Source organism: Copadichromis virginalis, linkage group LG18 (assembly GCF_057382275.1).
Source record: "Copadichromis virginalis isolate Kocher_CV1m ecotype Utaka linkage group LG18, C_Virginalis_male_GT1.1, whole genome shotgun sequence".
Taxonomy (NCBI): Eukaryota; Metazoa; Chordata; class Actinopteri; order Cichliformes; family Cichlidae; genus Copadichromis; species Copadichromis virginalis.
Window position 1 is genome coordinate 33,348,381 of NC_140635.1, and position 288,358 is coordinate 33,636,738.

General features: G+C 40.6%; 3 protein-coding genes and 1 long non-coding RNA gene across 11 annotated transcripts; 2 read left to right on the forward strand and 2 right to left on the reverse strand.

The window, feature by feature from the left end:
• Positions 1 to 15,457: 15,457 nt before the first annotated feature.
• LOC146688358 (uncharacterized) lies at positions 15,458 to 141,581 on the reverse strand. 6 transcript variants are annotated; one of them, XM_085438103.1, is made up of 17 exons: positions 141,457 to 141,581; positions 113,952 to 114,151; positions 91,114 to 91,200; positions 89,465 to 89,539; positions 87,827 to 88,066; positions 79,762 to 81,114; positions 44,610 to 44,929; positions 41,907 to 42,104; positions 37,745 to 37,853; positions 34,454 to 34,513; positions 33,553 to 33,809; positions 28,987 to 29,046; positions 22,824 to 22,916; positions 20,082 to 20,163; positions 19,888 to 19,997; positions 19,520 to 19,712; positions 15,458 to 17,280 (listed from the first exon to the last, which is right to left on the reverse strand). In XM_085438103.1, exons 2-17 carry the CDS (start codon positions 114,139 to 114,141, stop codon positions 17,276 to 17,278), a joined length of 3,432 nt encoding a protein of 1,143 aa, XP_085294229.1. In that variant the 5' UTR covers positions 114,142 to 114,151; positions 141,457 to 141,581; the 3' UTR covers positions 15,458 to 17,275. The 6 variants fall into 6 exon arrangements, with proteins under 6 accessions (XP_085294229.1, XP_085294230.1, XP_085294234.1 ...); XM_085438104.1 differs by lacking the exon at positions 89,465 to 89,539; XM_085438108.1 differs by lacking the exon at positions 79,762 to 81,114.
• An 18,707-nt stretch (positions 141,582 to 160,288) lies between these two features.
• On the reverse strand, positions 160,289 to 199,142 carry LOC146688359 (uncharacterized). Its single transcript, XR_014916531.1, has 4 exons — positions 198,964 to 199,142; positions 197,754 to 197,838; positions 167,514 to 167,603; positions 160,289 to 163,539 (listed from the first exon to the last, which is right to left on the reverse strand). It is a non-coding gene; the product is annotated as an uncharacterized LOC146688359 (long non-coding RNA).
• Positions 186,654 to 196,859, forward strand: LOC146688360 (LIM/homeobox protein Lhx8-like). Of its 2 annotated transcripts, none has more exons than XM_085438925.1 (8): positions 186,654 to 186,799; positions 188,134 to 188,292; positions 189,281 to 189,402; positions 190,649 to 190,869; positions 191,518 to 191,618; positions 192,084 to 192,179; positions 193,650 to 193,830; positions 196,157 to 196,859. In XM_085438925.1, the coding sequence occupies exons 1-8, from the start codon at positions 186,767 to 186,769 to the stop codon at positions 196,231 to 196,233; spliced, it is 990 nt and encodes a 329-aa protein (XP_085295051.1). In that variant the 5' UTR covers positions 186,654 to 186,766; the 3' UTR covers positions 196,234 to 196,859. The 2 variants fall into 2 exon arrangements, with proteins under 2 accessions (XP_085295051.1, XP_085295053.1); XM_085438927.1 differs by lacking the exon at positions 186,654 to 186,799 and adding an exon at positions 187,761 to 187,851 and having other exon boundaries at positions 196,157 to 196,240.
• Positions 199,143 to 199,532: 390 nt separating the features above from the next.
• klhl20 (kelch-like family member 20) lies at positions 199,533 to 222,274 on the forward strand. 2 transcript variants are annotated; one of them, XR_014916309.1, is made up of 15 exons: positions 199,533 to 199,795; positions 202,041 to 202,104; positions 205,524 to 205,781; positions 205,905 to 206,013; positions 206,430 to 206,636; positions 211,586 to 211,744; positions 211,928 to 212,022; positions 212,140 to 212,255; positions 212,412 to 212,595; positions 212,702 to 212,845; positions 212,967 to 213,100; positions 214,333 to 214,541; positions 214,649 to 214,755; positions 215,180 to 215,736; positions 221,528 to 222,274. XR_014916309.1 is itself a non-coding variant. In XM_085438340.1 (14 exons), exons 2-14 carry the CDS (start codon positions 202,082 to 202,084, stop codon positions 215,262 to 215,264), a joined length of 1,830 nt encoding a protein of 609 aa, XP_085294466.1. In that variant the 5' UTR covers positions 199,533 to 199,795; positions 202,041 to 202,081; the 3' UTR covers positions 215,265 to 215,773. The 2 variants fall into 2 exon arrangements, 1 of the variants encoding a protein (XP_085294466.1); XM_085438340.1 differs by lacking the exon at positions 221,528 to 222,274 and having other exon boundaries at positions 215,180 to 215,773.
• Positions 222,275 to 288,358: the final 66,084 nt, after the last annotated feature.

Genomic DNA, 288,358 nt, shown 5'->3' on the forward strand with positions numbered 1-288,358 from the left:
CGATGTTTTTTTTCGAAATTCTATACGCGAATAGTGAGCGCGAGAGCCCTCGGTGCGCCTGCGGTGCTGAAGTCAAAGTAAACTTTATTGTCATCTCCGCTACATACAGTCCAGTATATAGAGACGAGACGACGAGGCTCCAGTTACAGCAGTAAACAAACAATATATATATAAGAAGAGTAAGAAAATAAATATACACTTTAGGACCAGAGGTAAAGGGATCAATAACAATTTAAAATTTGTAATTTACAGTTTGATGATTTAAAGTCTCACACAACCTGTCGAAAGGGGAGGGGGGCTTCCAGATAGTGCACATTTCATTCATAATGTTATAAATCCAAGAGGGAGGGCGCCAGAGGGAGTGTTCGCCCGGGGCGCCAAACAGGCTTGGACCGCCACTGTTACCAGGTGTAACAATTAAGTTTAATATCCAGGCATCCATGAAAACAGAATTTATTAAATTTAACAGAGTTAGAAGTTAGCAAAAAGTTAGCTTGCTAGTTTCCACCTAAACGTAATATGGCATGTTCTGACTGAGAGATTTCTGAAAAAATTAAAACATACAGCTCTGCTATCACTTCCGACATAAATGCAGACAGAAATACTAAACAGCAGTGACTTTTGTAGGGTTACTGAAGTTGGACTAGCTGGTATATAATGATGTGTTATGTGATCGCTAGCGACACAGCTATGTTAGCATATGTTAGCATAACACAGTAAAGCTAACCTTTTTCCACTTGATAAAAGTTAATGTGGAGGATTCCTGATAGTTATGGACATATGGCAGGATGGACCATGTATATGGACCAAACTTCAGTCAGGAGAACAACTGAGATAAACCATCCACAATATGAGGTTAGTCACTGATATACTGCAACAACAAGGGAATAGAGGAATTCAACATTGAATTCAACATTGATTTGGACAGTTTTGCAGTGTGGGTGGTCCCCCAGGCGTCTACTGGATTTTCTTCCTGGACCTAATTAAAGAAAACTGAGAGGAAAGCCCAAGCCCAAGCAAAATTGAAATTCAGTACGCCCTGGACCTAAGACCAAAGCTGCATGATGGGTAGGTTATCAACCAGAAAATACGGCCAGGGCCAGGATTGTCAGCAGCACCTGTACAATGCTCAGACAATTTTCACCGTGGGACAAAGTGCTTTTTTTGCTTTCTTCTTTCAGCTCAAAGTTTCTTTCCAAATCGCCCACTTGCCGTGTGATCACATGGCATGCTGGACATGAGGGTGATAAAAGATTGCTACAGTGCTTGGTGTAGCCCTGGAGTTCTGGTAAAGACAGACGGGTCTATATGGGTCAGTGAGCTCCTGGACCGGTTAGGCACTGCTTGTTTTTTTTTATTATGCTGGATTTGACCAAGAGATATTGAAACTAGAGACTAAGAGCGACTAAGAAAAAAACATCCTTCTCCACACCATGCAAATTCTACCAATTCGTCACGCTCACTTTCCGCTTGCTTGGATCCCCAGTCCCTTTCCAGCGCCTCCAGCACCTGCTGCACTCTGTACATGCTGCCACCTATCTGGTGGTGTATGATGCTATCATCCATAGTGACAGGTTAGGTCTGACGGCTCTTGGGCCTAAGTCAGGTGGTGGAAGTATGTGACAGGTTGTGATCTGCTGCTTTTAGTTGAAGATGCCTTCTCTATTTCAGTAGTCTGCTGGGACTGGTTGAAAGAGGAGCACTGAGTTGAGTTGGAGTGGCTGCAAAGGAGTAGGTTGCGCCAAGCAGTTGAGATTCCTACAGCAGCTGGCACCAAAAACACAAGTGACGTCTTCCTTTTGTGTCGGAATAAGTCCTTCAGTAACATTGGACTTGTTATAAAGTGGTTGGAGACTTTAAAACATTACAGGATCAAATATGATAATACTGTTGACATAACTATTGGGTTTGTGCATAACAGAGGTATTTCAATTGGTAGCATCAAGTTAATGGTGTAAGCCATCATTTTTAATTGGATGATAAAAATACAATTACAAAATGATTGTGCTGCAGAAGTTTAACTGTCTCACAAGCATGTCTGTGTAATTTTTATATAAAATTCACATTTAAAATAGGTTGCTTCTTGCCTTGCCCTTTCTTGCATTTGTTGAACAGGACAGTACAGTACATTGTTGTTGTTCCCTAGTTCAAATGGCTGTACAGTATATTATTGTCCGTCACTTAATGATCACCTGTTGCAGCTTCTCTGTTTGCTCCTCTGCTGTGCGTCAGAAGTGGTTCATAAACTTTCCACTAAATCATCACCGCGCTGAAGGCAGCCAGCAGGAATTTCACAGGTTATCTTTGTGCTCAAAGATACAATGCCATGCCAGAAGGCAAGGACGAGGGGAGAAGCAAGTGGACATCTGACTTCTAGAAGTTCTGGTCTCCACACGGCTTATTTTCAGCTAATCTTTATTATTCATTTTTATTTAATTTCATATTTGTGGTCAACAGTGACCATTATTAACCCACACCCAACTTTGATTGTCTCAGTGGATGTCCAAAGTTCTGTTTAGGATGTTCACTGGTATTTTTTAAGAGTACTATTGAAAAGTGCATAAACCATTCATAAGATACATGTAAAATGTTTTGTGAAAAATAGTTATTGTTTTTTCACCCAACTTCATTGTCTCCCTATTTGCTTACCTGGCTCTTCATGCTCTTTTTACACCCCCTCTGTCCGCCACAATCACACATTGGCTTTTTAATTAGAGGGCAGCACGGTGGCACGGTGGTTAGCACTGTTGCCGCACAGCAAGAAGGTCCTGAGTTCAATTCCACCATCAGGCCGGGGTCTTTCTGTGTGGAGTTTGCATGTTCTCCCCGTGTTTGCGTGGGTTCTCTCCGGGTACTCCGGCTTCCTCCCACCGTCCAAAGACATGCAGCTTGTGGGGATAGGTTAATTGATTAATCCAAATTGTCACTAGGTGTGAATGTGAGTGTGAATGGTTGTCTGTCCCTGTGTGTTAGCCCTGCGACAGACTGGCGACCTGTCCAGGGTGTACCCCGCCTTTCGCCCTATGACAGCTGGGATAGGCTCCAGCGCCCCCCGCGACCCTGAAAAGGATAAGCGGAAGCGAATGGATGGATGGATGAGTTATTGTTTTTTCACCCAACTTCATTGTCTCCCTATTTGCTTACCTGGCTCTTCATGCTCTTTTTACACCCCCTCTGTCCGCCACAATCACACATTGGCTTTTTAATTAGATGTTCACTGTTCACTGTCTTAACAGTTTCTTTTTGCTCTCTTTCTTTGACACATCCTGACTTGAAGTCACCTGGAACTGAAGTTGTAATGTAAACACATAATGAAGCCTAATTAGCCTAGAAAAGCAAAAGAAATTTTAAACACACCAAACTAATGAAGTAGACCAACTCTTTGGCTCTAGCAACTAAACATGTCCAAAGACCAGCATTTCAGAAGGTTCAGGTTAAGGTAGTTAAGTCACAGGTTAAGTCACAGCAGTTCAGTTCAGGTTAAGTCACAGCAATGTCCCCACATTCTCAGAACAGTTTGCACTTTTGCTATGTTTCAGCTAAAGTGTGTTTTATCTGCGCCACTGATTTGTGTCATCAAATTACTTTTTTGTCTTCTTTCTATTGCAGCAACTAAAGTCTTCCTTACTGAAGACATCAGGAGTACCCGACAAGCACCGACTCCAGTTAAACATGTTTTCATTTTGTCCTTTCTGCAGTTGACGAGTCAGAGAATAACCCTTGTCCAATTTCATCATCCACGATTAAAAAGAACTATAGAAACAGTACTAATAATTCATTGTATTTTAGTGGTAATACAGTCAGGTAAATGCATTATGGGAAGAGGTAGGGTTTTCATTACCCATCCTAAATTGGGTAAATTGATTTTAAAGTTTGACAAGTACCATCAGTTACTATTCATTTATGTAAACAATACACACTAATACTGCAGTCAAACTTTAATTATATTTAGAATTTAATTGTTTATTAAATTTTCCTATTTAGTTTCAAATGCTTTGTTCATCTGGGTCCTCCAGCTCTCCTATGCTTCTGCTATCTAAATCAGGTGGGTTGTAACATGATACAGAAGGTAGCAGCCAACAGGACGACAAAGCCAAAAATATCACACTCGTTCAAAGTGGGTACATTTGTTTAAACAGACCAGAAAAACTACATGCCAAAATGTTATAGTTTGCTAATATTTCATGTGGTTAATACAGCAAAAAGTTTTGAAGTATTTTTTTCTGATTTCATAAAGTTAGATTAAAATAACATTAAGATCAATGAATTTACAATTAACTAGTTGTTTCTGATTAATATCATTTTTGCTAGCATCAATTAACATGTTCAAATCTACTGATTCACTGAAGTATAATTTCATTTGTGTGTGCTGATAGCTGATAGCATGTAATAGATCGCATACTATCTATTACATGTCCCCAGGTGTTTTGATCTCCCTGCTTTCATCTGTAAAAAGCACCATTAGTAGATTCTGGTACTTGGTTAATAGCAGTTGGACTACATAGAATTGGGCAGTGAGCACAGAGCCCACCAGAGGATGTTGGGCCCTCAGTTTGTTTCTGATTTTGGTCAGAGACACTCACACCAGTGGTTTGGGGGTCATTTAGTAGCTCTGGTAGTGCTCATCCTGTTCCTCCTTGCACGGAGTAGAGAAGATAATGGTCCTGCTGATGGGTTAAGAACCATCTACAACCCTGTCCAGCTCTCCTACAGTAACTGCTTGTCTGCTGGAATCGCCTCAATACTCTTGAGACACACAACAAACCTTGACACCTGAAAACCTCACCTGTAAAACATCCCTGTTTTGTGGGTTGTCTCTTTGTTGCCCCTCTAGTGCAGCTGTTATTAATTTCATTACCACCAAACGCATCAATGGTTTAAACTTGTTAACATTTCTTATCCACTGACAGCTGCTGATGGCCTTGTGCTGGTGGAAAGCAATCTGTCAATATGTGAGAGAAATGTGTGAAGAAATGACAAAACAGTGAACTTTTGCTTATCTTTTTATTTCTTGATTAATATTCACATCACTAGTTAACAATTAACCACAATTAACATCTCTTTCATACCAAATATTCAGAATTGAAAGGGGAGATAAGCTCTATCTAATAGGACAGATACCTCTAACAACCAGCAGTTGGTTTGTTGTCTTCTGCATGCTCTTGCTATGGTGTTGCGCCCTACAAAGTAATACAGCACACACACACACACTACAGTGGGTTTATTCTACAGTGCTGAAAAGTAGCTTCTTTTTGCCTGCTGCCTCTCAGGTTGAGTAAGGGCAAGCAGAAGACCAGAATACAATACACACACTTGTAATTTTCCACTCCACTTGACATTTAAACAGCTGGAATACTGGTTTAATTGGTAGCTGCTGTATATATGGTAAAGGACAGAGGTAAAATCAGCTGCTTTTCAGTGCTGTGGTGCTGATGAGCCACTGCAGGTGGGAGACGTGGTTAGGGGCTCCAGATATATCTACCAACACTACTTTTGAAGTGTTTGAAACTTTGCTTCTGAAGCACTTTTCTGTTACTTTACAAAGAGGTTCAGAATGGTCTATTATTGTTGTTATTGACAGTGGGAAGATAATTTGGTCCATGACTTGCCTTAATTCAGTCCCATGTTGGTAGATATGTCAAGGTGTCTACATAGGAGCTGTTTAATAAAGGGTATTACTTTCTGGTGGTGGTAGGGAGAAGAAAGGGCTCACCAGTGTGTGTCAGTGCAGTTCACACCAAATGTTGCCAATTCCTCATGTTCTCTTTATGCAAAGCTTCTTCAGATCATATCTAAGTGGACACACACTGGTTCTCTTCCTGCCTGTCAGTTTGAATCTGGTAAACATTGTTATCCATATGTGAGCTATCTTCCAAAACAGAACAGAGACAAACCTCATACATGTATTCATAATCTTGCATCTTTAATACATTTTTAAAACATTCTTGAAACTTCAGCAGCCCTTTTCTTGATGGAAAAAAGGCAGACTCTGAAAAAAAAGTACACTTTTCCTTCCCTATGCTTTCAGTCTTACCAGAATGTCTTACCTCAACTCTAACTAGGTTTATGAACATAAATGCCCGTCTATCAACATCCACTACACCCTGTTAAGAAGTAAGATTTTTTTTTCTTCTTTTTATTTCATTTGAACTAATTTGAGTTACACGCGGAGTGATAAAAACGTGATGGTGTCTATATACAGTGTGAAATACTAGTGGAAGGGTGGTATTTGAGTGCAATAACTGGGAGTTCAAACGGACATCAGAGTGAATCTGACTCTTACTTTCTGTCCAAGCTCCAAAGTAACATTAACTGTATCACACTCCTGATGACTGTAGTAAACACTGAGCACATTCCCATGGTTCTATTAAAACTTTACTAACTGAAGGGTCCATTGGGTTCCTTACTGAATATCCAAAGACAAGACTCAAATCACAAAAACCTCAGCTGGACTAGATTGCATTTTTGAAACTGATAAGAATATTTGAGCTCTTCAAATCTACACATTCTTTTCATTTATAAGATAAGGCCATATTATATATATAAATTAACATGTCTGCCTCTAAATTTTTCATAACCCACTTACCGAGTAGGCTCCACCATCAATCTTTTTATCTGCTAACTTGGGAGCATTGATACAAGCATGTTGTAGGCTACTGTCTGGCTCATAATCAATGGTCCCAAAAAGCTGCTCCTAAAGAACTTTGTAAATTAACAGTCTTTTTTCACATTGAAAAGTTTGTGTATACTCATAAATACAAATAAAATTGTGTACAAATACTGGTTGCCAGGGTGGAAAGCCTTAAATATTTTTGAATTTTTCTGTTGTTAACGAATTCTTTCTTTGATTTAATGTGTTGCAAAATGAAACAGGCTTAAAGTTCATAGCTTTAAAGAGGGTCTGTGGGGCTTTCCTGTATTTTCTGTCAATGTATATAACTTAACTTGAATAACATTAGAATTGTATTACTTTAGAATATTTACCTTACAATAGAAAAAAATCGTGAGATTACTTTGTCCAAATCATAGGATCCGTCAATCAGAACAAAGCTGATTTAAAGGCTTGTTTCAGGTATAGGATGAAGTGAGGGACTGCACAAGCAAAAGACCAGCAAGCATTATTTTGAACTCTACTCTAGTCCAAGAATATAAATATGGAGCTCAACATGTTTATAAAAGGGCCATTTTAACAGTCTTGATTTCATAACATCAGCTTTTGTTATTTAACACACTGTATGCTAACATTAACACACTGTATGCTAACACTGAAACCTGTTCTTGACCAGAGATAGTTTTAAAGTCAGCGCTCTCAGAATAAATCAAACAAGGGGCCCACTGGCTCCTCCAAAAGGTCATTAAAGACCTTGAATGGACTTCTTACAGAATGTTATTCTGCAGCTTGGCCAGAAAATAAGACGCAGGGAATGTTAACAGGAACAACATGAGAGCAGACTGGAGAGCTGAGCGTCAAATCATCGTAGCCAACAGTACAATGCCACAAAAATCCAGGTCTAGACACACAACATCAGCTCATCCCACCAGATGTTCACGCATGGAGCTACACCTTACTTCTTATATATACACGATCCACAACCCAAAGTGCTTTCATACTTTTGTTCTTCTGCTCCAGAAGAAAGTTGGTTCACATCATTAATTTCACATATGACCCACGCATATGTCATGTAAGACATGTTACTTTTAGGCAACGCATGGGAATGATCTGGAGGGAACAACACAATATTGAATATTCTTAAATGGTGCTTTTAGTTGTCTTAATTGTTGACTATTTGATCACTTGCTCTTTGAATATTATAACGTCATCTAGCTACCAAAACTGTTTTGTTCCCAGAAGCACACATGTACAGTACACTGCTGACAATGTTTACCAACATACAGTGAAGCAACTTTAATATCACTTAAGTGCATCAATAAAATGAACAAGACTATGTTCAAGTGCACGAGACTTTAGAGTTTTCTGGGGAACTGTACATAATTTGTATGATTATGATAATATTTAGTGTTCCAGACACAATAATATAGTGATAGCTTGAATGAGGGCAGAATGGAAGCCTTCTGCAGCATCTCTAATAGTGACGTAAGCTTTTTCACTCAGCCTTTGTTAAGAGCCAGACTATCAGTGTTCCAGAGGCTAAGCAGCGCTCTCTACAGGATGGATGCAGTAGTAACACTTCACACATCTGACAACTATGGGAGCACGCCACAGACATGTCACTAATCCCTCAGTGTTTTCAGCAGAGACCATCCCAGCCTTTTAATGCACACTGAGCACACGGGGCCTGTCCGTATTACCGGGCTGATACGGAGCGATGCTTTCAGTGTGCAAATCAAAGTCACATCACAGTGCTGGCTTATTAGAATCTAAACTGTACCTAAAACTGACATGTTTGATTTCTTAAGATAGCATCTGGAATTACAACAAAATGAGCACACTTGGCTTTCAGTTGATTATTTCCTATAAAGCATTAAGCCATTCAGGTTTTTTGTGTGTGTACTGTGATCCCGCGCATTATTTTTATAGCTTACACTCAGTGGGCCTCATTATAGTATCTGCAGGCTCCTCTCGGATGTGCTTGGCTGAAATACTGCTGCATTCATGGCATGTTGGAGCTGGGCAGTTCCCGCTGTCCAGTTTACTTTAAGAGTTTCAATTTTTACATTTTTTTTAACTTTGAGGTTTTTACTTAAACAAAACTTTTTAAAAAAATCACACAAACTAAGCAAAAAACCAAACAAGAGCTATTTAGCTCCTTCTATTTACACTACAGATGTAGGGTAAACTCATTTATACGCCAGAGAAGGCATTTCATCATCTGCTACTGTGGGTAGTCACGGTGGCTAAATAGCGCTCAGTAAATTCAATCTACTAGACAGTCCAGTCTAGTATAAGTAAATCACTACAAAGGAAACTCTGGTGTTAGATCAGCCATGAATACATTATTTCATTTACGCAATCTCTCTCCTCTCATAACTACTGGATAACATCAGTGGTTGTCTGTCCTTCTCTATCTGAACGCCCTGTGCATGTGCAGGTAACTGGAGGCTTTCCCTACACTGTATTGCTGTCAGAGAACTGGAGTGAGACACAGGTAGAGGTGACAGATGAGGAGGTGGTGCAATGAGGCGATGATACCATCATGAAAATGGTATAATAGGAACATCACACTGACACAGCTCATCACTATTTGAACAATATCGGCATGGACCACCAAAATAACAGACAGACAAAAAAAGGAAAACAATGAAGAGTTGCTTTGATTCCAGAACAGAGAAATGCTTTGTCGTCAGCACACCACCTTTTTTCGGTGGTGCTTTGTGTTTGTGTGTCTATTTGTGTATGCACACCAGCAAGCATATGTGTGCTTTCCTGTATCAGTCTGTGCTTATGTGTGTGAGACTAAATGGTTTTATGGAGTGGGCTCTACAAAGCACCAGCAGGAGGGAGGATTTAACTAGAGAATGTTGGTCTGCAGCCCCAAACCCTCCACTGGGGTCAACCACATGACCAGGAAATGCCATACAAGCTCAGGGTGACTGCTGAGGTCCCTCATGATGGGTGCAGGTGAATGAGTGGGTGTGAAGGTTTGCAATCAGTGCAGGAGCCAAACAATGATGTTGATTTTAAGTGTAGTACCCTTCAAAGCTCAAATAATGACTTGTATGTCTTGAAATAGCTGTTGATTAAGCTAGTACTTGAATACCTTCACCATCCCAAAACAAAATATCCGCAGTGCTGATATATCAGATGACTTTGCAGAGGACTGATCTGCAACCTCATTTCCAAAAAGTTGGCCATGTGTAAAATGTAAATAAATGCAGAATGCAGTGCTTTGCAAAAGCCATTACATTTTTAACATCAGCAGGATTTTTCAAAAAAAGTTGGATCACCTTAAGGAACATTTTGTAATTGTTGAAAAATGTAAGTAAAACCTCTGCCACTATGGGGCAGTGTATCACCAGTGAGCGTGTAGAAATGGCTTCAGGTGTGTAGAAATGTTCTTTTACCTTTTAAATGCCTTTACCCAAAGTGTTCTTAATTGCTCTCCTGGTTAAATAAAGCTAACAGTGACTCATTAACACTGGAATTCCCAGCTTCTACCGTTCTACCTTTAAAAGCCGGAGAGCAGTCAAGTCAAGAAGGCTTCTACCTGAGACCCCCGCGGAGTCATCATTTTGCGTTTCTACCTTTAAAAGCCGGAGAGCAGTCAAATGCTGGAAGTGGAAGCTAAATTGGCTAGTCATTCATATGTATATTGGGTCGTTACCTAGGAATTCTGGAGGGAGGGGATTGGGGGAGAAATCAACACACATGAGTCTAGGTCCTTTGTTGCTGACATTTATTGATAAAAACAGTAGTTTCATTTCATGTTATTTCCTTTTTCATTTCAAGCAAGGAAGTGGATGTAGTTAGTAAGTAAGATATTTCAGACATTATTCTGACACAGAGGAGGAGATACTGGAATTATAATTAGTATCTATGCATGCATTTGTGATTTTGTTTGACCTTCCCATTGCTCACAATTTGAATTTGTTCACACTGCAGATGAGTGTCTCAGTCCCCAAACAAGCTCTCTTTTTCGGTGGAGAAGCAGTCTCCTCATCCGCAGTGAGTGTGGAGAAATCAACACACATGAGTCTAGGTCCTTTGTTGCTGACATTTATTGATAAAAACAGTAGTTTCATTTCATGTTATTTCCTTTTTCATTTCAAGCAAGGAAGTGGATGTAGTTAGTAAGTAAGATATTTCAGACATTATTCTGACACAGAGGAGGAGATACTGGAATTATAATTAGTATCTATGCATGCATTTGTGATTTTGTTTGACCTTCCCATTGCTCACAATTTGAATTTGTTCACACTGCAGATGAGTGTCTCAGTCCCCAAACAAGCTCTCTTTTTCGGTGGAGAAGCAGTCTCCTCATCCGCAGTGAGTGTGGAGAAATCAACACACATGAGTCTAGGTCCTTTGTTGCTGACATTTATTGATAAAAACAGTAGTTTCATTTCATGTTATTTCCTTTTTCATTTCAAGCAAGGAAGTGGATGTAGTTAGTAAGTAAGATATTTCAGACATTATTCTGACACAGAGGAGGAGATACTGGAATTATAATTAGTATCTATGCATGCATTTGTGATTTTGTTTGACCTTCCCATTGCTTACAGTACAAAAAACCAACCATTTGTACACATATGTACTAATAATAATAAAAAGTGAGTGCAACACTGCAACCCATCACCCCGTCGTTCAGTGGTCGTTGATCAGTGGTCCATTGTGGCACCATTCAGAGCACTGGTACAATAGTACCAGCAAGATATGGGAAGACATTGCAAATGTACTTGGATTTTAGGTTGCAAGCCACCCAAAACTTGATCCCAAACTTGTCAGGTTTACTTGCAATATACTGCAGGAAACCCGTCACCCCGTCGTTCTGTGGTCCATTGTGGCACCACTGATCAACGACCACTGAACGACGGGGTGACGGGTTGCATTGTTATGTGGTCACACCCCCGTCGTTGATCAGTGGTCCATTGTGGCACCATTCAGAGCACTGGTACAATAGTACCAGCAAGATATGGGAAGACATTGCAAATGTACTTGGATTTTAGGTTGCAAGCCACCCAAAACTTGATCCCAAACTTGTCAGGTTTACTTGCAATATACTGCAGGAAACCCGTCACCCCGTCGTTCTGTGGTCCATTGTGGCACCACTGATCAACGACCACTGAACGACGGGGTGACGGGTTGCATTGTTATGTGGTCACACCCCCGTCGTTGATCAGTGGTCCATTGTGGCACCATTCAGAGCACTGGTACAATAGTACCAGCAAGATATGGGAAGACATTGCAAATGTACTTGGATTTTAGGTTGCAAGCCACCCAAAACTTGATCCCAAACTTGTCAGGTTTACTTGCAATATACTGCAGGAAACCCGTCACCCCGTCGTTCTGTGGTCCATTGTGGCACCACTGATCAACGACCACTGAACGACGGGGGTGTGACCCCGCTGATCAGTGTGACCTGACCCCACTGATCAATTGTGATCAAGGGTATATATATGATACAATCTCACTGCACTTAGCCTAACCCTTCATTGCCCTGAAGAATCCTGTGGTGTACGGACCTCCTCTCCAAGGAAAGAAAATGCAGAGAAGACTCACCACCCAGCAGGCGTTGGAAATGATCCTGGCGGAAGTCGACCCTTGTGACTCGGATGGAGAAGACCTAGAAGTTCAGCCGGATTCGGACTCAGAGCTGTCTGATCAGTCTTCCGGTTAGTTTCATTTCATGTTATTTCCTTTTTCATTTCAAGCAAGGAAGTGGATGTAGTTAGTAAGTAAGATATTTCAGACATTATTCTGACACAGAGGAGGAGATACTGGAATTATAATTAGTATCTATGCATGCATTTGTGATTTTGTTTGACCTTCCCATTGCTCACAATTTGAATTTGTTCACACTGCAGATGAGGAGACTGCTTCTCCACCGAAAAAGAGAGCTTGTTTGGGGACTGAGACAGCGAAAGATGGCACAGTGTGGCGTGAAGAACATGTGGGGACCCGTCTCCCTTTCACCCCTATAGAACCGTACGCTGCAGATGGAGAGCCAACGGCTAAGGCCAGGAGAAGTATCTTGAGTCGCCTTCAGAGCTTCCTGTGTTTCATCACTCTTGACATGCTTCGTAGCATTCAAGAATGGACTATTCAACATGCACAGCAAACGGAGCATGTTTGTTGGTTCATGGACCTCCCTGAACTAATGGCATTTATTGCTATTGTCATCTTGCGGGGGGTTTACAGGGTTCCATCTGTAAATGACTGCTGGTCAGCAAACCTGGGAAACCCACAGATAATTGGAACTATGGCACAAAACCGCTTCCAAGACATCATGCAACACCTACGCTTTGATGACAAGTCCACCCGCTGTGATCGAGCAAAGACTGATAAGTTCGCAGCAATTTCCAGTGTGTGGGGATCATTTGTCACCAACTGCATCACGTGCTACAACCCTGGTCTACATATCACCGTTGATGAACAGCTTTTCCCATCAAAAACTCGGTGCAGTTTCCTGCAGTATATTGCCAGTAAACCGGACAAGTTTGGGATCAAGTTTTGGGTGGCTTGCGACCTAAAATCCAAGTACATTTGCAATGTCTTCCCATATCTTGGCAAGGACCCCAATCGTCCCACTGGGGAGAGACTTTCCGAAAATGTAGTTATGAGGCTGATGGAACCATTCCTGGACAAGGGCAGAAATGTTACCACTGACAATTTTTTCACATCGCTTTCACTTGCGCAAAAACTTCTTAGACGGAAAACCACCATCCTCGGCACAGTCAACAAGATTCGCAGGGAAATTCCTCAATCCACTAGACAGACAGATCGCAATGAATTCACCACTCAGGTATGTTGCAGGTCTTTTGTGGTTCTATGTTTATGTGTTTCATTGTGTGTAAAAGGGCTATGGAATTAACAATTTATCTTATTTCTTAGGTGTTTTCAACCTCTGCTGCCACGCTGACGGCGTATGCGGCCAAACGGAAGAAGACAGTATATATTCTTAGCAGCATGCACAGCGTGGTTCAGACCGAAAACACTACCAAAAGGAAGCCAAACACTGTCACCCTTTACAACAAGACAAAGTGTGGCGTGGATGTGATGGACCAGATGGTTCGGGAGTACACTGTCCGCAAAGGAACACGGCGCTGGCCAGTTGCCGTGTTTTATAACATGATTGACATGGCAGCACTGAATGCACATGTGCTGTATCAAGAATGCACCGGGACGAAGGAAAGACGGGTGGACTTCCTGGTAGCCCTTGCAACCGAATTGGCTCACTCTCATGTAGCTGCGAAGAAGGAAAGAAAAGAACAGTTGCTTCGGACACAACCCTCCACACCGAGCCCTGGAAAAAGGGCCACGTGTCAGGTCAAACACAGATGCAAAAAAAATCAGGCCACTGTGCGATGTGTTCACTGCTACAGGTACACATGTGGTAAATGCAGGCGACAGATACCGTGGCAGTGCCAGGATTGTGAGTGATTGCTGAAAATGTTGTAATGTACTCACTCAATTTTTGTTATTATTTGTAAACATGTGTACAAACGGTTGGTTTTTTTTCTATTTTCATCAATAAATGTCAGCAACAAAGGACCTACATGTGTGTTGAGTTCTCCCTAAGATGGCATACTGAAACACTCCAAGTGTTTGCAAGTAAACCTGACAAGTTTGGGATCAAGTTTTGGGTGGCTTGCAACCTAAAATCCAAGTACATTTGCAATGTCTTCCCATATCTTGCTGGTACTATTGTACCAGTGCTCTGAATGGTGCCACAATGGACCACTGATCAACGACGGGGGTGTGACCACATAACAATGCAACCCGTCACCCCGTCGTTCAGTGGTCGTTGATCAGTGGTGCCACAATGGACCACAGAACGACGGGGTGACGGGTTTCCTGCAGTATATTGCAAGTAAACCTGACAAGTTTGGGATCAAGTTTTGGGTGGCTTGCAACCTAAAATCCAAGTACATTTGCAATGTCTTCCCATATCTTGCTGGTACTATTGTACCAGTGCTCTGAATGGTGCCACAATGGACCACTGATCAACGACCACTGAACGACGGGGTGATGGGTTGCAGTGTTGCACTCACTTTTTATTATTATTAGTACATATGTGTACAAATGGTTGGTTTTTTGTACTGTAAGCAATGGGAAGGTCAAACAAAATCACAAATGCATGCATAGATACTAATTATAATTCCAGTATCTCCTCCTCTGTGTCAGAATAATGTCTGAAATATCTTACTTACTAACTACATCCACTTCCTTGCTTGAAATGAAAAAGGAAATAACATGAAATGAAACTACTGTTTTTATCAATAAATGTCAGCAACAAAGGACCTAGACTCATGTGTGTTGATTTCTCCACACTCACTGCGGATGAGGAGACTGCTTCTCCACCGAAAAAGAGAGCTTGTTTGGGGACTGAGACACTCATCTGCAGTGTGAACAAATTCAAATTGTGAGCAATGGGAAGGTCAAACAAAATCACAAATGCATGCATAGATACTAATTATAATTCCAGTATCTCCTCCTCTGTGTCAGAATAATGTCTGAAATATCTTACTTACTAACTACATCCACTTCCTTGCTTGAAATGAAAAAGGAAATAACATGAAATGAAACTACTGTTTTTATCAATAAATGTCAGCAACAAAGGACCTAGACTCATGTGTGTTGATTTCTCCCCCAATCCCCTCCCTCCAGAATTCCTAGGTAACGACCCAATATACATATGAATGACTAGCCAATTTAGCTTCCACTTCCAGCATTTGACTGCTCTCCGGCTTTTAAAGGTAGAAACGCAAAATGATGACTCCGCGGGGGTCTAAGGTACTACCCCGAAATGACTGCTCTCCGGGGGTGTAAGTGTTAAACCCTAGTTCAGCTTGAGTGAATATCTCAACAATATGCTTTCAAATGAACATTTTAACACCAAACGACATTTTAATGATCTACAAAGTCTTCTGCCTTTTTTGGGAAAAGAGGTTGCAAATCAAAGTATTCAACTTCCTCTGGAGAATGTGGACAGTAAGTAACAGAGAAAGAAAAAGAATTGTACTCATTTATCTAAAGCAGAAGTTTTTGTTAGTATATCCTGATATATGAACAAATGTTAACAAATTCAAATGACTTAATACTGCAGGTGGCCTGGAATATAGCAAGCAGAAAGCATGCTGTAGAGTTAGTCATCACAACAGCTCTCTAAGCTTCTACATTTTTTTATACTGTGCCAGAGATTGTGCCCTATAATTTCAATCAAGTACTAAGAAAAGGAAAAAAAAGCTCCCGAGCGTACCGAGGTGAAATAAAAGCTGATGTTGAAAAACAGCTGGATCCCTACAGTAGCTTCCTCAGTTGAAAACTGCTTTGTTCTCTCAGCATTGTCAAGACGGCTTACTATTAGTCAGCAGTGAAAATTTGCAAGGAACCATTTGGCCTGTATGGACATGCCAACCATAGACCATCACACAGATTCCACAGGTCTACACTATAATGACTCTGAAATGGAGACATTTGATGTGCTGGTGTGACTGAATGTTTAGAAAGAATCCTGTGACACTGTGATTGACACTGTCCATCATAAGTGCTACATTACATTATAGAGTGCATGTGTTCTGTGCCACTCTGTTTAATTTCAAGGTTTATTACCATCCTTCAATATCACTCATTCAGCTGGAATTTATATTCACTCCTTCAAGGTCAATTAGAGAGATCTTAACTTTAAAAACACTTGGCTCTGAGATCAAACACAGATTTTTTTGTGCCAAATCCTCTTTGAGCCGAAACCACCCAGAGTATCAGCAGAGCTCCTGTATCCTCCCTCTTGCTGCCTTCATAATGCACGAGTTACATCGCTAAATGATTTCAATTGTACTAAAACCATCTGACTTTTGAGATGCTATTGCACTGGTTTTAAAATCCATCATCAGATTTGCTTCCAGACATCTCTCTTCATAGCCGCTTGAGACCAGATTCATTTTGTGCTCTTTGCAGCCACGACTACAAACATCATAATATTAAAATTCAAGGAATCATTATTGTGAAGAACTCTGAAGAGACAAACTGGTGCACTGATACCAAGAGAAGTAACGTGTGATGAATTGTAGACTGACCTGTAATGAGACGTCTGATGACCTACGAATGGTGCTGTTTTTGTTAGTTTGGTTTTTAAATGTCAAAGCCTGCCAGAGGGTCTAGAACAAAGCTCCATTACTGTGATCTGAGGCAACTGTTTTCACTAGTAGGGTGAACATTCTATGAGAAAAAGTGGCTATGGTCAAGATACTTAATAGAGCACTGATTGATTGATTGTGGGATTATTGCTTTGGGGTTGTTACATTTGGGCTTTAAGGTTGGAATGACCTTAGTCAGTGCTTACAAGGAAATGGCATCAGTGGAGAAGCTGGTGGAAACCTGCACAGAGAAACATGGACAAACAGCAATTACTTTTCTCTGTGGTAGGTGGGGCAACCCAAGGGTGACAAGGGGCCAAAGGTCAGAGTTGGTAGCAGGAAGCTGGCAGGCAGATCCCAGAGAAACACTGAGAGGCGATCGGTCAGTTCGGTGCTGCAGTGGGCAAGATGAAGGGCGGGATCAGAGGAAAGTGACTGCGCCGTGGTAGTTGGTTGGTAGTTGATTGGCAGGCCAGCGAGCGCCATGCGTGTCCCGCCAAAATCTGCGGGTCATTGGGACTCAGTCTGAGGTGAGACAAGTTAAAGAAGAAAAAACAGATGAAGCGCAAAACGAAGAAAAAATGATAGGATGAAAAACAAGTTTGTTGTTTTTATCAGCCTTACAGGCTCTAGCTGATGTCTGCTGTGAGCTCATATGAATTATGGGGCAAATGACATTTTTAAAATTGTATTAGTGCTACAGCCATTCATCAATTAAGATGAGTTTAGCAACAGCAACAGTCTGTTGTCCCTCTGAACTCGGGGAGTCTGAGTGGTAAAGCTGTGGTAAAGATGAATTTATCCACCATGACTGGCTCATCTTCACTCTGAAGGTCTCCTCATTATTTCATTTCATAATTTGGTAAAAAGGTGAGCTGGCTTCACTACTCTATCCGACATGTAAGCAGGGAGCGGGTATATGTGGTTATTCATTCATAAACACACACTATCTACATTATCTATTTTTAATTTACTCCTATCGTACATGTACCACTATTCATAATTTTTATTTTAGGGGTCTACAAGAATAGGTGTATATGCTTTAATGTTGAAAACCCCATTACTGTTGTCATGCTGTAGCTTCCCTCTGTACTTCTTTTCACTTTTCATGACACATGACAACAATAAAGCAATGTTGGTTCTCTACAAATCACCCAATTTTATAAAAGATGGATGTAGCCACTGTGGCATGACTTCCTTGTTAGTTTAAACATTCCACGTTCCCCCATCTTGTTGTTTTGAAACTGGATGTGACCACTGTGAGAAAGATCTGAGGGAAACTACATGTTCATACTGTCTGAAAGGCCAACCTTCACCCTCTGCTTTTCATTAAAAGGACTGTAGGTTTAGGGGACTTCAACATTGGCTCCCAGGCTATATCTTTTAGATAGAATCTGGCAGAGACTTGTGATTGAGATGTTAGTACTATATATGACCACATATTCACTCTCTGGTTACACTAAAAGATATGAAAATAGTGTTCAGTTTACATATATTTTGTTTTGAGCTGGGGTTTTTCTCTGTCATCTTACTTACCAACCTAACCAGCTAATGTTACTGTTAGCTATTCATTTTGCCTGCTTGTCCAAATATAGTCATGCATATTTTAAAACCCCAGAAAGGCAAAGACCAAAATGCCATATTCATTTCCTATTAACTGGAAATAGAAAGTGAGAAAGTAAAAGAGGACTGCTGAATTTGAATACAGCAAGTATGAGAGAAGCATACAGATGCTAACATAAGTCTGCAAACTATAATAAAACCACACATTGGACAATTTTCCTGTAGTTTTGAAGATATTGCCATAAAGATAATAGCAATCTTAAGTTCCTCAGATGCTGAAAGTGTATTAAGACTATTATTTTGCACCTGCAGGCAACAATCAAATTGTGTGCTATTCTGTGTTGATAGGCGAGATCTCTTAGAAAGTCAGCACAAGTGGCTCTGAGCAAATAACACCAGGCTTTCAGGCAGGTAGCCTAAGGTAGCCTTATCTAAAGCACTATCAAAATAGCTCAGGCAGAAATTATGCCTGGGTGGTACAAGGTGACACAGATAAATAACTAAAGAAAATCCTTGATTCAAAGCAAGGCATTTGCGGTTCAGTAGCAGTGTTATATCCACAGTATAAACAGAAACAGAGTGAATGCAACAGAATACACTACAATTGAGTTTTTGCAAATTCTCAGAGCAGTGACTTTCAAGCTACATATTGCTAATAAGTGACACAGTAGGCCATTTAAGCTGTGGATTTTCCTATATACTGAAGCAGCATTAGATGGGATTGTAATACTTTGGAGAGGTTTGCTCCAGCCAGGCGTTGGAAAATACATAAAAAGTTAGAAATCTTGGTTAAATTATCTATTGATTGTTTTCAAACAAAGTTATAACAGTGTAATTGTCACTTCAAATGTACAATGGAAAGCATTAAAAAGTGAGCAGAAGAAAGAGTTTTAACCCACAACTTACTGTTAACATTAGTTTACAGGTGTTAGCAGCAGCATTAAAAGCTTTAAGGAACAATAAAAAAAATTTCTGAGATTTCTTATAGTTGTACACATGAACCATCCAGATTAAAGTCCCTACATTTACAGATTAAAGGTTCGCAGATATGAGTAGCATAGCGTGAAGTGACTGGCTAGGATTAAGAACCCTATTCTCATTTATTTGGCACTTCAGTAGCACACCTGTCATAATTGTAAACTGTATGCATTCTCAATAAAAAATGAAGCCAGTGTGTGTGAGTGTGTGCCTTTACACCCACTTGTCTCAGTGATGCATTTCTCTGCACTGAGGGGCTCCCTCAGTCCATCTCCCCCAAAAGGAGTGGGTGTGGTTTCCTTCATGCTGTTCTCCTTAGCAACACCTCCAGGTGCTGTTGCCTTAGCAGTGACTCCTGGTCCTGTTGTCTGAGTGCCACTTGGGGGTGATGATGTTTTCTGCTCAGTTTTCTCTTCCTGCAGCCAAAAATAAACACACAGTTCGTAGGGGTCAGACAGAAACATGGGCATACAAAGTTTGAAAACTCATGGTGGCACATGGTGGCCAGTAGTGGCACAATGAATCAGCAGAACCACAAAAGGTAATTTTCTGTGAGCTGCTAACACATGTTTAACTGTGTTTAAGAGTGACCTTTTGTCCATTGGTCTGTCCATTTCCTGCCCCCACGTTGTCCACGGATCCAATCTTAGACTTAGCCTTAATGTTTAGCTTATGAGACTCAATCTTCACATCACCACCACCTGGGATTAAAAAAATAAGGAAAAATTAATATGATGCCATTTGGGTTTAATGGCAAGAAAAAGCACAAATGTTTTGGGATGGACCTGGCTTGTGTTTGATGTTGTCCTTGGAGCCACATTTGGATGTTACCTTGCTCACATCAACCTTCTTATTCAGGATCTGCACCTGGGGTGGAGTACATAAAAATCTTGTCTTTTTATTTTCTAAGTCATTCAGTACAATGCAACTTTCACTTCAGCGTCCACTCAAGGCCACTTTAGAAAATCGCTATCATTCATTATACTGCATCTGCCGCATTCATATAGCGGCGTGACATTCCTGACAATGCAACAGAGTATGTGAAATTGACTCACAGCTTTTTTTACCAATCATGCTTGATTTCCTGTTTTAACCCGTTTCATTATTTTAGAAGGTGCCTTTTTGTTTTGTTCGGCAGCGCTCCGTTTGTGCAGATAAATCAGGACGAGCTGTAACTAGTCACACCATGACTGTAGAGTTGGCAGCTGGCACGATGACCTGCCTCACAACATGTGCTAAAATCAGTCAGATTCACATATAAGATGACAGACTGGAGAATGAGATGACCATAACTCTGCTGATAAAATTTTATTAGTAACACAAACTGTCAAAACCTTTTGTTGGACCCGTAGCTTACCCTAATGTGAATGGATATTAAAGAATAGAAACAAATAGTTAAAATCCTTAAAAGTCAGTTTAAATATCCATAATGTCATCTTCCACTATAAAAACACATCAGTGATGTAAGTAAATACAGAAAATGTAAATGCTGGTGTTTTTTTTTCCTGGATTTTGCCTTGATATCCTGTCTCTTTCCATTAAAATGAAACCACCATAAAAATTAGACAGTGTTTATGTCTTTTTTAAGTGAACGAGCTCAAATAATTATTTTATCCACTGTAACATTTCATCACCAAACGAATTCATGCACATCTCCAAGACAATGCGACAGTTTGTGCTTCATTCAGTGGTTCTACTAAGGTGCAGCAGCTTGCAGATGTAAAATGTAACCCCCAGCATAGAAACTGTATTACATCATGTATAAAACATGCTTTAACTAAAAGAAACAGTGAAAACATCCAGATGATTTTCAACCAACACTCTCAACATAACCTGCTCCCAACAGCTTTAGTTTTTAAATCTCTCACCTGGAGACTCAGCGCTGTTTAAAGGTTTGAGAGTAAAGACTTAAGATAAAAAAGGCTAGGCCTAGTCTATGTACAAACTTGATATGTCTGTGTATTGTGTTTTAGTAATGCTAAGTTGTATCTAAGAACCTATGTTTAATATTGATGCTCATGAGGGAAATGCGAAGACTTTAGATGCAGCTGAAAAATGTTAAACCCTCAAACTCTCACAGCAGAGGTCCAAAGAGCCTTCGGGGAATGCTGTTGGTCAGCAAGTGGTGATTTCATACCTGTTGATCTCTAATCTGAAAATAACCAGCTTCTTCGCAGTTCAAGTTCACAGCATAAGTTTCTATGGCAATATACTCCAGTAAGAAATGAATAATCTTCTTAGTATAGAAAACTCAGGATGAACGCTGAAGTTACCTTGATAAGATTAAATCCTGCTTCATAGTACAGGCCTCAGGGCACCATGTCGTCACCATGAGTCAACCACAAAGCTCTACATACCAAAGTATTCTAGAGTCAAACATGAGGCCTGCTACAGCTAATTCTTGGCCATATTGATTTAATGTAAAAGGACAATAATCCCAAGCAAACCAGCAAATCTATAACAGATCTTAAGAGAGCTGTGTATAGACAAATCCCAATAAACTTCCAAATGATTGTTTTAGTTGGTAAGCACTAGTAAGTAAAAATGACACAAGGTATACTTTCTTTTTACCATGACCTTTTAGTATGACTGCATGTCCCCACACTGAAAAAAAAACCCAGTTTATTTGAGCTGACAGAGCAAAGTGGTGGTTTTGAGGATAGACTACAGTATGTGTAAGATGGAAACAGTCACAGTGACTCTGGTTTTCATTCATCAGATTCGACAATCTGGCTGTTATACCCTGCTTTATCAACTGTTTTACTCTAAATTGAGAACATAATCTCATCAGTTAGCAGCAGGTTAATGTATTAATGGACTTCTGTACAATCAGACCTCTTTTTCGACTACAGGAGTTGCCCCCTGATGGCCATTAGAGGTTTAAAGGCTCTTCTACAGTGGCTTAACTTGGAGACTAAATTAATATTTTGTATATACTCTGTGGTTGTGCGAGATGGCGATAGTGAAGCAGGTTTTCAGACCAGGTAGAAACAAGTCCTGAAAGGGTAGGCATGAGCACCTGCGGTCAGTTCAATTACTGAACGTTAAACTAAACCAAGAGGCAAAACAGCAAAGTGCATTTTTGGAATTGAACCTTGTAAATATTTTTGTCAGTCTCAGATCTTATGGGTGCTCCTATTTACTAAATTTGTTTGAAGAGATCCAATCAGAGAACACCGGAGGACAGTACAATGTTTATAAGTCAGACTGATTCAATTTCTTACGATGAGATTATGAGATTATCTGGCAATTGTTTAAACAGGAACAGGAATATTGTTTTGCAAGAGCAATACTGTATGAATGTGTAAATAAGGACCCAATACAATATGCATCCCCCAACGATGGACCTGATTTACATACCAAGAACATAAATTCCCATTTTATCTCTTTGTAACAAATACACCTGCTAGGTGTGTACAAGGCACAAGGGGCATTCCCAACTGATCAACCTTTAGAGCAAGATAGTCCAAATTAGGTTAAATTAGCATAAAATGTGAGAGTCTCCTTCCAGCTTCAGGAGTACTTACATTGCCACCTCCAGGGACATGTTTGATATTGTCCTTGGAGCCACAGCGAGAAGTGACGTGGCTGAAGTCCAGCTTTTTGTGCACTATCTGAACCTAAAGACAAGCAGGCAGACACACAGACAAGCAACATGAGGAAAGAAAAAAAGACAGAAAGAAAGAAAGAAAGAAAGCTGATCAGCTGGCAGGTTTAGTTGACAGGAAACAGAGTAGCCTTGTACTGTAAGTATGGAAGACTTTTTGCTATTCATTTTTTATAGAAGCTCATTGATGGTTTGCACATGAGACAGCAAAAATGCTTTTGGTACATTATGTGACAAACCATCAAAATGAGAATGTTAATGGGAAACATTCTTAGAAAGAATCAATGCAGATTCTTACAAAAATGAATGCATAATTAGCAAAAGATGAGAATACTGAGTGAATAACAACAGAGCGCTTCCATAAACAGCAATAGCTACAAAAAAAAGCATAAGACAAACACTCAAAGATGAGAGAGAGTACATGCAAGAGTGCCGTGGACAGTAATTTTGTGTTAACACATGCTGCTAAAAGCAAAGCAAAAAAGCAACCGCAAGTGACAGATTCAGAACAACAGAGGGCACAAGGTGGTTTTAAAAAGATTCAAAAATAGACTAGTTTGCAGAAAAACCTGTTGTTCTGTCTGAAGTGCTTTCAGCAGTACACTACAAGCTGGAAGAACATGTTATATGGTCAGCTTCTCTCCTTAGTATTTCAGCTTTGGCTACAAATGAGATACATAACTGAAATGTAAAAATCTCTGGCTCTCTTCCACAGCATTGCTTTTGTCCTGTCTTTCTTCTCTCACCCCAACTGGCTGCGGCAGATGGCCGCCCCTCCCTGAGCCTGGTTCTGCCAGAGGCTTCTTCCTGTTAAAGGGGAGTTTCTCTTTCCCACTGTTGCCAAGTGCTTGCTCATAACAGGTTGTCTGATGTTAGAGTTTTCTCTGAATTATTGCAGTGTCTTTGCCATACACCATAGGTTTGAGGTATAAGTAGAAAACAATTATACTTATCCAATTTAAATCTGATGCCGTTTGCTTTTTGGGGGTTCATGAAACTTTAAGAAGTCCAGTCACTTTCCTTCCAAGCTCCTTAGACTACCATGACCTGGATGACTGAGAACCTACCTGATTGCTAACCTCAAACTGCAAAAGAAGGCTGTCCTAAAATTAATGTGTTGAAGGCATACCATACTGTGGGGCCAAAGAGCTCAGTGATCCGATTGATGTGACATTGAATCTTGAATCTCCCTCAGTAGAAGGCCTGTGATCAACCAGAAAAGTTTGCTTCTACCTGTGGTAGTGCCATCCAGTGCTGACCGATACAGGGAAGGTTAAACAATTCAGAGTTAAGTAACCTGGATTCTTCCTGCCTCTTAGTGAGAAATCTAATAAGTCAGATCAGATTTGTACTGATTCCAGAAAGTGAACAGCATGACAAAGCCTGAATGATACCCTTTGCTTAGGATGGAGTATTGTGTAGAGTGGGCTTGCAGTGCACAATGAATAACTAAACTTGATCAGGCTGGTTAAAACTGAACCTTGCGGGTCTCTCTGGGTGTGAAGCCTATCTGGACAATCTGGGTTTATATTCTGAATTGGGGCTGAGTAATATGTTGCAGATAAAAGACATTTTTGAGCAAAGCAAACTTGACTCAACCTGCCAAAATGTGACTTTGGTCACTTCTAAACATGTTTTTTAACATGTTATAATTGATTTGTATCTTGTTCTGTTTAATCTGAACAAGCCCCTAAAAACAGTTAGGGATCACTGTCGGCCTCTCTCGGTTTTTATTACCACTGTACATTTTAAAGCTCAGTTTTTAAACCCTTGTGATGTAACTACAGCCCAGCCCATGCAGCAGTATACTAATGACTAACCTTGTTTTGTGGATGGATTATCTCAGTTGTTCTCCTGACTGAAGTTTGGTCCGTTTACAGCATCCTGCCATGCAGTTGCATTTGTCAGTGAAACTTCTGTCAGTGAAATGCATGTTTAAATTGTTGTGTTTGCACTGTCTTGTATCTCTATCCCATGTAGCAAGTAGGTCTGGCCCGGATCTGGTATCAAGCTGGCACTGCTGGCTGACTTCTGGCATGGTAAGACATATGTCATCCAGATATGGGCCTGGCATAGATGGCACCATTTATGTGATGGCATGCCACATCTGGCCCGATTGTGGATTGGTTTATGTGGCCCAGGCTCATAGAAAACAGGTCTGGCCCGGATCCAGCATCAAGCTGGCACTTCTGACTGACTGGTGCATGTCAACCAGATGTGTGCCAGGTCTGGCATTGATGGCACTAGTTATGTTCCTATTTTCCTGTTTTAGTTAGAAGACCCAAATGCCATGTTGCAATACTATACTGCTGTGGTAGCCAACGTTTTAAATGCAGGTTTGACAGGTTTGTGAGTGTAAACTTTATCCAAAACCTAGTGAGGGTTTACTCATGTTTACCATTGTGTGGCTGTAGCTCAGGAGGTAGAGCCGGTCACCTACTAATCGGAAGGGTAGTGGTAAGATCCCTGGCTCTTCCAGTCTGCATGCCAAGAGTATGAATGTAGTTAGGAAGCATTCAGTTTAGACAAAGTGTGTTAATGTGACATGTTGCTTAGAGCACTTTCAGTAATCTGGGACAGTGAAAAGGGCTATATAAGAATCAATCCATTCATTGTCTGAACAGAGTTTCTTCATGTTACTTTTCCACTATTATATTCTGGCGCATGTTGTTATTACATGTCTTGATTAAGGTACATATTAGGCTGACATCTAGGGCCAGAGCTGAAACTGTTCTGGGCACAGGACCACCAGTGTGTCTGCTGCTGGTCCATGTGTGGGCCACATCTGGCAAACCAGATCTGGGCCACCAAAAGGCCGTCATTCTTTGCGGTGTGTGGGCCAGATCCGATCCATACCAATTTTGCTATGTGGGATTGTTCTGTTCTGCCTGGTGTTGCACTGTTTTTTTGCACTCCCTGTGTTGACTGCCTGTTATATAAATCACCGTAATTTTGAAGGAATGCTGTCTGGTTTCACTGTGACTACCACATGGTTGAAATGACAATAAAGCCACTTGACTTGAAAAAATACCCTTCATAAATAAACTTTAATTTTTAATTACCTTTTAATAAGAATTAATCCAACTACTATCATTATGGCCGGAGCATGAAACGTGTAATCACTTCTAATGGCTTTTTGAGGCCTTTAATCTGCTTGAAAACTCATGAAATTTTGCCCTTTGAATTGAAGATGGCATTTCAGGAGATTATTCATGCTGTTATACTTTTGCCAACTCCTCCTTGTTTTTTTGTAGGACCAACTTCATATTTGGTTAGTCTCAACTACAAACCTGGGTCATAATGTGGAGTTTTTGAGTTTTCGTCAAAAAGCATGGCCGTGGCGACACAGCAAATTTCAATGATCTGTCACTTGCAGACAGCTGAGAAACTAAGGGGCTGCACCAAGGTCCAGTATATGATAAAGAAGGATTATTTTGAATTTTGAATCATTCAAAGCTATTCTAGTAAATTCCCAAAATAAAAATATAGAGCCAGAAATGGAAATAATAGGCTGCCCTTTGATGTCTTCATCTTTTTCACAACCTAAGGACTGTGGACTGTGGACTTTGGACTCACTAGTGTGTCCAAAACTTTCTCAGGTAAAATAGTCAAAGCTTTTAAGATGTTGCAGATAAGCCACTTTGATGATGAAGAATCAAAAGCAGCCACCCTGTCCTGCTTCTATATAAGCTAACACCAACCTGTTTGTGTGATATCACTTTGATTGGCTCTGTCGCTGCATTGTAAAAAAGCCCTGCAGCAAGCCTAAGACACCTTCCTCCATTCTCTCTGTCTTTGTCTTAGTGTTGCTTCTCCAGGATGAAAATGGCATGATGACGCAGGTGGCACCAGCAAAGGATGACTCACTGAGCAGTGAGTGCACATACACTTAATGCGTAAGCACGAACACACACAAACACACAGACAAAAAGCAGCAGACTCCTCAGTTTGTATTCCTCACAGATAGCACATCATAAATATCCTAATTGATTTCAAGCAGCTGCATGGTTCTCGTTCATCATGTCTCCTTAATTTCTAATGATTCTCATGCTATGCTAGATAAAGAAGTAGGATGATGAAAATATTTAGTAAATTACCGCTAAAAAGTGGCAACCAAGTGACACTTATCCATGAGAGGAGACCACATTTCAAAGAATGCAACATCAATTTCAGCCAAAGATAATGCGTGAGATTAATTTGCATTTTGTATTTGTACACAATATCATGTCTTCTAGCTTTTCTAGCTAATGGTACACACTCTGTTATACTACCCATGTTCTGTATTCATTGCAGTGGATTAATCTTAGCACAAAGAGTAAGTGAATTTGTGTTTGGTTGATTATTTCTTTGTTTCTAACAATGCTTCTTGGCAGTAAATCTTATATCAATGGAAAGCCTGTTTATTTCCCATTAAATGGTGTCACATTTGTAAGAACAAAGCATTTGTGGGTAGAGCAGCAGTTGGGTTGTGTGTCACACCCATGAAAAACTTGACAAAGCCAGACAGCTTATTCTGCTATTGACTCTTGTTTGGTGTTGTTTATTGGATTGGGTGATTGAAGTCTGAAAAAACAAGACATACTGACAATTTATCAATTTAACAACCGGGGGGAGGCTCAGTAGCATGTGGAAGAACCACACACGGCTCTCTGGAGGTAGTGATCTTGGACCGGTTCGCTCACAGATTGGGTAGGGTAGCTTGGGTAGGCTGTTCATGCAAGAGTGACCAACACAGCCACATTTGCTGACGAATGCATCTGACAGCAGCGTGTTGCTGCGTGCAAAAACTGTATTTCAGTGTTTGCTATTATCCATACACACACACACACACACACACACACACACACACACACACACACAATAGCAGCCGCCCTCGGGTAACTCTGAAAACGTTAGAGCACTTTTGCAAATATGTGATGTCTTGATAAATCGAGCAGGTATTTGAAGTTCACACAGCACCATTCTCACATGAAAATATCTTAAAAGTTTATTTTGTGACCCAGAAAGAGTATTATTTCAAACTCCGCCACTCTGTGTTCCTCCGCCGCTGCCTCGTTTCGAGCTGGTTGGAGACCAAAACAGACAATCAGATTTTTTTTGCATCCAAGTCTGTGATTGGCTGGTTTTGTTGCACAAATATAACGATGTAGAGAAAGAGTTGAGCGTGCACGAGCAGAAATGTTGAGAGCGCGAGCAACACATTGCGAGCAAGCGCAAATGCAAAAACTGAGCGAGAGGGGCTGCTGTTGTGTGTGTGTGTGTGGATAATAGCAAACACTGAAATACAGTTTTTGCACGCAGCAATGAATTTTGTTCACTCAAATTTAGCTTTTCTTTACTCAAAATAAATTTCTCCTCAAAATGCAACACTTGCACCTGCAATTTTTTTTATGTGCGCTCAGAATAGTGGCACAAAAATAACGCCATAAAATTGCACATTGCTTACCATTTGCATACAGATTCATCCTTTTTCTGTTGCCATTTCTCTTTTTTTTTATCTCATTCTTGAACCTGAATAACCTCTTGGTTATTCACGATTTGTTGTTAAAGCACCTACAAGCCTCTATATTGAGGCAATCCAAGTTAAGCCAAGAAATCATTGGGATTTTTAAACATTTTAAAATAGTATACCAAGTTCTTAGACTTCACTAGAATATTATAAACACACTGAATATACTGCATGAAAGAGTCAGACACTACAAGACTCCCTTTGCACTGAACTGTTTACTCCAAGCAAATTTGAGATTTTAAAACTTTATATAACGCAGTTAGAGCCTGTCCAGAACTGCAATAATGACATAATATGATATTGTCCAATAATGATTTTAAACAATTACACTTATTAATCAAGGTACTGGTGTTAGAAATTAGTCTTAGAGTTGTTGTTTTTTATACTTGTCTCTTACAAATATACCATACAATGAAACCTGCTTTAGTATCAACAGACAGAATATGCAGGTGCATGTAGGAATGAACAGCAAGGTGGAGTGTTGTTCGAGATGTTGAGCAGGTGGTGCTTGTGATGAATGCATACAGAAGGGTGAATGTACTGGGGTGTGAAGGTGTCAATGGCAAGGACTCACTCTGGCCTTGGCAGCAGGGGTGGAGGGGTCTGATGTCTTGTTGTTCGGGGTGGAAGAGACCTGAGGAGACAACCAGCACCCCTGGTCAATACAACCTCCAACCAACCAAATGCTACACCACAACGAGGTGGACGACATGGGTGTGATCAAAAGAATGCAAATGCCTGGACCAATTGTGTGAGTGTAATGGATGTTAGAGCTACTTAAAAAAGAAGCCGAAGAACCAAATACATTAACCAAATGTGTGGGTGTATGAATAATATTATATAATTATATAATATTATTCATACACCCACACATTTGGTTAATCAATTGATAGTAGTGGCACCGGTTAAATGTTAGAATTTATTTTTGGGACAATTTAGCATGAAGATCAGGAGTATTGTGCATTCAGATGGTAGAAAACTGGAACAGATGGAGCCTTTTTAAAACATGACATTAGTACAAATGTAGTAACATTTTTCTTTTGTTAGTGACAAAAGCTAATCAAATACCATCACAAAAAAGAGTGTCGGCTTATTTATACAGTCTGAAAACAACAAATCAAATGTCACATTTCTGGAGTGTACCACTGCTCACATAAACAGCACTGATATTATTGCTAAATACTGAGGTGGGAAAGGCTATTAGTCACATAAACTGCTCCTGAATAGAAAATGTAAACATAAGCAATTTAGTATCACAAAAGACTGAATGAGTCAGTGCCAGTAATTACGATGCAGGGCGCCGATGTGTTTGTGTAAAGAAGCTTTCAAAGAGTAAAAGCGTGTTTTGAAAAGCAGGGAAGATGCTCCTGTGAAACACAATGCCTGAAAGAGTGAATGGAGCGGTTAAGTACAGTTCATAGCAATATTTTCCCTTCCGACTGCTCTTTTGTTACACACAGAAAAGTACAAGGTCAGGGCAATTTCACAGAACTATTTGCACAGAAAGCAACAGCTCCTTTTCTACAGTAATCTAACTTTAATTGGCCATACAATCATGACTAAACGCTACAGGTTGTGGAAGTTAAGCGTTGCTGAAAAGGTGCATGGATTGTGTTCCCCTGAATGGGAGTAGTGGCGACGTCTATGCTGGATACAACAACACCCAACCAAACACTGCAGTATGACCAGGCAGGAGAAAGTAATGGATGTGAAAGGAAGATATTAACATAAATATTTGTTAATCATTGTGCACCTATTTTGGTGCACAGAAAGACACTTTGTATCTGCAATTTCAGAAAAGGTCACTACAGACACATGGAAATGAAACCGATGTAGTTAGTGCAAAAGAACGCAAATTAACTTTGACTATCTAGAGAAACACAAAAACATACAAACAAGTGGACAAAATGTCAACAAGTGTATGAGGAATGCAACTATTAGTTGTGAGAACATTTAAATATAATTCAACATTTTGCAAAGTAGACGTTCTTGATCAGTGTAAAGTGTGCGTGTTAGTCCCCATAGGGAAATAGTTTCTCTGCATTTAACCCATTCACCCAGTGAAGCAGTGGGCAGCCACCAATGCAGCGCCCGGGGAGCAGTGTGTAGGGACGGTACCTTGCTCAGGGGTACCTCAGGGTAGCCGTTCAGTGGAGTCGAACCCCCGACCTTCCGATCATGGGGCCACCACTCTACCTACTGAGCTATCCCTGCCCCGATTATCTGAATGATCAACATAAAGCTTGAACCCATTAGCTTAGTTATTAGCATTCAACCCTACCAGAACCTCTGAAGCTCAAGAATAAACATATTTTATTCCGATTTCATTGTGTGTGCACGTATGTAAATTTGCCTGACTGTATTTTGCTACTCTTTAGCTAATACTACGACGGACGTAGCTAGTGCGACATCAACCATTTTCATGGCTGCAAAACAAAAGACGATGCCACCAGGAGCTGTAGGTGCGAAACACTCATTTGTTAATGACAAGTTATTAGCCAATTAGCTTGTGATTTTATAATAAACATAATTCTCGATTTTGAATCATGATATGACCAAGTTTTATAAAAGTGACTTAATTTTTTATTCAGTATGAACCAAAACAAGTGAACGAGCCTGTTAACCTGTAAACAGACAGCAAATCACCGTCCGCTGGCCCTCAGATAGAGAGCACTTTACGTACACAGCGTGAGGCACTTCCCCATTAGCTTTTTTTGTTTTTTTCATATTTGGAAGCCACGTCCATGTTTTCTACTATCTGTGCATAAACAGAAAACATTCACAAGTAAAAAAACACATATTAGCCATTTCCCTGCTTCTGTTTTCCAAGCCTATCCAATTGATCTCCAGCTCGAGCTTTAGTAAGCTCAAAACGTCTGAGAGAGACGTCAAACTTCTCAATAACTCCCAACAAGAAAGAAAAAAATCCCTGAACATTTTCCAAAATGGCTACTTTCTCAGCACAATATTGTTCTGAGGCAAAACCACTCTCTGACGGACAATAGAGAAGATATAATGGATAGAGTGGACACATTATTTCACATGGCAGGGCAGACAGAGAGAGGATGATGCCTGTGATTGAAAGCGACGGCACACCCCTTCCTCTAGACACACTGTCACATAACATTGAAGGGAGACGGACAACACAGTCATGTCTCTGATCCATGTCATGACATGCTGGGCAACTTTAGGGTGGTGGAATACAGGTAGCATGCATGCTTCCTGTTCTGTATGTCATTCTGAGATAGAACATCATCTGTCAGAACATTTGCATTGCAGCAAGATGCTGTTAAAAACTGGATATTTCAGAAAGAGGAATATGTTAAAAGATTGATGTTAGAAGGACGCTGGAAAACGAATATAGAGTTGTAAAGTTGGTATTTTCTCAGTTAACATGTACACGCCCTTTAAAATGCCCACAGTGCAGAAGTGACATGTTTCTGAGTTATTGTTATTTCAAATGGTGTCAAATTATATACACTCAGTAGCTCATGTGAGGATTGCTTTTCTCTCTTACTCTCTTCTCGTTTGGCTCTCAGCGGTCGCACTTTTCTCCTCTCCCTTATCTTCCCTGCTTAGCTTCTTATGTCCTTGTCTTGTCTCGTGCTTTTTTCACTTTCCTGGAACACACTCTCAGAGTCTGTTTCTAAAACCTAAAGAGAATTATGGATTTGATCACCTGGTCTCTGAATGCTATTGACACCCTTTTCTCAACGAGAAGTCTGGGCTCGTGAGAGCCCGAGTGCCCTGGAGGGACTTTCCCTGCCGGATACACGATGGACGGGTGGCAGACATGCAGGATCGTGTGCCTGGCGGGACTGTCGATCGAAGATGCTGAAGATATCTACCTATTCGGAACCATGATAACAGGGTTCTTGCTGATCGGAGCTGGCTTGGCCCTGGCTGGAAAATTAAGAAAGCGGAACGGGCTGTTCAAACTCCCCCAGGGCTGCCCACTGGGATTGAAACGATGGGACGAGGTGCGGCTTCTCAGAAAGGGCTCACTGAAGGCAGCATGGTTAAGCGCTTGGAGGCGCTAACGGCTGCAGTGAAGGCTCAGAATAACACCTCTGAGCGTATATTGGATTACATCAGGGAAGAATCCACTCGGAACAACACCTCTGGATTACACGCGGGTCGTGAGGTCTCAGAATCTGCTCTGTGAGCAAAAGACTGAAAAGACCACAGAATTGAAGGTAAATAACATCATGGAGAAACTCGCAGCTATCCAATGGGAGATTGAGAGACCAGTGTCGGAGTGTTAAAAACAGCTTGAAATTCTCATGAGTTGTTTCTAAAAGAAAAATCACCATTATGATGTGGCTACCCCTTCGGCGCCAGCTGTGGGCTCAAGGCCGGAGGCGAACAAAAACACCCTGATAACCACTGTGTTGAGTCTGTTCCTTCCCATTCCATGCAAGGCCACCTGGGTTGGCTGGTAGACTGTTTACTTACCCATTTCACTGCAGGGCAACCTGCATGTGGCGAATAAAGCTTTAATTGATTGATTGATTACTAGTGTTCTTCTCTACTGTAGGTCTAACCATAGCTGCACCGTGCCAACGGCACTGCTATACGGCACTGCAAATATAACTGAATCCAGTGTATTCCGCAGAGTCAGAGCATGTAGTCATCTGATCGTTTCTGCACTCCAGGCACTGACATTGTTTGTACAGAATTATGAGGATCCAGGAACACATTTACAATGTTTCAGGAAATCCACTTCTACTGCGAGAAAGATTTGCAGTGCTGTTCTGAGAGTTTGTACCAGGACCTATTATACAGTTAAGGTAAAACACTTGAAATACTTTGAATTCAGCATTTTTCAACACTACTTTTATCTATTTAAAAAATGTTATCTGTTTCAGAATGACCAGGAATTAAAAAGAAAAACTGTAAATTAACTATGAAATATGCAGAGGTTAAATTAAATATATTCTGACATCCAATCTCAATCCCAGAGTAAAGGAATTAATTCATGTTATTATGCTGTATAACACACATGCGCTATTTAAAGTACAAACCACCCATCGCCAAATCATTCGCTGTTACAAGAAAAGCATTCATTCATGAATCTTTACAGGTACATCACTGTCCTGAATTATTCATAGTACTCTCTTGTGCTGTCTCTTTGTCTTACCTTTCCTCCACCAGGCTGGTACTTGATGTTGTCAATGGAACCAATCTTGGAACGGACGTTCTTTAGATCTGGTGTTGGAGCATTGATGGGTCGGGGGGTGCGGGGAGCACGGGGAACAGCTGGTTTCTTATCCAGGGGAGTCTGCTTGGGCACAGGGGGTTTGGTGATGACCCGACGGCGGTGAGTGGCACTGGATTCTCCATTGGTGGAAGCAGCCGGGGTAGCAGGAGCGGCGGTTGAGGCTGGGCGAGGACGGGCTACAGAGAAACAGAAATTATAATAAGTATAATTTATATATCACTATAATAGTATAATAATTTATATTCTAGTATAATATAGTAAAATTTGTGAAAATGTAAAAGCCTACCACTATGTCATTTACTTTTTATGAAAGTATGCATTGTTTTTCCTTCCTACTGTTGCCAAGTGCTTGCTCACAGGGTTTGTCTGATTGTTGGGGTTTTCTCTCTATTACATTTAATGCTTATACAATAAAATATGTCGCTTAATTATTTAATCTAACATACTTATTACTCTATATTACCCCAGTTCTACCAGTGTTGTGACACTTCTGCCAGTGTTTGAATAAAATCATGGAGGACAAAATTTTCGGGCTGCATCTGAAATTTTGGTGGTAACCTTCTCCCACGTTTGGGCCCAGAATTTTGTGTTACCATGCTGGTCCCTGCTTTGATAAAATACCTCAAAGTGGTCCTGAAGTGGATACAGGGACCTGACTGGTAGAAGAAGTACTGGAAATACCCAAGGAGCTTTTGTAGTCATTGATGTCTGTGAAACTAACTTACAACTGCATGAAAACATGTGTATTGTGTAGTTTGTGTATCTCCCCCCCCCCCCAAAAAAAATTAACCTGTTATTTTAAGTATTTTATGTTTCTTACGTGTAGTCTTGGGTTTCTTGGCCTCACTGGTCTTGCTCTCAGTTTTGTCGTTCTTGTTGGCTGTAAGTGGAAAACAGAAAACAGGTTTTTCGCCATAATTTTTAGGTAGCAATACAAAAAAAATAATGAGGCATTTCCAGCCTCAGGTGGTGCCCCTCTAGCCATTCCAAAAATAGGCTTAAGGTTGTGAGGAGTTAGGGTACTTATTTTAATGCTCCAGAAAGAAGAGGGAAAAAAGGAATATAGAATATATATTAGATTAGATAGAACTTTATTAATCCCTCGGGTGGGTTCCTCTGGGAAATAGGTTAAGTAAAAAGAGTGGAAAGGTGAGCATGAAAGGAGTATATATATATATATATATATTTATTAGGGGTGCAACGATACTCGTATCGCTATTGAACAGTTCGATACAGTGCTTTCGGTTCGGTACGCATATGTATCGAACAATACAAAATTTGTAATTTATTTTATCAACTTTCCTTCTGACGATGCTGTCTGTGTTGAGAGCTCAGTGGATCTGCGTTCGACTACTCTGCCTAGGCTGCACTGTCGAGCGCTGATCCACTAAGCGCAGCGCAAGCTAGCAAGACAGAAGCTAAGCTCGTTGCAACATGGCAAATTGAACCTCCCCCACCCTCATTCATACGGAGCCCCGCAGGGGACATGGGAGAAAAAAAAATTAAGACGGACTCGCAAAACTTTTGCGAGATCTCGCAAAAGTTGAAATCCAACAAAGCTACTTAGTTGTAATAGTACTCTTTCTGGGTCACAAAATACACTTTTAAGATATTTTGAGGCGTGAATGTAGTTGTGTAATTGTCAGATACCTGCTCGGTTTACAAGACATCACATATTTGCAAAAGTGCTCTGACGTTTTCGGAGATCTGACACCACTATCTCGAAGCTAACGGGAGGTCGAGACCTACTACAGCTGGGGGGAACACCGCTTTCCCGGCACATCGTGCCTCGACCTCCCGGTTGGCTTCGAGCTGGCGGCCTCCGAAGAATGCAGCTAAAACTTTTGCGAGATCCCGAGTTTGTTTTGCGAGATCTCGCAAAAGTCCGTCTTAATTTTTTTTCTTCTCCCATATCCCCTGCGGAGCTCCGTACATTCAGATCTGGCCTTTGGAACTATTTTGGTCTTCATGTGAAGTATGACCCTGAAGGTAAGCGCGTCATGGACAAAACAGTATGTCGGATGTGCCACACAATGCTCAATTACATGGGTGGGAACTAGTGCATTAGCGCAGTTTGCTCGTTAACGTGTTGACGCTGTCTAGCCCCACGCACTGGGCAATCCGCGGTAGCTCGTTAACGAAGATTTGCCGTGTTGTGGCATTAACGTCATTTCAGATTAACGCTGACAGTACTAGTGGGAACACAACGAATATGACTGCACATTTGCACCAACATCATCCTAGTGCAAAGACAAATGAAAGCAGACAAAAACAACAAGCACGCATGCTACAAACTTTACCCGAGTTATTTAGACAGCCGTTAGCACATGATTCTCCTTATGGGGACCTGATATGTTTAATATGCTGCTGAGAATATAGCCCAGAAGAAGCGTATAGTATAGCTTTTATTTTGGAAAGAGACATTTCTCTGTAATAAACTCTCTTTTCCAAAGATGAGGGATTTCTCGATCAGATCGATTTATTTTTTTATTATTTTGTTGTTTCAGCAACATTAAATTTAAAAACTGTACTTTTGAGTGAAAATATATATTTATAATTTAAATAAATGACAAATTAAAAAGGCATTAACATTTTTTGTATCAAAAAAATATCGAACCGTGACACCAAAGTATCGAACCGAACCGTGAATTTTGTGTATTGTTGCACCCCTAATATATATATATATATATATATATATATAAAACACCCTGTTGAAGAGGACACTTCTTTTCACATTAAATTATAGTAATGATCCAATAATATGACAGACATCATTAATGACTAACTTGAGCTGAGACTTCAATATTTAGCATCTCATGAGTTATTTGTTTATTCTCAAGTCTGTGGACACCAAATCGAAGCTATAAAGAGAGTGAAGAATAGACATGTACAATCACTGCTGTTGTCACCTCCTGTCTAGCTGATGTTACAGAAAACTGTTAACCGTACTAACACACGGTAAATTTAGAAGTGCTAAATCACGGCTCTGCCATTCTTACCTTGCTGTAGAGTTGTTTTCTTACTTGTTATTTCCGAAAGACAAGAAAACTTGGATGAACTTGTCACATTTTTTTTTGTGTCGTTTGGTTTTGGTTACTTTTGGGATTAGTTTTGATCATTTTAGTTTCTTTTATAGTATTTCAAATATTTATATTTACATGCAATATTTAGGCAAAGTAAAATACATTTAGAATAGATATGATTATACAGACCCGACAACCAAATCAGCTGACTTACAGACTGATCAAATAATCAAAGACTAAAACTAAAAATGTTTTGTCAATATTGTGTTTAATTAAGCTTTGTGAGTGTAGACTATTGTTTATCACTATATTATATGTTTCTATATGATGTAGTTTGAATTTATCACACCTACTTTTAGGTTTTATTGGCAACGATGTGATTATTTAACTGATATGTTCTGCCCATAGATATTTATTTTTCTACAATATTGCAGAGCTGACTGCTTAAAGGCAAAATCAGACAGAAACTCAACAATTTCTGGTGACATGAAGTTTGTTAACTGCATAACATGAGTTTCCAGTAACAGTATGTACAGTTTTTGATAAAGCCACAGTATGTAATACTGCTGTGATGTGACAGAAACATCATGGACTTGGACATAACTGTTGACACTGGGGCAAAAGTCTCAAAGAGCAACGGAGCACTCATGCAGCTAAAATGAAACATAAACCCTACAGCACATAACACCTATTGCTGTGAACTGGGTGACTGAATCATATTGTGTGAGGGTACACACAAAAAGCTCATATCTCCCTTGCTCTGAGAGGTGAGATACTGTTTGTCATGTGCAGACAAAAATACCAGTTGGGCTCTTCAAAAGCCAGCACTTGAATCTGATTAAGTCTAACATATGGTAGCAATTCAGTTAGCCTGTTGATGCAGCCTGGAGCAGCGCCAGTGTGCAATGCAAGTCACTGTTCGAGCTAGAGCAGCGAGTGAAGTTTCCTGTTGCAGAGAATATGTTGAGATACTAATAAAGGTGATCTTATCTTATCTTATCTTATCTTATTTCATATCATGCAAACCGGTACAGTCAGATATGCTGCAGGTGCAGCAAAGGAACTGATGCTGCACTGTATCCTCGTACCTGCAGTCTTGCCTGCAGCAGTTGCAGAGGAGCCATTCTTACTGGCAGTTGTACGGGGAGCGGGCGTGGCCTTTGGCACAGGTGGACGTTTTTCCCCATTTTCTGGAGTCTGAAGAAAAACCAAAGAAGAGATAAACAGCTGTGTTCCTGAATTTTACGTGTATGACTTTGTGTATGACTGCTGTGTGCATAAGGAGTGTTTTCCAGGCTTTTATAGTGCAGCCAAATGCAAGTAGAAAATGAAAGTGACAAGAGAAAAGAGGAGGCTAACGTTTTAACATTGGGAGATTAAACATTTGCGACAGATGGTGGCTGATATCTGGAACCACATGGAACAATCAGGGCTTTTAAAATGATAGTAGGCAAAAGATTTGTATGAAAACGCTCTCAATCAGTGGAAGACCTGTGTCATCCAAGCATGGCCAACAAGAGGACATTATTAATAGCATGACCACAGGATTATACAGTATGTTTAATTTCAGAGTCCATAATCCAGGGATCTTCAACTCCAGTCCTCGAGAGCTACTGTCCTGCAGCTTTTAGATGCATCCCTACTCCAACACAGCTGAATCAGGCTGTGTCCCAATTAAGAGACCGCACGCTTTAAGTACGAGCACTACGCGTACTACGTACGGTGCATACTATAAGTACGAGAAGTGCGGAAGAGAGAGGCCTGTGAAATGGGACGGTCTAGCCTTCGTCACGCTGTTCAGGTTGCCTAGCAACCATGATACTAACCACGAGAAACGTTTCATACAGCTTTGTGTGACAGAAATGAAGGAGAAAAATGTTTTTTTGCTCATTCATTTTTGTCATGACATCACTTTGATTAGTTGAGTATCTGAGGCTGAGACCACAGGACTGTAAAACATGACTGTTGTTGGTCTTCATTTCTGTGCTGAACAGTCATTTTAAGATTAGCTAGTAAATAACAATTAGCTAATGTTGTTCATGAGACTAAAATCATCTCACTGTGGTAATGTAAATATAATATGGCCAATATTATATGTATTGTCAGATTAGTATGATATATATATCTATATATATATCTATATATATATCTATATATCTATATATATATCTATATATCTATATATCTCTCTCTCTCTCTCTCTCTATATATATATATATATATATATATATATATATATATAAAATTTTATATTTCCTATCACCTTAAATCTTCAGTCAAAGACAAGTATCTTTGACAGTGTATATACAGATGTGTTATACATAAGAGACAAATATTGTTCTCTTAATATGTTCGCATTATTACATTTAGCTTGCTTACATATATGTGTAAAAAGAAAATGTACAAGCTGTGATAACTGTTTCTGATAGAATGAAGAGTAGACTGATATATGAAATATTCCTTTATTGGGTGAGAAAATCAGACCATGTCATAACTGCTTTAAGTCACACAGAATAGATATCAGAGCCTTAAACAGGCTGACGTCTGCTAAATGGGTCAAACTGGGCAGAAAGTCTACAAACACATAACATCCTTATAGAATATGATGTAACACTATAGATCAACTTACCTCAGAATATATAAAGCATATAAACAGTTACAGCAATATGATGCAACAAACACAGCAGTGCTACTGATCCAAAATACTCAAAGCTTCATAGAACTGAAACAAACATTTATTTTAGCTCCATTCTGCTGCTGATACAGACTTTAGGTTTCTGAACATTAAACTTGTTGCTGCCTTTCATAGTGTGTAACTTGAAGGCCCTGAGTACTTTCTCCCACACTGGAAACACTGGGATGATAAAATTATTTGAACATTACCTAATAAGACTGATTCAGGACAGACAATTAGTTATGTTAAACTTTCCTAGCAGTCCTTCACAAACAGGGAACAGTCTGTCTATTCTCTCCATCTGTCAGCTGCTGCTGGCTCTTCCTCCTCCTCTTCCTCACACACTGCTGAGTTTGTCCTGGTGGATCATCAGGGGTGCAAAGCCTCACAGATGATGTGCAGCAGTGGGTCCCTCAGTCTGTCCTCACTCTGGACACTTGCAGTTGTCACACATGGAAATCAAATGTGTGATAAGCTGCAGGATTCAAACAAGTGTAACTTATAAACACATGTTCAGACTTTTATTCCACAATCAGAAAGAAAAAGAGAGAGAGTGCAGGACAGACAGACAGGTGACAGTCTCAGGTGTACACACTGCTACAAACAAGAGGATTTAGTGTTTGTGTTATTACGAGTGCTAAACAAGAAGAGTCCCAGATGGTACAGTGGACACACGTGTGACTGCTGTGATTAAAGCATCTTTCTTTCAGCTTAAGGAGTGAACCGTCAGCTCGTTCAAACACACGTTAAAGTCTGTTTGGCTCGACACCACCGAACAGAGGCAGCAATATAACATAGCTAACATTAACAGTGCAGTGAATCCTGCTTGTGCCGTGATATTCAGGACTGCAAACCGAGCAGCATCACTGACTTTCAGCCTGTTGTGTTTGTGGATATATGACTGACTTTAATTATCCATGAAATCATCACATTCTCTGTAAGATTAAGGTCAACTATATATATATATATATATATATATATATATATTGGCTTTAAAACCAAGTTAACGCTGAAAGTACAAACATCACTAATGTCACATAACTTTGCCGACATGTGGCCAACAGTAATGTTTTAATGTTCTTTGTTATTAAACATTCGCACATAAGTAAGTGACATCATATTCAGTACTTACTTTTGACAGTTCACTCTTCTTCTGCCGTCTGCCGTATTTTTCGGTAAAATTATCCACACCCACCGCTGCGCTATGAATTGTGGGATATATGGGACCACGAAGCGTGCACCGGACTGTCGCTACCATTGACTGTAGCTACCCGATCCATACCGGAAACCCGATCGGTTCCCCGCATGCGCAAATCTTAGGTCACTTCCTCTCTTTGCCAACATTGCGACATTCAATATATTTGAATGATACGGTTAGCGCCCAGTTAGCACCTAGTATTTCTCAACAGCTCTGCCTCCTTTTCGACTACGGGGACATTTAAACAATGGATAATCCGTATACAAACAAATGCATGCTTTTCTCCTCAACACAGAGCGTTCCCCGATTGAACAACAGCGCCGTAAAATAAGAAAAATGGCGCCTAATTAATAATACAGACTTTGTAATATGTCACGTGAAGATTCATCAGCCAGATGAAGTGTTCACTGACAATTGACAGTGATAGCGGACATCATCATCACTATTCCAATCAATCCTCTCCACACAGACAAGCATAAACACACTCGACTATCACTAAATCAAATTTAACACACGTTTTGTAATGACGCTAATTCAGTTTACAATAGGGCTCATTCGCTCAGTCAGCAGGGGGCAGTATCCTCGTACACTGAGGAATAAACTGCCATTAAATGAACAGAAGAAGAAGAAGAAAACATCTGCGCATGCGCGGTACGGATCGGGAGTCCTGATCCGTAACTATCTTTTTATTTTTCGTTTTTGTCTACATTATATTGAAATGTTTCATTATTGGAAACATTTTAAGAGATTATTATTCTTAACATCTTAACAGATACTCTGACCCATAACTATCGTAAAATGCTTCAACCGGAAGTAGACACCTTTTGCGCATGCTGGGTATCAATCGGGTTTCCGGTACAGATCGGGTAGTGACACGGACCACGCTTGATATTTGGGGAAATCGACGGCGCATTTGGAGTACACTTTGAATTGGGACAGCCGTCGTCGCGTGGCGGTGACGTAATCGCACTCAAAATGCATACTTCAAGCGTGCGGTCTCTGAATTGGGACACAGCCTCAGATGGCTGAATTACCTCTTCAGTGTGCCGTCAAGGTTGGCAAAGGCCTGGTAACAAGCCATTAATCTGACTCAGGTGTGTTGGAACAAGGATAGATCTAAAAGCTGCAGGACAGTAGCTCTCGAGGACTGGAGTTGGAGGCCCCTGCCATAATCTAATGGGCAGTGGTGGTTACATCGATCTTTCATGTATGGGTGAAATATATATTTTAAAATGTGAAATGGCATGTAAGGATCCTATTTTATAACTCTGAAATACATATCTAGATATTAATGTAGACTGAGAGTCATCCAGTCTTTACCAAATAAAGACATAGCTTGCACTGAAGATATACATGTAACCTTGTGTCTTATACTTACCTTGGCAGCCTTAGCAGAGCTAGTTGCTGTTGGCGGCTGCTTGGCAGCAGTAGGTGTAGTTGCCTTGGGTACAGGGCTTTTTTTATTGGCTGAAGCAGTGGTGGGGGAGGGGCGTTTGGCCGAGTTGGCCTCGCCATTTGTGGAGAGAGTGGATGGGCGTGATTTGGCAGAATCTGGTTTGGTGGAACCTGCATTAGGCTGGTGATTATGAAATTAAAGAAGCCAAAATAATAGTAAAAAAAGGAGGACAGCGCAGAAAAGAAAGGAAGAAAAAGAAAGACAGATAGAAAAAGAAAAAGCTGCAGTGAACTCAGCAATGACTGCAATGACAGCGTGATATAGCAGCCCAGCCAGCAACCATAGATAATCATAAAACAGGCCATAAATTATAAAACCGACTAAGCAATTTATAACCAGCTTAGAAAGGTCATGATTACTAAATAATGAAATTACAGGCCTCAAGTGAGATAAAATGAGCAGTAGCCCACAGCTGCATGTAATATGGAAATTCAATGTCAGACACTGGACAGATTCACAAACACGTCAGCTAGCATGCAGTTAGTGGACAGTGAGTTTCATTTGTGTAAGCTTATAATGTAGAAAGTTGTATGAAAACTCTCTGGCCTCGTGGCTTTAACGTAAACAGTTAGCTTAAATGCTACCTACTGGGAACATGTCAGTATGAAAGCGGTTTATTTGCCAGTTGGTCACTAAAGTTCTTTGGGTTTTTGTCTTTACTCCTAAATTTATACTCATTTACTCCAAAGGTGATAGTCTATTATGTATATAATTCTGTTCTGTATGTATACACTTGTTTCATTAACAGTAAAGCAGCTAAAACCGATTAATGAAACAGGTTCAATAGAGGGGAAACAATGAGACAACCTGAGGCAATACAAATGGTTTTACAGGTCAAGATATTTTTTGTCAAGAACATTTTTTTGTCACTACTAGCGTCAGTGTAACTATTACTAGTATGAGACAATAACTGGACCCTACCAAGGTAGCACAGAGTATCCAACTCCACCAGAATGGCACATCAATACATGCCAGTGCCAGAGGTTTACTGTGTCTAAAGAGCATAGAGGAGATTCCAGGAAACAGGCAGTTACTCTAGGAGAGCTGAAAAGGGTTGGTTCTTAAGCCAACATCAAAACCGGTATTTGATCCTTTGTCTAAGGAGGAATAGGACGAGCACTGCCAGAACTACAAAATGACCCCCAGGAGGCCACAGGTGTGAATGTTTCTGACCAAACAATCAGAAATACACTGGATGGCTCAAGGGCCTGACGTCCTCTAGTGGGCTGTATTACTGTTTGTCCATCCATCTATCCATCTTCTTCCGCTTATCCAGAGCCGGGTCGCAAGGGTAGCAGCCTAAGCAGAGAAGCCCAGACCTCTCTCTCCCCAGCCACCTCCTCCAGCTTGTCCAGGGGAACACCAAGTCCACCAGAGAGATATAATCTCTCAAGCGTGTCCTGGGTCCCAGTGGGTCATACCCAGAACACCTCACCCAGGAGGCATCCTTGTCAGATGCCCGAACCACCTCAACTGGCTCCTTTCGATGTGGAGGAGCAGTGGCTCTACTCTGAGACTCTCCCGGATGGCTGAACTTCTCACCCTATCTCTAAGGGAGAGATATTGCTGTCTGTAATATTCTTCAACATGTTGCTCAACATCAGTTTGGTGGTGGGTCAGTGATGCTCTGGGAAGGCATATCCATGAAGACAGGCACAGACCTCTACAGGCTGGGAAACAGCACCCTGGCAGCCATTAAGTATCTGGATGAAATCCTTGGACCCACTGCTGGTGAAGTGGGTCCTGGGTTCCTCCTGATGGACGACAATGCCAGGTCTCAAGTGGTAAGAGTATGCAAGCAGGAGAATTTATCCTGGAGAATAAAGGATGATTGACCCCAACGCTCACTTAACGTGAATCCAAAAGAACACCTCTGGGACATTAGGTTTCAGTCCCTTCGACACCGCCAGGTTACACCTCAGACTGTCCAGAAGCACAGTGATGCCCTGGTCCTGATCTGGGAGGAGATCCACCAGGATACCATCTCACTGGCAGCATGCACACAAGCACACGGGGGACATGCATACTACTGAGTACCATTTTGAGTTGCAGTGAAATTTCACACACATATATATATATATATATGTGCATATATATATGTGTGTGTGTGTGTGTGTGAAATTGCAACTCAAAATGGTTGTAATTGTGTGTGTGTGTGTGTGTGTGTGTGTGTGTGTGTGTGTGTGTGTGTGTGTGTGTGTGTGTGTGTGCACGTGTGTGTGTAATGTAGTCCTGTCAATCAGAAAATAAAACAATTATTCCAACTGGCGCACCTCAAACGCTATTCACACCAAGCTTAGGGTTACCACCTATGATGTCATGGGCCTCAGAAGGTAAAATACTGGTGTGACCAAGACTTAGGACAGACACACACAGACCTCCCCTAGCACACACACAAGAGATAAAGGAAATATGTTTCTGTGATTTCTGTGATCAGCTTCTGCAGCATTTGTAAGCAATTGTGTGTCTTGCTCAAGGACACTTCACAGGCTTTCGTTGCAACTGTGGGAGGTCAGACTTGTTATTATCGGGTGACTGCTTTTACCACGATGACTGTGCAGTTTGCGTGCTGGAAATGTGCGTAGATGACACTAATTATTCTCTTTATGTCTGTATGTGACCCACCTTGCTCTTGCTGTCAGGGCTCGCCAGGGTCTTGCTACCATTCCCTGTGGGAGACTTGGCCGTCCCTTTCACACCCTTCTCCTCCTTCTTCTCATCTTTGTTGGTCTTCTCCGGCTTGTCCACCTTTTCCGCCTTGTTGTTTTTCTCCGCGTTCATCTTCTCTAGCTTTTCCTCGTTTTTGATTATCTTCTCAGACTTCTGGTTCTTGTCTGGGCCGTAGTCCTTCTGCTGTTCTTCCTTCTTGTCAAAGTTGTCAATCTTGTCTGTTTTCCCAGACACGGTGTCTGTCTTCTCCTGCTTGTCTTTGTTGTCAGATTTAACTGCGAAAGAAAGAATGCTGTCATTAGCGTCAGACTATTTTAACAAACCCTGTTGCATAATGAGTAACGGGATGTGACTGGAGACAAAAGAGCCCACATATATAAATTCAAAATTGTAACAAAATTTTAATAAATGTCATCAAATATCAAGATTCTGTTCAACTTACAACATGATTTTGAAAGCTGCTTTGCAGTAAGCAAAAGGGGGATGTACATATTATGTGCAGTCTAGTTCATATTCTCAAAATCTCTATATCTCTAGCTTAAAAACAAAACAAAACAAAAAAAACGCCACTGCACTTTACAGGAAAGGCCAGAGTCATCTTTATTTTCTGAGGCGGCTGAAGTCCTTCAACATCTGTTGGACAATGCTCAGGATTTTCTGTGAGTCTGTTGTGGCCAGAGCTATCCTCTATGCTGTTGCATGCTGGGGCAGCAGGTTGAGGGTCGCAGATGCAAATAAACTGATCCGCAAGGCCAGTAATGTTGTGGGGATGGAGCTGGATTCCCTTAAGGTGGTGTCGGAGAGGCAAATGTTGTCCAAGATAAAGACAATGCAGGATAATACCTCCCACCCACTCCATGACGGGCTGGCTAGTCACAGGAGCACGTTCAGTGACAGACTGAGATTACCAAAAAGCACCACTGAATGACACAGGATATCATTCCTGCCTGTGGCCATCTCCCTGTACAGCTCCTCCATCTAACACACTGTAAACACTGCAATAGTTACATCCTTTTTGCACACACTCTTTTCTACTCAGTAATGTTGCTGTCAACATTCTTGACATTTATTTATAATCACCTCCGTCAATCCTTGATATTTATTATTTAGTGATTTGTATATATTGTTCTATTTCTTAAATTTCTTAAATCTGTAACATATTGTATTGTTAAATAGTCTTGTCTGTTTCTGTTATTGATATTTATACTGGAGCAACTGTAACCCACATAATTTCCTTAGAGATTAATAAAGTATGCTGATTCTGATTCTGATTTAAGATAAGTGCTATCTGAGCAGAAAGCATAAATCCGTTTTAACATTTTACTTTCTACAAGGTTAAATAAAAATCAGCCTCACAAATCAATCATCCAGGCATAATTTAAAACATTCTGTATGTTTTAAACCAGCGGTTCCCAACCTTTTTTGCACCACTGACCGGTTCGTTTATTGTATTTATGGTGGATAAATACAACAAAATAATACCAGTACTGGTACCAAAAAAAAGATTTATTCATAACACACGGGAAAAGACCCAGAGAAACGGAGTTAACGATAAAAAAAAACCCAGATAAAAACCCTGAAAACCATAAACTGAAAATCTCAACTCTCGTGGCCCGGTACCAAATGACTCACAGACGGGTACCGGTCTGTGGCCCGGGCGTTGGGGACCGCTGCTGAAAAAATAAATAAAATAAAAGACAAATGTAGTAATGAGTAAAAGAAACCAAAGCTGACTTATCCACCCATCCCGGATCTTCTCTGAGCTTTTTCTGGCACTAACAATGTGCACTCATTATTTGTTAAATGGCCCTCGTCATATCCGTGTAAGCAAAGGCCATCTGAGGCTATGAAGAAACCATGTCTGTGAAATGATAAAGATTATTCTGTCCTGTGAAATGTGAGAATATACAGTGACATACAAACAGGACCAAGCTTGAGCACAAACTTTAATCCAGTGTGGCACCTAAATGATGACACAGTGCTAATGTTGAAGGTTGTGTTCACCAACAAAACCCATCACATCAAATGATCTTCTGGTTGCAACTGCACTTTTGTTATTTATAGATTTGAATCTCCACATGGAAGGTTTTATGTAGGTCGAGACAGCAGATGATTCTGGGTCTGGCTGGTAAACAGGACAGCACCATCTATTTTGTTGCACTGCCTTATGTAAGAGCTTGCAATGGTGAGGCTGTATCCTCACAATAATCCATGTCAGAGGGGTCAAACCCTATCCAACCCTGAACCCTTTTTAAGAGTCGATCTGTCATCTTTTTTATGAACTAGATGACTTATATCTCTCTTATGATTCATCTATAATTAGATTTTATTTGTCTTTATTTGTATTGTACTGTTACAAAATATCTAAACCGTTTCTTTTAAGAAACACCATCTATCATTAAATGCTTAATAACTACAAAGTGCAGAGTACTCTAACAGATTGGAGAATAAAACTAAAGCAAACACAAAATGAGGTTCCAGCAGGAAGGTTTTAAAGCTGCATTTGCAAGTGAAATTAATAGGTTGTTAGTCTCGATTTAAAGGTCTCGATGGTGATCTTAATAAATTATTCCACAACAGCAGAGCTCTACCACCAACTGAGTCCTTAATAATCTGGGAGATACTTAAATAGCTTGCGCCCTGTGATCTGAGTTATGGTGGAACATGGAGACCAAAAAAATGATCTTCAACGACGGTGAAAGGAGGGCTGTGTTATGGGCCCCGTTCTTCCGTATCTGGTTAACATCTCTGAGGATGATATGGCAATCACGGAGTGTATTTTTCTAATACATTTTTGTAATCATTCATCAATAGACTATCTTCAGCACCTCTCCCAAGAGTAAAAATCCTCAAATTAAATGTGGCGTGTTTTTCTCACTACGAGAATGACAGAATGACATCATGAAGAACAAAGAGTACAAAAAACACCTGAAGTTTGGCCTACAGGGATACTTCTACAAAAAATTTCCACATTATTTGAAACTTTAAACATGCCACTGTAATAATACTCGTGTTTACATAAATTCCAGTGTTTTTCAGTGTGTGACATGGTTATGAAGAACCTTTGGCGGTAATAACTGATCCACAGAGGAAAAAGGACAATAAAGTGAAAGAAAGAAAGTAAACAGGGATACATGAGGAGAGCAGAGGGGAATATTTAATGAGGTCGATGGGGTTAAGGACACAGCCGGCGGGGCTGAGGGCTGGGAGCAGAAAACGACAGAGGCCTTTTGTTGCCATGAAGACACATCTTATGTAACTGTGACAGTGGAAAGGCCTGGCTGTGCTGTACCCTAATGCCTCCCCCCCTCTTGCCCCCTGTTTACTGTGCGATAACTGCTCTTCCTCCTTTCAACCGATGGCAGCTTGCTGCTGCTGTGCTTTCTCCAACAATCAAGCAGCATCTACAGCTGCCATGAAAAAAGATCCATTTTCTTATGCTGCTCTTAACTGGAGCTGCAAACTAGCCTGCAGTAGAGATCAAATCAGGCACAAGCAGTAATGAGCACGGAAAGTTGCCACATGGATGGCTCACGTGTGCCGGTAAGGTGCCACAGTATGTTCAGCATTCAGTGCTACTGTCCTATTTATCCTGCTGCTTCTCTCTTTTTACTGGTTGTCTGCCCCAGTGATTTATTTTGTGGTGGTTTATCAAACTGTAAATTAAGTCACTTCCTGCCCTGGAAGGTTAAGCTAATGTTAATGCAAACTCATAACTTGCTGCAGTGGCTTCTTAAAGAGGCCTTCTTTGTTAAATTAATTTTAATGGCCTTGATGGCCGAGATTTATTGCAGAGCTTTGTCTGATTTTGGTGAAAATAAGTCAATATTATCCATTTCATTCAAATAGCAGCAAACAAACTAAAAGGAGAATTTGATGACAGAAGAAATGAGGCATCCTGACGTCTTCAGCTGCAGTGAACAGCAAAGGTCCATAAAATGTGTCTCTTATTCCAAACAATATTACTCAGCGTCTTTTTTAGTCTTTCGATAAAGGCAGAAATCAACACTGAGTGTTATAGAAACTTCTCACAGACAGTGAAATCCAGCCAGTGCAAAAGAATACTGAGTTGGCAGCACACTTCATTAACACGCTCCAGTTTGATCAATTAGATCAAAATCAGTGGAGCAGAGGCACACATACTGTCCTTTTCATGCCACACATTCCTTTTCTGTGGTGCCTGCGTTTAGCCACAATAGAACTTTACTAGTGATAGTTCAGCAATACGAAGCACAAGATTCAGCGACAAGCTTTCTGTGGCTTTAAATAACCTTCTTAAATTCTTCTTCATACAAGCCTAGAGACTGGTTTGTGATATCCTGGTAACCAAAGTGTGTAGTCCACAACCAGGTGGCAAGTGGTTGTGGGAGGTATAGCATGTGCAACCACACTGGCTTACTTAAAACAAATGCTGGTCACACAGCTGGTGACCAGCACAAGGAGGAGGTGCCAGGCTGTGGCTGCATAATGTTCTTCCACGTGCTACTGAGGCCCCCCTCGTTAAATGAATCAATTGTTGCCAATACATCCTCTTTCTTCAAACTTCAATCATCCAATTAAGTAAACGAAACAATGGCACTGGCAGACAAGCTTGAGTTTTTCATGGGTGCGACCCAAATACTCAACTCTGGTCCTCAACCCATAAAAAGGGGAAACAAACAGGCTTTTCAATGATATAAAATTTAGTGCCTGAAGCATTGTTGCAAGAAATAAACACAAATGTCCTCATTTTTTCGCCTCTATAGACTATGGGCTTCTATGGACAAAACAGATTTCCCCAGAAAAAGTTGATCTGCCTCGCAATTGAAGCCCCAGTCTTCACATGTGAAAAATACATCCGGACACTCATCAACCAATGTGCAAGATCATATCTGTTAGACAGTCATCAAATGAGATGAAACCCAATGATGAAGAAAACCCATTCCCCCTCACTGAATTGTCTTATTACATCTCAAACTAGAGGAGGAGATGACAATTAAAAGAGGCTTAACCTTAGAAATAATGAAAATGAATTACATCCAGAATAAATTTGAATCCCCTTGGAGGAAAATATCCTTTGGCCAGACAGCCTTCACAGTAGGATTAGCCTTGTTTTCGATCCAGCTACTCTTACAAATATATTATTGCCATCGCTATCTTGTCTTTGTAGGTAGTCTTGACTGTATGTAACCTTGCTAAACAGCAAGCTTGGTCTGCTGTCATTGGTGTTGCCATTTGTCTTTTATTTCTCTAGTGAACAGAGGTTGCCCGAGGGTCACTGACCAGTCTCTATGCCTGTGTGACTGAGACCTATTGAACGTTTACCTTTAACTGTTCAGCTGAGTTTACTAGTTATATGTTACTTGAATTATCCCTTAGTGAATGTGAAAAAAGTGGTATATATATATATATATATATATATATATATATATACATATATATACATATATATATATAGCCATAGCAGCTGGATAGCGTAGTGGTTAGACTACACGCCTTAGGAACAGAGGATCGCAAGTTTGGATGAGGGACCTATGGATTCTTCGATACCCAACATCCACAATGACGGCGAAACAACTAGTAGCTCAGTGTTCCAACATTCGAAAGAAGGGACTGCTCTCACAGCTAGAGATTGACGAGGTACAACACAAATGCTACGGCAAGGAGGAGTCAGGACGCCAGGTCAGGGGGGCGATATCATCACCCCCACCCGAGATTGGGTACATAGCCCCAAGTGCGATAGGAGAAGGATCGTTGAGTGCGAGAGGAACTGACCTGAAAAATAGGATCATGGCCAAGCTTGAAACCTGGATCCCCCGTAGCCGGTTACCAAGATTACGTGAAGTACCCTCAGAAGGTCTGCTAGATGATGTTAATGCAGCACTACGGGCAATACCTACAACCACGATTACCGACACTAACAAGCTGATCTACAATACGGCAGCAGTGATCAGTGAGATGCTTGGCTACAAGTTGAACAGCCACAAGGGGCAGTACCCTCCATGGAGAAGGAGGCTAGAGGGCAAGATCAAAGTAGCACGGAGGGAGGTTAGCCAACTAACGGAGTTGCAGAAAGGTGCGACAAATAAGGTGCCTAAGAAATACAGCAAGCTGTCCATACCTGAGGCCTTGGAAACTGCCAAGCAGAGACTCACAGCCTTGGCCAGCCGCTTGAGGAGGTACACCAGAGAGATAGAAGGCAGGAGAATAAACCAGCTGTTCTCCACAGAACCAGCAAAGGTGTACTCTCAGTGGCAAGGGAACAATAAGAGGACAGCACCACCAAGGCTGGAGACGGAGCAATACTGGAAGAGCATATGGGAGAAGGATGCAACCCATAACGGCAATGCTCAGTGGCTAGAGGATCTGAGGGCAGACCACAGCGACCTCCCTGAACAGGGTCCAGTAACCATCACAGTGGCAGATATCCAAGAAAGGGTCTCCAGTATGAAGAGTTGGACAGCACCAGGGCCCGACATGGTTCACGCCTACTGGCTGAAGAAGCTGACTGCACTCCACGAGCGTCTGGCAGCACAAATGAACCAGCTGCTAGTTAACGAGAGACACCCGGAATGGCTAACTGAAGGCCGGACGGTCCTGATCCCCAAGGACCCCAAGAAGGGACCGGTCCCCTCCAACTACCGACCAATAACCTGCCTCAGTACTACATGGAAGCTCCTGTCAGGCATCATATCGGCTAAGATGAACAGGCACATGGGTCAATACATGAGCGGGACACAGAAAGGAATTGGCAAGAATACCAGAGGCGCAAAACACCAGCTACTGGTAGACAGAACAATCAGCCGAGACTGCAAGACCAGACTGACCAACCTGTGCACTGCCTGGATTGATTACAAGAAGGCCTATGACTCAATGCCCCACAGCTGGATACTGGAATGCCTAGAATTGTACAAGATCAATGGGACCCTAAGAGCCTTCATCAGGAACTCAATGGGGATGTGGCGTACAACACTAGAGGCCAACTCCAAGCCCATAGCACAAGTCACCATCAAGTGCGGGATCTACCAAGGAGATGCTCTGTCCCCACTGCTGTTCTGCATAGGCCTGAACCCCCTCAGTGAGATCATTAACAAGACTGGCTACGGATACCGACTACGGAACGGAGCAGTTGTCAGCCACCTCCTATACATGGATGACATCAAGCTGTATGCCAAGAGTGAACGAGACATCGATTCACTGATCCACACTACCAGGCTATACAGCAATGACATTGGAATGTCATTCGGACTGGAGAAGTGTAGTCGGATGGTATCAAAGAGAGGGAAGGTAGTCAGAACTGAGGGGATTGAACTACCAGAAGGCAACATTGCAGACATAGAGGACAGTTACAAGTACCTGGGGATCCCGCAGGCAAATGGGAACCATGAAGAGGCCGCTAGAAAGGCTGCAACCACCAAGTACCTGCAGAGGGTCAGGCAAGTCCTGAGGAGTCAGCTGAATGGTAAGAACAAGATCCGGGCCATCAACACGTACGCCCTGCCCGTGATCAGGTACCCTGCTGGGGTAATAGGCTGGCCAAAGGAGGAGATAGAAGCAGCAATATCAGGAAGAAGGAACACGAGAAGCTGGAGAAATACCAAGGGCTCAGAGAAGAGCTCGAGAGGATGTGGAGGGTGAAGGTAACGGTGGTCCCCGTGGTAATCGGAGCACTAGGTGCGGTGACTCTAGGCGAGTGGCTCCAGCAGATCCCGGGAATAACATCGGAGATCTCTGTCCAGAAGAGCGCAGTCCTGGGAACAGCTAAGATACTGCGCAGGACCCTCAAGCTCCCAGGCCTCTGGTAGAGGACCCGAGCTTGAAGGATAAACCGCCCGCAGGGGCGTGCTGGGTGTTTTATATATATATATGTCATCTGACCTACATGCTGTAAGTATTAAATGTGCTAGAAAGGTGTTCTTGTGGGAGGCGAACCCAAGGAGCCTTTTATGTGGAAAGTGGTGGCAAAGAGGATCTGTGCTGTCTCAGCAATAACACACAGGTATGTAGAAACCTGTGTGTTATCCATTTTATATCTGCTTTTAGGACCTCAGATTGCTAGTGTTTGTTGGCTGGACTGCATTGTGGTGATATATGTGTTTGTAGATCACAGCATACAATTTGCTGACTAAAATGTCAAATACAGAGAACAAAGGATACCATCAAAATTATTCTTTAGTTACTCAGTGAAACTCAGAGAAACTCAACAACATGGACCGCAGACACATCAGGACTGCTCTATGGTTTCCACTATATTTCATACCCTGATTAATAAACTGGTGGTTCTATTGCTCGGTTTTCACGGTCACATTACTGCACCCTGGCACACCAGCAATATGACTCATCCAACATGAACAAGTCAGATCGTCCATACCATCATACCATGCTACAGCTGCTAGCAACCAACTGCACATGCTGGTGTCTGTAAGTAAAACAGAGAGAGAAAGAAACAGCTGACTGCTGTGTAAATCAGAACATGGCCATACTACTCACTGTCATTCCCCTCTACGGTGCATACCTCCACCTGTCCAGGCTCTCTTCCTCCTGCTCCCTGCTCACAGTACAGATCACAATGAAGTCTACAAACTCCAAACATCATTGTACACGGAGACTCCTGCCTGACCTCATCTGTCAACCTGTCCAACAAGAATGAGCTCAAAACATGTCCCCACCAATATCCAGTGATTATTGAATTGTCCCCACCAATAATTTGATCTCTTCGAGTAAAGAAAAACAAACCCGATAAAAATAAAAAAATAAAATCTGTCAACGTCTCATTCACCCAGCGGTGCAGAAAGAGTTAAATTACGTTCTCTACTGGAGTCCTACGTCATGTGACAAATATGGCCAATGTGATTGGCTGTGCCTTTCAGGGAGCTCTGTTTAGTTTTAGCAGCAGCAAGTCTGCGCTGCGAGGACCTGCAAGGAGGAGAGGAGGATGGCAGCAAAAAGGAAGAACCTGGATATAAGAAAGTATTTTTCAAAGAAACCTGCAAGTTACTTAAAGTCAAGTTAACTCGTAAAATGTGTCCGTCTTAGTAACGTTACAGGCTATGCTAGGCTTTGGCCCACATCGGTCTAAAATTGTATGTAACCATGAATAACGTGTTTTGGAAACTAACTGCACAACATGCAGCACTATTAGTTCTCTCAGTCTCAGAGCAGCATTTTGATTGAAACTGTCAGAGAAAACGGCAGCTTCGAGCAGCCAGGATATTAGTTTACAGAGGCTGTTAAAAATATATGTCTAACGTTAAAATGTTGGTGACACAATAATTCCATCCTAATGGTAGTGACATATTCATAGGGTTAATTTTTGAGACAAAATATCATGAGGTAGTCATGATTTTGCAAATATTCCACCTTGTAGTGCAGTTTGCACAAATTGTTTAAAAATGCACTCACCCTACAAACATTACTGATGAGTCAAGATCTGCACAAAGTGACAGAAACACTGAAGCAGCTGCACATTTTATTCTTATTGTCATGTTTGTCCTATTTGTCAGGTGACAGAAGAACCAACACAAAGCTCAGAGAGTAATGGTGATGCAAGATCACAGGTGAAATTGGATGATGACTTGATGGTTCATGACTGTATTTGAAGCTCATGTGTGACTGCATGTATTTGGAATGTCTCACTGTTATTGATCAGGTGACAGAGGCAGCTCTGCCATGTTGTAGCTCAGAGGTGAAGAGCCGAGGTCACAGGTGACTGACTGATGATTTGGTGCTATAGATTAACTAGTATTTATTATCATGACAATTGTTAGGCTGCTGATGTAAATTGATTCATTAGTGTATATTTGACAAAGAATCTGAATTGACATGTCTCACTTTTTATATGGCACGAATCAATGTGTTATTTTATCCGGTGGCAATATGTCTTAGTGCAGTCAGAGGGGAAGAGCCAGGGCCAAAGGTGAGGCACATCACGCACATAATAATAATTTTAATCTGAGGATAAAACGCAGGTACTGAGGCTAAAAGAAGCTTTAGTGCTCTCAGAAGACTAAAAAGATGGCTAAGGTCAACAATGACTCAAATGAGATTAAACAATGCTGCTGTGTGTCCACCAGGAGAGCCTGGACAGTATAGATGCAAAACCAATATGCCAGCAGTTTATCTCAGTTAACGAGAGGAGCAGGCATGTGTTTGGCTGCTTCACATAGTGGACATTGGGTTGTTGTGTGGGGCACCAGTAGTATTAATGTCTGTTGCTGTAACAGTAGTTCATGTTTAGAATAAAAAATCCCAGCTCACTGATTTGATTGGAGCAGTAGTGCCTAAAATGTTGCATACTTTTGCTGAGAGATCTTTTGTGGTAATCTTAGATGAGTAGCCAGCAGGTCATTCAGTGTTCCCTTAGTGCTAATGTATCAGAGATGTTGGTGTATTATAACTGAAGTAATGTTGTTAAGTCCTTAAAGTCATATTCTTTTATTGTCATGACTGTATTTGAAGCTATTTTTATTTTTGTACGATACCTGATTTATATGGAATATGGCTGAAGTAAACTAAAGTCTAAAATACTTAGTCATTTGTTTAATAGTAATTTAACATTATAAAATTGACGTATAATTATATGTCATAATTATATAATTCATTATATAATTATGAATTGTAATTTTAAATGGTTTAAAAGCATGTAGAATAGCATATGTAGGCAAGTATATTTCTCCTTTTGTTATCAAGAAGCAACGACAAAAAGGAAAAAAAAAAAAGAGAAACGGGGCAGGTTCGGTTGTTGACTCATCCGTCCCCACCAATGCCAAAACCAAATCTACGCCCTTGGCTCAAAGTAGATACCTAATGTCATACCCTCCCCACCATGACCCATCACCAGTCTCTTACTTCACCACCCTCACATACTTCTTTACTGCTCCTGACTTCCTCATATAGTACTAGTTTTTTTTCTGTTGGACAAATTATAAAATTTAATGTTGAATTTAAAATAATTAAAACAATGAATAACACTAGATATTACATTTAATACTTAATTGAGCTGCAGTTAACAGATATTGTAGCAAACTAACAATTTAGTAAATTGTGTTTATGAAATTTTGTAAATTGTAAATGAAGGTGGAATAAATCAGAGCTTTGTTTCACTCCTTTCACTGGCTTTGTGGCTACACTGAAGCACAATACAAATTGTTTAGACTTATGAAAGATGACGGTTTGGGTTAAATATATGCTGTTCACATCATTAACCCTGCAAATTAAAAAGCACTTAAGTATAATGTGCCTCATTGGTTTTAGCCTCACTGTTACAAAAAGCAACTTTGTAACATTTGTGGTTATAACTCTTAGCATTTAGCAAAACGTATTCAGCTAGCAAAATTAAACTAACAAAACATGACCAGAAGATGCCATTTCCAGCTTTTCTGACAACAAACAAACCAGGAAGTAAAGTACTTATTTTATGTAAAAACTGTTTTGCTGATTTATTTGATTGTGTTCTGACCTCCAGTTAAAAAACAAAAACCATGATCTGTTTTGGGCTACAGATGAACCAGCTGCTTTTTAACGTTAGTTTGCTGTTATTAACGGGAACCAGTGATACTACCAAATTTAGCAGAGTCCAAAAAGAGCATTGAGTGCCTAGTTCAAGCACAAAACACCTATATAAGTACCAGTCTCAGTCCTTTGAATGAGCTCTAAAAACCACAGGCAGCTGCTGTAAGCTGTGTCTTGTTTGAGAGTCCAAGCACATAACGAAGCTTTTGATGCCATCAGCTGAAAGACGTGTCTTAAATGAAAGCTGCCGTTAGCTGAGCCTAACTGTTCTTAATATCTGCTTATTTTCAGTCTGTGTCGTGTAAGCTCAAGATTTGAGCCTTGCACTTGTCTGCCCCCTCCCTTCACAGTTGTGTACTTTGTTGTGCGTGTGGTACGTGTAGCTGTGAGTCCCTTCTGTGCTGAATGAAGACAGCACCTTAAGTTGCAGACATGCTGTCTGTTGTGAGTGTGTCTGTGTGGGTGTGTGCCTTTAGAATCTCAAAGATTCACGTCAGTGGAAGCTGTTCACCTACACACACATACTGTGTGTATGAACAAATATGCACACACACAATTCTAGAAATAGCCGCTCTATATTTGAATGAGTACAGTCAGTGTCAATGTCTAATCAATGTTCCAGCTTTCTGTCAACTGCAGGCTGCAAAACAAAACAACACACTGAATGGATGGATTAAACAGTTAGAGGCATGCAGTTATTCTAAAAGTAAACCAGCAGAAGCCATTACAATAAGAGCAAATGGTACATATTAAATAATCTCAGATTGGGTCTATTCAGCCTATTCTTTTATGTTTTGTCACACAAACACTTCCAATGACTGATACTCACATTAAACATGGACACAGTTTCAAATAATGAGGTCAGTACAAGTAATCTCTGCGAGCAACTGGATCAGGCTAGACTGCACTAAACACTATGTTTCAGGCAGTTTTTCCTACTCTTGCATCTGTATGACATCAGTGACAGCGAATATCCTTAGAAGGTCATTGCAGGAAAACAACTCTGGCTGATCAAACCTTTCACGTAGGGCAGCTAATCAAAAATAAGCCTTCAAGTAAACTAAGGCCCTGACTGAGATAAACGAAGATTATTTTCAACTATATATCATGCAAAGCTACTTTAGTAGTCTTAAAATAAAGGTATGGTGCAAAAAGTGAGCAGAGCAGGGCCTCTCTACTCAGTCTCGGAACATTAAATGGACTGACTCCTCATAGCGCTTTTCTACTCAACTCAAAGCGCCACGTTCACCCATTCATACCCATTCACACAAGCACTTTCTTCTATGCTTTTTAAATACTTTCTACCTAACACTCACACACATTCACACTCTGATGGATCCTTCAGAGAGCAATTTGGGGCATGCATACAGGGGGAGCCAGGGACCAAACCACCAACCTTCTGATCAGTAGATGACCTGCTCTACCTCCTGAGCTACAGCCACCCTGCAATGATGATGAAACAAAAGCATGGGAAGAGAACAGGCAGAAGATTATGGCAGAACACTGTTATAGATGATTTGTTGTTATAGATAAAAGGCTATAAAAAAGAGTTCTCCCATAATCCTCTGCCTGTTCTCTTCACATGCTTTTGTTTCACCATCGGTCTCAACCTGTGAAAATGTCCTTTGAATATCTCTAGGCACTCATAAAAGAATTCTGCACCATGATCTATGTTAGACACTCATCAGATAAGATGAAACACGATAAAGATGTGATGTTATTTCCCAGACTGATTTATCTTATTCCATCACCTGTTAGGAGAAGATGTCAATTAAAAGAGACTCAACCTTTTACGTTTTTTTATAGTACGAGTCCCCTGGAGGAGAACGTCTATTGGCCAGACAGCTTTCAATGTAACACTGACCTGGTTATGGATCATACCTCTACTTCAAATACAACATCGTAATTCTTCCTCCCCCTTTGCAAGAAATCTTATAACCTGGTTAAACAGCTCTTGTCTGCTGTCATTTCCTTTATTCTTTGTCATTCTGTCCACATTATTTTCAGTGTGTTTACTAGCCATGCAACTTAGCTATACATTGATTCCAAACTTAAGTTAGTGGCCGTGTAAGATAACCCTCTCATACCTTTATTACATTACTTTATTACACATTACTCCACATATTGACATGTGCAACTGCCATACACTCCTTTCAACTCAGCTCATTAACTTGATTAACTGCTATCATAAACTAGAATGACACTAGATGTACGCTGTGGATAAAAACTGGCTTCTGTGAAAACTGAAACTGATATGGCAGCCTAATAAAGAAATAAAGCCTCTTACTGAAATTTAAAATGCATCTCTTTTCACTCTGGCTTATTGTCTGAAAGGAAGCCACAGCAGACAGCTAAATTTAGCCAAATGTAATTGTGCTGTAATGATATGTGGTCAGTTGAAGTGCAGAGGAAGGAAGGGCAAAGAAAGATCTGCTGCTACTCACGAATTTAGGTGTATAATGTTAATGCTCCAGTGACATAAGGAAGATTTTAAATTTAATTGAAGATAATAAACTCTCCTGGCAAGGCAAAACCCTCTACACATTTAGTCTTCATGGTTTTGATTTTGCTAGTGTGGGATGCCCCTCAATATACAATGTGGCTATGGGTTGAAGTAACACTATTAATTTAACTACCTTGGGCTGCTCCAACAAGTTTGCAATGTCCATCTTACCAAATGCATATACATTTTTGTGAAAGCAGTGGGCGTAGCTACTACTACTACATTGTCACAGTTTTTCAAGAATGCAAGTACACAGCATGGAAATAAATAAAGCCAATGCAGAAGTGCCTAAAACTTAAATTTTTGTATAGAAGCCTGTGGCCTTAGTAAGCTAATGACTTTGTGGGTTTAGTCACTAGTTTCAAGTCAACATTAACAGGAGTCACAATGAGGATACAACAGGATGTGCTCACTGGCAAACGGCTTGCGTTTGTTACCCAAGCCATTAGAAAATGAGCATGCAGGGTCACTAGGTCTCACAGTGAGATCTACCATTGATGGACTTTTTAAAGACAGAGCCATTTGATGGCTGCGATAGTCTTTGCTTCGCATGTTTCTACTTTTCTGTTTGCACAGCAGCATCTAATCTCACTATGTCACACAGAAGCATTCTTGCGCGCATGGCATTCTTTTTTATTGGTTAATAGTATTTGGGAAACACTATTAACCAAAACACTGGATTATATTAAGTTCACCTTCTGGCAGATGAGGCATTTTACATGCTACTAGATGTCAGCAAAATGTAGAGAAATATACAAAACAAGTATACGCTGTATAAACTGATTTTTTTTAGTAGAACGTAAATATTATTCAGTCAAGCAAAACTGTGTGCTGATTGGTTGATGCATAGTCATGGCCTCCAGTGACTACAACTACACACATAGAGGGAGTCAAGAAGTCTTACCCGCTGTGTTTAGCTTACTATCTTGAGAGACGTTAGCTGACGCTCCAACAGGGGGTGGGACAGGAATTAGAAAATTGCTCTCGCAGCTTCCATGATGTCTCTTTGGGGGTGGGGAAGATGGCAAAACAGGAGATGTTATTAATGGGGAAACCATCATTGTCGCCATTGCAGCAGCCGCCTCGGTGCCGTCCGTGACCGTAAGTGAGCGCCGGACAGCCACGTGTTGGTAGGGCGCCCTGGTCAGGCATGCTGTTCCTGTCATGGTAAAATTCAGCACATTTGGTGCCATCACTGGTGAGCCTCCCATACTGGTGGGGTATGTCCCTGCCATTACCATGGGAACAGCCAGATGTGAACAGTCAGACATTGCTCGTCTCACTGCAGCCCGCTGTGGAGCATCACTACTATGGTTTGTTTTTGTTTCTCTGTTACATGGACGACACGATCCCGCTCTGCCATCCTCAGCGCCATTTAAATCCCGGCACATTCTGGGACTTGCAACCTCGTGCTCTTTTTCAACACTAATATCCTCTGATGTCCACGATCCTGACGTTCTCTTTTCAGTATGGCTTGAGTATTCTCTTTCCAATCCACTCTGTCCAACACTAGTGGTAGTTTTGTTGGCTGAGGCTGCAGGTGGGTCTGTGGTTTGTGCAGCAGTGTGACCAGATTTGCTCAGGGTTAAGTCAGCAGATGGAAGAGCAGTCTCACCAGGTTGTGTATGAACACTTTGTTTTTCTAAATATGGCTTGAGGATTTGGTTTCCAGTTGTACTTGCAGGAAAAGTTTCTCTGTGCTTTCCGAGTAAGTTCCCAGATGATTTCTTCTCATCGTCTTGACTTCCAAGACTTAAGTTGGTGCTTCCAGTGAAGGAAGGGCTTGTTGTGCCTTGGCCAGAAGTCTGTTTTGCAGGAGAAAGTGAGCCCTGGCCCTGGACAGCCAAATCATCTTTGTTGCCTGTATTTTTTGCTTGCAGATTACTTTGGCCAATGTCGGGCTTGGGTATAGGTTTAGGGTCCAAGGCTGAATTCAGAATGGATGTCCCAGGTGAGAGAGAAGGTGAGGGTGATGAAGAAGATAGGGAGGAGTGGGAGGACAGGGGGCTGTTGGGACTTTGTGCTGCACTTCCTAATGACCCTCCTGCCTCCCCCACCCTAAGTCCACCCTCCCTCAATCTCCCCCCTTTGAACTCCTCATCATCGATTTTCTGTGCCGGCATGTTGAAGGTTTGGGCACCTGGAGCCTCGGGCATCACTCTGGACGATGTACCTTCCATCCTGGCTTGCCCTAATTTCACCTGATCTTCCTTCAAAGTTATTCTGGACCCTGCCTGAGCTGCAGTTGCAACCTGCCCCCCCAGTGCCATCTGGCCTTGGCAGTACCAGTCACTGTGGTGCATAGAGACTGGACTGGAGGGAAACAGTGGAGAGGAGGCCAGGAGCGCAGGGACGCTAACGCCAGAGAGAGTGCTGGAAGGTTTGTGTTGTTGATGCTGCTGCTGGTGCAGCTGCTGTTGATAATACCCACTGAATGGTTGTCCAAACCCGCTGCTGCCAGTAATAATCTCTGCTGGTATTGCGTGTCCTTTTTTGTGTAGTTTTTTTTTCTTCTTCAGAGTTTTTTCGCTCTCTCCAGTAAGAATCGTTTTACTCTTGTCCAGGAGGCAGATCTGTCCTCGGTATCCAAAGTATCATGAGCTTAGAAAGCAGAGGAAGCAATGCATCCTTTCTTTTTTAAAGTGATGCCTCACAGTTTGTGTGTTGACATGCCCAAAGTGCATGTGTGTGTGTGTGTGTGTGTGTGTGTGTGTGTGTGCAGTGCATGTGCATATAAGTGAGCCAAAAGAAGTGTGTGTGTGAGTCTAGTGGTCTCAGCTTCTCTCTGAGCACTGCACTGATCAGCTGTGGGGGTAAATTGCACCTTCCTCTCTCTCTCTCGCTCACACTCTCTCCCTATGTCTTTATCTCTGTTCTCTTCCTCTCTCTCTCTCTCTCTCTCTCTCTCACTGACATCACACAGTCACATGACAGCCAGGAATATTCCCTCATTCGCTGGAGCGAGATTTCAGCATCCAACCCCTAGCGACAAACATGCACAGGCATACACACATGAAGACAAAGATTGCATACACACATGCGGGGAACATGCATGCACACATGCGCGCAAGCACCAGATCAATGGCTGCCACAGTCACTCGTCTGCCAAATGACAGCCAGTGTTCACATGTTGATACATGGCGAAAGACACGCTGAAGACTGTAATCATCCTGGTGAGACTTGTCTCCCTGTTGTATCAGCCAGTGACTGGCCACAAAAGCAGACAAACTACATAATAAAAATTACCACAGTGACGTCGTGAAGTGCCACACAAACGAATTTACGTCTGAACCTTGCACTCTTGTCTCCATTAATTTGTGCCTTCAGTTAAATTGTTTTGCGCTTTTCGCATTTTCCCTGTGCAAAGATTTTATCCACTTGACATGAATTACTGAATCAAATCCTTTCATTACACTTATTACTTTAACTGAGGTTCAATTAATTTATAAAGGGGCCAAATATAGCTGACATTTTAACAACAAATGACAATGTGACAACTCTGAACTCCAGACATGGGGTTTGGAAAGAACAGCATGCAGCCCAATGGAGCTTTAGCCAACAATCTGGAAATCCTCTGGACATTTTCATCATGTTTTTAACGGATCTAGGCCCATTTTCACTTTTAGTGTTGGGGATGTCCCATGATAGCATTACCTTCAAACACCACAACCAGCTACTTCTTGCACACGCATGGAAGTTTCAGTTGTGAGCAGTGTTGGGATAGTTATTCATGCTACTGCCTAAAATGCCCATGTTAAAGTAGTTGTCATGTAGTTACTAGTTAACACTATAAACCTTAGGCTATGGCTCCACACACTAACAAAACCAACAATACAAAGCAAAGTTAAAAAAGGTTTGAAGGTTCCTTTGTAAGTGCGCATGCGCCATTAGCGTGCTGCCTGCTGTAACCCTAATTTCCTTCGGGATTAATAAAGTATTCTGATTCTGAAAAAAACAGACCAACGACACTTGAAATTCTACTGTACTGTAGTGAGTCTACTGTAGAAACATGAACAGGTAGAAATGGAGGCTACAATGCTGCTAACTGCTCACCACTTGCCTTAATTACATGTTGACTAGCTTTGTGTTAGCATTAACCAAAGTTGTGTTAGCAGTATAATGCAGTTATTTCTGTCCTGAAAGCACTTTGCATTCTTATCTTCTACTTTTGTGCATTAAAAATTAAAAGAAATATTTTCACCGCTCAAAACCTGTAGATCACTCAACCATTTCACTCCTCCCGGCAAATAAACTGAAACCAGATGATTAAAGCAAGAAAACACATTATTCTTTTTCCTTCTTATCCGCTAACTTGCACTTAACTTTGTAATGAAAGTCACTACATATTTGTAACTGTAGCGCAATTACTCCTGTTATTATTGTTAAGAGATGGATCAGCATACATTAGCGGGTGTTTTATGGACAAATGGGCTTCTTCGTCAAAAAAACAAAAACAAGAGATCAAAAAGGGCATAAGTATTAAATCCTAAAATATATTTAATAGTATATTTGCAAAACCTACAACACACTCTGGCCTTTTTTAATGTAGCCCTTTAGCTCCATTAACTTCTATTCGTGAAGAATTATCTTGCAAGTGACCTCTGAAGCATCTCCGGATCAATTGCAGCCAATGTCTCTACAATGGGATTAACATAAGTGCCACCGATTCTGCATTCATAACCATTACTAGACAAGGCTAAATGTTCTTTGATTCAAATTTCTGGAATATATAGTGCTATATATTTTTTAAGGCTCTTGCTTGCCTCCATTTTTCTTGTTGTTACTGGAATTCAAAAAACAAAACAAGTAACAATAAAAGGATTGTTATTCCTATTAATTAGAAGGACAATAATAAGAATTCTTCTTCTATTCACAAATAAGAATAATAACCATTTAACAAAATTAGTTTTGCATATGAAATAATATACACTGCTGTACTGAATGCAGGGATGGATATCCAGAACAGGTTCCCAGAATTATATGTCTGCTTGCCTGTTGATCCCGCTTATCAGTTCCCCTTGTACTTGCATTACAATGAGGTGTTTTCAGTTCGTGTGACAATAGTGACACAGTCTACAGCACAGATATGAACATTACTTTCATTTTTCTTGCATAAAAGGACAAGAGCGTCCAGGGCAGAAATACCCACATTTTACTGCTAACATAACTTCAGTTTTTTGTAAGGACCCGCACAGACAACATGCTAACCCTAAGTTATTCAAGAACCCGCATGATGTTAAAGCTGAGTGAATACCCCAGGCCAGCAACCAGACACTAAACTTCAACAGGTGAGAAGCAGATGAGCAGTCAGATCCATTTCTACCTGTTCATGTTTCTAATGTAAAATTACTGTCACGATTACTTTAAAGTCTCTTTTTGTTCATATTTAAATACTAGGAGAAACATATGTGTATCCTCATTAGGATAGGGATTGGTGTTGGTGTGTGGGACTGATGGTATGATGGTATAAATGGTGATTATTAGACTATGTGTCAGAAGGTGATTCTAGAGAGTAACATGAACGTAAAGTAACAAGCGGCATAATGACTTACTTTCTGCTTTCTGTAATTAAGTCAAGTACTGCGTTATTTTTTACAAAAAGTTTTCTGTGTATTATGTGTAATAATTATTATGAGTAATGACCCCAACACTGATCACAGCAAAGAGGGGAAAAACCTCCAACAGGCACAAACATTTGACCCACAGCATTGTAATTCATTTGCAAGAATCTAATGTCTGTGCTGCTCAGTCATGGTGGTGACTCTCAAAATGGAGCAGTTGGAATCGATAGGAGAATCTATAAGGAATTAAATGAATAAGTGATATTGTGGAATCACTAAATCCTTATCAATTCCCATCCCAATTCTGTTTACACTATACATGCTTCCCTTAGGCAGCATCATTAGAAGACATAGCATACATTTTCACTGCTATGCTGATGACACCCAGCTCTATCTGTCCATGAAGCCAGATAACACACACCAATTAGTTAAACTGCAGGAATGTCTTAAAGACGTAAAGACCTGGATGGCCGCTAACTTTCTGCTTCTTAATTCATATCAAACTGAGGTTATTGTACTCGGCCCTGAAAAGCTTAGAAATATGGTATCTAAGCAGATTCTTACTCTGGATGGCATTACCTTGGCCTCCAGTAACGCTGTGAGGAACCTTGGAGTCATTTTTGACCAGGATATCTCCTTCAACGCACATATTAAACAAATATGTAAGACTGCGTTCTTCCATTTGCGCAACATCTCTAAAGTTAGAAATATCCTGTCTCAGAGTGACGCTGAAAAACTAGTTCATGCATTTATTACTTCCAGGCTGGACTACTGTAACTCATTATTATCAGGAAGTCCTAAAAACTCCCTGAAAAGCCTTCAGCTAATCCAAAATGCTGCAGCAAGAGTCCTGACAGCGACTAGAAAGAGATAGTACCATATCACCCTATTAGAGCACTTCGCTCTCGCTCTGCAGGCCTACTTGTTGTTCCTAGAGTATTTAAAAGTAGAATGGGAGGCAGAGCCTTCAGTTTTCAGGCCCCTCTTCTGTGGAACCAGCTTCTAGTTTGGATTCGGGAGACAGACACTATCTCTACTTTTAAGATTAGGCTTCAAACTTTCCTTTTTGCTAAAGCATATAGTTAGGGCTGGACCAGGTGACCCTGGATCCTCCCTTAGTTATGCTGCAATAGACATAGGCTGCCGGGGATTCCCATGATGCATTGAGTTTTTCCTTTCCAGTCACCTTTCTCACTCACTATGTATTAATAGACCTCTCTGTGATTTGGCGTTATATAAATAAAATTGAATTGAATCCCTAGTAGACTGTGAATGTTTTAGGTGGCTGTGCACATGTAGCACATATATCACTAACTCAAGCTAAATTATCTGAGGTAAAAGTAACTTGTCAAAAACATGTCCCACATTTAGCTAAATATATTAGTATAAGAGATGTTGACCAGATGAGTAATAAATTCCACTGAACATTGTGCTTGTTTTATATTAATAGTGATGCAAAATGGACTAGTGAGAGATCTGACTGATCTGACCAATTAAGACTAAATAAGAAAATGAATGAATGGATATCTCATCATGTAAAATCTACCATTTAAAGAATATCTATATTTAAAGTTAGGGCAGATAAGTATATAAGAGAGTGGATAGGAAGTTTAAAAATTAAAAAAAAAAAAAAAAAAAAAAAAATTTATTTATGAAATATAGCACGATATTTTTATTTATATATGGACAAATTACAACAAAAGTTGCCTGAAGGCGACTGGTTGGATCTGTTAATGCAACATGGTCATGGCGAAGTGAGTAGTGGCTGTCTTTTGTGCACGGTGGTATTAAGTGTCACCAAGAGCGACTCATTAGGTTTGATTGCTCTGCATGCCTGTGTAATACTCAAAGCACAAGGCAATGGTGCCCTTATTACAATGACATCCACAACACACCAATAATTAAATTAAGATGAAGTCCAAACACTTGGAGCTGACGTAGACTATAAAAAAGGATTTTTAAGAGTTGTGCAGTGGTCTCAGCCTGGGACAAACCTTTGTAAGGAGGAATAGAACTCTTTCATCAGCTGTCAGTATTACATTACATTTCTCTGTAGGCTTGTTCAGCAAAGTGAAATTTCCAGGCACTTTCTAGGCATTCAAATGATGCTGTTTCCAGAGTGACCTGACATTCTGTGCTGCACTCATATCACAAACACCATGTGCACTGCAGTGAGAATAAATTGACTTCAAGGAGTGCAACCATCTGGAATTCAGCATTCTCTCTTGGCACAATCTACTAGAGATTCTTATGGTTGCCTAAAGGCAGAAGTAACCTTTCCAAAGGACCAAGGTCATGTTTTTAAAGGGGATATAGCTCTCATAATATCCTGTATGTACGTCATGGAACTCTAAACTGCAATGATGACTGTCTTGGAGCAGCGATGAATGTGAAAGTCCTGGATATATTAGGTAATAAATGACAGTTGGTTCTCTTACTCAGTATCTTGTATGTGGAGGAAATGTGCAGGTGTTAAGGCCTAACTGATTTGGAACGAGGCCAAATCACAACTGCTAGATGACTGGGTTGGAGCATGTCCAAAATGGCAAGGCAAGCAGGGTGTTTCTGATCAGCAGCACTGAGTACATACAGAGGTGGAAGCCACTAAGAACTAGCAATCATAATTGACTTAACCCTTTGAGATCAAAGTCCTCCAAGTTGCCCTCCTCAAAAAAGGGGTTAGGGATACCAGCGATGATGACTTAGACGTCAGTCCCCAGGCAGCTGTCTCCTGCTAATGTTTTGTTCTAGTAGTATCAGCCAGCAGTGTTACCTTCATCTTAACATCTGAGTCACCAAACAACCTGCGTGGCATTAGCCTTGAATTTTGTTTTACCCACATGCTAAACTGACAAATATTCAGAAACTACAAGATATCACATTACAAATTAAATCTCATACATTTTTTCTATTAGTGTAGAATTTTTCCATTAGGGAGTTCCAGGCAAAACTTTAATGGAAAACTGAACCTAATCCTATTCTATCAGTAACACTAACCCCTAAAGACCAAGTCCCATTCTGAAACCTGAAGATGAGCATTTTTGCCGTCATCTTCTCTGTGTTTTGAAACTCTATGTTATGAATGATAGGATTAATAACATTATTTTACAATGAATTTACAAAACTAGCTTACCAAGGTCAAGGGCCTTTTTCTCATAGTCTTCTAAAAGACCACAGGAGACACCAGGCACTTCTTTGTTGGCTTCACTTTTCAGACCGAAAGCTACCTTCATCTTTTTGTACTGCCAATGGTTCAACACTTAAAATAATATTAAACGATTAAAAGTACTTTAGAAAGACAGAGAATGTAGTAGAAAGCACTACTGAATATGTAGACAGTAGATAATCTGCCTCTTAAAGCAACTTGGGGCAGTCGAGTGTCTCCATCAAACACCACTTCACCCCTAATAGATGCCAGGCCTGTGCCAAAAGAGCAAGAACAGCTCATCAAGCGTGACTGAAAATGAATGAGTATTATTACATAATTATCCATAAACAATTTGTCTAGTGTAACCAAATGAGAGGAAGACATTAGACCGTTGCATAGCTTCAACAGACTTAGAAAGGATAGGTATTATGCAAAAGATCCAGGCACCACTTATGTTTGAGTATGGTTTAACTCACAACTGGGTTCAAGGTTTAAAGTGTGACAGATGACGACTTCCACTTTGTATTCAGTCCTTTGTAGGTACCTGCTGAACTATCAGATCTGAAGGATTTGTGGCCTGTAGCCAATACTCCATACATCAGGTTTCACTGTGTTGCTAGAGTACAGTGCAGTTCACCATGATGACACATAGTTAATATTTCACAGCTTTGTTTTTTCAACACTTCGTTTCCCTCTAGTACAAAAAAGAATATTACAACTAGTGTCTACTGTGACACAATCAAGCTCATTTCAATCAATCAATGAACTAAATGGCTAAACCAAGGCTTAGTATAAACAGATACATACAGATTATTTTGGACTTTGGACTATGAACCTTTAAAGCAGAGATGAAACAATCTTTTAATGAAACAAAAGTTGGATCATTCAGATTTGGGCAGAATCTTGCACATCTACATGATGCCTGTTTCTTTTGTGTCTCAGTGTCAGTCAGTGATGTTAGCTTAAGCACATTGTGTTTTTCTACACTTGTAATTGACACAAAGTTTCAATCCCATTTTATTACCAGTTCAGGAAACCAGATAATTATAAAGACATCATGTGCTTTTTTCCTACCAATTAAGTCAGGCTGAATTTATAAATATGAGAATCGTCTCCTTGTGACTGACGTGTGATGTGAGAAACCCTCTACCTTAATTGGCTCCATGAGCTGTGAGTCAATATCTCTGCCGATACCATAGCAGCCTCGATCAAGAAAGTGTGGAGAAAGTTGACGCTCGCTCTAAAAATATGTGTATGAGCTTTGAGTTATAGCTCAGAGCTTTGACACAAATTAGATCAATTTCTAATTACCTGAATTACTTCAGTGAGTCGTGTTTAAAAGTCACTGTAGCTCCAAATTCTGACCAAGTTAATTAGAAGGCTGAATCATTCGGCTAAACTACATAACCACCATTCCAGCATGGATTGTTTCTTTTACCAAATATTACAGTTTTGTGGATTAATATTCTTTAAAAAATGACATCAAAGTCTGGCTCCTTGGAGGCAACACATGAAGACATGAAGGGTGGCTCATTTCTTTGCAGAGTACTGCATGTGTCGTTAAAAAAGAATATCAGATCAGTTTATATGCAGATATGAACCAAAATGAGGTCTCTATGTCAGTTAGCGACCTATTTTTCTCCCTAACCTGACATCCATCTCTGCTGTTTGTCCTATTTGACTGAGAGAAGAGGGGCTTTGGAGAACTGCTGTGAAACATCCAATATTTGCAAGTTACTCTGAGAACTTGACAGTTAATTAAAATCCACTTGAAAAGTTTTTTTTACTGCTAAAAATGGAATGATACTAATAAAAAACGGATTAATAGTTAGTTTGTAAAGTAGCAATTTTTCATTAATGAATATTGTGTGGTGGGTCTAATAACATTATTGGATGACATTTACAAAACTGAAATCGGTTAAAATTCTGTTTCACTGCTTTCACTAAGAATTGACATTTGACTAATGACACAACCATTCAAACATTAATTACAACCTTACTAAAAATGATTATTATTGAACTTTTTCAATAGCAAAATAACAAGATACTGAAGTTTAATTAACTATTATTTACTATTTATTAACAATGATTATGTAAAAATGTGATGACCTGTATAACGTTGAGAAACTGTCTCCTGGTTTTACTGCCGTTACTTTGACTTTCTTGCTGTTTGTACCACACCTTTCCCAACAGGTGAGTCACTCGATACTTACAGGTACAACCTCATGCTTCCATTTCTTCCTTGCCAGATTGTCTCTCCACAACTGCATTGCAACTCCACTGCTTTTGCATAATTCCCATGAGTTTTGCTTTTTTGGAGTTTTGGGAATATTTCTAGTACTCTGCCTCGTGTCTGCCTTTGTTACTTTGTTTGCATGGACTGCTTAAGTCTTAGTTCAGCCATTAATTAAAGAATCTTAATTTTATAGACTTAATAGCTGCAATTATTTGGCATTATTAGGCCTATTTTTGCCTATGTTAGCATACTTTAATTACTGTTGTGATTTTTAAGGCAGAATACTGTTCAGAATACCCTAACCCTATGCACATTGTTAAAGACATTTTTTCTTTGCAAATGAAATTAAAGTTAAGTAATATTTTCAATATTATCTTCATAGGCAAAAAGAGAAACGATAGCAATGAGCTCCAATATTTCATTCCTTTACTCCAGCTCCTTCCTGTCCTTTCCAAGCTTTCTTTTCATTAGTATGCTAATGGTACATGGCTGTACTTTGCCTATGAAAGGCCTGCTGTAAATGCAAATTCAGCCTGGAGAAATTATCTCTGGAAAGTTTGATGATTAGAAATTTGAAGTTGTTAAATACAGCCTCCTGAGTGTAAATGTAAAAATCTGTACTTGACTAAAACTTTGGCAACTCAACCACAGAGCCACTGGGGACACAAATAGAAGCTTGAGGCAGCAAAACAAAATCACATACGTAGACAAAGCAGCAAATGAAATCTTATCTAGTCTTGTGGCGCAGTTTATCGGAGGTGGAGGTCACAAACAGCTCTCTTTTTGAAGGTCAAGGATAAACTGGAGATGAAGGCAGAACATGCCACAGCTGGTTGCCCGTGGCACAGATCAGAAAAGGGAGAGAGAGTGAAAGAGAAACTGTGAGCAGTGTGGAGAGGTGGTGGTGGTGGTGGTGGTGGGGAGGGGGATCTTGTCAGAGCGTTTCTATTTTTAACTCTTCGACCTCACTGAGTGTCACACCCAGTCCACCCCTTCTCCATCCCTCACTTGCAGAGTCTCTGTGTTTCCACGGCAACCGCCTCCCATGTCTCCCTGACAACGCCCTCCTCAACCCTCCTCCCTCCCAAACTACCATCAATGCCGACACCCCCACAGCCCCCACCCACACCCAAATTGTCGATGCGGTGATTATTATGGTTCTGCAGCAACGCGGGGAGTCTGGGAGGGAGAGGGAAAGACGTGATGTGGATGGAGGAGACAGTAAGGGCAAAGAGGGAGGGAGGAGGCAGGGGAAGAAAATGAGGGATGGAGGGCATTAAAAGAAAGGACAAATAGAGAGAAGGAGGGTGGGTAGACGGGGGAATGGGGAAGACAGAAGATAAAGATGAGACATGATAAAGGGTAGAAGAGAAAGCGGGAGAACGGTAGGAATAGAAAGATTAAATAAAGCTAATACATGAGGAAGAGACTTAACCAGAGAGGGGATTGAGGCTACTAAGAAGAAAACTGGGGTGAAGTATGGAGGTGATAAGTCGGGAGAAAAGGAGGGCAAGAAACAAAAATTATTTCCAAAACCTCCCCCTTAGCCCACTTGTTGTTCCTATGACTGGAATTAATTTAAAAGCACCACAGAGATTTTTAATTAGGAAAATTAGAGCTGATAAAACATCAAAGACAATATATTTTGTCCTAAAATAAGAAAGAAAAAGATACATTTTGAGACCCAAATAAGCAAATAGAAGACTGGCAGATACTTCTAGCCTCTACATTGCAATTTTTGTTACGTGCCAGTGAGTCAGAATTGGCAGGAACGCAGGAAGATGGAGTGACTTTCAGATGATCTGCAGGCAGCAGATGGGAAGGAGTGAAAAAATTATAAAAATACAGGAGAAGGAGGAATAGTGCAAACACTGGCATGCAAAGGGCAGAGGAGAAGACAGGTAAAGATGTCAATCTTCAGTCCAAAGCTGTTCTTTAGAGGATCTATGTCTTATGTTGAGCTCACTTGTGAGTAAAATTCTGCCTTTTAGAGAGTCTAAACACTACTGAGAGATAAGCAACCTTACATAGTCATCACGTGACTGAACCAAATGAGCTGTCATGATGAGTGAGCAGTCAGATATCTAAGCATGGATAGTTAGGTGAAATACACGTTTCCAGTCTCTACATTAAGATAAACTAACAGTTTGAAGCTACATATTTGTTACATATGAGAGTAGTATCAATCATCTCAAGGTTGGGTGCATGTTACGTTTCTTCCACAGTGTGTCCTTTGTCCATCAGTGAGCCTGATTCTGCCAGAGGTTTCTTCCTTTTAAATGGGAGTTTTTCCTTTCAACTGCCGCCAGGCGCTTGCACAGAGATCTCATAGTTGTTGTTTTTTTTCTGTGTTACTGTAGGAACTTTATCTAATAATCTAAGGAGCTTGGAAAGAAAAGCGTCTGGACTTCTTTGAGTTGCTTGAAGTTGAGTTGCTTGAAGACGTTTCACCTCTCATCTGAGAAGCTTCTTCAGTTCTAACGGACCCTTAGAACTGAAGAAGCTTCTCGGATTAGAGGTGAAACGTCTTCAAGAAACTCAAAGAAGTCCAGAAGCTTTTCTTTCCTAGCTCCTTAGACTATGATGACCTGGATGACTGAGAACCTTCACAGACATATTTTTATCTAATAATATGAAGCGCGTTGAGGTGACTGTTACTGTGATATGGTGCTAGAGTTTCTACACTCGACAATGGTGAAAGCGAACATAGATCACATCACTCCTAACTCAGAATTTCTTCACAGTTTCTGGTCATAGAGTATGAAGGACCAGGATTACTTAGGATGAGAAATAATTAGCACATAATTATTCATTACCAATAGAAAAGATAATACTGGTTACGCAATCTTACTTAATTCTAACATAGCTGAAATTTTCAAATTCACCATGTCCTTATAATGAAGCTTCTGGTGCTGAGTGATCACGTTTACCTTGATATTGAGCGCTCTCTGGTTATGGCTAACAATGTCAAAATGTTCAAAAGTACATTTTACTCAAGACCATTAGAGTTAAAAGAAGACTGATACTGTATTCATTAATATTTAGTGGCAGGCGCTGTTCTGAGACATTTGTGACAGTGATTAAGTCAGAAACAGCATGAAAGGAGGAAGGTAGGTAGCTAATGTGACCTATTTATTAATTCAATCATTCATTTTCTTCAACTTATCTAATTCAGGGTTGCGGGAGGGCTGTCATTTATCTCAGCAACAGGGCAGTAGTTGGAGTACAACCTAGACAGGTCGTCAGTCTGTTGGGCTGGAGCTGAGATAGAACGCCCTAGCACATACTCAGTAAGATGCTGAGCCATTAGTTGATGTGGGCTGTCTACTTATGTAAAACATCCATCCATCCATCCATCTTCATCTGCTTTATCCAGGGCCGGGTCACGGGGGCAGCAGCCTAAGCAAAGAGGCCCAGACCTCCCTCTCCCCAGCCACCTCCTCCAGCTTATCCGGGGGAATACCAAGGCGTTCCCAGGCCAGCCGAGAGATATAATCTCTCCAGCGTGTACTGGGTCTGCCCCGGGGCCTCCTCCCGGTGGGACATGCCTGGAACACCTCACCCAGGAGGCGCCCAGGGGGCATCCTTGTCAGATGCCCGAACCACCTCAGCTGGCTCCTTTCGATGTGGAGCAGCAGCTGCTCTACTCTGAGCCCCTCCCGGATGGCCGAACTTCTCACCCTATCTCTAAGGGAGAGGCCAGCCACCCTTCGGAGGAAGCTCATTTCTGCCGCTTGTATCCGCGATCTCGTTCTTTCGGTCACTACCCACAGCTCGTGGCCATAGGTGAGGGTAGGGACGTAGATCGACCGGTAAATTGAGAGCTTCGCTTTTACACTCAGCTCCCTCTTCACCACGACGGACCGGTGCAGCATCCGCATTACTGCAGCTGCAGCCCCAATCCGTCTGTCGATCTCCGGCTCCCTTCTCCCATCACTCGCGAACAAGACCCCGAGATACTTGAACTCCTCCACTTGGGGCAGGAACTCATCCCCGACCCGGAGTGGGCACTCCACCCTTTTCCGGCTGAGAACCATGGCCTCAGATTTGGAGGTGCTGATCCTCATTCCCGCTGCTTCACACTCGGCTGCGAACCGTTCCAGTGCGAGCTGGAGGCCCTCATCCGATGAAGCCAACAGAACCACATCATCTGCAAAAATCAGAGATGAGATTCTGAGGCCACCAAAGCGAAAGCCCTCCGCCACTTGGCTGCGCCTAGAAATCCTGTCCATAAAAATTATGAACAGAACCGGAGACAAAGGGCAGCCCTGGCGGAGCCCATCACCCACCGGGAACGAGTCCGACTTATTGCCGGCAATGCGAACCAAGCTCTTGCAACGGTTGTATAGGGATCGAATGGCCCGTAGCAATGGGCCAGACACCCCATACTCCCGCAACACCTCCCACAGGACACCCCGAGGGACACGGTCGAATGCCTTCTCCAAGTCCACAAAACACATGTAGACTGGTTGGGCAAACTCCCATGCACCCTCAAGTATCCTGGAGAGGATAAAGAGCTGGTCCAGTGTTCCGCGACCAGGACGAAAACCGCATTGTTCCTCCTGTATCCGAGGTTCGACTAGCAGACGAACTCTCCTTTTCAGCACCCTGGCATAGACTTTCCCAGGGAGGCTGAGGAGTGTGATCCCCCTGTAGTTGGAACACACCCTCCGGTCCCCCTTCTTAAAGATGGGGACCACCACCCCGGTCTGCCAGTCCACATGTAAAACAAATGCAGCTAAATGAAAGCTGCTGTGTGTAAAATGTTAGTTATGCGTAAACGGAACCATTACCAGCAACTTCAGGAAACATATATATCTGACTAATGCAGTGTTTGTCTAATTTAGCAAAGCTGTTGCTGTACCAGTGTTAGCCTCCTGGCACCAGTGATGCTGCTGCTTATTGTTACGAAAACAAGTCTGCACCGATCACATGGAAACAGTTAGCAATGGCTTTAAACACTTCTTCAAATTTTCCTAATTAGTGCTCAGACAAGCAGCGGTGACAGCTTTGTCAGTGGATAGCAGTCGCACATGCAAAACAAACTCAATCTTAATTGCCAGTTAAAAGAAAAATCTGACACTGAAAACACTGAAAATAAATGTGGAGCACATTTGTGAATAAAAAATGAAATGCAGCCCAGTTTTTTCTAATGAAAAAAGTTGATAACAACACTAAGGTGACTCAGTCAGATGGACTCTGTCCTCTCTGTCCTCTGTCCTACATTTTAGACCATAAAATGCTTCAAAAATAGAACCAAAATTGGATTTTTGCCAAATGAATGTGACGAAACAATGCTTTGTAAAAACTAAAAAAGAATATTTACAGTTATGCCGAGACACGACAATATTATGACACCTGCACATGTTTCTTGGTGATGATTTCAGAGAGCAGTGGTTCATAGGTGTAATTTCTGTAGCAGGCACCTGATGGAGCCAGTGAGCAGGGCTGAGATTCTACAACAGCAACCTTCTTAACAGCCGACACAGACTGCAACATGACTGTATGCAGTGTTACACAGCCAACCACAACACACTGGGTTTCCCGGTGGTTATCTCAATTTCTAGAATTTGCTTTGATTTAATCTCCCTGGCTCTCTCTCAAGGACGAATCCAGGACACAGCATCAGGTAAAAGATGGTTGCCACTTTGCTTTGCATACCAGAGACTCTTTGTCTCACACACACACATTGACACAGCAGGAACGACAACAATTTCTTCTTTCTTTCGGACTACATGCACATTGAAAAAATGAGGGTGTGTTCGCCTTACATAAGGGTGAAACAGTCACTGTCATCAATATTGTATATGAGAGAAAGATGCAGAGTTAAAAATAGATGGAGTCAAGATAAAGTCAGGAGAGAGAAACTCCCAGACTGGCTGGGTAATAAAAACATACAACCTGCGCAGTCTGGGCCAAATTACACAGAGTGAAGAGACTAACACACAAGGTCATTAACAGCAGCAATTTTTAATATCTAATATTTAATATTTGATCACATCGGAGCACAGCAGCAACCATACAACCAGACACCCTTTGGAGGAAGGGTGGCTGGTTGTCTCTAATATTACTGAAATACTACTGTTAAAAATATATTTTTAATCATTTAACCTGCAATCACTGATTCTATGTTGTTGTGGATACAACCCTGCCCATTTTAAGCAGTCACATAGAAGTTGTGTTTCAGGTAAACTCAAACAGACTCTTTAATAACTCCATTTTTGATCTCTACTAATTCCCAAAGGAAATAATGTACAGTTGTGGTGAAAAATGTACATACACTCACCGTGGACATGACTCTCACAGTAACTTTAAATTATTTATTAGAGCTGTTCTATTTCCAGCATTAGCGTTTTTGCCTCTCAGCAAACACAGAAATACAAGCTACAGGATACAAGTTGGATGAGAAAGATTCACTATAACTGTGGTCATTCAAAAAAAACATCAATACATCACTATGCCTTACATAGTGATGTCAGTCTCACAGTAAACCACGCGAAATACATGTCAAATGCAACACAACTGTCTTCCAAGTACTGTAATGTGTAGTGAACCACATTAAACACATCCTGCAACAAACAGCTGAATAAATTTGTGATTTCAGTCGTTTCCAGCTTTTGTTAGGAAATGTCATTGAGATTTTTGGTAACACTAAATCGTAGCAATAACAAACCATAAAGTTTTCTGCAAACACAATGGGAAATGTGCAGTTCAAATTTGAACTGTGGAATAAAAACTTAAGGAAAAATCTGTGAAAAATCATCGCAGCCCTGCAAACATCATCACTGTATTTGTAATGCTGAAGAGTTGTACAGGATGTGGGGCTGACTTAGGCACCATAAAAATCAACCCATTTAGAGAGTGCCAAGTATCATCACTTACATTTATTTAGTCATTCAAAGTCACTGGTTGTTTACTTATATCTTTATGAAAATGAATTATAGATGTATTTTCTATGAGATTTCTGGTTTAAACATTAGTCTCCAGGTCAAAACTGGACTATAAATGGACAGATCCAGGCATTCTTTCCATGTACATTAGTGAGTTCGTCAGACCCCATCTTACAAAGGAGGGAATGAACCTTAGACTTGAGATACGTACAGTGTACAGTTTTCACCTAAAGAAGGTAATGTGGTGATGTATGCTGGGTTAGGTGGATGAAATCTCAAATTAGCTTTAAGAATCTTAAACCACAGGAACATCCCTCAGTTCACTTTTAGAAATAAAATACATTTTCTGTGTTCTGTGTATTTAAATACTTCACTGTCATCCACATCCACAAACAAACACAGGGACAAGCATACTAAACATCCCCAAAATGATCTAACATAAGGATGTGCAAACTTCCTGGGTCAGAAAGAAGAAAAAGGGAAAAGGGAAACTTGTTCTTACCTGTGGAGGTTACATTGTTGGTGGCATTATGAAAAAGAAAAAATGGAAAGGGAGAGAGAAAAAAATCAAGTTTACTCGCTTTAGAATTAACTCCATTGTCTTATACACAATTCTCCAACGTCAGCTCTAACAATCCCTCTGCTTTAAGACCTCTCTCGCTAAAATAAGACTCGAGTATTGAGTCATGTACCTGAAAACTTTCGCTCAGGCCAAGATCTGTGTGGAAGAGACAGACGCAATTCTAGCTACTTGACAAAACCTTTTATCTAAAGAGCATTAAACACATATTTCACCAGGAGTGTCAGGGTGGTTTAAGGTCGGGACTAAAGCGAAGCACAGGGAATTACAGTAGAAAGTAAATCTTCATAAGGAGGGTACGAGATGTAGTCTGTAGCGACAGAGTGATCAGGCTAGAATGCAGGCATTTCAAGTAAGAGGAAGGAGTACTAGAATGAGGTGCCATCAGGGTTTTTCTCAGGTTACAGGAGGCAGGCCTTACCAGGCACTGGACAGTAAACTGCAGGTTACTATGTGGCTGGTGATTGGTTAGATTTGGATGGATATGCCTGTCTGTTGTAATAACAACAGGGGAAAATCCTGTTACATGAAGGTTACTTCTAATCAGGATAATAATGCAAAAACAAAGATTGTAATCTGAAGTATGACCTGAGCAAAAATATAAATTCCTCCGTACCTACAAATTAACTATGTTTAAGATTGGTGGTCCTGAGAGGTCAAACAGACTGCAACTTAAGAAAATACCAGTAAATAGAAAAATACTACAAAAACACACAAAACACAACAGAAGCTGAATAAAACAGAGTGGAACTAGAAAAAAATCTCACAAAACAAGAGCAGAGAAGTGTTACGATATGAATGTGACAGAAACCAAAACATGTGAAGGACTGCACTGAGACATGCATGAGAGAAACAGAGGAGTCTGTGTGTTTTTATCATATGATTCACATAAAAACTGCACATATGTGTTTGCTATTAGCAGTTTACTGTTAGCTTGTGAATTTTGTAACTGTTGCGTCCACATTGTTGTCTCCCCAAAAACACTTCTGTTGTGTTTTTAAGTTGGTATTTTTGTGCCGTTTTTTTCTGTTTCACTTGTGTTTTATCCAACTTCTGTTATGTGTTTTACAGTATTTTCCTCTTTGCTGGTATTTTCTTGAGTTGATCACATCGGAGCACATTGCTGCGGTGAGGGCCACCGTTTGATCTTTTTTTAGATCCCCTAATTCTTGGCCAATGAAATATAAAGAATAAATTGAAGTCCCTTGTTACAAGATTTAATCTAACAATGAGGGACATGAAAATGGTTCAGAGACCGATACTTGACTTTAATGTGAAAATATGGTCACTCACAGGTGACACATGGGTAACTTTATGATGAAGGTCACATCCTGTGGCTCAAAGTAGTAGAGATTTGAGGATTTTTTGGTTCATTTTGGGTCAAATACTACATTGTAGAGAATTTAGAAAATAGCTGAATGGAGTAATGCATCTTTAACATATAACACGTCATATATAGTTTATAATAAACACCTGCAATAGAATTCACTACTGAAAATCACTGCGAAAATAAAACTTTAGAGGTGAAAAAATAAAAAACTGGGTTTTGTGCCTTATCGACCTAATAAATAAATGAAAGATGAATTTGTAACACATTTTCCAGTTTTCTTGTTCACAACCATAGACTGTGTATAAAAGATGGGCATAGCCTTTGCATCTGAAAAATCAAGTGCTTTCTGATACTCAGGAAGTGGTAACTCCTGGTGTCTAAAAGGAAGTACAGAAGTCTAAGGGCTCCCTCGCTCTGTGACCTCAGCTGACATTTTTCTGATGAGTCACTATTAGTTCAGATAACAAGGTTATGCTTTAGTTCCAGCCTGATTTTGACTGACACATTGCAATCCTATGACTGTGCAGTCCTGCTTAATTTCACAGTTTGGCATCAAAAAGACAAGATGGCAGCATGACAGCAGAAACACACCTCTAAAGTTTGCAAATGAACAAATGGCATCACAGTGGCTACATCCTGTCCATCTTTTATATGACGTCTATGGTCACGGCCACACCTTGCCTCTTCTACATACACTAATTTGCCTCTATGCAGATGATTAAAGTCTACAAAGTTACTGACTGAATCTGAAAGGCATTGACAAACTGGCTTTTCCATGCAGCGACCCAGGTTATGTGTGTTTTTACAGACAAAAAGGAGATAGTGGTAGGTTACATAGCAGCTGACAATCACATGAAACAGTAGACAGTGGAGCAAGCATAGACGGCAGCAGCTATCAGCAGCAGGTCAAGTATTATCAAATTGTTATGATCACAGTAACAGATACACAGAGGCAGGCAGAGGAAAATCCAATCAGACAGTTTACCCTGGCAGGTTTGTAGGGCCCGACCAGCACAGTACATTTGTGTCCCATAGTCATGCTGGCAGCATAGGATATTATTATATTTGGACACAAATGAATTTCTGTCTGCGATATTTTCCAGATTATATTTGCAGTAGTAACAAAGAGCAGATGTTTATCTGTCGTAAAGGTAAATATCTTAAAAGCTGATTAAACAGAAGCTGTTCTGGATATATCTGTCGGGCCCCGGTTATTTCGGATTCGCAGGCGACAGGATCGAGCACCAAGCAGGCAAAGAGCCATGCATACAGGGAGACAAACATCACTACTTCTTGCTATTCTAGCCTACAATCACTTTTCTTTAAATTAGCTCCATGTTATTCATAATCTTCCCTGTAGTTCACCAACCTTCCAATGGGGGGAGCTGTGGCGACGAGGACTCCTGGTGGTCTGAGTGTGCAGGGAGAGAGGGAGGGGCTGCTTGGGTGATGGGAGGAGGGGGTGTGGCTGAGCTAAGGGACACTGGTACGCATTTGGGGGGAGTGTCTGGTGATGACGATGCAGGGGTGGCTTCTTTCTTACAGGAAGCAGCTGAGGAATTAAGAGGTGTGGCTGAAGTGGTAGAGGATGCAGGACCGGCGGTTCCCGTGGAGGCCACTGCTGCTGTTCTAACAACAGGAGTGGCCTCCGAATTACTGGGGGTAGCTGTGCAGGACATTAGTGTGGCTGAGGGGATGAAAGGCTTGGCATCGACGTTGAGGGCCGATCCAGCTATGGCTGCTGAAGGATATGTTTCTGCTGAAGTTAAAGGTGATGGACTGGTGGACACAGTGGGGGGAAGGTCTGAAGTGCTCTTGAAAGGGTTGAAATCAGAAGCAGCTTGTGAAGCAGGGACAGTGGTTTCTACTGGGGTTGACTTTGTGAGGGAAGCAGGAGCAAGTGAGGCTGTGTTGGTGATGGGGGTGGTTGTCTGGGAGTCGGGAGTGGAACCCGGTGGGGTCTGGAGAACTGAATCAAGGAAAGAGAAGGTCTGGGAGACAGGGCTTAGGTTGTCCCCTGTCATTAGTGCTAGGCTACCGCTGACATCCCCAGCTAAACTATTCTTGGTGACTGTACTAGCAGCTGTGCTAATATGGTTTTCAGGTTTGGCTGACATTCTCTCTTCAATGGGCTTTTGCCCATTTTTAACAGACACAGAAAAATCATCTAAACACATAGGCTCGTAGGAGCGCGAAGACAAATCTGATACTTGGCCAACATGGGAACAGTTGGTAAAACTTGTGGGTATCTGTTCAGGGGCAGAGGGTAGAGTGGGGCTGGGGATGGAGTTTGGAGCTTTGGGGTCACTAGAGCCAATGTCAGCACCTGCAGCCCACTTAGGGGCAACTGTAGCTGGTGTGGGAGAGACAGGCTGCTGTGGAGCTCCCCACTCCTCTGGAAGTCTTGCCCGACTCTTAGTCTTTCTGCCTTTTACCCTACCCCCTCCTCCACTCTCTCTGATCTCCCACTCCCAGTTCTCCTCCTCATCTTCGTCCTCCTCCACCTCCCTTCTGCCTTTATCCTGCATCCTGCTGATGTTATTCTCCTGGCTATCCAAGAAGTCGTAGACCTCATCACGGCCCTTCCTCTTCTTCTTCCGTCGCCGCTGCTGCTGCTTGCCGGCTTCGTTCCCCGGCCCTGCTCTGTCAGGGCTGAGGGGTTCAGAGTTGGAGGATGTAGCACTGCTGTCATCCACTGAGCCGCTGGGAGAGAGGATGGGAGCTGCCGAGGGGGAGGGTTTTATAAGAGGAGGAACCAATCACATACTGTGTCAGAGAAACACCTGATAAAAAGCCATCAGATTATGGTTACTATAGCTGTACTCGTTATTTCAGGTTTAAATCTGATTTAACTGGGTGTACCAGCTATTTTGGTAAATAACTCTTGCATCTATGACAGTGAAAGTAAGTTGATGTAGTGAAGATAATAGGATTACTCTAAATTCATGTTGAAATATGAGTTTTTATGAAATAAGCTAAAGCAGACATTTTTCCCCCCTCTTACGCAGTTGGGTTAACTTATGCAAGATATGTATCTTACCTTAGAAAGGGTTTCTGTGGTTTCACAAGAGCACTCAGTGGTGCTTGATATCCTAAGTTGTGCTTTCCAGGCTGACATTTCTTAACTTCATCAAAACCCCCAGTCTGTTATGTCTACCATTGCCAGACGCTGCTATACAATCAAAATGATTTAACGACCATTGTGGTTGACGATACGTTAAAGAAGCTACACAATTTTAGGCTAAAAACAAACTCTAACCAGCAAGCTGTCTTGTTAATAGTGCTCTTTAGTGGGTGCATTACAAGAGCTTAAGCCCTCACTGTCCTTACTGTTGCACTGACTACCTGTCCTTCAACATGATTCAGGTAGTTTTTTTGTCTAAACCAAAGTAATTAGAGTAGTTTGCATCCAGAGTATTCCCTGATGTGTGCTACATGTGAGAAAGGACGTGTGTGAAAACTACACCAACATAGCTAACTAAAAATTGTTCGAAGTTCAGGTTTGATAATAGCTACAGACTCTACAAAAGAAAAATACCACATTTAGGCAGCGCTACTTCTTGGTCCTTTCAAGTTGCACTGAGGGCAGCCTACTCTTTAGGCCATCTTTGGGTACCAAAAAGGTATCACATGAGTCCCTGGATGAGGACTACCTGATGAGAGTTAACTTCAGTAGATATCTCTGCAATGCAAGTTAGAGGCATCTCTGACATTCAGTGATAGCTTTTAGTTCTTCGCATCCTGTTAATAAGTTCAATTATGCACATTAATTGAGCAAAGCTGGACTAATTTCCTACTAATGTTAAATTTGTTTATTTGTAGAGATAAGTGTCTTCTATGAGTTTATCTTACTGAACTATACTTATTCTCATTGCTTAACAAATACTGTAAATAATAAACGTCTGTTATTACTGTCACCTGGAGCCTTGACTCATCCCCCAAAAAACAAAGAACAGACATTTTTGTGGAACATAACTTATTTTAAAATGTTACTCGTTTAAATTTATTACCTGCTGAAATATTTCGGTGTGGTGTACATACACTGTAAAATAACAACCGGATGAAGACAGATTATTTTTAGTGACATCACATGATATGGTTGGACAGGAGAAACACCTAAGCTGGTACTATAGAAGATGTATTAGCAATGCATTTGGAAAGCACACGTGGCTACATGCTATAATACGCAATAAATTCCCGCCTTGTGTACTAGTGGTATGCCACATGCCAACCAGGAAATGCACATAAAATCATGAAGTGAAGTTTGTTTTGCTGGGTTGGTTTCCAGTGATAGTAACCATAGTCTGACTGCTCTTAGGCTCTTTTTAGGCACAACATTTTCAACAATTTATTGCAGTAAGTTGTATGTGATGGTGCCTGCTTTTATAAATACATTCAACCTGTATTTGCTTTACTCACCTGTTGTTTTGTCTATGGTTCTGTAAAGACTATAATAGATCACACGTGCATAAAACGTTTTATAGATGCTGTTTTACACCAGGCATTAGATATATTTGCTTGGTGTCCCAGCTGCCTGGATTTGACTGGATATACTGTAAACTAAAATTTCACTGACAACAACGTTTGAGGGAACCTTTTAGGACCAAGTTAGACTGTGATTGACATGCACATTTGTGTGCATGAAGGGTAATGTTGTTTTTAGTTGTTACTCTTTATGATAATAACTATAATGTAAAATGAGAGGAAGTCAAAACTGAAAGTTGGTCATATAGTTTGGTGTAGATTTCTGTTTTCCAAATTGCCAGTGAAGTCTGAAAGGAAGTGCCAGTCAACCAGTAAATGTGTGATGCAAGTGTCCTTTTGCACAAATATGCATAATTCTGAATATTTAAACATCATCATCACCACCATCCAGGATACAAAGTTGCTCTTAGAGGGAGGACGCACACACGCCACAGAAAAATAAGCACACTGTGAGAGCAATGCAACCTTGAAGCAACTTAAACAGACAAATATACCAAGCACAGTTAACACAGGATCTAGCATGCAAGAACAAAATTAAAAACATGCGTGTCTACTAAGTGCACATTCAAACGCACTCAAATCACATTAAGCGTTAGGAACGCACTGCGGAATCACAAAACGATCAAATGGCAGACAAAGCAAAAAATGTTCAGCCTGCACTGAAATGATCTTCTTATTTGTCTGTTCCCACTATCTTCTCTTATTTGAGGAATGAAGGCATCGCAGTTGGCTCTGGCTTTTTCCTCTGAATCCATATTTCTCAATTATTTCTGACAAGCACGTCATCAGCTCAGAGAGAACAAGAAACAGTAAGATGAACAGACAGAAACAGGCAAACTGTAAAATAGTCTATGACTGCTCATCGGCTCTTCTTCCAGTCTAAAATATTATTATTTTTTCTAGTTTTCATCATCCTAACTGCAGTCTTACATCACTACTTATTAATGGAAATCCAGAAAAAGGTGCAATCCTCTCTAAATCTGGCACCTTTCCCAGCATGGTTTAATTGATTGACTTGGCTATTTTCTCCCAACAACCTGATGCTTGCCCTGCTATAAACAACACTAAAGGAAGACAAGACCAGGGATATTATCATCTATATTTAATAGGATAACATATTTAATGGGAGTACTTCTTAATCTGGACTCTGGCAAACCGCCATGAAATACATTAAGGTTGGAGCATGGGCTGCTTTGAACACATGACCCATGCAAAAACACAGTATGAGCTGTAATTTGCCAAATTCTATTTAAGGTTTACCGCAGACAGAGCAGGAGCGCAGTGGACTGCAAGCCTTAAACACAGGATAGTAAACGCAGAAGAATAGAAGCATGTTTGGAAAATGTGTCATCAGTATCCTGCAGAAATATCCCCACACTGAGTTGTAGACACAACTTAAAAAGACACACAGAATTTGTGTTATAAATGACTATTTTCCATACTTATAAAGCACCTCAGCAATGACACTTCCATGAATGTAAATTCCTAAATTGTGCCAATGCCTAGACAGATCCAATTTAATCCCCCTGTGACTTTAAGTAACATGTTTTTGTTTTTTTGCTCTTTTATTGTTGCTTCATTAGATACCCAGTGATGTGAGACAGGAGGAAGTGGAGGGGCATGACTCGCCATCACCCCAAATTTGGGTTTCTGTTTTCTGCCTGCCGACAGGGATGAGTTATTCATGCTCACTGAAGCTTAAAGATAATGTGGGACAATCAAAAAACAAACTTTTAAGATGTTTCTGGCAACTGTGTCGACAGGAAATTATGATTTGGCGTCAATGGAATGACATTACTGCTTTCTCACTTCGTACTTACAGTTAGTTAGAGTGCGTCTTTGCCTCTGGACACCACCACAGTGGGTTTTAAATAATTCAATCAAAATGTGACTAAAGTGTAGACTTTTATTCAAGGGTTTTACAAAAGGATTGCACTAATTGTTCAGGAATTACAGATGAATTACATTAGGAATTCTACACTACATTTTCTTTCTGTTTTTAACGCCTGGATGAAAGTCTAGATGAATATCTTATTTCTTTGCCTTGAGAAAATCTTTTCTTTTGCAGCAGACTGTTGATTTAGCCACTCTGAAAGTGTTTGCTAGCTTCTTTTATCTCTCTGACAGGTTTATTTGGATTTGTCAGTCTGACGATGGCCTTTCCTCACTTGCATCAGTATCTCATTGTACCACATATTTGCAGTTCCATAGAGTCTCTGTCATAGAGTCTCATCCCAACACTTAATGCAATATATTTTGTGAAACTCTTAAATTAAACCTGAAAGTCTGCACTTTTATCACATTTGCTTGTCCTTTACTGTTAACAACTGTTAAGAGAAATTGAGGGACAGCAGATGAGTTCTGAGTGAGGGGACAAGCAGGATTGTCAAGCAGGAAGGTTACATTTTTTCACCTTGGTTATGTAAAACCGTGTTTCCCAGCCTTTTGGAGCCACGGCGCATATTTCACTTTAGAAACATCACACGGCACACCACCAAAAAAAATGTCACAAAAAGCATTTTGAGAATTTTCCCCCGCAGACCAAGTATAGCTCGGTCTGTCCCCAATATACCTTTTTTGCTTTCTTGTGACCACTGCTCATGCCAGGGCCTTCATCTGGGTCGCTTAGAGCAGTGCTTCCCAACCACTGTGCTGCGGCACATAGGTGTGCCATGAAAAATGATCAGGTGTGCCGTGGAAGATTATCTGATTCCACCTGATGAGTACTCTAAACCAGCGGTCCCCAACCCCCGGGCCTCGGACCGGTACCGGTCCGTGACTCATTTGGTACCGGGCCGTGAGAGTTGAGGCTCAGGGGTGAAATGTCTGGTTTTCAGCGTTATTTTGTTATCGTTTTTAGCGTTAACTCGGTTTTCCTGAGTCTTTTCACGTGTGTTATGAATAAATCTTCTTTTTTTCGGTGCCGGTGCTAGTTTTATTTTGTTGTATTTATCCGTGACACCTTAAAGGCCGGTCCGTGAAAATATTGTCGGGCATAAACTGGTCCGTGGCGCAAAAAAGGTTGGAGACCGCTGCTCTAAACGACCAGCGTGACTAATGGGCAGACCAATTACATTCTGTTCCACTAGAGGGCAGTACAACTACCTGCTCTAATTAAATGGGTTGCCAACTGCCAGTAAAACAGAAATTACATAATAGTCATGCTCTGAGACCATGCAGCTTATAATAGCAATAGATAAATATTTGAAAAGATAAAGCAGTCAATCTGACCTGAGTCCTGGAGAAAATTCTGACCCAGATGAAGGCCCTAGCATGAGTAATGGTCAGAAGAAAGCATACAAGGTATACTGGGGACAAATTGAGCCCATTCTGCTATACCTGGTGCGCGGGGGAAGATCATCAAATTGCTTTTTGTGACACTTTTGGTTTGGTGGTGTTGCTTAAGAGTCCTAATCAGGTAGAACCAGATAATCTTCCAGGGCAAACCCGATCATTTCTCGCGGCACAGTGGTTTGGAAACACTGATGTAAAAGGAGAAGGACCAACTACCAATTTTCAGCCAGTAGGAGAAAGCTTCATCAATAGCCAAATAAAGCTAGCTAGCTCACAGCTTCAGATTTTTATCAGGTATTGACATAATGCACATTGTGATGTTCTCTGAACATATGTTTGTTGTCCTTACTTGAGAAGAATTTAACATAGATAAGGCTCAACAAACTGTAATTATCTGCAAAATATGTTAGCTGCTGCAACAATTGTGGTGTACAAATGCATCCATTACAGTAGCCTTTAATGGCTAACAGCTGAGCTCACCTTTGGCTTTAGAAGAGCAATTTTGAAAGTATCTAGTATATATATTCATTGGGTCACTGATGCATGAGATCTGCTGAGAGACAGGGACTTAACTCAATAGAAGCTGTTACATAACTGTTAGCTGGCTTTAAGCTAGAAGGACTATCTTTAGTACACCAACAAGCAGAATACAGAAAAGCTAATGAATAAAAATATTACTAAATGTTTAATAAGTTCTGCCTAAAATGGAAACTTGGAAAGTCAGTATAAGAGTTCAAGTGTGGGCTTTAGAGCCCTTTAGTTGTTTTTTTGCAGGCCATTTTCTTTTGACTCTTGATAGCAGGGTTTGATTTTTGGCAGAATCTAGAGTTAGATGTAGATGACAACATAATGAAGACATATAAAAGCATTTGCAGGAGAATATGCATGTTTCTATTCTAGTTTCTAAAATGTACAATTACATGAGCAGGAAAACTCTGATGCACTACTCTGGGTTTGTGTTTCTGTTACCTGGCAACAACAAATTTAGTTGACACCCAGTTGCTACTGATTATGATAAACATTAGAAATTCATAATAAAGACAACTACAAATGTCATGTGGTGTACTAAATCTACGTTAGGCTACTATTTTCTCTTCACTGCAGGAACTAATGAACACTGTGTGGAGCTACATTATTTAAAATGGTCACTGTTTCATTTGTCTGTTGATCCAGTTTGTCGATTGATGATAAGGACAGTAGCCGGGTGCACAGAGTGTAAAGCAATAAGGTCACCAGCAACAAAACAGCAGAGCTGGGAGTGTTCCAGTGACGGTGAAAACTAGAAAAGACTGCCCTCTGCTGCTGAAAGCATGGCCTGTGTGATCAGGGTGTTACTTCTCCTGTCACCACTGTTCCCTCCTGCTCTGCCTTTGCGTCTCTTCAGTAGTATTAAAGCAAGAATAGCATAACATCTCAGCTTTTATTAAATTAAATGTGATGTTCACGGACCGTGAACTCCATCCGTGATCTCCACTTGTTGCTATAGCTGTGTTAGACATGCAACCAAACCCATTTGGTCTGGGAAAGTTTATGAGTCCTTTATATATTATCGATATTGAATCAATATTAACATTTTGATTCACTGGTCCTTCACTCCCCCCTCCCCTGCTGCCCCAGAATGCAGTATTACGTGCAACCAAGCTCCAGTGTGATACCTGCAGAGTGATTCATGGAATGGATTCCCATGCCACCGGAAGAAAATGGATCGCTGCTTTTAAAGGGACTGCTCCCACTGGTGTTACTGATGGTTTTGCTTTCCACACCAAAATGGCTTGAACTTTTCTGGGTGTCCATAGCTGGACTCATTCCAGTCTGGCCAAGAGTAGTGCTCATACTGGTCTGGAAGGGTGGCATACTGGACCCCATGGTCCCTCCAATCCCAGGTTGAGAAAAGCCTGATGGAGAGAAACAGCAAGGAGCTACATCACCAACAGGAAGCTGTCTGTTTGAATGTTGTATACTTTATATGCTCATACCACATGCAGCTGGGAGAGAAGTTAAATACTGATGGTAACGTTATATCTAAACAAACCACAAGACTTGTAAAATAATGTCCTTTGACCAGAAGAGACCAAAGTGCAGAATGCTGACTGCCATGTTTGGCAAAAACCAAACCTGGCATATTAGCACAAATCCCTCATTCCAACTGTCAAGCACTGTCTTGGAAGGGTGGTGATTTAGCCTTGTTTTACCTTTCAGTCACTGAGAAAGCTAAGAACGCCTCTCTATAAAAATGTTGCCTCACATTTGACTATAATTTACATGTTCAAGAGCTAAAATTAGGTAATGCAATAGGACAAGGATCCCAAGCACACTAGCAACAACACAACGGTGAAAAGGAAAAGAATTAAGGTGATGCAAATACCCAGTGGAAACCTCAACCTGACTGAAATAGTGAGGAAGGAACCTAAGAGAGCTGTGCATAAGCAAATCCCAGCAAAGCACAAAGAACTGAAGCGATGTTGTAAAGAAGAGTGTGAAAAAGATTCTCCCTCTTGGGGTGTACTTAGTTTTGTCAAATGCCTGCAAAAACTCCTATGAACACTTTCTCTGTCACATAATTAATAATTCATTAATTAATTAAGTAATTAATTCAGTGTCTAAGCGGTTTGTCTGCTCGGAGATTAGCTGCCCACATCTCTTCAATAGGTTTGTAGGCTGCTGTGTTGCACTGACAGAGAGGTAGAAACTGTTTGTAGTGTGATGACTGTGTGTGTAAAGTAGGCATGTTTCAATTATTGAAAAAAAAAGACTTCAATTCTGAACTGAACAACTGCAGAGGTTTCTCGGATGAGAGGTGAAATGATAAAGCTTTCAACCCCAAGAATATTATCCCAGCTGTTGGAGCATGGTAGTGGCAGCATCATGTTCAGGGGCTGTTTTGTACCAGTGGCACAAGTACACAGAACAGAGTGGATGTAATTGTGAATGAGGCAGACTCACATAGAAGCCAGTGGTGAAATGGATGAAATGCATCCAATTATAATTCTGCCAAACGCCTTTACAGCTTTCGATTAGTACTAAAAGTGCCCGGTGACAGTAAAACTTACTAAGGCATATTTAAACAAATATTAGATATGCTATATGCAGGATTCTGACCATGTATGTGCAATTTTAACCCCATCTTTATTTCAAAACCCCCACATTAAAGTAAATACCAGAATCTGCACCAGATTCTTGAGTCTTTTTATTTTATTTAGATTCAAAGCAAGAAGAGACAAAATACAGTGACCTGCTACTTAGTTTGCAGTTAAAGGTATTCATGGCACAGAAGGTGAAAAAGTAAAATGGACCTAGAAATGAGTCAGGCTTGCTGCTGTCCTTTGTCTTGTTCAGGCTCCACTGATCTGTCATCCCACGCATAGGACCTGACCAAGAGAAAGAGCCGGACAGACAGAGGCAAAGAAAATTGACAAATGGAGAAAGGACAGTGGGGACCGAGAGTCAAAGAGAGAAGCAAAATGAACAGAGTGGAAAAAAGAAGAAGACGACGAGGAGCAGGGAGAAATAAAGCAGTGGGACAGAACATAAACAAACAAATGGGCAGAACAAATGTCAACCAATGCAAATAAAATCAGCATCTAACTCTACCTGCATTTTATTTTGGTGCATGGCAGAGCGTTCTCACTCCCGAGGCGTAACATGTCGACGTTTTGTCACGTCCCGCGGCGTTCCTGAGGAACGCGAAAGGAGACCTTCGGCGTTCTTATGGTACGCGGCGGGTTATTGCTGGAATCCAGTGCAATGACGCTCCCGCGGTAGTAGACGTTCCAGCCCTGTATTTCAGCCCTAAACCTAACCTTATCCCTAGCCCTGACCATAACCTTATTCCTGACCTTAACCAGGACTTTAATGATGTTAAATAGCGTGTTTCTAAGCGATTTGAAGAAAAAGAGCGAACATGTGTAGGTTCAGTCCAGACGGTTCTCATATTTCCTCTTTTTCCGAGGTCGTCATTTAGGAACGTGGTGGGTAGCCGAAAACGTAATATGGTGACCATTTGTCACCTAGCGTAAAATGTTACGCTTTGGGAGTGAGAACGGGTTGTGCATGGAGTAACAAAAACTGAATACAAAGATATATATGCAACAAAAAATTTACAAAAGCCTCAGACACCACACAGTAATGGTTTTTGACAGGATACTTTGAAAATGGATGTTTTTTTCCTCGCTGTTTCCTTTGTACATGATTCCTGTGCAATTGATGCATGATAATAAATTGCGTTGCATACTTACTTTATAATCCCCACACCAGAGAAGATTGGAAAATGCAAAGTTTTTGCTCAGTAAAGTGGCTGCAGGTTAACCAACAGCTTTTCTTTCAAAGGAAAAACATTCCTCTTTGCATTTTAACAAGCAACAAATCCTGAATGAGGCACAGTAACCTCAATTTATGGTATAAATATGTAACTTTGGTACATAGGTCAACTGCTGAAGTCTTCTGTTAGCTTCAAACTTTTTAACAGCTACATTTTGAATTTAATTCACATATGGTGGAGCAGGTCATCTACTAATTGGTAGACTGATGGTTTGATCCCTGGCTGCTTCAGTCAGCATGCCAAATATCCTTGGGCAAGATATTAACCACAAAGTTGCTCTCTGCTGTATCCATCGGAGTGTGAGGGTGTGTGGATGTTAGATAAAAAGCAGTTACATAAAAAAAGCACAGAAAAAAGTGCTTGTATGAATGGATGTGAAGGGGTGAATGTGATCACAATGTGATTAGTGAGAGCTCGTTTTGTCAATCACACGCCATTAGCCAATGAGCATACCCTGCATAAACCTCCTTTCTGACAATTTGAATGACCAGATTTTAGAAAATGCCGTGGATGACTGAGCCCAAAATGAATCACCAAAGTGTTTACAGAGGTTTTCTCCTGTGACTGTAGGCAGAGTGATAAAATTACTATCTACTACATGACTTTCAGTCCATTCACCCTCACCAGACAGGTAGTCAGAGCTGAAGGCAGGCTGTCCTGGTGGGTCTTGGCGTCCTCCTGATGACATCATTGATGACATCATCCCTGGACCTGAGGAAATAAAGAGCATTATCACTGTCATCCTCAGCTGAATATATAAGAATATAACGACTGTCTCTTTAGTTTTCTAGGTTTAGATTTGCAAAGCATATCTGTATATGAAGAACCTTTGTTACAGCTTTATGTTTTTCATTACACTGAACAGGAGATATATTTATTTTTCTTTGTTTTACTTTTGCACTAGTTGTAGTTTCCCATTGTCCCTATCATACAGAGCGCTCTGCTGGGTCCTTTTAGAGCGCTCCACATGGAGAGCGAGACAGTGCACCTCAGTCAGTCTGTATGTAGCTCTGCTCTGTCAGATGTCTGCCCATCAAACGGGTGCTGCTTCGCAAATCCTGCCTCCACATGCTGTGTATGTCTTTGTCCTATCATTTGACAGTGAAGCAAGCAGACACAACACACTGCTGAAGGGACTATCACCATGGTTACGCAAGTAGAAGATGACAGCATCTGTGGTTCCCCTGGCAACACAACCTGTCAACAGACGTGTCTTAGAGGATCGATGCATGTTCCCAACAGCTGAGGCACACGCCAGGACTGAACTAACACACTCACAAGCACATATACAAGACAGAAACATCACCACTATTACAAACACATGGGACACGAAGAGCCAGACTTTCTTAGCTCCTTTGAGTACTGCAAAAGGAAAGAAGCTGAAAGGGTAATATAATCTGTTAAGTAAAATAAATGGAGGATTTGCATCCATTAATTCCCATTAGCAGCCGAAAATAAAACTAGCTTAACATAATAATTTTGTCATCTTAACAATGAAACACAAGCATTAACTAAATAATACAATATTTACTCTACCAGTGGCCATTACATCATTAACTCCAAGTCTGACTTGCACAGTTATTTTACTGACAATCACAAAACCATGTTGAACAAATAAAACCAGCTGTCACTTATAATTCTATATAAATATTACAAAATAAATCACTATATGGTTTCAACGAGATCTACTATGGTGGTGGATTCTAACATATAGTGCATATAATATATAATACAGTCAACTAATACATAACTGAGGCTTTCCATTTACAAAGGTCTGTCAAAGGGGAGAGGATGAACTGAGGGGCTGCACTAAGAACCCAGAATAAGATAAGTATTATTAGGAACATGCAAAGGTACTTGAGTGCAATCCAAAATGAAAATAGCTGAAGCTGAAAGAAGCTGAAATAAAATGAACTGTGATCTTTGCTTCTTGCACAAACAGCACCAATTCTAATATGTATCTGTCCGTGGTCCTGAAATACACATAAAAACTGGCACTGCAGCTGAAAACCAAAACTGACTGAAGCTGCACGTCACAAATGGCTGCTTTGTGCCAAAAATAAAACATCTTGTTGCTTTGTATACCTGAATGCACATGCATTGGTTTTGACTGAAAAGCTGTTTTTTGTTTTCAGATGTACTGTGGGAAAACAGGGACACATACTTTTGGCTCTGGCCCAGTAGCACTGTAATGGTGGATACTGTGAATAATTAACAAGTGTGCATTAAAGGGAAGCTTTGGTCCACTGGATGAGTGTGTCTCTGAGAGCCAGTGTTCCTTTGTGTCTGCAACCATTTTTGGAGTATAGAGCAGCACACACAGAAACACACACAGAAGCACTAACTGCAGAGTCATTCTAGACACAACGTCACAGCTTTTTTTTTCTTTTTCTGTCTGGGTTCCCTTTGAGTAGATTTCTCTTCAGCTGCCAGTCTCCCATATTTTTTTCCCCCCGATTACTATCACACTTTTACTTACTTTTGTATTTGTGTTATTACGAAGTTACTTAATGTGAATCGCTTTAAAGAGAAAGATGGACCTATTAGATGATCCACATCTCAGTGATAATTTGGAACCAAATCTGCCATGTTCACCGCTTAGAAAACGAAGCTACATTTCCAACAAAGGAACTTCCTTGAACTTTCTATGAACCTATGCTTTGTCACTGCATGAACCAGCTGATCCGAGCAGAGTTGGGAAAACTGCCCATGAGAAAAGGAGCAGGAAGCCAAGGAAACAAAAGACTTCTGTACAACTGGAAGTCCAGAAGAGCCACCTTCTGCTGGCCATTAGAAAAATTGCAGCTTTAAGGCGCTTCTGCATTGTTCATCCATCTTTTATATACAGACTATGTTAACAAGTTTAGTTGCTGTTAAGCTTTCCTCAGAATCACTGATAAAAAAATACATACCAAATCAATGAAAGGTAACTTTATTTGTTTTTCTTTCCTTTTTCATACAGTATAAGATGCACATGCACATGTTTACAGTACATCGATAGAAAAAAAATTGAAGCATTTGTCACCGAGAAGCTATGAGTGTTACATAGATATAAGGTGCATGCAGCCGATAGACTTATGTGAGTAAATGATAAATATGTTTTATTGTTTTATGTCTGAAAAGTTTCACTGTTCTTCCCTCCTCTTGTATCCCTTATTTCTAAGACACACACACACAGACACACACACACACGCACAGCAGCAGCAGCATGTGCGTGCAAGCACAGTCAGAGGCCAGACAGCCCTCTGAGGATAGCAGCCAGTATCAAGCCTCAAGGTCAAACACTTCCTTTTTTTCAAACATTATTTTTATGTCATTTCTGCATCACTGGACTGGAAGCCCTTTAAAATTTTCTACCAGCAGAAACAAGCCAAAAACATAGCAGCAGGGAACCACCACTAAAATAGCCCTCACTGCATAGTTTGAAGGAATCCAGTTTGATGGGCTTCCCACTGTGCTGTACATAGGCTTATTGCACCACAGTGTCTGGCACTTTTGCGCCTCTTATTTAAACTTTAGCTGTTATGGAGGGAAGGAAATCGCTTTAAAAGCCAGGTTAAAGTCACAGTCCAACTGATAAAAAATGCACTACTCTGGAACATATGCAAATCAGATGGCATATACCAATATAACAGACAGATGACATACATATTCATGTGAGATTGATATAACAGGTGAGGCTACCCATACGGAAAAGAAATAGTAAAAACTTATATGATTTACTCATGAAAGTGGCCACTTTCGCATTACTTTCATACATTGTTTTAGTAAGTATCCAAAACATACAAGTTTCATTATATAATTTTTCAAGGGATCTTATATCTGTTTTCACACTTATATGCTTTTCATACAAGTTTCACACAAGACAGATACAAACTTTATAAGATTTACATATATATTTTCCATATGGGTAAGATTCAAGACTTTTATACAAAAACAATCTCTCAAAATAATTGTACTGCAGTGTAAATGAGACAGTTAGTATGATAATGACTTTAGATGACAGTCAGCAATATCACGCTTTCTGTGCTTGATTTGTAATAAAGGATTTGTTGCAGCTCAGTTGCAATGCTTTTAGATCAGCTGGATTAGGAGATCTCAATGCCAGTTCACGTCAGCTTTCTTTTGACTTTCATTTAAGCTGTCTAGGTCTGCCTAAAGGTGCAGTGCATCTGCGTACCACATTGCAACCCAAATTTCCAGTTCTTTAAAAGGATTAACATTCTTCAGGTCCTATAAAAGCACAGATGTGAACATCTCTGGAATACCACTTTAAGGTTGTTGAGAAGGAAGCCACAACTCAAACATTTCTTCTGCAATGTCATAGTGCATATAGTGCTGCCTGCTGTGCAGTGCCTCTGGGGTAGTTTGGGCTTTGTTAAGTGCACTTTTTCCCATCTTGGACCGTATCTTACAGGGGTGAAGGTAACCATCCACCAATACTGAACTGAGATGCACTTCCGGTCTATTCAAGAGTAACGATTCCAGATAATTGCATCCAGGCTGAGGGCAATCCTGCTGCTGTATTTATAGACATCTCACGGGTCAGTTTAGGAAGTTTAGTATGAAAGTAGTCCTGAACAAGAACTCGTTTAGGGCCAACTTAAAGGAAAGGCAAAAATGTAAACGTGAGGTCAGAGGTCAAATGTTTGAAGACAAACTATATACATGTGATATTTAGAATCCTTATATACGAGTACAGTATAATTTCCTAAATGTTGTCAATACAAGGAAATGGTGTGTTAGTCTTGAAAAAGCTGTTGTCTAATTTTCCTCTTGATTGTGAGTTCTCTGCTGCGTTTGTCTCTCTCACTGGTTGGTACTCCTGCCACCTCTGTGCACTGCTTTGTGTTTTACATTATTTGTAGGTTCAAATAAACGATCATTTGATATTACTGCCAGCTTCAACACCTGAGTGTTCCCTGACCTGTGACATAAAATGAAAAGATATGATTAGTCTTGAGCAAACTCTTAATCTGACTCATTTTTCAAATTTGTTTTGAAATGCAGTCAAATGCTTTCAAAGGGGCCCGCCTATTATAGAAGGGAGCTTAGAACTAGGTGAGATGTGCAAATCACAGGGGAGTACAGCTGGGACAGTATTTTACCCCCAAAATTGAGAGATCTTTTACCATCATCTTCCCGATGTTATCATGCTGTCTTTGGCCTGTTTCTGCTACCTGCCACTAGTTTGTGGAGCTAATATTGGCACGCATATGCTGCTAATATTCACTCCATACCAAGGACAGAAGAGGTTAGAGTCAAACTGCTGCAGCACATTCTCAGTCACAGCTGTCACTATGTCTGGAGAGACACAAGCACTTAAGTCGAGTTTAAAGTTTAAAGGGGCGGACAAGAAAGCCAAGAAGGCAATGGATAGCAGTGGGATGTAAAAGAGAGGAGAGAGAAATGGTAATGGAGGCAGTGAGCTATTAGAGGTTGTAAAGCACAAACATTTTTAAACTGAAGGACCAATTGTAATTTAATTATAAATATATTATTGTTTGTTATTGTTCAGTGTTGATGTGAATAAATATAAATAAACATGATGATGAAGATAAGCGACAGCTTGCCTGCCCAAGTTGAAAAGACAGGTTAGATTTATTGTAATGGCAGGTGTTTCCTTCTGTAAAGATGGCAAAAGCCTTCTAAAGGCACTGAGTGGTAGTGATTTTACAGGATGACATGAACTAGCATTGCATTTCCTTAAATTCATATTCTCTGGCTAGTGTTTATCTGCTGTGTGTACGTGTTTAAGTCAAATAAAGCAGCATGCCTGAGGATGTATGGTGCATGAAGGACTAAGTTTCAGGCCTCTATATTATATAAGTCACAAACCTTTAAAGAATTGCAAACAGCTTTATTTTGAAATAAGACACTGGACTTCGTTTTTGGCAAGAACTGCACAAAACAAATGTGCTAAGGACCCTTTTGACTGCATGCCCTGTGTCTTGGTCTGCTGAACCTCAAGCAAGGTAAACGGAGCGAAGGACAGAGGCTGGGAAAGAATGCCCTCAGGGGAACTTCATTAAATAACCTCTGTAATGAATTAAAAGATGAACTAGTGGTTGAGATTTGCCTGCTTCCCTAGACTCTCTTATACCTTTGTGTATTAGGATTCATGATCACATGTGGGCACATCAGGAGATGCAAAACGCCAATTCCCAGAGTTCGTTGATTCGGGCAGAAGCACTGCTGATGCGGCCGAAAGACATGAGAAGGTGAGAAGTGATTTTGCAGCTCAGACCCTCTCATCAAACCCCCGCTGAACACCACCATAGATTAGCGGCCGGTGAGTGCTTATAATGCATAAGAAGGGTCACATGGGACATCAACTCCTCTCCCATGTGGCCAAAATGTTGCACCTTTACTTTAATGATTGCCTGGTGCAAAAATGTAATGTTTCCATGGTCAGTGCCCTGGATGGTCAACACCTGACATCACTCATAAGACCAATTCTGTCACTCTCTCCCTTTCGGGTAATCACATGGAGCAGAATAGTTTCTACATGTTCAAAGCACCTCTCATTCTGGATCACCCCGGCTATGTTTACACAACCCCTGCATTGATTGGAACAAACACTGGATATCAAGCTGGGAACCAGCATCTCTGGCTGGTCCGAGACTGCAGACAGCTGCAACGGTTCCTGGGATTCGCTAATTTTTACCATCGCTTCATCAGGGATTTCAGTCTTGTCTTGCCTCTGACCCAACTAACCTCTCCCAAAATTCCCTTTCAGTGGTGTCACCCAGTCAAAGCTGCATTCAAACTTCTTAAAAAAAGTTTTGTTGCAGTCTCTCTCTTGCAGAACAGAACGACAACGTCCTCACCTTGGAGGTGTTGAGACCTTGGCTCGAGTCATAGTCTGGATGGATCACAAGAATCTAGCCTACCTACAGACAGCTGAACAGCTTAATGCCTGACAAGCCAGGTGGGCCCTGTTTTTTACCCATTTCCACTTTTCCATAACTTACAGACACAGTTCACACAACATCAAGCATGATGCTCTGTCACAGCAATACTCCGGTAACGGCCTGCCCAGCCGGCTCTTCATTTCTGCTTCCGTATATGCCACTGGGCACACATAACTAAATTTACATGGCATCCTGGCATCCATTAGACCTTCACCTTCCTATAGCATCTCTTTTGGTGGCCTACACTGATAAAGGATGCTAGAGAATACTTCTCTTCCTGTTCTATCTGTGCACAGAATAAGTCTTCCAGCTTTCCTCCTGCAGGTCTGCTCAGGCACTTTCCAACTCCTGGACAACCCTGGTCCCACATCACTCTCAACTGTGTGACTGGTCTGAGCCCTTCCAGTTGAAACACGGTAATACTCACCATAGTAAATCGCTTTTCAAAAGATGCACACTTTGGCGCCCAACCCAAACCTTCCACAGCACTGGACATGGTTCAGCTCCTCACAGACCGCATTTTCTGCCTCCACGGGATCCTTCTTGACATTCTCTCCGATCGCGGGCCCCAGGTCTGGAAAGAGATCTGTTCAGCAATTGGCATGAAGGTCAGTTTGTCATCTGGTTTTCATCCCCAGACCAATGGTCAAGCTGAACAAAACAATCAGGAGCTGGAATCTGCACTCCATGCATCGTCTCCACCAATAACCGCGTGGACCATGCAGCTTGCCTGGGTGGAATTCACTCATAATTGCATGACCTCTTCAGCAACTGGCCTGTTCCCTTTCGAGGCCTCTTTGGGCCACCAATCCCCGCTCTTTCCGGGAATAGAAGGTGAGCACTCTGCCCCATCTGTTTAGCATCATTTGTGCAGGTGACGCCGTATCTGGAAGACCACGCAAGCAACCTTCCTCCAGAAGGAATCAGACTCCTATACTCCTAGGCAGAAGGTCTGGCTCCTGACTAGGGCCCTATTCAAGCAGAATCTAAGAAACTGTCCACAAATTTTAGCGGTTCCATATGAAATTGAGGCCAGATTGAGGTTAACCCCATCTCTGCTTGCGTGAAGTCTTTGCCCAACATACACATCGACAATGCTTTCCATGTTTCCGAGCTAAAACCATATCTCTCCAGTCTTCAGTGTAAGGAACAGTCATGGGACAAGGAGGGGGTCCTCCCTGGCTCGTTAGCTTGTTTGTTGTCTTCTCTTTTCTTTTCTCTCTCTCTCTCTCTTTTTCTCTCTTCCCTCCTTTGCCTTGCTCTTTGTTTATTTTGTTCTCCCCACCTGGGTGGTACTCACTGTGGGTTCCTCACTGCGGCACCTCCCTGGATTTTTCCCTCACTGTGGAAAGCCTGAGTTTCTGTAAGTGATTGTTCTGTTCTGTGAAGAGTGTTTGATGACTGGATGTTTGTTACCTCTCCCTGGATCCCGGAGTCCCATTCCTTACCAGCACCATTGTATATAGCAGTTTGTAATTGCACTGTAAATAAGCACACCTAACTGTGACAACCTTGAGACCCGCATTTAAGTCCTCACTGGCAAACATGATACCTTGTGCCTATGGTGCTCAAGTTAGTGACTATTTTGTTGGTTTTAGCTTTTTCATGGGTTGACCAATATTAATATCTAGAATATCACTCCTTGCACCACAGCGCTTTAAGATTACTAAGTTTTGAAATCTTCTTGGCTATGTTTTACTGCTGTCAGAGACAAAGTTTAGCAGTACAAAGAAGAAGGGGCAACAGATGACAGAAACCAAGCAGATGGTGCCGGGGAAAATGGGAGATGTGTTGAATTAACTGGTGTTAATATAAAAAGATACGCACAGACAAATTAACCAGAAATCACATGAATGACACAGAGCAAAAGAACGGTCTAACAGAAGTTCTACTTTCCTCTGTAGAACTCACACTCTAGGTGCTCTGTAATAATAGATGAAGCCCATAGTTAATAATGAGCATAATCAATTAAAAAAAACCTAACAGGATTAAAACTTTGGGAGGAGTAAGTACACTGTCCTATTAAAGCTGTGGCGGTGGTCTCAAATTTGCTTAGCGAGAACAGAAAGCAAACCTAGAATTTGTGGTCCATTAGTCAATGAATAAATACAATAAAATGTTTGGCTATTGAAGCTTTAAAATCTAACAACAAGCTAAATATCCACCTTGGAGATGCAGTTAAAAAAATGCATTATAATGTGTGCATTTATTGCCCTGAAAGTTTTTACACATTGTTTATTTTAATGTTTTTTGACTCTGCCATAGTAGCTTTGAATGATTGATGGTTCAAAGTAATCCTTATTATTTCGGGGCGATCGTGGCTCAACACTTGGGAGTTCGCCTTGTAATCGGAAGGTTGCCGGTTCGAGCCGCGGCTTGGACAGTCTCGGTCGTTGTGTCCTTGGGCAAGGCACTTCACCCGTTGCCTACTGGTGGTGGTCAGAGGGCCCGGTGGCGCCAGTGTCTGGCAGCCTCGCCTCTGTCAGTGCGCCCCAGGGTGGCTGTGGCTACAATGAAGCTGCCATCACCAGTGTGTGAATGTGTGTGTGAATGGGTGGATGACTGGATATTTAAAGCGCTTTGGGGTCCTTAGGGACTAGTAAAGCACTATATAAATACAGGCCAATTATGTTGGGCCCTAGTGCAGCCTCTCAGTTCAACCTCAGTCTGAAACAAGTTGTTTTAACTGCCCAACTCCACTAGCTAAGACAGAGGTTCTCGAAGTGTGGGGCCCACACACACACAAAAAAGAACGCTTGGACACTGCTAGCATAATGGACAGATTTTTGACGGGGCTCCTACACAAACGCAAAGCAGGAGATGAAGCATCGCCAAAATGTTTCCAAACCAACCTCATTCCAAGCCAAACACAAGAAAATATGGTGAAGCATATCTTCCCTTTGGCTTCACCTGCACAACTGCTGAGGTAGGTCTCTGTGATAGAATTAGTTCTCCCTGCGTCAGGAGCACGCACTGGGCTCTTCAAATCACGGACAAACAGTATCCCACATTTTTTATTTTTAGTTCACAAACACTTGTTGTAATGACTAACTACTCCTGACATTTTGGAGATGTTCTTTATACAGTAAAGTAAAAACTGAAGATATTAAGATTAACAGTATTTTGTAAATGGTAGATGGCCTGTATTTGTATAGCGCTTTACTATTCCCTAAGGACCCCAAAGGGCTTTAAATATCCAGTCATCCACCCATTCACACACACATTCACACACTGGTGATGGCAGTTTCATTGTAGACACAGCCTCCCTGGGGCGCACTGACAGAGGCGAGGCTGCCGGACACTGGCGCCACCGGGCCCTCTGACCACCACCAGTAGGCAACGGGTGAAGTGTCTTGCCCAAGGACACAACGACCGAGACTGTCCAAGCCGCGGCTCGAACCGGCTCATTTCTGCCGCTTGTATCCGCGATCTCGTTCTTTCGGTCACTATCCACAGCTCGTGGCCATAGGTGAGGGTAGGGACGTAGATCGACCGGTAAATTGAGAGCTTCGCTTTTACACTCAGCTCCCTCTTCACCACGACGGACCGGTGCAGCGTCCGCATTACTGCAGCTGCAGCCCCAATCCGTCTGTCGATCTCCGGCTCCCTTCTCCCATCACTCGCGAACAAGACCCCGAGATACTTGAACTCCTCCACTTGGGGCAGGAATTCATCCCCGACCCGGAGTGGGCACTCCACCCTTTTCCGGCTGAGAACCATGGCCTCAGATTTGGAGGTGCTGATCCTCATTCCCGCAGCGTCACACTCTGCTGCGAACCGTTCCAGTGCGAGCTGGAGGCCCTCACCCGATGAAGCCAACAGAACCACATCATCCGCAAAAATCAGAGATGAGATTCTGAGGCCACCAAAGCGAAAGCCCTCCGCCACTTGGCTGCGCCTAGAAATCCTGCCCATAAAAATTATGAACAGAACCGGAGACAAAGGGCAGCCCTGGCGGAGCCCATCACCCACTGGGAACGAGTCCGACTTATTGCCGGCAATGCGAACCAAGCTCTTGCAACGGTTGTATAGGGATCGAATGGCCCATAGCAATGGGCCAGACACCCCATACTCCCGCAACACCTCCCACAGGACACACCTGTGGGAGGTGAATCAGCTACGTAGAATCAGCTACGTTTTCAAAAATACCATGTAGGTGTGGACGTAGCATAAAAGAATTAGTAGTTTATTTTATTGCTACGTGTAATTTATTGCAGTTTACTTTTATTTGTTCAATTGTTTACTAAATGTTTGAGGTGTGAAATAAATCTCAATGGAGTTTGAAAACAAAATATGTGTGTGTGTGGTTAGGTGGGGAGGTGGTGTTTGGGAACCACTGAGCTAAGATAAGCTACTGTAAGCTTCTTCTGACTGGTTGGGGCTTCTGTGCTCACATCTGGCAATGTGTGCCTTGGAGCAGGGGCGGATCTAGAGAAATTTTCTTAGGGTGGCATGAGGGTGGCAGAGAAATCAAATGGGGTGGCAAAATCAAAGCCTTTTTTTTCAAACACATATGCAGGTGGTGACATATGGTTAAAGTGATTCAAATGCAGTAAGTATACATGCTTTTCATATAAATATAGTCTATAACTTAATTATTTTTTGTAGCCCACATAATTAAACATGTTAGTTTCACATAAAGTCCACATAAAACAACTGAATTTTGATCCTATGTACTGCATAGCCTGTGTAATAAATAAATATGTAGCCCAATAAGTATAAAATCCAGAAAGCTACACAACATGGGGCGGTGTTGTTCAAAATGTGCTCTGGCACAATCATAGGCATGGCTTGCTGCTGAAAACAAGAAAAAAGCCGGTCCTGCTATGGGCTGAACCATTTGTTAATGGTGGAGGGGGGTAACACGTCCTTGATAAATCCCTTAAAATCGCAGCTTTGGCGTATGCAGATGACGTGACGGTGATAATTAGAAACCAAAACGAACTGTCTTCAGTTATGGAGATATTACACCATTACGAACAGGCATCAGGTGCCAAACTGAACCAAGACAAAACTGAAGGGGTGTGGCTTGGACATCCGACCAGACAACCTAAAATGATGATCTCTCTATGTAGGGAGATTAAAATTTTGGGTATATGGATTGATAATACTGACTCTAGTTTACTAAATTGGAATAAGAAAGAAAATGAAATTAAAATGGAAATTATGAAATGGGAAAATAAAGATACAAATTATAAAACGCATATTAATATTGTAAAAACACACATAATTTCGAAACTTCTTTTCCTTGCCGCAATTTTTCCTCCTCCGAGAACAACTGTAATGAAAATAAGTAAGATGTGCATTAAATTTATCTGGGGATCCAATCGAGAAGTGACTAAGAGAAAATTTATGTACAAGAGTAGGAAGCACGGGGGTTTGGGAGCCCCAGACTTAGATTGTTTTGCGAATTCCTTTTATAAAAATTACTCAAAGCGCAATTTCTCGGGGTGCCCCGTGGGTTCGAGGGAAGGAGCAATTGTGGCAAAAGAAAAGAGGCAGGGCCAGAGCGGGTGTTCCATACCACAGACTTATGTTCGGTGACTTATCAAGTCAATGGGAACAATATAGTTTAAATATTCTCCAAGATAATACGAAAAATATCTATAAAAAAATTAATGAAACCAAAAATGAAGGTGTAATTCAATATAAGTATGCAAATGAAGATGAAAACCTTTCAATAGTTAAAAATATACAAGACAAATTATTATCTGAAAGCATGAGAGACGTGGTGTGGCTCATCTCGCTCGGGCGCCTCCCTGTGAGAGCGGTGGTACAATGGAGTTGTTTTGTTACCACCATGAAATGTCCTATGACAGGCTGTGATGAAGATGAGACCCTAGAACATCTTCTATTGGATTGTTATAGGACAACTGAGATCAGGCAGAAGATGACAGAGATTGGCTATGATGTGGATGTTAATATTAAAGCAGTTAAATATGGTTTGTTTAAAGAAAAAATGTGTGACGACAAAAGGAGACTCTTTTGGTTAGTAATGTGTGTAATAAACACACATATTTGGAAAACTCGTGCCAAAGGAGTACTTGAACAAAAGATGATAAGTAGTGATGTTGTGAGTAAACATATCATTACAGACCTGCGGAGAAGACGAACAATGGACCTGAAACTTGGGAAAGTTTTCCCCTGGAACGAATTAAAACTGTAAGTCTTGTGAACGTTGTGTGGACTCAGATGCTAGATTTTCCTCCTTGTTTCTCCCTTTTGTATGTGCTCATGGTTTTGTATATGTAATTGTATGTGTATGTGCATTTTATATGTAAACTTGTTTACTTTAAATAAAGTTTAAAAAAAAAAAAAAAGTAACACTATGCAATAAATGTATTTTTAGAATTTATATTCACTGTTAACTGTAACTGCACTCAAAGTGTTAATGGTATCTTATTTTAACCCTTTAAGACCTACCATAGAACCAAGTCCGCCAGAGCTTATATTATATTTTTACATGCTGTAGTGCCATTTTTGGGAGCTATACATCAATACAACCATTATAGCCCAAATGTTAATAATATGTATGCATTAAGTGCATAGTAATTACATAAATTGCAAAAAAGTGCAATAAACTACAAAAACATTGAAAATCGTTTTGTTTTTTTTAACATATATTTCTGGTTAGAGAAATTTAAGAGGCTTATCCCTCAAAACTGAAAATACAAAAAAGTTGCACAAAATAGTTTCTTGTACCCTGTCAGGGCTCTGACAGGGTACAAGATGACAACTTTGGAATTCTACTAGAAACAGTCGATCATATTTGTTTGTCAAAGCTGAATTCAATGCTTATTGTAGCTAACAGCTACAATAAGCATAAAAGCTACTGTACGGCTATCATTTGTTAACATGACGCTTGGTCTTATACATGTAATACATTTATTACCAACCTGAGAGTTCATCCGCTGGTCATTCGACATGACGAATGACTTCTGAAGTCTTAATTCAGCTCAAGACGCTGTAGATTCCCGTCAGTAACACTTTCGGTCCACTAGTAAAACATAGTTTTACTAATCTGCGGTTGATTACTCTTGAACCGGAACCGGATGTCAGTCCCAAAAAACTGAATTTTGGAACTGAAACCGAATGGTGAGAACTGAATCTGAAATTATTTTATTTCTATTATTAAGTTTGCTTGTTATTCATGTTTTGGTTGATTAACAGTCACCAAAGTTTTGGTGATAAATAAAGTGTATATATTGCTTTAGATCTCACTATGCCCCCATGTGTCAGAATATACCTTGTGGAGTACAATTGAATTATTTTAATTTAGAGCTGACTTTTTCTCTTTTATTCATATTTTTTTTTAATAATTCTTAATATTATTACTATTATTATTATTAACAGAGATCAAAGTTTGCAGTAAAAACCATCTGAGTTTGAAAACTGCTCTGTCTGTGTTGGTGGCTTTAGGATGTCACATTTGCTCAGCTGTCAGTCAATCAGCCATTTCCAGAAGTGCTGTAAAAGCTTCGCTTATGTCATATTCACTTCAACAGATAAGCTGAACTCAGCACACACACATCCCTATTATTGACAGTGACAGCCAAGGTGTGTGTGATGACCTCACTGCTGCCTTTGCTCCTCCACTGTACTGCAGTTGCATATGACCTCAAGGTCCCGTAGCACAACACACATACACATACAAATGCATGCACTCAGGAATGCAAAACGCCTCAAATGCAAACGCACACTCTCACTGGGTGTTTTCTTTTTACACGGGCACACACAAACACACACAATATTCCAAGAAGGTCACTCCTCTCTCCCTCCCCTGTACTGTGATACCACACATACAGTAAAAGCATACTCCTGCAGGGGTGTGTTAGTATGCCTCAACAAACACAGCCACATCCCAGCTTGATAAAAACATGAGTTGCCTGCAGTAGCTTCCTATCCATTGTGTTACACCATGAGCCCACAGTAAGGTAAACTTCACTCTGCTGTTAAAGTCACTATACACATTCAGTCCAGTTTAATCCTAAATTGGGCCAGAACACTAAAATTACAATTAATAAATCGTTTCAATAAAACACCTCCAAATTGTTCCCCTTTCATTCAGTGTAAAGACATTTAACTACCAAAGAAATAAAAAGAAGCAACACTACAAAGAAATTTTACTTCCACAGAAAAAAAGACTAAAAAATTACAGAGAAGACATTGGCAGCTCATTACTCATTACAATTATGTTTTTCTATAAAGTGGTTTTAGATATTTGTGCTTACAAACGATGAAACATACACAATTAGTACAATAACTGTGACAAGATCAGGCCTAAAAGATACATAATAAAGTGTTTTTAATCTCTTGTTATTGTAAAAAGAATATACAGGTTTTAATTTAAAAAATCACCTTACTTTAAATGTAACATCAGACAAACAACACATGATATATTACATCATGTTTTTATTTACTGAACAAAATGTAGAAGCGGTGTGTAAACTAAGTGTACCCCATTATTCAATAGCTTATTGATCCTCAAGCGAGGATGTTTCTGTATGACTTTTAGTCTCATCACTGTGAAAGTATTTTGTACTTACAGTGGGCTTATGTTGCAGCACAGTGGAGAGGATGCTACTGTAGGTCAGAACATGAAGTAAGGATTATTTTGAACCATGATTCATGCAAAGCTACTTTAGCTTACAGTGCGCATGTTGCAGAAGGTCCAGATGACTTCTTTTTACTGTATAACTCCTGATGCGTCAAACCTTAGACTTGAAAAAGTATATATATGTTTAAATCTAGATTTAAAAAAAGCTGAGAGTACTCCACACTGGGTCATGACTATGCACTGGTAAATTATCATGTGCCTGGTTGAGAGGAGATGACAAGAAATTGGTGTTAAGGCATCATTAATTAAATAATTTAATATAATAATTATTATTATATTAATTTAATAGAATAATTATTTATTTAATTATTTATTATATATGATATTTATTTGTTTGAACTACACTTAATACTCTGTTTTTCTTTCTTGAATTAGAATTCTGATTGTACTGGTCTTGATCTTTCCGCTGCTATGTGTAAAGTGAGATAAGGCCACTCATGTTCAGTCCACTCTAAAGCAGTAAAGTAGGTGCTGTTTTAGTAAAATGAGGTGTGAGGATGAAAACGAGGCAGAACTAAAACATGCTGTCCTCAGTGACATTGAGGACACATGAGCACCTGGCTTCATATTCAGCTCATATTACAAAAAGGTGTATTAAAGGCCTTCATCCCAGCTGAGCACAGCAAAAGGAAGAGTAAACACCTGCTACTACTGAATAACAGAAATCGGAGGACATGGAAAAAACAATGCAGTTAAAAAAGCAGAGAAAACAGAAGCTGAAGAGAAACTCCCCTGTCTGAGACATTGATTGATATTGTGTCTGACGTGTCTTCACCATCCACCTAGAGATGTCAATGTGCCAGTCTAACAAGTCATTATGTAAAAATGATTCACCAAGTTCCTCTTAATATAGAATGTATTTGAACTGCAGTCAAGTTGTGTTATTCTCTTAATGTTGACCATGTTAAAGCAGCATTTTATCCTGTATAACATTAAGGCAGCTGTTAGAGTTCATTTTTGTCCATTTGACAGATTGTATATTGGCTCTTTCCTCTTCTCCTATCAAATAAGCGCTCCTCCAAACTGGAAGAAGTGCTGATATAAATCCTCCTGGAGAAAAACTCCTAACTTTGAAATCTTCTACTTTTTGGAAATGTAATGCAATGTATTTTCTGGTATACCACTCAAATTACTGACTGGCCTGGCTACTACTGACGATCCAGAATCAGATTTTTTGCCATGTAGGTTTTTAGTCTGATCAACCAAAAAACAACCAAAGTCACTGTAATCAGTGCAGACAGTTGTTTTTATTCAGTTGTAAAAATTATTCTTAATGAACAGGTCAAAGAGTACAGCGTTCAATGTCCTTTATGAATTATGCTACCGAGTTGCTTTAAGAAAGTAGTCTTTGAATTGTAATTCCAGAGAACTACTACTCTAAATACAAGATTAATTATGTTTACTATTAAATTGTTTTACTATTGAAACTAGGGCTGGGCGATATGGCCTAAAATCCATATTGCGGTATAATTTGAAGCATGTGCGGTAATGATATATATCGCGATCTATTCTTTTCTTCTGCATAATGTATTTTCTGCACTATAAGGCACACTTAAAATCCTTTAATTTTCTCAAAAATCAACAGTGCGCCTAATGTATGAATTCTGGTTGTGCTTACTGACCTCGAACTAATTATATGTGGTACACGGCGCTCAAAAATCTGTCAAAAATGTTTTAGTACGACTTTGGTAAGCTATGAAGCCGCACCGCTTGATGGATTGTTGGAGGATTACAGCTACCATAGTCAGGAGCCTCGCAGAGTAATCTGGGTCCAAAACTTATAGGTTCCAAAGTCAAACAAACACTGCAGCATCACTGAGAGTTAAAAACTGTCTAAATTCTTTCATCTTTAATAACATGATCAGAGTTGCTGATTTACAAGGTGTAACAATTAAGTTTAACATCCAGGAATCCATGAAAACAGAATTTATTAAATTTAATGGAGTTAGAAGCTAGCAGGAAGTTAGCAGGAAGTTAGCAGGAAGTTAGCTCGCTAGTTTCCACCTAAGCATGATATAGCATGTATTGACTGAAAAATTCAAAGTACAGCTCTGCTGTCACTTCCAACACAAATGAAGACAGAAAATAAACAGCAGTGACGTTTGTAGGGTTACTGAAGTTGGGCTAGCTGGTATATAATGATGTGCTACATGATCGCTAGCGACACAGCTATGTTAGCGTAACATAAACACAGTGAAGCTGAAGGATGAACGCTAACTTTTTTCCACTCGATACAAGTTAACGTGAGGGTTCCCGATGGTTAGGGACAAATGCAATCGCATGGCAGGATGCTGTAAACGGACCAAACTTCAGTCAGGAGAACAACTGAGATAATCCATCCACAATACGAGGTTAGTCATTAATATACTGCAACAACATGGGAATAGAGCATCTGCGAGAGAATTCAACATTAATGAATCAATAGTACGGAAGTGGAGGAAGCGCAGTTTTTGGCTTTCTTCATATTCCAAAACGTGTTTCATCTCTTCGCTATTACTGTCACCCGGCATAATTTGCAGATGATATTGTTTGCAGCCGCTGCAATACTTTCAACCAAAACAGGCGCAGCTTGATGACACCATCAACATACGCTATTGCGGTAGAGCGGTATAGTCAAAATCTCTACCATTGGCCAAATTCATATCGTTTCTACCGTATACCGTTTATACCACCCACCCATAATTTAAACTATTATATATCTGAAAATATTGCGCTGCTAATATTTTTATACAATTTTGATTACTTTTTACTCTATAAAAGAAGACAGCAGTGTATAATAAAGTCTAACAACTGGACTGAGCAACTCAAATTGAACAGTTTACTGACAGGTTTGTCATTAATGAAGTTTGGAACATCGAACAGCAAATCAAGATATGAATAACTTATTTTAACTTGGGTGCAACTTTTGTATTTAGATTGCATTTTCTTTCCAAGTCAATTAGGCATGGAAAAAAGTCGGCCTCGAATGGACATTTCAGGTCTCACTTGTGTGTCTGATGCATTTGAGGAGTTGTGATATGACAACATCAGAGAAACCCCTGTGGTAAAACATCTGCTCTCAGACACAGTATGATCCTCTCTCTTGGACAGGAACACTCATATGACCTACAGGCCTACTGCGTATAGTCACCAATGCTTAGATGTTCTCGTTGTTGTGTCTCCCTCAACTATACTTTCATCCAGCCTATGAATTAAGAAAATACCAAAAAAGCTAAAATATTAGTAGTGCACTAATTATGCCTGGAAAAACTGTACTAAACATATGCATATTTTTCATTTTTGAGATCAACTCTACTTACCATTTACAGGCCTAACATACATTAAAACATACATTAAATGTAGCTTTTTCACAACTCTTGCAGCATTCATTCTGACAGTCATAATTCTGTTTGCCTGTAGCACTTGACTAGGCTTGGTTTGTGGGGGTCAGAGTAAGAGTTTTGTATCAGACTACTGATTGTGCAAGGCAAACTAAAATGTTAACATAATAAACTGCTTATAAATCATCAAACCATGTTGATATCATCAGGGTTAACTCCTGTTAGAGGTAGACTCCATTGTTTCTCATACCCAACAGAGGACAACTCCTCTGGCTGCAAAGGTCAGACTGTATAGACGTCTGTGAAAAGACATCACTTGACTCTGCTAAAGAGAGATACAGTACTGGGTTGGGTGTGCGGGTATGAGCAAGGGGAAGATCGAGTATATGTCCTTTAGTTACCAACATGCCATATTAGTGCCATAGACAAGGGTTTATGCATTATTTTGGCTCCTTAAAGCTCTGGATTATTGCAAGTAAAACATTAAAAGCCAGACAGGTTCACTTTCAACTCGATGGATGAGGCTGTGCCTCAAGGTGGGTGCTAATTATGGCTTTGTGTGTGTGTGTGTGTGTGTGTGTGTGTGTGTGTGTGTGTGTGTGAAGGCAATGATGCTAAGGCAGCACTGTCTCCAGACCGACACAGCATGACAATGACACGAAGGGAGAAGGACAAAAAAGAGGGATGGAACAGAAACTGAGAGAAAGAGAAAGTGAAATAAAAATGAAACTATGAAAAAATGCAGAGAACAAGCCTGAGAGAAAAGACAGACAATCCTACAGCCAGTTTCAGTCTAGACAAGGTCAGCCAAAGTGTCATGTACACTTTAAAGCAATCTTTAAAGCGACACACAGTCCCAGGAAGATCCCTGATAGCCTGGATATGTAGAGTATAATCTGAGGAACATGAGCTGTCCCTGTTTATATGAACTTAAACCATTCTGAATTAAAGAAAAATCTGTGAATATATGTGAATTAATGATGATGCTGAACTACAGGGAGTGCAGAATTATTAGGCAAATGAGTATTTTGTCGACATCATCCTCTTCATACATGTTGTCTTACTCCAAGCTGTCTAGGCTCGAAAGCCTGCTACCAATTAAGCATATTAGGTGATGTGCATCTCTGTAATGAGAAGGGGTGTGGTCTAATGACATCAACACCCTATATCAGATGTGTATAATTATTAGGCAACGTCCTTTCCTTTGGCAAAATGGGTCAAAAGAAGGACTTGACAGGCACAGAAAAGTCAAAAATAGTGAGATATCTTGCAGAGGGATGCAGCAGTCTCAAAATTGCAAAGCTTCTGAAGCGTGATCATCGAACAATCAAGCGTTTCATTCAAAATAGTCAACAGGGTCGCAAGAAGCGTGTGGAAAAACCAAGGCGCAAAATAACTGCCCATGAACTGAGAAAAGTCAAGCGTGCAGCTGCCAAGATGCCACTTGCCACCAGTTTGGCCATATTTCAGAGCTGCAACATCACTGGAGTGCCCAAAAGCACAAGGTGTGCAATACTCAGAGACATGGCCAAGGTATGAAAGGCTGAAAGACGACCACCACTGAACAAGACACACAAGCTGAAACGTCAAGACTGGGCCAAGAAATATCTCAAGACTGGTTTTTCTAAGGTTTTATGGACTGATGAAATGAGAGTGAGTCTTGATGGGCCAGATGGATGGGCCCGTGGCTGGATTGGTAAAGGGCAGAGAGCTCCAGTCCCACTCAGACGCCAGCAAGGTGGAGGTGGAGTACTGGTTTGGGCTGGTATCACTAAAGATGAGCTTGTGGGGCCTTTTCGGGTTGAGGATGGAGTCAAGCTCAACTCCCAGTCCTACTGCCAGTTCCTGGAAGACACCTTCTTCAAGCAGTGGTACAGGAAGAAGTCTGCATCCTTCAAGAAAAACATGATTTTCATGCAGGACAATGCTCCATCACACGCGTCCAAGTACTCCACAGCGTGGCTGGCAAGAAAGGGTATAAAAGAAGAAAAACTAATGACATGGCCTCCTTGTTCACCTGATCTGAACCCCATTGAGAACCTGTGGTCCATCATCAAATGTGAGATTTACAAGGAGGGAAAACAGTACACCTCTCTGAACAGTGTCTGAGAGGCTGTGGTTGCTGCTGCACGCAATGTTGATGGTGAACAGATCAAAACACTGACAGGATCCATGGATGGCAGGCTTTTGAGTGTCCTTGCAAAGAAAGGTGGCTATATTGGTCGCTGATTTGTTTTTGTTTTGTTTTTGAATGTCAGAAATGTATATTTGTGAATGTGGAGATGTTATATTGGTTTCACTGGTAAAAATAAATCATTGAAATGGGTATATATTTGTTTTTTGTTAAGTTGCCTAATAATTATGCACAGTAATAGTCACCTGCACACACAGATATCCCCCTAAAATAGCTAAAACTAAAAACAAACTAAAAACTACTTCCAAAAACATTCAGCTTTGATATTAATGAGTTTTTTGGGTTCATTGAGAACATGGTTGTTGTTCAATAATAAAATTATTCCTCAAAAATACAACTTGCCTAATAATTCTGCACTCCCTGTATCTTCATTATCATGCAAAAGATAACTAACAATGAATTATTTAGTGAAATGTTATTGTTATTCTTTTTTCAGCCAGCATGCAATTCTGAATAGGGGACGAGGTTCGTTACTAGATTCATTATTCCCTAAATCTATAGACAATTAATCTGTGAAACAAATGCTAACTAAATATAACTGAAATAAGTGATTATGTAAAATAAGGACATACGGTGGTATTTTTTAAATTCATATCTGTGCAATATTATGTGACATTGTTAATTCTTGTTTGTTTTGTCTTGTTTCTTCTTCTTTTTTTTGGTTTTGGTCATATTTCTGATTGCCCATTTGGGGGCCCAGCATTAAATTCTTAATTCTTTATTTCTTTTTGTTTATTTATTTGCAAATGGCTACTTCCTACTATCCAACCATCTGGCTGGATCTGGTTCATACCAATCATTTGTCTAAAGAAGGCTAAGTTTCTCTCTTAATGGATGTTTGGTTTCCAAGTACCTCTTTAGCTTGGCCCCATGGTAGCATTAACCAAATAGCTATAAACTCCAATTCTATGAAAAGCTTTGCTCTTAACCTTGATGCCCTAACATTTCCTTCTTTCATTTCTCTATGGTTCAATTATGGAAGGAAGGCAAGCAGTCTCAAAGCTTATCTCTCCACTGCGCCCTCATAGACAATGTTTGTATACTTTAAAACCACTATATAATATCTACTGCTACCATATTTATTTACCATGATGTAGGGAATGAATCACAGAAAAATATTCAGGCAACAGTTGCTGTATACACGTTTTTACAAGCATCTCAGATTTATTTATTTATTAAAAGTCAGTAACCAAGCGTATCAGACACGTTGTGCTGACAAAAAGCAATCGAAATCTCCTCCCCTATCCACCAGTCGTTCTTAACATCTAGTGATATGTCTTCAGTTCTCCATATTATAGTACCGCAAGCCAGGAAACATTACCAAACTAACAGGACAGTTGTACTCCACCATTTTCATAACACAGTTTTGATCAACTCAACATCTATGGAAGATTAACATGGTCATGTCAAACCTTGCTTTGGTGGTATTTTCATTTGAATCACAGGCTTGCGTGACAAATTATCATTTTGAGGCCAAGTCAGCTTCAAGTTGCTTTACTTTTTCAGCACATTTTGTCTGATATTATGAACAGTTAACAGAACTTTATCTGTGCTACATTACTTCCCTGAGATCCAGCCGCCTCCACACTAACTAATGTTTTCCTACAGCTTTGGACAAATCTGACGTGACTCTTTCACCGATCATCTTCAAAAGGTGTCAAGTTAATAATATGTTAGCAGTCACAAAGGATACAACGCAGCCTGGGAAATTATTTCTTCTATTTCTACAACTAATTATTTCATCTGTGTTTCTTTAAGAGGTAAAGTCTGAAAATGAACTTTGACCCAGAGACGGACTGTCTAAAAAACGGATGGTGTCAAACTGAATTATAGTAAGTGTTGGATCCAAGCTGAGTGCCAGAGGTTCTTCAAGTGATCAGGTTTCTAACGTGACAAAAAAACCAAGCAGCATACAGTCTCCAATCCAATCACCGAGTCCTGTACCATAATGTTGCCTTTCTGTTGCTATTAAATTACATATATTATCATATAGATATGTGGTAGACTTTAAAATAACTTTAAGATATGGCGCACTACAATAACAGCCATACACAGATGGCACAGCTTCATTATTAAGCTTTCACTTACCATCAGATTGATAAGATGTAACTCATTTTAAAAGCACTGCAAGCCTAATGTTATTTCAAGCAGGCCATGAAGTCAAGCTTAGTTGCAATCCCAGCTGATCTCAGTGCTAGCACACATCAACTGATGGCTCATTCTACAGAACCAACTGGTAAATACAGGTTGTGTTTTTCAGTTTGAACTGGACGCCAGTGTGAGGCAGGCAACTTAAATTGAACTCTAGTGATGCCAAAATATCTAAATATCTAATGGGTTACCAACCAACCCATTCAGCCAGAAGATCACATGAAGAAAATCACTATGTCTATGTTTAAATGCTTGTAGCAACTTACCGCTCTTGGTGTCCTTTCCATCCAGTAAGGGTCGGTAGTCACTCTTGGAGACCGTCTCCCCAACTTTGTCATCGTAGCTCTCTTTCTCCAGTGAAGCCACAAAGTCTCTCTTCAGGAGGGCATCACCAGGGGCCCCACCTTGGACGCCACCGCCACCCCCACCCAGAGCATCTCGCAGGCTCAGGTCCATAGTCCCGTTACTGGAGAGAAAAGGGACAAAATTACTTACATAAATTTTTGCTTAATGATATTTTTCTTCACCTTTAGTCAGGCGCCCATGTTGCTCACTACACTTATAAACTTTATCAGGCAGTTTTTGGGAAAAAATCTCCCAAGTTTTTTTTTAAACAGAGCAAGGGATTTTCAACATATGACTTCTTTTTTAGAAAACTTAAATTACTTATCTACAGAAAGTAGCAGGCATATTTCAGAAAAAATGACCTGGGTAAATATTAATAAGCAACTTGAAAACAGACCTTTTTATTGAACCATTTACTTCTTTTTAAGCACCTTTCAAATGCTCAAAGCTTGAAAAATCTAGTCAAAACTGAGGAGTATCTTTACACACAATATAAAAGCTTCACAAAGGGCCTGAACTGTTACTTGAGAAAGCATCGTGCCAAAAACAAAAGCAATCAGTTCAGAGTTGAAAAAAAAAAGAATTACTGATGATGAGATGAAACTATAAGCACAGATATGTTGCTTATGTGCGAAGAAAGAAGAAAGATCACCGTCCCCACAGTGAAACATGGTAGTGGGAGTATTATGCTGTGGGGATGTTTCAGTGCATCTGGAACTGGGAATTAGGGCTGTGCAATATGACCAAAATCTCATATCCCAATATAAGACATATATCGTCCCCTTAACGATATAAATCACAAAGATTTAACATTTTCTGTAAATGCTGTGAATCTCGGGCAGCTCGACTTGCGTTAAGTGTTTCCAGCTGGGCGTCATGTACCTGGAGTCGAGTGTTTTAACCGATGCATGAAGCGATACATTTTTAGACATAAGTTGTAACGGCCACCGTTTTCTTTGTGGGTATTTATTATACGGCGTGCTGCGGGAAAAAGGCTGTTCTAACGTTTGAGTCTAAGGTTTATTTTTTAGCACCTGGCGACTCTTTTTTGCTTCTCATCCGTAAATACTCTGCATACTCTTTCACGTGATTCAGTTTATTTTGAAAAGTCTCAACAGGATCTTGAGCTTTATTGTGAAAGGGTCATGTGGAAAATAAACAAGCGGACACGCGATGGTTTTACTGTCGTTGTTGCTAACGGCAACGCATAAAAACAGGCGCTTGTCCGTCTGTAGTGTGGTTATATTAAATATAAGAGAAAGAGAGAACTTTAAGAAATTAATACAGCCACTACAGTGACCATCAAAACGATGAAAAAATATTGCCATAAACAGTTTATTTTGCGACACCACTAAACAAACGATAGCGTAAACTGAAACGATAGATGTTTTTATATTGCATCCAATATATATCGTTATATCGAACAGCCCTACTGGGAATCGTATTAATTTGGAAGGAATCTTAATGCTTAATTAAATGCTTAATTGAAGCACCTGTTCAGCAAGCTCCAATGTGGAGAAAAGTAGAGCGGTAATATACAGTACAGCATAAAAAGCAAATATGATGCAAACTAATCCATGACACAGAGGCACAATTTGACTGACAAACCGTTTCTGGAATAAGATGCATCAAGGAAGGAAATAAGAATATGAAATGCACTTCATCCTGACATAACTTAAATCAATATGTTCAGTTAAGAAATTACCCCTTACAACTTTCTAAATCCCACAAATACACACTGCAGCCCAACACTTAGACAGCATGACCCTATTACAAACTCTTCTTTCTCCCTGTCCTTTATTTCTGTTTATCCCTCCATCCACACTCGCGGCAAACAAGCTGTCATTGTCTTGCAACTGTACCAAACACACACACACTGACACTCTGTGGCCAGCAGCCAGGATGAGGACATACAGTAGAGTGTTAGCAGGCCTTGAGAAGAACTGTAGGCCATTGTTTCAGGGGTCAGACACCTTACAGTGGTCACCACACACAACATTCCCAAACTGAGAGTCACTTTGGGGTTCTTTAACAGTCTTGTTTTCTCTTGTTGGTTTTCACTGTTGCGCTAATCCACATCCAAATGTATTATTTTTTCACTCTCCTCTCATTTTTCTCATAAACATACATTTTTACCAAAAGTGCTCATTCCAAGTACTTTGTGTCACAGTCACACATTCCTCCTGACTCTTCCTCACACAAACACAATCAGGATGTACTCAATAATGCCATCATTCTAATTTTTAAAATTAACTATCCCTAAATAGAAGCCTCCATTGCCCTCCTAGCGTATTATACTGCAATATTTATCGCTTCATTGGACAGGTTTCATCAGCCAGAACATTCAGAGGCCTGAACTGACATACAGAATTATACAGAATAACAATTAAGTTTTGTGTCTGGAAATACAACCCATACAGAAGCTTATCCAGAATCCCAATTATGGAAAAGCTTCACGTTTTGAAGGTAACAGTGTATATAATTTCTAGATTCAATACGAAGATTTACTTACAGAGAATTACTCAAAACAATGATAAAAACACTAAAGATGATCACAGGACTCTGCAGTTCTGCTCAGTTTGAAGCTGCTTTTTGTCTATTTATGTCTGCAGTACGCAGATATTTTCAGATGAAAAAGCTCTGATAAAACCAATGTGCATTACATCCTCTACAGCATGCATAGTTAATGAGTGGCTAGTGAATAAGCTGTAATAGCTGTATTACAGCTGAGCTGTAAGAAGAGTGAATCTGGCTTATATATTTCTCAATATTTCTTCCCACAATGTATAATACATATGAAATAACATTATCTTAAGGTAGTACTAGTACTAGTAAAAGTGGTGCACTCCAAAATTTTAAAGTAAAGTTAACAGCTGGTCATGCTCATCATTTTAGATGCAGAATAATATATTCTGTTTGTTTTTAGGTAATTTTCTAAAAATGTAATCTGCAAAGTCAACAGTTACTATACCTGTGAACTGTATTACAATGTTGAAATATAGTGGACAACTACAAGAAAGTTGCACTAAACAGAGACAGTTAGTTAAGTTTAAAATATGTGAAAATTTATTTCTATTCAAATAAACATTCTGTGAATCACATTTTCTTTTTTTTCTTCTTTTTTTTTTTTACAAACAACATTATTTCAACAGGATGGCTACAATCAGTGGGTTCCCTCTTAGAATAAACTTTAACATCAGTGCGACACATCTGTATTATCATGTTACTATGTTACTATGCAAAGAAAAAGCAGTACATAAAGTAAGGAGGAAAAAAGAAAAAGCTTATAGTGACGGTAAGACTGTTGAGTGAGCTGTTCAGGTCTGAAGGATTAAAAACTGTCTTTCTACCCGAAAACCACCACCTCTCCCTGTCTGAAGCCAACCGTCTGCTACGTAATCACTTCACCCTCCAAACCACTGGCAGTCCTCACACAAGCTAGGACACACACACTGGCAGGAATTTAAACACTTTGCTGTACCGTCATAATACAACTGAGATTAACCTGAGGATATTTTTGTAACTGTGTGTGAGGTAACGCGAAACCTAATGTCAATTAAGCTCTATTTCCAAATTGCTGCCTTTTTCTGCTTTACATAAAAAGGGTATTAGCTAGGTTTTGTAATTATTTTGACCAGGCTGACAAAGTTTTCTGGGAGGAGTTTGCATTATAGATTTTTCAATCTTAAAGTATCAGTAAATAGAGTAACTCTTAGAATTGCAAGAGTCATTGAACAAAAATGTCTTTTCATCATTTCAATCACTACAACATTAAACAACAATTTATGTAGAAAAAAGTAGAAAAAAAATGCTTGCATCAGTGGGTGTGAATGGGTGAATGAGCTATGCTGTCTAAAGTGCTTAGAGTGCTCAGTCAGACCACATAATCTGCTCCAATAAAACCAAACAAAAAGGGAAATGTCATACTAAAACTAAAAATGTATACTGTTACATTTCTGCTATAGACGCTGATGCATTCTTAAATGAAGATAAATGAAGATTTGTGATGCAAAAAAGTTATTAACAATCAAAATCAACAATTAAACTATCAGTTGGTTGGAAAGTGTTTATTTACAACATTCTTAACTGTCACAGTTTATTTGATCTATTGAATTTGTAAGTTAGCTCACATCCAAATTCTAATTAGTGTCTAATTTTTAATGCAGTCTTATTGGAGAGAGTCAGAAGATAAACCAAAATATCCCCCCCCCCCCCCCCCAAAAAAAAAAAAAAAAAACCCAAAAAACTATTATATAAAAGTTAGAAGTTAATTTGCATGTCACTGAGTGAAATATTTGATCCCCTACAATACAGCTAGAATTTTGGCTCCCACAGATTGGCTCAATCAATTGTAGATAGTCCTGATCTCAACTTGTTATGTGATTAAAGCACACCTGTCTACAGAATCAATTTCCAATTCCAGCCTCTCCACCACTATGGGCAAGACCAAAGAGCAGTCATATGGTAAATGAAGTAGTTATTATATAGGTCTTTTCTACTCTGAGAAGTCAAAACAATTTATACAACTTGTCTCATTCACACAAGCACTTTTTTCTGTACACATTTGCATATTATCTAACATTCCCACACATTCATACGCCACTGGACTTCCTGAGCTACATATACTTGGATGTCAGGACCTAGAATGGGTCTACAATCCAACTGTAGGCCCATTGTAGCCTTCAATGCCTGGGCTACAAAACTATCAACAATAATAAACAAAGTGCTGTACAGCTATTTGAAACTAAAAGGATAAATAAATAAAAGCAATACATAGCAATACAAGTAAAAAACACAATACAAGTTAAAAACAATAAGAATTTAAAAACTAGAAAGCCTAGAATTAAGACATGTAGGATAGGTTGAACAAATGTGTCTTCAACTTAATTTTAAAAATCCCCACAGAGCATGCCTGCCTAACATCTTGAGGGAGGTTGTTCCACAAATATGGTACACGAAAAGAAAACGCACGTTCTCCAATTGTCTTTTTTCTGGCTCTGGGAACCTTTAGAAGGCCAGAGTCCTAAGATCGTAGAGCACGGCATGGAACATAAAGGTGTAAAAGGTCAGAGAGGTATGACGATGCCAATCCACTGGCCTTGTAGGTGAGCAGCAGGATCTTAAAATCTGCTCGAACCTAACAAGGTAGCCAACGAAGAGATCTCAGTAGAGGGGTAATGTGCTCAAATTTCCCAGTTCTTGTTAAAATGCGAGCAGCTGCATTTTGCACCATCTGTAGACCTCTAAAGCTTTTCTTTGGTAGCCCAGAAAGAAGAGCATTACAATAATCAATACGTGAAGACACAAATGCATGGACAAGAACCTCTGCAATGTCGTTGGCAAAAGTTGATTTTGAATTTGGCTATGTTCCTCAAATGATACAAGGCAGTCTTTGTTATCTCTTTAACATGAGACTTGAAGGAGAGCACCATGTCGAACCACACGCCCAAGTTTTTTACCTTGTCCCTGCAATTTACGTCATCAATTTTCAAGATGAAATTTTGGGACAAGTACTGAAGTTTTTTGACAAGTACTCTGTCTTATCAGTGTTTAGGAGCAAGAAATTATCCGATAACCAGCCCCTAATTGCAGATAGATAAGATTCTAGTTTAGACACCTCAGCACAATTTCCAAAGGTTAGAGGAACATAAAGCTGCAGGTCGTTAGCGTAACAATGAAAGGTTACATTAAAAGAACGTAAAAGAACACCAAGAGGCAGCAGATACATAGAAAACAGCAATGGTCCAAGTACAGAGCCCTGAGGGACCCCATGCCTCATTGCCCAGGTCTCGGAGAGATCATTTTTAAAACTAACAGTCTGAGACCTCCCAGACAGGTAAGATCTCAGCCATGATAAAATATTTCCTGTAACTCCAATAAAATGTTCAACCCTATCCAATAAAATACAGTGATCCACAGTGTCAAACGCAGCACTTACAGTGGGGCAAAAAAGTATTTAGTCAGCCACCGATTGTGCAAGTTCCCCCACTTAAAATGATGACAGAGGTCAGTAATTTGCACCAGAGGTACACTTCAACTGTGAGAGACAGAATGTGAAAAAAAAATCCATGAATTCACATGGTAGGATTTGTAAAGAATTTATTCGTAAATTAGGGTGGAAAATAAGTATTTGGTCACCTCAAACAAGGAAAATCTCTGGCTCCCACAGACCTGTAACGTCTTCTATAAGAAGCTTTTCTGTCCCCCACTCGTTACCTGTATGAATGGCACCTGTTTGAACTCATCATCTGTATAAAAGACACCTGTCTACAGCCTCAAACAGTCAGACTCCAAACTCCGCCATGGCCAAGACCAAAGAGCTTTCGAAGGACACCAGGAAAAGTATTGTAGAACTGCACCAGACTGGGAAGAGTGAATCTACAATAGGCAAGCAGCTTGGTGTGAAAAAAATCCATGAATCCACATGGTAGGATTTGTAAAGAATTTATTCGTAAATCAGGGTGGAAAATAAGTATTTGGTCAATAACAAAAATACAACTCAATACTTTGTAACATAACCTTTGTTGGCAATAACAGAGGTCAAACGTTTACTATAGGTCTTTACCAGGTTTGCACACACAGTAGCTGGTATTTTGGCCCATTCCTCCATGCAGATCTTCTCGAGAGCAGTGATGTTTTGGGGCTGTCGCCGAGCAACACGGACTTTCAACTCCCGCCACAGATTTTCTATGGGGTTGAGGTCTGGAGACTGGCTAGGCCACTCCAGGACTTTCAAATGCTTCTTACGAAGCCACTCCTTTGTTGCCCGGGCGGTGTGTTTTGGATCATTGTCATGTTGGAAGACCCAGCCTCGTTTCATCTTCAAAGTTCTCACTGATGGAAGGAGGTTTTGGCTCAAAATCTCACGATACATGGCCCCATTCATTCTGTCCTTAACACGGATCAGTCGTCCTGTCCCCTTGGCAGAAAAACAGCCCCATAGCATGATGTTTCCATCCCCATGCTTCACAGTAGGTATGGTGTTCTTGGGATGCAACTCAGTATTCTTCTTCCTCCAAACACGACGAGTTGAGTTTATACCAAAAAGTTCTACTTTGGTTTCATCTGACCACATGACATTCTCCCAATCCTCTGCTGTATCATCCATGTGCTCTCTGGCAAACTTCAGACGGGCCTGGACATGCACTGGCTTCAGCAGCGGAACACGTCTGGCACTGCGGGATTTGATTCCCTGCCGTTGTAGTGTGTTACTGATGGTGACCTTTGTTACTTTGGTCCCAGCTCTCTGCAGGTCATGCACCAGGTGCCCCCGTGTGGTTCTGGGATCTTTGCTCACCGTTCTCATGATCATTTTGACCCCACGGGATGAGATCTTGCGTGGAGCCCCAGATCGAGGGAGATTATCAGTGGTCTTGTATGTCTTCCATTTTCTGATGATTGCTCCCACAGTTGATTTTTTTCACACCAAGCTGCTTGCCTATTGTAGATTCACTCTTCCCAGTCTGGTGCAGGTCTACAATACTTTTCCTGGTGTCCTTCGAAAGCTCTTTGGTCTTGGCCATGGCGGAGTTTGGAGTCTGACTGTTTGAGGCTGTAGACAGGTGTCTTTTATACAGATGATGAGTTCAAACAGGTGCCATTCATACAGGTAACGAGTAGGGGACAGAAAAGCTTCTTACAGAAGACGTTACAGGTCTGTGGGAGCCAGAGATTTTCCTTGTTTGAGGTGACCAAATACTTATTTTCCACCCTAATTTACGAATAAATTCTTTACAAATCCTACCATGTGAATTCATGGATTTTTTTTTCACATTCTGTCTCTCACAGTTGAAGTGTACCTCTGGTGCAAATTACTGACCTCTGTCATCATTTTAAGTGGGGGAACTTGCACAATCGGTGGCTGACTAAATACTTTTTTGCCCCACTGTATGTGTGTCTGTGTGTTACACCGGAGCTCTTTAAAGGGGGAAGCTTGACAACCAAGCTAGCTACCATTAGCTGACAACTTAGCACTGATGTTCTTTCACTCAAATGATGTTACTTCTGGTTCCAAACATACAGCAGCAACAGCTCTGAGAAATCAAATAATAAATGATGACATCCATCTTTTACACTCTTAATGATCAGCATGAATGGTAGATATAGACTACAAATAAAACTTGCATATGACTCAAATGCGCAAGTTGAGTTTGATATATTTTTGCAATGTGCACTTATCAGAAAACTGTGCCAACATTGAAAACAGGAACTGCTGAGATTGATAAGAATTTGGAAGCTCTTCTCAATTCCAATCCCTACGCTTGTTCTCAACCAAAGCCAGACTGATAGTTCTGACAAAAGCAGAAAACAGTGTAAAAGAAAATTGTGTGAATTCGATCTTGACAGTAACTGATAGTGTCCTGGAGTCCATCTCTCCACCTGGTTGCATTGAGTCTTCTGTCATGCAGACGTCTGTGGTGAACAAAACAGTAATCACATAGTCACGGTTGCAAGCGTGAAGTGTTAAAGTCAGCGGTGTAGAGAAGCGAATCACCAGTTTTGCTTGTGGCTGAACTTGTGCTGCTGCTGTAGCTCAGAGGTTTACTTTACGTTATGGACGTAGCTGTGTAGTAATCACGCAGCAGACCACAGTCCACGGTTCAGTGCTTTTCAGCATACTTGCTTTATTAACGGTTGCTGTTCACACACTCGTGCTGCAGCTTTACAGCTCAGCCGCACACACTATACTTCCACTATACTTCAAGCCCCTGGCTGTCACCACTAATCTCACAATGTACTGGGCCCAGCTGCTTGTCTTCCTAGGAACACTATATGATATAATACTATATAATAATATATTAACAATGGAAAGTTATGTGCACACTGACATATGTTTAGGACATGCACAAAAGTACCACATTTTGTGTAAATCCCATAATAATCATTGATTATGAATGGTCAGTACAGTCACATCAGTGATGTTAACTTGGTCAAAACACAACAAGGGCAAGAGATGTTCAGCACCAACGGCCTGATAGCGAATTGAGTCTTAGTCCAACTTCTCAGGCACTCATGCTACCTGTCATCATCATAGAATCAGTTTCAGCTGGGTCTTCATCTCTCTTTTTAAAATCTAGCTAGCTAGTATTGTTTTCCCTGATGCCTCTGTGTTGCATCAGAATAAAAGTGGTCAAGTTGTTTTCTGCTTTTGTCAGAACTATCAGTCTGGCTTTGGTTGAGAACAAGCGTAGGGATTGGAATTGAGAAGAGCTTCCAAATTCTTATCAATCTCAGCAGTTCCTGTTTTCAATGTTGGCACAGTTTTCTGATAAGTGCACATTGCAAAAATATATCAAACTCAACTTGCGCATTTGAGTCATATGCAAGTTTTATTTGTAGTCTATATCTACCATTCATGCTGATCATTAAGAGTGTAAAAGATGGATGTCATCATTTATTATTTGATTTCTCAGAGCTGTTGCTGCTGTATGTTTGGAACCAGAAGTAACATCATTTGAGTGAAAGAACATCAGTGCTAAGTTGTCAGCTAATGGTAGCTAGCTTGGTTGTCAAGCTTCCCCCTTTAAAGAGCTCCGGTGTAACACACAGACACACATACAGTGGGGCAAAAAAGTGATTTTTTACAAAAAATCCTGCTGGAAGAGTTCAATACATGTCTCCCTGAAAACATTGTCGTGTATCTTAATGAGCAGAAGGTGGGGTTACTGTCTAAAGCCGCGGTCCTTGCCGACGAGTTTGTGTTAACTCATCGTGCTGCACTTTCGACAGAGCGCCGTGAGTACACTTCCTCACCTCGTCCTGTCAGAAGTTATAGGGTTTCCCCTAAGCGCCAGACACGTTCTGCTGCTATTCCTATGTCAGATCGCAAATGTTTTTATTGTCATGAAATCGGGCACCTCGTTGCTGCTTGCCCATCACTACAGCGCAGGGAGCAGGCCAACACGGTGAGGAAGCCGAAAAGTGTGGGTTTCGTTCGTTCTATGTCAGCTTCCACTTCACCTAGCAATGGAGTGGGAAGTGAAGGCTTTGATGAGAGCTACTGCCCTTTTGTGTCGGAGGGGTTTGTTTCGTTGAATGAAAAAGAGGAGGATCGGGTGCCGATCATGATTCTGCGTGACACTGGGGCCGCGCAGACTCTTATTTTGAAGGGTATTCTACCTTTTTCTGATGACTCTTTTTGTGGTTCGGATGCTCTTGTCTGGGGTGTAAAAATGGATGTACTGCGTGTGCCACTGCACAATGTGTTTCTTCAATCGCCGCTCGTTTCGGGTTCGGTACCGGTTGGCGTGCGCGACCAGTTGCCAGTGCCCGGAGTTGCGATGATTCTGGGGAATGATTTGGCTAACGGAAAAGTGTTTTCTACCCCGAGAGTGGTTGAGATACCGGTGCCTGATATTTCATTATCTAACCCTGTCGCTGAGGAGCGTTCCTCCTCTGTTTTTCCTGCTTGCGCGGTAACTCGTGCGCATAGGCGCAAGTACGGTGACGTGGATTTATCTGATTCTTTTCTCTGTGCTGGTGGTGGGCCGGAGTCTGAATCTGAAACCCGTGTTCCACTGACGGGCGACTCTGAGGCGATGCTGCCTATTAGCCCATCAGTGACACCTCAACTGTCTTTGGAAATCAACAAAAAGGAGTTGGTTTCGGCACAGCAGAGTGACCCGACTCTTGTGAGTTGTTTTTCCGCTGCCAACTCTAGCGACCAGTACCCTCGTGTTTATAGTGTCGAGGATGACGTGTTGATGTGTACTTGGTATCCGCCTACAGCTGGTGATTTGGGTTGGAATGTGTTTAAACAGGTTCTGGTGCCTCAACAGTACCGACCCAAAGTTCTTAGTCTTGCCCATGACAGTTTTTCTGGACATTTAGGTATTAGGAAAACCTATCACCGCATTCTGCGTCATTTCTTTTGGCCAGGATTGAAGAATGACGTTGCTCAGTATTGTCGTTCTTGTCACACCTGTCAGATTAGTGGTAAGCCTAACCAAGTCATTCCACCCGCTCCATTACACCCTATTCCAGTTTTAGGGGAACCTTTTGAACACATCCTCATCGACTGCGTTGGTCCGCTCCCTAAAACAAAATCGGGTCACCAGTACCTCTTGACTCTGATGTGTGTTGCTACCCGTTTTCCCGAGGCAATTCCGTTGCGCACCCTTAAGGTTAAACCAGTTGTTAAGGCATTGGTGAACTTTTTCTCTATTTTTGGTTTACCAAAAGCTGTTCAAACTGACCAAGGCTCTAATTTCATGTCTAGGATTTTTGCTCAGGTTTTGCAGTCACTTGGCATTAAACATCGGAAATCTAGTGCCTATCATCCGGAGTCGCAAGGTGCGCTCGAGCGGTTTCATCAGACATTGAAATCGATGATGCGGAAATTTTGCCTTGAGTCTCAAAAGGAGTGGGATGAGGGGTTGCCGCTGCTTCTTTTAGCAGTGAGAGAAAGTGTGCAGGAGTCGTTAGGATTTAGCCCTGCTGAGCTGGTGTTCGGTCACACAGTGCGTGGCCCCTTGCGATTGCTTAAGGAGAACTTCCTGTCCGACACTGTTGCCCCTAAGGAAAATGTGTTAGACTATGTGAGCTCTTTCAGAGAGCGTTTGCATAAAGCGTGCGCAATTGCACGGGATGCTCTCAGTGCAACACAAGGTAGGATGAAGAGGAAGTTTGATGTGAAGGCTGTGCAGCGAAAATTTGAGGTTGGTGATAAAGTTTTAACACTTTTACCGGTCCCTGGATCTTCCCTCCAGGCCAAGTTCAGTGGTCCGTATACAGTGCAGGCGAAATTGAGTGACACGGATTATGTCATCGACACCCCAGAGCGAAGGAAAAAGTGCCGTGTGTGTCATATTAATATGATGAAGCCCTACTTTGCTGGTGGTGTGTCAACAGTTGCGACTGTGGGGGTGCCGGTTTCCGAAACTCGGTATGACCCAGTAGGTGACGATTTGGTTTTCGGTTGTGCTGTGGGCTGCGCACGACTTAGGAATTCTGAAATCCTACGTGATTTAAGGTCACATTTAACTGGGGTAGACGATGATGTCCGAAATGACGTGTGTCGGTTGATTGAAAATCATCCTAATCTTTTCTCGGACACTCCATCCTGTACCACCGTGTTGGAGCATGATATCGATGTGGGGGACCATCCTCCAATCAAACAGCATGCCTACCGGGTGAATCCCACTACGCGTGCTCTTTTCCAGACAGAAGTCTCTTATCTGTTGGAGAATTGTCTTGCTGTCCCTAGCTCTAGTGCGTGGAGTTCCCCATGTCTCCTAGTGCCTAAAGCGGATAAGACCCCACGGTTTTGTACAGATTTTCGGAAGGTGAACAGTGTGACCAAGCCTGACTCCTATCCTCTGCCCAGAATGGAGGATTGTGTTGATAGGGTCGGTTCTGCGACCTTCGTTACCAAGCTGGACTTGTTAAAGGGCTATTGGCAAGTTCCCCTAACATCACGTGCGGCCGAAATCTCTGCTTTTGTTACTCCTGACCATTTTCTCCAGTACACTGTCATGCCTTTCGGGTTGCGCAACGCTCCTGCCACATTTCAACGGCTCATGAATATCGTGCTGGGCGGCGTCTGCAAGTGTGAAGTGTATTTGGATGACATTGTCGTCTATTCAGACACCTGGTCAGAGCATACGGAGACACTCACTGATGTGTTCCATCGCTTGGAAAGGGAATCCCTCACCCTCAACCTCGCCAAGTGTGATTTTGGTAAAGCCATGGTGACGTACTTAGGAAAGCAGGTGGGTCAGGGGCAAGTGCGCCCTATCTCGGCCAAAATCCAGGCCATACTGGATTTTCCCGCCCCTCAGACTAGGCGTGAGCTTCGCCGTTTCCTCGGCATGGTGGGCTACTACCGGGGTTTCTGTCAAAACTTCGCGGACGTGGTCGCACCTCTCACTAGCCTCACTAGTGTGTTGAGACCTTTTGTGTGGACCTCTGCGTGTCAGAGTGCGTTCTGGACTGTTAAGACTCTCCTGTGCAGTGCGCCAGTGCTGGCCGCCCCTGATTTTGCACGCCCTTTTAAGTTGGAAGTGGACGCCAGTGCAAACGGGGCAGGTGCCGTATTGCTGCAGGAAGACCATCATGGTGTGGATCACCCAATCGGCTATTTCTCAACGAAATTCAATGTCCATCAGCGAGGGTACAGCACGATTGAGAAAGAGGCCCTCTCTCTGCTGTTCGCATTGCAGCATTTCGAGGTGTATGTTGGTGGCAGTCCCTCGCCTGTGATTGTTTATACCGACCACAATCCCTTGGTATTCCTAATGCGGATGCAGAACTCGAACCAAAGGCTGATGAGGTGGTCCCTCCTGGTGCAGGAGTTTTCTGCCCCCCAAACACTCCCCTGTCCACCAGTCTCTCCACCAAACAGTGTTTAATTTCCGCCTTCTTAGCATTCAACGGAACATCCACCCCGAATAAGTTAGCCACTACCAACAAATCTGCTTTTGTGCACCGCTCCAACTTTTCAATGGAGGGACGTTGCGCAAAATCATCCATGTCAAACGACATCACGAGCAAAGCGAAAAAGGAAAACACAACTCCGCAGACACCCAACCGCATCCGCGCACTCCAGAGCCGCAAAACTCGCGCACGACGTTTTCCCCCCCACCACAAACGCAAAAAGGAAACGAACCAATCACACGAACGAAAAGGGACGAGCCCCCTTTTTTTTTTTTCATTCACTTCTCATCTGTATGTGGGTTAAAATAGATTTACAAAATTGGAATGAATACAGTTCTGATTTTGTTACACATCTGGTCAAGTTATCATCTCACCATAGACTAGAAAACACTTGTTTTCATTACACAGAAAGATACAAGTCAGTTTTCAGCTAAGCTGTAGGTCAATTCAGCTCTGTGATGACTCACAGTACAATATCTAAATCTGTGCTAATGATGTAACAGCAGCGAATGGAGAGGTTAGTGGCCCCGGGGAGATACACTTTCCCACATTCACTGTGCTCGTTGGTGGCTAAAAATGGCAAAAAAATCATATGCATTTGCACTTCTGTTTGGCTTAGAAGACCACAAATATTTGTAGCTACAGTATTAAGTGCAGTTACCAACACATGGTTATATTCAGGATTCTGGTTTATTATGAGATTTTATGAGTCAACATAGCACATATATTCATACACATCTGTGCATCCAGGCTCATTCACAAAAAAGTAGAGGAGCACATCGCTGCTGTAGCAGCACTTTCCATGACATTGAAAGTAGGAGTAATAAGAAAAAAGAATAATGGAAAATGTGTGTACTGAATTTATTGTCATTTTCCAGATCTAAGATCAAGAAGGACACTGTAATTTGGTTTGACATTGCATTCCACCAAATTTGAATCCTGGCTGCATCTCCATCGACCTGTTTCATATAGATTTGCACTTTGCACAAAAAAACAAAACAAAAAAACAAAAACGCAAATGGAACAAAACATAAACTCATTTAACACTGGTATGAGATTTGTACTAGTGACATCAAATACCTTAAGACAAGGTGTGTATTTCAGATGGAACTAAACATGACTTGATTGATGTATCTGTACCTTAAAGTAGGAAAACAGCTGGCTCAAAGTAATAAAAAAAACAACAACGTCTGTTAAGGGACAGTGGGCTGTATGCTCTTCCACCATCACAGCTGCAAATCTCTATTGGAGACTAACCACATGGTGCCATATCATCAATCTAAACACAATGCACATATGTATTTTGAAGCTCTACTGATCTAAACTTTCATATTAATGAAAGATCAAACAACTACTGTATATCTAATGTGAAGCAAGTCATTTGAATGATGACTCCACAGCAAGCAGTAACATCTGAGGTTAAATAAGTTCTAATAAGTAGTTACAAATTGCTATGTGCAGCTTTAGGGAAATAGAAGGAGCTCATCCACACTCACTACTTGGTGAACAAAGTCAATTTCATCTGCGTGGTTACATGCCAAGCAGGGATCTGTCCCACAATGACAGGGCAGCTCCTCTCAACAGCTAGATGACAAAGCTGGCAGATGTGGAGGATAAATATGTTCCCTAATTTAATTGGGAGCAAGTAATCTAGAGAGCTGAAATGTGTCTGAGAGTCCATTAACTGGTTTAGAAATGTTGACTCTGAAAGAAATACCAGTTCAATCGTGGTTTCATCATACTACGTATGTTTTCTTGCTTTTCTCCTTTTATGTTTTTAATAAAACCTGGTGTGACAAACGCATGGTCCTGACCAAGGTTATTATCGTTAACGAAAACTAACGAAATAACGAAAACTAGAAGTGAAAAAACATTTTCGTTAACGGAAATAAAAATAAAAACAAAAGAAGGAAAACTAACTAAAACTGTAATGAGTGTTCACAAAACTAATTAAAATTAACTGAATTTATAGCAAAAATGTGTTTAGTTTTCATTGATGTGTGTGTGTCATACAATAGTCAAGGGTGAAGATGAAGTTTAGTTTCCAGATTTTTTTCTTGCTGTCTCATTATGCCAGCAGGTGGCAGTACGTTAGTCGAGTCGTCTGTGTTGCTGCTCCGTCCACGCGCAGAATCGTGTCAGGAAAAGTCGGGAGAAAGCGCCAGAGTCCAATTTGGGATTACTTTGAATATGACTGTGTTTTGGATGAAGTGTCTTGTAGTGGAAAGAGACAAATTATGAGGGACATTTCTAAAGGAAAAAAATCCCACAAACCTTAAAGTGCACTTGAAAAGCTCACACAAGAAGGCTAACCTAGCTTACCTTGAGAAGGTAAGGGAGCACACTCAAACCTCATCACCAGAAACAGAAGCTAACCCCAGGCAAGGCAGCATGATGCATCCCGAGACAACAGGACGGGGACATCTACATAACTGTGTGAGTCAATTGCCTTCAAAAAGTTTATCAATTCACTTGAACCAAAATTACGAACACCCGGTGCCGCAAGAGTTAATAGTCTCATTGGGGCCAAGATATACATTTTATAGTTGCCTGGTATCAATGGTTGTTCATCTGCCTTTATTTATTTATTTATTTATTTAAAGAACCCATAGGTGGGAATGTGAGTTGTCTGTCTCTGCGTGTTAGCCCTGCGACAGACAGGCGACCTGTCCAGGGTGCAGGGTATGGTAGCTGGAATAGCAACATACCCAAGGATAAGCAGAAGAGAATGACTGATATGATGAAACTGGGATTTTGTTACACTTAATTATTGCAAACACAACTAAAACTATAACTGAAACTAATCAAAACTAAACTGAAACTTAGGATTTTCAAAAAAATAAAAACTAAACTAAACTAGCAAACAATTGGTAAAAACTAATTAAAACTGATATAAAATTGAAAATCTGAAGTCAAAACTAAATAAAAATAAAAACTAATGAAAATTGCAAAACTATTAAAACCCTGGTCCAGACAGCAGGAAAACAATGTGATATGAAAACAGGAAACATGTAGGTAACTAGGGCTGCCACAAACGATTATTTTGATAGTCGACTAGTCACCGATTATTTTTGCGATTAGTCGACTAATCAGATCATCATCCATTAGACGTAAAACTACAGCTTATTGCACCAGCAGCATCTGCTCTTATATAACTATCATTAGCTTACAGCTTTAAGTGTTTAAGGTATGTGCTCACTAAAAGTAAAGACAAGATGATAGTTTGTTAAATTTTTATGAAATTTGCAGATTGTTTCGGTGAAGTTTAATAAACTCCTTGCTATCTAAACTATAACAGGACACTGGAGTATATTCTGGAGCATCTCACACTTCTGATAATCAGCTAACATTTTAAGTTATCTAAGTGACTCATATATATTTAACCTGAGTAGCGAAAGACAGCGGTGGGTTTGAAAACGATTTGTGGGGAGTCCGGTGTTCTCACGGCGCTAGTGAGCCTAGCCCCCGGCTCGCTAACGAGCTAGTGGGTAACAGATGTCTCCGAAAACGTCGGAGCGCTTTTGAAAATATGTGGTGTCCTGATAAACTGAGCAGATATTTGAGGTTTACACAGCTACATTCTCGCCTGAAAATATGTTAAACGTTTATTTTGTGACCCAGAAAGAAGAATAAGAGTAACATTAAAACTAACTAGCTGCCGCCATTGTTGGAAACTGCGCTGGGCCGCGCTATGAATTCTGGGACACAGCTGCTTCTTCTTCTTCTTCTTCGGGGTTTAACGGTAGGTGACATCCTTGTACATGCAATGCTGCCATCTTCTGTTTCAGTCCGTTATTACACTCTTAAATCCTGCCACTTATTCCTGCGTCTTTTGCGATCTTACAAAGCTTCAAACGACACGTCGACTATTAAATCAGTCGTCGACGATTTTGATAGTCGACGTAATCGTGACTAGTCGACAAATCGTGGCAGCCCTATAGGTAACTATAAAGAACCATTCTCATTGATTAAAGAATCAGGACAAAAACATCATATCAGTGATATAAGAAGGTTTCTGTTTTTCAGACTCATGCCATCAAAACGTGTTAACAAAATCCTGTCATGGCTGCCCAGCCAGTCGCCATGGTGACTCAGCAGCTCCTCACTGTCTCCTCCTTGATGGGCACAAGTTCTGACACACCCACACACATACATGCACAGACTGTCTCTGATGAGCAGCAGTTTATATTACCGCTGATAACACACACACACACACGCACACACGTTCCAGTATATGAGGGTAGGTGCAGACAAGTCAGCTAAATCCAGATTACTAACTGCGCAAACCTGTCAAGTGTGACTTTGTGTTGTGTTTCAGTTTCTGTGTGTTTGTGTGTTGTCAAGGTACCCAAGAAAACAAGAAGTGCACAAATGATATGAGCTGGTGAAGTTGAATAGAGGAGAACAAATGGAAACTGATCTGCATGAAATGATACTGTATCTTTCCATCTCACTTTTTTCTTGCTGTGTGCATACTCTGATTTCATAGATTTTTCTTTCTGTGTTTTGTAGCACATTCATTCAACAGAGCACTGTTTCTGTTACTTTCTTTCATTCTTGGTCCATTAAGGTGGGACTATTATGCTTGTGCTTTTTTTTCTGGAGACATATATACTGATTCAGTGGTGGAGGTTCGTTTTAAACATGGCCAAGGTTTAATAATGAGGTTGATGTATGCACAAATAGCAAAAAGCAGAAAAAAGCAGAGGCTCATTAGACTGTAAAAACTTGGCTCAGTATTTTTTTTTACTTTTTTGTTCAGTATGATGTCAAAAGAGAGGATATGGCTAAGACAGCCAGTTTGCGTGCACAGCTACATGTTATGTACTAGCAAGAATTTGGCCTAAAGAGAGGAAAAAAGGGAGCTTTAACATCTTGTTTTAGATGGATGACTACTTAAGAAATGGTACCAAGAGTAAGAATAAGGTTTATTTTGAACTGTGAGTCATGCAAAGCTACTCTAGTAAAGTCTAAAAGTAAAAATGTTGAACTGTAAATGGCCATAGTCACATTCATCTTTTCATAAATGAAAGCTTGATACATTTAAACTAAGCAGTTGACAGTCAAATAAGAAATGTCTTTGTGTTAGGCTAGTAGTTACCAATAAAGTTTCCAAGTTTGCAATCCAACTTCAAGAGATATTCTGTCATATGATGTCAAACATCAAACCAAGCTTGTGACTGAGAGGTCACAAATCAATAGCTAGTGAATGTGTGGTTTCACTATCAGATCAATTCATCACGTCTGTTTGCAAAAAGAAGCAGCAACAGCAAAAATGCTCATCTTAGGCTTCAAAATGGGACTCGGCTAATTGAGTGACAACACAGTAGTCACTCATCTAAGCATACTGCGTGTGCTTAGTGACATGTGATTGATAATGAATTCAGTTTGAGGAACAATTACATTGAGTTCATGTGTCCTTTTGTATTCAGAACTGCGGTTCCATTTAACTGAAAAGCCATTAGGGATGACTCAGCCAGTGAATACACTGCGTTTCGGACCACTGAGATTTGTTTATTTTATTGTTTAAAAATAAACATTGTGACTGGATGGATATGGAAGGATTGGATAAATTTCAACTTATTTTGAGCAGCTAACATTTTTCTGCACCCAAACATTTAACTGGGATGAACTGTGACTGCACTCCAGACTTTGGGTTTAAATAATGTACTCTTGCTTACATCCTGGGAGCAGGGTGCATGTTTTGATGCTTTAAATGAAGGGGACATTTTATACTCATTCCTGCCTCGCTCTGCTGTACTGGCTGATGGCTGGTCTGATCTTAAGCTCAGTAGGACAGAAATAACCTTTGCTTATTTCAAATCATGAACACATAATAATGGAAGCTCTCAGAAGGATGAATATGAAGATGAGAAAGGGACACAGTGTTTTCCATCATTCCTGGTTCAACTGCCACATGATGTCAGGTCTGATTTGAATCTCCGCCTCTTTTCTCCACAGGAAAAACTGACCTTTGTTGTTGCCTCTGAAGCCATTGTTTGATCTATTCACTGAACCTCTACTGTACAGTTGGCTCACTCCAAAGGCTACATGGACAATAATTTTTGCTCTGTGCTTGATATCTGTTGGTATTTACCTTGGTCACATTTAAGTAGTTCATCTGGGTGATCTGATAAAGATCATGATGTGTAAATTAGTAAATGGATAATTGAGTTACTAGTAATGGTATTATTAGTAATCCTAAAGGCTCTGTTTAAATGCAATCTATAATGTTAACCCATCCGTCAATGCACAGATGCCACTGGATACCCTGGATGTAACAGGGACTGATCATCATATACAGCAAGTACTTTAACATCCAATACAACACCGGCCTTTCCCGTTCTAAAGGTTTCATACACAGTGTTATCTGGTGTGCATTCCCATTTGAAGCACTTTTGTTCAACGCCAAGCCCTCAAGCAAACTGACAGTCCTCACAGAAGAACTGCTGTCTTGCTAACTATTAGAGGTTGACCAATTAAGCTCTTTGCTCTTTCCATCTTGAAGTTACAGCTATCAATCAACCTTTAAAAATGCACTGAGCTGTTTATTTTGAGATTTAGCAACGACATTTCTCTTAAAAGATCTGTCTCACAAAGCAGGAAAAGTGCTTTAATGTGATCCACTTTTAACCAAGGCAGATCACTATGGTAACCACAAATAAGGCAGCAGCACCAGGTCTATGTTCATACTGCTTAACATGGTCACCTCCTCACCAATCCTCACATGAACCAAATAATTTGAAGATAACAGTACAATCAAAGCACATAACCTGATATTTCCAGTAGCGGATAACATGTGTGCAGGATTAAAACACTACATAACAATAATGTTTCTTTCAGTGACTGATATATTTCATCAGACATAATAAATGTTTGAGGGAAGTTAACGCACCTTGTCCCCAATCTGGCAATAAAATTGGTTTCAATAATAAATGAAGTATAGTGAAGTTTGCTGAAAGTCTTTAGAGGAATTCTCAAAGTGACTGGTGTGGATCCATATATTAGCAAAGTGAAAAGCTGACTGGATAACATTAAAATATTCAGAGGGGGGAAACTTATAAATATATAGAATTAATGAAAAGTTAATTCACTGTGAATTCATCACTAAGCAGGAGTGAGACTGCAAGCACAATTTCCATTTCAGTGGATTTACAGTTAGTCTTAACATAATGTTTTGAAACGCGTCAAGATGAAAGTTTGTGGAATTTGATAGACAGTTTATTTTCCATGTGTGAGTAACACAGCTGCATTATTTGACTTGTGTTGTCACTTAAAAGCAATGCAGCAAGCTGTAAACCCAAATTTGTCACACAAACCAAGGGCTTATAAGCCAGCATACAAAAAGCAGTATTATCTTTCATTAGCTGTTTCATTATCTGATAATTTACCTACGGTAATTTTATCCTTATTATTAATGTTATTTGGTCTGACATTTCAGCTAGTATTCACACTATTTTCAACAGCTAGTTGCTTATTTTGACTGCTGGTTGGTGTTTGTGTTACCCAAACGTTTTTGGTGAATACACATCCCTTGTGCACCTTGAAACCTGGGTGTTTAGAGATAGAACAGCAATCAGTTGGAAAGGACTACACATTGTGCATTTAATCATTAGCTCTTATTAAACTCTGGCTCTCTTCTATGGTACGTCTTTCGTCCTGTTTTCCTCCCCTCACCCCCATCCAGTTGTGGCAGACGGCTGCTCCTCCCTGAGCCTGGTTCTGCCGAAGGTTTCTTCCTGTTGAAAGGGAGTTTCACCTTCCTGCTGTCGCCAAGTACTTGCTCACAGTCTGATCATTGGGATTGTTCTTTATAAATTGTAGGGTCCTTATCTTAAAATATAAAGCAACTTGATATGACTGTTGTTGTGATTTGGTACTACATAAATTAAACTTAATTGAATTGAACTGAAAAGCTAAACAAATTGCTACAATAGGGTAAAATTTCCATAGAGGTGTACGGAAGCCCAGAGTTAAAGGAAAACTCCTTAACTCCAGAAGCTCCTTACCTAGGACTCCTCCTGACCGTAGGACTTTAATAATTAGCAATATTATTTACAACCGTTACTACTTTTTTTGTAGACCACTAACTGTTGGTAATCTAGTCATCTTTTCCACTGTTCCATTCCTCTTTACTTAACAGAAAAAAATAGGAAACATCATAGTTTTGGATAACAAATGAAGTTCATCTTGTAGTCCATAGATTTTCTTTAAAGTTCCAGAAAAACCAAATGGCTACAGAATGCTATCACTCTTCATATCGCCTGGTTTCATGCTGGGCACAAACATTATGAGATAACTCCATGTTTTGTTACATAATCTTACATTTTTTACATAATTCTTACATTTTAACAAATTTCCCACCTGTGGGACTAATAAAGGTCATCTTATCTTATTTTACAAGCCAGGCCTATGATATCGCCTGGAGAAACTACAACATGATTAGATCGTATCTCTACAGTACTAGCTCTGCCTGGCTGACTTGTTGACTTACTGAATGACAACAGAGCTTACACATTTCCAGCTAACAACTGATTATTACTGTCAATGCTACACTGTAAAACGATTTATATATGTAGTCAAGGTTTGACAAGCTCTACAATGATATTGTTTGCTTGGTTTAGTGGAAAAGCCTAGAAAAGCCTATTGCCTTACAAATGATGCAAAAATGTTAACTATACCTACAGTGGGGCAAAAAAGTATTTAGTCAGCCACCGATTGTGCAAGTTCCCCCACTTAAAATGATGACAGAGGTCAGTAATTTGCACCAGAGGTACACTTCAACTGTGAGAGACAGAATGTGAAAAAAAAATCCATGAATTCACATGGTAGGATTCGTAAAGAATTTATTCGTAAATTAGGGTGGAAAATAAGTATTTGGTCACCTCAAACAAGGAAAATCTCTGGCTCCCACAGACCTGTAACGTCTTCTGTAAGAAGCTTTTCTGTCCCCCACTCGTTACCTGTATGAATGGCACCTGTTTGAACTCATCATCTGTATAAAAGACACCTGTCTACAGCCTCAAACAGTCAGACTCCAAACTCCGCCATGGCCAAGACCAAAGAGCTTTCGAAGGACACCAGGAAAAGTATTGTAGACCTGCACCAGACTGGGAAGAGTGAATCTACAATAGGCAAGCAGCTTGGTGTGAAAAAATCAACTGTGGGAGCAATCATCAGAAAATGGAAGACATACAAGACCACTGATAATCTCCCTCGATCTGGGGCTCCACGCAAGATCTCATCCCGTGGGGTCAAAATGATCATGAGAACGGTGAGCAAAGATCCCAGAACCACACGGGGGCACCTGGTGAATGACCTGCAGAGAGCTAGGACCAAAGTAACAAAGGTCACCATCAGTAACACACTACAACGGCAGGGAATCAAATCCCGCAGTGCCAGACGTGTTCCGCTGCTGAAGCCAGTGCATGTCCAGGCCCGTCTGAAGTTTGCCAGAGAGCACATGGATGATACAGCAGAGGATTGGGAGAATGTCATGTGGTCAGATGAAACCAAAGTAGAACTTTTTGGTATAAACTCAACTCGTCGTGTTTGGAGGAAGAAGAATACTGAGTTGCATCCCAAGAACACCATACCTACTGTGAAGCATGGGGATGGAAACATCATGCTATGGGGCTGTTTTTCTGCCAAGGGGACAGGACGACTGATCCGTGTTAAGGACAGAATGAATGGGGCCATGTATCGTGAGATTTTGAGCCAAAACCTCCTTCCATCAGTGAGAACTTTGAAGATGAAACGAGGCTGGGTCTTCCAACATGACAATGATCCAAAACACACCGCCCGGGCAACAAAGGAGTGGCTTCGTAAGAAGCATTTGAAAGTCCTGGAGTGGCCTAGCCAGTCTCCAGACCTCAACCCCATAGAAAATCTGTGGCGGGAGTTGAAAGTCCGTGTTGCTCGGCGACAGCCCCAAAACATCACTGCTCTCGAGAAGATCTGCATGGAGGAATGGGCCAAAATACCAGCTACTGTGTGTGCAAACCTGGTAAAGACCTATAGTAAACGTTTGACCTCTGTTATTGCCAACAAAGGTTATGTTACAAAGTATTGAGTTGTATTTTTGTTATTGACCAAATACTTATTTTCCACCCTGATTTACGAATAAATTCTTTACAAATCCTACCATGTGGATTCATGGATTTTTTTTTCACATTCTGTCTCTCACAGTTGAAGTGTACCTCTGGTGCAAATTACTGACCTCTGTCATCATTTTAAGTGGGGGAACTTGCACAATCGGTGGCTGACTAAATACTTTTTTGCCCCACTGTAGCTGGGTGCCTGCTGACTTCCGGGCTACTTGGTTGATCCCTTTGAGAGGGATTGGATGTAATCCCACCAATCCCTGAGGCAGAAATTATGGCATCATCATCATTACAACGCTCATGCATTAAAACATCTCTGATAATCCATCTAGCTTCTGTGCCAGCAGTCTCAGGCAAAAAATGGCCTTACGTTTTTTACATTTAGTATCTCTGTGATTCAAACATTCAAGGAGTCAAAGGAGTTGAACTGACATGCCTTTTTCATTTATATATTCATGATCTGGAATTTTCATGCACCTGGTCTGGAATCTGGATGTTCTCCTGATTTGCTACTCTGCGGTTACTTGGACTGTGTAGTTCTCTGCACTCTCACCTACAAAAATTACTTCCTGTTTGCAAAGATTTAGAATATCTGAGCTCAGTTTTAATCTGAACTCATCACATATACACTCTTCAGGTCTCTTAGGCTACGTTCACACTGCAGGTCTTAATGCTCAATTCCGATTTTTTGATCAAATCAGATTTTTTGTCTGCTCGTTCACACTACAAATAAAATGCGACAGCAAACGCGCTCTAGTGTGAACGCTCAAAGCGGCCCGCATGCGCAAAAGAAGATGTCACACACAACGCGCTCTGTTTAGACCCAGAGCAAACAGTATTGTTTGACTGATGGCCGTTAATATAAAGACTTCGGACTTTACGTTTCCCAATTTTTGCTTTAAGTTATTTTGTTATTTACATAATAATGTAAATAACCTAATAATGATCCTTATTGCTGTTTAAGAGAGGAGCGGTGCTTCCAAGGATAGCTGCAGATTTCTGTCAGAATCTGCAGATTATACAGTACAAATAAAATGTTTACGTTGTCTTCCCAACAGTTTAGAATAGAATAGAATAGAATAGCCTTCATTGTCATTGTACAGAGTACAACGAAATTGGAGTGCCACTCCCTTGGTGCAAGTTTCAATAATAAATATAAATGTAAAATATAAAAAGTACAAAAAAAACAATCGTAAGTACTCAAACAATAGTATGTACAATAGTATGTTTCACTGACATCTACACTGGATGGCCAGGAAGCGTTCGCGATGTCTTCTCTGGCGCTGATAATTGGCTTCAGTCTTGTGTCGGTGACGTAAAAGGCGGATTTAATGCGACATGACCGTTCAAACAGCAGTCGCTTTCTAAAACATCAGATATGTATCGGATTCAGCACCACATACGAAAGTGACCCAGATCGGATTTGAAAATATCGGATTTGCGCCGTTCACACTGTCATACCATGATCGGATGTGGGTCGCATAGGGTCAAAAAAATCGGATTTGATGCGCTTTCGCCTGCAGTGTGAACGTAGCCTTACTGTCAAATTTGAGGTGACTGGCTATCCTTTTAGCATCATTTATTTTTTAGCATGCATAGTTAACACTTTGAATGGGTTTGTTTTAGCCCAAATAGAGTTCTTTTTCTAAACCTAAGTAAGCAGTGTTGGTGCCTAAAGCTAAGAAGTGAGAAGAGATAAAAACTGCAGTCTCCTGGTCCTGTTTTTAGCATTTGCCTTTGGCATCCAATAATACCATCATCAAAGGATATCTTACGCCTATGTGTGAGACACCAGGGGCTGTGAGACACCAGGGGCTTTGACAAAACAGCCAAACATGACACCATTGGAATGAGAACAGTTTAACTAATAAGCCACTGGAAGTTTTGGTCGTTTTGGATACAAATATTGTACTCGGCCTGTTCTCACAATTCAGTGAGTTGGACATTTTAAGTCATTTCAGATTAAATGACAGTCTTTGCTCATTGTCATAAACTTAATCCTAAAGTATGTCAGTTAGAATATTGGGGGGGTTCTCCTGATTGCCAAGAACAATTTTGATAATCATTCTTCCAAGTCTTAGTAATAAGAAATCACATGCTGTAGTTAAGGGTCAGCTTTAGGGCTATTTAGATCTCGGGGATTACATTTTTAGACTACGACTACATACAAGAGTGGCTGTGACTCAGGAGGTAGAACAGGCCATCTAATTGGAAGGTTGGTAGTTTGATGCCTGGCTGCTCCAGTCTGCATGCCAAAGTGTCCTTGGTCAAGATACTGAAACCCAAGTGGCCTGTCCCTAATACACTGATCAGAGTGTTAGATAGAAAGCACTTAGACACCAAAAAAGTGCTTGTGTGAATAAGGTGTATAAGGCACTTGGAGTGCTCAAGTAGAGTAGAAAAGCGCTCTCTAAGAATCAGTCCATTTATTATATGTTAATACTGGCAAATGTGACTTTGCTTAATTACCTCTTTAACTCAGAACACAGAAAAGAAAGATCCATCAACCTCTTTTAAGTCAAATACAATATCACAATATTAAAATACCTGAACGATATTATATACAATAATTTTAAGATGATAATGCGGAGCAGTGACATTGTAGTATGAGTTTGTTGTTGTTATAATCAGCAACAAAATGACAATAAAGTGATATGAGAAACCTCTGGAAATGAGTTGGTGGCCATGGTGACTATCAATCAAATGGCAAAGTCTTTTCCCCTTTTTAAACATTACGATTTTCTGCATCTTCACAATCTATAGAGCAAATAAATAACTGATCAAACAGAAACAGCGATCTGTTTTTAATGAAATGTCAGTTATAAACAAACACACAACAACTTTGAAATACAGTGTCAGATGAGTCTGACTGGTGTAATGAGAGTACATTATTTCAGATGTCTGTCTCCCCAAACACACTGAGCATGTCAAAGTGACATATGCTCTGTACCGTGTACCAGGCTACAGATGATGCCCACTTTATGTAACGGGGCAGCCACGTTCTTCGGCTTTAGAGATTTTACTCAGCATTGCATCATGTAGCTTCTTTGGCTCCAGCTATCACACACAGAGCAGATATGCACCGTTTACTTGAACCTTCAATCCATTTCTACTTTGAGTGCAGAATGGAGACAACCATTTTCCCATAGTATTCCCACAGACAGTCTACAGTCCTGTAGCTCAATGCGGTTCACATGTGAGATAGAGAAAAGGCAGAAAGAGCCCTAGAGGAGAAAAAATGAGCATAGACGAAACAATGCGCTCTAATCCACACACACACAGCATGCAGAGTGTGTCTGTGCGTGTAAGTGTGTATGTGTCTCGACTGGGGGGGTACTATGTATAAAAATCAGATACTCTTCTATTCTTTATATAACAAGGCCTTCGCTGTACTGGAGATGCATCTGTTTCACTATAGAGATAAACATCATGTAAAACCTACTACGGTCCCATGTAGGAATATTGTAATGACAGAGGTGCTGGCTAACTGCACTGAGACCACTACAATTACTCTTGGCTTACTAATGAGGAGCCAAAGCAGGACTATCGGAGGAATCTGTTTTGTAGTGATTTTTCAGCAGGAGGGGTGTATCATCCCGACTCTGCGGCACCACCATAACAAAGAGACAAGAATCCACGGACCTCTGCATGAGACACTGAACCCCCCTCACCCCCCGCCACCCCGACTCTTTCTCCTCCTCACACGCCCACCATCCTCTCCCCATTGGGATGGGAAACACCGCGCACAGCGATGTCTCCGACTATGATTCCGCCATATCATAAGCTAAATATAGGCCTGCATCCGTGCCACTGCAGCCTGCAGACCTGAATATAAATATGGCACCAATTACATTTCATTTATAAAGGCCCACGCGAGGCTGGCGCATCGCCAGGATGCAGAGAAAACTCGATGACACGTCCCGAATCACGTTAAAACAGTGAAACTCACCGTGTGGATGCGTCCCGAGTCTCTCGCTGAACGTGTGTGTTTGACAGTAAGAGTGTGTGATGGGGAAAATCTCTCCACCTTTCGGTGCTTGCAGAGCAAACTGGTGCCAGGACTGAGACGCAAGCCACGCCCCTTCCCCCCGAACAGCTCGACCAATCAGGAGCCTGGAGCGTCAAGCGAGGAGTCTTCAGCGTCTGCATGCGGGAGGGGAAGCTGCCGCCTTTACGGACCGCCGGTGACAGCGCTATTTGTTTTGGCTTGATTATTTAGAGATTTAATCGTACATCTCAGGGGGAGCGTGTTAATATGAAAACACGTACAGTGGGTGACAAATTAGAGAAAAATATGCAACCGTTGGTCTCCACATTGAGGGGCTCTGGTTGCTGTTTTATGTGTGAGGGCATTTTGCTTCTCTCCTTCTGGGAAAGGGACGATAAAAAGTTGTTCTGGGAGAATATTTTTGTCCTGTAATTTCTAACGTGATGAAAGAAGTCTCTTAAGTAAGCTACTTGCTCAATATGCATTTTTTTTCTTCAACAAGATGTATTTTTCAATCCCAAATATGAAAATGAATTATAATTTCATACAACTAAATCTTGTGTTATAAATGTAATTATCCTTGACATTAAGAGACATACACAGCAACCAGAGACTGTATATAAAAAATGGACATTTGGTTTCTGAAATTCTCAATTTAAAGTCTAATATTAGTGCTATAAGTGACCATAATGAAGAATAAAAATATTTAATATTCACTCATTAAAACTGAACCACAAACCTTCTGCATGGGCTGAACCATGCAGTAAGTCATATTATTTCTCAGACAACCCCATTAACAAAGAGGGCTAGTTCACTTTGTAGCTAGTGTTGGTTGCTAGTGGACATTCTAGACTCAGGTTACCCAGGTACATGGGATATTCTGTGATAAAATGTTTGAAATTATCTTTTTGATCTGCAGTTTCCATCAGCTTTGCCTGCCTTGTGTCCTTTAACTTTTAATATTTTCACATTTGTTAAGATGATTGTGTGAGCTGCTAGCGAACCAGAGGACTGAGTGGCTGCTGGGGGACACAGAGGTTTCTATAGGATTATCTAGGATTATGCCTTCCATTTGATTCAGTGCAGTTTGTTTGTAATCTCCAAATAACACATATTGTTTACAATACACAAGCACAAAAATGGTCAACAAGCAAAGTATCAAAGTAACAAAGTTCCTATAGAACTCTCCTTGCAGAAAGTAATTGTGTATTTCCACCAGTCTAACTCAATTCAGACACTAATAATCATGTCCAATCTTTGTATATGATTGATAACAACATGTACCTAACTGATCCCCTAAGCCAGGATTTGTTAGCGCCTATTGTTGACTGTTCTTATGAATATATTCATCACAGTTGGCGGCACCATTCATCTGACACCAATCACTATCTATTACTTACTTCATAATCTCATCTATTGTTATGAAATGATGAAATAAAATAAATGAAATGAAGAACTTGATATGTTCATTAATAAAAGTAGCTGCTGTAATCGGCATATTCTTGCTTCAGTCAGTTCCAGAATTGCCAGTAATTTTTGTTTGGTGGCATAGCTCCAGATTCACATGTTGAAAGCCAGAGAGCTATAGCAAGACCCAGCACAAAACAGAGCAGGTATCAGTGACAACAGATATGTTACACTGATTAAGTCAGAAACAGTATGGCAAGTGATGTTGGGGGTAGAGGTGGGTTGCAAAGAACTTTTTTATCCATTTGGAGACACACATTTTTTTTATCCCCAAAAGAGCTGAGAGAAACGTTTATAATAGCAGTTCTTTCATTATTCATTGTTGATTCAAAAATAACATCATTACACATAAAATACTGATTAGTATCGTATCAATAATACATGTGCCAGTTTGATCTGTTCTTGTATTAATAAAACAAAAAAACAAATTTTATTTGTTCAAATAAAATTTTGAGTGATTATCAGGAGGGCATCCTTGAAAAAGTAAAAAGTTCTAGCTTTAAACCTGTTCTGAACTCATCCATTTCTGTTTTCCTTTCTCGGCTGTAGTTACTCCTGATGGGTCAAACCAGGGGGCATGGCCTCAAGGTTCTTGCAGAATAGAGGAGTGGTTTCTTCTCATTCACAGCCTCTCCTCCTATTACCCTCCCTTTTCCTCTTCTGCTCTGATGAAGTGTTATGTAATGTCCCTGTCTATGTGCATCATCCCCCCTCCTCTCTTTCTATCATCAGCATCTCTGGTCCTGCCTTACCGAAACTCAATCTGTCACACCATCTATCCGCTGAAGTCTCTCTCTTTCCTTTCTGCTGTATCATTCTTCCATCTCACTTCTTTTTGCACAGTTTTATTCATTTTGTCCCATTCCTAAAATCCTCTCATTAAAAAGTAAAAGACATGACAAGACATTTAAAGTTGCTCTTCCTGCCACTGTGCAACGAGCCCTTCTCTTACACATCATCAGAATTCAAATATCATAAAAGCTTTTATTTAATGAATTTGTTAAGTAACTATTCAGTTGGAGTTCCTGCAGTTTAATGACAAGTACTGTTATCTAGTTACTCTAAATTGAAGGTCCTCCTTTGAGGTCTAAGTCGCCATCAATGACAACCAATCTTTGCAGCTGAAATATGAAGCCAGTGCCAATGCAGCAAAAACTTCAGTTTCTCCAGGTGCCACTTGAGGCTGGCTCCAAGGGTTGGTCTGCGATCATAGGCTGCCATGATACAATACTCTTTGAAAAGCATATTTGTAGCCGGGTACACTCGAAAAGTTTCATCTTTCATATTAGTTCAGTTTTAAGGTGATTTTCTTTATATTTCCTCCACCTCTACACAATAAGCTGTACATATTGAGCCACAGTTGCTCACAGTCACTTGAAGTAAAAAGCACTTTGAGCGCTCAGTTGGAGTAGAAAACTGCTATATAAATACCAGTCCATGTACCATGCATCATCCAGGGGTGTGAGCACAGTGACCCAGTGCTCCAGCAACATAAGTCTGTGCGTCTCTGCCTCGTGTCCACACAGTTTATGGTATACAGCTCTCTAACGTAGCTACTTGATGTTAGCAGATAAAAGGCAGCTTCTGATTGCAATACACCAACACAGCACTGACAAAGATCTCTGTCTAATTAAATGAGTAATTTTGGGTTGATTCCCAGATGATTAAACATGCAAGTATTTTGCTGGTAATAACTGAAATGAGTAAAGAAAATCAACAGCCTATTTATGCAAGATAATTCATAATTTTATTGGGGGGGGGGGGGGGGGGATGCAAGACAATAATAATAATATCAACTGATTCATTATCAAAATAAATACATGCAATGCTTTTAAAAACCACCACACTTCACTCACTTACAATGCTCCTTATACATGGAGTAATTCAATAATAGATTCTATTCAGAAATAGAATCTGTAAAAACAACATATCTCTATGGTAGTCTTGTCATAAACTGACACCTTGTGCAGGATGTACCCCATCTCTCACTCTGTCGTGAACAATGTAATATATTGATGCTTCTGTTCATGTATTTAGAATATGATTGTAAAGTTCCATGTAGACGAAGTTTGGCTTGAAAACTAGCTCCTTTTTCCACATACAGGCATATGTCCTGGTTATTGGTGCTCAACTACTGATCATTTTAATACAGATGCAGAAGATAATCATACAAAAGGAGTTCAGCATAAAATCTGCTATCAAATCCTGCATAACAAACAAACAAAAAGTCGGTGGCCACCTCTGAATATGAGGGCCCATGCAGGATTTAGGCAACACAGACCAGTTGTTGGAGCTGCAATCAGTCTTTTTTTCAGTTTGCACCAATCTGGAGGGGTTTGACTTTTTAACCATCTGATGACCTAAATAAAGAGTGAACCCCTGCAGTGCTGAGGCTTAACTTAGGGATTGACACACTAATTCTGTGGATATACCATGTACACTCTGGCTCACGCATAAAATCACTTTTATATGAAGGCTTAAACAAAACACAGTGGACACATGGAAGCATTCTCTTTATCTATGGATAATGATAAGTAATATGTCATGAAAATGGCACATTTGCTGTTTTTGGAGCATTATATAAAAACATTTGAAGGTTATTATAGGAGAGCTGGTTTGATTATTGGCAGCATTGAAAGGGTCTGGGTTGTGTAGGAAGGAGATTTAGAAAAGAGAAAGGATTTGGGGCGAGGCTACACAGGGGGTGTCTGGGTTAAAGGGGGTGAGGGAAGTGAAGACTGTAAAGCATGGGTGAGGAACAGGGAGGCAAATAGGTAAATACAAGATGTGGTTGGTTATGGCTCACTGTAGGTTTTTATTTTGACTGCAGCTGATCCTTGACATTAGTCTTGTGCTTTCTCTGATATTTCTGTCCGTTCTGTAAAAATTTTATGGTCCAAAGTTTAGATATACATAATGATTGCTGTGAAATTGTAAGCTTTTTTAAGTATGCCCCAAATTACAGATACTGATTCGATTCTGCTCTATGGTAAGAATGACCAGTGAAAATTTTAGGCTTTTATCTTCAGTTTCTGAGATATTCATGCTCAGTCATTGATTTTTATTTTATTATTTTTTATTAATCAAAAGTTTAAGATCACATGTGTTTAACAGGCCAAAACTGTGCAGATATGTGGATTTATTGTTATTTTCTGTCAGGTAGTCACACTGTCATGACATTCTGATGGCAAAAGCAAAAAAAAGTTCCCTTTTTGAACATGGTCGGGTTGTTGAACTGCATAAGCAGGGTTTCTCTCAGCACGGCATCGCTGCTGAGGTGGGACACAGTAAGACAGTCATTTGGAATTTCTTAAATGATCCTGAGGGTTATGGAACAAAAAAGTCAAGTGGAAGACCCCAAATAATTTCACCAGCACTGAGTTGGAGGATCCAATTGGGTATCCATTAAGACTCTGGATAATCCTTGACCCAAATTAAGGCCATTACTGGTGCCGACTGCAGCCCCATAACCATCAGACGGCATCTGAGACTAAAGGACTTCAAAATCAAAGAACGTCTTCAAAGGCCTCGTCTCCTTGAACGCCACAGAGCTGACTGTTCTGTTCTCTTTGCATGAGAGCACCAAACATGGGACACTGAAAGGTGGAAGAAAGTTTTATTCTCTGATGAGAAAAAATATAACCTTGATGGCCCTGATGGTTTCCAACGTTGCTGTCATGACAAGCAGATCCCACCTGAGATGTTTTCTATGCGCCACAGTGGAGGGAGTGCCGTAATGTTCTGGGGTGCTTTTTCCTTCAGCGGAACAATGAAACTTCAGGAGGTGATCCTTTGGACCACCCTGCGTGTTTCCCTGGGGATGGATGGCAAGGGATGTTTACAAAAACGGACAACAGTTCCAGACTTTAGATACCCTTCATGCGGCTGTCTTCACCACTTGGAGAAATGTTCCCATTCACCTCATGGAATCTCTTGCATCAAGCATGCCGCAACAATTTTTTAAAGCGATCAATAGAAACGGTGGAGCTACTCATTACTGAGTTCATGTTTGGAACTTTTGTTTTGGGGGTTCACAGGGTTTCTTTTGGAGGTGTGATCCTAAACTTTTGATCAGCTGTAAAACAGCCTGTTTCAGTTTAAGTGTTGTTTTCAATAAATTACATGCTCCAAAAAATTTTATATCTCACTCCCATTTCTTCTTGTTGCATCTTGAAGCTCTGCCCTGTTAAGATCCAACCATGCAAAACATGATTTTCTTTGCCATTTTTCAAGTGGTTTTAAACTTTTGATCGGTACTGTAAGAAGTAAAAATTTCACAGCAAACATTATATGTGCAACCTTTGGATCATACATTTTTAGCCAAGCTGGAGCTACCAGACTAGACAACTGAAAATTTAAAAACTTTGGTGATTTGAGATGGGACAACATAAAACACCTACAACAACTCATAATATCAGAAATAATCTCATTTGGAATTTTTTTTTTCCAAAACTCAGATTGCTACTGAGTACTGAGATCAAAAACTATATACGAAATATTTGGGATTCACTAAGTTTCATTTTTCTGATTGAAATACAACCTCCATTCATCTATTTTCTTTTGCTCATCCAATTCAAGCTTGAGATGGGGGTCTGGAGCTTGTGCCAGCTCTCATGGAGTACACTCTAGGGAGCAACAGGCCTAACAAAATGAGAATCTCCAGTTCACCCAGTGGTTCCCAAACTTTTTTTGATGGGCCAACTTTTTTTTACAATTAAAAATTAGCAGAACAGCAGTGGGACAAAGTATCTTCTTGGTAAATCCCGCACTTGATGGCGACTTGTACTATTGGCTTGAAGTTGGCTTCTAGGGTTTTCTTTCATGTCCCCATCGAATTCCTAATGAAAGCTCTTAGGCTCTTGTTGATCTTGTATGGTTCTAGCTGTTCCTGGATCGATGTGTAGGGCGTTGAATCACAGGCTTTCTTGTAATCAATCCAGGTAGTTCACAGGAGAGTCATTTTGGTCTCACAGTCTTGAGTGACTGCTCTATCAGAAGGAGGTGTTTTGCCCCTTTGGTGTTCCTGCCTGTTCCTTTCTGGGCCCCACTCATGTATGGAGCCTGTTCATCTTAGCTGATATTATACCTAACTGGAGCTTTCATGTTGTGCTGAGGTTGTTGGCCAATAGTTGGATGAGACTGGTCCCTTCTGGGGGACAGGTGCCCAGGTGCTCATGGAGTGCAGTTAGCTTCTTTAGTCAGTACGTGTGAACTGTGTCAGGACCTGCTGCTGTCCAATTCTTAAATCTTGAGAACCTCATACGGACCTTATTAATCTGGGTTACGTCTGGATCGGCATAACTTTAGACTTGAGTAATTACTTGAGTGAGGTGAGGGAGGATAATGGACAGGGGCCTCTGTCATGCCTACAGTTTATTCAACTCTTGGCTTTTCTGTGTGCACCACAGGGCCAGCTGCGGAACCCCACATATGTATGCATTGTCTGTAACTGTCAGTCATCTGCAAAATTTACGATTTTGACAGATGGGTCTTTTGAGGTGTAGATCAGCTCTGAACCCCTTTTTGCTTACAAGAGTGATGAACAGGTTGACAAATGAGGTCAGATAGATGTTTCTGTGGACTATGATGTTTGTAGACAATGTTGTGATCAATTATGAGAGTAGGGAGCAGGTGGAAAAGAAACTGGTGAGGTAGAGGAATGCTCTGGAGAGAAGAGGAATAATAATAATAATAATGGATTGGATTTATATAGCGCTTTTCAAGGCACCCAAAGCGCTTTACAATGCCACTATTCATTCACTCTCACATTCACACACTGGAGGAGGCAAGCTACAGTTGTAGCCACAGCTGCCCTGGGGCAGACTGACAGAAGCGAGGCTGCCATATCGCGCCATCGGCCCCTCTGGCCCACACCTGTAGGCGGCAGGGTAAAGTGTCTTACCCAAGGACACAACGACCAGGACAGAGAGCCCAGGGATCAAACCGGCGACCTTCCGGTTACAGATACGCTTCCCAACCCCCTGAGCCACGGTCGCCGAGTGAAGGCAGAATACATGTGTGTGAATGAGAGGGAGAGAGGTGGAAACGTGCAAGTAGAGATAGTGAAAGTAGATGAGTTTAAATACTTGGGGTCAATCATCCTAAGCACCGGAAAGTGGACAAGACAGATGAAGAAGAGAATGCAAAGTGGAGTAGGTAGAGACAAGTGTCAGAGCAATTTGTGACAGAAAGATAGCTGCAGGAGTTTACAAGATGGTAGTGAGACCTGCTATGATGTATGGTTTGGACACAGTGGTACTAACAAAAGGAGACTACTGAGGTGAAGGTGACAAAGCTGAAGATGTTAGGATTTTCATTGGAAGTCACCAGGATGGAAAATTGAAATGGGAGTCGTTTGGAAATAGAAGTAGAGAGACAAGACTGAGATGGTTTGGACCTTTGAGGAGGAGAGATAGTGGATATACAGTGGTCCCTCCCTATAACGAGGTTCACCTTTCGTGGCCTCGCTGTTTCGCGGATTTTTTTGTGCAATTTTGCATTTTTTTGTTTTTCAGTGCATTGTGTTCTGTGTCCTAATTGGCTGCAGATCAATCAGTCTCCTCCGTGCAGTGTCTCCTGTACAGTACAGTGCGTTCAGCTTGTCAAACTTACATAAATCTTCAATTGCCATGTTATGGCCCTGGCCGGCTGGATATTTGTTCTGTGGTATGTCTTTAAAGAGCTGGCGGCGGCTGATTGGTATGCCGTTACTTTTGTGCCACTATTCTAAGCGCACGTAAAAAAAAAAAATGAGTGCATGTAAAAAGAAATTGCAGGTGCAAGTGTTGCATATTGAGGAGAAATTTATTTTGAGCAAAGAAAAGCTAAATTTGAGTGAACAAAATTCATTGCTGCGTGCAAAAACTGTATTTCAGTGTTTGCTATTATCCACACACACACACACACACACACACACACACACACACACACACACACACACACACACACACAATAGCAGCCCCTCTCGCTCTGTTTTTGCATTTGTGCTTGCTCGCAATGTGTTGCTTGCGCTCTCAACATTTCTGCCCGTGCGCGCTCAACTCTTTCTGTACACCGTTATATTTGTGCCACAAAATCAGCCAATCACAGACTTGGATGCAAAAAAATCTGATCGGCTGTTTTGGTCTCCAATCAGCTCGAAATGGTGAAATGCAATATCCCAGAATCCATTTCGTCCAAAACTCAAACAGGCACTGTCACTACCTGATCCGTACCCCGCATGCGCGAAAGGTGTCTACTTCCGGTCGAAGCGTTTTACGATAGTTACGGGTCACAGTATCTGTTGAGATGTTAAGAATAATAAGTATATCTTAAAATGTTTCCGATAATGAAACATTTAATATAATGTAGACAAAAACAAAAAAATAAAAAGATAGTGACGGATCAGTAGACTCAATACTTGAAATGTGCAATTCACTTGTATTTTTATTTTTTATTCCTATTTATTCTATTTATCCCCTTTGTATATTTTATTTATATTTGTCTCTGTATTTATATGTGTGTGTGTGTGTGTGTGTGTGTGTGTGTGTGTGTGTGTGTGTGTGTGTGTGTGTATATATATATAACAGTTCTGTAACTGTAACTTTGGTCGTTGCTGTGCTTTTTTTGGAAGTCGAATTTCCCAGAGGAACCCACCCGAGGGATTAATAAAGTTCTATCTTATCTTATCTTATCTTATCAGTACTCACCGATCCTTACTGAGCATGTCAAGACAAGCTCCTATGTCAACTTTTCAACTGCAACCACTCAGACATGTGGGCATATTGGGGCCGGTCATGAAGTTGATGCATTTTTTTCTATTGTTCCAGTTCAAATTAAGAGCCAAAAGGGCAATAAAATTCTGCAAACCTACGCATTTCTGAATCCTGGAAGTTCAGGTACATTCTGCACAGAAACCCTGGCAAAAAGACTGAATCTAAAGGGTAAAAAGACCAATATCCTTTCGAGAACAATGAGTCAAAATAGGATCGTTAGTGCACAAGTGTCTGGTTTGGGAGCCAATGATTTCATGGCGTTGCCAGATGTTTTGACTCAAAAGACCATGCCATTTTCTACGTTGAATAATAATATGTTAAACTTCACAACATTGATGCAGATGTGGAGCTACTGGTGCTTCCAACGTTTTAGAGCCATGGAAGGTGATAAACAGTGTGGAAGGTGGACCTTATGCTGTAGAAACCAAAGTTGGCTGGGTCATAAATGGTCCCCTGTCCACTGGAAGTAACAGCAGAAATAAAAACAACCCCACTGCTGTAACAGCCAATAGGATTTCGGTTGAGCATCTTGAAGAAATGTTGATTAAACAGTACAATCATGATTTTAATGAAAGATCATCAGAGGAGCAGACTGAAATGTCCAGAGAGGATCTGTGTTTCATGGATATTGTTAGTAGTTCAATAAAACTTATTGGAAATCATTATCACATTGATTTGCCTTTCAGGAGAGAAGGTCCCAGCTTGCCAATTAACATCCGAGTCTCAGACGGAGACTTGAAAAGGATGCTCGTTATAAGGATGAATACACTGCATGTATAAACAACATGCTTGAACAAGGATATGCTGAATTTGTGCCTGCAGATTAGTTGCAGAAAAGTGATGGAAAAGTGTGGTACATCCCTCATCATGGAATGTATCATCCCACAAAGGGCAAGTTGAGAGTTGTATTTGACTGTGGAACAACTTATAAAGGAGCATCATTGACTGTTCAATGATGCTCCTTTATAAGTTACTACAGAAGAGTTGCTACAGAAGAGGAGGCAGTGCACATGGTGAAGAGGCTGATGGATATCTGCACTAAAGGAGGATTTAAGCTTTCAAAATGGATCAGCAACAGTCGCACAGTGCTCATGTCAATCCCAGAGGAAAGAAGAGCAAAGGAAATGAAGGATCTGGATTTGGACACAGATCAACTTCCAGTTGAGAGAGCACTGGGTTTACAGTGGTGCATAGAAACAGACAAGTTCCAGTTCAGAACCTCCCTGCAGGACCGTCCAACAACCAGAAGGGGCATTTTGTCTGTGGTCAGCTCACTGTATGATCCTTTGGGAATCTTGTCTCCCTTCAGTATAAACTGTTGCTACAAGAGCTTTGCTGTCAAAATTTGAAGTGGGATGAAGCTATTCCCCACTCTCTTTCTGAGCGGTGGCGTGATTTGCTGGAGGATCTCCAGCTGATTTCAAAGTGGAACGTTGCATTAAACCAAACCATTAAACGCAAGTCAAAGTGGTTATGGAACAGTGTCATATTTAAAATTGGAAAAGCATAACATCTCACATGTTGCCTTTATCCTGGGAAAAGCTAGAGTTGCTCCTCCCAAGCAAACTACAATTCCCAGACTAGAATTGATGGCTGCCGTTCTTGCAGTTCGAGTGAATATGCTTCTGCAAAAAGAGTTGCAGGTAAGGTTGGAAAAATCTGTTTTTTGGACTGATAGTACAACAGTACTGAAATACATCTCCAATGAAACCAGAAGATTTAATACTTTTGTTGCAAACAGAATTGCTGTCATTCGAGAAGCAACAGATGTGAATCAGTGGAGATATGTTTCTTCCAAGGAGAATCCTGCAGATGACGCATCCAGAGGCATGAGAGCTGGGGACTTCCTCAAATGTAGGACATGGATAAATGGGCCAGAATTTCTCTATAAGTCAAAGGAGGAATGGCCTAAACTGGATGTGGAGTACAGTGTAATTTCTGCAGATGACCCAGAGGTCAAAAAGGACCTGACAGTGAATGTCATTGTGGAGGAATTACAAAATCCTACCAACTATCTTATTCATTACTTACTTGTGGGAGCGCCTCTGTACTCCATAAAGAGTATTTTTGCCTCAGTTCTCAAAGAACAAGTTTTGGATGATGAAGGACTCCAAACAGTCTTCTGTGAGGTTGAAGCTATGTTGAACGACAGACCCATTGCCAGAGTTTCAGATGACTCAAATGATCTTGAAACACTGACACCCAATCACTTCTTGTTGCTGAAAAACAAACCAGTTTTACCACCAGCACTGTTTGATCAAAGTGATCTTCATGTCAGGAAAAGGTGGAAACAGGTACAGAGTTGTAGGCAGAGTTGTTTTGGAAGAGATGGCTTTCTGAGTACCTACCTCTGATGCAAGAAAGACAAAAATGGACGAGAACTAAAAGATGTCTTATACCTGAAGATGTTGTTTTGATTGCAGACGCTACAGCTCCAAGAGGATCGTGGATGATGGCAAAAGTCTTAAATGTAAACCAGGATGCAAAAGGCTTGGTGCGTTCTGTGAGACTACAAACAAAGACCAGTGTTTTGGAAAGGCCAGTGGCAAAACTTCTTTTGCTACTGGAAGCCTCATCTTGAAGAAAATAATCAACGAAGATTAAGGACCTGCTTAAGGGAATAGCTCCTCCTTTTGGGATTTTGAAGTAATTGTGATTGTATACACAATTAGAGGCCGGAGTGTTGGAGCTATTTGTTTTTTATTTTTATTATTTTGAAATTTGTTAAACTTTGTTGTTAGTTTACTTATATTGTTTTGGTTTGTTTATTTAAAAGTTTTATTTGTAGGTTAATATTTGTTTCAATGTTTTGTTTTGTTTTGGTGTTTACCTTGTTAAGTCAGCCAGTAAGAACTGTAGGGCCATTTTTTCTATAAATAAAGAGACTGGTATAGGACCAGCATGCACTGGGGTGGGTCTATGTTTTTTTTTTTTTTTTACCAGAGCAGGAGAAGCAGCAGGAAGTAACAAAAAATAGATCTTGTTATTGCTTGCCAAACTGGATGAATAAACCATAAAAACACAACTTTCAAGTTTGGACAGTGGACTTCTTTTGCCTGTGTACAAAATATTATCTCAGTGCAACAGTGGCTTGTGGATTTCTAATTGTGGGACGTTTGGTTTGTCAAACAAAAGGAATTGTCACTACAGAAGGTAGAAGGTACCGTATGTTTTGGACCATAAGGCGCATTAAGCGAAACAAAACAGTCAGATAAGTCAAACTTTACTCATTCTTCTCTTCCTCTACTTCCGTACCATTGATTCATTGATGTTGAATTCTCTCGTAGCTGCTCTATTCCCATGTTCTGGACCGAAAAATAGGGTTTGATCTTTGGTTTCATTCTATAATACTGGACTTATTTTTCTACGAACGTTTGAACTTTGAGAGTGTTTAAACGAGAGAAAAGTGTGGAAATGTCAAGGCCTGTCTGAGAAAAGTGTATAAAATGTGTTGTGAGGGGTTTTACGGCCTTAAAACATCTATACTAATTGTAAAAAATAACGTTGGCTACTTCACGGATTTCACCTATTGTGGGTTATTTTTAGAACTCCCGCTATAAACGAGGGAGCACTGTACTGAACAAAAAATGTTGAAGATGGAGCTTCAAAGCAGGCGAAGTAGAAGAAAACCATAGTGAAAATTCATGGATATACTTAAGGAGGACATTAAAAGAGTTTGTGTGACACCCCTAAACAGGGTACCATTCAGTGGCATTACTTTCTCCACTGGTGAGATCATGCCATTGATTCCTTTATTCTTATTCATTTGCTTTAAGTTCATATCACTCAGAAATAATAAGTAAACCATTATTTTCACCATGCAGTTAACAATAACTTATCACAGATAGTAAAAAGCAAACGTTCTTCATGCTCAAGTAAAGTGAAACCAGAAAAGCTATTGGAATTTACCGTATAGATACTCTTTATTGTCTTCCTCTTAATCTTATAACTGAATATGGAATCATCCTCACATGCAAAGTCCTAAATCAATTAGGCCTCATCATACCTTAAAGATCTCATTGTAATATTTTATACAAATGCTCATACATTCTCAGAGTTAAGAGTTCTTATGGTTCATAGAGTTTCCAAAAGTAGAATGGGAGGCGGAGCCTTCAGCTATTATTGCTTCAGGTCTCTTCCTGTTAGCAGGCACTTCTTTCTCCTCACTGTTGCTTATTGCTCAGGTCATCAGGTCACTGAGATTTTCCTTCTATTGTCGCAGAATCTTTAACTTAACAATAAGAATAAGAATAAAAATACTATAATAATATAAATAAAATTGAATTGAACTGAATATAGTGATAGAAAACTGCAGATGGACCAGATTTAGGCCAAACATTTATTGCTATTTAGATTGCATATCTATGGTTTTTTGTGTAATGATACTTATTATGATGTTTTTTGTCTGTTGCTCATTCCTTCCATGTCTGTTACATGGCGTTACTTTTATATGACTTTGTATGAATGTTTGACAATAACAATATAATGGAGAGGATTTGAAACCCAATATTTTTTTGCTTGTTCTTTAAAATTAAAATCTAAATAAGATTATCTGAATATATGAATAAAAAAAGGGACTCACAGTGCTGGCATTTGGCAGCAGATATGCAGCAGTTTAGTTTTACAGAGCATGGGTAAGGAGGAGGAATATAAAGAGGGAAAAGGGAGGCAGCCGAGAAGATTAAAAGCACGAGTGAAAATAGAAGCAATAAAAGGAAATGGTGGAATATGTTTGTTGTTGTTGTTTTTTACAAACAGCAGGGATTTTAGTGGAAACATGTTTTGAGCTTTTCTCATTCAGCTCACAGTAAAACTGTTCTTGAGGAAATTCAGAAGTTATAGTTTAATATAAATTATGTCATTTTTTCTTGGTTACCATAGATTACAACCAATAGCCCCAAATCAGTAGGCTTTAGAGCTTTACCATATTAGGGTTAGTGTCGGGCTTTTAAAAACCCATCTGAAAATGCATTTTTACTCTTTAGCTTTTAATAGTGACTGAGTATAATGTTTTATTCTCTGTGTGTGTTTGTTCTACTTTTTACTTTTTTACTGTGTACTGTTGTACACAGTAAAAAACCTGTACACAACCTGTGTTGTTTTTAAATGTGCTTATAAATACATTGACTGATATTAGATAATTGTTAAATTTGTTTTTATTTTGCTTTTACTTTCTTTGAATGATTTTATCTGCCTCATATAGTCCAGTGAAACAGTTAACTCCAGTTCCTGTTTCAACTGAAAAAACACGAAGAGCACAATCTGTGAGACAGCAATTCAAAAGCCACGAAACCAGAGCTAATATGAGAGGTACATACAGCACCACCTAGCGGATAATAGGGGGATTACGGCTTTTTAAAATAATACTTTCATATTTTACCTTTTTTAAGGGGCCGAAAGAGCATATCATGAAGTGAGTACAATAATGGATGGATTAAAATATTTTTTTGCCTGCTACATGATATTTATCTTTGACACTTGCTCAATCAAAGACAGGTTGATAATTATGATGTGGTATACAGTCTGACTGTCTGCAGGAAAATCAGTGTTAATTTCTAATATTTTAAGGCAAAGTGAAATGATCCTTTATTCCATCTCGTGTCAGTGAAAGTTGGTCATCTTATTAGTGATTTGTTCACGCAGGTCATCAGACTGAGCAGCTTTCATCTGTAATTCTTAAACAATTATGGGGGTTTGTAAACTCAGAAAACATAAGAAATTTAAAATAAAAAAACCCCAAAACATCAACAACACTTAAGAAACAGACAACCACATTCACACCTATGTAACCCCATAGTTTTCGTAGGGATTATGAAAGTATTCTGATTCCGAGGACAATTTAGAATCACCAGTTAACCTAACCTCATTAACTACATGTCTTTGGACTGTGGGAGGAAGCTGGAGTGCGTGGAGAGAAGAACCCACACAAACACAGACAGAACATGCAAACTCCACACAGAGAGGCCCCACCCAGCTGGTGGAGTAAACAATACTTACCACCGCGCTACCGAGCTGCTGAAAGGCGTCATAGGACAAAAATATTTTGTTAAAGAACTGTTGTTGTTTTTTATTTTTTTTATTTTAATATACTATAACTCACTTCCAACAAACTACATTAATTGTAGTGACCTTACAGTAATGTTATTAACAAGTTGGGAAAAATAGCTCAAGCCATAACTTCTACTTGGTGAGTGAAGTATTTACAACATTTTTACATGGTGATGTTTTTAACTATTGGTCAGAACACGTGGCCCTACTCTTGATGTCACTTGGGGCTCTGGTCTTATTTGCTGCTACGTGCTCCTCTTCTTCCTGTGATGCGCTGGAAGAAGAGGAGCACGCCACTCCTCTGCTTTTATTTCTTGTGTGTTTGTATGTCACTATTGCATGTCATATGTTATATCTATTTGTTTTATTATATTTATTTGTTGGAAAATAACTGATTATTCTGATTTTTTTTATATTATTAGTGTGAATGCTGATTAAGCTTTCACAGTATTGAGATGTTATTTTAGACCCTTTTCAATTAGTACCTACTGGGGTCGACTCGCCACGAATCGTCACAACTCGACTCGGATCAACTAGTTTTCCATTACAACCCAGTAGTACCTTGTTTGCATGCTTGTAGGTACTGATTAGGTACTAATGGAAAAGGGGCTTTTTATTCTGTACATTTTTGGGAGATTAAACCGTTCAACTTCAACTGGAGGAACATCAGACATTGGTGGACTTTCAGAAGGAGGTTCTTCACTGGGAAGTACATTGGACATTGGTGGAGTTTCAAAAGGAGGCTTGAAGATCTTGGATATGTGGTTCTTTGCTCCCTTTTGCTATCTAAAGTTCCCAGTAGACGTTTTGACCTTCAGTAAAATGGAGCCAGGGGCTCGTTTTGTTTGTGTTTTTTTAATATCTTACTAATTTCTGAGAAATTACTCTAAGGCTTCTCCTAATGCTTCAAAGTCTATTTGGACAATGTTGACATCACGTCCCCATCAGAGCCCATGGAGTCAGGAGTACATTAGATTTAGTCAGTGTCTGTGACTCTTACTCTGTAATTCACTCACTCACTGACACACACACACACACACACACACACACACACACACACACACACACACACACACACACACACAGCAGATGTTTTGCAAATATTCTTTTTTTTCAAATATTCATTTAAAATACATCATTCCACTCTTAACGTGATTTAAAGAATAGGAGATTTTGGAAATACAGTGTATTTCTGTTAAATTTAACAAGCTTCCCAAATATTTCAGCAATTACAGGATTTCAGCTAAAAATCAGCATTTGCACTGCATTTTCATCAGGAAATGCATTCTCCAGTTATATTATGGTTTACATTTGGGATAAACCTATTTACATGGCCTTTTCTTCACTTAACTGTTTGTGTAATTACTGCTTTCTGCCTTTGTAGGGCAGCATTTTCATTTTCTGAACTCTAACCTTGAACTACATGAACATGCTAGATGCCTTAAACTGAATACTTTAAAGGCTTCAGTGACTGTGAACCCTGGAAATACCGTACTTATATTGAAATCGAGTCAGCATCAGCTTCCATCTGCTAAGTTCAAAACTGTATTATTGTTAGTTCAACTTTAAACATTAAAATGCATCTACGCCATTTGGATTTAGATAATTTCTCGTCTAAATTGCTTCTCAAAGCACTCGGTATATATATTTTGAAATGTAGAAAGTAAAGGTAACCGAATACGCCTTGATGTGTCGGTCGGGCTTCTTGCAGGCACGCAGGACTAACATTCTTTCCCGCACAGACTCTTACATTCTCTCTCATTCTTTCATCAATCCATTCATTCTTGTTTCCTCTCCTGCTCCGTGTTTGTATGAATAAGCCTCCGGGGGATCCATGCTTCGTTGTTGAATACGTTACAGCTCTCTGCTTTTCAGCACCTTTCCACTCTTTGCATTACTTTGTGCAAGTCAGAATACAAACAGCCCCCCAAAAGAACAAACCCTCCACCCCACACAACACGTCCAAGGTAGGAAGACAGACATGAGAGTGACAAATGTAAAACTTCCTCCTAGATAGGGCGAGGAAATGTGCACGAGTGTGTCTGCCATTACAACTGTACACTCACATTCACATCATGAGAGACAAAAAGAGAACATTAACGGCCTCAAAGAATCTACCAACTTTGTGAGACACAAGCACAGGAAGTGTGTCTCTGTGTTTTTAGTATGGGGAGTGGTGATAAAGACCATATCCAACCTGTTATGCAGTGTGCTTCTGTGTAAAAGAAGGAAAACATTTTGGTGATTAAACCAAACATGAAAATGAAAGTAACTTAAGACAATACTGTGCATACTATTTGATATTAGTCAAAATCCTGTGAGTACCATGCCACTAAAAAAAAACCCTCATCTGGACGTAGCGTTTTCAGTGGGAGAAGCGTTTTGTCATCATCCCAGTGAATTCTCCAGACTCACCTCACTACAGGTTTCCCTAACCTTATAAACAGTATATTTGCATATACTGCATATACTGAAACCAGCACCACTAGCCAACAATGGGCTGTGAGGTCCGTTTTTTAACTTAAAAAAGTAAACATAGTTCAGCGTGTAACAAAGAATGTTACACGCGAATAAATGTCAGATTTAATGAAAATGTAGGTACATGTCTTATCAATGCAAGTTCTTACTGATAATGTGAGTTTTACTAAATTAACCCTCTAAGACCCAACCCATCAAAAAATAGCCAGCAAATTCTTTTTTTTTTGGAACTGAGATGTTTATTAACCCTTATAACAAAATCCACATTTTTTTGGTATATCATTTTGTGTACGATATAGTTTTATTGTATATTTATTATATATTTTTTGTATCACATTTGATACATTGGGCGTTTTTGGCAAGTTTTTGTTAACAACAATGTTAATTTTAAACAAAAAAGAGTTTTGTCCATAACATGGCAAGTATTGATCATATTGATGAGATAGAGGTCGCAGAAACTCATGTCTTCTTGATTTCAAAAGGCCTAATATACAGGGAGAACCTTTTTTGGAATTAGTTTTAAATGTAGGGTTGTTTTTTTTGACTTGATAACTACTTCTTGTCCATTGTTCAGTGGTGGTTGGAAAATGTTTTATTACTGTTGGCAGTGTGGAGCAGAGCGACTCTGGTTTTCCAGAACTCTGAGCAGCAGAGGATGATGTTGTGCGGCTGAAGGTCTGCTTAAGCGTACATTAAACTCTATTAGAGACACTGATTGCTGAAGACCCAACGGCCGAATACTCATTCCTGTTCTGCTTCCTTGACATCAACTTGATATCCGTCATCCGTGTAGTTGGTATATTGTAATTTAAATTCTGTGGCTACACTTGATGTACACCAAATGGGCTCTGGGTTTGTTTGCTAACATCGGTTTATCATGCTAACAGTCTGATGACAAAATTTATATGACTGGGATCTGAGCTGACCTAGGGCAGCGATCCCCAACCTTTTTTGCGCCACGGACCGGTTTATGCCCAACAATATTTTCACAGACCGGCCTTTAAGGTGTCGCGAATAAATACAACAAAATAAAACTAGTACCGGTACCGAAAAAAGAAGATTTATTCATAACACACATGAAAAGACCCAGGAAAACCGAGTTAACAATAAAAACAATAACAATCTCTTCTGAAAAAGAACTATGAACCACAGTGAGTGTGTGTAAGATCTAATTAGTGTAGCACAGCCACAGAAACGAATGCTATTTCCTGTCTTTTATGTCTGACTGTTTGCACATTTATTTATTACAATGGAAATGGTTTAACAGTGAAGATTAAAGGATTTAGAGACTTTCCTGTGACCTTTCTATCCCCTTCAAAGTGCTCAGACACACCGACATCCTTCATGTATGAGCAGCAGATAAGCGAGTTAGTAACACAATATAATGGATTCAATGCTAATGATCAGATTTTATTTTTATGTCAGCGTTTGTGTCACTGACAACATGCTGACAACAAGCTCTGCAGGTTTATTTTGAAAGGTCAAAGTAAGCGACTATGAGTCACAAACACACACACACACACACACACACACACACACACACACACACAGATATTCCTTTGGGGCAAACCGCAGAGAGCTTTATAAACTAACAGAAGAATTTTAAAGGGAATTCTGTATCAAACTGGGAGCTGGTGACAAGACTTGAATGTTGGGGTAATATGTTCAGTAAATGTAGTAAATGTCAGAACTCTGACTGTTGCATTCTGAACAAACTGAAGTCGTCCTACTGAATGCTCAACAACAAATACAGAAAATAAAAAATCAGAGACATGTAATTACTTCATAAATATCAGCATATATTTAATTTGAAACCTGTTTTTCTTTTTGTGACGCTTTTTGTGAGTGCTTAGCTGGTCACTATAATGCATCTTTTACTGCAAGGATCTTAAAGTTAAAACAGGCTGAATTCAAGTATGTAAGTTAGTAGCAAGATCAGACATATCTGCTCTGAGGACATCGGAGAATGCAGGGCGGGCTGAGGTCTTATTGGGATTACCTCTACAAACGTTGGTCATGTTTAATATTAAACACATAATATGCCCATTTGATTTAAATGGCCATAAACTAAAAACATTAGTTTGTTTTGTTAGAATTCCTGAGCTTCACTTTTTACAGTGCAGTCTTAACTGTTACGTTTCCTCTTCATAAAGATCTGTGCAGCACATGCAACGACTAACTCATCTCACTCACTCGGTTTGATTCAACAAATTCAACAAAGAGTTTTGACCTTTGGCGCACACACACACACACACACACACACACACACACACACACACACACACACACACACACACACACACACACACACACACAAACCAAGACTACACAAGTCTGTAATGATTTCACCATGTAGCAGGATATCCTACCACCATTATATAAACACTCCAAGAAGGTGCAGAGGTCTCCTCTTACTTCCCTACCCTTCCTCACCCCTCTGTATCCCACTCTCCTCATTCACTCTCTCCACATATCCCTTACCTCCTGAACCCAGACCTTTTGGGGGAGGTGGCAGCACGGCAGCAGTAGCTGTCTGGTACCTTTGTTTCTTCATTTTGGTTACACAAGGTGATGTTTTACTTTAGTCCAAATGGGTGAGGAAATTCCAACATCTCTTGACACCACTTTACTGTTTCCTTTACAGCTTCGATTGTCATGCAGTAAATAGTTTTTATAAAACTTAAACCCTGTAACGTAATGTAATAAGACCTCTACACCATCAGTGTGTTTTTTTTCCTGAACAACCTGAATAAATTGCATGATACATTTTCAAGCAATAAATTACAGAAAAAAGATACAAATTAAAAGTCACATGTACAAATTAAGATTTAATTTCTTTCAACGAATTGTCAAAAGGTTCATCAACAGCTCAGTTAAAACAATTAAAATTTTCTGGAAATTATTTTATGGTTCAGGTTTTTCAGGGTTTGGGAGTTTTCTCCCGGTCACCAAGTAGTGACTGGTGGTCACAAAAACAGTAAGATCTCAGCTTATATGATGGGATCTCTAACGAGGTTATGTTCTTGGTCACTAGAGTCTTTTTGTTTTTTGTTTTTTTATAAAACTTGATGTTCATTCAGTAATTAATAATTAAGAAATCAGTTCACAATCAGAATAAAACAGGCATTAACCTCCTAAGACCTGAACTCTTCCACTGCATGCATTTTTAATTTCTCTTTGATATTCGGGCATATTGGGACCCGATGAATGTAAAAACAAAGAATTACCAGATTTTTTTATTATTTTTTTACCTTATTTTTGTTTTTAAGAAAAATAAGAGCCACATATGAGGATATTTGTTTAAAATTGTTCATAGAACAGTAGCAGTATAATGTCCTTGTAAGTGGATATCAGGCCCTTGTAGAGCAAAATTTAACCCAAAATGTGATGTCCACATATGTGGATGCCAGGTCCCAGGAGGTTAAACAGATGTTAGTTAAAAACAGTTACGAGATTGGAGGTGCAGTGTTTTATATAATAAGATGAAATGTGATTTAGGAAGCCTAGCTTGCGTAGGAGCCACTGATTCTCGATTTGAGTTGGATGTTGACATGAACTGTGATTTATAAACCGTGCCGGATGAATCTAAGTTGCAGATAAAGTAAAGCTAGCGTTAGCAAGCTTGCAGTTATTTTTATAGGCATATGCTTGCACGAACTAAAAGGTGAAAATGAAACAAAATTGGTTCACATTAATAGCGATGTTGGTCTCAAAGCTACTGTAATTGTATTTATGAGGACTATTTTTAATGCTTTTTGGTTGGAGCATCTCATTGGTTGCTGTAATAGCTGTGTAACTAACGAAACTTAAATGTACATTAAAGTGAAAGGAATTCTGCCTGCAACAATATATGTGCCAAGCCATCAAATCATTATTTTCTCACCTAAACAGAATGGCAATGGCAGTTTTATTTATTAGCACATTTGCTTACATGCAAACTCAATGTGCTTTTCACAGAAGATAAAAACATTAAAACCAGTCTAGATTTAAATTACTTTAAGGCACAGTTTGCATATTCTTCGGCAAAGGGCTGAGATGTAAATTCCACACATTTGTGGGCAGTGAATGGTTCTTTCAAATTTCAGGTCTTAGTGTAGTTCTTGGTGTGTAGGATCACAGACTTGTTGCATGCTTAGATCTAACAGTGTAATGTTAGGAGATGGTTTGTATTGGCCACCAGTGTGAATAAATTACTAAGTGGTCCCATTCCTTGAAGAGAATCATCTTCCACTCTGCCAGACAGAGAGGGCCTCACACACTTCCTTTGTGTGAGTGTGTGTCCCTCTTGGCTTAACACCTAGAGGCAGAGACAGGATATTGATGTCAGTTTCATTTTTTAAAGATTGACAGTCTGTTTCTTTTCTCTTTCTTATGTGTTTGTGACAGCTGGTGTGATTTTTAGCATTTGATTTTGGAAATAACAGCGCTAACATTCTGTCTTAAAGAGTGGAAAAACTGTAAATACAAGTGCAAATAATATGTTTAATGCAGTGGTTCCCAAACTTTTTTTGCTAGGCTCCCTTTGTTTTACAAGAAAAATGTTCCCCCCCCCGTCCCCCGTGCACGCACGCATGCGCACAAACACATCCTCCAACCACACACACCCCTATTTTGCTCCATTGCGGTTTATTTCACACCTCAAACATTTAGTAAACAATTAAGGAAATAATTATAATAATGGATTGGATTGATATAGCGCTTTTCAAGGCACCCAAAGCACTTTACAATGCCACTATTCATTCACTCTCGCATTCACACACTGGTGGAGGCAGCTACGGTTGTAGCCACAGCTGCCCTGGGGCAGACTGACAGAAGCGAGGCTGCCATATCGCGCCATCGGCCCCTCTGGCCAACACCAGTAGGCAAGTAGGGTAAAGTGTCTTGCCCAGGGACACAACGACCAGGACAGAGAGTCCGGGGATCGAACCAGCAACCTTCTGGTTACAGAACCAACCCCCTGAGCCACGGTCGAAATACAAGAAATCTGCAATAAATTACAGGTAGTAAGAAAATAAACTACTAACTCTTTTACGCTACGTCCGCACCTATACGGGTATTTTTGAAAACGCAGCTGTTTCGTCCGCATGTAAACGGCGTTTCGAATCACAGAAAACTGAGATTTTCTAAAACTCCTTTTTTGCGTTTACGTGTGGACGAGGAATACAGAGTTCATCACGCAACATCAAAGGTATGTGCCTTTTTTCACGTCACGCTGTGCACCACGTTATTGTTTACATGAGATGAATAGCAGAATGGCAGATAGAGACACAATACTGTTAATCTGACTGTCTGCAGGTTTTACATGCTTACATATAAACACACACAGTTACTGTCCCTCCATTTAGAAAGGCAGAGGCGTCACGGTGTAATTATTTTACATGTAGTTGTTTTTTTCCTGTGTAATAATATTCAAAATTGCTATCAATGCATTTTTCCAAAAATGCCTCTCTGTGCAAAATGGGTTTAAAAACATAAACAACTGTGGGATCCTGTTTGTCCGTGATTTGAACCGAGGGAACAAATCGTGGCAGGATCAGCCTGATGTTATTTGTATCCCACTGTAACTTTAAATGGTAAATGGCCTGTATTTATATAGCGCTTTACATATCCAGTCATCCACCCATTCACACACACATTCACACACTGGTGACTTTACTGTATAAAGAGCAAACATCTCCAAAATGTCAGGAGTAGTTAGTCATTACAACAAGTGTTTGTGAACTAAAAATCAAGAATGTGGGATCCTGTTTGTCCGTGATTTGAAGAGCCCAGCGCTGCTCCCGACGAAGGGAAAACCAACCCTGCAGGGAGACCTACCTCGGCACCTGTGCAGGTGAAACCAAAGGGCAGATATGCTTCACCATGTTTTCTAGTCTTTGGCTTAGTATGAAGATGGTTTGGAAACATATTCAGCAATGCTTCATCTCCTGCTTTGCGTTTGTGTGGGCGCCCCGTGCTAGCAGTGTCTAAGCATTTTGGGTTTTTTCCCCCCCTTTTCATACCGCACCCCCCCTGATATGGCTCTGGGGGGCGGGCCCTACACTTTGGGAAGGTCTGTGTTTAATGTAACAGTAAAATGTTCTGGTCTTCCTGGACCTGGAAAAGGCATTCGATCTGGTCCCTCACGAGCTGATTTGGCGATCGCTACAAACCCATGGTGCCCCACAAGCTTATGTGAAACGGACTCAACTGCTCTATTGCAACGTTACAAGCGTGGTCCCATGATCGCCAGCCTTCCCGATCACCGTCAGCATCCACCAGGCCTCGGCCCTCTCACCCCTATTGCTCATCTTCTGTATGGACACTGCGATGGCCGACTTGCAATCACCACACCCATGGAGCCTCCTGTATGCAGATGACGTGAGCCTATCGGAAACAGAAGACCACCCAGCCCTGCAAATTCGAACACAAGTGTGGAAAGATCGGCTCTCCGAAAACGGCATGCACCTGAACATCAAGAAGACTGAGTACCTCGAATGCGGCCCCCAGACTGACGGCACTATCACCATCAAGGGCGAGCCACTGATGATAACGCCGTTGCAAAAACAGGCCAACGATTAGACCAGAGGCAGCAACAGGCCACGAGGAAGACCAAAAAAGCGCTGGATGGACCAAATCAAAGACGATATGAAGGCTGCGTACGTCATACCGGAAGATGCTCTGGATAGGAAGAAGTGGAGGAATGTGTGCAAAATAGCAGACCCTGCATCCAGCAGGACATGAACCGCTAGGAAAGAAGAAAAAGAAGAATATAACAGTAAAATGTACAGTAGGAGGCTTGGCATTGGCAAATGCAGGGACCTCTGTATCTCCAGAACCGCTGTATCTCTTTTAGCATGTGGCATGTGCACTAATGCACAGCCATTTTGTCATGACTCCCACTCTGCTCTTTAGATCAGAAGTTGGTCATATGATGAGACAGTTGTCTAAAGAAAGACTGAGTTATATGTGTTTAAGAGTGCAACATAAAGGGACACCACAGGGATAATTGCTCTTTGACCCCTTGAAGTCGACTCTTATTATCATTGTGAAACAGAATTCATCAAGCAAAGCATTGTTCATCCACTAATAATATAAATAACATGAAGTGTGTTTAGGACAGGGGTATCAAACATAAGGTCTGGAGGCCAGATTTGGCCTGGCAAAGACTCCAATCTGGCCCACTGCATGACATTGGTAAATGTGAAGGGAACTGTATTTTCACATATTTTACACATTTTCTCACCATGGCCATTCACAATACACCAAAGTAATTAAATGATAGATTTCTGTAATTTTCAACTTTACTTCTTACAATTTAAACCCCAAACGTCATTCTGACAGCATCTGCCAGCCTCAAGGACTGCTGCACACTGGCTGTACAAGCACTGACAGCAGCCCATTCACTTATTTTCATTACTGACACTGGATTGCCCAATCAGACCAACCCCTCCGCTACCTTCACTGTGCGCTCACGGAGCTTGTAGAATAAATTTAGTGTAGATCAAGTGGTGAAAAGGTGGAGCTGAAAATCTGAAAATAGATGCAGCAGAATGTGTCAAATTAACCAACATGTTAACTGCTGCACTGTGAGCAGTAGTACCAGCAACAACTAGTAACAACTAGTAACCAGGCCTCTCAGTCACAGGAGGCTGTTGCTGCTAGCACAAGCTAGCAGTGAGGAAGAAACAGGGGAAGATAAAATTCATGTGGTAAGAAAATTCAAGAGATTCAAGGATTCAGGCAAAATGAAAGGCTACTTTGTAGCTTTTAATTGTCGGAACAACTAACTAACCGAACAACAGTATCAATATGAAACATATGACTGTGACTTGATCCACTACGACTTGATCGCGATGCTACTGCTGTCGTGAAGCAACAGCATCATTAATCAGGGTGGTCTGAGGGATTGAGGTCACAGTTTTACATTTCACTCTCGTGGCCTTGTTGAAAAACAATGGATAGTTTGACGAGAAAGCAAAAATGTGTGACTGTTTAAATAAATGTTACCATTTATCTGAACTGAGAATATCTAGCCCAGAAGAACAGATGAAACCTCTTGCCGTGGCTTTGCTGTAAGCACTGCTAGTACATTTTGTCTGCTTCTCTTTATCTTCAGCATCTCCACTAACTCTCCATCTCTGAGAGCACCCAGCCATAACATGGAGACGTCCCACATGAAAAGTATGTTTTTGTGTGGTTGCTAGAGTGTGCGTGTACACACAGAATGCTTATTGCACAGACAGCCGTACCACACACACACATAAAATTACACACGTGACCCCTATTTACCTTTCAAATGTAGCAGTTTGACTTCTGAGCCTGCAGATTGACTTTATCATCACCAGAACAGGATGGCAGGTCAACAAATGCAACGGAAATCTGGGGAAAAAATAACAACAAAAACCAAAAAGATGAGGTAAGCAGGTAACTGTCTCTTATTTAATAATACTAATAATAATAAATAGATTAGGGGCTGATCCCAGCTGCTACTGTGAGGTCAAACTACAGAAACAACAGCAACCCCTACCTGCTATGTTCTTTGATCCAGCATCCTGTGAAAGAACAGCAGACTGCCACATACGTAACCTGAAGATTTTTTTAAATATATAATTTAGTTGTGCATGTAAGAAACTATCTTGTTGTACATGAACTCCCTTATATTAGCATTCATCTATAATACCTAGTTTTATTTTAACCACTTTGGTGGCTTGGATAAAATACTTTTTACAAAAAGTTACAGTTAGTGAAATTAAACGACCACCACAAAACAGCACTGAAGTATTAATTGTACAGGAAATGATTTTGGTTTTTTTGGGGGTTTTTGTTGTCTTGTTTAAGTTTGTTATAGGTAATCAGGTTTACATGGATGCCCTTCCTGACTATCTGACTACCTGAATATCAAAGTCTATAAGTAAACCTTATTACCGGGTCCTTAGTCTGACCTTTCCACATTTTTGAACATTGAGAAACTATTAAGTGTTTTGCTATGATATGAAAATAAGAATTTTGCAGTTAGTTGTGGAAGAGTAGACTAGATTCATTTAGTTTGTGTGAGTTTTCTGGCCCACCAGACAATCCGGACTGTGTCACTGCCCAACCAGAACCTACTGGCCTATTGTTTGTATACCACCCAGCCAACGGACCGGACGTTTACCTCCATTACCTCGAGATGTTTACCTCCACAGTCGGACCAGAATAACCTGTCACTCAGCGCTTACTATTCACCCGTTTCCTCCAATAGCGTGACTCTGTCCTAAGAGGGGGGGGGGGGGGACTGGATTAAAACAGGATAGAACGAGGAAAACAAGATGTGACAGAGAGGAGGGTTTCACAAAGGACAGGAAACACAAAGACATGTCAGAGAGAGCAGGATGGAGAGATGGAAGGATAGATAGAAAGAGGATGGCTGAGAGGGAAATAAGGGAGAAATGGTGAATGTGGGCTTAAGGAGGGAAATGTATGAGACAGAGGTAGAATATAAGAGAGGAGGAGGAAGGAAACTGGAAGGACAGATCAAGAAAAAAGAGGAAGAAGGTCCAGATGGTTTAATGAAGAAAGAAATAAAGAAAGGATAAAGGCAGCCAAAAATATTTTCCTACAGCTTTGAAGTCCACTTTTAGTTCCAAAGCGGTTTGTTGTGATTATGATATGATTCGATAAACAGCGGTGGCTTGCGGTGCGTGCCCCGGCAGATAAAGCGATGAAAGTTTTCTAAAACAGAAGTGACTCAGAGGTTATGGTTTTTAGCAGCGTTAGTCAGCAGACTGACAGACGCTGCTTTGATCAGCATCCAGGTCTGATGAAAAACGTCAGAATATTACACCCTTAAAAAACAGCTGGAAGTAAACAAATGTGTCATTATCTGAATATTTCTTTAGAAGAATTAAAAAGAAAATAATAATTTAAAGATTTGACTTTTGACTTTAGGATTTTGTAGGTGTATGTTTCATAGTAAGTATAAAAGTCAAGCAGGTTCACTGTAAGAAAAGAGAATTTATTTAAAATATAACCAACAAAAGACAAACGAAAAACATTGTCTCAATGATCTTTTGTGACTGATACCCTGCTAGTGTCTTAGTAAGGTGCGTCTGTGTTCTTTCTCTTTGATTCTTACTGATTTTTCTCATTGTTGATAATAGTGATGGATGTAACTGATTTTGGGGGTTTCTTTCATCATCTTTACGACTGAAGTACAATTGGGTTGTAAGGATAAATAAACAATTATTTCTGCATGATCTGGTCTCACTATAAATTTGAAAACATGGGAGATCACTGTCCAAGACAATGTTCCAAAAATCAGACATTCGGTGAGCCCGAGTGCTCTACCGATGGGGGCGACTATCATCCCAGGAGAGAACAGTTCCATAAAGATAGGAATGCTTCATCACAGAGGTCACTGAGACCTGACAGCAAAACACCCTGCACAGTGTTCTTTTCCTTTATTCTGTCACACTGCAGAACCATCTGATCTGCAACACTGGAGTGGCCCCCAGAGTGGCCACAAATATCAAAAAAATAAAACACTTAAAATGAACTTATTACACCAATTTTCATCTCTATATTTTTTATTCTCGGACTCTACTACAGTAGTTGTGCGTGATGCCTTCTTTTTTCTTATACTGTGCTTTGGTGCAGGTGTTCAGTTCATTCTCTTTAGCTCCTATTCCTGTATGATTATTTCATTTCACAAACTTTCTCCTCGTGGCTGGCCCTCACAAACAGAAGGTGTGGACAGTGTTGGAATTTTATTGGAATTCCACATGAAGGACCAACACAAAGTGGTGTACACGTGAGAAGTGGAACGAAAATCATACATGATTCCAAACATTTTTTACAAATAAATAACTACAAAGTGGGGTGTGCGTAATTATTCAGCCCCCTGAGTCAATACTTTGTAGAACCACCTTTTGCTGCAATTCCAGCTGCCAGTCTTTTAGGGTCTGTCTCTACCAGCTTTGCACAGCTAGAGACTGAAATCTTTGGTCATTCTTCTTTGCTAAACAGCTCCAGCTTAGTCAGATTAGCTGGACAGTGTTTGCGAACAGCAGTTTTCAGATCTTGACACAGATTCTCGATTGGATTTAGATCTGTCTTTGACTGGGCCATTCTAACACATGGATATGTTTTGTTTTAAACCGTTCCATTGTTGCCCTGGCTTTATGTTTAGGGTCGTTGTCCTGCTGGAAGGTGAACCTCCGCCCAAGTCTCAAGTCTTTTGCAGACTCCAAGAGGTTTTCTTCCAAGGTTGCCCTGTATTTGGCTCCATCCATCTTCCCATCAACTCTGACCAGCTTCCCTGTCCCTGCTGAAGAGAAGCACCCCCAGAGCATGATGCTGCCACCACCATATTTGACAGTGGGGATGGTGTGTTCAGAGTCATGTGCAGTGTTAATTTTCCGCCACAGGGTGGGCCATTTATATGGATACACCGTAATAACATGGGAATGGTTGGTGATATTAAAGTCCTGTTTGTGGCACATTATTATATGTGAGGGGGCAAACTCCTCAAGATGGGTGGTGACCATGGTGACCATTTAGAAGTCGGCCATCTTGGATACAACTTTTGTTTTTTCAATAGGAAGAGGGCCATGTGACACAAACTTATTGGTAATGTCACAAGAAAAACAATGGTGTGCTTTGTTTCAACGTAACTTTATTCTTTCATGAGTTATTTACAAGTTTCTCTTTGTTCACAGCCATTGACATGTCGAAGAGGTTAACACGTGAGGTGTGGATTGAAATTGTGTTGATATCTGGTGAACGCAGTAACCGGGTCACTGCAGCAGATTTCAATGCAAGACACCCTACGAGACCACCCATCTCCCATGCTACAGTTAGCAAACTGCTTGCTAAGTTTCGTGAAACTGGTTCACTGTTGGATTTGCCAAAATGTGGACGCAAGAAAACTGTCACTAATAAAGAAACATCAGTGGCTGTCCTAGCTTCATTCAGCAAGAGCCCACAGCGCAGCACTCGCTGCATGTCACTGGAGAGTGGCATTAGTCGAACATCCCTTCGGTGGATATTAGCTACTCACAAATGGCATCCTTACAAACTCCAGCTACTGCAGCATCTCAATGAGGATGACCCAGATCAGCACACAGAATTTGCAGAATTGGCAAAATAAAAATTAGAACAGGACCCTCAGTTCATGCAGAAGATTTTGTTCAGTGATGAGGCAAACGTTTATGTGAATGGTAAAGTTAACAAACAAAACCACCGCTATTGGTCTGACACTAACCCACATTGGATGGATCCCTCCAAGACTGTTGGAACAACAAAAGTGATGGTTTGGTGTGGTATATGGGGTACAACGATAGTGGGTCCATTCGTCATCAATGGAAACCTCAAGGCCACTGGATATTTGAAATTGCTACATGATGATGTGTTTCCCTCTTTATGCACTGAAGCCGGCACGTTCCCTGAGTTTTTCCAGCAAGATGGTGCACCACCACATTATGGTGCCAGGTCCAAGCATTCCTAGATGAACAGTTTCCTGGAAAGTGGATTTGTCGTCATGGGCCAGTTGAATGGCCCCCAAGGTCTCCCGATCTGACCCCTAAGAATTTTAACTTTGGGGTCATCTGAAGGCAATTGTCTATGGTGTGAAGATACGAGATGTGCAGCACCTGAAACTACGGATACTGGATGCCTGTGCTGGCATTTCTCCTGCGGTGTTGCTATCAGTGTGTGAAGAGTGGGGGAAGAGGGTTGCATTGACAATCCAACACAATGGGCAGCACATTGAACACATTTTATAAGTGGTCAGAAACTTGTAAATACCTCATGAAAGAATAAAGTTACGTTGAAACCAGGCACACCATTGTTTTTCTTGTGACATTACCAATAAGTTTGATGTGTCACATGGCCCTCTTCCTATTGAAAAAACAAAAGTTGTATCCAAGATGGCCGACTTCTAAATGGCCACCATGGTCACCACCCATCTTGAGGATTTTGTCCCCTCACATATACTAATGTGCCACAAACAGGACTTTAATATCACCAACCATTCCCATGTTATTATGGTGTATCCATATAAATGGCCCATACTGGCCCACCCAGTATATACTGTGTGTGTGTGTATATATATGTATATATATATATATGTACATATATATATATGTATATATATATGTACACATATATACATACATATATATATATATATATATATATATATATATATATATATACACATCAGAAACTCAATGGGGATGTGGCGTACAACACTAGAGGCCAACTCCAAGCCCATAGCACAAGTCACCATCAAGTGCGGGATCTACCAAGGAGATGCTCTGTCCCCACTGCTGTTCTGCATAGGCCTGAACCCCCTCAGTGAGATCATTAACAAGACTGGCTACGGATACTGGCTACGGATACCGACTACGGAACGGAGCAGTTGTCAGCCACCTCCTGTACATGGATGACATCAAGCTGTATGCCAAGAGTGAACGAGACATCGATTCACTGATCCACACTACCAGGCTATACAGCAATGACATTGGAATGTCGTTCGGACTGGAGAAGTGTAGTCGGATGGTAACAAAGAGAGGGAAGGTAGTCAGAACTGAGGGGAATGAACTACCAGAAGGCAACATTGCAGACGTAGAGGACAGTTACAAGTACTTGGGGATCCAGCAGGCGAATGGGAACCATGAAGAGGCCGCTAAAAAAGCTGCAACCACCAAGTACCTGCAGAGGGTCAGGCAAGTCCTGAGGAGTCAGCTGAATGGTAAGAACAAGATCCGGGCCATCAACACCTACGCCCTACCCGTGATCAGGTACCCTCCTGGGGTAATAGGCTGGCCAAAGGAGGAGATAGAAGCCACTGACATAAAGACAAGAAAGCTCCTTGCCATGCATGGAGGGTTTCACCCCAAGTCCAGCACCCTGAGGCTGTACGCTAAGCGGAAGGAAGGGGGCCGGGGACTGGTGAGTGTCAGCACCACAGTCCAGGATGAGACAACGAACATCCAAGAATACATTGGGAAGATGGCCCCAACTGACCGAGTGCTCAGTGAATACCTCAGGCAGCAGAAACCCAAGAAAGAGGAGGGAAACGAGGAACCATCATGGAAGGACAGGCCCCTGCACGGTATGTACCACCGGCAGATAGAGGAGGTGGCTGATATCTAGAAATCCTACCAGTGGCTGGACAAAGCTGGACTGAAAGACAGCACAGAGGCACTAATCATGGCAGCACAAGAACAAGCTCTGAGTACAAGATCCATAGAGGCTGGGGTCTATCACACCAGGCAAGACCCCAGGTGCAGGCTGTGTAAAGATGCCCCAGAGACAATCCAGCACATAACAGCAGGGTGCAAGATGCTAGCAGGCAAGGCATACATGGAACGCCATAACCAAGTGGCCGGCATAGTGTACAGGAACATCTGTGCCGAGTATAACCTGGAAGTCCCGAGGTCAAAATGGGAGATGCCCCCAAGGGTGGTGGAGAATGACCGAGCTAAGATCCTGTGGGACTTCCAGATACAGACGGACAAAATGGTGGTGGCTAACCAACCGGACATAGTGGTGGTAGACAAACAGAAGAAGACGGCCGTAGTGATCGATGTAGCGGTTCCGAATGACAGCAATATCAGGAAGAAGGAACACGAGAAGCTGGAGAAATACCAGGGGCTCAGAGAAGAGCTCGAGAGGATGTGGAGGGTGAAGGTAACGGTGGTCCCAGTGGTAATCGGAGCACTAGGTGCGGTGACTCCCAAGCTAGGCGAGTGGCTCCAGCAGATCCCGGGAACAACATCGGAGATCTCTGTCCAGAAGAGCGCAGTCCTGGGAACAGCTAAGATACTGCGCAGGACCCTCAAGCTCCCAGGCCTCTGGTAGAGGACCCGAGCTTGAAGGATAAACCGCCCGCAGGGGCGTGCTGGGTGTTTTTTTTTTAATATATATATGTATATACCATTTCGTTTTGCATTGGAGCCTTTGCAGATGTATTAAATAAAGTGTGAGTGATAATAAGAAGTGCCTGTTTTAGATCCTCCAACATAGCTTGATAGGAATCCAACATTCTGTCCAACATACGCACACACAGCAGGGTGTTTTACTTCACAGCAACATATCTGTGTGTGCCAGTGGAGGGATACAGAAATGGGATGAAAATGTTCTGTCAGCACCAGCAATAGGCTTTCAGTGAGTTTGGAGTTTGTTTGTTCGCTGTGTCAGCCAATCAGCTGACAGACAGAGCTTTGAAGCTGAGGTTTCAGCTCTCAGCATCAGAGTGAGGCCTCAAGACAGACTTGGAAAGAGAGCTGAGAAAACTTGTGCTGCTTTGCGTTTTACTTGAAGTAAAGACTGTTTTGTCTAATATTGGCTTGAAAAGGACACCCTGTGACCACAGGTACACTGTAAACTCAACAAATACAGCAAGATTCTGGTTTTAGTTCAAGGTAACAGCAATAACTTTTAAAGTGGGTAAACTGTGGAACAAAACGGTGACAGGAGTAGTACAGTGTTAAAATGTACTGTAATAATATTAATCATATGAATTATTATCATTAATATTATTATTATTATAGTAAGATATGCAAATGAGATTTCAATATTATTAATATGCTAACCACGCATGAAAATCTTTTTTATTCAGAGGTGTACAAGTAGAAAATAATAGTCACTGTGCAATAGCAATGTGAATAAATGTACTGTTATACTGGTCAGGACCTGTAATAAAAATCTGAAAAATAATGGATAAAGTGTGGTGTTTAAACTTTAAGGACCTATATGAACCCTTTAGCTCAATAAAATGCATCCAGATGTTTGCACTAGTTTGCCATTTAGTCCTTGAACTTATCAGTAAATGCGGTGCATATCTTGCTGTCGCCACACACCATGCATGTTCACGGTGCTGCATGCAGAAATGTTCAGCATATGCAGGTGATGATGGTAGTGCAGGCTACCATCATCAGGTAAAAAGCAGGGAACAGCAGACAGAGACACAGTGGCACAGAAATAGTAAAAGAAAGGAAGGGGGAAGACAGACCACAGGAGAAGACAAGGATACAAAACGCAGTGGAGCAGGAAGGAGAAAAAAAACTATTAACCATGAAGGACCTTTAAACACCTTAATAAATAATATAGACTGTTGGAATTACTAAACAAACAAACAAACCCTTTGTCAAATATAAGAAGCAGTTTGCACCCAAAAGGCTCACAAACACAGCAAACATTTTAGTAAATCTTTTACTGGAAATCTAACATCACAGTAAGAGCCGAACACTGAAACTCCAGCTTCACAAAACAGATGGTTGATGGCCAGAGTGAGCTGTGAGGTTATTTTAGAAAAAGCACAACTGGTAGCTTATCTTGTGCAGTACAAAACTCATTGTATTACAGTCCAGTGACATGCATCTGAGGTTAACAGGTGATTCTAAATGGTTGTCTGTCTCTGCGTGTCACAGACTGACACACTGTGTACCCTGCCTCACAACTGCTGGGTGACACTCCAGTCTTCATTCCTAAAAACAACAGACAACTTTTTACAGTTGTCTGTTGTCTGAAACTTTTTACATATTTTTTTATGTGTTTTTTAATACAAAACATTTATTTAATGCCTATATATAATCCATCAAAAATATGATGATGGACATGCTTCAGTTTAACCTTACACTTCATAAAGATGTAGACTGCTGTGTCTAAAGTGGCAAAAAATAAAATAAAATAAAATAAAATAAAAATAAAAATGCAGCTCTATCATATAAAAAGACTTTGGGGCAAAAATACTTTTTTTTTTTTTTTTTTACACACACAAAGCCTGGTAAAACTTTACTAATGCAGTAGTGTAGTAATGCAGAACTTCTTTCAGTTCTTAACCTTTTAACCAAATGCATAAATAAATCTGGGGGATCAGGAGGAGACAGTTCAGCTAGAAATTTTATATTTTCTTCCATTTGTTCTTTATTCTGATCTGTGCTTTTTAATTAAATATTGGATAATTTTTCTTCTTCTGACTTCAGAGAAAGGCATTGAAACGTGCTGTTTACATTGCAGACATCTGACAAATGACAGTGGAAAACCAACCACAGATGTGATGTTTGTCATTGAGCAACACCCCAAAATATTCATACCTGCTGGTTTAATCTTCAGGAATAACAAGAATTTTATAGGGTTATTTAAAATCTGACGAAGCAGGTAGTACTCATAGTGTAGTGGTTTAAACTCAACAAGCATAAAATCCCTGGTTTGCTTCCAGAAGGAGATACAAATCTCTAACCCTAACCCCATTAGGAAGTGTCAAAATCTGCCAAATAAATTTGCTGAGTTAGCCACCACAGTGATCCCAACACAGTGAATAAGGGAGCAGCCAAAAGAAACTTTAAAAAGCACAGTAACTATTTGCTGCTGCAGAAAATGCAGTGATGAGGGTAGTGCTCTAAAGTAAAGCGAATCAACGAGTATGTGAAAATTCTTCTTAAGTACATTTTGAATAACAAGCTAACGTTACTTTGTTTCTGCTATTCGTTTTTGCTTTTGGCCAGAACCATGTTTACCACTATGTAGCATCCTGTTATCTATACAGCAGTCAAAATAAGTTTAAAAAGACAGCACAGTCACAAAATTGCAAGTAAGACAACACAACTTTTGTGAATCACTCCTGTTAGCGCTATTTGGGGATTGCTCTCACTTGCCATTTTGCCCTGTTTAGGAAATCTGGCCCATTGTGCGGATGGCAGCATGTATTTACCTTTCAGCGCTGATGATAAAATATTACACATTATTTTCAGCCTATAGTACCACTTATCCTTCTGGCCTTTTGTTGTCCCTGTCCCAACTTTTGAGATATGTTGCTGCCATCAAATTCAAAATTTGTAATAACATGTTTCAGTTTAAACACTTCTATGTAGTATTGTATATAAAATATGGTTTTATGAAATTTGCAAGTCATTGCATTGTTTTGTTTTTTAACATTTTACACACTGCCCATTTTCACAGGTTGTCGGTGTGTCGTTACAGAGGGATACTATAAAAACAAAGAATTCAGGTCTTTTTAACCTCCCCAGATGCATTACAGCATTCTCCATTTCAATATGTGAGTGCCGACATCAAAGAGACTGTTGTTCGTTTCCACTGCAATACAGCCACTGAAAATCAGAGGCGACGACTGACTGCACTAATCTCAGTAGAGCACTAGCACGTTAGCTAGCCTCTGAGGAGAGCACACTGTTTCCTTTGGAGCAGAATGGGGAACTTTGAAAACTCCACAGGCTGAAACAGAGGTTCAGTGAGCTTGATGTGAATGACGGGTAAGCAAAACATCTCAGCTAAACTGAAGCCAAGAGAACACATGCAGACTCACGCTTGTAACACAGCAGGAGACAAAGTTAACCTCTTAATTCAGTCCGTCGCATTGTTTTCATCTCCTTTTTGCCACCTGAGAACTTTAGACTGGTAATTATCAATTTTATCAACATCTCTGTACAGTGTTCAGCACAACATCACTCCCTTTCAGCTAAAGATAGTGTACTGAACTGGAATACAGCAGCATAATGAATTGTATGCATCCATCCTCTTCCACTTATCCAGTTCTCATTTGCAGAGTGTGGGGGGCTAGAGCCTATCCCAGCTGACATAGGCTGAAAGGCGGGGTACCCCCTGGACAGGTTGCCACAGAGATTTATAAAATTTTTATCTTGTTAATTTTAATAACAAACAAAACTATAGAAAGACTTGATGAGAATAAGAAATTCTTCCATTGTTACATTAGTCTTTAAAATATTTTCGGTCTCACAATTGAGAACAAGATGCAACACAAACCTTACAACCACATCAATATTCAGGCCAGTCTTCTTCCTCCCTAGCAGTTCATATCCCGCGATGCAGGGTCCGCTGTTTTGCATGCCTTCCTCCACTTCTTCCTATCCAGGGCATCTTCTGGTGTAACATTCGCAGCCTTCATATCATCTTTGATTCGGTCCATCCAGCACTTTTTTGGTCTTCCTCATGGCCTGTTGCCACCCAGATCTAATTGCTGGGCTGTCTTTGCGATGGAGTTCTTATCACTACGGGCAACATGGCCGTACCATCGGAGCCTCGCCTCCCGCATCTTGTCTGTGATCGGTGTCACTCCCCATCGTTTCCTGACATCTTCGTTCCTTGCTCAGTCTAGTCGTGTGAGACCCAGAGGCCACCTCAGCATCTTCATCTCCATGGTGTGCAGGGCTTGTTCGTGCTTGGTCGTCGCTGGCCAGCACTCTGACCCGTAGAGTGCCACTGGGCGCACAATCGACTTATAAACTTTTGCCTTAAGATAGATTGGCATTCTCTTGTCACATAAGACTCCACTGACCTGACGCCACTTCATCCACGCTGCGTTGACTCGGAGTCTGGCGTCTGGTCGAGTTTCGTAGTGATGGTACTGTTGGTCTGGGGGCCCAATTCAAGGTACTCAGTCTTCTTGATGTTCAGGCACATGCCGTTTTTGGAGAGCCGATCTTTCCACGCTTCTGTTTGGGTTTGCAGGGCTATCAACATTCAGACCAGTACTCCCTAGAATGTACTTAGAGCCCTTGCACATGCAATCTGTATACAGAAAAACACCTGCATCGTGGTTGGCTCAGTCAGATATACTCGCGATCCTTACAACATGATCACATACACTACCACCCAAATGTTTTGGGACCTTTTTTTCCTCTTATCACTAAAGTGATAAAAAATGAGTGTTAGAATTGTCAATTCAATTTTATTTATACAGCGCCAAATCACAACAGCAGTCACCTCAAGGTGCTTTATATTGTAAGGTAGACCCTACAATAATATATACAGAGAAAAAGCCAACAATCATATGACCCCCTATGAGCAGCACTTTGGCGACAGTGGGAAGGAAAAACTCCTTTTAACAGGAAGAAATCTCTGGCAGAACCAGGTTCAGGGAGGGGCGGGCCAATCCTAAATCCCCTTAATGATTAATTTGTCTGTGTACGTCCCTTTTGAGCATCGATTAATTGTGTTCTGTTACCAAATTTGTCCTGATAAAGGACTGAAGGATCATTAGAAAATATTTTTCTGCCTTAGTGTCTGCCTTAGTGTCTTGAGAATTAGTTTAAAGGCAAAAGAAAAAAGAAAAGATGAACTTGTCCTAAACTCATGTGAATATTCTTGTACATTGCAGCTCTTCCTTGTGGGAAATTGCAAAACCAAAAAATTAACAACAAACAGACCAATAAACAAACAGACACACAGGACAAGTAGCTCAGGCTTTTAGAGAAACAGATGCCTTGTAGCTCCTCCACAGGCAGCTGCGGTATCCATACCATCAGACTGTGCTAGTCTTTGAAGTGAAGTGATGCAAGAAAGCAGCTCATCATGCTTGTGTCAATGTTACTTTACTTTACCCATGTCTAAGTTCTAATGCATTTCCTACAATGTTCTCCTTACACAATTTAACTTTTTACAGATACTGTAATTTAAACCTCCAATCTCATACATTTCCATTTTTGAAAGGGAATACATGAAGGAGGAAGAAAATAGCAAAATGATGAACGAGAGGAGGGGCATTCATTCATTCACACATTTATGCACACGGGTGTATTTGATCCTCTGAAATACAAGAAATACAACAAGGACCTAGCTCAGGACCGCAGTGAGACTCTCTTTACTGTATCAGTTAATGACAATCCCAATAAAATGAAACTTAATGAAATGCCTCTAGACCAGAAATGGCTCCCCGAGGCCCAGGAATCATCATCATTTCTCTGCATGATGTCATTTCCCTCTGTCAGAATACACCTCTACCCAGCCCCAAGCTGTGTCGCCCGGCAGAATACAACTCATCTGTCACTAGATAATGAGGCCCAGATGTGGTACTCCTCTGGTTACCCCGGCTGCTACCAACTTATCCTTGTCAGAGCAATACAGTACCCAGAATCGTGCTGTTTATTGTACTTGTCCCAGTGTCCTGGAGATTTTTTGGAGCTGAAATAAAATAAGAGAAGGTAATGATGTAGAGATGGACGAACATTATTTGCTTATAGACTATACGGCTGGCTGTCACTTACATTAGCTGGCAGTAGGGCTGGGCCATATCATACCGTTCACGGTAATAATGTTGGGCAACGATAGAAAAATGAAATATTGTGATAGAATATGGGTAAAACGCGCATGCGCAGTGCCTTTGTTTTCATACGCACACAGCGGAAAAAGCATGGCGGCGAAAGCAGATCGTTGAATGAAGCGGATGGACCAGAATCGTTTGTAAAAATGCTGCAACTTCAGTGGTGTGGAACTGGTGTAGCTTTCATCCGTCAGTTACACAACAAAGCACTATTTTTGGTAGCGCATGCTAGCGGGCCGTCGTTATTACCGTGTTTTTTGGAAAATACGGCACACTTAAAATCAATCCTTTGATTTTTCTGAAAATCGACAGTGCCCCCTATAATCCCGTGGGCCTTATGTATGAACTCTGGTTGTGCTTACTGACCTCGAAACGATTTTATGTACACGGCGCTCAAAAATCTGTCAAATGTTTTAGTACGACTTTGCTAAGCTACGAACCCGCACCGCTTGATGGATTGTCGGAGCATTACAGCTATCGTAGGCAGCCTCGCGGAGTGATACAAACTGTGCCTCAACATAATAGTGCCGTATTGTGTGTGTATAAGCTCTTTTTAAGTTTTGTGGATATTATACATGGTTATGCTGAGGATATGTCGGCCAGTTTCCACTGGAAATGCCTTTTGGTTAAACTGTCAGCGAGGAATTTGCATTTGCACTGTTAAGTTTTTATATAACTTTAATGCACATAAAAAACAGCTGCTTGTTTAAGTGAAAATACATTGATGGGGGTTTTTTTGCACTAATAAAGTTGTTGAGTTGTAAAGTATTTTGTCTAGTGTCAATTATATCGTCACTTATATCGTTATCGCAAATTTTCAAATGTATATCGTGATAAATATTTTTGGTCATATCGCCCTGCTCTAGCTGGCAGTCTGTATTATTAAATTGCTTTATCCTATCATGTTTTTTGTTATCATTTTGCATATTATTTCCTTTATGGTCTTTTTGATTTTACACTGAACAAGTTGGGGGTTCCTCTTGCATGTTTTTAGACCTAGTACCTCACTTCTAAATGAAATCTGGGTGTTTGGCCCTCTTGTGTTCACTCAAGTCTGGTTCCAAAAGTGAACCTATCCACCAGGATGTTTGAAAGCATGTTTACATTCTAGTAGATATGGAAAAACAACTTCCTAACAACCTTAACGTGTGAGAATTGTTTTTATATCATTGATCTCAGTGCTAGAGTTAGTGGTGTGGCTGATTTAATTATCAGGTTTTCCTGAAATAATGCAACCTGCTGTCCACTAAACTTATTGACTGTGATTCTCCCGTCAGTGCCGGTTGGAGCATTTTTAGTGGAATTACCTGGAAAATAAAAAATCTGGCTTGATATGTGGAGCAGACATTTCAGACATTTGGTCCAAAAGTAAAAAAAGTGGACTTGAGACATTTGGAGAAACTTGTATAGTGATGTTCACACTAAATGACAAGCAAAGTTTCACCACCCATTACTGATTTGAATACAGTCATGTTGGAAACCCATGAATATGCAGCTCAGCAGCCAACAGAACAAGGAGGTTGTAGTAGTGTATTTGTTTTAACTTATGATGAATCCTATTATTCTGCTCACTTCTCTCTAACCCCCACCTGGAGAGCTACGCAAATTTTTCACCCAAGTTGAAAAGGTTTGACACGCACAAATTTGTGTCATACTAATAAGCCATATAATAATCACGTGTCACAAAAACTTTGCATTTGGTGAACATACCAAGAACCTTGTGCTCTGAACGTTAGGTAGCTGTTGTGTGGCTTCAAAACTATCACATCACTTGTTAATTTCATACTGTTAATGTATGTCAGCGACCTTACCCCCATGCTTACTGTTTTTCATGGAAACATGACAAAACATCGATGTTTGTGGGGAAGAGAAGCGTAGACATACGGACACATTTTGCATTTGATGTCAAGGAAAATAAGAGGCTTTGTAAACACTACATATTTAAGTAAACTGAATTAACTTTAGATTTAGTCAACAATAATCTTGTGATACTAAATCAACTAAAACTTAAAGAATTTAAAAACCAACGTCAGCCATTACCCTAAACTAAACTAAAATGTTCAAAACCTCTCAACGCATCAAAATGAGAGCATATTTCTCCCGTTCTATCGCTGCATTCTCTATAGGCTCTCTGTTAAATCCAGAATTGAATTTAAAATCCTTCTCAATGCATACTAGGTCTGGAATAATTGTGCCCCATCTTATCTTAAAGACCTAATATTATCATATTGATCAAATAAAGCACTTCACTCTCAGACTGCGGCCTTACTTGTTGTTCCTAGAATATTTAAAAGTTGAATGGGAGGCAGAGCCTTCAGCTTTCAGGCTGTCTGTGGAATCAGACAGCTTTGCCTTAGGTTTCCTTCTGTTAAAAGGGAGTCTTTCCTTTCCACCATCTCCAAGTGCTTGCTCATATGGGGTCATCTGATTGTTGGCGTTCTGGAAGCATTATTGAAGGGTCTTTATCTTAAAATATAAAGCGCCTTGAGGCAACTGTTGCCACTCTCTGTCACACACACACACACACACACACACACACATTCTCATTTTTATATCTTAGTGAGGTTATGTAATTGACATAATGCTTATCCTAACCATCAAAAATGAAGGATTAACCCTAACCCTTAGCCTAAACCATAACCTAACTGTAACCCTGACACTAAAACCACATTTTGACTTTCAAAAATGCCTTCAAACTCACGAGGACAGGCACTTTTGTCCTCAAAGTGACCTTTGGTCCCCACAAGTATAGTAAAATTCCAGTTTTTGGTCCCCACAAAGATTTCTAAAGAGGTACACACACACACATATATATCCACGCACACACAAAGTGCTGCCCTTCCTAATTGTAACCGTTTGTAGAGTTTCCGGTGTACAGAATGAAAGGACCACCGTCTTCCAGTCATGTTCTTCCATCCATACCTGTCACAACACTTCCTGCCAGGGGTCAGATAACCTATGGAAACCTAGCAGTTGGCGAGGAAGGTGGTCTCCTCTCTCAACCACACGTTCAGTGAGCAGCCATGATGCACGCAGTCCCAACCGATCTTTCAGCAGCAACTCTCTGACATTCAGCTAAATCATCTCAGATAAACTTGCACACAAACACACAAAGATGTACAGAGACACACCCGTACTGAGAAAACTTCCAAGCAGCGAGATAAGCCATAGCAAAAGCTGCCTTAAACCAAAAATAACTGTGTGTTTTTATGATGCTGGGATGTTTATGACCAAAGAGGGAAACCAAGCCCATTGACAAACACTGCCACTGCTCACGAACTCTGACTTAATGACAGTAAACTTGCCACTGTGTAGGGGAGGGGGACAGGGCACTGGGCTTCTGTTCCTGCACAGAGGCCAGTAGTTATTAGAATATTTTACAGTGACATTAAGACAAATAAAACATTTGCTTGCATAGTGTTGATGCAGTTTTGCAGTAAATCATAGTATGTATGAGTATAAATGTTTGAGAACATCTCACATGTCCTCAACTGGAAGAATCAGAATAAGAATCAGAAAGGGTTTTATTGCCAAATGTTGAGCAGGTTTACAACATTAGGAAATTGCTGCAGTGCTTCAGTGCAAACATACTGTCATAAATTACGCTTAAATAGACATGAAAAAATAAAAATAAGAATAAGAATTAAAGTGCTACGTAGAAAGATATATACATGAGTGCAGGTGGTGATCAGTGCCAGACATGGAATGATGCAGTGAACACAGCGTAGGGTCATGTGTTAGTGGTGGGAACAGTCATACGGAAGCTTCATTGACATGAGATTAATGCATATTGCTGCAAATAAAATAAATAAAGCCTGAAGAAAGCTGTAGTAGGTGCAGGGGGTAACTCTTTTGCAAAAACAGTGTTTTCTGTTTAAGAATGATAGCCATTCATGGCTTTGACTTAGCATGGAACACACTGTAGTTTTACTAAATGTTCATTAGCCTGAGCTAATTTTGGCAGAACATTTAAAGTGGATATTTAAAGTGAAAGGAAAGAAAAGCAAGATCAAACTAATTGTGCTACAAAGATTTTATTAGAGTTACCACACGCTGACTGTCCGACTATAAATTTTCAAATTTAATGTCAGATGTCATGCAAATGCAAACAGGGCAGTTTTGGTTTGTTTTTTGGAGGAGCTGAACCATTCAGTTCCATTCAGATTTGTAGAGAAGAAGTAAGTAAGGGTTTGCATGTCTGTAATCAGCATCACTGGGAGATAAACATCCTCTTACATCAGCTTCAGTGTGTGTGTTTAAGAGAGAGAGATGAGTTACAGTAGAGTTATGTTTTGGGTCTCTACATTGGGTGCTGACAGGGAGGTTAGGCCATTTTTCAAGAGTTTGTCCAATTACAATTACTCCTAGACACAAAAAGACAGGAACTTTATTAGATTTAACCTTTTACAACATTATCTGTCATTTTGGTGTACTCTGAAGTTATAATGATATGATGATAAGTTCCATCCATCCATCCAGCAAGAGGCAGGGTACAGCCTGGAGAGGTCAGTCTGTCAAAGGGCTAACACAGTCACACTCACATTCACACCTATGGGCAATTTAGAATCACCAATTAGCTCTGCCTCCCATTCAACTTTTTGGTTGTTTTTGGAATGTGTGAGGAAGCCAGACCACCTGGATGGAACCCACTCAGACACGGGGAGAGCATGCAAAGTCCACACAGAAAGGGCCCAGTCACATGGTGGATTTGAACCTTCTTGCCGAGAGACAAGAGTGCTAACCACTGCACAAATGTTACTCGCCATTCCTCCAGTAGGGCAAGAAAATATCAGAAATGCCTGTTTCACTGAAAAAGTTATTATGTTCATTTTAATGATAGTATCATCTTATGACAAAGATACAATACTCCGTCTGTTAGACAGTTTAACAAGTTTATGTTCCTAGAAAGTGCTGACAAAGACCGTTCCATTTAATATGTTCGTACATTCTTATAGCTATTTCAGAAAAGGTCCAGATGACATCCATTAATAACTGAATGTTTTGTGGTGCTGCTACTTTCATATTTCACATTACAGTTTTTAAAAGCAGACTTTTCTGTTCAGGGTTAAGCACACATCAAGCCATTAAATTCCACGTCAAAGATACAGTTTTAGAAGTCTGAGTGGGCTGCGGTATTGGGTTGCATATGCAGATAAGACCCGAAGGAATTCTTGACCTGCCTCTTGATTCTCCATTCAGAAAGTGCCCTCTGAGAATGTTTTCATTCATGCTTTTTCGACCCCAATTTCTGGTCAGCCTTCATCTTTACTTAATGTCTCATAAGGTAATCGTCAAAGAATGGATGTGTGTATGTGGGGGGCACATCTCTTTTTTAAAGGGGACAATAAAAGGTACATGAAAAGTCATGAAAGTGTTGTGATAGTATTGCAATAAATAGCTTAACTTTCAATATTTATTTGTAGTTATAAATATAGACACACTGTATTTCAATGCTGCACAGCAAAAGAACAGCAGGGTCACTTAATTGAATTGATTAAAACTGTTGTTCTAATGTACTGTGAGCAGTTTCGAAGGATTAAATCAACAACTTTAGCAGCTGCTCAGATGGTGTGGATGTCTAAATAAATATAATTCAGCGCCCAAACACAACCTGTGATGTTTTCTTTAGGTCCCTAATGACAAGGAAGGAAAAGATGAAGAGTGGTGATAAAGTCCGGCTGGGCTTAACTGAACCTATAAGTGTCTCTCACAAGAAAAGATTTATGAAGGTTCATTTTTTAAGAAGATTTTCTCAAAGTGTTGCAGTATGTTTTTTTCCAGGTTATGAGAAATAAACTAAATGATATAAACCGAAATCTTGTGATTCCATATAAAATCCTGGGTTAGATGTTTTCGACTGAAAAGCTATCTGCTGTAAATTCCCTTTCTACACTGTCAGCGTGCAAATATTAACATTTTTCCCAAGTACAATATTGTAAAGTCGTTTTCGAGTAAATAACTGTATATTACATTGCCTCATGGGAATTTTCCAAATCAAATTCGTTTTACTGGACCTATATTTTAAGCAAAAATGGGGGGGGGGGGGGGGGGGGATGTCTTTTTGGCTCATTTCTTTGTAATTTCTTTGTAATTTCAGTCAACAATTTGTAATTTTTCACTGACTGATATTGATATCTAAAGTTTTGAGGCCTTAAAGCTCACGATTCATCAATATCAATATAAGTATTTTTGTTCTTAATTTAACACTAACGATTTAAACCAATCTACCCGAAATGGAGTTCTTGCTACAGCGGGCGGTCTCAGACTAACGCAGTGGGAGGTGCGCCGGTCTTTCTCTGTCGGGTTTTTTCTTTTTCTTTTTTTTTTTTTTTTGCAACAAGTGGTAAGAAGAGAAACAAACCTCTGACCGTCACAATAAAGCAGGCGAGTCGGCAGAAGCGCGGTGGACTAATAAAACAAGGAGGGTAAAACAGCGAACCGCTGCTGCTGTGAACATCTGGCTGAACGGGGATGCTTCATGAAAATGTTTAACTGTGTGTCCAACAGCGTGGTGAGTACAAATCTATCATTAAGTCACATTCTGTAAGTTAATCACAGGTAAAACAAACTTCGTACGAGCTTATAGTTATTTATTATTTTCATCATCATCATCATTATTATTATTATTATTATTATTATTATTATGTTTATTTCGGAAAATTAGTTACATAATATTTTCAAACAGACTCGTTACATTTCAGCTGCCCTGTATCCCAGTGCTCATTTACAACGAACAATTGACGAATGTGGGCCAGCGACCTAAATTAGCTTAGTGAACTTTTAAGATACCCCAAATATAATGCAATATTTGAAGTTAGAGGGTTCAGCGAACTTTTTGTTTTCGATAAAGTCAGGTACAGGCTTCTAAAAAAGTGACACATTTTCTTCAATTTTCATAAGTTCCGCATCACAGTACATAAATAAAATAAAATAAAACAAAATATAAATATTTATTCATGCAGACGTTAGCAATATAAATACAAAATAAAGACGGGCACCTCCACGTTTCATATTTTCGTAGCCTACGCCATGTAGCTACACTTTCAAAAATGTAATAGAAAGGGGGGGGAAGCCTGATTTGTGACCTGACTCTGGAAGACTGTAGCCAAGTGCAGACTGTAGCGTGACAAGCATACAGTGGTCTTTAGCCTGTGCACGTGCGTTACTAAACACACAATTAGTCAGAATTAAATTCAGCTGTGCGCGAGGCCGCTCTACATGCGGTCCCACGAGCTGCTAATTGAACATATACGTCCTCTTTTCCCCACAATGCTAATAGAATATTTTAAGTCATGTGTGGGCTTCCGTAATAAAAATAATATTTAGCTCGACACCATGACTGGACCCATGTCTACTTAAATAAAATAAATGCACATTCATACCTATAGAAAGCGAAGGCTAATCTCGATGGTTGTCATATGAGGACGACATAACTTTTACTAGGTGCCAGTCAGGCTAGTGCGTCACTCCAGACTTATGGCTGACACCATGTCAGAAGAAGAAACGCCATCGACGGAGGTTGTTTTCACTCAGCTACAACAAGGACATATTTATAGCGACACAGTAGGTGTTTCACTTCCAAATTAACTGCGTTTTCTTTTTCCCGTGGGGATAACAGCTTGAGACAGACACAGAAATTGCAAGGAGCACGCGTGAGTGTACGCATTTGAGTAGCAAATGTACATAAAACAAACGCAATTAATTTTTAAATTGACTTATGCTCCTAAATTTCGTGACACATTTGAGGACATTTTTAAAAGTGTAAAGTTCTTTTTTTTGCTGTCCCTTTTTAATCATTTTGATTTATATTTATTTTTTTACTCTGGGGACTGTTATTTCTAATAGGGCTCCTCTGGTCCCGATGATATTTTTGATGAGGACTCTTACTCTCCGTCCTCCCTCTCCTCGTCCTCTTCGTCTGCGGTCCCCACCGAGGTCTGTGTGCAGGGGAAACCGGTGTGCACCTCCTGCGGTCTGGAGATAGTGGACAGATACCTCCTGAAGGTCAAACTAACATACTGTGTCTGGCCAAAATGTCACTGACAACACTTCCAAACTAGGCCAGTTTTAATACAAAGCAGTCCAGTTATCATTCTAAGAAAAGGGGGAAAAGTAGTTCAGATATTTTCAGCACTTGTCAGCTTTCTTTTAATAGAGTTGTACAGCAAAGTTGCCTCTCTTTATAGCTAAATGTGGATTTGATTGTCCTACAAGAGGAATTAAATCATTTTGAGGGTTTATTAATTTTGAAAACTGATATAAATATATGAGCTAGCCTAAGCAGAACAAGTATTTCTGCAATTTTACACAGCACGTTAATGCTTTGTACTAATCTTCACCCTCAGAAAATAAAGTATTTCATTTTGCCCGTAGGTTTATGATCGCCTTGTCATTGGGGTCACAGTTCTTAAGGTACAGCTGTTGAACCCTTGGCATGGGGTCCTCTTTGTGCTTTAGAGGGCAGTGCTGATACATTGACTTTTTTTTTTTTTTTTTTTTTTTTTTTTTTTTTTTTATATTTGTGTTTGTAAAATTAAGATGCATAAATCTCATTGTATCTGTACTGTCCTTTAAAGTACTCCAAGGAATTCTATTAACACTAACTTCTAACACTAGGAACATAATTATTCTGCTTTAAAAAAAAAAAAAAAAACTTTGTAGAAAATTAATTAAAGAAAAATAAATAAATAAAATGTTTTAAACACTTCTGTGTCTATAAGGACAGAATGGATGAGTGTGCAGTCAAAATTCATTTGGCTCATTAAAGCTTTTCTGTCTCTGGATGTACATTTGGTATTATTTTGGAATTGGAATCACACCACAAAAGGCTTATTAATTATCAAATGAGAACAATAATATCTCATTGCATTCAGAAAAATAAAAGCATTACCAATAATTCCAGGAGCCTCTATGGTCTTTAGTAATGATGATAGAATATACTTTGGAAGGGTATTTAAATAATTCTAAACTCTGTCAAAATTTGAAATCCTAGGTCAATAATCTGTGCTGGCACGTGCGCTGCCTCTCATGCAGTGTGTGTAAGACTTCACTGGGCCGACACGTGAGCTGTTACATCAGAGACAAAGAGGTTTTCTGCAAACTCGACTACTTCAGGTACATCACACACACACACCACCTGTGTCCTATATGCAGTTAGTTCTATTCTAAATGTGAATTTTATAAAATGTCAGACTGTGGGAATCTGGGACTCAAGAATAGTTTAACATTATCGGTATATGATTTTTTTTTTCCTGTCAAGCAGTGAAAGGACACACAGGTTTGCTATTCAAAATGTAGTAATAATAATAATAATGGATTGCATTTATATAGCGCTTTTTGGGGCCCTCAAAGCGCTTTACAATTACAAAAATGTAGCTTTCACTTCACCCCAAAAGATCATAAAGATTTTATCCAAAACATGAAGGAATGGAAAATGAGCTTAAACAAAACAATTTGGCTAGAAGAACAAGAACACTATAACAAACTGACCTAACCAGATGCTTATCCTAACAGAGGAAACCATTCCGAATGCAAAGAGGTGGGGACTATGCCCCCAGGTAATTTTTTAATATAATTTAATGTAAGATTTTGTTGCATATATGATATTCATATTTTTATAGTACACATCTAGTCTTTAAGTAATGATATCAAAGAGCAGAAAACTATCTGATCTGTGTGTTACGTGCATGAATTAATTTTAGTCAGAATCGACTGACTGGTGAAAATATTTAACACCTCGCAATTGGGCTGCCTTTTGCTTTCAGTTGTTTAGAAACTTCCTGTCATTTCCATCCTGTTTAAATTTTGACTAATAGTTAATATTTGGCAGAGGGAGACTATTCCAACTGACTAAAACATGACTCTTAAGGAAGTCCGAATAACGTATGACACATCAACTTCTCTTGTTAGGGGATAAGAAGGGCAAGCTGCTGCAGCTTATCCCCAAATGCATCACTGGAGAAGAATATGTTTGTTTCAAATGGATTGTCTGGTTATATTCATCACACCTGCGATCAGGTACACATGCACTTTGATCTCAGATGATGATTGATATCAGCCCTCATGCAGGGTCAGGGCCGGGCTGGTACACATACTGGGGCGTGTAGGCAATGTAGGTACAGTGAACTGACAGGAAAGGCTAAAAATGTCAATGGATTATGCCTTAGACATTATAATCGCTAACAAAATCTTGTTTGGGTGAGGGTTTTCGTTTTCTTTTTTGTTTTTATTTTAAGTACAGGAAAAAATGTAAATGACTTTTTTTTTTTAAATGGGGTATCAAGGATGGACTGAAAACCTGAAGAAAGTCTTTCATAGATAAATACAGATTTTTTTTAAAATTTTTTTCCCTCTGTTCCAGGCGATATGGGACTCGCTGTGCCCGTTGTGGGCGTAACATCCATTCTAGTGACTGGGTGCGTCGGGCGAGAGGTAGCACCTTCCACCTGGCTTGTTTCTCCTGCACCTCGTGTAAACGCCAGCTTTCTACAGGGGAAGAATGCGGACTTCTGGAGAATCGAATCTTCTGCCGGCCACACTATGATATTATGATGGAGAATCTCAAACGAGCCAAGGAAAACAGTGAGTGTATGGATGGACAAGGGTCCGATCTGAATTACAGCAAACAGTAAAATGATTGTGAAATGAATATTACACCCCCCCCCCCCCCCCAAAAAAAAAAAAAAAAAATTCAACTTTGAATTTTAAAGTTAAGTAAAAGACGAGCAAATGTCATGTACAGACCACATGCTCATCTTACTGAGGTATGTCATTTCTGCTGCCATGTAAACTATTTTTTGGAAGTCTTTCCAAAAAAACCTATGGTTAGAATACTCCAGACATTACAGTTCAATGCCATACTTGCTTGCATTGGCATTTTAGTTTCACTCAAACATCAAATACTTGAATAAATGTCTCAAGGATAGAAATGAAAATATTATAAGTTCTTAGTAACACCCACTTTGAAAATATATCTGTACTGCTAACACGAATGCTTCTGCCTGTCACAATATCACACCGAACCTTAAACTCTGCAGAGAGACAGCTGAATCCTCCTGTTACCACTCTGTCACACATACTGAAGAATATAGCCTGACCCTGTACAAAAAGACACCTTTCTAACACATGGGTCTTCTAGATGGAACTCGTGTTCCGGTGATGTCCGCAGGGCATCTGACCTGAAATGGGACCAGTCATTTAAAATGTCCTTTAATCCTGTTTTTCTTAAAGAACAACCAAAAAATGAAGAGATGGCAGACAAAGATGACCTTAGCATTTTGCCCAAGCCAGCTAAGAGGGCCAGGACCAGCTTCACTGTGGACCAGTTACAGGTGTTGTCCACTTTTTTTTTCTTCTTTTTTTCCTGCGTGCTAACTCCTGCATTGCCATTAGACCATTTACACTTAAAAGTGTCACAACAAGTACAACCACTAGCATGGATGACTAAAATAATAGCACTTTGTCTTTTTTCATGTCTACATTTTTAATATCCAGTGAATACTTTGTTCTTCTGTGAGAGAACCCTGTTAAGTTACTGTTTTAATATTAAAGTGATGGCTGTGTATGATTGTATGGTGACTAGTGAATGTTACTGGGGCTCTGTTTGCTGAGTGTGTTCAGAGGAAAGAACAATATAAGCCAGATATTTGTTCAGCTTATTTTGACGTTTTTCTGCCCTCTAGTGGCATTTGAACACCATAGCACTCTGCTACCATGGTCTGTTAAAATAACAGTGAAACCCATCTTAGATTTCAGTGATGTAAACATTTACTCATCTGTCATCTCCACTTGTTTAGGTGATGCAGACCCAGTTTGCTAAAGATAACAACCCAGATGCACAGACGCTGCAGAAGCTGGCAGAGAGAACTGGACTCAGCCGCAGGGTTATTCAGGTAAAACAGACCTGAATGACAATACTAAACGACTGCAGGGAGGTCCTGCAATAACGTGTCACAGGATTAAGTGAGCAAATTTAGCAGTCCCTTTGAAATAATGCATGCTTAGTTGGTTGGAGTGAACAAATTTTGGGTCATAATTAAACTCTGTGGGTGGCAATTTTTGTAAGAATTTTAAAGTTCGCAGTAACTGTCAGATTTCTTCATAACTGGTCATAACATAGGTAGGGCTGCCACAAACGATTATTTTGATAGTCGACTAGTCACCGATTATTTTTGCGATTAGTCGACTAATCAGATCATCATCCATTGGATGTAAAACGTACAGTTTATTGCACCAGCAGCATCTGCTCTTATATAACTATCATTAGCTTACAGCTTTAGGTGTTTAAGGTCTGTGCTAACTAAAAATAAAGACAAGATGATAGTTTATTAAATTTTAATGACATTTGCAGATTGTTTCGGTGAAGTTTAATAAACTCCTTGCTATCTAAAATATAACAGGACACCGGAGTATATTCTCGAGCATCTCACACTTCTGATAATCAGCTGTCTGCTTGATGTTTATTCAGCTGTGTAAAAATTATAACTTTGATCTCAGCCAAACCGATTTACTCAGGAACAAATAAAATACTGAAAAAAGCCAAACAATAAAATTTTTAAGTTATCTAAGTGACAGCCGGGAGTCCGGTGTTCTCACGGCTCTAGTTAGCCTTGCCCCCGGTTAGCTATCGAGCTAGCGGGTAACAGACGTCTCCGAAAACGTCGGAGCGCTTTTGAAAATATGTGGTGTCTTGATAAACTGAGCAGATATTTGAGGTTTACACAGCAACATTCTCGCCTGAAAATATGTTAAACGTTTATTTTGTGACCCAGAAAGAATAATAAGAGTAATTTTAAAACTAACTAGCTGCCGCCATTGTTGGAAACTGAGCTGGGCTGCGCTATGAATTCTGGGACACAGCTTCTTCTTCTTCTTCTTCGGGGTTTAACGGCAGCTGACATCCTTGTAGATGCAGTGCTGCCATCTTCTGTTTCAGTCCGTTATTACACTCTTAAATCCTACTACTTATTCCTGCGTCTTTTGGGATCTTACAAAGCTTTAAACGACGCGTCGACTATTAAATCAGTCGTCGACGATTTTGATAGTCGACGTAATCGTGACTAGTCGACTAATCGTAGCAGCCCTAAACATAGGTGTAACTTTTGGTGTATTGCTTTGCGCTAATTGTTGGATTAATGTAAACAGTTAGAATCTGGAGCTAAATCCAGAATTTAAAATGCCAGCAAGCAACATAATGAACTTGCAAAGTTCGTTTTCCCTCAAGTTGAGAATAGTGAGAAATCCAGGGTATTTGCACAGTTGATGTCTAGACATTTTTCTGTGTGAAGAAAAACAATCCCCTGCGCTTTCAAGGGAAACCATCACTCCAAGACCAGCGATTAATCCAGGCTTCTTTCATACAGGTTTGGTTTCAGAACTGCCGAGCTCGTCAAAAGAAGCACATTAACCCAAATCCTGCCCAGTCAACAATGATGACATCACTTGCTCCTGGTCAGCTGTCTCCACCGTTGATGGATGATCTCCAGTATACCACCTATATTTCTCCAGATGCACCTCTCCTCACCACACTGACCTATATGGATGGTAAGCAGTGTTGTGAGGGTTACCTTTAAAATGTATTCCACTACAGATGACAGAATAAATGCCCCAAAATGTATTTTGTAATGTATTCCGTTACGTTACTCAATGAGAGTAACATATTCTCAATACTTTGGATTACTTAATATATTCTCATGCTTTTTACAACTACATGAATGTACTATTGCTGTGTGATTTATTACTTTTACTGCCATACCAATACCAACTAGATTTTAAATCTTAATATAAAATGAGTAACAGTAGGTTGACATTAGGTAAGGCTGCACTTTTTGCAGCGATCTCGTATAGAAAACTATTCCACACTTGTAAAACAGGTTCGCGGCTCTGAGCTGTAAAGGCGTAAAACCGTAAAGGGAACTCTGGCTAATATGTCGGGTTCGTGTCGGGCTCGTAGCTGAAAACTAGCTTTACTTTGGTTGAAAGGCTGCTCCAACGGAACTTATTGTTTCGGAGGAAAACACGAACACAGTGTACAGTTGAGTCTTAATAGCTTACTTACAACTGGGCTCGTCAGGCACTCTTCTTGGCTGCAGTGGTTATTATTATATTTACATGCTTCCAGCTCCGCTTTCTGCTCCGTGACAGCTCGTACTTTTTTCTTTTTCTCCCTCCCTCGCTCACAGACACATAACGGGTATGGCAGTCCATTCTCCCTGCAGCACGGACTACACTGCCCATGAGGCTACATTCTTTAAGGCGATGCCTGTAACACGCTGCCTAATGCTTTCATATTAAATCATTTTTGTGAATAATTTCTTAAAAAAACATTTCTTCTCGTCATTATGCGGTCCGCAAGTAGAGGTGACATGAGCCGCGAGATTGAGACACGGACATTAGAGCTTCTTAATCCGCGTTTTGTTTGGGTGTCCACCGGCATGGAAAACTAAAAATAGAGAGGGCATAGCCTAACATATGAAACAGGAAAGTATCGCCGTGTAATCCATTCATTTGAACAAAGTAACTGTATTCTGAACAGAGATGGGCAGTACTGTAATCCGATCACTTTTTTTCAAGTAACGAGTAAAGTAACAGGTTTGCTATTGCAAAAACGGTAATTAGATTACCGTTACTTTCCCGTAGGAACGCTGCGTTACTAAAACCGTGAAATTTTTTTTTTTTTTTTTTTTTTTTGCGAGAATGTCTCATGACAGTGACATAAGCAAGTGCTACGTTTGTGACAACAGCTGTCTGCAGATCAACAATGGACAATATATCGAGTGCGGGAGAGCGTATGAGCGTGCAGCGTTTAAAGCGTGGAAGTACTGACCTTTAAGTTTGATTCCATAAAAAGTGACAAAAACATTAGCGTCCGCTGTGCGTGGGAAGAAAACTTCTTTTTACAGCGAAAAAAACCCCTAAACTTCCAAGCAAGCACCGAGTGCGCTACGACGTAATGGGAAACACAGAGAAACTCGCGGATTCTTCCACTGACCGCTGCGGCACACCTGCACCAGGGTAACCCTCCGCCTGCTCCACTCCTGCTTTACAGGTGAAAATAGAGCAAAAGGACCACGAGTCTTTGATTTTATTTACTTTCTGCTGTGTTTTACTTGCATCTATTTGAAAGAGTGAGTGTAAACACAAAAAAATATATATTTTATGTGCTGGAATGTGCAGAAAATAGGTTTATATATTAAACAAATTTCTTCCAGTCAGAGAATGTTGCATATAATTAAATTTTTGCTTGATGCATAAAGTTAAAAGATTAAAACTAATAAAACAAGTTAAAAAAAAAAGAGACTTTTCCATTTGATTACATTTTGTATGATGGATTATGTAGAAAAAGTAGAATTGGGCTGAAAGATCTATCACTTTATCACCTATTCAGGTTGTAAATCGTTTTTAAAAAGTAACTAAGTAATTAATTACTTTTGAAAATAAGTAATCAGTAAAGTAACGGGATTACTTTTTTGGGGAAGTAATCAGTAATTAGTTACTGATTACTTTTTCAAGTAACTTGACCAACACTGATTCTGAATACCACCTTCTTAAACAGCAACTGTAACAGAATACAGTTACGTATTTAAAATACAAAATATGAGTAATGGCGGTACATGTATTGCGTTACTCCCCAACACTGATGGTAATACGGTCATTGCTATGCTGATCAGTCTTTGAATCTACCAATACGCAGGAAACTCAGAGCTAAGGTAATCTCTGCATCACTTGCTGATAGTTTGGAGGAATCCCATTTTCAGTACTGGGAATCAGTTATTGTTGTTAAAATCAAAGTCTGAGATCTTGTCAGAAACCATGCTTATTTACCGACATCTATGATCATTGAATAACTTTGAGTTTGTTACTTCCACAGTCCAAACTCCAGACCCACTTCTGCTGCAGCCACACATGTCCCATTCACTGACACAACTGCCAGTCAGCCATGCCTAAGCTTCAACCTGCTGCCTGAAAAATAAAGCCACTGGTTCCTTCATGGTTGGATGATGAGCAAATAATAGAGAGTGAGAGGAGTTGGTTTAAAATGAATTCGTAAGGACTGGATGGGTTAAATTCATTGTCCAGCATATGAAGAGTACTGAATTTACACTGCTGCCTAATGTAAGCAGACACTTCATCAGCTCAAGTTACTGCATTAATTTCATGAAATGAAATGGATGAGAATTAATGTGAAAACTGATGTCTGTAAGATGAGACTTTTGTTAATGTGTTAAATTTAATTTATTTGAAGGATTTGATGAGATAAGGCACTTTGTTTGAAAATGATGTAAAATTGCTTGTTTGCTTTTTTTTTTTTTTTTTTTTTTTTGAGTGATGTTTTTGTTAAGGTTAAAGAACTGGGGATGGGATTTAAAATGCTTTTTGCCCTGTCTTATGACTACTAGAAAAGTCAGGATTGAGTTACACTACTAACAGTCTTTTTTTTGTTGTTGTTGCAAAGATAAACATGTAGAATACATGTTTTGTATATTAAAAAGCAAATGTAAACAAAATGTCAGTATTCTCCAGCTGACACTGAAAGTATTATTGACTACAATTAAATGAACACTTGTTGCTCAGTAGTGATATTCTTAAAAAAAGTAATACAGTAAATGTGTTTAATAAATGAATGCTAGATTCTAATAGAATTCGTATGAACTACACACTGAGTGAGTGTATACATATCCAATACCACAAATATACAAAAAGCCAATCAAAAGTCTACACTGCACTCTTGTAGGATATAGAAACTATGATTTGATAATTTGAGTGATGGGTGTTGGAACAAAGTTGTTTTTATACCGTGGTATTCTTTGGGAGTATGCGCTTTTACAAAGAAGAACGAATACGAAACTATATAAAGGGTGTGTGTTGTAAAGCAGCTAACTGCTGTAACTGATATACCAGGGATATTCAAAAACCCCTTAATGGACTACACACACACGTATATATTAGGAATGCAACGATACTCGTATCGATATTGAACCGTTCGATACAGTGCTTTCGGTTCGGTACGCATATGTATCGAACAATACAAAATGTTTAATTTATTTGATCAACTTTCCTTCTGACGATGCTGTCTGTGTTGAGCGCTCAGTGGATCAGCGCTCGACTGTCGAGCGCTGATCCACTGAGCGCTCAACGATACGAGTATCGTTGCATTCCTAATATATACGTATATACACCCCAGGACTGCGCTCTTCTGGACAGAGATCTCCGATGTTGTTCCTGGGATCTGCTGGAGCCACTCGCCTAGCTTGGGAGTCATCGCACCTAGTGCTCCGATTACCACGGGGACCACCGTTACCTTCACCCTCCACATCCTCTCGAGCAGGGCCGTGCAGAGAGGTTTAAAGGGGCGAGTGCTCAAAGTTAAAAAGGGGCACATTGAACCAGGCTGAATAACAACAACACACATTCATCAAGAATCTAATATGGGCAACAAGGCAAAGCAAACTTAGCCGATGTTTTACCTGATGGGTACAATGTTGCTGTTGAGGGGTTTCTGCTGCTCCTGCTGCTGATAGTGCTGGAGGGCAGGGCTGTGTTGATCTGAGACTGTTGACATTAAAAAGTCCATAGGAGAGATGGTAGCTGATTAAACAAGTGTCATGAGATAATAACAAAATGCAAAGATTGGTGACAGCGCTTGGAACCATAAGGCAACAAAAAACTGTGAGAAATAATTTAGGCTCTGCCTGTGAATCACTCTTTGCTTCTCTTCTTCCTTCCATCCCATCATTTCATATATCACTCTCCACTTGCTGTCTATCTGAGAACAAGGCACAACTTGCTATTGCAATAAACTATAATCTAATTATCCACACCTAACAACTCTTGCACTTAATCTATAATAAAATGATGACAGAAAAATGTTATAGCCCTGCCTTTAGTAGCCTCACACAGCTCCTACTGTTTCCTCCTCATGTCCTTACCAGGCATGTCTGGACAATGTTATATCATGAGTAATACTTTTAAAAAATCCATATACATAAAACACACATGCACACACAGTGACATTTTAGACCTTCTTCAGAATACTGTATATACTATGGGCATCCTTACATTATTATTTATTACTAGAGCTACAATAATAAAGCAATGAGGAGGGGGAAGTAATAAATATGAAATAATGTTATTATGATGATTCCATTTGTTTCACTATCCACTCTGTGCAGGGGCAAAGCTTATTACATTTTTAAACTGTAGAGATACAATAATTTTACTGCTGTAAAATTCAAATTTTGTCTTATTTAAAATATAAATCTAATATAATCTACTTCTTAATGTATGTTCTGTAAAATACAGTGTGTTTTTTAATATATTATAATTATAATAATGCATAATTATGTGGACATGCATATTAGATCGTTTTTTAGTGAAATATAATCCCTCCAGAAAGGCAGGAAAAGCCCAGAAAATTACTTTAAAACTAAATATGTTCCCTAAAACGGTGACAGAGCTACAGACCCATGACAGCCTTACACAGGTAGCCAGCAGCTATGACCAGCACTACTTGTGCAGTTAATAAAAGGACAGGTAATGTTTGTCGCGCTGTTGCACACACAGCACGCTCGTTTGTTTCAGTTCGTCAGTTGCAACAAGACAGCTTACCAACGTGTACGTAATAAGCTAACACTCCTGTGTGCTACACACTACAGTGTACGCTGCACACCTACTTACTGGTTTTGTCGCATCAGTCTGTATGGAAGAAATATGGTAAGTTTCTCCTACAGCTGCGGACCGCAAAAAATGCGCGTGCTCTTTGTGAGCTCGTTCCCGGCTCGTAACCAGCGCGTTCTGCCGTCAAGGGCGATCATTGGTTAAATGTGATCATGTGACTGATGCAAGCCAGATCCTTTTATTTAGCAAAACTGTGATTAATAGTTAAATATTATTGTTGAGGAGCACAGACAGGACTCCGCGCGCCCACACACATAAAAAAATAAATTAAAAAAATTAAAAAAAATGTAAAAGTTGCTTCAACAAAAGGGCACTTTGGGCACTCATCAGGAAAGGGGCGGGTGCTCAAGCCCCTCAAGCCCCCCCCCCCCCCTGCACGTGCCTGCTCTCGAGCGCTTCTCTGAGCCCTTGGTATTTCTCCAGCTTCTCGTGTTCCTTCTTTCTGATGTTGCTGTCATTCGGAACCGCTACATCGATCAGCACTGGCATTGTCCTGTTGGACTCGGACAGGCTGTGTTGTAGAAAAAAGATGCTCAAACAAAATGTTGACTTTCAAGCTCGTTGGAATAGTACAAACTACTTTTTAGACCCTTACACTAGACTTTTGCACAGTACTTCAGGTACATTTTATTTTTTATTATTTATCTTTACGTGCGATGACATAGTCCCCTACTTTTATTTTGAAATCAAATTATCAGGAAGTGGCGCTTGACATTCGGCATGCGCATATTACCGAGGAAGAAAACCTGCGGAGTTCAACAACCGACGGCTTAAAACTGTAAACATTAAGAGCCTGGCTGACTAATGTCTGTGGTTGGGATGGAACTCTAAGGTAAAACCCGTTTCGTACACTCTTGCTTTTTTCCTACGTAGTTGTCATTGCTTATGGTATCGGTATATACCGCTCACTACTGATTTAATTAATGTTAGCACTACAGTTTATAATATTCAATCCGTGGCTTGTGGGCTGATGCTAAAACAGCATCTCTGACGACCAGAAATAGTCTAAACGCTTTGGATTATTCTTGAATGTCGTTTATAGTTTAAATTTGTTGTCTCTGCTTGTATTAGGTTGTTTTAACGTTTGTATTGTGAAGGGAATTCCTATCTCAGTGCTAGCTGTAGCACTAGCTTTCCCACATATCCTCGGGAAGTTAAGTAGCGTTAAGAAGCTAGTCCCGATTTTCAGTTTTTTGGAACGCATTTAGCCTCGGAAGACGTTACTTCTCCTTTTATCTCCTCTTTGGCTAAGTCACATACTAACACAACTCTTACCACAGCACTGGAAATCATAAATCGCCAACCAGTCTGGTAACTGCTAATGCAGCTATCAGCCAACAATTAGCGTGTCTTAGCTAAGCTACATGTCGAAGAGCTAAAAATAAATAACTCATAGAGAGCTGCCTTGTGTTAATGTAGACCGATGGAGTAATATTGGGGATATTTTTGAAATAAAGCTTACGTTAAAATGAGCCTTCTAAGCCCGCTACTGTCTGGATGAACCCACACAGCGCTTTCCATTTTGGGGTCTTGTTTTCTGACTTCTCTCTGATTGGGTTAATTTAATCTAGTGCAGCAGCAGCTGGCTGAAACACTTGACACCTCAGTGTAACCATATGACAAAAACGAGAAGGAAGAAAGAATGTGTGTGTGAAGGAGGGACTCCAGGTTTTGAATGAGTGACATCAACTGGAAGTAAGGCCAGTTGTTGTTGTTTTGTTGTTGTGTGGGGGTTTTTATTTTAGAGGTTTACTTTTAGACAAAAGGTGCAACCGTTAAACAATGTAATGAATTAGCTTACTTTTTTAGTTAACTGTTATTTACATACATAAAAAAAATCTTGATATTTAACTTCAGCTGTTCAGCTCATTTCTGTCCACTGATCTTCACTAATTACAGTAGGCTTAAGCATTTACTGCTGTCTCTTTCCATCTCGCTGCAATGGTAGCAGTGTGTTTGAAGTTTGAAACAGTGAGAGCTACTTGTAGTATGTTTGGAGATAGATAGCAGTCTGTTAACTCAACAGTTGGTGGAAGCCAGCTTAGCATTCTGTGCCACTCGTGAGACAGAGAGCTGCTGGCAGTGCTGAGATATTTATTTTTATTTACACTATTGATATTTTATTTTTAGAATCAAGTGTGTGATTTTTATGAAATGGATAAGCAGAAGAAAATGAATGAATGAATGCTTGGATGGATTCATTCATATAGGGAAATTTAGAATGGTCATTGATGGTTGACCAGTTAGAACATAATTTTAATGTTAAAATCACTGAGGATAAGAATTTGATCATAATTTGGAGTAAAGTATGATAACTTCTTGGGTAAAACATTGTTTGGCCTAGGTGGACTGTAAAATATTGAAATCATTCCAGGGTCTTCAGAGTTTTCTGGTAAAGCCAAGATGTTCGAATTAAGTTATACTACGCAGTAAAATGGGAATGCATTAAATTAAAAAGAAAAATGACAGCAATCCCCACCAGCCAGGGTTGGTGTAGGTGTGCCTCAGGTAAGAGGAAAAGAGGACTATGATTGCCTATAGAGAGCCATGCTTTAGTGAGTATCAAAAAAGTTATTGGATGTGGAAAAAAACTTAAATTAAGACTGGCAGCAGAGGGGTGATACTGGTTGATATGATGATAAAAGTGTTTGATAGGAAATAATTGATGGAATGGAAGAAGGCTATAAGAATTTGTTATAGTGGAGTGAGATGTGAAGGAAGCGGAAAGACACTGTGAGTCACCAGTTCCTGAACATTTACAGAGAGAAGGCTGCACACACATAGTGTCAGCAAAACGCATACAAAGGTAGGTTTTATTGCAGGATCATAATTTGATAGCAGTAGATTGTTTGGTCTCAGTCTTGCTGACAGAAGTGGTCAATTTGGTAGGTAGGATTGTGGTGTGGAGTAAATCACAGGAAAAAATGATTATTCTGCTGTCACAAGAGGTTGTAATTTTTTCCCATCAGCAGGCAGGAATCACAAATCAGATATAAAAAAATACTAGTTTTTATCTTATATTTGTGGGGGTCAGACTAACTGCAGGAAATGCTGATTTGTGTTGTTTTTCTTCACAGGTTAACTTGAAAGTATAGGACCAAACATTGTTCTTCAGTGCATGGATGCAAAGCCAATGCGCAGGTAAGTGTGGTAGTTTTCTGGGAAGAATGGCAAAAGTATGTGGCTGTTAATTCCAGATTCTTTGGTTACTGTTTACCAATTTTCTTTTTAACGGCAGTATTATATCAGATGTGGTAGTCACGGAAATCCTCAATCAAATTCCTTCAGTGTGAGCGTTAAAGATCCTCTATGGCTCATTGACACCTTGTTATGTCACCACATAAGCTTAAAAGGCAGAAAAATCCCTTCTTTACGGGATCAAAGGGGCTGGTTCAATAGAAGTTCTACCCAGAACTCTCTATAGCACTTGGTGGTACTGACCTTAGCTCTGCTGCTTTGTTGGGCTTTTAAATTTAGGTTTGATGGCCCACTGGAGAAGATAGGTGGTGTCACGATGCAGAGCAGGAGTCTGTGAAACAAGACTGGCTAAAAATAAACTTTTCACAGTAAGGGGAAACACCAGAGCCACTATGCAAAATGAAAAACTGTGTTCATGGAGTCTGTTGTGCATGTTACAGGTGAAACGGGATGGACATTAGGTTATTTTTTTTCTCTTTTGGGTGGGGGAAGAATGATCAACATTAGCATTTTTGTATAATGTAACATAATAGTGTATAAGGGCTGAGGTCCCATCCAGATTATAAACATGAGCTGTTTCATGCATGTGTTGCAGCCATGAACTCGTGCAGTCCAAGCAGAAACCACACAGAATACTGGAAATGTGACTGAGGTGAACTCTTTTCTCTGTTCTGTCTGAGGAAAGAAAATATCCTGACCCGATTTTCCGGAAGTTTAATTGTAAAGGCAGTTTTAGTGTCATTAATGTGAAATGAAACAGCGTAATTCTACATTTGTCATATAAAACTAAAATAGCTGTGTGTAATTGGGTAGGTAGGACCTAATTTAAGACGTTAACACTAAGACAGTATCTAATTATTGTTTTATGCTTTATAGTTAAAAGTTGCCTGTGTTGTGCAACCAGCAGCTTTAAAGGATACTCGTTAGGTCAATTTTCAGGTCCATAATTGTAATCTTTGGCTACTGGAGTAGTTTTGTATGAGTCATTGTTCAAAATGATGCTTATTTATCTTATACTACCTTGGTGTGGCCCCTCAGTTCATCTTCTGTCTGAAATGAGCTATTTTAGCCCTCTAAAGACCACCCACATTTTAAGAGACTTTGATCTGATTGGCTGCCACTTATAAACATAAGGTTTGAACATCAGATCGGTGGGGTGTCGCCAGAGCCAAAGCTAATCGTGTAGGAATGGCGCCTACTCTGACATCATCCAATTACAGGAGTAGAAAAAATTTCCCGAATGTCTCTGATAAGAGTCTGGAGCAGTTTAAATTTAAATCAAAATCTCTATAGGTGCAGCATTTATGTCTCCTCATTTACCCCACTACTTTGACTCCAGTCTTTAAAACGTCACACCTACTTAAGCTTTTTAATTTTGTACTTTTCCTACTGTTACTGTTAGGGCAATTCAAATGACATAATGAAAGGTCAGAATGTTTTGAGTGAAAGCATTAGAGGCTCAGTGTATCATGACCTTTTCTCCTCAGGCCAACAGTTCCTGTGAATGCTGGCTAGATGAAGTTCCTTTTTTAAAAATATCACAGCAGTTTTGTCTTGTTGCTGAGTTGCCCTGGATTACATTGCATTTTATTTTCACATTATTATGTGAAAATATGTCACTCAAAGGATATTTATTTGCTGATTTTTTTTTTTTTAATTTTTTAATTTTTTTTTTTTTTTTGACTAAGATTTGAAACTTTACATTATGTATTAAATACAATCCACAAAACGTCTTTAACAAAGGTCATGTATGTGCAATGATGTCATTTCTCCCATCTGTAATGGTAAGGACACAAAGTGAAGAGGATGCGTTCAGGTGTTAGGAATTCTTGACCAGTACTGGGAACATGAGCTGAAGTAAATCCCAAACCCAAAGTCATCCTGGGATTTAAAAAGATGCAGGGGTACACCAAGTCAACCGACCGGTGTGGATAAGTTTACACTGGCTGAGGCACATGCAGGGTACTGACCTTGCTATATTAGGTTCAGCTGATGGCCATAGACTGACACTGTATTCAGTTCAATTCAATTTTATTTATATACCATGAAATCACAACAACAGTCGCCTCAAGGCGTTTTATATTGTAAGGTAAAGAGCCTACAATAACACAGAGAAAACCCCAACAACCAGACAACCCCCTATGAGCGAGCATTTGACAACAGTGGGTAGAGAAAAACGCCCTTATAACAGGAAGAAACCTCTGTCAGAACTGCTGCGGCTACGATCTAGCCACTTTTTACCGGTATTTTATTGATAATCCTGTACAGAAGCTCAGAGACACACAGACACAAAGGGGGAGGAGTTTCGTTTGTGCAAATAACTTTGCAAAAAAAACCCCAAAACCACTCAACAAAGTCTTGGCTTCATGTTTTGACCTATTCTCCTCCTTTTCATTGTGAACAAAGCCACCCATGGCGCCTTAAGCCTATTGCAGCATAACTAAAGAAGGATTTAAGGTCACCTAATTCAAGCCTAACTGTAATCTTTATCAAAAAGTAAAGTTTTAATCTTGATCCTAAAAGTAGGTGTCCGTATCCCGAATCCAAACTAGGAGCTAGGCCCACAGAAGAGGGGCCTGAAAGCTGAAGGCTCTGCATCACATTCTACTTTTAAATATCCTAGGAACCACAAGTAAGCCTGCAGTTTGAGAGTGAAGTGCTTTTCTTTTTTTTGGAGGGGGGGTGATATGGTGATATGAGGTCCTTGTACATGCAGTGCTGCCGTCTTCTGTTTCAGTCCGTTATTACACTCTTAAATCCTACTACTTATTCCTGCGTCTTTCGGGATCTTGCAAAGCTTTAAACGACAAGTCGACTATTAAATCAGTCGTCGACGATTTTAATAGTTGACGTATTCGTGACTAATCGTGACAGCCCTAGCATGTACTCGGAACACTTTTCTTGTAAAGTAATGCACTATATAACTTAATTACTCCCACGAGAAAGTACTTTGTTACTTATGTGTTTCTCTGCAAAATGTCCTGAAACACCTTGTCTCGCACTTGTCATTTACAAGTATAAACCTATAAGCTACAGTCTCACACACCAACACATCCTAATGAGAACACACATGATCTTTTCCGTAGTATTTAGATATTAATACAATGCAAAGATGAAAATGAGCACAAAGAGACTTTAGAGTGATCACCACAGTGATTGTACTTTAGAAACATGAGTGGTAGAAATGGAGGGCGCAGCCTGACTGCTCATCACTTTTGTTACCTGTTAAAGTTCGTGGTCCGACTGCCTGGCTGGGGTCAGCATTCTCTCAGCATTACCATCACTGTGGGTTCTTGGCTAGCTTATTCTAATTGAAATTAATTTAATGTAACTAAGAGTATATTGATATGTGCTAATGTCAGGGCCACCAGCGCACGTCAGGACGCCACTGGAATGGACATCACCAGCCGCTGTACTCTGGGGGACCCCAACAAGCTCCCTGAAGGGGTCCCCCAGCCTGCACGCATGCCCTACGTCTCAGACAAACACCCGAGGCAGACCCTGGAGGTGATCAACCTGCTGAGAAAACACCGGGAGCTCTGTGACGTGGTGCTGGTGGTGGGTGCCAAGAAGATCTACGCGCACCGTGTGATCCTCTCTGCCTGCAGCCCCTATTTCAGGTATGAGGAGACACTGTGTGATCCCACATCAGGCTAGTTTATTTACAGCTAAATTCCTGGACTCCAGTGATTGCTGTGACACAAAAAAATAATGTCATCTTTCTTTTTCCCGTTCTTCTTCAGGGCCATGTTTACTGGAGAGCTGGCAGAGAGCAGGCAGACGGAAGTGGTTATTCGTGACATTGATGAGAGAGCCATGGAGCTGCTGATTGACTTTGCTTATACATCACAGGTAGGGATGGTAGCATGCTGTTAGAATTAACCGCAGGTGCACATTAAGTTTAAAAAAAAAAAAAAAAAAAAAAAAAAGACAAACTGATGAAACTGCATATTGAATGTAAAAAAAAACCTGTCCAAACAAGTCTATGGCAAAGTTTTCCAAAAGTACGAATCAGGAGAGCAAAACCTTTGCAGGCGGCTTTGTTTCCTGCAGAGTACAGTAAGGTCTATGATTAAAATGAAAAACATGTTTCTTGGCTATAACCTTGACTATAGCAGAACTTTCTCAAAAGATGTGAGGAGACTGACATGGAGCCACAGTTTGAATGCATAAAAACGGAGGAGCTGTGGAGACCACACATTGTGATCAATCAGTTGCTAAAGCTAAAAAACTCAGTGTATCTGATGTCCTGATCTGCACCCTTTCAGGTGACTGTAGAGGAGGGGAATGTCCAGACGCTGCTCCCTGCAGCCTGCCTCCTCCAGCTTGCTGAGATCCAGGAGGCGTGCTGCGAGTTCCTTAAGAGGCAGCTGGATCCATCTAACTGCCTGGGCATCAGGGCCTTTGCTGACACACACTCCTGCCGCGAGCTGCTCCGCATTGCAGATAAGTTCACCCAGCACAATTTTCAGGAGGTAAGAACCCACATACAACTGTTCACGGTCGTTTATAATCGCTGTATAGTGCTACGTGTTACAATGATTCTACATGTTGCTTTAGATTGAATGTGCAAAATTTACATTTAGTATACATACGTTAGTATACATTTAGGATATAGAGATTTCTTTCTGTCGTGCCAAATGCATCTGTTATAAAAATGGTTTACATTTGTAAATGATCTAAAAGTGCCATATCATGGTGTTGTTGGTATAGTAAGGCCATACATTTACGTTCTGTGGTGCGCACAACAAGAAGACAAATGCAGGTAAAGACGACAGTTGGAGCTACTTCAAAGCTTCAGACTTTAGACCAACAAATCACAGTACATAAAATAGAAATCTGTTCCTGCTAAAGGTGAAAGCATCACTTTCTCCACTTCAGGCAAAAACACACTGTCAAGTACAAACGGGCTGTGAAGGTGCAGATACTAACAGCTGGTGATGTGCAACCCAGATGTAACTGCATCAAAAACTATTTTTTCAGATATCAGTGACTTAGTTAACTGGTTTAATAATATATGCTCTTCAATTCAGCATCATGTCGCACTGTTAAAAGTCAGATTCGCCAAAGAAGAGAATGAAGAAAGGCTGAACAGAGACGGAAAAAGACTGCTCTCCATATTCCAAGTCTCTCTCAAATAATCTCTTCAACAGATATTTTGAATATAGTGTCACACTTGTGCACTTGACCCTGCCTGTCAGTCGGTCCCTTTCATCTGGCTGGATTCCAGCCAGCGTCGTCCCTCTACTAAAAAACAAACCTCCTTAGAGCCCACTGATTTAAATACTTATAGGCCAATTTCCAATCTGTTTCTTTTCAAAATCCTTAGGAAAGTTGTTGGTCGTCAACTCATTCGGATTTTAGAGTAAATAATATTTTCTATAAATTCCAATCAGGTTACAGACACAGCACTGAAACAGCGTTATTGAAAATTATTAATGATGTCCTTATGCACTCGGATAAAGGTGAGCAATCCATTTATGTCCTGCTTGACTTATCTGCAGCCTTTGATACTGTTGATAATGCTACTTATTAGCATACTATGAAGCTGGGTTGGGATCACCGGTTCTTCTCCTTAATAGTTTTTTGTTTTTTTTTTCATACTTATCAAACAGATATTTTAGAATTCATATTAATCAATGTATGCTCTAATCTGCACCGCTCGTTTGTGGAGTGCCTAGGCTTCAAGCCTTACACCAATTCTGTTTATTTATTTATTTTTATATGTTACCCCTGGGTCACCTAGTTAATGGTTTTAATGGGATCTCTTACCACTGCTTTGCAGGATGAAACACAGTTATATTTTTCTGTCAAGCCCAACAACCTCAACAGCCTCTCCTGCCTCAAGGAACATTTCTCTGCCGTTACTAATTGGATGTATTCTAATTTCCTCTCTGTTTTGGTAAAACTGAGGTTCTAGTTTTTCTTTTAAGCGAATGCTGAAAACTCATTTTTATAGTTTGGCATTTCCGTAATTCCTTCCCCTTCATTTGTTTGAAACCACACATGCATGTATGATGGAATGAATGTCAAGAAAAGAAGATTACAGGGAGTGCAGAATTATTAGGCAAATGAGTATTTTGTCCACATCATCCTCTTCATACATGTTGTCTTACTCCAAGCTGTATAGGCTGGAAAGCCTACTACCAATTAAGCATATTAGGTGATGTGCATCTCTGTAATGAGAAGGGGTGTGGTCTAATGACATCAACACCCTATATCAGGTGTGCATAATTATTAGGCAACGTCCTTTCCTTTGGCAAAATGGGTCAAAAGAAGGACTTGACAGGCTCAGAAAAGTCAAAAATAGTGAGATATCTTGCAGAGGGATGCAGCAGTCTCAAAATTGCAAAGCTTCTGAAGCGTGATCATCGACCAATCAAGCGTTTCATTCAAAATAGTCAACAGGGTCGCAAGAAGCGTGTGGAAAAACCAAGGTGCAAAATAACTGCCCATGAACTGAGAAAAGTCAAGCGTGCAGCTGCCAAGATGCCACTTGCCACCAGTTTGGCCATATTTCAGAACTGCAACATCACTGGAGTGCCCAAAAGCACAAGGTGTGCAATACTCAGAGACATGGCCAAGGTAAGAAAGGCTGAAAGACGACCACCACTGAACAAGACACACAAGCTGAAACGTCAAGACTGGGCCAAGAAATATCTCAAGACTGGTTTTTCTAAGGTTTTATGGACTGATGAAATGAGAGTGAGTCTTGATGGGCCAGATGGATGGGCCCGTGGCTGGATTGGTAAAGGGCAGAGAGCTCCAGTCCGACTCAGACGCCAGCAAGGTGGAGGTGGAGTACTGGTTTGGGCTGGTATCACCAAAGATGAGCTTGTGGGGCCTTTTCGGGTTGCGGATGGAGTCAAGCTCAACTCCCAGTCCTACTGCCAGTTTCTGGAAGACACCTTCTTCAAGCAGTGGTACAGGAAGAAGTCTGCATCCTTCAAGAAAAACATGATTTTCATGCAGGACAATGCTCCATCACACGCGTCCAAGTACTCCACAGTGTGGCTGGCAAGAAAGGGTATAAAAGAAGAAAAACTAATGACATGGCCACCTTGTTCACCTGATCTGAACCCCATTGAGAACCTGTGGTCCATCATCAAATGTGAGATTTACAAGGAGGGAAAACAGTACACCTCTCTGAACAGTGTCTGGGAGGCTGTGGTTGCTGCTGCACGCAATGTTGATGTTGAACAGATCAAAACACTGACAGGATCCATGGATGGCAGGCTTTTGAGTGTCCTTGCAAAGAAAGGTGGCTATATTGGTCACTGATTTGTTTTTGAATGTCAGAAATGTATATTTGTGAATGTGGAGATGTTATATTGGTTTCACTGGTAAAAATAAATAATTGAAATGGGTATATATTTGTTTTTTAAGTTGCCTAATAATTATGCACAGTAATAGTCACCTGCACACACAGATATCCCCCTAAAATAGCTAAAACTAAAAACTACTTCCAGAAACATTCAGCTTTGATATTAATGAGTTTTTTGGGTTCATTGAGAACATGGTTGTTGTTCAATAATAAAATAATTCCTCAAAAATACAACTTGCCTAATAATTCTGCACTTCCTGTAAAGAAGATTATCACAAGATAACCTTCATATGAGACATGGTTGCTATAAAATTTGATAGATAGATAAATAAATAAATAATTGCCAGATCAGTCATGTGGTTGGAACAGAGTTATAGCCATCTCAAGTTAGTTTAACAAATACAGTGTAGGGAAGTGGCTAGCGGAAGCACATGTGCTACTGTTTTGGATACTGAAGCTATACATACCAGTGCGTAAGGAGTGTGAGCAGATAAAAGATGAAACTAGAAAACAGAAACTGAAGCGCCAGTGGAATTAGCCCAAGGCTTCAAAGACAAGGAAAATACTGAAAAAGATGGTGAAGATATTTTGGCTGTTTAAAGGGCCAACATATCACAGGGCACAAGAGCCTTCAGGCAACCGGTGTTGTGATTTGGTGCTATATAAATAAAATTGAATTTGAAAGTCTGAAAAAGAAGCTGAATAGCATGCACTGCAAACTGTCAATACCATGTTTCCACAAAGGCAACGAACACCACAAATATACCCGCACGGTGCAAAGCATGCATGATGCAAGACCTTACCGTCCTTTGAAAATCGTGGCTTTAAACAGCTGTCATTTAACCTAATTACCAAATCCCTGATCATAAACCTTTCTCTCAGAAGGTACACAAAGTATTGTCCCTTCTAGAGACATATTTGAACAGCTGTGTCATCATCCTTTACTTGATCCAGCTGTCTTGGCTAATTATAGACCAATCTTTTCCCCGTCCTTTTATTTAAAAAAAAAAAAAAAAAAAAAAAAATCTTTATCAGTTATCTGTTTTACAGCTATTCTTTCATCTGCAGAGGAATTTCAGTCGGGTTTCAGATCTCATCACAGTACTAGTGAGGGTCTGTGCTGCTAGACCGCAGTGCAGTATTCAGTACTGTTGACCACAATGTTTTACTACAGTGGTTTGAATCTTATCTTAATAAATAGGGAGTCTTGTTCACACACAAAAGGGTTCTGTGCTAGGGCCATTTCTATACGCAATATTATTGTAAGTTATAGCTTGCATTTTCATTGCTATGCAACGATACCCATCTATCCATGAAACTAGAATACACAAACTTATTAAACTGTAGGATGTCTTAAAGATAAAGAATGACCTTTAATTTCCTGCTAAATTCAGACACTGAGGTTATTGTACTCTTTCCCATTTAAAAAAAAAAAAAAAAAAAAAAAAAATCTTCCGAACGTGGTGTCTAACCATATACTTACTCTAGGTGGCATTACCTTAGTCCACAGTAACACTTTGAGAAAGTGTTACAGCAGTGCTGTAGGTCTCCTTTAAGACTTCTCTCTTAAAGTGAATTTTCTGTTTTCAGTACTGTAAGCCATTATGTTAAAAATTGCACTTTGCTACCTCAAGGCCCAGATTCCTTCCAGTCCATGTTCACGCAATGATTTCAAAGTTGTGCCAACACATTTTACAGAGCAACGACAATGCAGGCATCAACAGGGCAATGATCTTAAGTGGAGAAAGTCAGGATGCTAGCCCAACTAAAATATTGTGAAATGAACTGATGAGAGCTATTCAGTCACCTCACCTCAGTTATTTTTAATGTCATCAGCTAAAAGCCAATTTGTCTTTGGAAAACAAAGAACAGAGAGAAGAAAAGACAGAGCGAGATTATTCCCCGTGACAGGTTTTGCTTTTGTTAGTGTAGAAATGAGATTTCACATCATGCTTTTGTGAGAAAGGTGAATTGCTTTAAAAAGTGTGAATACAATTTATTTGACGTTGATGGTAATGAAAATTGATTTGCTGACTGATGTGCTGAGACCTTTAATAAACAGTGCTCTCTTTGACTGTCTGTTGCACTTCATTTTTGTAGGTAATGGAAAGTGAGGAGTTCATGCTCCTGCCTGCCAACCAGCTCATTGACATAATCTCCAGTGATGAGTTGAACGTGCGGAGTGAGGAGCAGGTTTTCAATGCCGTGATGGCCTGGGTGAAATACAGCATCCAGGAGCGAAGACCTCAGCTACCCCAGGTTTGTCGCTAGAAGCCTGCAGTACATTCAACATCTCCTTTGGTTTAATTCTCTTAGTCCATTTTTCCTTGTTAGTTTAGTTTGAGTGTTTTTCTGATAGTTTGTGAACTACATTTTTAGTTAGTTGTTCTAGTCTGACTAATGTTTCAAGCTTGACTTTTTTTAATTGTATTTGCTCTGCAGGTCCTACAGCATGTCCGCCTGCCACTCCTCAGCCCCAAGTTCCTCGTGGGCACAGTGGGTTCAGATCCACTCATCAAGAGTGACGAGGAGTGCAGGTGAGTGCTGTTTGTAAGGGGAGTAGTGGTAAAAATCCTGCTTGTGCACATATAATCGAGGAAATTGATGCTATTGTGGTTAATATGAAACTGTTTACTTTGGGGTTAATGTTACAGAGACTTGGTGGATGAGGCCAAGAATTACCTGCTGCTACCACAGGAGAGACCGCTAATGCAGGGTCCCAGAACCCGACCCAGGAAACCCATCCGATGTGGAGAGGTCCTTTTTGCAGGTCAGTATCTTAGGCACAGAAATTAAAACCATGATTTCCTAATATTGCATTTTATTTGTTTTTAATTTAAGTCCTTACCAGTCGACTGTTGGTATTTTGTAGGAAAAGCCTGATTTTTATTTTTTACTTTTTCTTCTTTCTTTCTTTCTCTTGCAGTTGGAGGTTGGTGCAGCGGTGACGCTATTTCCAGTGTGGAGCGCTATGATCCGCAGACTAATGAGTGGCGGATGGTAGCTTCAATGAGTAAGCGGCGATGTGGAGTTGGTGTCAGTGTCCTGGATGATCTATTGTATGCAGTGGGAGGTCACGATGGCTCGTCATATCTCAACTCTGTGGAGAGGTCAGCGGCAGTCCCTGAGGCTTTCACTGTAGATATTCACAGCTTTCCAACAGTCTGTTTGTGTGTGTGTCTTATTCTACTATTTACATGATTACCTCCACTTTAGATACGATCCTAAAACCAACCAGTGGAGCAGCGATGTGGCCCCCACCAGTACTTGTCGCACCAGTGTTGGCGTCGCTGTACTTGGAGGATATCTGTATGCAGTGGGAGGGCAGGATGGAGTTTCCTGTCTCAACATAGTTGAAAGGTAGCAGATTTCCTGTACTATACTATTTGGGTTTCCAGTTCCATTGGTGGCTACTAGATAAAAGTTAGTTTAATGCAAAAATGATTCTTTGGAATTAAATGGCCAACCTGGCTGTGTTCAGGTATGATCCCAAGGAGAACAAATGGACTCGTGTCGCATCCATGAGCACCAGGCGACTGGGTGTAGCTGTGGCTGTACTGGGAGGATTTCTATATGCTGTAGGAGGATCTGATGGGACATCTCCATTAAACACAGGTGTGCACTGAATCATGTGTAAGCATGGACTGTATAAAAAAGATGGAGAAATACTAAGTCATCTGCTAACCTTAGCAAGATTTGGTTATCAGGTACCTGCTAATTGGTGCCAAGTAATAGACTAATCTCAAATAGTGGCATTTCACTCACCAAATGAGAGCATAGATTGTCTATACCAAACAGCAAGCAGATGCAGCCCCATATGGCAGCACAAAAATGATCGCTGTAATGTTTAAAAGGGGGGAAATCCATAGGAGTGTAAACAACTTCTTTGTTATTATGCACTTTATTTTAACATTTTAACAGTCCTTGATGGACAAATGTTTGGAAAAGGCTCAAATGGCCACTTCGGGAACTGCAGTTTTTGGCACTTCAGAATTGCCTTCAGTTTTCTCCCTGGAGGTTGTTCAAGTCTTTATGTCTGAAGTATTGCTGCCAGAACAGCTCACAGAGCAGGCGAGCCACATTTAGATAAAGACTGCCACAGGGGCCTGGGTTCTAGTCTGGCTCTGGACATTTCCTGTGTGTCATTCACTGCTCTCTGTTCCCGTCCTCTATAGTGTCAAAAAGGCCTAAAAATAAATATTTTAAATGTCAAAAATACACAGAAACTAAAACAAATGACAAACATGCCTCAGTTTGGATGGGTGTCAAATGTCTTAAATCTTTCTTTCTTTTTTTTTTTTTTCTTTTTCTTTAGTTGAATCGCTATAACAATTTCCAGTGCACAGTGTCACATTTTGACTACTATAATTACTAAACATAACTAGACAGATTTTAGTTGAAAAGCTGAAGATTTAAAAAAAATGCAACATTTTTAAAATACTTAGATTAAAAGAATTTGTTGAATTATATTTGTGTGTAAAAACTGATACTTTATCTGACAAAATGCTGTAACTTATGTCTAAAAGCAGTGTAATAAAAACTGAAACTTTTTCAGTTAAGTTTGACCAACAGGGAGCAGTTTAGGGTTGCAATTTGGGGCTTGAATACAATTACAGAGGCTTGATGATGATGATTATCTTTAATGACCAATAGCTAAGGAGTTACACTTACTCTTATTGGTTAAAGTTAATGGTAAAGCAAACCAAACTGTATGTAAGTGGTGTTTCTTGTTTCCCATTGATAACCACATTTGAACGATGTTCTTAGTTGAACCAATGATTGAAATCTGTCTATATATTTATGCCATTTTCTCCTGTTATTTAATCACCTCATTCTTTCCTCTTCAGTGGAGCGCTACAACCCTCAAGAGAACCGCTGGCACACAGTGTCCCCCATGGGAACCAGAAGAAAGCACCTTGGCTGTGCGGTCTATCAGGACATGATTTACTCTGTGGGAGGTAGAGACGACACCACAGAGCTAAGCAGCGCAGAGCGATACAACCCCAGGACCAATCAATGGTCTCCTGTAGTGGCAATGACGTCCAGACGGAGTGGGGTGAGTGTGTGTTGGAGAGTGATGATGGATGTTTATGTATTTTAATGCACACCTTAAATGATACCATATGTTGTATGAGGCATTGGAGTAACTATGTGTGTCTGTAGGTGGGCTTAGCAGTGGTTAATGGTCAACTGATGGCAGTTGGAGGCTTTGATGGCACGACGTATCTGAAAACTATAGAAGTCTATGACCCTGACGCCAACACGTGGAGGTAAATGGTATTCTAGTAGGATCAGTTCTTTAGTTACTATACATCAAGTACAGCTGTCAAACACTTAGCTATGTGATGTGCGTCTACATGTGTTAAATAAATTCATAGCTGTGACACTGAACACAAATGCTAATCTTAACTCTGGTTGCAGCCACACAGACTCCTGCAGGGAACTTCAAGCTGCATGACGCAGTGAACAGCTGTGATTAGTACATGCAGACATGTGGACAGGGGCTGAGTTTTAGGGAGTGCTTGAGTGGCTTTTTCTTTGTGTTTTCAATGGCAGAGCAAGAATTTTAAATATTGCTCAAATGTGATTATATAATTGTGGGAAGCAAAAATGGTGATGGAGATTACACTTGGATTAATTGTGCAGCCCTGTGTTTGCATTGTTGGCATTCTTTGACTTGTCTCCTCTTTCTAGGTTGTACGGAGGAATGAACTACCGCCGGTTAGGTGGAGGAGTGGGCGTCATTAAAATGACTCACTGTGAATCCCATATTTGGTAATGCCACCACCGCCCCTCTCCTTCCACACACACTTCTCATCAGCTGGCGCTTCTTCTGGCTGACTCTTGTGCCTCCAAAAGAAACATTGTGAACCAGGTGGACATGTGAGAACCATGAGGAGGACGGGGAGATGAGACGACAATAGAAGGACAAACTTTTGAACTTTACTTCACCCCCAACCCTCAAATCAAAGTCATTAACTGACTGACCACGGTCGCCATGAAGTGCACTGAGAGCGGAAGTCTACCAAGTACCATTAAGCTTCTAGTTCAGAGAGGACGAACCTTTTCAAAGTTATTTTCCAAGCGTTGTGGTCTGGATTTAAACCGGTGCTTACCTTTAGTCAAGAAAGCTGCTGGGAGTGAGTGTCCTCTGAAGAAATTTAACAGCAGCCGAAAGCCTTGCTCATCTTCCTTTTGCTTTATATGGCAGCCCCCCCTAAACTGCTGCTGCTGACCACCCACCGCCTTCAGTAAGTTTAAAGAACAGACACCCAGTGGGCAAACATACTTTCTCTTCATTGTGAGATTTCCTGGTGATACAACATTGCATACTGACTGTAAGAGCTCAAACTCCCTCATTCCGTTTGGCATAGGCTTTGAACCGTACAGCTTTCCTCTGGGCCTCATGTGTAGCATTAATCAGTAACAGTCAGGCAGCTTCCTTCTGAAGGCATCTGCATGTTTACTATGGACACACAGAGGAAAACCATATTTTTGGTACTGTAGCTGTTTTTGTTGATTGAGGTCTTTAAAGATTTTATTTGTTTTATTTAGAAGAATGTAATTCACCCCAAGTGGACCGAGACATCAAAAAATCAACCTCGAATGTTACTTCAGCACTTCAAATGATTAGATTTGTGCCATGAAAGGAACTTCTTCTGTTTTTCCCAAAAAGGCTCTCCATCTTGGACTGTATTTTCTGGTTAGAGTCGAGACGAGCTTGTGACAGTTGTCCAGAGTAGAACAAGAACTCGTGCCGTCCAAGATGGTATATTTGGATGAGCTTGTTTTTTGGAAGTTGCCTGGCATCAAAGACTAGAACAGCTGCACAGCTATGGACCAAACTACTGGGTCACCTACCATAATACCCGTAGGAGCTGCTCAGCCATAGAGACCTATGCTATGATCTCCTGGCGCACAATTTTTGTGCCGAGTGTTGGTAACACACCATGTACCTCAGCACCTGGTGACCTCACTCTGTAGCTTGATGTGGTCTAACACTCTGAGGCTGCAGTTCCTAAATGCTTCCAGTTTGGAATAAGACGACTTGCAGTTGATTGTGGAATATCTGGGAGGGAAGAAACATTAAACTGGCTTATTGCAGTGTCATGCTTAAATTCAATAAGCTCTTTAGGAAATGTTTGTGAAGTCAGACTGCATGGCTAGATGCTTGATTTTTACAACTGCAGCACTAGAACTGGAAACGGCTGAATTCAACGTTTAAAAAGTGTGGCTCAATACTTTTGTCCATGCAGTCTATTTGACCAGGAAGTAGGAAAACCAGAAATAGGAATAGCCAAGGCTAGCTGATTAGCAATGGTTGAACATTCGAAATATGAGTAAAGATGTTGCGTACTAGAAATTCAATCACAGATGGCACAGGCAGCCGTTAATGTCTACATGGGGAAAAAAATTACTTGGGAACACTCGATGATGCTTCATCACACTGCCGGCACCAAGAGTCTTTTGCCAAGAATTCCATCTTGTTTGAATTTATTTAAGGTTTAAGAACATGCATACAATTTCAGGAAGTTTCCTTGATTTTGTTCAATGTGCAGTGTAGAAAGAAAGAATTGAAGAGCATTTTAAATTGCACACACAGAATGATGTTGGAGCGCTCTCTGATGCACAGCAAACAGGGTTGCTTGACTGTACTGGACACTGAGCCCACTGATCAAATGTGGACACAGCTGATTGGCGTGTCTGCGTGTCATTACAGTAAAACTCACAGAGAAATCTGTTCTTTTTAGCCATAGCCAGTGCAATTAAAAAAAAAAATAAAATAAAATTAGTTCATTTTAAAAAGAAATCATCATCATATTGAAATATTACAAACATTGGATAGCTTACAGATGGACCTGTTTGTAAGCCATCCAACTGATTCTCTGTGTGACAGCTTTACCACAACTTATGCTGCACCTCGCAGACTCGCATAATGATGTTGTAATTAATTCAAAATCAGAAAGGACTCTGCTTCTGTAGCCATACTGTCCCTAATCACAGAAATCAGGCATCTCTCATGGAAGTGGAGGAGAAAAAAAAAATTGGAGTTCTGTTACCTTCTTTGCAGTCTCTGTTTCAAAACTTCAGAGTTGTGTGAATAGCCTTTTTAAAAATGCAGTAAAACAGGATGGACCACATGAATAGAACTGTTAACTATAAAGTAATTGCTACGTGCGTAGTAGTGTGACAATATATATTTGTTTACAGAGCCATAGGTCCATTTTTGTTCTGCTCTCAGTTCCCACATCCTTGCTTTTGTTCTGTCATCATACAGTGTAACAGCACCGCCTGCTGGTGGACGCTCATAATGCAGCACTTATACAGAAAAGGGTGATACAGATGAGTGGTACATGGTTGTACAACTGATCTCTCACAGAGTTTAAATAGATGGTGAAATTTAGTTTTGAATGAATCTTCTCCGAATTTATTGCACTGTGATTGGTAATGTATTTTAGATTTTATCTTTTCTTTTGTTTCTTAATTATATTTTATAAAGGTGTTTCCAGACATTGGGATGGAAAAAAAGAATCACAGGTCAGCTGGGGAATCATACATTTCAGGCATCGCTGCCTTGATGCTGTGCAGAAGCAGTTTTCTTTTCCCACATGCAACACTACATGTGTCACATGCAGCTCATTACAGCAGCTCTGCACTTTAAACTATGGAATCTGAAACATCCTTTTTTCCTTCTTTTCTTTCTTTTTTTATTTTTTTTATTTTTATTTTATTTTTTTTATTATAAACTAAAATGTCATAAGCGAGCGAGTCACAACCTGAATGTTGGTGTTTTTGTTTTTTTTGTTTTTTGTTTGTTTTTTTTTAATTTATTTACATTTTTTTGGGTAGTTTTTGGATTATGTTCTCTGCTAACACAGGGGAGGATTTCAAGAGGCAGAACTGCTGTCTGTTTGTGTAGTTACTCTTTGCAGAGCTCCACTTTAAAAAAAAAAAATGAATGTTTATGCTTCAGAAATGCTCACTTGAAAAGATGAATCGTTGACCATTTCATTATTTTTTTTATTTTTTTATTTTTTATTTTTTTGGATGTTGAAGAATTGTGACACATACGCAGTTGCTGAACAACAACTGTTTGCCTGCTTCTTGAAGACTCTTCCAAAAACATTTTGCTATTTTCAACTGCCACAGAATTACAAGGAAATGCCACTCAGTTTAAGAGTCCATGCATCTTATTACTTTGGTTGTCATAATTTTGTTGTAAGAAGCATGTTTTATTATTTAAACCACCCAATTTTTCAGCTGTGTGACAGCATGCTTGTTCTAATGAGTGTTAAGTCCTTGATTTATAAACAACTATGATTTTTTTTTTTTTTTTTCAACCTTTTAACGAAGCAGTTATTGATGGAATTATAAGTACACAAGGCAGACCAAACCTCATTTTTGGAAAAGATTTTAGACCAAAGCAAGAGAAATATGGTTCCCAGACTGAGTGGTATTTCTGTCATATGTTCTACTAATGATGCATTGTATTATAATTGTCAGCCAGCCTTCAGTCGGTAGCCTTTTGAGAAGCCTCACCCAAAACGTGGTTGTAATTGCAGATGTTTGTTTTTGTGTATCAGCGAGCTGTCTTAGCTCACCATGTTCACTATGACAACGATTAAACTTTTTCCCGGAAGGGTTTCTCTCTCTCTTTTTCTTTTCCTTTTTTTTTTTTTCTCTGTTAAAAGTGATATAAGTCTAAGTTTAAGTAAGTTTAATTACCCCTCAGCCTCCTTTAGCAATAATGATACTTCAATGTAGCCTGTTTGCAGCTCTGGAGGCCAGGATCACTGAACTGGAGACTCTGCTTTGCACCCTCAAAATAGCCAGGTCCCTGTAGCCTGTGGAGCCGAAGGTAGCGTAGGCCCCCCTATATAGCTGTCCCCCTGCAGACTGTCCTGAGCAGCTGGGGAGACCGGATGGCTGGGTGACAGTGAGGAGGAAATGTAGTTTAAACAGAAGCCTGGTACACCAACCAGTTCATGTGTCTAATTCTGTCTCCCCACTCAGCGACACCCCCCGGCAATCAAACTAATTGGCGATTCTATTCTGAGACATGCAAAGCTACACCACCAAACACGGGTAGTTGTCTTCCAGGGGCCAGAGCAGGCGACATTAGGGAGAATTTAAAACTGTTGGTTAAGCATTTCTAGAAATCTGTCCAAATGTATGATCAACTTATCTCTAATAATAGGCTATGTACCAGAGGCCTTCAAGCTAGCAGTAGTTAAACCGTTACTTAAAAAGCATCTCTAGACCCAGCAGTCTTAGCTAATTTTAGGCCATTTTAGGTCCTGACAGGGACTAGAAAGAGAGAGCAGATTTCTCCTGTTTTGGCTTCCCTTCATTGGCTTCCTGTTAAATCCAGAATTCAAAATCCTGCTCCTCACATACAAGGTCTTAAATAATCAGGCCCCATCTTATCTTAATGACCTTGTAGTACCATATCACCCTATTAGAGCACTTCGCTCTCGCTCTGCAGGCCTACTTGTTGTTCCTAGAGTATTTAAAAGTAGAATGGGAGGCAGAGCCTTCAGTTTTCAGGCCCCTCTTCTGTGGAACCAGCTTCCAGTTTGGATTCGGGAGACAGACACTATCTCTACTTTTAAGATTGGGCTTCAAACTTTCCTTTTTGCTAAAGCATATAGTTAGGGCTGGACCAGGTGACCCTGAATCCTCCCTTAGTTATGCTGCAATAGGTGTAGGCTGCCGGAGATTCCCATGATGCATTGAGTTTTTCCTTTCCAGTCACCTTTCTCACTCACTATGTGTTAATAGTCTCTGCATTGAATCATACTTGTTATTAACCTCTGTCTCTCTTCCACAGCATGTCTTTATCCTGTCTTCCTTCTCTCTCCCCAACTGGTCACAGCAGATGGCCCTGCCCCTCCCTGAGCCTGGTTCTGTTGGAGTTTTTTTTCCTGTTAAAAGGGCGTTCATTGGTGTTCATATGATTGTTGGGGTTTTCTCTAATGCATTATTGTAGGGTCATACTCTACAAACTTATAAATAACAAGATGGTTTTTTTAAAACAATTCAGGCTTAAGGGACTTCCACATTGACTTCTCTTTTCAGACCTAGAAGCTGCGTCCATCTTTTATATCATCTATAATTTAGCCTTTTGCAGGGCACTTATTGAAATACATGGAAAATCAAAATCTCAATCTTAGTGTTATTGGAGCATATTAGAGGACTTTTGTGTGACACATAAAAGAGCCAAGCAGACAACTTCAAAAAAAGAGTACATTTTTAGTCACTATCTGGCAAAATTTGAAGGAAAACTTTAAGAGTGAAATGTAGATCTGAAAACAAGCTATATTAACACAGAAGAAGTAAAAAAAATAGCATAACTACTGGTGATACCCTTTTTTCTTATACCTAATTCATTCAAATCAAAATTGAATACATTACAGATATTGAATTACTAATTGTACTGGTTACACAAGACAACTGGTGCATGTCTAGAATTGGACTTACCATCACTTTCATTAGTTTTTTTTTTTTCAATCAACTTACCACTGTTAGGTTTTTTTTAAGTTATAACCAGAAGCTTAGGATTAGGTATAAAGAAATTTTGGAAGAACACAGAAGTTTGACATGCTCCAGGCCATTACTGATTGGTCAGGTGCTATCCATGTGGTTTCAAAAACAAGACTGGTTTCCCATTAAATTACAGCTCCATATGGTTGCTAATGTCCAAGGTTTCACAGTTGAACCCTGGTCTCTGCTCCGCATCCCTTGCAGTTTAGTTTTGGTGATTCTGATTCTCTTTATTGTTGAGAAGATAAGAGGTAACCACTGAGGATCAAGAACTGGTTAAGGATCAGCAGCCTGCTCTTTGTCTCCCAACTACTGAAAGGATTTTTTTTAATGACAGAAGAGAAGTAAAATGATGTTTAGTCGCAGCAGCACAACAGACGATCGTGTTTCTTTTAACTTTCTTGTTGTTGTAAGAGAAAAGATCAGAGAAGAATTTGCTTTTGTTGTCACAGAAGTTGCTCATATAATGATCTTTTTTATTTCTCTGTTTTTATCCAGGGGTGTGGCTAAAGGTAGTCTGGTGTGGCACTGGCCCCACTGGAGTTCCCATCAAAGCTGTGGTGTCATGTCAATCGGTGTAAATTATGGGTGGAAGAGGGGGATTACACATCCTGTTTTTCTTGGGAAAACAGAGTCTGAGTGGAGTCTGAATCTTCATAGCAAGTGATCTTAACTGTCATGTCACATCTTGTGCCACCTCAAAATTCACTCAGAATGCAGAGGTTTTTTGCCAACACTAACTCAGAACTCACTGCGTCTCCATCTACTTCACTAAAAGCTGAATATTCACTGTATGGTACTGTAGCATGGGTTGTATTCAGTGGTTGAGAGGAGGCAGCAGTCAAAAACCCACGGCCACACTGGTACTGGCTATTCCACAGTGATTGTTCTTTAATAAACACACTCTGCACAAACCTTACAAGGCCCGATTGAACGGCTGCCGTTTTATCATACGAGGCGAGCAGTGTTCATACAACATGTAACGCTACATTGAGTTAGGGAAGTAAAGATATGAGGACCATCTCAGTCCATGTGTCCATATGCAGGCACGTTTCTTCCATACACACCAGAGGGCAGTGGCGCATGCTTGTGACATCACTAAACATTAGGTTGTCTTAAAGAGACACCACTCAATTGCGACTGTTACAGTACGCTGAAGAACACTGTCCACGGCAGAGGCACAGGTACGAGGAGACGTCTGCTGAGAGATCTAAAACAAGCAGCTGTGATGGAATCTGTCAGTACTTGCTCAAGAAGATAGTCTTAATAGGGGGATATGCCAGAAATCAGCCCATCTGCATAAAAATTTAATAAAACTTCATATAATATGCACTGAATGCATTTGAAAAATTGTACTTCAAGTGCCTTACAGTGAGTTGGTTTACTCCCTTTCATTCTTTTGCCCATTAATTTGCAAAATTATACTTAAAAATCATGAAACATGTTTACTGAGGTACCCACACTGTGTTTTGTTAGGGCTATTTTTCTGAATTTTGTATTTTAAAAAATCAATTTTTAATCAATTTTCAAGCAGTTTGATTTGTTAAAAAGCCTCATTTATGGGCAAATTATTGGTTAAATGAAAATGCATTTCATAGAGGTTGCAGTAATATTTTAGTAATGTCATATGACAGAATTTGTGACATATATCTGCCAATCATTAGTGAATTTCTTGTGGTAGCCCTTCCAATAGCTAGTGACTGACTCAGTGGTTCCAACTTTGGACCCAGCAATTATATGGTGTCATGCTGGTGCCTCTATTGTTTACACCTGCACCAGTTCGGGTGTTAAACTGCCTCTGGATTAGACACCCAACACCCTGTGGAAAAGGGTCATATGAGAGGAAATATTGCAAGAATTTCACAGATTATTCACAGGAAAGGGAAGATTAAAGGAAATTGCTTTCCCCTCCAAGCAATCTACACACAGAAACTGCGAGGTAGCTTTATTCTATAGCAGAAGTACTGCTAGACATTTTCATTCGCAGGACAATTAACTTGCTAAAAGTTTATTTGGTGATTGGCTGAAAACACTACATCTGTGTTATTGCTAAATCAGTAATCACTCAAAAAATCATTTTTGTTCCAGGACTAACCACTCACGGAGACACAGCTCAGCTTTTTCACCTGCCAGACTCGAGCCCTCTCTTTGCTGAAACCTGCTAATTTATTTGCAGTGGCCTGGCCTCAGGATGGTCATTACCTCTTGTGCCAGACTCTTTAGTTCTTTAGAGTTTTAAAATGCAACAAAAACACTGGTTTTATTTTAAATGATATATTTCCCAAATGTGGAGTGTTCCCATATGGAAAAGAAATAGTAAAAACTTATATGTGATTACTCATGAAAGTGGCCACTTTCTCATTACTTTCATACATTGTTTTAGTAAGTATCCAAAACATACAAGTTTCATTATATAATTTTTCAAGGGATCTTATATCTGTTTTCACTCTTGTATGCTTTTCATACAAGTTTCACACAAGACAGATACAAACTTTATAAGATTCATATATATCTTTTCCTTTTTCTTTTTTCCTCGCCTGTCCCATTTGGTTCTTTAGCCATCAGAATTGTTGTCTGAAGACCAACAAGGATACCCAATGGATTTACTTTGCCAAATGGATCATCGTGGCATTGCCGTATTGGTCCATTTGGTCGATCTTTGTTTTTATTATTTATTATATTTTATTTTCAGATGTTACAGACGGGACAGACATGAGTGAGGGATAGGAAAGGGAGAAAGAAAGAGGAAGGAAAGGAAAAACAGAAGGGGAGAGGGACAGTGAGAAAGGGGGGGAGAAAAAAAATAAAAATCTCCTGGATCACCTGTTGAGAGAAGAATAGAAAACAAGCAAAAAAAGACAAAAAAAACCCAAACAAAGCAACATACTAAACACAACACCATCGCATTAATCTAGCTAAGTGTAAACAGCAGTAAATACTAAATATTCAATGTTGTTGTGCAGCACGCAGGACAGATGTGCTTCGAAGTAGCAGCCAAGAAAGGTGTAATTTGGGTCTACGAGCAGTGAACACCCGTGTGCATACCTGTGTGGATCAGCGCGCTTGTATTCCAAAGGTTTCTCCATGTAACGATCTGCTAGGGAGTGTGAGGGGGCCACAGCCCCGTCCTCCAGGGTGTGAAGCAGGTATGGAGGAGATCAAAACTCCAGACATCCAGAGGCCCCCAGAACACAAGAGACCAAGGAAGACCAACAGAGGGGCAGCCGCGCCACTGTTCCAGTAAGAGCTGAGGAGAGTCCCAGATGAGGGCTCGCCCAGCAGCCGCGGAGCAGAAGTCAGGGGGAGTTGCAGTGACGCGCCCGTGAGCTCCGCCGGCCGCCAGCTGTGCCTGAGTGACCGAGCCCCAGGCCGAGAGGCCGGGGGCACCCCACCCCCGAAGAGGCCCGAGCGAGCCCCAGGCTCCAGGCCCCGATAAGCGGCCGCCAAGGAGTGAGCCAGTGTGTACCTGGACGCCCACCCCCAGACACAAAGAACCACCAACGCACCGACACCTGAGGGAGTCCGCCACCGGCAGGGGAAGTGGTGGTGGGCGGAGATAGGCCTCCAAACCTTGGAGGGCCTGAGGTGTCCCCAGAGAGGTGGCGTCTGATACCCAACCTGACATATAGACACAGACATACAGGCACACACAGACACAAACATCCATTCCCCCCCTCATGCTCTCATATGCACTCACTCCACACTCAACCAACGTGGAGACAGACATAAAGAGACGCTGTACACACGATCACACTCCCCAAGCGTACTCTACAAACCGGGTCTAGGTACCCTTGCCCCTGGAGGGGGGAACTGCACCCAGACCCAGGTGGTGTTACCCTTTTCCCTGCGGTGGGGAGAGGCAGACCACCCCGACTCCGTAGCAGCAGGGAGGCCCCACACTCCAGACCGCAGTCGGACGGCCAACTCCTCCTAGCCCCCCGCTCCAGCAGGCCGCAGAGAATGGGGGTGGGAGAAGACTCCAAACCTCCCTCCACCCGCTCATTGTAGTGTTGATGCATGTGTGTTCTAAGGTGCAATTAAAACCCAGGAGGGCATGGAGCTACCTGCCAAGGAGCAGCAGGTAAGCGCATAGTCCCTCCTGCTAGCCCTCAATGTCTAAGTGTATTTAAAATTGAGAGGTGGGCAACGACGCCAGGGGTGAGGTGTACACCCTGATGGTAATTTGGACTCCGTGATTGTGCCCACCCCCAAGATCCTATATGTATGTGTAATGAGAGTGTGAATAATGTGAATGTCTAAGTTGTGGGATAAAATTGAGGCAGAGGCAGCCAGAAGGGGACAGAGGGGGGGTAGCCTCCTCTGCACCCTGGTGACATACCCGTACTCCAAGGCCCTGCATGTGTGGGTGGTTGTGGTGGAGCGGGAAGAGGGAGGCAGCTGGAGATGGGGAGGGAAGGAAGGGAGGGGCAGGTAACCCCTCCCTGGGGCCAGCTCCCCCGCTGACCCCAGTAGGCACTCCCACACTCCGCGACCCGCCAGGGAAAGGGGGCCCAGGCCCATCAGACCGGGGCCCAGTGCAGCAGCGCCTCCCGGCCCCACAGAGCCCGGGACAGTCCACCCAACCCCACCACAGAGAAAACTGCACCCACCCCACCATCCACTCATCTTCCAGACTACATAAGACAGTAAACGCCCAGGCTGAGATCTTCCTCCACCTCTCCTGTATCTCCCCCTCCTGCAGAGAGAGTTCCTGAAGAGAGGAAAGCTCCTGCAAGATGTGACCATCTCCCCCACCAGTTGAAGAGCCCCCCAGGTGGTTCGACGCACCGGCGGCACCCTGCTCCAGGGCCGGGCCCCCATGCACCCACCCGCCCACAAACCCGGCAACACACCAACCAGGATCCAAGCCCCCGAGGCCCGGCCCGGGCCCCAGCCCAGAGACGGAGCGCCCCCAGAACCTCACGCCCATCCCGGACCCACCCAGGGCCAGCCAGGCTACCAGGTCAGTAACCCACGTCCGTCAGCACAGACCCTCCCCTAGCCCCGCTGCACGCAGCCGCGAGGAAACAGTCACCTGAGAGCCAACAGAGCCCCCAACCGGACATGACCGCTACCCCGGGTTGAGCCCCCCAAGGAAGATGCCTCCGGGGAACCCCCCGACGCCCTAAGCCTGTCCCTACCCCCACACCAATCACAACAGTGAAGGCGGGACCAAACTATGACCCCCCACCCCCACTAGGTGATGGAGCTGATCAAAGGAGCCCAGAGCAATTGATCTGATGTGGTGGCAGAGGCTGTATCAAGACTAATGTAATCTAATAGATAATTTCTATATTGGTTAGAATTAAGATTATTTTTATTTTTCCAGTTCATGAGGACTGTTTTCTTGGCTATGCATAGGGCAGTGAAAATCATATGGGCTATATTCTTTTCTGAAGTGACATTATCTAAGCTGCCCAGTAAACACACTAAGGGGGAGGTTGGAATTTTACATTTCAGACACTTTGATAAGTCTTCACATATCTCGCGCCAAAACTTCTGCACTGGTGGACAGAACCAAAGAGCGTGGGTGTAATTGTCTGGTGTATTGCCTTGACAGTGTGAGCAGTTGTTGGAAGATGTAAAGCCCATCTTGAACATCCGATGACCTGTATAGTGCACTCTATGTAGTATTTTGTATTGTATTAATTGCAGACTGGGATTTTTAATTAATTTAAAGGTTTTTAAGCAAATCTGAGACCAGAAGTTTTGGTCTAAGCTGACTGATAAATCTGCTTCCCACTTTGCAATAGGAAGGGATATTGATTCATCTAATTTAGAAAGTGTTCTGTATATTTTAGATAATAATTTGGGGGATTTAAGAGTAAGAAAATGTGCCGCACTTGGTGGTGTTTGTAATTCAACTTGACTGAGGTTAAATTTCTTTTTTACTATGGATTTAATTTGTTGATATTCTAAAAACCTTGTCTTGTTGATCCCATATTGTTCAACTAGTCTGTCAAATGGAATAAATTCTGTTCCCTCTAATATATGTTCTAAGTATTTAATTCCTTTACAACTCCATTCTGGGAAATTAATCATATTATTGTTTTGTAATATGTCAGGGTTATTCCAGATAGGTGTACGTTTGCATGGGATTAATGAAGACTCCGTTATTTTTAGAAACTCCCACCATGCTGTCAGAGAGAAGCTGATGTTGATACTTTTAAAGCATTCATGTCTTTTGATGTTTGAGCTAATAAATGGTAGGTCTGAAATCTCTAGATCCTTGCATAGTGCCTGTTCAACATCTAGCCAGGGCTCAACTAAGAAGGTATGTTTTAACCATTCTGAGATGAACTGAAGCCTTTTGGCTAAGAAGTATTGGTGAAAATTAGGCAGATCTAATCCTCCTCTATCCTTGGTTCTTTGTAGCGTTTTTAAGCTGATACGCGGGGGTTTATCTTTCCAAAGGAATTTGGAAATATATGAATCCAGAGATCTGAACCAATCTTGTGATGGTTTGTTAGGGATCATCAAAAATAAGTAATTTATTTTTGGCAAGATCATCATTTTTATAGTGGCGACCCTTCCCATGAGTGATATGGGTAAAGATTTCCATCTAGTCAGATCGCCTTCTACTTTCTTTAGAAGTGGGATGTGGTTTAATTTAGTTAAGTCTGAAAGCTTAGGAGAGACATTAATACCTAAATATTTAATATTTCCGGATTGCAGTGGGGCAGAGGAAGAATTATGGAAGGAGCAGTTAATGGGGAGAACTGTAGATTTTGGCCAGTTAATTGAATAATCTGAAACTCTTGAAAACCAGTTTATTAGACTAATTACCTCAGAGAGGTTGGTTTGTGTGTTTTGCAGAAAAAGCAACACATCATCCGCATAGAGACTGATTTTATGTTCTATGTTCTTACATTTTATGCCCTTAATTGTTGTAGCCTGTCTAAATGCTGCTGCTAGAGGTTCGATAAAAATTGCAAAAAGTGAAGGGGAGAGTGGGCATCCCTGTCTGGTGCCCCTCAGGAGACAGAAGCTGGAGGATGTCTGGTCATTTGTTCTGATACGAGCTGTTGGGGAATTGTATAATATTCTTATCCAGTTTATGAAAGAGTTTCCAAAACCAAATTTGTGTAAAGTTGCGAATAAAAATTTCCAGTTAACTCTGTCAAATGCTTTTTCTGCATCTAGAGATAATATTATGGTTTCGATGTTTTTATCGTATGAGTAGTCTATTAAATTAAGTAATCTACGAGTGTTTGTTGAGGAGTGCCGACCTTTTATGAAACCAGTTTGGTCAGGATGAATTAAGAGGGGGGTCATTTTCTCTAATCTCTTTGAGAGAGCTTTGCAGATTATTTTAAGGTCTACATTTAAAAGAGAAATTGGACGATAGCTTGAGGGAAATAAAGGGTCTTTGCCTGGTTTTAGCAGGAGACTAATGTTGGCAGAATTCATATTTGGTGGTAGTCTGCCATTTTCCTCGATTTCCTGCAACATGCTGTGGAATACTGGTGCCAAAATTATCCAGAATTCTTTGTAGAATTCTGCAGGGAAGCCATCTGGACCTGGAGCTGTCATGGTCCTGGGTCGTGCGACCCAGTGTTTTGTGTTTAGTCTATGTTGATGTTTATTGATTATTTAGGTTCATTGAGTTAGTCCAGCCATTTGTATATATCACCCTTGCGTCACGTCTCCCTTGCCCTTCGTGTGTTTATGTCTGTGTGTCTTGTACTGTCAAGTTCATGCTGTCAGTTATGTCACCTCCCCCCGTACTACTTCTCCCTGGTTCATGTCTCATGTTTCCTGTTTTACTTTGAAGGCCTGCATTCACTGTCAGTGTATTCAGTTTCACTCCTCCTGTCCTGTCGTTAAGTTCATGTGTGTCAGCTGCGTTCCCATGTGTGGCCACTTCCCCTGATCATCCCTCATGTGTATTTAGTCTCTGTGTTTCTTACAGTCTGTGTCGTGTCGTCTGTGTTACCACCTCTGTGTTCCGTATTTCAAGCCATAGCGTTTCCTTAGTTTATTTCCAGTTTAGGGTTTTGTTTTAACTGTTACTCTTATGCTGCCTTCACTCTGTTTTGTTCCTTTTCATCAGCCATAATAAACGGCTCGCTTTTGTTTAAATCCACTCCTGCATCCTCGCCTGTGTTCGCACCTGGGTCCACCACACACATTTCCGCACGGTCTGCCTCCGCAGACCGTGACAGGAGCCTTATTATTGGGCATACTTATCAGGGCTTCCTGGAGTTCACTTGGCGTCAGTGGCGAATCCAGTTCCATTGCTTGACTGTCTAGTAATTTTGGAAGAGTTACGTTGTCAAGAAACAGATCAATTTCATTTTTAGATGGGTTTATTTGTGGTGAGTATAAAGTTTCATAGAAATCCCTAAAAATGTTGTTTATTCTTCCAGGATCATATATTGTGTTCCCCGATAAATCTTTAGCAGCACATATAGTTGTTTTTTCTTTATTTATTTTTAGCTGGTTTGCTAGAAATCGACCTGATTTGTTACTGTGTTCAAAATTCTGCAAGCGAAGTCTTTGTATAAGGAATTGTGTTTTTTTTATTAATAATTTCATTTAATTCTAGTTTTGTTTTGCATATTTTGTTCAATGTTTCCTGATCTTGGTCGCACGCGTAGGCTTCTTCTAGTGATGTTTTTTTTCTAATTCCTGAATATTTTTGTTTTCTTTCTTTTTGTGTGATGAGAAAGAAATTATTTTACCTCTCATCACAGCTTTCCCTGCTTCCCATAGAACAGAAGCAGATATTCCGGGAGTGTCATTAAAGTCTAAATATGAAGTCCATTCCTTTTTAAAATATTTAATAAAGTCTTCATCTTTAAGTAGTGATATATTAAATCTCCAGTTTTTACTTGGCGTAGTATTATTCTTGTGCATTAGTGTTAAAGATACAGGAGCATGATCGCTGACAGCTATAGGATGAATCTCAGTGTCTGAAATGTCACACAGCAGTGAGCTGCTGACCAAAAAATAATCCAGACGAGAGTAAGAGTGATGAACATGCGAGAAAAAAGTATATTCCTTACTGTTGGGGTGAAGAGAGCGCCATGCATCGCAAAGACCAAAGTCGCTCATATACTGTTTGATTATATTTGTGGACTGCCAATTGCGCTGAGTTCCTGTTGTGTTGAGCCTATCCATGTCTTCATTTAGTCCAAGGTTGAGGTCACCGCCAAGAATGAGTGTGCAATCAAGGTGTTCAGAGAGTGCACTAAAAAATCCGTGGAAGAATGAGGGTTCATCAACATTTGGACCATATATACTTACAATACATAGTTTTTTTTTGTTCAATATTGATAATTTAATAATAAGGAATCTACCCTCTGGATCTATAACTGTATCGAGTACTGTAAAATTAACATTTTTATGTATTAAAATTGCTACTCCCCGTTGTCTAGAATTATAACCGGCTGCAAACACGTTAGGAAACTCAGGTGTTTTAAGTTCGTTTAAACCTGTGACAGGTCTGTGAGTTTCTTGTAATAAAACAACATCTGCCTGTAGTTTTTTTTTTTTTAAGCTGGTTAAATATCTTTAACCTCTTTCCTCTGGAGCCAGCTCCATTTACACTCCATGTGACAAACCTCAGCATGCCCATAATTGTGTGTGTATGTCTAATGATGTACGCTGGGTGTTTCGTTTAGACAGGTGGAGAGAATGTGGAAACATCACTTGTTTGTAAATAGAAAGAGAAAAAGAAGTGTGGTGAGAGGCTCCATAAGTCTGACTATGTGTGTGAATATTCACTAATATGAACAAGCGTGGCTTGTGTTATGTGTCCTGCAAGTCTGTGCGTGCTGTGAGGCTGTTGTGAATGTGCTGCCGTTGAGCTGATGTGTTTGCGTGATCGTGGTGTGAAAATATGGAGAAATAGAGGGTGTTGTTTGTAGGTGAGTGGGGAAGTAGGTGACCACAGCAGTGAAAGACAAGAGAAAGAAAGAAACCACATGAACTGTGAGCAACAACAACAAAAAAGAAACGAAACGGAAACATTCCAATTAAAGCAATGACGGAGGGTGACGGTGTTATATCTGCTATGACATCATATTGATATTACTAGGTTAAACCCATGTTAAAAGAGAAAGTGTGAATGAATAAGAAAAGAGTGTAGCGGGTTCTTATCTGGAGTGCAGTCAATATAACCACGATGTGGTGCCGGGGTCGCGGTAGAGCTGTCCGTCCACGTAGAGCCGGTCCACGGCGATGACAGCACGGGAGCCTTTCTGGATGAAGCTACGTCGAACTGGGAACAGGACCTTGCGTCGTTCCAGGATCTCTTTGGGGAACTGGTCGTTCACGCTGACGTCCGTTCCTTTCAGCTCTCTGCCGCGACTCTTCACCTGTTCCTTCTGTTTGAATTGACCGAATTTGGCCACAATAGGCCGTGGTCTCCCGGTCCGCGACCGCACGCCCCCCAAGCGATGTACTCTATCGAAGTTGATGTTCTTTACGGTGTCCTCCGGCAGCTTCAGGTGGATTTTAATGAAGCTTTTCACCGTTGCCTCTGCGTCCTCTCCGGCAGTTTCTGGAATACCAGAAAACACAAGATGCTCATGCTACGGGCTTGTAGATCGATAACGGACTCTTTTATTTTTTTTATTTTCAATGTTTAGCTGGGTCACGTTATCGGTGAGAGATTTGACCGACTCCCGTAGCGTGGCATTTTCAGCGGCAAGCGTTTCCACCTGCTGCTGGCTGAATTCCAGGGATTCTCTCAGAGATTTAAATTCCCAGTGTAAAATCTCCACCAGGGACAGCCTCGCATCGAAACTAGACAATCGCTTGTCGATTGACTCCAGGATGTCTGCGATGTCTTTGCCGGCAGGCGATGTTGTACCGGGGGAGTCTGCCGGGCGACATCTCTTCGGGGAAGATGCACTCTGGGCCTTCTTCATTACTAAATCTTGAAAACAGCGGTCGATGTAATCTTGGAGAGCGTCTAAACTCTCCCCGTTGTCCTCCAGGGTGTTAGAGATGATAAAACAGATGTTGTTAGTTATATGACAATTGATTAGTATATTTGGTAATACTGAAGCTTGAAAAACCTTTGTTAAACTCTATGCTACCATTTGCTTTTTATATAGATAGATAGATATATCTATAGATAGATAGATAGATAGATAGATAGATAGAGAACTCTCTCTCTCTTTTCCATATGGGTTGTCATGCATTGAATCCAATGAGATAAAAATGATAGGAAGCTTGACTTTCTGGCCTATTTTTATTAGTCAGGATTGATGACGACCCCGTCTAATCATAAACCAAGGATTTTGGAGATAAGCAAAAAATAAGGTTTTGGAAAAAATGGAAATAGTTTTTGATGCCCGTAAGAATGATTATTTTATTGATGGAGAGATCAAAAAAAAATAATAGCCAGCAGCAGTCTGTTGAATCCCCCCCCCCGATGAGCTGTGACTGAATCAGGTACATTCAGTGTTCGGCTTTAAAGTCTGATATGGTTAAAGGAAAATACACAGGTATGAAAGTGGCATCGAATTTATTAAAATTAAGGTTCAAGGTTCTTTATTATTTGTCACATGCATAGTTATACAAGTATAACACACAGTGAAATGTAGCCTGACACGCTGCTCGACATGTGCAAAAATTGGGGGGGGGGGGGGGTGTAGAGGAAGAACATTATTTTTATTTATGTATGTATGTATGTATGTATGTATGGCACGGATGGCACGGATGGCACGGATGGCTTGGGGATAGAAGCTCCTCTTGAGTCTCTCTGTCCTTGCCCGGAAGATGCGGAACCTTCTACCAGATTGCAGAAGTTGGAACAGTTTGTTGCCAGGATGGGACGGGTCCTTCAGTATCTGCGCTGCTCTAGTCCAGCATCTCCTGGTGTAGGTGTCCTGAAGCGGGGGGAGAGCAATCCTGCAGCAGCGTTCTGCTGTACGGATCACTCTCTGGAGAGCTTTTTGGTCCTTCACACAGCTGTTCCCAAACCACGATGTCATGTTCTGTGTGAGGATGCTCTCCACAGCGCCTGTATAGAAGATCCTGAGGATCTTTGGAGCGACCCTGAACTTCCTCAGTTGTCGTAGGTGATACAGGCGCTGCCTAGCCTTTTTGGTCTGGACCTGAATGTGGGCAGCCCATGTCAGGTCTGAGGAGATGTGGACACCAAGATACTTGAAGGACTGCACCCTCTCCACTGGAGCTCCATTGATGATAATTATGTATTAAATTATAAAAATATAACATATTGATATGTAATTTATCAATCAGGTGAATAAAATATATTAAACTCAACTAACTTTATTGAACCATGACAATTTTTTCATTGGACACTTTTCATGGAGGTTTTGCAGGAAAATATCTTTATGCAAGAATCCAGTTTATATAACAGAGACCTTAGTGAATGTTACAACATCAGATAACTTTGCTGTGCTTTGTTCTAAAACTATCCTAAAGTTTTGCAAGCATTTCCACAACACTACTGCTAGAAACCTTGGTTTGTAAAGCAGCATCCATGGAAATGTATGGGTACAGTGCCCAGACACATGTCTACTGCTTATCTATAAAAATCAAATATAAAATACAACAAATGAATTGCTTAAGCAAAGGCTTGTTAGAGTGTCATACAGCTGCATAGCAGGCCGCATTACTTGTGAGTTAAAGGCACAAACATGCTCATGAGGTCAGGCTGACTTGAGTTAGAGGAGCTGAAGTGTAGCAGACGGCTGCTGTCTGTGTCAGCACACCTGTCTCATTTGAGCCCCATTAAGGAAAATTAATATTCAAGAAATAAAATATTTATCAGCTGGTGGGTAGCTCTTCTTTGTGGGGAAGCAGACTGGGAGAACAACAACAACAAAAATTTGCTCCTCAGCGAGATTCCAATTTAACTTCACAGCAGGTAACAAAATATTCTCAAGGCTTGCAGACTGTGTTCTTACTGTCTGGCCTTCACAGAGTATTGATTTGTTTTTTAAGCCTAAAATTGCAATATGTGAAAAATATCTTGGAGAGGAAATCCATTGAGATGCCCTCTAAAGAACTCAATACATTTATAATAATATTTCTGACATTAAAACTCATTTTGGCAGCTTCGAGTACAGATTCATTACTGAAGGCATTTGGACAAACCACAGGAAAGTTTCCCAGCAGGCTGCCGGATTAACTTCTCTCCTGTCAAGCATGAAAATACATATTCACTGCAGTGAAACTGAACATATGCTTTAACTCAAACACTGTTGCATTGAACCTAAAATCAGCTGATAGGATGGTGGGGATGATGTGATACTAGTGAAGCCTACACACCTGCAAATGAGAAGAACATGTTTTATGTTCAGTGTTGTTTCTCTGGTCCAACACAAAGTACTGTTCATCCTTCCCCTATTTTGAGTTGAAGTAATAAATTCCAGAGTGCTTTTCTCTTCTACAGAAATACACTTTAAAGTTCATGTAATGAGACTTCCTATTAGTGTGTGCCAAAGGTTACTGAGTTATTTGAATATAAAGGTTCCTCTTTTGTTGTGCATCGGTTTCATATGTGCAACCATATTGCAGTCCAAATATTGTAGGTAGGTATGTGAGTGAAAAGGAAACGCATGCAACACAGAATCAACACCATGCCATGGAGAGCTAAAGATGGACAGATAGCTGACACCCCTACAAGCACACAGTCAGACAAGACAGAACTTACTGTACACACATCACTGCTCCTCGCTTCTCCTTTTGTTACAGTATTGCTTTTTTTTCTTTCTCTTTCTCCTTTTACTGTCTCATAAATATATACGGGGCCAGTGGCTGCAGGCTATTCTTTACTGAATCATCGTTGGTTCACTGCTTCTGACACCTCAGAGACACACCCAAACTCTAAAATATACACTTACCATGAAACCTTTGCTCTGGGCACAATGCCAAACAATCTCAATTGCACTTATGTTGTTTTGTGGTTCACTTGGATCTGGTTTCTGCTCCAGTGTATATACTGTATATGTTTGTGTCACAGGGGTTTTACAGCATTGTGTTGGCAGATATAACCTAAACATTGAGCCAGAATTACAATCCACTGCCTAGTTTTTCGTGTTTCTGACCACCTCTGCCATAGAGAATATCTGAATAGAAGATGAACTCTTGAGGGTGTAAAAGTTAAGTTTATTTTTCTGGCTGGGTAAACAGTATATTCCCATATCATAAATTAGGCATTACATAAGTCTCTTCTTGCTTTGTTTGCTATGTGCCATTCTTCATAATTTAAGCTATGAGAGACTTAAAAAAAGAAAGAAGAAAATCCAGTTTACTAAAGCTTTGCAATGCAAAGAACAACTTGGGTTTTGGAATAATGTGAATTAAAAAAAATTATCAAAAGTCTTCATCATGACTGTAGCATTAGTCTGTGCTACTGTCTTGCTGTGACATTTAAAATGATGAGGATTTCCACATATTTGGAGGGTGTGATCAGAAAGCAACAAAAAGCTCCCATTAAAAAGCACAAATCATACTTCATTTAAATCTGGCTGATTCCCCTTCAAAGTTCTCTCCTTGTGCCCCTCTGGGCCACTTCCAAAAAATTCTAAGCAGGTAAGCAGGTGCACAACAGGAGGCATCACATTTTAGGGTTTAGTACCCAGTGTTCTCTCTCAACTGCACCAAGACACTATACAGCAGGAAGGAACATTGACCATCTGACACTGGGTTTTTGGCAACAGTGCAGTTGGCAAAAAGGCATCCGGAGACTGAACATGATTCATTGAGATACAGAATTTGATTAATAAGATATTTGGCAATTAGATAAATGTACGTACTGTAGCAGAGCATGGCCTCCTGAAGTCTAGACACTGGTCTAACATGACCAAGGTGAAGCACTGATTTACAACACGCAGAGGGAGGAAAGAAGACAGAGAACCCACACAAACATAGGGAGACCGTGCAAACTCCACACAGAAAGGAGTTTCTGTGTATCCCCAGGCAGATGGTGGAGTCAAACAAGGCCACCAGGCCAAACAAACAATATATGAAAAACATCATGGATATAGGAAACCTCTGTTCTATAACCTACCACACTAGATCTGCTAAAATACATTACACACTAAGTGGCAGATCAGTGGTGAAAACAAATGAGACATCACTACCCAACAGTGTCATGAGAAAGACTGAAGCATTAGCTTAGTTACAACACTTTGATTACTTAATTTTTTTTTTAAAGTTTTTAAATAATCAGCTTTTTATTCTACCTGGCCTTGGTAGTCATTCAGTCCACAGTAAAATTATTCAAGCTTTTGAAATGGCTGTTATTTAAGAAAAATTAGAGAAGCCAGGCAGGTTAGCACTATATAATATTGGCTATTTAAAGGACCTCAGAAAAAAATAGATTAAACTTATAATTAGCTGACTGATTCTGAGGTTATCCAAAAAAAAAAAAAAAACAGGGATCAGCGGCTACTGAGGCACATAGTGTGCAGAGGTTGCCAACTTTCTGCAGAATCAATCGCTACAGACCTCCAAATTTCCTGTGGTCTACAGGTTAGGTCAAGAACAGTGCGTAGTGAGCCTCATGGAATGGGTTTCCATGGCCCAGCAGCTGCCTCCAAGCTTTACATCAACAAGCACAATGTAAAGCTTGGAGGCAGCTATATAAAGCATGCCACCATTTGGGTAATTTCATGCTCCCAACAGTTAGGGAATGGTCCCTTCCTGTTCTAACGTGGCTGTGAACCAGTGCACAAGCAAGATCCACAGAGACATGGACGAGTGAGTTTGGTGTGGGAGAACTTGACTGGCCTGCACAGAGTCCTGACCTTAACCCAAAACAACTCCTTCGGGATGAATTAGAGCAGAGACTGTGAGCCAGGCCTTCTTGTCTAACATGCTGCAATGGTGAAACATTCTCATAAACACACTCCTAAACCTTGTGGAAAATCTTCCAAAAGAACTGAAACTGTTACAGATGCAGAAGGTGGGCCGACATCATATTACATTATGGATTATGAATGGTATAACACTCAAATTCATGTGTGTGAGGGTGGATGAGCAAATTCTTTTGAGAACACATTGTATATATTCAATTTGACAAACTTTTTCCTTGATACGGTTTTATCTTCTTTCATTACCAAATATGAAAATATTAATTTTTTATCCAATGCAAAAGTTAGCTGCAGACAAGCTCCTGGGATTTGGTCTTGGCTTCTCCTTCTCAAAAACATCATGAAGGTCACTGAGTGATGAGTGCTGATTATACTGACATGCTGATTATGGAGTGGGCTCTCCTCAGGGTTTAGAGAGAGTCTGCTGCAAATTGGTCTGGGTCAGCGTTGATGATAAGAAGAAAGGAACGCCCTCTGAAGGGTCCCATTGTAAAAAAAGAAAGAAAAAAAAAAGCATGACCTGGAGCTGCTAAGTCTAAAAAACAGTGGTTAATAAGGCTCTCTGTAAGCATTAAAATAATAGTTCAAACTGCTATAATAAAATTCTGTCTCACACAGATGATTACATTTGTTTTTTTTACTGACTTTTCATATGATGCTTTTTTGGATTACAACCATATGCACTAACATCCTCTAGACAAGGAACGCACTGACTAATGCAAAGTGAGTCAGCCCTTCAGATGTTCACTCAAAGGTTTATTATTAAACGAGTGAAAGGAACAATATGCAACACTTCACCTTGAGGCTTTCTGCCAACACTCTGTCATCTTGATAAGCTGTCTACCTTGAAGTGCTATCCAGAGTGAGGTAACTCCCAGAAATCAAGGAAGCACAGATGTGGAAGGAACAAACAGCAAATGCAGACAATCTGTTGCCGTGTTGATCTTCCCGAGTTCCACTCAACTCATTCTGTAGTTTTTAAAATACATTTCTAAAAAAACAAAAAATGGAGACAAAGCAAAATACACAGGAGAGCAGCTGTGATTTATAAACTGTGTTTTAAGCACTCTGAGTATATGACATAATCTGTGTTTCCCCAGAATAAAGCATAACTCTACATGTCTGTAACAACAGCAGAATATCAGCTCCAGCTTTTTCTACACGTTTCTACACAGATCATTTGGTCTCTTTTAGCTCATAGTTTTGGTTTAAACTTTTCACCAAAACAAATGGTTGGGGGTTACGGGTGGTCACTGTTCCAAAAAACAAGAACTTGGCCCTTCTTGCTTGGATTTATTGATGATGATGACGATTGATGATGGTGGTCAGGATGGGTACTTGTTTGTTTTCACTTAATATTATTTACCCAGCATTTTTTTCCTCCACTTCACACCACAAACTCCCAAATGAGAAAAGAGAGCAGATGAAAATGTCTGATATGGCTGCATGTGAATCAAGATTAACCTCTGTAATAGAGGGCGACTGCTCAGTTCTGAGACAACTCCCTTTGGAGATGTTCTAGTCAAAAACCAGAGGAGAGTAAACAGAACATACCTCAGTTCTGTGTCCACTTTGATTCTGAGCTTACAGAGAAATGCTTTGCCTGTGCTGTGCACACACAGGCATCTCAATACTCGCTGATTTGCAGCACAAAGTTTAATCACTTCCTTCTCAACAGAGTTGACTCTGCATTCCCCATTACTTATTTTCCATTATGGCTGAGGATGTGGGAGCACATTTACTATTAGTACTGCAATCAGAGATTCTGTCCTGGTAAACAGATGATAAGGATCCTCAATCAGCCCACTGTCCACACACACACACACACACACACACACACACACACACACGCACGCACACGCACACACACACACACACACCAAATGTGAGCTCTTTAATCAGATGTCTCTCAGCAGGGCTGCTGTTTTGTGCTTAGTAAAGCCTCTGAGAACCAGTAAGTCGATGGAAATTCAAATGCAGCATTTGGTGTGTAAATGATCAAATCTTTGAAACTCCTTATTAAAACACAAGGACTTCATGTAGGGTACTAAATTGGAATTTAACCCGTTTGTAGTGAACTCCAACAAATACACATCTCATAAGAACCCCGCTACCAAAATAAGCTGTCATTTATTCACTCTGCCCGCTGTTCACTTCATCCCGCTTTATGTCAGCAGTCAGAAACTCAACTACAGTACATTTTAGGCCTTTTCACTTAAATCCTCCTGTGTTGCAGCCTAAAAGCACATGCTGTGCAATCGTTGAAGAAGATTTATTCATAACACACGGGAAAAGACCCAGGGAAACCGAGTTAACGATAAAAACAATAAAAAATAAAGATAAAAACTGATAAAATACCCTGAAAACCATCAATTTCACACCTGAGCCTCACGACCCGGTACCAAACGACTCACAGATCGGTAGCGCTCCGTGGCTTTTCATCTCTTTCTTAAAGACCTCGTATTACCATATCACCCCCAAAAAGCACTTTGCTCTCGCACTGCAGGCTTAATTTCAGGTCCCTCTTCTGTGGAAACAGCTCCCAGCTTTGATTCAGGTGACAGATACCCTCTCTACTTTAAGATTAGGCTTAAACTTTCCTTTTGGTTCCATTTTATAGTTAGGGCTGGATGAGATGACCCTGAATCCTTGGTTACACTGCAAGCTGGTGGGTGCTTCCCACAATATACTTACCCCTTTTTCATTCTGCATTTCCACAGTGTGTCTGTTGTCCTGTCTCCCTACCCCCACCTCCAAACAGTCACAGCAGATGGCTGACCCTCCCTGAACCTGGCAGAGTGCTTGCTCAGACAGGTTTGTGTCTGTATTTTTCTAGGGTTACGGTATAAAGTGCCTTGAAGTGAATGTTGTTGTGATATTGCATTATACAGTTAAAATGAATTATATTGAAAAATAGTCTTTAAAAGTTTCCTTTCTGTAAAGACATGAAGAAGGAGCAGGAAAATTCTTGTGAACAATGAAAACTTCCAAAAGCAGCTCTTTTTGAGATCATTGAATAGAAAGAACTGACTCAATGTCCCCCTAAAAGCTGCTGGTTACAATCCACAACTAAAACCGGACAACAACTTTCTCCAAGAGAAAATGAAACTCAAACTTGAAGATTGAAAATATCAAGTGCTCTCCTGCTAAACATGAAAATATCTGCTAAGCCCATCTGTTTAAGAAAGATGGATTCAGATACGCTGGATGTAGTCTTATGATGTATTTGAGACGGAAATCGTGGACCAATTATGGTGCATGAAATCCTTTTGGATGAAAAAGAAAAGTAGAGGACTGTATTAAAGTGGTGGATGCTAATGTTTGAAATTACACTTAGTGAAAAACATTTTATCATGAAAAGGTTGTTTGAGACACACCCTCACCTCAAAGTGCTGCTTACAGGAAGCAGAGCTTTTCACAACAACCACTTACTGCTTAGAGGAGCCACACGAACATCGTAAAAGGATCTATTCGAGCCATGATCTTCTCCTAGACATAATCAAGTATTTTATTGCTTGAATCTAAACAAAATATCAACTGAAAACATCAAAAGCGTGTTTAAAAAAAAGAATCATACTAATTCACAGCAACTTAAATAAACTGAAAACAAACAATAGACAACCCCCCCCCCCCCCCAATAAACAACAACAACAATAATAATAAAAGCAGACAGGATAAATCATGTAATTACAGTATTTAACTCCAAATGTGGTCTTTGTGGCTCTTCAACTCTCTGAAACTACAAAGAAGTTGTAAAAAGAAACAACTGTGTGACAGTCACATGACATGAATGCAGGCCAATAGACATGACTTGTTCAATGCAAACTGAACATTTATGCTGTTGTTGCTGTTAAGCAGATTCAGTCTACATGATTCAGACGTGCAATTTAAAGGATAATCAAATAAAATTGGAATAAGTGACTTGTTCTGATTGAACATTTACATTTGGGTTTTTTTGGTACATCAATATTTTTGGCCAAGCTGTGGTCCATACACTGCTAGTTTAAAAACAGGCTGCATGCATTTCTTTGTAGATGAATAGTCCTCCCACTCTTCTGTCAGAGAATAACGTGAGAAATGAGGAGAGCTGATGTGTGAGTACATATCGGGGGAGGAGTGACATGCCAACGTGTAATCAGCACTGCCTCTGATAATAAGCCTATAAATACCAGAATACGTGTGAAACACATACATGTTTATGTAACAGTATATGTAATAGCGCTGCACTGCAGGATATTATGACTGCAACCAATGAAGAAAGCAGCTTGGCTTCCATAATGCCATGAAACACATAATGTGTTCCTGTACCTATATTAACCATTACATTCTGCTCATTTATGAATTTATGAACTCCATTTGCACCTCATAGATTGGCAATTTAGAAACCTATACCATCTAAAGATCCCCATAATAAAAACATTGCACATGGCTCAACACATGTGCAGTTATATCACACTTACAGAGCAAACGCAGTTACGTACATAGGGCTGAAACAAACCAGGAGCACCACACAGAGGCAAGAGAATAGCAGAATATTTTCATCTTCCCAGAACCATTCTGTTTGGGACTACCGCCTGTGGCCTTGAACACACACCTGATACCAGCAAACAACAAGTCCTTGTGGGCTATCAACAAACTTGTTCAACTTTCTTGCTTCTTGAAACAGGAGAAAATAGAAGTAAATCAATCAATCTATCTATCTATAGATCTTTTGATGGTGGTATAGGTTTCGTTACTGGAATTGGATAGCTAAATAGGCCTGAGAGGCCTGTCAATTTGCTTGAAATATTAAATATATGATTATTCATACATTAGAGTTTTTCTGTTAGAACCTTTTGCATTGGGATGTTTTAAACAGGTAAACATTCTACTTGACGTTAGCATATCCTAAACCCTACCCTTAAAGTGACAGTTGTGGTGAATTACCGCTATACAAATAAATGTGAATTGAACTGAAATAAATTGATTTGAAGTTATACTAGATACATCGCCAGTGACTTCATGTATGTTGAAGAGGTTAGGAAGTAAAATGGAGCTTGGTGCTTGCCTGGGGTGTCTGGGTTTTAGTATGAAAGGTGGTAATGCACCAACAATGTTTTCAGTGGGGAGTTCATGCCACAGTTATAGAGCTAAAACTGAGAACAGCTTTGAGTTGACCTCGCTTAGCTACAGTTTTTGAAGTAACGATGCAGTAGGCTCAGCAAAATTCTTGACTGTCACTGCATAATAATGCAATTAATGGCTTTGTCAGTCCAGTAGATGTTATGTGTTGTTGAGGGTTTTTTTTTTTTAAATAAAATTTAAAAAATTTAAACTAAAAGTATGGACTTATTTGGGATGTTTTAAAAACAAGGATAGAATGACAGAGATGGGTATGACACGTGGGATTTGCAAGGAGTGTTGTATAAAAGTAAAAGACTCTGGTAATAATATTCTTATCTGTCAGGTCACCATCTTGAGATGATGTTAGCCTATGACGACGAAGCTGGCATACACAGGAAACACTTCTCTGGGAAATCTCTGTCCTAACTTATGATGTAACTGCAAACCTCTTTTGTGCCACAATTCTGAGCGCACGTAAAAATTTTTTTGACTGCACGTAAAAAATTTTTGCAGGTGCAAGTGTTGCATTTTCAGGAGACATTTATTTTGAGCAAAGAAAAGCTAAATTTGATTGAACAAAATTCATTGCTGTGTGCAAAAACTGTATTTCAGTGTTTGCTATTATCCATACACACACACACAACAGCAGCCCCTCTCGCTCAGTTTTTGTATTTGCGCTTGCTGTGTAAACTTCAAATATCTGCTCGATTTATCAAGACATCACACATTTGCAAAAGTGCTCTAATGTTTTCACGAATAAATCTTCTTTTTTTTGGTACTGGTTTTATTTTGTATTTATCTGCGACACCTTAAAGGCCGGTCCGTTAAAATACTGTCGGACATAAACCGGTCTGTGGCGCAAAAAAGGTTGGGGACTGCTGCACTACAACACTGTGGAAACAGCAGCTTTTCTTACGTGCTCAAGACACTGGAACTGGAAAATGTACGTGACACTGTTGCAATGTTGGTTTCACAGGCACACAGATACACCCAGGCTCTACACAGGAGTGAAGCATTAACTTGAGAAAAGTTTGGATATAGCTGAAAGGCTGGCATTAACTTGTCACACCTGGACATAAGCTATGTTTTCCTTTCTCAGACCCTATGTTTTGGAGAAGGGCTTCTTCTTTTGGCTGTAGCTACAGCTGATAATCTGCGTCCATCTAACCCTATCCACATCCATATTCAACATCCTATTGCCCAATATATCCACTATCCCACCTCTGCACATATCCAAACGTCTCAGCCCAACTTTGTCTCCAACGTGCTCAACCTGAACTGTCCCTCTGATGTCTTGTCCCTTCTGATGACTCCCAGCGGAAGTCTTAACATCTTCAACTCTGCCACCTCCAGCTCTTAGTCCTGTTTTTTCGTCGGTGCCACTGTCTTTAAGGCATTGATAATAGCAGGTCACAAATCACCCCTAACAGTCGTCTTTACCCACTCTGTTCTCTGCAAAGGATTAGAGTTAGGATTGTGATTAGTGTTTGGGTGGGCACCAACTATGATGATTTAGAATCACCAGTTAACCTAACCTGACTAAATGCACGTCTTTGGACTTTGGAAGTCGTAGTACCCAGAGAGAGCACATGCAAACACAGGGAGAACAAAAAGGCCACACAAACTCAGGACCTTCTTCCTGTGAGGCAACAGTGCTAACCTCTGTGCTGCCCACAGTGATTATATAAGATAAGATAACCTTTATTAGTCCCACACGTGGGAAATTTGTTTTGTCACAGCAGGAAGTGGACAGTGCAAAAGTTATGACGCAAAAATTAGAATACATATCTATATCTATCAGTGTAATAGCAGTACTTAATCTTTCATAGATCTAGCAAAGTACAAACTTCACCCCAATAAATAACATTTAATCATTTAATGTTGAATAAAACATACAGGCCCAGACCTTAACCATACTGTAAAGTTTTGCTTTCCAAACTTAGATGGTGGAAATATTGCATAAAAACAAACAAAAACAGAGGATTCATAAGTTAAAAGAGCACCTGGTTAGTGACCAGGAAACTTGAGTAATGAATGTGTTTCATGTTTGTGTTTCTTGAGCTTATAAAGGATCAACATTTGACTTTACACTGACCTGTAAAGACCCTAGAGGTAAACATCAGGTAAAAGGCAGGCATTTTTCCATCACAGCCTTCACATCGCTTTGAAGGTGTTTAAGAATTATATGGTATGTAATAAGCGGCTTCTTTTTCTGTTTACCACAAAATGCAGACACTTCATTATCTGAGCAAGGAGAAATATTTCATGTCTATTTTTGTCATTGTCATTAAAAACGCTGTCTTTGTAGCAGTAGCCTTGCTTGTCTGGCTGTCATCTCAGCAAATGCACAACTCTGTTTTAATTCTCTCCGTGGGTGAAAAGCAGAGGTAGATGGACCACGTGTTTAATTTTTTTTGTCACATGTCAAATCCAATAGAAGACAATAGACATGGTTTGTAAACGTTTTAGAGCAACTTCATGTGTTTCTAGATTTGAACACGATGCTCCGTACATTAGTCCTGCTATAAGCAATTTTCTTGCAGAGTGCAGATGGTTGGTAGCATGGCCCATGAATTGGTCATTTGAAGAAGTGTGAAATGATAAACTGCAGGAGAATAAGTGTAGCTTATATCAAGGTACATTTAGGAGGATGGGATTTGTTTTGCTGTTGTTTTGCTGTTGTACAATTGTTATTTCATGCATTATTATACTTTTGCCTTACAAAGAAAGTCATAACAAAAACAAAAGTGAAAAAATGTGCAGTTGGTGTCAGTTGTATTTGTACTGGATCACAGGATGTAATCACTACTTGTGATATTAGCATGTATTAAATGGTATGCCTGTATAATATCTATCCATTACGATGATAAATCAGTAAAGGTCGTTTAGTTGCTAATGCTAGCCATGTTTCCAAAAACTATTACCCATACATGACTCATATTAGCCACACCTCTACCATACTTAATCCTCCTTTCTGAGCCAATAAACTCATCAGAAACGTGTTTAAAGAGGTCAGGGCAGAGGGCTGCTTTCCAATAAAGCTTTATGGAACCAGAAGTGTTTTAGCAATCACATATATTACCACCTGATGACTATTAAAAAGAATGCAGATTTAGGTTACTTTGTGTTGGCTTAATTTTACAGATTTATAAACTATACATACATCTACAACTAACTAACTATACGTCTTTTATACACTCCTGGAAAACATGCACTCAAGTGGAGTGTCTAAGCCAGAGTAGTTTTTTGTACTTTTTAGCCATTAAAAGAAATAAGATTATGTCTGATTATGTCCAAAATCAAGATCTAATAGACGCAAGCTGTGCAGATGCATGCTGTCCTAACACCTCTGGGCAGTTATTTTCAAACATTATGTAAATAAAGTGCAATTTCAAAAATCCTGTTAAAAAGGTTTTTAAAAGCCGGAGAGCAGTCAAATGCTGGAAGTGGAAGCTAAATTGGCTAGTCATTCATATGTATATTAGGTCGTTACCTAGGAATTCTGGAGGGAGGGGAGTGGGGGTGAGTGATTGAGGGGGTGGGGGAGTGGAGTGTTTCAGTTTGCCATCTTAGGGAGAAATCAACACATGTCCTTTGTATGTCCTTTGTTGCTGACATTTATTGACGAAAACAGTACAAAAAACCAACCATTTGTACACATATTTACAAATAATGATAAAAAGTGAGTGAGTACATTTCAACATTTTCAGCAATCACTCACAATCCTGGCACTGCCACGGTATCTGTCGTCTGCATTTACCACATGTGTACCTGTAGCAGTGAACACATCGCACAGTGGCCTGATTTTTTTTGCATCTGTGTTTGACCTGACACGTGGCCCTTTTTCCAGGGCTCGGTGTGGAGGGTTGTGTCCGAAGCAACTGTTCTTTTCTTGCCTTCTTCGCAGCTACATGAGAGCGAGCCAACTCCCTTGCAAGCTCCACCAGGAAGTCCACCCGTCTTTCCTTCGTCCCGGAGCATGCTTGATACAGCACATGTGCATTCAGTGCTGCCATGTCAATCATGTTATAAAACACGGCAACTGGCCAGCGCCGTGTTCCTTTGCGGACAGTGTACTCCCGAACCATCTGGTCCATCACATCCACGCCACACTTTGTTTTGTTGTAAAGGGTGACAGTGTTTGGCTTCCTTTTGGTAGTGTTATCAGTCTGAACCACGCTGTGCATGCTGCTAAGAATATAGACTGTCTTCTTCCGTTTGGCCGCATACGCCGTCAGCGTGGCAGCAGAGGTTGAAAACACCTAAGAAATAAGATAAATTGTTATTTCCATAGCCCTTTTACACACAATGAAACACATAAACATAGAACCACAAAAGACCTGCAACATACCTGAGTGGTGAATTCATTGCGATCTGTCTGTCTAGTGGATTGAGGAATTTCCCTGCGAATCTTGTTGACTGTGCCGAGGATGGTGGTTTTCCGTCCAAGAAGTTTTTGCGCAAGTGAAAGCGATGTGAAAAAATTGTCCGTGGTAACATTTCTGCCCTTGTCTAGGAATGGTTCCATCAGCCTCATTACTACATTTTCAGAAAGTCTCTCCCCAGTGGGACGATTGGGGTCCTTGCCAAGATATGGGAAGACATTGCAAATGTACTTGGATTTTAGGTCGCAGGCCACCCAAAACTTGATCCCAAACTTGTCCGGTTTACTTGCAATATACTGCAGGAAACAGCACCGAGTCTTTGATGGGAAAAGCTGTTCATCAACGGTGATATGTAGACCAGGGTTGTAGCACGTGATGCAGTTGGTGACAAATGATCCCCACACACTGGAAATTGCAGCGAACTTATCAGTCTTTGCTCGATCACTGCGGGTGGACTTGTCATCAAAGCGTAGGTGTTGCATGATTTCTTGGAAGCGGTTTCGTGCCATAGTTCCAATTATCTGTGGGTTTCCCAGGTTTGCTGACCAGCAGTCATTTACAGATGGAACCTTGTGAACCCCCCGCAAGATGACAATTGCAATAAATGCCATTAGTTCAGGGAGGTCCATGAACCAATGAACATGCTCCGTTTGCTGTGCATGTTGAATAGTCCATTCTTGAATGCTATGAAGCATGTCAAGAGTGATGAAACACAGGAAGCTCTGAAGGTGACTCGAGATACTTCTCCTGGCCTTAGCCGTTGGCTCTCCATCTGCAGCGTACGCTTCTATTGGGGTGAAAGGGAGACGGGTCCCCACATGTTCTTCACGCCACACTGTGCCATCTTTCGCTGTCTCAGTCCCCAAACAAGCTCTCTTTTTCGGTGGAGAAGCAGTCTCCTCATCTGCAGTGTGAACAAATTCAAATTGTGAGCAATGGGAAGGTCAAACAAACTTACTAACTACATCCACTTACTTGTTTGAAATGAAAAAGGAAATAACATGAAATGAAACTAACCGGAAGACTGATCAGACAGCTCTGAGTCCGAATCCGGCTGAACTTCTAGGTCTTCTCCATCCGAGTCACAAGGGTCGACTTCCGTCAGGATCATTTCCAACGCCTGCTGAGTAGTGAGTCTTCTCTGCATTTTCTTTCCTTGGAGAGGAGGTCCGTACACCACAGAATTCTTCAGGGCAATGAAGGGTTAGGCTAAGTGCAGTGAGATTGTGTCATATATATACCCAGTACAAAAAACACCCAGTGCTCTGATTGGTGCACAATCATCTCTATGATTGTGCACCAATCAGAGCACTGGGTGTGCCCCGCTAAGCGGGGTACTGTGACGGGGCACTCCCCGCTTAGAGCACTGGGTGTGCCCCGCTAAGCGGGGTACTGTGACGGGGCACTCCCCGCTTAGAGCACTGGGTGTGCCCCGCTAAGCGGGGAGTGCCCCGTCACAGTGCTCTATGATTGGTGCACAATCATAGAGCAGTTGCTTCGGACACAACCCTCCACACCGAGCCCTGGAAAAAGGGCCACGTGTCAGGTCAAACACAGATGCAAAAAAAATCAGGCCACTGTGCGATGTGTTCACTGCTACAGATACACATGTGGTAAATGCAGACGACAGATACCGTGGCAGTGCCAGGATTGTGAGTGATTGCTGAAAATGTTGAAATGTACTCACTCACTTTTTATCATTATTTGTAAATATGTGTACAAATGGTTGGTTTTTTGTACTGTTTTCATCAATAAATGTCAGCAACAAAGGACATACAAAGGACATGTGTTGATTTCTCCCTAAGATGGCAAACTGAAACACTCCACTCCCCCACCCCCTCAATCACTCACCCCCACTCCCCTCCCTCCAGAATTCCTAGGTAACGACCTAATATACATATGAATGACTCCAGCATTTGACTGACTGCTCTCCGGCTTTTAAAGGTAGAAACGCAAAATGATGACTCCGCGGGGGTCTAAGGTAGAAAACCAAAATGACTGCTCTCCGGGGGTCTAAGTTTAAAACATGCTGTTTTGTGCTGCCTGCTTTTATTCTTTCAGAAATGTCGACAACCTCCTGCAGCCTGCTGTACTCTTCCAGGACAGCTTCACCCCTCTGCACTCCTTCTTGACTGAAAAATTCTAAAATGTCATCACGTCTATAGCTAAATAAATATTTGCTATTACTGCATATTTACTATTAGGCAATGATGATGAGTTGTGGAAGAATGTTTTAGAAGCTCATTCCTTCAGCAAACAATATGTCATAGTCCTGGGTCCGGAGACCCAGAGCTTGTGTTTGTGATTAAATATTCTTTGGTTACTGTTATTCATGGTTTTATTTATCTTTATGTCTTAGGTTCTTAGTGATCTTAGCTCTCCCCCCCTCAGCGTTCATCTTAGCCTGTGTATCGTCTCTGTGTATGCCTTCTGTGTTACCTTTCTGTATTCCCCAGTTGCCTGCGTTCTCATGTCTGCTTTTTTTTACAGTCTCAGTGTCAAGTCCGTGTCTTAGTGTGTGCGTGTCTCACTTTTCCTGTTTTACTTTGACAATCTCACGTCCCATGTCAGTGTGTTCAGTTTTGGTTCTTCCCCGTCTTGTTTGTCTGATTGTCTCAAGCTGTGTTTCCCTCCTGTTTCCCATCCCCTCATTATACTTTGTGTATTTAGTCCCCTGTCTTTCTTTGCCTGTTGTTGGATCGTCTGCATATGTGCACTTGTGTTTCTTATGGTCCATGTCTCAGGTTTTCTGGTCTTTAGTTTCTATGTGCTTGTTTTTTATTTGCTTCCCAGATTAGGTTTTGTTAGTTTAGTCTTTGTCGTTTTCTGCTTTTGTTTGTAGTTTTGTGCAGCCCCAAATAAAGGCTCGCTTTTTGTAAATTTCCTCACTCCAACTACATTGTCAGCATTTGGGTCCACACTCTCTCCATTCCACGTCTGCCACAGAAGATGTGAAACAATGCAATCAAAAATTATGGAAACCTATACAATTCTTACCAGAAAACTGTATTTAAAATACCAAATGTTAATGTACTCATTCTGTAGAAAACATTTTATTTGGATGAATATTGCTGCTACAAATATTTAAGGTTAATAAACTGACTCGTTACTTTTGGTTAAAAGGTATAATTTATAGCATTAATCTGTGATTGTGGTAATTCCGAATCTAGCTAGCTCTACAGAAGAGGAGGAAGCATGAAGGGAGTGATGCTGTTTTAAGTGGCAGGTGCATGTCAAATTCAACGTTTCTATCAGCTCAACAAACAGAAGGTCCAGCTGCTGTACTTCAGTAGGAGAATAAAGAAAGAGAGATAACTTCACTCAGACATGGAGAAAGAGAAGAATGAGAGGACAAGGAAGGTTATATATAAAGGGCTGCTTGATGAACATCAAATTTACCACTTACATGTAATGTCTTAATTTTAATCACATATTGCACTTGTACATGATGTGTTTTTATAAATTATATGCTTATATATATAAGTCCAGAACTAAGACAGCCCACAGAGACAGTATGGGGCAAGCAAAGAGACAATGACAAGTGCTCTAGCTACATTAGAAGAAGCAAACCCTCCTCACATGGAGAGAGGATAAAGGCAATTGAAATTGATAATGTAATGAAATTGATCGACAATTTGGGAGGAGTGAAACATTCTCCTGTCTAAACTGTTTTGCAGGAAGTAGTGGATCTCACATTTCCTCTCAGGCCTCCTCACAAATCATTTGAAATGCAAGTAAGATCGCTTACTATAAAAACTACTTTGCAACATTGACTTGGATAAATAAGTGGTTTCTGCCTAATAAGACTTTATGACTGGAACTTATGACCCTCCGCAGAGGGAACAGTATTTCTCTTCTTGGAATTGAGCGAGGAAAAAAAAAATTAAGTAGTGTTTTGTGATTCTGAATAAAGAGATCAGATATTTTCAGTAAGGTCTCTTTTAAATGAAACAAACTTTGACAAATGGATCCATTTTGCTGAATGTGTCTGAAATGTAGCAGCTTTGATAAAAAAAAAGACTTTGCCCAGGTTTTGTTGGCGATGTCATGTTGACGTGTCTGTCGGGCACTCTGCCTAGAAGATCAGCTTGCATCCAGATGAAAATTCCTCCATCACATCTATTGAACAGGGCTATGATACTAATGGGGCTGCCACTGAAAGCTGCTATAAGCTTTTTTTCCAGAGCAGCTGTACAAAGCTCTGTAAGCTCTGCCACTGCAAATCATATCTGCTCCATGACAGTGTTTATGTGTGGGGTAAGTTTACCCTGCCAACAACTAAAGGCCAATGTATTCACACAGCCTATAATATGTTTGACGTGAGTAACTCTTGGTTCTCACTCTCAGCACTGTATATCCATATAAAAATCACATTTTGTAAATATTTCACATTGCGAAGGCATGAGAGTTTCCACAGGTTATTATTTGCAGTCTGTGTTATTTCACTAATCCTTTCCACAGGGAATGGCAAATAAAACACTGCAACTCTGTCTTCTTGCTTCTTATTCTATATTTACTTCAAATGCAGTGAGATATTTTTACAGTCTTTTGACAGTTCACAAACCTTGGACATTTTGAAACTTGTTCCAACTGGAAACAAGTTGCAGAAGAAGAAAAATACATTCTCTCAAGAAATGTAATGGGGTCATGTTGAGGTATTGGGGTATCTGTATAACTCAGTTGGGACCAACATGATTCACATGTGTACGGAAACTTAACCCAACAATAGACATACACAAGTTGATATACGGTGCTGTGCAAAAGTCTTGAGTCACTTACACTAGGAAAATTGGAAATAGGCGCAGTAATGTACTTAAACATGCAAACAGGGGAATAGAGAAAAATAATTGTGTGTTGTTGTTGTTTTTAATCCATTTATGCTTTTACTGTATTGGCAATGTGCTTGGAATCATTGTCATTGCTGTAAAATTAAGTTGTCAGATGCTTTCCAGATTATATTGCATTGCAGATCAAAACATGACAGTACTTTTATGCATTCATAATTCCACCAGTTTTGACCAGATCTCCAACACCACTGGCTGAAATGTAGCCACCAAACCATGAAAGGGCCCCTACTGTGTTTTACAGACTGCAGACACTATTGTACCTCTCTCCTGACCTTCTCTGCACATTACTGAGGATGATTTAAACCAAAAATTTCAAATTGGGATTTTCCACTGATTTTCAGTCCAGTTCTTCTGTAATTTGGTATACCTGAGCCTTTGCTTTCTGTTTGCCTTCCTTAACAATAGGTTTGTGACAGCTACCCTTCTACTGAAACCATTTCTGCTGAGGCTTCAGTGAACATTAGATGAATTAACTGATCATTTTCCCCTCTTTCTTAACGACCAGACAATTAAATACTATTTTATTATCTGTCAAACTTTTTTATCTTTGGACATTTGTCACAGAGTCAACTAAACAAATGGGTGCAAACAATGTGCTTTTACAACAGGCTGTTGGTAATAAAGTGCCTAAAGACAAAATATAATTTAATTGGTTCTCTGCTATGTTGTCCATTATGTGTAGACACAACATTGGTTCATTGGTGCCTTTTTATGCATGTTACTCAGTCGATGTTAACTTTAAAACTTTAAAAAACTTTCAGAAAGACTGGAGAACTGCTCAGGACCACTTTAAACAAATTACAAGGATGTCTGACTTTTCTGAAGCAAAATATAAAGGAATGAGGGATGACTCAAAACTTCTGCACAGTACTGTAAATTGAGTAAAACTGATAAACTGTCCAAAAAGGGGAGCATAAGCATAACGTTTGATTACATGAAAGATGAAGGTAAAAGGGAAGTACAAACATCGAACTCTACAAAGGCACAGCAAATTAATTTCTGGCCAAATGAGTTTTAAAATAGCTTCTGTTAGTCCAAACTACCTAATTGAAAGAGAAAGCGACACCCACCATCAGTCACAGTCCCAAAACAACCTCTTGTATAAATCCTTTTGTATTTAGGAAGTTTTAAGAATAAACTTAGTATGTAGCACTGTGCCTTTATAACACTTGTATAGCCAACATCTATTGTGCTTTTCCTACTACTACTCCTTAAAATAATGTTTCTTTTTTTTATATACATAAAAAAGCAGCTGTAGCCCTGTAGTTTCCTCAGCTCAGCCTCGTCCACTACTCTGTGTATGTTTGTTAAAGCCATTTGAAGCATTTTGGCTTCAACACTGAAGCCAAAATGCTTCGTATAATACATTATTATTATTATTTGATCAAGAGCACGGCTTGCAGACCATCCCATATATTTGCCAAAGCTGGATAGGTGAAATTCTGGGGTTTCATTAGTCTTAGCGCCAATTAGCCAATGGTAAATGGCCTGTATTTGTATAGCGCTTTAATTAGTCCCTAAGGACCCCAAAGCGCTTTACACTACATTCAGTCATTCACCCATTCACACACACATTCACACACTGGGGATGGCAAGCTACATTGGGCCCTCTGACCACCACCAGTAGGCAACGGGTGAAGTGTCTTGCCCAAGGACACAATGACCAAGACTATCTGAGCTGGGGGCTCGAACCGGCAACCTTCCGATTACAAGACGAACTGCCAACTCTTGAGCCACGATCGCCCCAGTTTATGTATGCAGCTTGCTAAGTAGTTGGCTACCATTAGCCGATAACTTAGCACTCCTGTCTTTTATCAGTGTAAGGGTAACTTCTTGATCCAAAAAAACACATGGTGACACCCAAAACACAAAATGTTGAGGCTTCAAAAAGCTCAAAACCAGTGGGTTTTGATCCTACATGTATGTTCCATATGTTGCTCTTTTATACTATTCATGAGCAATATGCGCTATCTCCCCCCCCCCCCCCCCCCCCCCCAACATTAGCATAGGCTACATTTACATCTACATTTAACCCTTTAAAAGGGAAGTGAAAATTTTATTTTCTACTTTATTTGTTTAATGTAAATCTGTAAGATTTGTTTGCAGTCACTGAAATGTGTGCCCCACATTATTTGTTGCTACCTTTAACTGAGGAAGAATCCTTACAGGAAGACTATTCCAGTATTTTTGCCTGTGTTGTTCTCTCTGCCGCCATATGGGGGCATCATTGCACCACAGTATTTTGCTCTTCTCCCTCTGTTTTGCTGTGGCCCTTATCTGGGACGGAGTGACATTAAGGGAAGCAGTTAAAGGTTAAATACTTTTCCCAAGGGTGCTCCACGCAGTCCTTCAACATACGTTAAAATTCTTATACAAGAAGCTGCAGCCTACAGCTTACAGATCGCAATTTTATAATGTTGTAATGGCTGGACTGCAGCAATTCATCTTTAGGGCTATATGCTAATCACCTGGCTCAGACTTGTGTAATGATTTTGCCAGTGATATTAAACATAGAAAGATGGGATGGCGCTTTGGGGGGAGGTGGATTAGGGAATTTTAAGGCTTAGAGATGCAGCTTGAATGTTCATTTTCTAGCATTCCTCTGCAGCACTGCCGCCTCAACAACCCTTCATGTTCACCACAGTGTAACAAAACCTCCTCAACTATCACCAACCTGCTAATTAAAAAACAGAGACATGGCATGCACAGATTTTTACAATTACAAAATAACACCACAGCTTTCAAAAACAGTCAGGCAGCCAGATGAGATTAGAATAAGTGATGGGATACAGAATCTGCAGTTGTAATGTGGTGTCATCATTTAATTTCAGCACAAAGTGACAGCTGTAACATTTATGCTCCATCACCTGCACTGAAAGCACACTAAGAATTAAGAAGTGATCCTTCCGTGTAAACACGATCATGTATTTGCATTAAGCATGTTTCTGTGCTCATGTGATAATTACTATGTTGTTTCTAGACAGATTTAAAACATTTTAAAAGTGTACAACTAATTAGTTGATTCAAGTCAAATTATCTGAAGGTGGTTTGACCTTAAAGACTTTAAGTAAAAGATGGCAGCAGGCTGGCTGGTTTCTGAACCAGAAATAATGCTAATGCCAAGTAACAGACTGATAAAAATACAAATATACTGGCATTTTCCTCAGATTAGGATTTCAGCTGTACGCACTTCCTGGAAAAACTGTATCACAAAGCAGTTGGCTACACCTGCCAATGAAAGCAGCTACACCCCTATCATTAAGCCTTAAGACTATTCAAATGGGTGAGATTATATACACCCCCACTGACCACACAGTTGTTTTAAGGGGGAAAGTCCATAGAGAGTGAAATCTTACCAGGCTGTACACGTGTTTTTTTTCATGTGAAGTAACGCAGTTTAACGTGGGTTTTTATGGAGACTGACATGCCTTTGATGCCAGCTTCAAGTGACTGGAGATTTCTTCACTTCTGCACTGGTTTCATCTTTAGCCCCAGAAGTTGCAGCTTGATTTTGATCAGATTCTACAAGCAGAATATTTTTTATTTTGTTATTGTTTTAGAAAAGAGAAACTGATTACTATTCTTATAATATTATGTCCAACAACAATGACACTGACAGTGTTGCAACTGTCAGTAAGATAAAACTAAACTGTCCACTATCAAATATATAAGAAATAAAATAAATATGCCCATAAAGACAATTGAAATTTCATATTTTACTTAAATGAACAATTGAAGCCAACCGTGCAGTGTCAGACTTACCCCTCAGTGTGAGGGGTAAGTCGTTTGGTACCAGGCCGCAAGAGTTGAGGCTTGGGTGTGAAATTTATGGTTTTCAGGGTTTTTATGGGTAATTTTTGTCATTTTTATTGTTAACTCTGTTTCCCTGGGTCTTTTCCCGTGTGTTATAAATAGATCTTCTTTGTTTTTGGTACCAGTACTGGTTTTAATTTGTTGTATTTACCTTAAAGGCCAGTCCGTGAAAATATTGTCGGACATAAACAGGTCCGTGGCGAAAAAAAGGTTGGGGACCACTGTTCTTTACAATGGTTCTTTTTTGGACCTGGACAGTGTGACCAGAAAATTGCAGAAAATTAAAACTCAACTTAAATAGTCTTCGAGAGCTGTGTGAGTTAACACATCATAGTCAATGAAAAATGTACATCGTCCATCACATGGCCTAGCTACTGTAAGACGCTGTAACATGCACTTGAGGCTCCATCTGTGTAGAGTTTGGATGTTCTTGCTGTGTCTTTCTGGGTTCTCTTCAGCTATTCTAGCTGTGATTAGGTTAACTGGTGATTCACCTAATCACAGCCATTTAGTTCATGTCAGTTGGTTGTAAGTGTATGAACGAGTAGCTGTTGTCTCTCTGTGTTAGCCCTGTCAGACTGGCAACCTGTCCAGGTTGTACCCCACCTATTGCCCCATGACAGCTGGGAGAGGCTCCAGCACCCCCTCAAGGCAGAACTGGAGAATCAAAAGAAAATTTAGGATGGTTGGATGGAACCAAATATAAAATAGCTGGGGTTGAATGCACATATGGTTACACCCCCAAGCTTACCAGTTTGAAATAGTCAATGGTTCTACCAGTAGCACCGGAGCAATCTTTTGATTTTGTTTTTAAATTTTATTAAGTACAACATTTAAGCAATAATTTAAGTAGGTGTGTGTCAATATTTTAAAAAGTGTATTCACAGATTAAATCATAGATTAACCAAAGGTAAAAACCCTTTTTGCTGCAGAGCTTCAGATTAGCAGGTGTCTGGTGTCTTGGTGTCTGCGTTTCTTCTTATCTGGTAGTGACCAGATAAGAAGAAACGCAGACACCAAGACACCATATTTTATATATGTGCAAATGCAAAAATAAATCAAATATAGGGAATAAATGTGATTGTGTTAAGGTTTTGGCCACCGCTTTGTGAGGCATTATTGAGAGTATTTAGCCAGGAGAGTTCATTGAGCTAATGCTAGTAGAAAGCAGTAACCAACAATACATGCTAATCAATATTAACCCTTGTATGGTGTTCGGGTCTGTGAGACCCGTGTTCAGTTTTTTTCAAAAGAAAAATTAAACAATTAATTATTTTTTCACGTGTAAATGTGTTGTGTCTTTCCACTCACTCCACTTGATTATAACTGATTTATTTATAACATTTTATATAAAAGAAAAACGAGAAGCACATTAATTCATAAATGTGATCTAACAAAGGTAAAGGGAAAAAATTAACCATGTTTGCTGTTCATATGTCTTGTAATTGGGATGAAGTAAACATCTGTTGAGTAATTTAACATAAAATTGTTTGATAGTGTTAATTTGGAAAGCCAAAACTCTAGCGGGTCCACCAGACCCATGAACACTGGCTGAGTAACAAAAATACGAACACCACACAAGGGTTAAATAACATTCAAATAAAGAGAAATTCACTTACCAAGAATGAAGCACAGAATACGTGGATGGGCTCTATCACACTAGAATTCATGTTATCTGCTAGTCTCTAACATCACAGATAGAATGTAGAAGTCCAGTTTAATGTCTGGAAATGGCAGAAACGAAGCTTGGGATACAGGAATTGACTATGGTGACCAATCAAAAAAAAAAATGGCTACACATTATTTTTAGGCCTTAGCTATATCCATATTCACCCACCTACAGGTGATCTGTAATAGAAATCTGCATGAACAAATGGTTTTTTTCTACTGTGCTGTAAAAATACAATCTTCATGGCTGAAATTGCACACTTTTACACTAGTCTTTGGAAACTGACTCCGTTTTCTTGGATTTAATCCACAGCACACACTGTCCCAGTTGCAATGGTGTAAGAGTAACTAGCTATTAAGAGGTTCATAGTTTTGTGGAAAAATGCTCACACATCTGCCTCAGCATCGGCTGAGTTATGATTTTGCCTGAAGTGGTGCTTTCTGTCAGTGTGAGGAGCAAAGAAGTGAGTATGAAAGCGGAGATATGAAGTAAAGTAAGGTCTTTTTTGAGATATATCAAACGGAACTTTTCGTGTGCGATTCTAATTTTGGTATCACATTCAATAATATAAATATCAGGAAGAAAAATTAACACACATTTGTATTTGTGAGAAGAAAAACTGCCAGATAAATACCAGCCAGTGAGTATAAGTGTAAGATGAGTGCTGTAGGACTTTCATATTTCCCTGTGTGGCTGGGACGTGAACGCTAACTTTTGCATTTTGCGAGAACTGGATGATGAGGGTGAAGGAGCTCATTATTCTAGTCTTGTTACTGAGGCAGGATCCAACTGCCAAGCTACCTGAGGAGCCATATTTTGTGATACCAGCTGTTGGGCCTACAAGCTCACACCGATGCTTCCTCCCTCGCTCCCTCTGCCTCTCCCTCGAATGTTCTCATTAAGGAATAAGAAAAAAGCAGCATGACAGCAGCAGCCAGCCTTTCTTCTGCTTTAAACTGTGGGTGTCAATTGGGTGAGATGAGACATAAGCGCTTGCCTTACCTTACCCTGAGCAATTTCAAGTTTCAACCTGAACTTTCAGATTGTTATAATGGGAGAGAGCACAGACCTAGCTGAAGTGACAGAGATAGCTTGTTAGAAGCCATATGTAGTGATGTCTACTTTAAAATGACAAGGTGGATCTAATAATTTTTCATACTGACCCAATATCACATCCTGTACATCATCACTCACTGCCTCACTTTAGCTGGAGATTTAGTTCATGTGTTGTTGGAGATTTTCTTAGAAAAATGACAAAAGCTGTCAGTTTAAAAGCATTGCTATCCAAGACTTGTCAACCTCTAAAAATATATAAGTGGCAGCAAGAAATCATAAGGACTTTCTGTACTCTTTAGACAGACAACCGGCTATGACCCAGAAACCAGAGGACAGTCCTTAATTAAAGAGTTAGCAGAGTTGAAACCTGAAAACACTTCAGATAAGGAGCCACCACAGACAGTGCAAACAAGGAGTTAGGTTTCATGTTAGAAAAATAAAGCCATACAGTAATACATTAACCCTGCATTCTGTTTGATGGCCACTAGATGGTGATAGTTGTGGTTGCGAGAAGACTCCTGGTCCTACAAAGGTTAAATGGGAAAACAGCTTTCTGACTTGACCTCTGTAAACACTTTCCTGCTCAGTTTATGAGCTCAGTAACTCCTTTTGGGTCATTTTGAATGAAAACAATTTTTTTTGTCATGGTTTTTTTGTTATGTTTGCTGGTTAATGACTTCTGATTCAGAAGTCGTTAACAAATGAGCAAGTGGTTTTCATAGTCAGACCCACCCCCACTTTAACACATGTGTTTTTCTGAAACACAGATGGTGATGATGAAAGTGTTAATCTCAAGGCTTCAAAATGGGATTTCAGAAACCAATGGATGAAATCATGGGACCCATGTCCTTCTTTATACAGGCCATGGGAGCCACATCGGGAGCCGTCGTGGTGTTTTGGTTTACAAAATTGTTGTGCAGCATCAATTCATCCACAACAGTCTGAATTTCCCAGAGTTCCATTGTAAAGCAAAGAACGTAAACTGTGGTGTTTGTCTCTTTGCGACAGAACACCATAATCATTACTCACCTTTCAGCCTTGCTTGCCAGATTTGGCTTGCTGTGACTTTGCCCTCTTCAGCAGGGACTACTTGCTGGGCAAGCTGGTGAACCACTGTTCCTGCTTAGCTGCTGGGACCATCTTAATGTTAATTAGCCACTTTCCTGGTGGCTAACAGTGCCCTTGGAAGGGACAAGTTATTTTGATTTAATACAAGAACTCCAGGAAAACTTATACCCACTCTCATTTAGAACTAAAATAAAACTTCCAGACATTACTTAAATTAGATAGTACCGTATTTATTCCAAAGAAAGAAATGTTGGTTTCATTAAAAAGGCAAAAAACCCCCAAAACCTCCCACAATAACTGTAATCAGCAGAGATGACTAACCACATCAGACAAACCCTTTCTTTTTCTTCAGGGAAAGATACTGAATGGCCATTGCAAATGCACATCTATTTGTTCTCAACTGTTAGAAAAACAAACAAACAGGGGATTTTTAATTCAAAGTTTAGAAACGTTGACTAATTTAGGAGAACTTTAAGAAAGACCTGTGCGGTGGCACATTGTAATAAGAAGGGGTGTTATGGTACAGTTATTGAAAACACACAGAAGAGCGCTTTCTTTTAAAATGAGACAGAACCAGGAGAGAATGAATCGCAGAAATAGATTGGCAATGGATTAAAAAATACTTCCCGAGAGTGACTGCAAGGTAAATTAGAAGAGAGGAATGGCAGGAGACAGACTAAAAGAAAAGAAGGATAGAAAAGGAGACAACCCACACATCCTGGTGGTAAATCGTGATAGAAAATAAGGCCACCCTCTGCCTGTCTGTCTCTGCTGTAAGGCGGGAGATAGTATGTGTGCATATACTGTATACGTGTGTGTGTGTGTGTATGTGTGTGTGCGCACGCAATAGAAATTTGAGTCCTGCTGGTGGCTGCAGGCTCGGTTTCCTTCATTTGCACATTTCAAAAGCCACCCCCTCCCTACTCCTGTGTCCCAGGGTCGCTGGTTATTATATAAAATGCAGAGTCCCTCACTGGCACTAGCAGGGGATGAAATCATCTGCAGGAAATTGCACTGCAAACATGAAAAGGTGATGGTGAAGACAATGGTGCATTTTAGCCAGAGCTCAGACAGTGGAGGTTTAGGTGACTTGGAGTCTGTCAGTAATGTGGAGGTGGATATAAAGTCATCAAGACTTGTGCAACCAGAGTCATTCAACCCCACAGAAAGCTGTGCAGGCTCATTTTGTAGAGCATCACACACGTGTAAATCAGCTCGAGGTGTATCGTTCGTCCGTCGGCTTTCACTGTCCTGGAATGTTTTGACATCCTACATGTTTACAAACTTGATTTCCATTCCTGTCACTAAAATGTGTGCATATAAAATCAATCACTATTTCTGCACTGAAAAATTAACGTCAATCTGTGCTTAAGCCCGTATTTAGGGAGCTGGTGCCGCACAGTCACCCACAGCTGTGTTGGCGAGGACGCTTTCTTTGAAGAGGTAGAGCTTAGGGGATGCTTCCTGTTTGCTGACGGCTGTTCCATCTACAGACACTGTTTGTGTTGCACTTGTAATGCCTGTATAAACACATTGTCTTCTGAGTGGATACATGATGCAACAGCATTCACAAAAAGACACATGACTGGATTTTGCTAGGGCTCCATGTACCTCTTTCATCTTTTGAAACTTTGGACTGGGTAATTTGTTTGGACGTCATGTGGACGTCTATGACAGGTGCAGGAGATTTACATGATTAATAAATGTAATAATTTTTTATTTACAAATATCAACATTATTGTTTTTTTTTTTTTTTTTTTTTTTTTTTTTTGCCTGTCCCATTTGGTTCTTTAGCCATCAGAATTGTTGTCTGAAGACCAACAAGGATACCCAATGGATTTACTTTGCCAAATGGATCATCGTGGCATTGCCGTATTGGTCTATTTGGTTGATCTTTGTTTTTATTATTTATTATATTTTATTTTCAGATGTTACAGACGGGACAGACATGAGTGAGGGATAGGAAAGGGAGAAAGAAAGAGGAAGGAAAGGAAAAACAGAAGGGGAGAGGGACAGTGAGAAAGGGGGGGGAGAAAAAAAATAAAAATCTCCTGGATCACCTGTTGAGAGAAGAATAGAAAACAAGCAAAAAAAGACCAAAAAAAACCAACAAAGCAACATACTAAACACAACACCATCGCATTAATCTAGCTAAGTGTAAACAGCAGTAAATACTAAATATTCAATGTTGTTGTGCAGCACGCAGGACAGATGTGCTTCGAAGTAGCAGCCAAGAAAGGTGTAATTTGGGTCTACGAGCAGTGAACACCCGTGTGCATACCTGTGTGGATCAGCGCGCTTGTATTCCAAAGGTTTCTCCATGTAACGATCTGCTAGGGAGTGTGAGGGGGCCACAGCCCCGTCCTCCAGGGTGTGAAGCAGGTATGGAGGAGATCAAAACTCCAGACATCCAGAGGCCCCCAGAACACAAGAGACCAAGGAAGACCAACAGAGGGGCAGCCGCGCCACTGTTCCAGTAAGAGCTGAGGAGAGTCCCAGATGAGGGTTCACTCAGCAGCCGCGGAGCAGAAGCCAGGGGGAGTTGCAGTGACGCGCCCGTGACCTCCGCCGGCCGCCAGCTGTGCCTGAGTGACCGAGCCCCAGGCCGAGAGGCCGGGGGCACCCCACCCCCGAAGGGGCCCGAGCGAGCCCCAGGCTCCAGGCCCCGATAAGCGGCCGCCAAGGAGTGAGCCAGTGTGTACCTGGACGCCCACCCCCAGACACAAAGAACCACCAACGCACCGACACCTGAGGGAGTCCGCCACTGGCAGGGGAAGTGGCGGTGGGCGGAGATAGGCCTCCAAACCTTGGAGGGCCTGAGGTGTCCCCAGAGAGGTGGCGTCTGATACCCAACCTGACATATAGACACAGACATACAGGCACACACAGACACAAACATCCATTCCCCCCCTCATGCTCTCATATCTCTCATATGCACTCACTCCACACTCAACCAACGTGGAGACAGACATAAAGAGACGCTGTACACACGATCACACTCCCCAAGCGTACTCTACGAACCGGGTCTAGGTACCCTTGCCCCTGGAGGGGGGAACTGCACCCAGACCCAGGTGGTGTTACCCTTTTCCCTGCGGTGGGGAGAGGCAGACCACCCCGACTCCGTAGCAGCAGGGAGGCCCCACACTCCAGACCACAGTCGGACGGCCAACTCCTCCTAGCCCTCCCGCTCCAGCAGGCCGCAGAGAATGGGGGTGAGAGAAGACTCCAAACCTCCCTCCACCCGCTCATTGTAGTGTTGATGCATGTGTGTTCTAAGGTGCATTTAAAACCCAGGAGGGCATGGAGCTACCTGCCAAGGAGCAGCAGGTAAGCGCATAGTCCCTCCTGATAGCCCTCAATGTCTAAGTGTATTTAAAATTGAGAGGTGGGCAACGACGCCAGGGGTGATAACATTATTGTTATCAACATGATACTTATGAATAAAGATTACAAACACAGTAAAAACAAACACGATTTATTATATGCATGTGTGTTTTTGTGGTAATTTTACATTTTCCGTTTTGTTCTTTAAATAGTTTATTTATTTCAATTAATCAAGTTTGTTTGTAACCAGGTTAAATTTAAATGTTTATTTATTTATTAAAATGTTTTGAAATATTACATTGCATTATATGTGTGTCATTATATATATCCTGTTTTATTGTACAGAGCTGATGATTGTCACCAGTGTATGAATGTGTGTGTGAATGGGTGAATGACTGAATGTCTTGTAAAGTGCTTTGGGGTCCTTAGGGACTAAGTAAAGCGCTAATCCACTGTGTAGCTGCTTTTATTTTAGCATCAAGAGTCCACGCCATGTTGGAGATGTCTGCTGATCACTCTGCATTCCTTCACACATAACTGTTATGATGTAGTCCCATTTCAGAAGGTGTCATACTGTTCCCGATCATTCTTCAGTAACTTCAGTGATTATCTCAGCCGCAGATAATAACTGGAGACGCCTATAAAAGTGTAACCAAAACTACAGAAAATTTTTTTTTTTTTTTTTTTTTTTTTCTAAATGACATCAGAAACAGCAGTATGCAACATTACGTGATGGCAGAGCTTCAGTTCATCCTTTGTCATTTTTTTTTTTTTTTTTTTAATAAATAGGACAGGGGGAATGAATGAGAGAGAGAGGGGGAGAGAAAGAAAGAAAACCAAAGGGGAGAAGAGACGGTGAGAAGGGGGGGGAAGAGAGACAAAAAAAAACAAACTCCTGGGTCACCTGTATGGAGAAAAAAAAAAAACCAAACAAACAAACAAAAACAAACAGAGGAGACAGCAAACAACAAAGAGCAACATAATAATAGAGAAAACAAAGCACCATCACAATAAACTAGCTAGTCATAGATATCAGTATTTACTAAGTAATAAACGATATTGTGCAGCACGCAAGATAGACAGCGCACAGTGTGCTTTGAGGCAGCAGCCAAGAAAGCTTTAGTCCGCGTCTGTGAATACCCATGTGTGCATACCTGTGTGGATCAGCATGCTTGCATTCCAAAGGTTTCTCCATGTAATGATCTGCTAGGGAGTGTGGGGGGGGCCATAGCCCCGTCCTCCAGGGTGTGAAGCGGGTATGGAGGAGATCAAAACTCCAGACATCCAGAGGCCCCCAGAACACAAGAGACCATGGAAGACCAACAGAGGGGCAGCCGCGCCACTGTCCCAGTAAGAGCTGAGGAGAGTCCCAGATGAGGGCTCGCCCAGCAGCCGCGGAGCAGAAGTCAGGGGGAGTTGCAGTGACGCGCCCGTGAGCTCCGCCGGCCCCCAGCTGCGCCTGAGTGACCGAGCCCTAGGCCGAGAGGCCGGGGGCACCCCACCTCCAAAGGGGCCCGAGCGAGCCCCAGGCCCCAGGCCCCGACAAGCGGCCGCCAAGGAGTGAGCCGGTGTGTACCCGGACGCCCACCCCCAGACACAAAGAACCACCAACACACCGACACCTGAGGGAGTCCGCCACCGGCAGGGGAAGTGGTGGTGGGTGGAGATAGGCCTCCAAACCTTGGAGGGCCTGAGGTGTCCCCAGAGAGGTGGCGTCTGATACCCAACCTGACATATAGACAGACATACAGGCACTACAGAAAAATTAACTGGTTGCCTATAGAAGACATGTCCTCCACCCTCTGGAAAAAAGGGACTAAAGAGCCAACAGAAGCAGTTGAAAAACTATGTCTAAAATTAGTCTATGATTGACATTGAAAACACATTTGACCTATAAATAGGACATACATGAAGTTCTTACAGACATCAACACTAAACGTTCAGTAGATGTAGAAAAAAAGACATTGCCTATCCTTACAAAACCCCTTCAATGGACCAAAACTGGGTGTCAAAAATCACATACAAAAGACGTCACTCTGCTAAATAGCAAACAAAAGCAACCACCACCCTCCAACAATTTTTTTAGGTCGCTGAAACAGACATTTTCTTTTGTAAACACCAAAAATACCACTACTAGATTGTCAAGGTTCTCGTGCCGAGGCGCTTCGTGCATTGGCATTATAAGAATGTAGTTTTAAGTTGAATTTTCACTTGTTTGATTACATCCAGGCACCAAACTACTTGTTTAGTGCTTAGGAAAGATCATTTGGGTCAAGTGTTTGGTTTCACATGTTGAATATGAATAAGATGACTTCATATTTAATGTTACTAGGGTTACTTCTTCCCTGTCTAAATGTGACATCACTAGCTCCCATCTAACAAACTTATTCATCCGTGACCTGTGGCTGTAGTTCATAATAAGAGCTTCTTCATATGTAGCCTGTTTATCTCCGCATTAATATTCTTCATGTTCTCCAGTCAAAGCATTGACAAGGACAGAGCAGGACTCGTGGAAATTCATAAATCAAAATCTTTGTGTGAAACGCAAAAGACACACTTTTATGGTCAACAATAAAATAAAGAAAAAAGGAAATTAAAGCGGGCTGTTTTTCCCCCATCACGTGCAAACTAATTACACCGTGTCAAAATAAACAACTGCAGAAAAGTGCCATTCAATGCTAAACAGTTATTAAATCACTTCTCTTTATCATCGTCATCATCATTTCTATTATCAGACTCCTTTCTCCCAGCAGCTCTTTGCAGGGGAAGAAAAAAAACTTTTCAAAGGAAATTGCCACATGGAGTCTCATAAATTTCCATGGCAGCCAAACAATTTTCAACATCTATTTTTTAACAGTCATTAGAGTGTGACAGCTGTGTGTCTGTCATTTAGTTTCTGGGTTGACATGATTTGTTTTCTGTCTGGCGTGTCAGTATTTCATCAGCTCGTTCAACAATAAGTACGTCAGGCAGGCCCTGTGACACAAACACAGCTGCACGCATGCACCGCCAGTAACCAAAATATCCACATGGTAACATATTCTGTCTTTGTTGATGCTATTCGTTATTACTGTCACTGTACTGTCTAAGCCAGCCAAAACAAACTTTGTCTGTGATTTGAAAATGACACAAAAACTTTACTGGCTACAACTTTTGCTCTGTTTTTTCTGTTCTCTGTTGTGTAAATTATGGGATGTGTGAGGTTATTTTGTTTTGCATTTATGAGATGCTTATAAATATCCATGCTGTATTATTAGATTTTGTGCGATTATTTCTTCAAGTTTTTTGTTTCCTTTAGCATTTTGAGGAATGATGGAAGTGAAAGACTGAGTCATTGCAATGTTGGTGTTTAGTCTACAGCTCTAACATACCAACATTTCTACCCTTGGGTTGAAGAAACTGTGGCTGACCATCTTTTTAGTCTTGATTGAAAAATAGTACCAAGCTGAAAGTTAGGTTTCAGTGTTGGTGTCTGCTGGATGTTCTTTTTGAAAGTCACCTAGACAATCACGGGGGGTTGGAGCCACCCCAGCTACTGTAGGGTCAAAGGCAGGGTGACCCTGACAAGGATAAGCGCAAAAGAATGGATGGATGGAAACAGACGCACTCTCTACTTTTAAGATTAGGATTGAAACTGTCCTTTATGATAAAGCTCATAGTTAGGGTTCAGGTAACGCTGATCCATCCCTTAGCAATCTGCCTTTTCCAAGCAATTTGCTCACATTCACTATTTTCTCACACTAACAATAAAAGTTGCAGTTTTAAAATTCACACTGACTTAAAAACATTTACTCCACTAATAATTTATTGTTTTCTGTAACTATCTGCAACAAAAGTCTAACTTCGGACTACTTTGGAATGCACTTTTTCCACTGAATGTGTTCTGAAGGTCAAGAATAAACCTTCAAGCTAAAGTACATACTGTAATTATTCAGTTTCTTTCTTTTTTTTATTTGTACTTTTTGCTGTAATGTGTTATGTCCCTGTTGGCGGTTAGCAAATGTTTTACAGCCCTGTGTCAGTCAAGAGCCCACTTATTTAGGAATGCATTAATGTCTCCCATAAAACCATAGCAGTGAGCCATAATACAATTTAAATGTGAATGGAGTTAGGCAATCACTAATGACTACTATGATGAGTAAACAAGTCTGCTGCATATTGCTGCCTTAATTTTTTCACAGTTATAGTGTCACGGCAGGCGGATTGGTGCAGACTGAAAGTTACAAATTAACAGTTCTTTATTCACACAAAAACACCAGGTGCAGAATATACACAGGGGGGAGAAGCCAGGGATTCCAGGGGTCCACAGGAAGGTTTGGGGAAGGAAAACAGGTCCTTCTCACTCATACGCCAAATCAGTGCTCCACATACTCAGTCGCTCGCTCTGCTCCATCCACGCTCATGGTTCCAAGGTTCGGGGTAACAAGACGGGTCCGGAGAATGTATTTACAGGGAGACAATAGTCACGAATAGGAACACGCGAAGAAACTAGAACTCACAATGCCGGATTTTACACTAACGTGTCAAACTCGATAGTCCAGGGACGAGGAGCTCACAGCCACTTTCTTAAGAAATGGCCAGGAAACATGATGATGAATCACCGGTGCGTGATTAGGAGCAGTTGTGTGAGCCAAAAGCGGAAGCTCGCAATGAGCTCCACCGAGGCAGAGCGATGAGAGCAGAAATCCATAAACCTGCATTCTTGCTAACTGAATATTTTGTTTCTAAAGTTGCTCGCTCTTTAAATAAAAAAACATAACACTGGAAATCTAGAAAGCATAAAGTAGGTGTTTTAAATACTCTTTCTCTTAGCATTCATACAAAGTTCAGTATCACACAGAACCATTGCTAATGGTCTTTCATTTTTACACACACCCATGTGTATTTTTAGCTTATGAAATCGTTGCTTGCTCTTCATCGATCTGTCTCAGCCTTGACAGACTTGATCCTAGTTTGTGATCGACTGCTGTCTGAGCAGCAAACTTTAGAAGTATTTACTGCCTCTGCAGTTAATCCTGGATGATGGATTACAGCACACTACATATTTAAGACTCAAAATATCTCACATTTCTGGGGCTGCTTTACTTTAACCTCAGCTTCAGATCACATTTATCTGCAACTACATGTTATTACAATTTGTTTATGTTGATTTATGATAGTATATATTTATGCATTTTTTCCTACATGCTGTGTGGCATGTATGCATGCTTTGCCTGCTGTTCTAACTCAAGATTCTGTATGCAAAGAGTGTAATCAATCGCCTTGGTTAAAAAAAACAAACAAACAAATGTGTCAAATATATGTGTACATTTTAGTACAAATTTTTTTGGTAGAAAGAAGGACACAGTACACATTATCTCCTGGTAGCAAAACACTGTGTTCTAGTTTCTTAACAATTCAGAATTCAACAAAAAACCGATCGGTTTGGAAAGTGTTACAACACCATTTCTAATCAGGTCACATGTGAGACCAAACACATGAGAAATAGTTTTCTTGAACACAATTTCACAAACTGACATAAGACTGCATTATGCTCTCATCCTCAATTCAAGACCCACGATTTTAGTGTCCTCCTAATTGAACAAAACCTCTCCTCCAAAGTCCATTTGGAACTGGAGAACTCACACAAGGGTTTGACCCAGATCAACTAAACGTCATAATCAGAGACAGCAGGTTAGGACAAATACTTAAAAACACTGCAGTCATGCAGATGTTATATTTATATAGAAGACTGCAGAATGAAGTGCTATATGGATACACGGTTAAAGAGTAGGACAGTAGGACAAAAAAATCACTATACATATGCTATTACATTAGTAGTTCAGTATTTCAATGGCCAAAAATATCTTCATTAGAAAACACTTGGAGAGCATAATGAGTAATGAGTAAAACTTACATTAAAAAAGAAATATGGAATATGAATATAAAATATCATAAAATCATTCTACTCAAATTGCATCAAAGGAAATACGAATATCTGTTTTTTTTTTAAATTGCTGTTTATAATTAGATTAAAAGATAACTGATAGTTAGTCAGCCATTAGCTATTGCATTTAAGGCACCACAAAGGGAAAATAGTACAATAATTGCAAGAGTGATACAGATTGGAGCTAGGTGGGTCGTAATGGTGGTAGGTCAGCTTGTTGCTGGGAGAGCACATTTTATTTTCAGCTACTTCTCCTGAAAGTCTTTAGCTGTGCAGGTAGCACACTGACAAATGATGTGAGGTGCAGTGAGAGATGAGGGAGGAAAACAGCTGTGAGCAGGATTAGAGAGGCAGCAGCTGGCTGTGGCTTAAAAGAGGAGACATGAGCTCAAGGCCTAGACCTGATGGTCAGTAATTTGGCCACCACTGTCAGCTTGGAAGCTTGAAGATGAGTTACAGTTATGGGTCGAAAACAGCAGTTGAATGTTGGATATCATGTAATACTGGCTTCAACCCAGTGACCACAATTTCTGACCCCCACCCCTTTACATTCCTGGATGTACCTGTGATGATTGCACATAAAACTGGATGCAGGTTTTGGAATACACTGCTCCCTAAAGTTTTAAATGTCATTCTAATTACAGCACATCACAGACATGGGAAGTAGTAAATAACAGGGGCAGCTTACAGTAATGATTCATATGTAAATGTGAGGTTTATTTTTGTGCAACAGAAAATATCTGCCTTTGCTCCAGTGAAACCACTGCAAAAAAAAGGGAGAGAGAGAGAGAGAGAGAGAGAGAGAGAGAGAGAGAGAGAGAGAGAGAGAGCAATGAACAATCACAGGCCATGCGGTTGGTGAAATTACCAAATTATGCCAGGTAGTGTAATACGCCAATTTCAAAGAAGCTAATTTTAATATGTCTCAGCAGGAAAAGCACAGGTGTAACGATATAATACTGGTCCAATTGTATTATCTGCTTCAATTTTAGGGTTCTGCATCTTGGCTCATTGTCACATTATAATGGTTTTACTGGGATATTGGATGATATTACTGTTAGTTACAGCTGTGCTTTTCCTGCTGTGGTACTTTTATCCATTTATCCATTACCAATACCAGTTTTTCTTTTTAGATGTTCACAGAAGATTATCCCACGTAATAGTGTTCAAGAGAATTTGTACACCCTGAGCAGTTCGCAAATCAACCACAGGGCTGGCAGAGCCTGGCAACCATCCACACTAACAGGCAATCAACCTAGCTGTTCAGAGTCAAGCTGTCAAAATTTCTGTTGGTAAAAAGGCAGCAGCTGCCTTAAATAAATGCTTAATAATTTAACCAAAGGGTCCAGTTACACAAGGCCAGTCAGCATCAATCTGGCAAATACTCATCATGAGGGGAAAATAAAGTGTATTCCTTGCCTGGTTGTTAAGTTGTTGCACCCTGCCCACCACCTGTTTGACCCACTGCCCTCTGCTAGGTGCCTCAGATCAATCTGGTCTCACACCTCCAGACTCACTAACAGCTTCTTCCCCTGGGCCATTCGGACTGTTAACAAACATTACCCCGCCCCCACACCCCACCCCTGCCCGTGGTCTGAGTAACCCTCATCACTCAGGTCACTCACACATGGACTCTACTCACACCAAGTACTTCCAAGCACTTTGCAGCCTGTCCTCTAATGTGTTCCTTTCTCTTGTTTGTATATATTGTATATATTTCTCCTGTTAGTTTTTTGTTTCTGCTGTCTTACTATTTATATTTTATTTCTCCTCAGTTGGTGTGGAGCACCCACAATTTCATTGTGCATGTACAATGACAATAAAGGGCTATTCCATTCTTTAAACTGTTGACTGTCTAATAAACCAAGGAAATTTATATTGTTTTTTTTCATAAAATCTGGGTCATTTGACCCAGCATTTTGAGTTTTAATATATTTCGATGTTTATAGTTTATATTTAAGTTCATTAGATTATCGAAGTTCATTTCTATTATGCTTAGATTGCCTTTATAGGTCATTGTTTCTTAGATTCCGATTGTGTCTTCAGCCCCTGTGTTTATCAAATCTTCTGTCCAGAAGCATTGGGAGCTGTGTAGTGTGCAGAACTGTGAGAACTGTAACTAAATTTACATTGAATTACACACTCATCTGTTATGGCAAACTAATGCTTTTGTTGCATATTAACTTCTCAACATGATTATCAGCTACAGTATGTGATTGATATTTTCTCTAATATTACATATGTGTCAAAGACCACAGGCTAATCCTTTCCCACCTACGGTTACACTACCAGTAGGCTTTATTCAATGCCGTGCTAAAGTTTATTGTAATCAATATCCACCAGGCCTTTCACCCTGCAGTTGACTGCTTTTTAAAAGCTTTTTCGATACACGGCATAAAGGCTTAACAAATCCACACATTTTTGATATACACATTTTATTTGACTTGAAAAAAGATAATGATGCTTTGAATTTAATTATTGTCAGAGTATATTAATTATTCCATAATAATGTCAATGAGGTGAGTAGACGCAGAGTAGACACTCGTATCTGACATATGAGTATATGTTAAATATTTAAACTCTGCTATCTGGGTAACATGGTCAGACTTCATGATCCTAAAAGAAGATGGGAGACAAATTCATTAAAAACGAGCAAGTCTGATTCAGTAAAATCCCTCTGCCTTCTCAGCTTTGAAGTGAACATGTTTGGATAGAAATGTCTGTCAAAATTAACTCAAACTCTGGGAACAGTGCATACTTAGGAGCTGAATAGAAGTGTCTTGGCACAAAGGATGGTGCTTGAAAAGCCTCTTCTCTCCTTTTTCCCTTCTCTTTGTTTCTCACAAAACATAGTGCACATATAACATTTGTGGAATGAATAATTGGCCAGATTTTGCAGTTCATTATTCCAGAGTGTAACCTTGGTACATTTTCAGAGCACAATTAATTTTGGATTAACAAAAACTCAGTGAAACTGTATCACCCAGAGGCCAGTTTTGGCCTTACACTGTATGCTACTTTGAAACATAGTAACAAATTCCATGGCTAAACTCTTTCCAACAGAAGTCCTTGGACAGTGTAGTCCAAGTGTGACCAATAACATTACAAAGATTTGTTCAGCCTTATTTTTATCTATGTTCCCATCCCATTCTTGCCCACCCACCCCAAGGCAAATTAGTCAGATGACATGTTTTTTTTTTTTCATTTGACAGTAAAAATGTAATCACATATAAAGCAAAAGACAGAGATTAGAAAGACTTTGATCAAAACAAGAAACTGTAGAATAACTCTTACAACAACTGGATAACAAGGAACAAACCTAAAATAAACAGATCTACAACTACATGTTTGTTAAATAAATATAAGGATATTTTTTTCATTTGTTCATGCATTTCAGATGTGGTGGCTTTGTTTTTACCTTTATTGCTTTCTATAAACTTGATTTTTAGTTGTTGTTATATTTTTAAAAAAAAATATGTATTACATTGTATATATATGATGAATATTTGGATGGTTATTCTTTTTCTTATTTTCTATCTTATATATGTACTGTTAGTAGGTTGGATGGCCAGATTTTTAAATGATGAGGTCAATGAATGTACAAATATGTCAGTTTTTTTCCTGCTCTTGGCTCTTTATCATCTCAGTGTGCTTATTTCAGGCACAGCAGCCCCTCCCATCTGATGTTCAGACCTTTCATTTGTGAGGGGCAGCCAATCAGAACGTTTGTTTACAGGGATGGGAAAGGGAGCTGAAATCGTTTGCTACCGATAGAGGAAACTGCTGATCTGTTGTGTCAGACACACGCCTCGGTAGTTCCAGTGAGTGTCAGAAGAAAATGGCCAGACTGCTTTGAGCTGAGAGGAAAGCGACAGTAACAAATAATCACCCTTAAAACCAAGGTATGCAGAAGAGCGTCTTTGAATGCACTACACATCAAACCTTGATGCAAATGGGCTACAGCACCAGACCACATCAAGTGCCACTCCTAGCTGTTAATAGGATTAACAGTTTGGTGGGGTTTTTTGCTCCTTGTGTTTTGGACTCACTCACCTCTCTTCTGTGCAGAAACTCAAAGTGATAAGGTTGGAAAATTGTTTGGAGAAAATGGGAGCCGCAGACGTCCCTGTCTGACTGGCCTTGAACCTGACTGCAGGAAAGCCTTCAGATTCCTTGCATTAGTTTGTTGTAAATAAACCTGTGAACTTTTACCTCAGAGTCCTGCGTTTGACTCCCCCTGCTGCCACAGGTCATGACAAAAGCAAACATATTTTAAGAAAGAATTCTTTGCTTTTTCTTTTTGTGCAGTTTAAGATTTTATGGCTCAGAGATAAAATGTTATTGTAGGTCAGTGTTGTGCTACTGCACTCAACAGCACCATTACCCTTTAATGTTAATATGGCAAGTGGCCAATATATCTTTTAGTGGCCAGATAACTTAACCTTAACCTGGATAAAACACCACAGATGATAACACATTTTGGTTATTTCATAGATGTACAAGAGAAGTTGACCAAAGCTGAAATGTCTACACCATGCATTAATATCTCTAATATTTGTATTTCTAATTGTAACCAAATGCCCAATTTTGAAGTGACAGAAAAGTACCATTCTGGAAATTCTAGATCCGGATAACTGGATAGTTGAGTGGTAGAAGTGCACCATGGCAGTAGATCTCTGGGCTATAATACCAAAACAATGCATTAAATCATTCTAGAGCTTTCTGCAGAGCTGAGGTATTTTCAAACATTGGGTTAAAATAAAAAAATATTCATTAGGGAATCTTTAAAGATATGCTTTGTTAATTATTCTGTTACTGCTAAACAAATGTAAGTTTTCAATACCATGTTGATTGTTTATTATAATTTGCTAAATGATGATGTTTTTATTGCATAATGGGCAGGAAAAAAATTTATATCTACGTGGTTAAATGCTAATTGTTTTCTTTGCAGTTATTTAACTGATGTTTTTTTGTGCAGACTTGCCAGCTGACAACTGCCAATGTATTCTTAAAAAATGATATTTATTCATTTATTTCATACAGGACCAACTATTCAAGTATGCCAATCAATATCAAACTTCAGAGCTCAACAGTGAGATTCCAGAAGTAAAAAATCCATCATAAAATTCTCCATAGGGATTTTGATTTTTAAACCATATGTCGGCCAGACGGCGTGGAAGGAATGAGAGAAAGGACCCAAGTGCTGGCACTGACGAACTACTTATTGTGAGTTAACTTTATTTACAATGGGACAAAAATGAAATACAAACACAAACTGAACATTGCAGCGACTACACTGAACAAACTTAAACTGGGTGAAACTAAAAAAGTGATACGAAGGAACAAAAGCCGGGAACCTGAGACATAAAACATTGAAAAACCTGAGACAGGGTACACGGAACATGGAGCATTGGAGCACGGAGAAATACCACAGGAGAAATGCAGGAGATGACAAGCAGACGGACTGACGAGGAGCAAAGGAGAACACACACTATGGCTGTGTCTCAATTAAAGGACCGCGTCCTTCGGAGGCTGCATTTGAGGGCTGATTACGTCACAGCGACGCGACAAAGGCTGTCCTAATTCGAAGGCTGCTCCAAACACGGCCGACAAATGCGCCCTTTATTTTCCCGAATTTGAAGGATGGGTCAGGTGTATCCTTTGTGGCCCAGCCTATCCCAGAATTCATAGTGTGGCCCAGCCAATTCCAGTTTCCAACAATGGCGGCAGCTACTTAGTTGTAATATTACTCTTATTACTGTTAAATACTTTATTAATTAAATTATTATTTATAATATTTGTATAATAAGAAAAAAATACTTTTCAAATGTGGCAATGGCAGCTAAAGAGTTTGAAATAGTCTTTCGGGGTCACAAAATAAACTTTGCAGATATTTTCAGGTGAGAATGTAGCTGTGTAAACTTCTGACGTTTTCTGAGACATCTGTTACCCACCAGCTCGATAGCTGACCGGGTGGTCAAGGCTCACTACAGCTGGCGAGAACACCGGACTCCCAGCACATTGTTTTCAGACCCTGTGCAGTCTTTTGCTACTCAGGTCAAACACGATAACTTAAAAGTGTTATTGTTTGGCTTTTTTCAGTGTTTTATTTGTTCGTGAGTAAATCAGTTTGGCTGAGATTAAAGTTAGTTTTCACACAGCTGAATAAACGTCAAACAGAAAGCTGATCAAACAGAAGTGGGAAACTGTCGAGAATTTTCTCTAATGTCCTGATATACTTTAGATAGCAAGGAGCAGATGGCTGCGTTTATTAAACTCCACCAAGACAGCGGTGACAACTCTGAAGGCTAGACCATCCCATTTCACAGCCTCGCACTTCCGGCCTTCTCAGTCTTCTCGGATGCAGCCCCTGAATTTGGACACATCCACTATATATACACAGACGAGGAAACAAGGAAATGGCAGACAGGCAGGGAATACAGCTGACACTAATCAGATGAGACGAGACTGGGAGGAAGCAAAACAGAATACATTGACATAGGACACGGACTTTCAAAGTAAAACAGAAAACACACGACAGGCACAGAGGCACGGAGTTGATAGTAAACAGAGGGCACACAGAGTACAGGGATTGGAGTGACATGAGACACGACTGACTGGGGAAGAAGAAGACAGAACTAGACCTACACTAAACATGAGGGGCACAGGAACCAAAACCTAAGAACTAGAAATCACAAATCAAGAAGAACTGGAGAGCTAGAAATACAAAACAGAAACCAAAACAGTAGCAGTCAAAAACCATGATGAAATCAATCAATAATAATACAAAAGTCAAAACACTGGGTCACAGACACAGGACAGTGGCACCATAACATTGAAACTATCTGTATATCCTGTAGAACCACAAGTCTCTATGAAATTAACCTTGTTTTAACAAAAACATGTTTTATTCTTAATGAAAAGAAAACTCAATCTGACATGAACTTAATATTGAGGCAGGTTAGACGTGATGAATAAACCTTGAAAAAAAGCAGGAATTAAACTGAAAGAGCCACCATGAACAGTTGAGAGAAGAGAGGAAAAATATATAGAAAGAAAAAAAATCACCAATACAAGACTTAAAGATTACATACAAAAAAATGTAATCACTAGCATTAAGATAAAGAACGAAAGGAAAAAGTATGACAGAGTACAACAGAACACACAGCTATTAGAAAGAATATGAAGATTTAACTCAATGAGTGATGAGAAAAAAGCCAGGAATTCACCATCATTAGGAGCCCTCCTTCGGGGATCATGTGATTATGTGTACAAAATAACATCCAAAATCTGTTCAGCTACTTCAGTCTGGACCAAAGTGAAGGACTCACACACCCACACTGGAATCCCTTGAGCCCTGCAGCTATTGTGGTTAAAAAGTCCTACAGATAAAGCTACACTGAGCTTTGCTCAGGCTGTTGCAACAGCTTTGGCTCTCAGCTACACTGCAGTACAACTGCTGTTTGATGTATAAAAAGTTGTTCCTGGTTGCTCTGGGATCCTTCTGTGCAGAACTAAAATATTATCTACAGACAATATTTCAACAATTTTTTTCTTTTCTTTTCCTTTTATTTTGTAAACAGGATTTGATTGGTTGACGATGAAGGACTAGGAAGAGTCAAGAAGAACGACACCTGTGCTCAATTAACTATCTTTCTTATAATCATATTATCGTTGTCTCAGTAGGCACTATTAGAAGAGCTGCTGGACTGAGGCCATGTGCCTCACATAACTAGTGTGTCTGAAAGGACTTCACTGTTGGATCGGTTCCTCAAAGGGGAGCTGTAAGCTCTTCTGTCTGCAGTATTCACACAAAACTTTTTCTTTTGCATTAATAATATATCATAATACACACAATACTCTTGAAACCTGAGAAAAATAAATTTGGACTCTCTCTCCTTCCGAGAATTGTGGAGAACTATGCTACCTCTGTACTGTGGACACCGCTGGGAAGTATAATGTTTTTAAAGTGTAGCTGACAGTACTCTTTCATAATAGGTCTACAAGAAAGCTTTTGTATTGAACAAATGGTGGTTGTACTGGGAACAGGTGGTGCACACTTGACTTAGACATTTTCTTTCCTAATTTCACTTTCACTAAGTACACACACACACACACACACACACACACACACACACACACACAAACACACTGGGTTTGGCACAAAAAAGTAATCTGTACTTACAAAGAGAGCGGAGTGACATGATGGCATGTAAGAGGAGGGAGTTCACAGATTCTTGCATATGTAATTCTAAGAAATGTAAGTAATTTTATGCGTAATTTCTCAAGGCACAACGTTATGGTGTGGAAAATATTTAAGCGCACATACTTATTTATTAATCTTTGTAACGTGCAGTGTACTGCTAATTGCACTGATATTAAACAGTACAAAAAACAGCACGTGTTATTTTTGTGCTTCATGTAGCAGCAGTTATTGCTGCACGGAGGAGACATCACAGAGAGTTAAGAGCCTGTGCTACCAGAGTGAGACCTTTCTCCACTCAATTTATTTTGAATGCCAGAAAAAATACAACAAAAATATACAGCTTACCAAGCCACCCAACTTGAAATTTGCTCAGTAAATTGAGAGATGACATCAAGCCTCCAACCAAAACGGAGCAATGTAGCACCAGCAGCAATTAAACTTCTTCCAGCTCTTACATGCTGTGGCTCTGTGGCAGGAATTTAATAGCCTGCATAATGGGGGTTCAAAGCCAGAATGGAGCGAATGGAGGGATGAAGACTTGGACTTTGGCCCCTCCCTTGAAAAAGATCAGGCCTTGGTTGGGTGTCAGACATGGGAAATCTCATTTTTACGTTTTATTGCGCTCAAATAAACAGTGACATATTAACTTAACTAATTTCAGGACCATGGAGAGTGCATAAGCTGCATGTACTTCAACAATATGTAAGATATAGATTAAAGATCTACAATTCAAAAAGAACTTGTTCCTTCACTGGCTTCCTAACAGTGCCAATCGTACTCCACGGACCAAATCCAGAGCCAAAGCAAGAGATTCCTTGGAAAATTTTAACACCTCGGTGTGAACCTTTGTGGGTTTTAACGCTGATCAAACCATCAGAGACGATTCATGGCTCACACTTCTTGTTTATTTCATCTTCCCAAATGATTGCTTTGATTGTTTATTGTGTTAATTAACATTCTGCTGTTTCAATTCTAGCACAAACATGTCTGTTTTAATTTGCAAGACATTTCTTGCAGATTGTATCCACTTGATTTTAGGTGCTTTGGGGACAACAGTGATCCTTTTTAATTGCTTTCTAATCTCAGGTAATTACAGGCTTTATAATTTCCGTATACAGATCTAAAATAAGGGACAGTACAAACTTACTTTGAAACAGAATTTACATCTTTTTATATAATTACGTAGCAGCAGAGCTTCACATTTCAGTCCTCTTCACACACTGAGGTTAATTATGGAGTTCCACAGGGTTCAGTGCTAGGACCAATTCTGTTTACATTATACATGCTTCCCTTAGGCAGCATCATTAGAAGACATAGCATACATTTTCAGTGCTATGCTGATGACAGCCAGCTCTATCTGTCCATGAAGCCACATAACACACACCAATTAGTTAAACTGCAGGAATGTCTTAAAGACGTAAAGACCTGGATGGCCGCTAACTTTCTGCTTCTTAATTCAGATAAAACTGAGGTTATTGTACTTGGCCCTGAAAGGCCTAGAAATATGGTATCTAAGCAGATTCTTACTCTGGATGGCATTACCTTGGCCTCCAGTAATGCTGTGAGTAACCTTGGAGTCATTTTTGACCAGGACATGTCCTTCAAAGCACATATTAAACAAATATGTAAGACTGCGTTCTTCCATTTGTGCAACATCTCTAAAATTAGAAATATCCTGTCTCAGAGTGACGCTGAAAAACTAGTTCATGCATTTATTACTTCCAGGCTGGACGACTGTAATTCATTATTATCAGGATGTCCAAAAAACTCCCTGAAAAGCCTTCAGCTAATCCAAAATGCTGCAGCAAGAGTCCTGACAGGGACTAGAAAGAGAGAGCATATTTCTCCTGTTTTGGCTTCCCTTCATTGGCTTCCTGTTAAATCCAGAATTGAATTCAAAATCCTGCTCCTCACATACAAGGTCTTAAATAATCAGGCCCCATCTTATCTTAATGACCTTGTAGTACCATATCACCCTATTAGAGCACTTCGCTCTCGCTCTGCAGGCCTACTTGTTGTTCCTAGAGTATTTAAAAGTAGAATAGAGAGACACTATCTCTACTTTTAAGATTAGGCTTCAAACTTCCCTTTTTGCTAATGCATATAGTTAGGGCTGGACCAGGTGACCCTGAATCCTCCCTTAGTTATGCTGCAATAGACATAGGCTGCCGGGGGATTCTCATGATGCATTGAGTTTTTCATTTCGAGTCACCTTTCTCGCTCACTATGTATTAACAGACCTCTCTGCATTGAAACATATCTGTTATTAACCTCTGTCTCTCTTCCACAGCATGTCTTTTATCCTGTCTTCCTTCTCTCACCCCAACCGGTCGCAGCAGATGGCCGCCCCTCCCTGAGCCTGGTTCTGCCGGAGGTTTCTTCCTGTTAAAAGGGAGTTTTCCCTTCCCACTGTTGCCAAAGTGCTTGCTCATAGGGGGTCATATGATTGTTGGGTTTTTCTCTGTATCTATGAAGCGCCTTGAGGCGACTTATGTTGTGATTTGGCGCTATATAAATAAAATTGAATTGAATTGAATTGAAAAGTCGATTTAACAATCTTGGAGTCAAACACTTAGTAAAACTCTTAATGTGAGAATGGAAAAAACCTGTTTATCAGAGGGGAAGTGAGCACTTTACCCTAACATTAGCTGGTTTAATAGTAGCTTTTAACCTGCTGCTGTTGTTGTTTAGCCAGCTCATTGTTTACTGTCTGGAGATGGGAGTGTTTCTGTGAAATCTTTTGGGAGTTCATTGCAACAATATAAGAAAGAAGTGAATATGCTCGTGCACGTTTTTGTGTGTTAGAGCCCTGACTTCAGTTAAGGAGATGAGCCTTGAGGTGAGGAGGAAGAGGATGAAGTGTAAATGAGGGGGAGCAAGAGCAGGGGTGAATGAGGAAGAAGAGTAGAGAGAAGAGATGAAAAAATTGATGATTACAAAAAATGTTAATGTCCAACTGAGCCCAAATCAAGATGGCAGGCAAACATGGAGGTTTCCTCCTATGTATTTTAAATGGATTAATTCTAATTTTAATTAGAATTTGTCGGCAGTAGTTTTAGATGCAAACTAGAAAAATCACCATATATTTATATATATATTTATAAGTACAAAATTGTTTCCATGCCATTAAATAACATTAAAAAAAAACTTGCTGTACCTAACTGACATTATGCTCACATGTTAAATCTTATAAATTCTATTTTTTTTTCTTTTTTTTTTTTGTGTCCCGTTTGGATCTTTAGCCATCAGAATTGTTGTCTTAAGGCCAAGAAAGATGCCAAGCGGATTTATTTTACCAAGTGGATCATCATGGTCTTGCCATATTGGTCCATTTGATTGACCTTTATTATAATTATGAATTTATTTTATTTTCAGTTGCTTCAAACGGGACAGACATGACTGGGGGATAGGACAGGGAGAAAGAATGAAAGAAAGAGAGGGAGAGAAAGAAAACCAAAGGGGAGAAGAGACGGTGAGAAGGGGGGGAAGAAAAAAAAACACCTGGGTCACCTGTATGGAGAAAAAAAACAGAAGAGAAAGCAAACAACAAAGAGCAACATAATAAAAAAAAACGGCACCATCACAATAAACTAGCTAGCAGTAGATATCAGTAGATACTAAATAATAAACGATATTGTGCAGCACGCAAGATAGACAGCGCACAATGTGCTTTGAGGCAGCAACCAAGAAAGCTGTAGTCCGCGTCTGTGAATACCCGTGTGTACACCTGTGTGGATCAGCATGCTTGCATTCCAAAGGTTCCTTCATGTAATGATCTGCTAGAGGGTGTGGGGGAGCCACAGCCCCGTCCTTCAGGGTATGAAGCAGGTATGGAGGAGATCAAAACTCCAGACATCTAGAGGCCCCCAAAACACAAGAAACCAAGGAAGACCAACAGAGGGGCAGCCGCGCCACTGTCCCAGTAAGAGCTGAGGAGAGTCCCAGATGAGGGCTCACTCAGCAGCCGCGGAGCAGAAGCCAGGGGGGGTTGCAGTGTCGCGCCCGTGAGCTCCGTCGGCAGCCAGCTGTGCCTGAGTGACCGAGCCCCAGGCCGAGAGGCCGGGGGCACCCCACATCCAAAGTGGCCCGAGCGAGCCCCAGGCTCCAGGCCCCGATAAGCGGCCGCCAAGGAGTGAGCCGGTGTGTACCCGGACGCCCACCCCCAGACACAAAGAACCACCAACGCACCGACACCTGAGGGAGTCCGCCACTGGCAGGGGAAGTGGTGGTGGGTGGAGATAGGCCTCCAAACCTTGGAGGGCCTGAGGTGTCCCCAGAGAGGTGGCGCCTGACACCCAACCTGACATAATCAACACAGACATACAGGCACACACAGACACAAACATCCATTCCCACCCTCATGCTCTCATATGCACTTACTCCACACTCAACCAACGTGGAGACAGACATAAAGAGACGCTGTACACACGATCACACTCCCCAAGCGTACTCTACGAACCGGGTCTAGGTACCCTTGCCCCTGGAGGGGGGGGAACTGCACCCAGACCTAGGTGGTGTTATCCTTTTCCCTGTGGTGGGGGGAGGCAGACCGCCCCGACTCCGCAGCAGCAGGGAGGCCCCACACTCCAGACCACAGTCGGATGGCCAACTCCTCCTAGCCCCCCGCTCCAGCAGGCCGCAGAGAACGGGGGTGAGAGAAGACTCCAAACCTCCCTCCACCCGCTCATTGTAGTGTTGATGCATGTGTGTTCTAAGGTGCAATTAAAACCCAGGAGGGCATGGAGCTACCTGCCAGAGAACAGCAGGTAAGCGCATAGTCCCTCCTGCTAGCCCTCAATGTCTACGTGTATTCAAAATTGAGAGGTGGGCAACGACGCCAGGGGTGGGGTGTACACCCTGATGGTAATTTGGACTCCGTGTATCGTGCCCACCCCCAAGATCCTATATGTATGTGTAATGAGAGTGTGAGTAATGTGAATGTCTAAGTTGTGGGATAAAATTGAGGCAGAGGCAGCCAGAAGGGGACAGAGGGGGGGGGGGGGGGGGGGGGGGTAGCCTCCTCTGCACCCTGGTGACATACCCGTACTCCAAGGCCCTGCATGTGTGGGTGGTTGTGGTGGAGCGGGAAGAGGGAGGCAGCTGGAGATGGGGAGGGAAGGAAGGGAGGGGCAGGTGACCCCTCCCTGGGGCCAGCTCCCTCGCTGACCCCAGTAGGCACTCCCATACTCCGCGACCCGCCAGGGAAAGGGGGCCCAGGCCCATCCAGACCGGGGCCCAGTGCAGCAGCGCCCCCCGGCCCCACAGAGCCCGGGACAGTCCACCCAACCCCACCACAGAGAAAACTGCACCCACCCCACCATCCACTCATCTTCCAGACTACATGAGACAAAATTTTATAAATTCTAAAGTTTATAAATAGATTACACAGTCATTGATCTCTTAACCTCATCTTTGCCTTCTTCCTGTCTGATCATCTTTCTCATTTAGTATATATATATATATATATCTAGCTTCGGAGATGCCTGTTATTGGGATTTTGCATTTTGTCATTTCGAGCTGATTGGAGACCAAAACAGCCAATCAGATTTTTTTGCATCCAAGTCTGCGATTGGCTGGTTTTGTGGCACAAATATAACGGTGTAAAGAAAGAGTTGAGCGCGCACGGGCAGAAATGTTGAGAGCGCGAGCAACACATTGCGAGCAAGCGCAAATGCAAAAACTGAGCGAGAGGGGCTGCTGTTGTGTGTGTGTGTGTGTGTATGGATAATAGCAAACACTGAAATACATTTGTTGCACGCAGAAATGAATTTTGTTCACTCAAATTTAGCTTTTCTTTGCTCAAAATAAATTTCCCCTCAAAATGCAACACTTGCACCTGCAAACTTTTTTTTACGTGCGCTCAAATGTTTTTTACGTGCGCTCAGAATAGTGGCACAAAAATAACGTCATACATGTTGGGATGATGTAAATGGACCAAACTTCAGTCAGGAGAACAACTGAGATAATCCATCCCCAGTAGAAGGTATAATATTAATATAATATTAATAATATTAATATACTGCTGCATGGGCATTTTTTAATGTTTTTAGAGGCTTAATCTGAACATTAAAAAATGTTTTAATATTTTAATGCAGTGCAGTTGTTATTATTATCTCTTGTCACATCCTGTTTATGACAGTTGAAATAAATAACATTTATTTTTTAAAATTGTCTTGTGTAAACTGCATGTGGTGTTAAATATAGTCCTATCCTACTGTACTTTAATGTCGGTCATAAAGGTGGTACTTTAAGAGCCATATATTTTATGAGGTGGTACTCATTGTGAAAAGTTTGAGAACCACTGCATTAGATAATCTTATTTGGTTTATTTCCTAAAACAGTTCCTGCACTTATCTCAAAAATAAAAGCCTTCTTAGCAAATGAGAGCTTTCTGTCTACTGAAATACTTTTCAGTAAATGTTGACATTAGATAAACCATGTAATGCAGTAGCTAACAGTGCAGGAGAATTACTAGAAAAAATTCCTCGATACTCATTAAACAGAAGGAGTAAGAAAAAGTCAATTATCTTCAGGAGCTCAACAGAAGGTTAATAAAAGTCAATTACTCACCAACAAGTAAAAGATCCCAAATTCACTCCTGAGAGGAGACACAGATCTTTTTGGGGTTGCATCAGAAAGGCCATTTGGCAAAAATCTGCCAAATCAGACATGCAGAGCTACCTGCTGTGGTGACCCCTTGTAAATAAAGGAGCAGACAGAACTAGTTTTTAGTCAAAGGCTTTTTCTTGAATGTTTTATTCTGACTGCAGTTTGGGGTTCAATAGCTTTTCTTGCTCATAGACACCTCAACATGCTGACTGTAAGACGATTAAAGTATTGAGTCTAATTTAAAAAAAAAAACCTGTACTAAACAAGTGAGGTGTGCTGTATAAGCAAGAGTTGGGCAAGCAGTGAGGAGTGCCAGGTGTTCATCCAGGAAACAAAAGTATTATCTCTATCACTACACCCCCGTGTAGACAAAGATCTACGTTTAATGTTATCTGCTGCACTAAAGATTCAAAATAGAGGCCTTAGGAGAAAAGTGACTGCAAGTTAAACATTTTAAAATGCTGTTTATATTTTAATGGCAAGGAACTGAAGACTGCCAATACTTGGCTGTAAAAGGGTTTGTTACACCACCTAAAAATGTCATACATTCTTCTGTTGGGTAAACTGGGTTATCACTGCTCAGCAAGAGGGCAGCAGTGAATGTTAGATCAGTGAGCACACACACGTATACCCTATCTGTAACTCACACAAGTAGGATTTCTGAAGAATACCTTCTTGAATTTGCACCCAGGCAGAGCTCCAATAGGTTGCGGCTTGCTACCTGTGGATTAGTTAATCCCTAAAGTCCCTTTGAATCAAATCACTCAATGCTGCTGCTGGCAGGTTTCTAAGAATCACATAAAAACTCTGATAGCAGCGTCATTGATTTCAGTGTGGGGGCCATATACAGAAGAGGGGCATGTTGAAATACAAGCAGGCCTCATCAGCTGTGAAGGTCAGGTAAAGGTCTGTTCTATCACTCTGTGCTCTGCAGTGTACAGAGCAATTCACTACCTATATTACTCACTTGAAGTCCTTTTGAAAGCAGGGTGCAAAGATTGATTGACAGACATATATTTACTACTCTTGCTATGTGAAAGCCTTAGAAGTCCTTCTCACGTGTTTTGTGTGTGACTTTAGAAAGGTTAAGGGTTATAGGTTTATTTAGAAGAGTATAAAGAATTATTTTCCTTTGAAAGCTACGTTGGACCGATTGTAACAAACACCAACCGGATCAATATGCCCCAGAAAAGGGGTCAGCAACCTTTAACACCCAAAGAGCCATTTGGACCCGGTCTCCACGCAAAGGAAAACACTGGGAGCCACAGATACTTTTTGACATCTAAAATGAAGATAAGACTGTATATACTGTTTTTACCTTTATGCTTTGTGTGAACAAGGTGTGTTGCTTATGAAATCCATGAAGTGCTACAGAGAAAATTACATTTTATTTATGGTAATTAACACATTTTGAACTCTTAAAGAAATATAAAAAAAGGAAAGCTGAACTAAAATGATCCATGTAACAAAGAAAAATTGTTGTGAGCCGCCACCCTTATACAACCTTTGCCTTGACCTGACTTTTAAAAAATAATTGTAAAAAGCACTATGCTGCTAAAAAAAATTAAAAATAGATATTTGTTAAATTCTGCCTAAATATGTATTTTACCTGGTTAATGTGTGTGGCGGGGCGTGGTCTGCAGTGCCGCTGCAGGGGAGGCGACGCACGTGAGCGGCACCCGCAATCACACCTCGCCGCCTTAAAGTCTGTGCTCTCTCTGCTGTTGTGTTGTTGTTGGTATGTGTCGGGCTGTGAGCTGAAAAGCTACAGCCGTCTGTATGCGTACAGCAGCCGTGTCTGAAAAGTGGTCAGTAAAGAGATGCTGTAAAGTGTGTTCATGGAAACATCGTCGGGTCTGCCGTGGTATGTTTACAATGGGACTTCTGCTCCTGAACCTCTGCGCACAGCGTCTGCAGATCGGGGCTGTACGAAGTCACTTTCATCTTTACGCAGGACTGTAAGCTGTCGTCTGTGAGGCGTGAGCGCTGTTTGTTTTTAACGTAGTTCACGGTGGAGAACAGCTGCTGACATAATGTGGATCCGAAGATCCATAATTGACCTACCTGGGGTTGAAAGTCTCGATAAATGCCGTTTCTGCGGGTATACCAGCTTCCGCGAGTTTGACGCTTATTTTGAGCGATGAAAAAATAATAGAATATAATTTTATTTTTATATTTCAATATCACAATAATCTTCCAATTTAGAACTACAAGTTAAAAAGAACTAACATAAATAAATCACACTTCAGCTAAATACTTCTAATTTATTTTCCCAAAACCACGCTGAGCCACACTTTAAGGACTAAAGAGCAGCATGCGGCTCCTGAGCCGCAGGTTGCCAACCCCTGCCCCAAAACATAATAAACTATACCTCTGACCCCTTTCATTTTTTTTCTAGATGAATGAAGGAGTACCTACAGCAACAGACCACCAAGCGAGGCCTTTCTGGACATTTTGTGCCCTAATAAAGGCATCAGTTGGTAGCCCGGGGAAGACAATAAGTCATTGATGCTCAGGGAAAGCCTCACTCACTTTTAGTCTACTCTGAGCTTATAGGAATCACTGAATCTCTGTTATTAGTGTGCAACAAAGATCACACCAAGATCTTTGTGTGGACTGGAACTTACTGTAGGTAGCTTGTTGATTGAGCCAATGAACCTGAGCTGCCCATCCAGGCAAGGTAAACTTTACTCATCACGATGAGACTTCTTCCCTGTCTCTCAGTCCCTGCGTCCTTAAATGTCTCCAGTTGTCCCGAGTTCCCTCTGAGTGTCTCCTTGGTGCATTTAAACCCCTGTTCCTCCCTGTCCTCATCATCTGTTGTCTTCATCTCCATTATCAGTCATCATAATTTTACCCTCTCTGTGCAAGTCTGCAAATTTCTTTATTAAATCATAAGTTTCTTAAATTCATCAAGTCTCTCTGTGCCTTGGTCCTCGTCACAAAACATGACATCATTGTTTTGAACATTTTAACACAATTTAATCCCCACATTTGTGAAAGAAAAGCAAAACACTTTTTTGAAAAGTCTGTAACAAAACCATCAAATCTGATCAAGGTTATTTAAATGCTGCAATACATATCCTAACCTTAATTACTGGGGAAAATGATGAATGATGCTCACAGTGAGTAAAAAGTAAACTGTGCGCATTTTTTGGACAGAGATTCACTTTTAATGTGTCTGTATAATACAATACAGATACATAAAAAATACACTCCAAACATAGAAGAGTCCTTGAAATATACAAAATATTATTAAAAAATTAGAAAATGGAGACAACTTAGCCTTTGGTACAATGTATACAATGTATGAAAAGATCTTTACTGCAGATACTACTATGGCTCTGCAGATTTTTTCTTTTCTTTTAACCTATGTCGCCTCACCTTGAGGTTGGTAAATCTGTCTATCACATTTTGGTGGTCAAGTCTCTCACGCATCTCTTTCTCAACTGACATCACAGCCAGGTGCTGGAGTCTGCTTTGACCCATGGTCCTTCTCAGCCAGGTATGGAGCTGACTTAAGACACTAAAAGACCTCTCACAGCTACAGCTGCTAACTGTGTTTGTTAGGGCAACCTGAATAATAGTTTTCAGTTTGGGGAAGATCTGATTATCCAAAAGATTGTACAATGTTAACATATCTGGAATGGCACCAGCCTCACTCTTGAGCTTCAAAAAGTTTTTGCCAACCGTGACTTCCTCTGACTGAAGCTCAATATGGTAATGCAGTGCCAGGGCTGACAACCCAGTTTGTTTTGCAGATTCTGTATAGCAGCTTTAATATAGGGAGAACACAACTTCCAGATTGTACAAGTAAAATTGTTTGTTTTTCTTTGCCAGTTTAACAGTTCCTGTTTTGCCTGTTAGTGCTCCCTGTCTGTTTTCTTACCTGGTTCTTCCTGACTTTGTCCTCATGTTCCCCTCTTTCCTCTCTCCCTCTTTGGACTGACAATCATACACAAATAGATTGTATTCAATTAGATTAAAAAAATACTATTAAGATCACTAATAAAAAAGTCCTCTCTCAGCGTACTTTCAACCAAAAGGCAAATAACCAAACCACACGGACATCTAATAAAGGATACAAATATTGAAACACTGATCCAACATTATCCTTTACTGATGGATCATTTGATTTTACACTTTTACCTGAATGTGGCTCCTTTTTTTGAAAAAACTTCCTCATATCCATTATGAACCTGGCTGTCTCTCTGTACACACACACACACACACACACACACACACACACACACACACACACACACACACACACACACACACACACACACAACAGGAGTTATAAGGTTAATGGGCATCCAGCCAGTTAGCTAGTTAGTACCTTGGGTTCAATATCGGCACATATGACAAAATAACCAGTTTCTCTCATTCCATTTCAAACAGGACAGTGGCAACAACAGCAGGCTACGGACAATGTTAAGTTTTAGATTTTAAATAGGCTGTATACATTTCAATGGGAGCAACAGGACGGTCAAATGTCGCTGATTTTTACTACAGAGCAGGACGGATTGTAGGGTAGCAAACATAGTCGGGAAACACGTTTTCAACACTGCAGGTTACCGGGTGTAATATTTTTCAGCTAAAAAGAAACATGGTCTGACTCCTACCTAACTATATAAAGAGTAACTGAAGGTTAAATGCAGCTAATATGTCCTGTTTTAAGCCAGGCACTTCCACCTCCGCTCCGCTGCGTCTCAGCCACCATCGCTCTGCCAGCAAGAGCGCTAGAGCCAGAGCAGGGGAGAGGCAAGCTGGAACAAACCATTTTGGGAGGGAGGAGGGGTTATCTATACTTTTGTTCTTAAAATGTTCCATCTCAATTAAGTACTGTATGCTTTTTATACTTTTAGTAGTGTGTCCCAAAAACAGCAAATATTTTAAAAAAAAGTAAGAAATCTTTGGGGGTGCTTTGATTCATTTTGGGGGTGCTGAAGCACCTCCAAAACTGGGCTAAAATCGCCCCTGGTGTGGACATAGCGTAAAAGAGTTAGTAGTTTATTTTCTCACTACCTGTAGATTACTTGTATTTGCTTAATTGTTTACTAGTGTGAAATAAACCGCAATTGAGCAAAATATGGGTGTGTGTGGTTGGAGGATGTGTTAGTGCGTGCGTGTGTGTGTGCGCGCGGGGGGGCAACATTTTTCTGTAAAACAAAGGGGGCCCAGCGAAAAAAGTTTGGGAACCACTGGCATAAGGCAACTTATTCCACTGAAAAGATGCTCTAAATTTTTTCAAAAAGTTACTCGAGGAGTTACTAAATTATGGTTAGTTGAGAATGTATGTATTTCATCTGGATACTGCAACTGAGCATAAAAAAAGTGTGGTGTGTTTACCAGTATTGCTTTCTTTAAAAATACAAGTATAATATGAACACCTTAACACATTGAGCAGTACTCTAGATGAGATAATACTAGTGCATTAATGACATATTTCATAATTGAAGAAGTAATATAAAAGGAGCATTTCCTAGCCATAGCTATGCCCTGTCCCATTTTCTTAAT

Bases quoted from the DNA above. Each gene is read 5' to 3' on its own strand.
- LOC146688360 (XM_085438927.1), top strand. From the start codon at position 187,765: ATGGCTGACACCATGTCAGAAGAAGAAACGCCATCGACGGAGGTTGTT. The intron at 188,293-189,280 runs GTCAAACTAACA...TTGAAATCCTAG, and splicing joins TGGACAGATACCTCCTGAAG to GTCAATAATCTGTGCTGGCA. The intron at 193,831-196,156 runs GTAAGCAGTGTT...TTACTTCCACAG, and splicing joins CACACTGACCTATATGGATG to TCCAAACTCCAGACCCACTT.
- klhl20 (XM_085438340.1), top strand. From the start codon at position 202,082: ATGGATGCAAAGCCAATGCGCAG. The intron at 206,637-211,585 runs GTAAGAACCCAC...TCATTTTTGTAG, and splicing joins CCCAGCACAATTTTCAGGAG to GTAATGGAAAGTGAGGAGTT. The intron at 214,756-215,179 runs GTAAATGGTATT...TCCTCTTTCTAG, and splicing joins CCTGACGCCAACACGTGGAG to GTTGTACGGAGGAATGAACT.
- LOC146688358 (XM_085438103.1), bottom strand. From the start codon at position 114,141: ATGGACCTGAGCCTGCGAGATGCTCTGGGTGGGGGTGGCGGTGGCGTC. The intron at 42,105-44,609 runs GTGGGTCACATA...CATAATCACCAG, and splicing joins GCCCTGACAGCAAGAGCAAG to CCTAATGCAGGTTCCACCAA. The intron at 19,713-19,887 runs GTCACTCTTAAA...TTTTGGCTGCAG, and splicing joins GACAGACCAATGGACAAAAG to GAAGAGAAAACTGAGCAGAA.